Source organism: Ranitomeya variabilis, chromosome 2 (genome assembly GCF_051348905.1).
Source record: "Ranitomeya variabilis isolate aRanVar5 chromosome 2, aRanVar5.hap1, whole genome shotgun sequence".
In the NCBI taxonomy this organism is placed as follows: domain Eukaryota; kingdom Metazoa; phylum Chordata; class Amphibia; order Anura; family Dendrobatidae; genus Ranitomeya; species Ranitomeya variabilis.
Genome location: NC_135233.1, coordinates 198,116,709 through 198,334,457, shown reverse-complemented (window position 1 = coordinate 198,334,457; position 217,749 = coordinate 198,116,709). Strand labels below are relative to the sequence as shown.

The following is a 217,749-nucleotide window of genomic DNA, read 5'->3' as shown; positions in this document are numbered from 1 at the left end:
TTGGTTAGTATTTGTAAGCCAAAATCAGGAGGAAAGTATAAATAGAAACACATCACCACTTCTGCATTTTTCACCCTCTCCTGGTTTTGGCTTACAAATATGGCTGTAAAATACTGTAAAAATGACTGAACGTGTGAACGTAGCCTTAGGATAGGTCATCAATATCTGATGACCGGTGGAGGTGCAACACCCAGCACCCCCGCCGATCAGCTGTTCTTGATGCTGGACGGAAATGCACAGCACACTTATCTTCACTGGACAATCCCTTTAACCTGCAGAAATGTATGTTTTTGACAAATTTGTGCATGTACAAATAAGCAATCTTCATATTACAAGGATCCGAACCAAGACACCTACCAATAAAGAATATTCTAATAAATCAGAAGTGTAAACTGGACCATTCATTTATGCAAAAAATAATGTAATAGTGACTTTTAAAAGCCTCTCAGTATGTTGATATGAAAGTATTTTGCGATCGATCGCAGGAAGTGATGGCACAGCACTAGGATAGTACATCCATCACGAGAATGAAGAGACTGAGGCACTGTGCCCCTTTTCACTCCGAACAGTGGAGTTCTCACCTCCTGCTAATGACCAAGGTCGGCTGCAGGTCCCTGAACAGGCGTGTGGCTGGGAGCACCTGTGTGCTGGGGCCCCGAAGCAGCTGTAAGGGTGTGGACTGAATTGCAGTGTTCCCGTCACTGAAGACCACAAATGCATAGTGTCCGCATGTACCAATCGCTCAAGGCAGTGGGGGGCCATACTGATATCCCTTGCGGACAGTGCGACAACGTCAGGAGCCCAAAGCTCAGTGTGGGGGCTGGTGGGTGCATCGTGTCCTCTGGCGCACAGGGGAAGATAGACGCTGAACTGTGTGAAGGGCAGGTGGATGATCACGGGTGCACTGTTGAGCGGAATAGGACATTTCTGAGGCGGACTGAGTCAGTGAACTTAGGTATAGTCCACGGAGAATGAATGGTAGGGTTGATGATGTTTCGTGCTAAAGAAGTAAGGAATACGAAGTGTTACAACCTGATGAACTTGAACTGATCAGTAAACGTTTGCTTGTCCTGAAAATGGAAGCCTGGAGACAGCGGAGGCCTATGGCCTACGTGTGATTGTGATGCACCCCACACCTCACATCACACTGCGACTGGGACACTGTTTTCCTACAGCAGCTCGGTCATGACTGCCGCTATTGTCCACTTTACACCGCACTCAGGTCCCAGAGTTTGGATTATTAAAGCAATGGCATACACCAGCAATATGCCATCACTACGATGGAAATACCCTTCAACCTCAAGTGCAGACAACTCGAAGTGCATAGACCCTAGTACAAAATCTCCAAAGGGGCCCTCAACGGTCACCTGAATTGGTCTTCTCATGTGGCCCCTCGTAACCTCTAGGACCCAAGTGGGATTGCAACCCCTGAATTGGAAGGAGACATGGAGGGGGTCATATAAAACACATGCAGTGATCGATATCTTGCATCCTTACCTGTGTAGCCGGTGGCACATTCACACATGTATCTATCCATCTGGTTGAGGCAGGAGCCATTGTTCCGGCACGGCTTGGACCCGCACTCATTTATGTCTGTTTCACAGTGATGTCCTTGGAAACCTGGCACACAGTAACAAAGGTATTTGTTCTCCTTGGTCACACAGATGGCATTATTCTGGCACGGGTTTGGTGCACACTCGTCTATGATCATTTCGCAGTGCTGCCCTGTATAGCCTGGACGACTATCACATGTTCTCTACACACAGAGCGTTGTGGTCACAAGGGTTGGGTGTGCAGGGCGACACCTTATTCTGGCACTGTGGACCACTGTACCCAGCTAGGCAACTGCATGTGAATGACCCAACATCATCCGAGCACTGGGCATTTGGGAGGGCACACATAACAGTGCAATTAGATCCAAGTTGGCAGACACACTGGTAGTCTGGGTATCCCAAGATACTGAGACACATGTGGGCATTAGGGCAGTCATAAACTGGACATGCATTATATAATAGTCCACACTCTGGTCCGGTGAAGATCTGAGGCTCTGTGGGCCAGAGACATATAAACCCACCAGATGTCTCCTGGGTAGGCAGTGTTGTGCCAGGCCTGGAGAGCAAAGAAAGAAAATTACTTATTATGGTGAGGAGATGTAATGCAAAACTCTATATTAAACCAGCCCAGTCCTCAGCGTAACCACAGTCTTGGGAAGTGAATGAAGCATCACCTCCTCCAGGTACCAGTATGTCGTGTCATCATTCATTTGAAGCTGTAGGAAGAAGTGGTTTCTTTAAAAGAGTAACTAATCATTCTTGCTTTTTTTCTATTTTCTATTTTTTATTTAAGACTTTTATTTTGAAAATGTATCTTCATTCCTGTAAAACAAGAAACATTGCATGTAAGTAGCTTCTACACCCTGGCTTTTTCCCAGTATTCCCAGTATATTTGTCTGCCTTTAGCTCTGTTGAGACCACAACAAATCCCAAAGTGAACGGAACATTTTTTTAACTTTCCAAAGTTATTTAAAAAAAATCTGTAAAAGTTCAGTTACTGCTGTGAATGCTGAAGTTTGAGCCCTCCGAGAGGTAAGTCCTTGCTCAGAAGCAAAGAGACCCCTGATCATTGTTGCTGTGCAATTTCCTGGCTGGCGCCTGACGTCAGATGTACATTCGTTATCGATCAACAGAAAGAGGGAGGCGCCAAGAATGTTAATAACCCAAGGAGGCAGGGTTTTGTTGAGTGCATTTTCCCGCCAGTTCCACTTAACGGCTAATTTTCAAACTGATAAAAATGTGGATTTTTTAACATTAAGGGAATGGAGTGACAATAGAAAAGGTACAAATGAGCTCCCTTTTTGCTGGGATACATAAGCTTATAAACAGGTTAAATGGGAATCGGGCAACAAAAACTGACATTCTTTAAAATAGGTTTTATGTTAATTGCATTTAAAAAATACTCAATGTATTCTTTAACTTCAATTTCCCGTAACACCGTCCACACTAAAATCAGAAATCTCGGCTTATATTAGACTTGCACTTAGTGTTCTGTACAGACGACTTTTCAGCACTCTCATTATCACCACAGAAAGGGATGCAATCATCGCTATCAGCTCTATTATACATAAGTCTTTATTTAATCATAACACAATAAAAATACAAAATTTTATTACATCATATCATGATTAAATAAAGACTAATGACGTTTTTTTTTTTGTTTTTTTTAAACAGCGGTCCTTATGTATGTCAATTGTTTATAGGTGAAATTTATATTTTTGAGTTTGGATCAGTTACTGCATTACTCTATTCTTGTGCAATTCCCCTTTTTCCATCTATTTAGTGTGGTCTACTTAGCTCTACATACACAGTAAGTATCACAGCTCTCCTCCTTCGCATAGATGTTACAGCTCACCTCACTGACTTGTACACTGATTAGAGCATGCACAGATTATACCTATTTACAAGCAAATAGGGTCTGTCATTCCGTTGCTTCTAATGTCCACCTGGCCAACAGGTAACAGGCCCTTAAATTAGCATTAGTAGCTTTTTTGTGTCTCAATAATAGTTTTATAAAAAAGGAAAAAACATTATAAAAAATAAAAAACATGAATGTTTTAAAAATAGGTAATTTTTTGATGACACGTTCACTTTAAAGAGGATCTGTCACCATTTGAAAAGTGGATAGTTTTTTTTATATTGTAACCCTGCTGCTACCCTGAGTATTGCAGTTCTAGTTTTTTGTAAGTCTGAAAAAATGATTCCAGAGTTATGAGCCTTGTCATTTTGATAAATTGCTGATCATTGAGTGTCCAACCTGCACCGATTGGGAAAATATTATCCGTTACAGAATGGAGCAGCAGGTTGGATGTCTGACCAGTGCTCCACTCAATCTATGTGGCTGCTGGAAAAAAAGAGCATCTCGAGAGCCCTATAGAGTAAGAATGGGGGGCAGACAGAGCATGTGCACTGCTGCTCAAATCTACAAGAGAGAAAAGTGCCACATAGGATGGGCAGCAAGTGCCGCATTCTGCCAGGCAGGATGGGCGATGGGTGTCGCATTCCACCAGGCAGGATGGGAGATGGGCGCCGCATTCCGCCAGGCAGGATGGGCGATGGGCGCCGCATTCTGCCAGGCAGGATGGGCGATGGGGGCCGCATTCCGCCAGGCGCGATGGGCACCGCATTCTGCCAGGCAGGATGGGCGCCTCATTCCACCAGGCAGGATGGGCGATGGGCGCCGCATTCAGCCAGGCAGGATGGGCGCCGCATTCCACCAGGCAGGATGGGCTATGGGCGCTGCATTCAGCCAGGCAGGATGGGCGATGGGCACCGCATTCCGCCAGGCAGGATGGGCGATGGGCGCTGCATTCCGCCAGGCAGGATGGGCGATGGGCACCGCATTCCGCCAGGCAGGATGGGCGATAAGTGCCGCATTCTGCCAGGTAGGATAGGCTATAAAGGGGTTGTCCAGAGAAAACAAATTCTCTCTAGTCATGCTTGATAGCATTGTTATAAGATAGTTTCCTCTCATTAATAGTATTATGTAAACCTATCCATGTACTCTAGGTTTGAGTTGCTGCAAATTATGTTCTCCTCCTCGACTAAAAATACTCCTCAAAATTTTATAAGAGGAGATCTTTTACCCCTCTGTACAGCATGCAGTGTGACTTCTGCCAGAGTCCTATGACAAAGTGGCAGCACCAGCAGTCAGACCCTCAGCGAAAAGCAACTTATGTATCTTTAAAAAAAATATATGTAAAAGAATAATTTGCCCCATATATGACCTGCACAACTGATGAGGCAGTAAGGGCCACATATAAAGCGAAGTCACCACAGCAGCCGGGATACACCGAGAAACACTTGAAGGACCTAATACATTGGCTGCCTAAGGCTACGTTCACAAAAACGCAGCAAAACGCACGCTAAAACGCTGCGTTTTGCGACGCATGCGTCCTTTTTGGCCGAAAGTTGGACGCAAAAAAAATGCAACTTGCTGCGTCCTGTGCGCCCTGACGCGTGCGCCGCAAAAAACGCATGTGTCAAAAAATGCATCACAACGCATGTCCATGCGCCCCCATGTTAAATATAGGGGCGCATGACGCATGCGGCAACGCAGCGGCGCCCGACGCTGCGTCGCACTACGCTAATGTGAACGTAGCCTAAGCGAGGATCGTTTTGTTTTTGTTTTGTTTTTTTAAAGGTTGAAGATGAAGACATTGCTATTTGCTGGGGAAACAATGTGTGAACACACCCGATACAGATCAACGTGCAATTACTCTTCAGTGATGTCACACCAAGATTTATAATTATTGAAATAAAAATTCAGCGCATAGTTCTCAGTTTTATTAAAACACATGTAACTAACAAAAAGGAGAAAGATATAAATCTATTTATGCATACAAATGTAGAACAATGACCTTTACAAATCAATACGTAGAATGAAGCCACGTTGGAGATCAGTGTCGATGAAAGGTTTTGTACCCGAGTCCCCAGCACTTTAGTTGTAAAAATTGTTTAAAAATTGGAATTTCTGTATTTACCATGAAATTCCTTTGTTGGTGAAAACATTGTAGGACACAAGAGCGTGCGTATATGCCCTGCCACTAGAGGGCACTCCATCTTATAACCCCGAGATATACCAGGGTCAGGGAGGTGGAGTCCACGTGAACCATCCGGATCTCCCTGAAGGAGAGACGTCCCTCAAAGGTGAAGTGACCAGAGCCACAGGAGGCTGCTGTCTGCGGGGTGCCCAGCAGGATGGCAAGGCGCCCAGTCGGGCGACTATTGCTAAACAGCAAAGGTGCAGGAGCTGTGATACCACAAGGTGTCCTCAGATAGTAACAGAAGGCACCTGGATCTCTGTCTGCATGCTGGCTGAGGAAAGGCAAAAAGAGGCAGCCGGGAGCCCAGAAGAGAGGCAGCCGGGAGCCCAGAAAAGAGGCAGCTGGGAGCCCAGAAAAGAGGCAGCCGGGAGCCCAGAAAAGAGGCAGCCGAGAGCCCCGAAAAGAGGCAGTCGGGAGCCCAGAAAAGAGGCAGCCGGGAGCCCAGAAGAGAGGCAGCCGGGAGCCCAGAAAAGAGGCAGCCGGGAGCCCAGAAAAGAGGCAGCCGGGAGCCCAGAAAAGAGGCAGCCGGGAGCCCAGAAAAGAGGCAGTCGGGAGCCCCGAAAAGAGGCAGCCGGGAGCCCAGAAAAGAAAACCCAGAAAATTAACACTGAAAACTGCTTGAGGGGAGAAAAATCCCACTCTCCAACCACCGTCACCCACTGACTGGGTGGGGGAGGGCAGAGTGGTATTATGCCACCCTATAGACAGAACTAAATCTGCAATCTAGTTGTGATGAAAGCCTTATTTTGTGAGACTGACCAGCAACTCTGCACCTTGGAGCAGAAGCCAGTGGAGGCTGACCAGTGCCTAGAAGAAAAAAAAATAAAGAGGCCACGGGTGAGAAGGAAGGGGACCTGGGTGGGCCGCATACCAGATAATGCTTCCTAGGATGGTGCAGAAAAACACCATAGAGGAGTGTCAAGAAAGTACAGAAAGTGGCTGTAGAGGTGAAGACAGGAAAGAGGGGACACTTGCCTAAAGGTAATAAAGGTGGGAGACCCCCAGGGAACAGAACTTAACAGGCCAATAGAAATAGAAAGCAGGAAGGGATATTGTAGGAATTACACTTATCTGACATCATGGGACACCTGCAGAGCCACCCGTCAGTCTCATCACATGGATTGTGGGGACACCAGCACTCCACATGGTGAACAGATGACCACTGATGAAATGGCATCTGCAGGGAGCTACACTACTGTGGAGGCACGGCGTTGGTGAAAAAAAAATGGGGGAAATCGACAATACTCAGAATAAACAGAATCATGCAGAGGACTGGATACAAGTAGTGCCTGACTGCTACGGCCATGAGGCTAAAACTGAGCAATATAGCCCATTATGTAGATATCTATATATATATATAAGAGGCATCGTGATTACTCGCTAATCCCGCCCCTGCACAGTAGCTCCGCCCCATCACATTACCACACATAATCCCGCCCCCACCCCATTACCACACACAATCTTGCCCCACCACATTGCCACATAATCCCGCCCCCACCCTAATCCCGCCCCCACCCAATTACCACACACAATCCCGCCCCACCACATTACCACACATAATCCCGCCCCACCACATCACCACACATAATCCCGCCCCCCCACCACATCACCACACATAATCCCGCCCCCCACATCACCACACATAATCCCGCCCCCCACATCACCACACATAATCCCGCCCCCCACATCACCACACATAATCCCGCCCCCCACCACATTACTACACATAATCCCGCCCACCACATTACCACACATAATCCCGCCCCCCCACCACATAATCCCACCCCATTACCACACATAATCCCGCCCCCCCACCTCATCACCACACATAATCCCGCCCCCCACATTACCACATAATCCCGCCCCCACCACATCACCACATATAATCCCACCCCCCACCACATCACCACACATAATCCTGTCCCCGCACATCACCACATAATCCCGCCCCCACCACACATAATCCCACCCCCCACATCGCCACACATAATCCGGCCCCCCCATATTACTACACATAATCCCACCCCCCCACCACATCACCACACATGATCCCGGCCCCCCACCACATCACGACAGATAATCCCGCCCCGCCACCACACATAATCCAGCCCCCCCACATCACCACACATATTCCCGCCCCACCACCACAGAATCCTGCCCCCCACCACATCACCACACATAATCCCGCCCCCCCACATCACCACACATAATCCCACCCTCCACATCACCACACATAATCCCTCCCTCCACCACATCACCACACATAATCCCGCCCCCCCACATTACCACAAATAATCCCGCCCCCCACCACATCACACACAATCCCGGCCCCTCACCACACATAATCCCGCCCCCCCACATTACTACACATAATCCCGCCCCCCCACATTACTACACATAATCCCACCCCCCACCACATTACTACACATAATCCCGCCCCCCACATTACTACACATAATCCCGCCCCCCCACCACATTACCACATAATCCCGCCCTCACACCACATTACCACACATAATCCCGCCCCCCACCACATTACTACACATAATCCCGCCCTCCCACCACATTACCACACATAATCCCGCCCTCCCACCACATTACCACACATAATCCCGCCCTCCCACCACATTACCACACATAATCCCGCCCTCCCACATTACCACAAATAATCCTGCCACCCATTACCACACATAATCCCGCCCCCCCACCATATTACCACACATAATCCCGCCCCCCACATTACCACACGAGGCTCCATCCCCACACATTACCACACGTTCAATTATACACTGCATTCTCTAGAGTAACAAGTTGTAAAGGTCTTTCAGTTCAAATTGTACCTGGTAGAAGTCAAGGACAGATCTTTGAAAATGACTATATATTTAATTGTCAGGTCAAGAGTGGTGCACTCTATATTGTTATGTGGTGCTCAAAGGAAAATAGCAAAATATAGTCAAGAAAACCTTTGGCACTCAACAAGTCCACAATTCTTTGCTTTTGAATTCAAATTTTATTTTGGCAGCCAGCAAAAATATATAACAGACAAATCCAATCTTGCTCTGGGCCACTGGACGCACGCCAGCCTCTCATCCTTTTCAGTATGCGCCCTGTTTCCTTGTCATGTTTAACTAATTAACCCACTAGGAGCGCTATATACTATTTGCAGACTACCTTGAAAAAGGCAATGTATGCCGAAACGTTGGATTTGTCTGTTATATATTTTTGCTGGCTGCCAAAATAAAATTTGAATTCAAAAGCAAAGAATTGTGGACTTGTTGAGTGCCAAAGGTTTTCTTGACTATATATATTTGTGTTTACAGAGAAATTTTTACTTAATTAATGTTTCGTTATGAAATTTGTTTAGATGCTGGAATGCATAAAAAATGCACATCTTACTGAATCCAGTTTATTTTTTATTTTAAACTGTGAATAAAATGTATTATTAGTATTATTCACATTTTTAATATTATTGTTATTAACTTCATTTTAAGTTAATTTACCACCTGCGTAAGCGCTATTGAATGGTGTCATTATTTTCTTTAGTTTAATCACCAGCGGCATTAATTAGATAGCAATGAGCGTGCCGAGCGTTAGCTGGCTGGAAACATCTAGTATATATATTATATAGCAATTTCAAGCCTCCTGGTGGCCGGGCGTAAACCTGCCCTCCTGTGTCCCCCAATACTATTAATGAGAAAACAAATTTATGTGCAAAACAGGAGTCAGTCCTCAGTGTGCAGCCCCCGCAGGGAGAGCTTCCAGTAACAGCAATCCCTCCTGGCAGATAATAATCTTTATTTTTATATAGCGCTAACATATTCCGCAGCGCTTTACAGTTTGCACACATTATCATCGCTGTCCCCAATGGGGCTCACAATCTATATCAGTATGTCTTTGGCAGATCCCTCAACATCACCCCCACCACACGCAGACCCGTACAAGTAACACTACACTTCCCTGGGCAGCCCCATGCAAGTAACATCACACATCATCCCGCACAGCTCTATGTAAAATCACCCCCGTCCTCATACAGCCCTCTAGAAGCAGTCCCACCTGAGGAACAGCGCCCCCCGCCTGAGGAACAGCGCCCCCAGCTTCCTCACCTGAGGAACAATGCCCCCCGCCCGAGGAACAGCATCCTCCGGTTCCCCACCTGAGGAACAGCACCCCCGCTTCCCCACCTGAGGAACAGCACCCCCGCTTCCCCACCTGAGGAACAGCGCCCCCGCTTCCCCACCTGAGGAACAGCGCCCCCGCTTCCCCACCTGAGGAACAGCGCCCCCCGCTCCTCCACCCGAGGAACAGCACCCCCCAGCATCCCCACCCGAGGAACAGCACCCCCGCTTCCCCACCTGAGCAACAGCGCCCCCGCTTCCCCACCTGAGCAACAGCGCCCCCCGCTCCTCCACCTGAGGAACAGCGCCCCCCGCTCCTCCACCTGAGGAACAGCGCCCCCCGCTCCTCCACCCGAGGAACAGCACCCCCCAGCATCCCCACCTGAGGAACAGCACCCCCGCTTCCCCACCTGAGGAACAGCGCCCCCCGCTCCTCCACCCGAGGAACAGCACCCCCCAGCATCCCCACCTGAGGAACAGCACCCCCGCTTCCCCACCTGAGGAACAGCGCCCCCGCTTCCCCACCTGAGGAACAGCGCCCCCGCTTCCCCACCTGAGGAACAGCGCCCCCCGCTCCTCCACCCGAGGAACAGCACCCCCCAGCATCCCCACCTGAGGAACAGCACCCCCGCTTCCCCACCTGAGCAACAGCGCCCCCGCTTCCCCACCTGAGCAACAGCGCCCCCCGCTCCTCCACCTGAGGAACAGCGCCCCCCGCTCCTCCACCCGAGGAACAGCACCCCCCAGCATCCCCACCTGAGGAACAGCACCCCCCCCCCCCCCCCGCTTCCCCACCTGAGGAACAACACCCCCCCCCCCCGCTTCCCCACCTGAGGGACAGCGCCCCCGGCATCCCCACCTGAGGGACAGCACCCCCCCCCCCGCTTCCCCACCTGAGGAACAACACCCCCCCCCCCGCTTCCCCACCTGAGGGACAGCGCCCCCGGCTTCCCCACCTGAGGGACAGCACCCCCCCCCCCCCCCCCGCTTCCCCACCTGAGGAACAACACCCCCCCCCCCCGCTTCCCCACCTGAGGGACAGCGCCCCCGGCATCCCCACCTGAGGGACAGCACCCCCCCCCCCCGCTTCCCCACCTGAGGAACAACACCCCCCCCCCCCGCTTCCCCACCTGAGGGACAGCACCCCCCCCCCCCCGCTTCCCCACCTGAGGAACAACACCCCCCCCCCCCCCCCGCTTCCCCACCTGAGGGACAGCGCCCCCCGCTTCCCCACCTGAGGAACAGCGCCCCCCGCTTCCCCACCCAGCCAGCAGCCTATGCACATAACATAACCCTCCTTTCCCAAGCAGTCCCACTAAGTATCATTCTTGTTTCCCCACGCAGACCCCCAATACGTCACATCATTCCCTTCCCACGCAGACCCCACTACTGCACCCAGCCCACGAAGGTAACATCACCCCCTCCTTCCCCACACATAAGTCCCCCTGTTCCCTGTGCAGCCCCATGTAGGAACGTCCACTGATCCGTCCGCTCCCTCACACTGAGCCCCGTGTAGAGACCCCGCTCCGCTGTGCGGCTCCTCAGCCTCAGTCAGTGTCATTTCTCCAGACCTCAACACCAGCAGTCAGTCACGGATACGGCCCCGCCCCCTCCGGTGACGTCATGCCCCACAGGAACACCGGCAGGCTAGGCACAGGTAGCACTTCCGGGTCGTAGCTCCGGCCTGAGAGACTTCCGTCAACAAGGTGAGTGCGCTGTCCGGGGTCTGTTGTCACCGGGTATGAAGCTCGGGGCACGGAAGGCGCCGGTCACGTGTGGGGGGCTATGTGCCGAGTAACGCATCCTCCGCTTCTACTGGCTCTCACGTGTTTGTAGTGGAGCCGCTGCGTATTCCCTGTTATGGAGGTGAGCTGTGTTCCTGGAGAATTTATAGGGGGTCCAGGCTGCCCATAGAGGCCCGAAACATGAGCAACAAGATGGCTGCTGGTGATAGAGGGGCGCACTGGAGGTCAGGTGATGGCTGCTGGTGATAGAGGGGCGCACTGGTGGTCAGGTGATGTCTGCTGGTGATAGAGGGGGCACTGGTGGTCAGGTGATGTCTACTGGTGATAGAGGACCGAACTGGTGGTCAGGTGATGGCTGGGGATAGAGGGGTGCACTTGTGGTCAGGTGATGGCTGCTGGTGATAGAGGGGGCAGTCACTGGTGGTCAGGTGATGGCTGCTGGTGATAGAGGACCGAACTGGTGGTCAGGTGATGGCTGCTGGTGATAGAAGAGCTCACTGGTGGTCAGGTGATGTCTGCTGGTAATAGAGGAGTTCACTGGCGGTCAGGTGATGGCTGGGGATAGAGGGGTGCACTTGTGGTCAGGTGATTGCTGCTGGTGATAGAGGGGGCACTGGTGGTCAGGTGATGTCTGCTGGTGATAGAGGAGCGCACTGGTGGTCAGGTGATGGCTGGGGATAGAGGGGTGCACTTGTGGTCAGGTGATTGCTGCTGGTGATAGAGGGGTGCACTTGTGGTCAGGTGATGGCTGCTGGTGATAGAGGGGGCAGTCACTGGTGGTCAGGTGATGGCTGCTGGTGATAGAGGGGCGCTGGTGGTCAGGTGATGGCTGCTGGTGATAGAGGACCGAACTGGTGGTCAGGTGATGGCTGCTGGTGATAGAGGACCGAACTGGTGGTCAGGTGATGGCTGCTTGTGATAGAGGGGTGCACTGGTGGTCAGGTGATGGCTGCTGGTGATAGAGTTGCGCACTGGTGGTCAGGTGATGGCTGCTGGTGATAGAGGAGCGCACTGGTGGTCAGGTGATGTCTGCTGGTGACGGGTGCACTGGTGGTCAGGTGATGGCTGCTGGTGATAGAGGAGCGCACTGGTGGTCAGGTGATGGCTGCTGGTGATAGAGGGGAGCACTAGTGGTCAGGTGATGGCTGCTGATGATAGAGGGGCGCACTGGTGGTCAGGTGATGGCGGCTGTTGATAGAGGAGTGCACTGGTGGTCAGGTGATGGCTGGGGATAGAAGGGTGCACTGGTGGTCAGGTGATGGCTGCTGGTGATAGAGGAGCGCACTGGTGGTCAGGTGATGTCTGCTGGTGACGGGTGCACTGGTGGTCAGGTGATGGCTGCTGGTGATAGAGGAGCGCACTGGTGGTCAGGTGATGGCTGCTGGTGATAGAGGGGAGCACTAGTGGTCAGGTGATGGCTGCTGATGATAGAGGGGCGCACTGGTGGTCAGGTGATGGCGGCTGTTGATAGAGGAGTGCACTGGTGGTCAGGTGATGGCTGGGGATAGAAGGGTGCACTGGTGGTCAGGTGATGGCTGCTGGTGATAGAGGAGCGCACTGGTGGTCAGGTGATGGCTGCTGGTGATAGAGGGGCACGCTGGTGGTTAGGTGATGGCTGCTGTTGATAGAGGGGCGCACTGGTGGTCAGGTGATGGCGGCTGGTGATAGAGGAGCGCACTGGGGGTCAGGTGATGGCTGCTGGTGATAGAGGGGTGCACTGGTGGTCAGGTGATGGTTGCTGGTGATAGAGGAGTTCACTGGTGGTCAGGTGATGGCTGCTGGTGATAGAGGGTTGCACTGGTGGTCAGGTGATGGCTGCTGGTGATAGAGGGTTGCACTGGTGGTCAGGTGATGGCTGCTGGTGATAGAGGAGTGCACTGGTGGTCAGGTGATGGCTGGGGATAGAGGGGTGCTCTTGTGGTCAGGTGATGGCTGCTGGTGATAGAGGGGCGCCCTGGTGGTCAGGTGATGGCTGCTGGTGATAGAGGAGCGCACTGGTGGTCAGGTGATGGCTAATGGAGCTGACGAGGAGTTCAAGCTCATACACTTTCATTCTATTAAAGACCGGGCTCTCCTCCTTGGTTCCAGAAACCTTTTCTCTATTTTACCGGGTCCCAGCTGTCAGACCCTCAGTGATCAGTAAGTTATCCCATATTTAACAGGCTGCTTAGACTTCTATGTTCAGTAACGCGCCGCTCCCCAGCCTTCCGGTTTCTTGTTTGCCTGTGGGTTGAGCTCTTCTAATGATTGACAGGTTAGACTAGCGTCACGGTTTATCTGCTGGATCAGACTCTGTGCTGTCCAAAGACAACTTCCGCTGAAGCACAGGACCATTGGAACTAACCAGATATAGTGGTCTGCACGTCTTCAGAGCAGCGATGGCAAACTCTATAGTGAAGAGTAAGCGCTCCGCATATGACCGAACAGTGTTTGCAGGGTCTCTAACAGATCCACTGAACATTGGCTAAATCACCATGTGAACATGGCCCTGTTCTCATGTGTCCTCGTTGGGAGCACAGTGTATGCGATGCGCTCCTGAAGATTGACAGGCCGGAGCGGCAGCATGTCTGTCAGATGCTACAGGAGGTGCACGGGGACACGACATCTCCCCGAATCACGCATTCAGCTTTAGATTAGTGATTACAGTGCTACATTGGACAGAACGTGTGAGTCCTGCAGGACGGGCGGCAACCAAGACAATGAGCATTAAACAAGAAAATTAAGAAAACATTTTTGTGAATGTAGATAATTTTTAATAAGATTACTATTGCAAAGTTTCTTCTGATATCCCAGCACTTTGCAATTTTAACAATTTTTGATGTTGACACCTCTCCTTTAATTGACAAAGTTGCAGATTTTTCACCACTAACGGAGCTTTTAGTAACATTTTTCTGGTAAGGGACAACCCCTATAAGTGGTTAAACTACAGTAATCGGAGCAAAGACTTAAGTGTTTTCATGTTGTGTGCGTTTTCACTGCTCTAATGAAATTGGATATTATCTGTATTCCACTTCTTAGGCCTTTTTCTTATATTTATGTATTTCCTGTGTTTTTCTCATTTGTCTCGCCATTCGGTATTATATAGAAGCTCAGTACAGATCAGGCACAACTACTTTTCCTTCTTTATTATCTTTGTATTTTAAAATCTTGTTCAACTTTTTTTTTTCTTTCCAGCTTTTGGAGAATAAATCAACCGTGAAATCGAGATGATGTCTACAAGTAATGTATAATCCCTCTGAAATATCTTTTCTGCGTGAATGGAAACCCGTTATGTTCTCCAGGCTCCCAAAACACCACCATATCCTTGATATTCTATCAACCAGCACCTTTTGGTGACTTATTACTTTGTCACCATGACATCGTTTTTATTCCTTGGCCGGTGATATGCGAGTAAGGCCGGGGTCACACTTGTGAGCGCAATGCGAGAAACTCGGGCGAGTCTCTCGCATCAATACCCGGCACTCGGGACCAGAGCGTTCAGCTGGATAGAAATACATGCAGCCGCACGCTCCGGTCCCAGTGCCGGGTATTGAGGCGAGAGACTCGCCCACGTTTCTCGCATTGCACTCGCAAGTGTGACCCTGGCCTTAGAGGGGATTCTCGCATTGCACTCGCAAGTGTGACCCCGGCCTTAGAGGGGACTAGTCATGGGGGCATTGATTTCCCCGGACTGTTAGTCTCCCGGATCATTTAAACAAATGATGCAAAGAACGATCGGATGCTGTACATTTAACCGTGTGTGCAGAATTCTTATAAGGAATCACCCACATAGTGGTACATGTATATCTACTGGATAGATTGGATAGACCAATTAGAGAGAAACAAAAACCAATATAATTGACCCAAATAAACGATCTGAACATCAATAATTGGTAATAAAACATCTTTATTATTTGTACAAATGGGTATGTGGTGGCAAAAAAAACCCATTTCCAAACAATGCAATAAAATGCAAAACACAAAACCTGAGTGGTGAGCGCCACACTTCCTCTGCAGGACTAGTTTTTGACCCAGGTATGAATTGCACCCCTAATTTTTGCATATTTATAAACTATATGCTCTATATATGTACAGAGCACGTGAAATATATTATCAATACCTCGAATATTTGTTATAGGCCTAAGGTTATGGGCAATCATTTCTAGCATGTCCCTGACTTAACATCACAGAGGTTGTATACCCTATATGATCCCAGTCTCCGTATCCCTGACACTTCTGATTAGAGATATAGATTGGGGTGACCATTGATATCCTGTACACTACTATATAGTCACTTTCTCTCCTGTGCTCTCGTTTTTCTTTGCCACCACGTGCTCCTTTGTACAAATAATGAAGGTGTTTTATTACTAATTATGATGGTCAGACAATTTAATCGGGTCAATTCTATATTTTTTTTTTTCCCATGGACGTGAGCAGCATCACCGCTGGTTCTTTGCTTATCCCTTCCTCCATGACCATGAGCAGTGAAGCTGGGTGATCTGTCGGTCTCAGATGCTGCTGATCTGTGATTGCTGACAGCGCACGCACCCAGAGGAGATTCTGAAGAAATGCCCAGTTGCACAGCAAGTAGAGATTTCACATATTGCTCTCCAAAGCAGCAAATGTGAGTATCTCTGCAAAGGCTGGACGCAGCACAAAATGGAAATGATCAGCAGAAACTGGGACTTAACACAATTTTTTTGGAGCAAGTTCCAGGTCTGCTTTAACCAGTCACCACTTTTTACCAATATAAACTACGGCCACCACCTTTACCGCCTCTTTAACAGTAGTCTAGCAACCTGCCGATAAGCTTCCAACCTCCTCTGCATAGCACAAAAAATACCTTATAATCCCCTCATGCCACAATCCAATATGACGGGGTCTCTGGTTTTGCTCGGCGCCTCCTCTCTCGGTGCGATCGCCGTCCTCCTACCTTGCTCCTTGTGATGACACGTCCTACATCATCCACAGCACCCCCAATCTGGCATGCTTTGCTTTGCCCCCCTGAAAGCAGAGCACAGCACTGTATGCGCATATGCCAGGAGAGAACAAGAAAGCGCCAAAGTCTCGGACGTAAAGCCGACGCATTCGCATTACAGCAGAGCGAAGTATTCCAGTGCCGGAGAGAAGTTTGTGGTACCGTGTGGATGACGTAGAGCGCGTCAGCACATAAAGCCGGGCAGGAGGACAGCGATTGCGGGGAGAGGTTTGCGATGCGGGATTTTGTCTTTGTGATATGTGTTTGCATAAAAAACATAAGTGAAAATAAAGCTATACCTGCCCAAATAACACACCCTATTGTCCTCTATTGGAAGCACTGGGCACTGTGAATGTTTTCGTGTCCTCGCTATGTGCTATACTTGGTGTAAGCAGTGGACCAAAATGTGGTGTGAACAGAGTTATAGAGAGATTCTGAATCTTTTGCAAGCATTGTGTCCTACTCATGGCAGCTCTGATCCTGGAGGACTGAAATACCCCACTAGGTAGCAGCCAGGACCCCTTACGGTTCCCGAGTGCCATGGGCACAACTTGATAGATGCCGTTCCGGAAGCTGCGCCGTACTGGAATGATGGACGCTGGCATCTGAGTGCTTGCTCTTGTTAACACAGAGACTTTTAAAAAAACAACAATAACAACAAAAAAAATGTTGCCATTCAACAAACTTTCTATTTTTTTCCTCCCAGAACAAAAGGCGTCACGGAACAAAGATGATGCTCCCCATGAATTAGAGAGCCAGTACGTGTTAAGGCTTCCGCAGGTAAGATGCCCCTGACATCACATTATTAGGTTTCCCCACACTGTTGATGCAAGCCATGTGAATGACTCCCTCTCGCTAAGTTTCTACATGGCGCTGTGTCTTCACAAATGTGAAAATACAATATATGTGCAGGCTCGTCTATAGGAGTCTGATCCACTGCGGTCTTTCCACAGCAAAATCCGAGAGGTAAAATCCACACCGTCTGGTGAAGATATGGTGAAATCTGCGAGGAAAATTCATTGTAAAGTGAAATGTAGCAAATATCGAATCTGCGGCTCCGTTTAATTTCCTACGCAGCTTGAGAATGAGATTTCATAACAAGTCATCCACGATGCTGGTGCTGTAATCCGCAGGCTGGAACATCAATGTGCAGACGTGAGCTGTAGGCACAGGAGCACAATGCTGAGCGTGTTACATTACACCCCTGGCACGTGTTCTATGGTATAATGTATTGAGTGCTTCTTCTAAGAGGTAGCACAGCTTCAGCAAGCCCACTTTTTCGTGAACACTTTGCTGAGTATGTGCTACCTTTTTAATGAAAAGTTACATCATGCTCTAGTACACTTTGTGCAGTAAGCGCTGCACTGCTGGTATCAGTAGTCCATGCGGCCATTATGGGGCCCGTGAGTCGGGACGCCCCCTTATACGCCGCCTGCTGTCACAATTTCATCAGTATTTGCGTCCGTAGGATGTAGATACTATTGGATGCAATGATGACACAAGGAGCTGTTGGCTATTCAACATATGCGCCTGAGTTTCAGAACAGTGGGTGTAACAAGATCACATCTGTCCTGCCGTGCAAAGCATCCGTCCTCACTCAGCACAAACTGGAGCAGCGTGTCTGGGAAATGGGGTGAGGTAAGTAGTATCTTTTTATTTTGTCAGTTCTTGAAGGGGACTGTGGGGACAGTATTGCTGCGTAATGGAACCATCATACTGTGTGTGAGGGATGCTGTAGGGTCTATCATATCTTGTGGACACCAGGGCTGTGGAGTCAGTAAGCCAAATCTCCGACTCCTCAGTTTCCAAGACTCCGACTCCACCCAAATGGGCTCTGACTCCACAGCCCTGGTGGACACCAGCATACTGTGTGGTGAGGGGTCTCTGGTGGTCATCATACGGTGTGTAGGAGGCTGTAGGGCCATCATATTGTGTGGTAAGAGGTCTCTGGTGGTGGTCATACGGTGTGTAGGAGGCTGTAGGGCCATCATATTGTGTGAGGTGCTTTGGGACAATCACACTGTGGTGAAGGTTGTGGGGACAATCCTACTTTGTGGCCGGGGACCATCTTACTACATAATGGAACCAAATCAACATTTGTCCCACTGAATCTAGGTCACTTCACAACAATGCAACAACTAATCTCACATATACATATATGTGAGAAGAAGAGATCCCAAATTATATTAAAAGCAGTTTTTATTAATAAACTATTAGAAACACATACAGATGTGGAGCAAAAAATACCGTAGAGGACGCCTCATAAACACCAAAGCACAAATATTAATATAAAAGTGGAATGTGTCTACAGCTACAATGGGTAGTGGAGAAGTAATCAAAGAATACCACATACGTTTGATCAATATCTTCTGTGCCCAGCTTAGTTACTATAGCAACATATGACAGGTATCAAATGGGTGGCAACAGGAAACCGGAGATAATCAATGCAATTACATCACTAGATAAACAATCAAAATGCTGCATCATAGAGCATAGTGGCTCATAAACTATATGATGCACCAAGTCTTGTATGCTAAAAGTTTACCATGTATAATAATAATGACTGACCACCTCATCCCATAACAAGCAATGAGACACAATCATGTGGAAAAGGTTGAATTACCTTGTGCAATGCTGGTGCTCGTGGGATCCCCTCACCCCGACGCGCGTTTCGCCTCCTTCCGGGGGCCCAGAACTGTGTGGGGACTGTCATTATCATACTTTGTTGTCGGCACTGTTGAGCCATCATGCCGTACATTTGGAGGGTACTGTGGGGATCTCCTACTGTGTGTTGGGAGGGTTTGGACATTTTTGCAGTATTATGGTGAAAACACTTTAATAGGGGCAAAATTACTGTGTAAGTGCCGCAATACGTGTTCCTCTCTTTTACTGCACCTATGCACCATGACCCCACAAAATTTTTTTTTTAGGGCAGAGGGCCTAATTAGGACTTTTGCTATGGGATCCTAAGATTTCTATGTATTTTGCTGCATCTACATTTCCAATATGCTTGTCGAGGGGATGATGCAGCTAACACTGCTGTAAGGCGGCTGCAGTGTCACACTGATTATACAGAGTAAGGGGCTCCCTTTCACCACTGGGATTCAGGCTGGGGGGCTAATGGGCATTTATGGCAAGTGGGGTCCAATAAAGGTCTCCAGGTCCGCTCTCTTTGCACTATGACTGTGCCAATCACTACACTGGCATGTATAACACGCTGCTCGGATAATAAGCATGAGAAGTCATCTAGTGGGACTGGAAAATAATGTTACATAAAATGTATAAACTCAAAGCTTTTTTTTTTTCTAAAAATGTTTTAAAATTCACTTGTAAGTATTGATGTGATATTCATCCCGCACGTAGTTACTTCATTGGTGATAAAGGTGTTTATCCGCTGAGAGTCCGCGATGAAGGTTCACATCACATGACAGAAGCAGAGATCTCGGCAAACAGTGCAGAACTGCTGCAAAAATCTGTATAACGGCATGCTACAAAGACTCAGTGGCAATCCATCTCCACGAACCAGTTGGTCCTCCATACCATTCAGGATGGGTTAAAACTAGAGCTTGAGAGTTTTCCCCCTCAATGCCTGAGAATTACCTCACTACAGTCTCTACACCTTCAAGACTCCTTACTTTTAGATCTTCAAGGTCTGTTTCATGCAATTGTGATCTCTCGAGTACCCCTACAGGAGATAGGCAGAGGCCACTATTCTCGCCTATTCCTAGTCGAGAAACCTTCAGGGAAGCACAGAGTTAGCATCAAGACAGACAATTCAACATGGAGTCAATCAAATCTGCAATCCCTCTCATTTGACAGGATTGGGTAATGGCAACAATAGATCTGAAGGATGCCTATTACCATGTGCCAAACCACCCAGATCACCGGAAGTTCCTCAGATTTGCAGTTTCCCATGGTCACCGGGTCAGCCATTGCAAATTCAATGTTCGGCATTTCATCGATGCCACGGGTATTTACAAAGATTGTGGCAGAAGCAGTAATTTTCATTTATCATCAGGGGATTTGCATTATTCCGTATCTAGACGACTTTCTCCTCGTCACACCATCTATCCTTCATCTAAATCTAGATGTGGCAAAAACCTTGGAAATCCTGGAATCCCTGGGCTGAATCTCAAAGTTGGAGAAGTCGGATCTTCGTCCTTCATCAAGGAAGAAATTCCTGGGAATTCTCTTAGATTCAGGGGAAAGAGCATCCTTCTCCTGAAAGGTTGTCATCTTGATCTTTTTCAGAGGATCTCCAAGTTCAGAGACCAGAGAGCTCCTACCCTGAGGGACTCAATGTCTATCCTGGGATCGCTGACATCGTGCATCCAGGCAGTTTCCTGGGCTCAAGCCCATACATGAGTCCTCCAGACTCTCATGTTCTTTTATCTTGGAAAAGGCATCAAAATTCTCTAACCAGGAGAGTTCCCCATCCTTGTCACGTGTAGTCTTTTTTTTCGTGGTGGCTAAACTACCAGAACCTTCAGCGGGGAGTTAGTTGGGATCAGCTTTCCCTGAAGTTACTCACTTCAGACGCCAGTCAGAGAGGCTGGGGTGCTGTGGTAGAGAAAACCCACTTCCAGGAATTATGGGCCCCACACATCAGATCAAGCTCCTCAAACTTCAGAGAATTGAAGGCAGTAGAGGAGGCGTTGAAAGCCGCATCTGCTCTTGTCCAAGGTCATCATGTATGTGTCTATTCCGACAATATGACCACAGTAGCCTACCTCCGGCACCAGGGAGGCACGAAATATGCCAGTTTGAAATCAACCGCTGCAAGGATTTTTTCCTGGGTAGAGAAACCTCTTTTGTCCATAACAGAAGTCCATCTATCCTGGACCAAGCAGTCTTTCTATATCCCTTGTGTCAAGATGGTGGATTCCGGATGTGGATCTATTTGCCTATGTCCAGAACGCGAAGCTGAACTCATTCTTTTTCCCTCATGGAGAGTGGAGAATAGAGGCTTTTTGTCACCCTTGGAGGTTCAACCTGGGCTATGCCAGTGTAATTTCCTTCTCATTTAGCCTCTTCTCTCGCTCCTCTTTGCTCTATGGGTGGCCACCAACTTGCCTCATGTGACCAGGAAGCAGCAGAAGCTTCCAAGATTGCATTGTTATCTGCTCACTCCTATGTCCTTCTTCTGATCTACAGAGAAAATAGTCCTTTACACACAGCCTCATATGTACCATATTTTTCGGACTATAAGATGCATTGGACCATAAGACGCACCTAGGTTTTAGAGGAGGAAATTGGGAAAAAAAACTGAAGCAGAAAATGTGGTTAATTCTGTATTTAATATACCCTACCCTGGTACGCATGGACCCCCCATCACTATCTTGGTATGCCTGGCCCTCCCATCCTTATCCTGGTATGCATGGCCCCCCTCATCACTATCCTGGTATGCATGGCCCCCCTCATCACTTTCCTGGTATGCATGGCCCCCTCATCCCTATCCTGGTATGCATGGCCTCCTCATCCCTATCCTGGTATGCATGGCCTCCTCATCCCTATCCTGGTATGCATGGCCTCCTCATCCCTATCCTGGTATGCATGGCCTCCTCATCCCTATCCTGGCATGCATGGCCTCCTCATCCCTATCCTGGTATGTATGGCCTCCTCATCCCTATCCTGGTATGCATGGCCCCCTCATCCATATCCTGGTATGCATGGCCTCCTCATCCCTATCCTGGTATGCGTGGCCGCCTCATCCGTATCCTGGTATGTGTGGCCCCCTCATCCCTATCCTGGTATGCGTGGCCCCCTCATCCCTATCCTGGTATGCATGGCCCCCTCATCCCTATCCTGGTATGCATGGCGCCCTCATCCCTATCCTGGTGTGCATGGCCCCCCTCATCTCTATCCAGGTATGCAGGACCCCCCACCTCCTCCTAGTATGCATGGCTCCATCCCTATTCTGGTATGATTGACCCACAATCCGGTCCTGGCATGCGTGGCTCCATCCTTATAATTGGCCCCCACCACCATCATGGCCTCATCTGAAAACATTAAAGGGAATCTGTCACCCCAAAATTCGCCTATAAGCTAAGGCCACCGGCATCAGGGCTTATCTACAGCATTCTGTAATGCATTCTAGAATGCTGTAGATAAGCCCCCGATGTAACCTGAAAGGTGAGAAATAAAGGTTATATTATACTCACCCAGGGGCGGTCCCGCTGCGGTCCTGTCCGAAGGGCATCTCAGTCCGGGTCCAGCCCCTCCCATCTTCATACGATGACGTCCTCTTCTTTGCTTCCTGTCGTGGCTCCTGCGCAGGCGTACTGATTTGCCCTGTTGAGGGCAGAGCAAAGTACTACAGTGTTCAGGCATCGGGAAAGGTCAGAGAGGCCCGGCACTTGCGCACTACGGAACTTTGCTCTGCCCTCAAAAGGGCAAATCAGTACGCCTGTGCAAGAGCCACGGCAGGAAGCAAAGAAGAGGACGTCATCGCATGAAGATTGGAGGCGCTGGAGCCGGACCGCGACGCCCATCGGATAGGACCGCCTTCGGACCACCCCTGGGTGAGCATAATATAACCTGTATTTCTTACCTTTCAGGATACATTGGGGGCTTATCTACAGCATTACAGAATGCATTACAGAATGCTGTAGATAAGCCCCTGATGCCGGTGGCCTTAGCTTATAGGCGAATTTTGGGGTGACAGATTCCCTTTAAAAAAAAAAAAACCCATTACACTTACCTTCCCGGCGTTCCCTCGCAACGTCTTGTTCCGATGCCAGCAGCTGCTTTATGCTTGTAAGTAACGCATGGCAGGGATGTTATGTGCTGCTTGCAAGCCGAAGGGCAGCTGCCGGAATACTCACTGCTCTGCACGCTGGGACTGTGTGTTCTCAGAGCAGTGAGTATTCATTGCTCTTCAGTAGCGCACACAGTGTCATCCGGAGCCTTCCTGCAGCTGCTGGTCGGTTATGTGTGCCGTTATAAATGAATATTCACCTCTCTAGGTGTGGAGAAAGGTGAATATTTATTTCTCTTAAGTAGCGGTACACGTGACCGCCAGCAGGCAGCCGGTGGCTGACACTGTGCGCGCTACTGAAGAGCAATGAATACTCTCCTTTCTGCGCACACAGTCCCAGCGTGCAGAGCAGTGAGTATTGCGGCAGCTGCCCTTTGGCTTACAAGCAGCACATAACGTCTTTGCCATGCGCTGCTTACAAGCATAAAGCAGCTGCTGGCATCTGAACAAGATGCTGCGAGGGAGCACCGGGATGGTAAGTGTAATGTTTGTTTGTTTGTTTTTTTAATGTTTACTGATGGGGCCAATAATACCAAGACGCTATTAACCCCTTTCTGTCATCGGACGTACTATTCCGTCTATGTGGGGTGGGCCCTACTTCCCAAGGATGGAATAGTACGTCCAGCGCGATCAGCCGCGCTCACGGGGGGGATCGCGGCCTTGTGTCAACTGACTATCGCAGCTGACATCCGGCACTATGTGCCAGGAGCGGTCACGGACCGCCCCCAGCACATTAACCCCCGGCACACTGCGATCAAACATGATCGCAGTGTTCCGGCGGTATAGGGAAGCATCGCGCAGGGAGGGGGCTCCCTGCGGGCTTCCCTGAGACCCTCGGAGAAGCGCGATGTGATCGCGTTGCTCCGAGCGTCTCTTACCTCATATCCCTGCAGGCCCTGGATCCAAAATGGCCGCGGGGCTGCATCCGGGTCCTGCAGGGACTACTTCCGGGTCCAGAGCAGGCGCTGGTAAGCTGTGCAAACTGTCAGATCAGCGATCTGTGATGTCCCCCCCCTGGGAAAAAGTAAAAAAATAAAATTCCACATGTGTAAAAAATAAATAAATAAAAAAAAAAAACTAAATAAAGAAAAAAAAATATATATATAATATTCCCATAAATACATTTCTTTATCTAAATAAAAAAAACAAACAATAAAAGTACACATATTTAGTATCGCCGCGTCCGTAACGACCCAACCTATAAAACTGTCCCACCAGTTAACCCCTTCAGTGAACACCGTAAGAAAAAAAGAAAAAAACTAGGCAAAAAACGCTTTATTATACTGCCGAACAAAAAGTGGAATAACACGCGATCAAAAAGACGGATATAAATAACCATGGTACCGCTGAAAAAGTCATCTTGTCCCGCAAAAAAGGAGCCGCCATACAGCATCATAAGCAAAAAATAAAAAAAGTTATAGTCCTCAGAATAAAGCGATGCCAAAATAATTATTTTTTTTATAAAATAGCTTTTATTGTATAAAAGCGCCAAAACATAAAAAAGATATAAATGAGATATCGCTGTAATCGTACTGACCCGAAGAATAAAACTGCTTTATCCATTTTACCAAACGTGGAACGGTATAAACGCATCCCCCAAAAGAAACTCATGAATAGCTGGTTTTTGGTCATTCTGCCTCACAAAAATCGGAATAAAAAGCGATCAAAAACTGTCACGTGTCCGAAAATGTTACCAATAAAAACGTCAACTCGTCCCGCAAAAAACAAGACCTCACATGACTCTGTGGACCAAAATATGGAAAAATTATAGCTCTCAAAATGTGGAGACGCAAAAACTTTTTGCTATAAAAAGCGTCTTTTAGTGTGTGACAGCTGCCAATCATAAAAATCCGCTATAAAAAACGCTATAAAAGTAAATCAAACCCCCCCTTCATCACCCCCTTAGTTAGGGAAAAATAATAAAATTAAAAAAATGTATTTATTACCATTTTCCCATTAGGGTTAGGGCTAGGGTTAGGGTTGGGGCTAAAGTTAGGGTTAGGGTTGGGGCTAAAGTTAGGGTTTAGATTACATTTACGGTTGGGATTAGGGTTGGGATTAGAGTTAGGGGTGTGTCAGGGTTAGGGGTGTGGTTAGGGTTACTGTTGGGATTAGGGTTAGGGGTGTGTTTGGATTAGGGTTTCAGGTAGAATTGGGGAGTTTCCACTGTTCAGGCACATCAGGGGCTCTCCAAACGCGACATGGCGTCCGATCTCAATTCCAGCCAATTCTGCGTTGAAAAAGTTAAACAGTGCTCCTTCCCTTCCGAGCTCTCCCGTGCCCCCAAACAGGGGTTTACCCCAACATATGGGGTATCAGCGTACTCGGGACAAATTGGACAACAACTTTTGGGGTCCAAGTTCTCTTGTTATCCTTGTGAAAATAAAAATTTGGGGGGCTAAAAATCAGAATTTTTATTTTCACGGCTCTGCGTTATAAACTGTAGTGAAACACTTGGGGGTTCAAAGTTCTCACAACACATCTAGATAAGTTCCTTGGGAGGTCTAGTTTCCAGTATGGGGTCACTTGCTGGGGGTTTCTACCGTTTGGGTACATCAGGGGCTCTGCAAATGCAACGTGATGCCTGCAGACCAATCCATCTAAGTCTGCATTCCAAATGGCACTCCTTCCCTTCCGAGCTCTGCCATGCGCCCAAACAGTGGTTCCTCCCCACATATGGGGTATCAGCGTACTCAGGACAAATTGGACAACAACTATTGGGGTCCAATTTATCCTGTTACCCTTGTGAAAATACAAAACTGGGGGCTAAAAAATCATTTTTGTGAAAAAAAAAAAAAATATATATATATATTTTCACGGCTCTGCGTTATAAACTGTAGTGAAACACTTGGGGGTTCAAAGCTCTCAAAACACATCTAGATAAGTTCCTTAGGGGGTCTACTTTTCAAAATGGTGTCACTTGTTGGGGGTGTTTTAATGTTTAAGCACATCAGGGGCTCTCCAAACGCGACATGGTGTCCCATCTCAATTCCAGTCAATTTTGCATTGAAAAGTCAAACGGCGCTCCTTCCCTTCCGAGCTCTGCCATTCGCCCAAACAGTGGTTTACCCCCACATGTGGGGTATCGTTGTACTCAGGACAAATTGCACAACAACCTTTGTGGTCTAATTTCTTCTCTTACCCTTGGGAAAATAAAAAATTGGGGGCGAAAAGATAATTTTTGTGAAAAAATATGATTTTTTATTTTTACAGCCCTGCATTATAAACTTCTGTGAAGCACTTGGTGGGTCAAAGTGCTCACCACACATCTAGATAAGTTCCTTAGGGGGTCTACTTTCCAAAATGGTGTCACTTGTGGGGGGTTTCAATGTTTAAGCACATCAGGGGCTCTCCAAACACAACATGGCGTCCCATCTCAATTCCAGTCAATTTTGCATTGAAAAGTAAAATGGCGCTCCTTTCCTTCCGAGCTCTGCCATGCGCCCAAACAGTGGTTTACCCCAACATATGGGGTATCAGCGTACTCAGGACAAATTGTACAACAACTTTTGCAGTCCATTTTCTCCTGTTACCCTTGGCAAAATAAAACAAATTGGAGCTGAAATAAATTTTGTGTGAAAAAAAGTTAAATGTTCATTTTTATTTAAACATTCCAAAAATTCGAAGAAAAAAGCCAGCTCACCTAATGAAACACCGGTGCACAGAGGGCCATCCTGGTCAGACGTGAATACATAATGAAGAAAAAAGTTCACCTCCAGCTCCTGGGATAAAATTACCAAATTTGTTTATTCAAAAATATCTTTAAAATTCCATTGAGGATTCCGGGACACAAAACATCAGACAGATGAAAGAGCGACGCGTTTCGATCAACACAGTGATCTTTGTCAAAGCTCTTGACATATTCCGCAACACTTTACAATTTTACAACACTTTACAATTTTAAGTTTTGATAAAATCCCAGTCTTCTCTGCTGTAGATGTAGCATTCTATAATTCTAAGTGTCACATCCCTTGAATCGGGCTCTCTGCCCCTACATTATGCTGCTTTCAGATTAAATGGTAAAACCTGCTGACAAATTCCCTTTAATGCAGGAGAAGGTGGACCATAATTTTGGTCACAGGAGAAAAAGTAGAGACCGCTACCATTCCCCAAAATGTAATATATGGACAAATTGTCACAGCATTTATACTGGAAGTATATGCGGATAGTCTTTATTTGACTTTCCCTAACGAGTTTGGGATAATGCATTTAGAGGGACAGCCCCTTTAATTTGCTGTACTGTTTGTATTTTTTTTGTTTCTGTTTTGGTATTTTAATACTTTTTTTTTTATGTAAAGGGATGATGGTAGAATAAATAGGAAATGATCTTTCAATAGTGCTATGTGACTGGGCTTTTTGAAAACCCTTTGTATGCTGATATTGTGTCTTCTAGGAATATGCATCAACAGTGAGAAGAATGGTGCAGTCTGGCAACGTCAGTGCCAAAGACAGACTGTCAATTGAATTGCATCGTAAGTAAAATAAAAGCCGTAAAACAGTGGAGAAGAAAAATAATTTATTCTGCTCCTTTTTAACCTCACACTATCAAATACACAGATTAGGGAAAGAAGAGGCCGACTTAGGCTGGTTTCACACTTGCGTTTTGATCTGCAGCGTTTGTACAGAAAAAAACGCATGCGTTTTTTTCCCCTATGTTTAACATTAAAAACGCATGCGTTTTTTGTACGCGTTTGGCCGCGTTTAACGACGCATGCGTTTTTTTGCTGCATGCGTTCTGTCGCAGAAATGCAACATGTAGTAATTTCTAGAGGTGTTTTTTTACCGCAAAAAAACGTTTTGTTTATGTAAACGCATGCTTTTTTAAGCACATGCGTTTGCTTGCGTTAAAAACGCATGCGTTTTTATAGAAAAAAACAATACACCCTGATAAGCCACCCCCCACCATCAAGATGATAAAGGGATGATAACCCTATCCCTAACCCTAGGGATCCAAACCCTAACCCTAGGGATCCTAACCCTATCCCTAACCCTAGCTATTTCTATTTATAGTGGGTTTTCTAGTTGATTTTGATGATTGGCAGCTGTCACACACTTCTCAGCATGTGTTTCAAAAACGCAAACGCATGAAAAAACGCATGTAAACGCCTCAAAAAGCCGCGTTTTTTTTACCGCATGCAAAAAACGCATGCGTCTAAAAAACGCAGCGTTTGCACGCGTTTACATGCGTTTTTTCACCACCTGCGGGTTTTTTTTAAACGCTGCGTTTTTAAACGCAAATGTGAAACCAGCCTTATCTGACATCCCAGAAATAGGTCTGAGTGACACTTACCACCCCTTTATACAATAGGATGGAATTTCCTGCAGGGTGGGGTAACTACAAATTATCCTGTACTCGCCCCTTGGACATGCGCCATGCATCATTAGCACCCAGAGGGGGTGTGACTTTACCACTGCAGTCAATCCGTATCTGCTGATCGCCTGCAGTCTTCACATTCTATCCATGCTGTCTTCTTCTCATAAAATAAAACTCAATCAGTGACAATGAATGTTTTAATTTACTTGTTGGAAACATACTATTATAAACTGTCAAGTTGTAACATTGAAAAAATGTGCGGTATGAAGGGCTGAAGGAAATGTGCGGTATGAAGGGCTGAAGGAAATGTGCGGTATGAAGGGCTGAAGAAAATGTGCGGTATGAAGGGCTGAAGAAAATGTGCGGTATGAAGGGCTGAAGAAAATGTGTGGTATGAAGGGCTGAAGAAAATGTGCGGTATGAAGGGCTGAAGAAAATGTGCTGTATGAAGGGCTGAAGAAAATGTGTGTGGTATGAAGGGCTGAAGAAAATGTGCGGTATGAAGGGCTAAAGAAAATGTGTGCGGTATGAAGGGCTGAAGAAAATGTGTGCGGTATGAAGGGCTGAAGAAAATGTGTGTGGTATGGAGGGCTGAAGAAAATGTGCGGTATGAAGGGCTGAAGAAAATGTGTGCGGTATGAAGGGCTGAAGAAAATGTGTGCGGTATGAAGGTGTGACTAATTCTGTCACTGTTTGCAGCGGATGGCCGTCACGGGATTGTGCGGGTTGATAGGGTCCCACTTGCTGCCAAGCTCGTCGATGTTCCCTGTGTACTAGAGTGTCTGAAAACCATTGACAAGAAGACTTTCTACAAGACTGCGGACATCTGCCAGGTACAGTTGTTTTTTTCTTCCTCTAGCAATTTGATCTTAACTTTTTCCTCCTCTTCGTCCAAGAGGCATAACTTGTTTTTTTTTATTTTTCTCTCCACATAACGGTGTCAGGGCTTTTGAATGACACCGTTAATTTTATCATGGGATCCACTGGAAAACAGGACATTTTTGTGTGTTGCCAATTTTCGGATATGGGGCTGTGTGAGGGCTTATTTTTTGCACCCTGATTGTATGTTTTAATTTATCCCATTTTGGGGTAGATACAATGTCTTGATCGCCTCTTAATACATTTCATTACAGTGTTGTGGCAACCAAAAAAAGTAATTCTGGCGTTTTGATTTTTTTCTTTATTACACTGTTTACTGATTGGATTAATTTACTTCACATTTTGATAGGTTGGACTTTAATGAACGCAGCGATACCAAATATGTGTGTATTTTGTTTTTGTTTTTTAATGGGACCAAAGGGGGTGAATTGTGGGATATATATACTTTTTTATGGTGTATTAGTCAGTCTCCTTAGTAATTTCTCCTTCGCCTCACTGGGGGACACAGTCCGTGGGTGTATGCTGCTGCCACTAGGAGGCTGACAATAAGTGATACACCCTCCTGCTGGCTCTCAGCTAACCAGTTCTTGCTTAGTGTCTGTAGGAGGCACACGGGTCTGGTTCAGACCCCAACGTTTTTATTTTATTTTTTACTTTTCTGTAAATTTTTATTTTTTCATTAACGGAGTGAAGGGGGTGACGGTTCCTTTCAAGGTTCCGATCTCCCCCGAACCATCAACAGGCGAGCACGGCGAGTACCCTCTTCGACGTGGGAAGCCATGCCTGAGCTCACTTCAGGGGCGACGGTTCCTTCACGGTTCCGATCTCCCCACACCAGCAGCAGGCGACCACATGGAGTGTCGCCTCCATGTATCCTCTCCTGGAGCCAGGCCTAATGCCAGACAACTGCATAGCTCCCAACCGTCCCGCATTGTGCGGGACTGTCCTGGTTTTCAGCCTGTGCCCCGCTGTCCAGCGCAGGACGCGCTGATCCCGCAGACAGCAGGACCGACACGCCCCCTTGTGTTAAGCCATGCCCCGGGCCCTTACCCTTCCATGTTCGGTATGGCTGCCTGCTTTCTGTGCACAGGACCTGTGATGAGGTCACAGGAGGGGAGGAGTCAGGGGTCACATGATCGGGACCTCCGAAGTGCTGGTTGCCAACTTGCCGCTGCAGGATGAGGTAAGTAATGGCTGTGTGTGGGGTCAGGAGGTGTACAGTGTGGATGTAGCAGAGCTGTGTGTGTGCGAGGTGTGCGGAGCGGTGTGTGTGCGAGGTGTGGGGAGCGGAGCCGTGTGTGTGCGAGGTGTGGGGAGGGGAGCCGTGTGTGTGCGAGGTGTGTGGAGCGGAGCCGTGTGTGTGCGAGGTGTGCGGAGCGGAGCCGTGTGTGTGCGAGGTGTGGGGAGCGGAGCCGTGTGTGTGCGAGGTGTGCGGAGCAGAGCCGTGTGTGCGAGGTGTACGGAGCGGAGCCGTGTGTGTGCGAGGTGTGCGGAGCGGAGCGAGGTGTGCGGAGCAGTGTGTGTGCGAGGTGTACGGAGCAGAGCCGTGTGTACGAGGTGTGTGCGAGGTGTACGGAGCAGAGCCGTGTGTGCGGGGTGTACGGAGCAGAGCCGTGTGTGCGGGGTGTACGGAGCAGAGCCGTGTGTGTGCGAGGTGTACGGAGCGGAGCCGTGTGTGTGTGCGAGGTGTACGGAGCAGAGTCGTGTGTGTATGCGAGGTGTACGGAGCAGAGCCGTGTGTGTACGGAGCGGAGCCGTGTGTATGAGGTGTACGGAGCGGAGCTGAATGTGTACGAGGTGTATGGAGCGGAGCGCGTGTGTACGGAGCGGAACCGTGTGTGCAAAGTGTACGGAGCACAGCGGCGTGTGTAGGAGTAGCTATGTGTGGCCATTATATGGTACGAAGTATCATGTGCGGCCAATATACAGTACGGAGCATCATGTGCGGTCATTATACAATATGGAGCATCATGTGCAGCCAGTATACAGTATGGAGCATCATGTGCGGTCATTATACAGTATGGAGCATCATGTGCGGTCATTATACAGTATGGAGCATCATGTGTGGCCATTGTACACTATGGAGCATCGTGTGTGGTCATTATACAGTATGGAGCGTCGTGTGTGGTCATTATACAGTATGGAGCGTCGTGTGTGGCCATTGTACACTATGGAGCGTCATGTGTGGCCATTGTACAGTATGGAGCGTCGTGTGTGGCCACTACAGTATGGAGCGTCGTGTGTGGCCATTGTACACTATGGAGCGTCGTGTGTGGCCATTGTACAATATGGAGCGTCGTGTGTGGCCATTGTACAGTATGGAGCGTCGTGTGTGGCCATTGTACACTATGGAGCGTTGTGTGTGGCCATTGTACACTATGGAGCGTCGTGTGTGGCCATTGTACACTATGGAGCGTCGTGTGTGGCCATTGTACACTATGGAGCGTCGTGTGTGGCCATTGTACAATATGGAGCGTCGTGTGTGGCCATTGTACAGCATGGAGCGTCGTGTGTGGCCATTGTACAGTATGGAGCGTCGTGTGTGGCCATTGTACAGTATGGAGCGTCGTGTGTGGCCATTGTACACTATGGAGCGTCGTGTGTGGCCATTGTACACTATGGAGCGTCGTGTGTGGCCATTGTACAATATGGAGCGTCGTGTGTGGCCATTGTACAGCATGGAGCGTCGTGTGTGGCCATTGTACACTATGGAGCGTCGTGTGTGGCCATTGTACAGTATGGAGCGTCGTGTGTGGCCATTGTACACTATGGAGCGTCGTGTGTGGCCATTGTACACTATGGAGCGTCGTGTGTGGCCATTGTACAGTATGGAGCGTCGTGTGTGGCCATTGTACACTATGGAGCGTCGTGTGTGGCCATTGTACACTATGGAGCGTCGTGTGTGGCCATTGTACAGTATGGAGCGTCGTGTGTGGCCACTGTACACTATGGAGCGTCGTGTGTGGCCATTGTACACTATGGAGCGTCGTGTGTGGCCACTGTACAATATGGAGCGTCTTGTGTGGCCATTGTACAGTATGGAGCGTCGTGTGTGGCCATTGTACACTATGGAGCGTCGTGTGTGGCCATTGTACACTATGGAGCGTCGTGTGTGGCCATTGTACAGTATGGAGCGTCGTGTGTGGCCACTGTACAGTATGGAGCGTCGTGTGTGGCCACTGTACACTATGGAGCGTCGTGTGTGGCCATTGTACACTATGGAGCGTCGTGTGTGGCCACTGTACAATATGGAGCGTCTTGTGTGGCCATTGTACAGTATGGAGCGTCGTGTGTGGCCATTGTACAATATGGAGCGTCGTGTGTGGCCATTGTACAATATGGAGCGTCGTGTGTGGCCATTGTACAATATGGAGCGTCGTGTGTGGCCATTGTACAGTATGGAGCGTCGTGTGTGGCCACTGTACAGTATGGAGCGTCGTGTGTGGCCATTGTACAATATGGAGCGTCGTGTGTGGCCATTGTACACTATGGAGCGTCGTGTGTGGCCATTGTACAATATGGAGCGTCGTGTGTGGCCATATTTTTTTTGTTCACAATGTTTTGCAAACAATAATTATGATCAGAAGTGCTAAATGGGTGTGGTTGGGGCGTGGCTAGTTGTGAAATGGGTGTGGTCAGAGGTGTGGCCTAAAATTTGCCGCTGTGCGCGACGCTGACTTTGTCCCTCTTTCCCTTCCTCAAAAGTTGGGAGGTATGCAACTGGCCCAGTCCACCCGGGGGCTGAACTCTTTGGATGTACAGAGGCCCCTTTCTATGGCGTCCGAGCAGCCCCCACTGTCCCACCACTGTGAAAGCAGATGGCACAAGGAGGCGGACGGTTCCTCTCCACCTCCCTAACAAACGGATGATGGATTGAAGTTTATCCCTGCACCGTCCACGCTGCTCAGAACAGCGCTGAAACCCACATCCGCGGCGACTCCATGCCGGGACGCGCACCGATGGTGGCTGGATCCATCTTCAGAGGGATATCCAGACAGGCAGCCTTAGCCACTTTCCTGTGGCCCACCTCCCTGAGGTAACGCTCCGGCCAGCTGCAAAAATCTAGCCCCCGGCTTCGGCCGATGTGTAGGCCGCATCCTGGAAGTCTCCCCTGGAACGCCCCCCTGGTGTCGCCCGCCGGCTACAGAAATTTAGGCCCCGGCTTGGGCCTATTCAACATCGTGTCCGTGGCTCCTCCCCCCGAATTGGCGCTTCTCGCTCTGTGCGAGATTTTATCAACTCTGCAACTCCCGGTGGCCATCTTGGTCCACCCGGCCAGCTCACACTGGGGTGACTTTTTTTGCATTAAAGGGGCACATCGACTCTAGTACCCGGGTAAGAAAGTACCTGACCAGTCCCTTAAAGGCACACGACCAGTATTCCCTGGTCTTAATTGCACACGACCAGTATTCCCTGGTCTTAAAGGCACATGACCAGTATTCCCTGGTCTTAAAGGCGCACGACCAGTATTCCCTGGTCTTAAAGGCACACGACCAGTATTCCCTGGTCTTAAAGGCACACGACCAGTATTCCCTGGTCTTAACCCCTTTCTGACCGCGGACGGGATAGTACGTCCAAGGTCAGAAGCCCCGCTTTGATGCGGGCTCCGGCGGTGAGCCCGCATCAAAGCCGGGACATGTCAGCTGTTTTGAACAGCTGACATGTGCCCGTAATAGGCGCCGGCAGAATCGCGATCTGCCCGCGCCTATTAACTAGTTAAATGCCGCTGTCAAACGCAGACAGCGGCATTTAACGGCCGGGCGGCCAGAAATGATGGCATCGCCGACCACCGTCACATGATCGGAGGTCGGCGACGCTTCAGAATAGTAACCATAGAGGTCCTTGAGACCTCTATGGTTACTGATCCCCGGCAGCTGTGAGCGCCACCCTGTGGTCAGCGCTCACAGCACACCTGATTTTCTGCTACATAGCAGCGAACAGCAGATCGCTGCTATGTAGCAGAGGCGATCGCGCTGTGCCTGCTTCTAGCCTCCCATGGAGACTGTTGAAGCATGGCAAAAGTTTAAAAAAAAGTAAAAAAAAATGTGAAAAAAAATAAAAGTTTAAATCACCGCCCTTTCGCCCCAATCAAAATAAATCAATAAAAAAATCAAACCTACGCATATTTGGTATCGCCGCGTTCAGAATTGCCCGATCTATCAATAAAAAAAAAGCAGTAACCTGATCGCTAAACGGCGTAGCGAGAAAAAAATTTGAAACACCAGAATTACGTTTTTTTGGTCGCCGCAACATTGCATTAAAATGCAATAACGGGCGATCAAAAGAACGTATCTGCACCAAAATTCTATCATTAAAAATGTCAGCTCGGCACGCAAAAAATAAGCCCTCAACAGCCCCAGATCATGAAAAATGGAGACGCTACGAGTATCGGAAAATGGCGCGATTTTTTTTTTTTTAAGCAAACTTTGGAATTTTTTTCCACCACTTAGATAAAAAATAACCTAGTCATGTTAGGTGTCTGTGATCTCGTAATGACCTGGAGAATCATAATGGCAGGTCAGTTTTAGCATTTAGTGAACCTAGCAAAAAAGCCAAACAAAAAACAAGTGTGGGACTGCACTTTTTTTGCAATTTCACTGCACTTGGAATTTTTTTCCCGTTTTCTAGTACACGACATGCTAAAACCAATGATGTCGTTCAAAAGTACAACTCGTCCCGCAAAAAATAAGCCCTCACATGGCCAAATTGACGGAAAAATAAAAAAGTTATGGCTCTGGGAAGGAGGGGAGTGAAAAACGAACACGGAAAAACGGAAAATCCCAAGGTCATGAAGGGGTTAAAGCCACACGACCAGTAGTCCCTGGTCTTAAAGGCACATGACCAGTATTCCCTGGTCTTAAAGGCACACGACCAGTATACCCTGTCTTAAAGGCACATGACCAGTATTCCCTGGTCTTAAAGGCACACGACTAGTATTCCCTGGTCATAAAGGCACACGACCAGTATTCCCTGGTCTTAAAGGCACACGACTAGTATTCCCTGGTCTTAAAGGCACACGACCAGTATTCCCTGGTCTTAAAGGCGCATGACCAGTATCCCCTGGTCTTAAAGGCGCATGACCAGTATTCCCTGGTCTTAAAGGCAATGACCAGTATTCCCTGGCCTTAAAGGCGCATGACCAGTATTCTTTGTTCTTAAAGGCGCATGACCAGTATTCTCTTCTTAAAGGCGCATGACCAGTATTCCCTGGTCATAAAGGCGCATGACCAGTATTCCCTGGTCATAAAGGCGCATGACCAGTATTCCCTGGTCTTAAGGGCGCATGATTAATCCGAGGAGCCCTCCGCCGCCGACCCCAGCTTATCCTCTAGTTCCCCTCAGTGGACTTCGTCACTGACCGCAATCCATGGTTCTCTGACCAAGAGATTGAATCCCTCTGTGTACCCTCTGTGGCTCGGAGTGCTTGCAGGACCGATATACATGGTCCCTATCCTACATGGGAGCCGTCGGCTAGCAGGGGCCGCAAGTATTCTAGAAACGTACAGGCATCTAGAAAACGGAAGTTTTCGTTTCCTGCTCCCTCAATAATGATTGGATGACAACAAGGCTCTGAATATGGATTGGATATTGCCTGAACTTGCCAGAGCTTCAGAGAAGAGTAACCAATCTCGGTACATTGACGAAGACTCTGGTTCTGCTCTAGACTATGCAGTGTCCCTTATAAGGAGACTAAACTCCCTTGTAGAGCATTTGCCATTCAGTTCGGATAAGCGATTTACTGGACAGAAGCCTCTACGTGGGATGCCATGCCTGGCCTGATTTTTAAGGGCGAAGGGGCCTTTAAAGGGCACCGATCTCCCCACACCATCAACAGACGAGCACACGGAGTTTCGCCTCCATGTTTCCTCTTCTGCATGCAGGCCTAACGCCAGACAATGTGTCCTGTCCACCCGGAGATCTGAACTCTGTGGATGTACAGAGGCACCCTTTTTGGCATACGAGCACCCCCCTCTGCATCACCACTATTTAGCGGATGATGCAAGAAGGCGGACAATTCCTCTCCACTTCCCTGTTAAGAGGTGGTTGGATCGAGGGTTCCTAATTTTTATCTCTGCACCGTCAAACGAGAGCGGCGATGGCAAGAGACTATGACCTGCTGGATGAAGCCGCACATTCTGCCACGGGGCAGATTAACCGGGTAGAATCTCCTGTGGTATACCTTCCAGTATCTCTACCTGATGGGTCATCAATTAAAAGTACCACGAACTGTCAGGTAGCAAATCTGGTTTGTTCCGTCTTGCGGCTTCGGGTTCAGCGCTCTATCCTCCCTAGCCGCCGCATGGATTGCTAGAGTAATGGTCTCCTGGCTGGAGACCTTAGCTACCTTGATTCACACCAGTAACAACTGGCCAATCAAATCTTTTGAGCGGGAGACCTGCAAAGGATTGTATAAGGATTGTCCAGCACAGTCTAGATCTAAGGGATCTTGGTTCCAAAAAGGGGAACGAAAAGTAAGACCGACCCTGGACCTCAAACTTCTAACAACCTTTGACATGGTCCTCCTTCTTCGGATGGAGTTCCTCCGCTCAGCCATTACTTCAACAGAAAAAGGTGCAGTTTCTGGCATCCATCGACATTCAGGATGCTTGCCCTCTTCAAAAATTCCTTCGCCTTTCCACTCGTCAACAGCATTTTCAAGTCACAACCTTGTCCTTCGGCCTTGCTTCCACACCCAGAGTGTTCGCACGGGTCATGGCAGATGTCATGTTTCTCTTGCACCCTAGAGGCGTGCTCGTCCTGCCCTGTTTGGTCGACTGTCTAGCCGCCCTTCCAGGACTATGCTGAGTCATCTATATCACTTGCGATACCCACTCCCTGGCAGCTACACTTAGACAAGTTCTCCTCATTTCCAGCCCAGCAGATATCCTTTTTGGGGATGATCCTGCACACTTCTAGAAGGATGGTAATTCTCCCTCCAGACAAGGTCATGGGCCTTCAACAGGGAGCTCGCGCAAGGAGAGTTCTGAGGACTTGATTACTCACCCCCTCATTTCATTCGATTTGCTAGGAGGGTTCTGTTGAAAAATGGTGACGACAATGGAAGCGGTTTCCTTCGCTTCACTCGTTTTCAGCAAGTCAAACAAGACTTTCAGACGATAGTTTCTGAGCTCCTTCTTCATCCAGGGCCTTTCTCCCAGTTCAATGGTTATTAGTAACTACCATTGCCAGTCTTCTCCCTATCATTGCTCTGGAGATCCAAATGGTAGTCCTACAGCAGGTTCACTGCCTTCTGGCGGGTCACCCTATCCGAATTCAATTGGATAATGCCTCGGCAGTGCCATACGTCAATCATCTAGCAGGTACCCACAGTCAAGTGCCATGACCGAGGTACCTCACATTCTCTGATGGGCCGAGATCTATCACTCGGTGATCTCAGCTGTATATATCCCAGGAGTAGAACTCTGGACGGCAAACAAATTCAGCCGTCAGGGTTCCGCCTCAAGTCAGTGGGAACTTCACCCCGAAGTCTTCCATCAGATCTGCCTTCACTGGAGCTCTCCAGTTGTAGGTCGGATGACGTCCAAATTGAATGCCAATGTACTCGAGTTCGCGGTTCGGCCTCGAGATCCAAGAGCCATCGCACTCCATGCTCTGGTTCTGCCGTGGTACCAGTTTCCATAACTCCCCTTCCACTACTTCCGAAAGCCTTTCAGTAGCAGAAAGGGGCCACAGTGATCCTCCGAGATCCGCACTGACCACGTCAGTTTTTGTTTGTGGAGCTAGTATCTTCCCGCCTTATCGCAGCAAGACTGCAAGTAGGGACTTTCTCACAGGGAGTTTTCACACGTAGTTCTTCCCTATCGCATACTGTTAGATCATTGGGACCTTTATAGTCCTTGGAGCCTTAAATTAGACTCCTTTTCATCCAGGCAGACTTTACTATCAGAGAAAGTCGCCCTTTTTTCCTCTGCGATATCCTCACTCTGACGAGTCTTTGGAACTAGCTGCTCTGCTCTTTCAGACTTTTTTCCCTTATTACCTTCAAGGCAAGGTTGTCCTCAGGCCATCCCCATCCCTTGTTACCAAGGTGGTACTGTATTACCACTGTTATGTGGGCATACTTCTTCCCTCATCTCTTTCGGCACCAGTCCACAAAATGGAATGAGTTCCCCATATTCTGGGCAAAGTGAGTGCTCTGAGTAGGTACGTCTCAAGGACGGCGTCCTTCCGACGGTTGGACGCTTTATTTGGGCTTCCTGACGGTAGAGGAAGGCTTCCTGACATTTTCAGGAAGGATTAGCCTTTTCATCGGCCATGATAACATGGTGAATTCGTTTCACCATCCAGGATTCCTTCCATGTTAGATGTCAGCCTATCTCCCTGTCTATCGAGGGTTCTAGGCACCAGGCGTCGGCAAGGCACGCCTGCAAGCTTGCGGATTCGTCCAGTCCGCATGCATTCTTGAATCACTATAATTCCCACACTTCCACAAATGTGAGTCTGGGCAGGCGGACTCTGCAGGCTGCGGTGGCGCACTTGTAAGTAGCGGTTACACAGGGCCTGATCTGATGTTGTCCCCACCCAGGGACTGCTTTGGGACGTCCCACGGTCTGTGTCCCCCAATGAGGCGAAGGAGAAATATGGATTTTTGTGTACTCACCGTAAAATCCTTTTCTCCGAGCCATTCATTGGGGGACACAGCTCCCACCTTGTTATTAGCTTATGCTTGTTTTTATAATCTGACATGCTATACTCTCATATATAATATGACATGCTATACGCTCATATGTTGTGATTGCACTTGCACCGAACTGGTTAGCTGAGAGCCAGCAGGAGGGTGTATACTGCAGGGGAGGAGCTAACTTTCTTTATATCACTTAGTGTCAGCCTCCTAGTGGCAGCAGCATACACCCACGGTCTGTGTCCCCCAATGAATGGCTCGGAGAAAAGGATTTTACGGTGAGTACACAAAATCCCTATTTTCAGTATCTTTTCCAAACCTATTGCAATACTTGTCGCTTTCTGGTGCACTTATTGTTTCTGTAGATTTATATGGGCAAACAGACGCCCCTGTCTGAGCTGGACACCCTGTGGAGACCAGAAGTAAACAGGGCCTTGGTCTTCCAGATTGCAGGAAATATTTATTGGCCACTTTTTGCACCCTAGTATTGGACTTCTCCAACTTCCAGAAAACATTCTGGGTTGAGATCTCTGTGTACATGATGCAGAGCTGTCCTGCATTCATGACATTTTTCTTAACACATGTCACTCCAGTGTCCGCTTCATTACTATTACGGATAATTCTAGATTCCGGTCAATGGAAAATCCACTGCATTGCTTCATGTCGGAATATGAACGCTGCAAACAGGCTAAATGTATGCTGTGTCATAAAGCCTCAACTGCAAACCAAGCCCAAGAGACGTCCTGTAGGATTATGTCCCAATGGTAGAGGATCTTCCTTATTGCATCATTAGTGTCCCAGTGTTCTGAAACTCTGGGGAGGGAACTGTGCCCAACGTTACAGCGACTCGGGTCCTTACACTTATCAGACAGATGGCCGGGATAAAAATCCTCAATTTGCCTGAAGCCCAATGGCTCTTTATGACTCCGTGGAACATTCCCAGGTATAGAGAATTACATCTCCTGTCATTGGAATAGTAGTGACCAACCTACTCTTAAAATTGATTTCCCGATTCTGAATAAAATAACTCCTAACCTCCACCGCAGCTTCTAAAGATGTGGCAAAATATGGAGGAATGGCATGAAATATAAAGAAGTCTGGCTGGTATAAACTATTAACTGAGGATTAATCTCCGCCAGGCACTGATTTACTCCTCCTGCTGTCCCTCGCCGACCCTCTGTTCCTCTCGGGCCCTCTGTTCCTCTCGGGCCCTCTGTTCCTCTCGGGCCCTCTGTTCCTCTCGGGCCCTCTGTTCCTCTCGGGCCCTCTGTTCCTCTCGGGCCCTCTGTTCCTCTCGGGCCCTCTGTTCCTCTCGGGCCCTCTGTTCCTCTCGGGCCCTCTGTTCCTCTCGGGCCCTCTGTTCCTCTCGGGCCCTCTGTTCCTCTCGGGCCCTCTGTTCCTCTCGGGCCCTCTGTTCCTCTCGGGCCCTCTGTTCCTCTCGGGCCCTCTGTTCCTCTCGGGCCCTCTGTTCATGTTGAGAATCCGTAACATACCTTTCCACCTATACATTTTGCAAGAACAGCAGGATAAGGGTCCCTAGTGTACGACCTAGTCAGTAGAAGCTCTTGGTCCTCTACATGAAGTAAAGGGCCCAGATCCCTCAGAGAAACTGAATGAATGAAACCCGAGATAGAGAACGTAATGGTCACCATGAAAATGCCATCCAGTCTGCCGGCAGCATGTCAGTAACTATGAGGAGCAGGTGGACTCTGCTGTCCTGGAGATTTCTAGAAAGTCAAATTACTAATGAATCTAATTCCTCTCTTCTACTGGTACTAAATGATTACTTTAATTTTTCTTTTAGATATTAGTTTGTACCCTTGATGGGGACCTTTACCCACCACTAGAGGAACCAACGGGAGCAAGTGACCCAAAAGCCAGCAAGAAAAAGGACCGAGACCGAGAAAAGAAGTTTATTTGGAATCACGGAAGTGAGTTGTAAAAGATTTAAGGTGACCTTGGTGATGGTTGTAGCGCTAGAGATCTGCTCACGTACATTTTTATCTCATTAATGTTAACTATACAATTTGTAAGACTTCATCTTCTTCTTCAGTAACCCTACCGCTGAAAAATGTGCGCAAAAGGCGCTTCAGGAAAACTGCCAAAAAAAAGGTGCGTTGCCTTAATTTTCTAAAATAATTGTATATTGTAATGTACAGTTATATCTTATAATGGGGTACTTACTGATGATTGCGATACTTTCCTTGCAGTACATCGAATCCCCAGACGTGGAAAAAGAAGTGAAACGTCTTTTGAGCACAGATGCAGAAGCCGTCAGTGTCCGTATCCTTTTACTAAAATTTTAATATAATTATTTTTTTTTATTTTATTTTTATTTTTTTCTGGCTATAAATATTAACATACAGCCTATATTGGAAGGAAGTTCCCAATTATATAAATAAATAATTGCAGATTAATATCAGTCTCAAAACGACTCCCAAAAAATGGATGGAGAAAAAAAAAAACCAGGTACAAAAATTATTTGTTTCTTTTACTATTAATCACCAAAATCACTTTATTACAACAAAGGCTACAATAAAAACAGAAGTCACACTAGACCTAATTAAAAAATAATAAAATTGAGAGCACCAGGATGTGCCTTGATAATTGAATTAATACAAGTAATATCGGTTTACATGGAAGAATAAATAAATGAGAACAATAAGGGCTCGAAGATGGCAACATCAGATACTAAATGGCTAACAGATCATAAAGGGTGTGTATAGAACTAACCCCCCATGTACCCATAACTACCATTACATGTAGTCTCCGTCTTGTGAACATCTGACTTGTGTACGAGCGTCAGATGGGCAAAAAAAAATAAAAAATTCTCACCTCTCCGGTTGCCCCACTGCCTGCCGTAGGTCATCTTGTCCTCCACTTTCTACCACTATGATGTGCCACATCTCCGACCTCTTGATTTCCGGCCACATCCACTGCGCGTCACAAGGTCACAATGCCAAAGTCTTGGCCTGTAGTGAACAGACCAGAGATGTGGTGCACAACAGCGGAAAGAAGGGAACCAGACGGGCATTGAGGCTGCTAAAGAGGTCAATAATGAGGGGACTATTGGTAAAATATAAATAAATAATCCTCTGACTGTCCGATCCTCTTCTTTCTATCGTTGCGAGCTGCATCTCTGGACTTTTCACTCTACGCCAGCACTTCTGGCCGCCGTCCAGGCCTCGGAGGTCACTTTGTATTATAAGGTCACAGCGCAAGTCATGGTGTCACTACGCCGCAACCTGACAACAGTCAGTGGCCGCCGAGGCCTGGATGTGGCCAGAAGTCCTTGCCTATGGTGAAGAAGCTGGAACGGGCTAGACAGCGAGCAGTGTGGAGGTCGGCGATGAGGTGTGTGTGTTTTTTTTTTTTTTTTTGCGGACCCTGTTCCAAATTTAAATACAAATTTGGGTTCTGAAGAAACCTGCAGAGCCATGTAGTTTAACCAGAGGACTGTCTGTATAAGTACATTGTCTTTTATGTACCGTATTGTTTGGACCATAAGACACAGCTAGGTTTTAGACGAGGAAAATGGGTGGGAGGTTCAGAATCTGGCCCATCATCAGTATCTGGCATATTAAACTAAATGTTTGGGCATAAATGCGCTGTCCTACTGGTTTAATAGGTACCTTCACCGTAATAATCTAGCCTGGTTGTTTGGGCCTGTGGGTAGGGTGTTCGGCCCTGCTCCGGCCCCTCAGCCGCCTCTGGTGTCAGTATCCTGTAACTGTTTTACATTTTATGCTGGCGTGGTCTCAAGTGCGGACAGCACTTGGGCACATTGATCTCCCAGCGATCTTCAGTAAAATCGCGCAGGATAAGGCGACTGTGCAGATCTTGGCTCGTTGTTGAGCTCATGTGCTGACACCACCGCCATTTTCGTGATGCCCGCCATGACGTCAAAGTGCACAGCGGGTGCTCCGCTCCTGCCTCTCTTGCTTTGCACCACGAGGACGCCCCACTCCTGCCGCCGGCTTCCTGCAGTACACACACTATAACGCACCCCCCATATTCCTTCCAAGTTTGGAGGGGGTGCTGCGTCTTACATTTTTTGGCATAAATCTGCTCAATTGTGCACATGTATGAATATTTTATGGGGGAAGTTCTGTTTTTTTTCTTGACTGTAGCTTTTAGGATGGGAGGTGATTGCTGAAGATGAGTCGAAAGAAAATGAAAACTTGACTGGCTTAGATGGTTCTCCTGGAATGTCCGTAATGAAACAAGGACATGGCTCTTCAAGTAATGGAAACTTTCATTCTTTGTGTCTTTCATTAGTACACAAGTTTTCTTATTTAAAAATATTTAAAAATGGCGTAAAAAAAGAAGAACTTTTCATACACTTACATCCAATCCTGCTTAGCCCGATGTCCTGACCGCCTGCCGACCAGTGCGGTAATTCCCAGGCTCTGCCCATACATACGTGGAGGAAAGGGCTGGGGCTGACACTCAATCGTGTAGTGCCATCTTCTGCACAGCCTCATGCACAATGGGGCCGTTCTTTATCCTTCTTTCTCCTTATTTTAGAGGTGTTTTCCACTACTGGACAACCTGTTCTTAGTAGCTCCACTGTCTGCTATAAGATAAAAAATGACTTCCTGGACAGAGCTCAGCGCTGTCTCCCCAGGCAATCATTTGACCCAAACATCTTGTGACCGCTGCAGCCAATCATTGGCCATGGATCAGTTGCCACTTTCACTCTACCATCAGAGCGGAGAACAATGCTTCTGCAGCTGTGATGGAGTAGTAAAGGCCGGGACAGGGGACATAGCCATTTCCTGCCTTTGATGTGGGTCACATGCCAAGCCCACATCTTCCACATGATGACTGAGTTATTCCACCATCATCTGTCTCTAACAGCCGCAGGTGGAGTGGTGCTATGCACGTCACTGTTAACCTGATAAATGCCACTGTCAATCTCTAACCACAGCATTTATCATGCACCAACAGAGGGTACATGTCATTCCACTAGCTCATTGGCGCAACCGTGACATGATTGTAAGACTGTGTGCACACTTCGCGTTTTTTTCGCTATAAAAATGCTATAAAACTGCAAAAAAAACCGCTCACATTAAGCATCCTATTTAATAGAATGCAATCCGCATTTTTTGTGCACATGCTGCGTTGTTTTCCTGAGCGGAAACGCATTCCAGAATAAAACGCAGCATGTTCATTAATTTGCGGAATCGCGGGGATTCCGCAGACATAGGAATGCATTGATCCGCTTACTTCCCGCATGAGGCTATGCCCACCATGCGGGAAGTAAGCAGATCATGTGCGGTCGGTACACAGGGTGGAGGAGAGGAGACTCTCCTCCACGGACTGGGCACCATATAATTGTTAAAAAGAAAAGAATTAAAATAAATAGTGATAATACTCACCTTCTGATGGCCCCTGGAGTCCTCCCGCCTCTCAGCGGTGCACGCGGCCGCTTCTGTTCCCATGGATGCTTTGTGTGAAGGACCTGCGATGACGTCGCGGTCACGTGACCGTGACGTCATCGCAGGTCCTGCACTCAAAGCATCTATAGGAACGGAAGCCGCCGCGTACATCGCTGAGGAGATCGGGGGGCCTTCGGAAGGTGAGAATAACATTTTTTTAATTATTTTTAACATTAGATCTTTTTACTATTGATGCTGCATAGGCAGCATCAATAGTAAAAAGTTGGTTACACTTGTCAAACACTATGTTTGACAAGTGTGACCAACCTGTCAATCAGTTTTCCAAGCGATGCTACTGATCTCTTGGAAAAGGCTAGCATTCTGCAAGCTAATTATGCTTGCAAAACGCTAGTGTTTAGCAGGAATATGCATGCCAATTCCGCATGCGATATACCCGCCGCAGGAGTTGCAGAATTGCCGCGGAAATTCTGCAACGTGTGCTCTTAGCCTTAGGCATTACCATGACAGCCGGTGGTCTGCTGAAGACCCCCGGTTCTGTCACTACGATATTCCTGTGAATGCCAGCCTTTAGCTGTCCAGCATGGGATACTGTGAGATTCTTTATACATGGCACTGCTGATGCCCTGCATGTATAGTACAAGCGATTGGATGATCGCAGCTTCAAGTCCCCTAAGGGGATTAACAAGTGCACTAAAAAGAGCTAAAATGTTTTTAAAAATATGAAATAAAAAATTACCCCTTTTGCCCAAATTGCCCCTTTACAATAAAAGAAATTTTAAAAATACACATTTGTATCGTTGCAGTCATAAAAGTAGGATCCATCAAAATTTAAAATAAATTAGTCCAATCTGTAAACGGCAAAACGAGAAAAAAATGGAAACACCAGAATCTTTTTTTTTTTTTTGGCCAACGCAACATTGCAAAAACGTCATATCTACCCCAAAATCGGATCTGTGAAAGCATTTTTTTTTATTTCCCCCCAAAATTTCATTACTTAAAAAAAAGTTTGGTATCTGTGTACTTGTACTGACCTGGAGAATCATATTGCCTGGTCAGTTTTACTATATAGTGAACATGGTGAATAAAATGACCAAAAACCAATTGTGGAATTACACTTTTTATGCCATTTCGAAGCACTTGGAATTTTTCCCCAATTTCCAGTGTGGCACATGATAAAATTAATGGTGTCATTTAGTGATGAGTGAATATACTCATTACTCGAGATTTCCCGAGCACGCTCAGGGGTCCTCCGAGTATTTTTTAGTGCTCAGAGATTTAGTTTTTCTTGCTGCAGCTGAATGATTTACATCTATTAGCCAGCATAAGTACATGTGGGGGTTGCCTGGTTGCTAGGGAATCCCCACATGTAATCAAGCTGGCTAACAGATGTAAATCATTCAGCTGCGGCGAAGAAAACTAAATCTCCGAGCACTAAAAATCTTGAGTAACGAGTATATTCGCTCATCACTAGTGTCATTCAAAAGTACAACTCATCCTGCAAAAATCAGCCCTCATACCGCAATGGGGATGGAAAAATAAAAAAGATATGGATCTTGAAAGAAAGGGAGGAAAAATAAAGAAAAGTAACCGGTCATGAAAGTCCCGTTTCGCCCCTTAGTATGGTTTTATTGTTGAAATGTTCAGTATGTGTAGCCTGGATTCAGCGCCATACCCGTGTGATTTATACTTGTATTTATCCTTCGGATTTTCTGCTCTTGATAAGTGGAACGAGATGAACTGCGCCAGATCTTCAATGACATTAGTAGCAGCAGTGACGGAGAGGATGAGGAGGGCGAACGGCAAGAAGAGGAAGACCTAAACAATATAGAAAACGAAGATGATCAAAGAGGGCGCCAGAATGGTCAGGATGGGGGCACCAACCAAATAGGTGAGTAGTGGCCATGCAGCGGTAAGTGGGGGGCGAGCGGCAGCAGCACAGCTTGGATTACATCTGTGTAATTCCCTTTAAGGCTCGTTCACACGTTGCTTTTTTTTCTGCTAATTTTTGACACGGAAAATACGCAACTTCTTACACTGCTAACGAAGTAATAACATGTCTGAAGCCTCCTGCACATTGTTGTTTTCCATGCAGATTCTCTTTCCATTCACAGTGTGTCAGTTCTATAAGCGTTTTTGTAGTGTTTTTCATCCATTCAATTGCTGGAGGGGAAAAAAAAGCATTTTTCCTGCCAACACTCTGATTAATGCAGCAGAGTAATTTGCACATACCCTGAAATCACTAATTATAAAGACATTTTCTGGTTACAGAATGTTGCACTCATTTCCCCCCCATGGTTCTGGTCACTGATCGTTGGTGCTGATCTGTTTCTGAATCCGTATTTTATTTTTAGTATTAGAATTGCAGAAACAGGTTGAAAATCTACAGAAGAAACTACGGGAGACGCAGGAGAGAAGGAAGCGTCAGGAGGAGCTGATTATGAAGGTGGAGAACGTGGCTCTGAAGGTAAGGAACCTGCATCTATGGGGTATGGGGGAGCGAGGAAAGATCAGGGGTCTCACCATCTTCTCTCTCCATCTGTGATCCCCCCAGACTCGTCTACAAGCCGTGCTGGATGAGTTCAGGCAGCAGGAAGACCGTGAGAAACAGCAGGTGAGCTGCGCTTTGTACTGTGCGTCTTCTTACCTTCGTCCATTGCCGACGGCGGCTGGTTGTGTGCCGTGCTCAAGCACCGATGATTTATTATCCACGTATCTGGCATCGCTGCAAGCGCACAGACCCACGGAGTGTAACCAACATGTTGTGGGGAATGGCGACATTTTATGAGTAATAAACAGTAATCAACCGAAGATTACAAGTCATCCAGCAGGAAACGAGCTGTGTAAAAATAAAACAAGTAGGCACAGCATCACTGCAATGGCAGAAATCTCATTTGAAACTCCTCTACAGGTTTCAGAGGAGCTCCATGACAAGCACAGGGGCCACCAGCAGACCCACAGCTGTCATGACAACCCATCGGCGACCTGCCATCACTTCATGCGCTCGCCGATGGGTGGAAAAATGGCACACCCGCATGTCAGAGTATGTCAGAGATTGACAACTGCATTTAACAGGTTAACTATCGTGTGCGGAGCACTGCTGCACCTGTGATTGTTAGCAGCAGGCCCTGGCTGTAATACACAGCCATCAGCTACATGTACAGCGGATGTCATGAAGGCGTTAAGGACTAGACTAGTGAATGTGAATAACAGCCGGCTCCTGCAGCCGATCTTGTCGCACCTGACTAGGCCCAAGATTTAGTACAGTCGCCTGATCTCAGCCTAAAGCTACAGTGGGGGGAAAAAAAGTATTTAGTCAGCCACCAATTATGCAAGTTCTCCCACTTAAGATGAGAGGCCTGTAATTGACATCATAGGTAGACCACAACTATGAGAGTCACAATGAGAAAACAAATCCAGAAAATCACCTTGTCTGATTTGTCAAGATTTATTTTGCAAATTATGGTGGAAAATAAGTATTTGGTCACCTAAAAACATGCAGGATTTCTGGCTCTCACAGACCTGTAACTTCTTCTTTAAGAGGCTCTGTCCTCCACTCATTACCTGTAGTAATGGCGCCTGTTTGAACTTATCAGTATAAAAGACACCTGTCCACAACTTCAAACAGTCACACTCCAAACTCCACTATGGTGAAGACCAAAGAGCTGTGAAGGACACCAGAAACAAAATTGTAGCCCTGCACCAGGCTGGGAAGACCGAATCTGCAATAGGCAAGCAGCTTGGTGTGATCAAATCAACTGTGGGAGCAATAATAAGAAAATGGAAGACATACAAGACCACTGATCATCTCCCTTGATCTGGGGCTCCACTCAAGATCTGACCCCGTGGGGTCAAAATGATCACAAGAACGGTGAGCAAAAATCCCAGAACAACACGGGGGAGGGCTAGTCAATGACCTGCATAGAGCTGGGACCACCGTAACAAAGGCTACCATCAGTAACACACTACGCCGCCCGGGACTCAGATCCTGCAGTGCCAGACGTGTCCCCCTGCTTAAGCCAGTACATGTCTGTCCGGGCCCGTCTGAAGTTTGCTAGAGAGTATTTGGATTATCCAGAAGAGTATTGGGAGAATGTCATATGGTCTGATGAAACCAAAGTAGAACTGTTTGGTAGAAACAAAACTCGTCGTGTTTGGAGGAGACAGAATGCTGAGTTGCATCCAAAGAACACCATACCTACTGTGAAGCATGGGGGTGGCAACATCATGCTTTGGGGCTGTTTGTCTGCAAAGGGACCAGGACGACTGATCCATGTACATGAAAGAATGAATGGTGCCATGTATTGTGAGATTTTGATGCAAACCTCCATCAGTAAGGGCATTGAAGATGAAACGTGGATGGGTCTTTCAGAATGATAATAATCCCAAGCACACCACCAGGGCAACGAAGGAGTGGCTTCGTAAGAAGCATATGAAGGTCCTGGAGTGGCCTAGCCAGTCTCCAGATCTCAACCCCATAGAAAACCTTTGGAGGGAGTTGAAAGTCCGTGTTGCCCAGCGACAGACCCAAAACATCACTTTTCTAGAGGAGATCTGCATGGAGGAATGGGCCACATAGCACCAACAGTGTGTGCCAACTTTGTGAAGACTTACAGAAAACATCTGACCTCTGTCATTGCCAACAAAGGAAAGATAACAAAATATTGAGATGAACTTTTGTTAATGACCAAACACTTATTTTCCACCATAATTTGCAAAATAAATCTTACTAAATCAGACAAGGTGATTTCTCCTTCGCCTCAGGGGGAAGACACAGACCGTGGTGTATGCTGCTGCCACTAGGAGGCTGACACTAAGTGATACAAAAAAAATTAGCTCCTCCTCTGCAGTATACACCCTCCTGCTGGCTCTCAGCTAACCAGTTCTTGCTTAGTGTCCGTAGGAGGCACACGGACGGGTCTGCTATTCAGACCCAAAACTCTTTATTATTTTATTTTTACCTCTTACTTTTTTGATTTTACCTTCTACAACGAAGGGGCGACGGATCCTTTCAAGGTTCCGATCTCCCCGAACCATCAACAGGTGAGCAACGGAGAGTGTCGCCTCTCTGTATCCTCTCCTGCGACGTGGGATGCCATGCCTGAGCTGATTCTTAGGGGCGACGGGCCCCTTCAAGGGCACCGATCTTCCCACACCCTGAATGGACTAGCACATGGAGTGTCGCCTCCATGTATCCTCTTCCCCAGCCAGGCCTATTGCCGGACATTCAGCCCTTTCCCATAATAGGTGATTAACCCTTTGGATGTACAGAGGCCCCTCTCTGGCGTCCGAGCAGCTTCCACTGCACCACCACTGTTGAAAGCGGATGGTACAAGGAGGCGGACGGTACCTATCCACCTCCCTGCTAAAGGACGATGGATTGAGGGTTCCTCTTTATCCCTGCACCATCCAAACAGCAGCGACAGCACAGGATCTCTTCTAACTTCCCTGACCTGCTGAACAGAGCTGCATACTCGGCCTTGCGGCAGCTTCCTAGGTGAGTCCCGAGAATCTAGCGGCTGGAGGGCTCTGCACAACCGGCGGTTTTTCCTTTTCCATTTCTCCTTCGCCTCATTAAGGGACACAGACCGTGGTGTATGCTGCTGCCACTAGGAGGCTGACACTAAGTGATACAAAAAAGTTAGCTCCTCCCCTGCAGTATACACCCTCCTGCTGACTCTCAGCTAACCAGTTCTTGCTTAGTGTCCGTAGGAGGCACACGGACGGGTCTGCTATTCAGACCCAAAGCTCTTTATTTTATTTTTACCTTTTACATTTTTGATTTTAGATTTTATTTTTTCCACGGACGAATGGGGCGACGGATCCTTTCAAGGTTCCGATCTCCCTGAACAATCAACAGGCGAGCACGGAGAGTGACGCCTCTCCGTATCCTCTCCTGTGACGGGGGATGCCAAGCCTGGGCTGATTCTTAGGGGCGACGGGTCCCTTCAAGGGCACCGATCTCCCCGCAACCTGAACGGACGAGCACATGGAGTGTCGCCTCCACGTATCCTCTTCCCCAGTCAGGCCTAATGCAGGACAACTGGCCCTGTCCACCCGGGGACTGAACTCCGTGGATGTACAGAGGCCCCTCTCTATGGCGTCCGAGTGGCCCCCCCTGTCCCACCTCTGTAAAAGTGGATGTCACAAGGAGGCGGACGGTTCCTCTCCACCTCCCTAACAAAGGGATGGTCGATTGAGGCTTACAACTTTATCCCTGCACCGTCCACGCAGCAAAACCTGACCTGCAGTAGAGTACGCGCGCTTTCCTCGGCGCTGAAACCCAGTCATCCACGGCGGCTCCATGCCGGGACGCTCACCGATGGTGAGTGGATTCAGTCAGTGGTGGGCCTCTGCAGTGGGCTATTCACATGTTGACAGGCAGCCTCAGCTTCCCTGTGGCCCACCTCCCTGAGGTATCGCTCCGGCCGGCTGCAAAAATTTAGCCCCTGGCTTCGGACGATGTGTAGGCCGCAGACGAATGGGGTGATGGATCCTTTCAAGGTTCCGATCTCACCGAACCATCAACAGGCGAGCACGGAGAGTGTCGCCTTTCCGAATCCTCTCCTGCGACGTGGGATGCCAGGCCTGGGCTGATTCTTAGGGGCGACGGGTCCCTTCAAGGGCACCCATCTCTCCCGGAAGCCGCGCCCGCACTATGGCGCGCTAAGGCGGCTCCGCCCGCTTTTCTGGCGCTTCTCGCCTGCCACGGGAACGCTCAATTTTCTCGGCCACTACAACGCCCCTCACTTCTACCGCCCGCCAGCTGCAGAAATTTAGACCCTGGCTTGGGCCTATTCATGGAAGTCTCGAGGCTCCGCCCACATCATGTCTGTGGCTCTGCCCCCCCGAAATGGTGCTTTTCGCTCTCTGCGAGATTTTACCACCTCTGCAACTCCCGGTGGCCATCTTGGTCCACCCGGCCGGCTCATAGGGGCGACGGTTTTTGCATTAAAAGGGCACAACGACTCTACATCAGTACCCGGGTAAGGAAGTACCTGACCAGTATGCCCTGGTCTTAAAGGCACTTCACCAGTATGCCCTGGTCTTAAAGGCACATGACCAGTATGCCCTGGTCTTAAAGGCACATGACCAGTTTTCCCTGGTCTTAAAGGCACATGACCAGTATGCCGTGGTCTTACACACATGACCAGTATGCCCTGGTTTTAAAGGCGCACGACCAGTATTCCCTGGTCTGAAAGGCACATGACCAGTATTCACTGGTCTTAAGGGCACATGATCAATCCGAAGCTGGTCACCCTAAATGAGCTCAGGAGCCCTCTGCCGCTGATCCCAGTTTATCCCAGAGTACCTTGTCCCCCTCAGTGGACTTTGTCACTAACCGCAATCCATGGTTTCTCTGACCAAGAGATTGATCCCCTCCGTGAAACCTCTGTGGCTCGGAGTGCTCGCAGGACCGATATACATGGTCCCTCTCCTACATGGGAGCCGTCGGCTAGCAGGGGTCGCAAGTATTCTAGAAACGTACAGGCATCTAGAAAACGGATGTTTCATTTCCTGATCTCTCCCCAATGATTTGCTGAGAACAAGGCTTTGAATATGGATTGGATATTGCCTTGGATTGCCAGAGCTTCAGAAAAGGATGGACTCGCCTATTTATATCATCAACCAAATTGACGAGCGATTCACTGGACAGAAGCCTCTACGTGGGATGGCATACCTGGTCTGATTTTTAAGGGCGACGGGTCTTTTAAAGGGCACCGATCTCCCCAAACCATCAACAGACGAGCACATGGAGTGTCGCCTCCATGTATCCTCTTCTGCATCCTGGCCTAACGCCAGACAACCTGCCCTGCCCACCCGGGGACCTCAACTCTGGGGATGTACAAAGGCACCCCTTTTTGGCGTCCGAGCACCCCCCTTTGCATCACCACTATTTAGCGGATGATGCGAGAAGGCGGACGATTCCTCTCCACTTCCCTGTTAAGAGGATGTTGGATCGAGGGTTTCTCATTTTCTACTCTGCACGACGAGTTTTTTTCCTGACCTGCTGGATGCAGCCCCGCATTCTGACACTTGGCAGACTAACCGGGTAGAATTTCTTGTGGTATACCTACCAGTATCCCTGCCCGATTTATCATCAATTAAAATACAACGGACGGTCTGATAGCAAATCTGGTTCGTTCCGTCTTGTGGCTTCGGGTTCAGCGCTCTACCCTTCCTTAGCCGCCACATGGGTTGCTTGAGCAATAGTCTCCTGGTTGGAGACTTTTAACTACTTCGATTCACACAAGTAACCTTTCCCCGAAGACAGTACAGCTGGCCAATCAAATCTTCTGAGCGGGAGACTAACAAGGGATCGTATCTTTTCTACAGACCCAACCAGCAGTGGAAGTGTTGTCTAGGACAGTCTAGATCTAAGGGATCTTGGTTCCAAAAAGGGGGAATGAAAAGTAAGACCAATCCTGGACCTCAAACTCAAACCTCTGACAAGGTCCTCCTTTTTCGGATGGAGTTCCTCCGCTCAGCCATTACTTCAACAGAAAAAGGTGGAGTTTCTGGCGTCCATCGACATTCTGGATTCTTACCCTCACATTCCTATTTTTCCCCTCTACAATAATCCCTTCGCCTTTCCATTCGCGAACAGCATTTTCAAGTCACGACCGTGCCCTTCGGCCTGGCTACCACACCCAGAGTGTTCGCAAGGGTCATGGCGGTTGTCATGTTCCTCTTGCACCCTAGAAGCATGGTCATCCTGCCCTATTTAGTCGACTTTCTAGTCGCTCTTCCAGGACTACGCTGAGTTGTCTATATCACTTGCGATACCCTCTCACCTGGGGTGGCAGCTAAACTTAGACAAGTTTTCCTCATTTCCAGCCCAGCAGATCCTTTTTGAGGATGATCCAGCACAAGGATGGTAATTCTCTCTCTCTCGAGTCAAGGTCGTGGCCCTTCAACAGGGAGCTCGCGCACTTGATCATTCATCCCCTCTGTTCATTCGATTCGCTAGGAGGGTTCTGAGGAAAAATGGTAACGACAATGGAAGCAGTTTCCTTCGCTCCGCTCGTTTTCAGCAAGTCAATCAGGCTTTCAAAGGGTAGTCTCTGAGCTCCTTCCTCATCCAGGGCCTTCTCCTGGTTCAATGGTTATTAGTGAATACCAATGCCAGTCTTCTTCTCCCGACCATTGCTCTGGGGATCCAAACAGTTTGGCTAATCCTACAGCAGGTCCACTGCCTTCAGGCTGGTCACCCCATCCGTCTTCAATTGGATAATGCCACGGCTGTGCCATACGTCAATCATCTAGCAGGTACCCACAGTCAAGCGCCATGGAAGAGGTACCTCACCCCCAATGAGGCGAAGGAGAAATAGGGATTTTTGTGTACTCACCGTAAAATCCTTTTCTCTGAGCCATTCATTGGGGGACACCGCTCCCACCCATTGTGCTTGTTTTATAATTTGACATGCTATACTGTATGTATGTATGTATGTATGTATGTGTGTGTGTGTGTATGTGTGTATGTATGTATGTATGTATGTATGTATGTATATATATATATATATATATATATATATATATATATATATTCCAACATGCTATACTCTCATATGTTATTGATCACCTACTACTTTTGCACCGAGCTGAGAGCCAGCAGGAGAGTGTATACTGCAGGGGAGGAGCTAACTTTCTTTGTATCACTTAGTGTCAGCCTCCTAGTGGCCGCAGCATATACCCACGGTCTGTGTCCCCCAATGAATGGCTCGGAGAAAAGGATTTTACGGTGAGTACAGTAAAATCCCTATTTTCTGGATTTTTCTCATTTTGACTTTCATAGTTGTGGTCTACCTATGATGTCAATTACAGGCCTCTCTCATCTTTATTAGTGGGAGAACTTGCACAATTGGTGGCTGACTAAATACTTTTTTCCCACTGTATGTGTAATATTCTTACCTCTTCTGAACCAGGAGTGGAGCCGCACAGTGTCAGTGGCTTCACTATGAAGAACCTGCCCGTCCATGTATCATGGGCTTATCAGTTACCCAGGCCAGCATTTACCCCGTTTCCACCCCATGAATGGGCCGGTGAATAAGCCGACACTCACTCTCCATGGGGATAGTCAGATTGTAAGGCCAGTATCTGCAGCAAAATCAGAGATGGTCATGTCATAAGAAAGTTGTGAAGTCAACTCTTTATTGATTATACAGTGCAAGAAAAATATTAAACAGGTAAAAAAATAACTGTTTCCAATCAGTCTCTCCTTTGTAATTTTACCCATTAACCACAAGCCTGTCTTACATTAGGATTACGCATTGTTGGGTATTCGGTGCCGTGTGTGCGTTGTAGAAGGGATGGTGAGGTTAGAAGGCAAAACGTAATCTATAGAGGAGAAGATCAATCCAAGAGTAGTACGGGTGTTATTGGGTTAGTTATCGATCTGCGGGAGGTTCTTGCTGGATAATGTGTATGTCGGTCCTCGTACTCTTCCTGAAAGGCTGTCCCTGCTGCTCTGAATGAGGTGTATTCCCCTCTCCCCTGGTGCAGCAGCACTGTGGGGGGTCCGGGGATGGATAACGGTCAGCCAAACAAGTATGTAGATGATCCTTGTCTGAAGTATATGGCCAGCTTATAGTGAGTTGACCACTTACAGACAGCTCCTTTTGACCACCCCCAAGAGAACGGTGAATTTACTTCTCTGACCGGCGTCACTCCACTCGGGGTGGAGATGTCGTGATATTATGTTGCATGAGTGCTGCAGCCCATCAGATTGTTGGAGGACACAGCAATCGGAGCGGCGCCAGTTTGGTATGTTTTTTTTTTTTTTTTTTACTTTTTTCTTCTCACTGGGGTTGTACAGTAGTGGGAAACTCCTTATAAGAGCTGTTTCCACATGCAGATAGGCCTGGAGCCCGCTGGCATTCTCATGTCTTCAGAACAAGAGAAGATGTTTCCCAGCACATAACTCGGGAGCTTTACTGCTCCGGGCGGAGTACACGGGCTTGTGACTTCACCGGTGATGCCAGGTCCGCGATCACCAGGGTCAGGGGCCAAGTCCAGTCTTTATGCGCAGATAATGCCCTTAGACTATAAGCCTTTTTACCATATCTAATGTGTGACCCTAAGAAACCGGTACTGGCTAACAATAATGTCACGATTCACACCGTGACTGTCAACAATTGTCAAGATCCCTTAGCCGCTGCCTACAATATGTCACGGATCGGGGTGACTTTAGACCAACAGACGGCTATCACATGTGCAGGGGGCTTATCTTAGTTATCCCTCCACTGCCACAATGTGATGAAAAAAACACACACGAGGCTATTGACCTCTTAGTTTACAGCAGGGGCTTATTCTAGGTATCCCACTGCTCTTCAGTATACCATGAACTGCAGGGATTTGTGTCTATCCCGCTTACAGTTCCACTTAACACTTGCAGCTCTCTGGCGCCCCCTTTACTCTCAGGTCAGATTAGGTACTGCACCTGGGGTAATTAGTCGCCAGAAAGGCTGCCTGCTATGTACTGGCTATTGGGCGCACTGCAGCAACGCGATAACTACTCCCACTCAGGCAGGAACAATAATTATCAAGCCGCAGTCGCTACAGTGACCCCCCAAAAGCCGGCACACGGTCGCTGCCACCAGCTCCAATTAAACGGGTCTGGAGCACCCCAAAAAACAGTAGCGTAATTCCCTTCAGAGACAGGGTACGGTTTAGAGCATGGAGAAATAACTGGCATGAAATAATATACCCATAAAGTTTATGCAGTGTTTATCAAAATATTTTACCAAGGTGTTACAAATGAGACAATTGCAAATATGTACAAGGTAATTATAAAAATAAAAGGATTAAATGAAGAAAAGATAACTCACATGTTCTTAGGTCATTGCATTACAGGCAACCAGACATCCCAATGCATGAGGTACAGCTCTCCAGGTCAGACTCAAAATCTGCCTCCTGAAAGTCTCCCAGCAACTTAAAACCTGCAGGCTGTGACCTCACAGAAAGGGCTGGCTTTTCCAGATCCTCCTACCCTTCAGTCTGAGTACTTTGAATACAAATTGGTCTAATACCTATAACTCCGTTCCAGTACATATCAGAATCATATCAAACCCAGCATTCATCTCAGATTACCGTGAGCGTTCTAAGGAGATCAAATATGTCCTATTTGGGATGTATATTCACCGAGTAATCCCTATTTCTTTACCTGATGGAGTTAAGAGCCCGTATTTAGAGTGATGCGTAGATCCTCCGAGTGTGATTATGAAGATATATTTTGGTGTTCGTATTTTAAATCGTTCGCCTAATATCTTCCAAAAACAGAACAAAAGACTTTCATTTTCTGGAAGGTTCTAATCTAGTTAAAGCTGGGCCCTTTCCCCCCACAAGAAATACTGGTCGTAAATACCTTTCGTCAATAAAACTCCCCCACAAGGCAAGCTCTTCTACACAGACAGATAGAAACACAGGGAAGGAAAGAGAACCAGAGAGAAGGGGGGTTTCTTAGCCCACATCCTGGGCTGACAAGAGAAACTAAACTTATATGATATTTCATACCATATCGTGACACCTCCCCCTTTTAGCGTGCGCTACGGCGGCAGAACCTCTCGGTATGCCTCCATGCGCACCTCCGTGGGTTCACCCTGGCGGGAGAGTCCATCTGCATTACCATGCTCTTTGCCCGCTTTGTGTTTAACGGTGAAGTCAAATTGCTGAAGGGCAAGGCTCCAGCGTAGCAACCTGCCGTTGGTTCCACACATGGTGCTTAGCCAGCGCAGAGGGTTGTGGTCGGTCACCACCGTGAAGGTGCGACCGTACAAGTAGGGCTGCAAGCGCTGCAGGGCCCAGACTATGGCCAGGCACTCCTTCTCAATGGTGGAGTAGGCCACTTCCCTCGGCAAAAGTTTCCGGCTCAGGTACAACACGGGGTGCTCTTGGTCCTCCGAGTCAACCTGGCTGAGCACAGCACCAAGGCCAAACTCGCTGGCGTCGGTCTGTACCAAGAACGGTCGACTGCTGTCGACTGCTTTCAACACAGGGGCGTTGCACAGTGCGGTCTTCAACGCCTGGAAGGCCCCCTCACAGCCATCTGTCCAGTTGACGATGTGGGGTAGCTTCTTCCTGGTGAGGTCCGTCAAAGGTTTTGCCAGGCTACTATAGTGCTGCACGAAGCGCCTATAGTACCCTGCAGTGCCCAGGAAGGACATCACCTGTTTCTTGTTCCTGGGAGTGGGCCAGTTCACGATCACGCCCACTTTGTCAGGCTCTGGCTTTAGGGTGTTTCCACCTACCCGGTGCCCCAGGTAGTGAACCTCCCTCATGCCCATCTGGCACTTTCCCGGCTTGATAGTCAGTCCTGCTCGGTGAATTCGCCCGAGCACCTCCTCGAGATGCTGCAGGTGTTCATCCCAGGAGGGACTGAAGATGGCAATGTCATCTAAGTACGCCACAGCGTACTTCTCCAGTCCCTGAAGCAGGAGATTTACCATCCGCTGGAAAGTGGCAGGGGCATTCTTCATGCCGAAGGGCATGACCGTGGACTCGTACAGTCCAAAGGGTGTGATAAAGGCGGACTTCTCCTGCGCCTCGGGGCTCAGGGGAATCTGCCAGTATCCGCGACTCAGATCCATTATTGTCAGGTATTTTGCACCAGCTAACTTCTCAAGCAGCTCCTCGATGCGCGGCATTGGGTGCGCGTCAGAGGCTGTAATGGCGTTGAGCCCCCTGTAGTCCACGCAGAACCGGGTGGTCCGGTCCTTCTTTGGCACGAGAACTACAGGTGAGGCCCACGCGCTCTTTGACCGTCGAATCACCCCCAGCTGTAACATCTCATTGATCTCCTGGCGCATAATCTGCTGCACCTGGTCAGAGATTCGATAGGGTGTTCGCCGTAGTGGGGCGTGATTCCCGGTGTCCACCTCGTGGACGGCTAACTCAGTCCGTCCAGGCCGGTTGGAGAACACGACCCGGAAGGGTTCCAGCATGGTTTGCAACTGCAACCGCTGTGGTTCATCTAGCGAGGCGCTTACCTCCACGTCCTCAATGGACCCACGGGCCTTGGCTTGGGCCAGCATGTCCAGGAGGGTGTCTTCCTCCCCGTCTTCGGGTAAGCTGCAGACCGGTAGGACGAAAGGTTCACGTTCGTGATGAGCCTTCATCATGTTGACGTGAAAGGCCTTTTGCCTACCCCGAGTGTGGTCAAGCGTGACCACATAGGTGACCGGGTTGAGCTGTTGGTGGACGACGTACGGGCCCTCCCAGGCTGCCTGAAGCTTATCTGTTGGTACAGGAACCAGCACCCAAACCTTTTGACCCACGTGGTAGGTCCGCTCCCGGGCGTTTTGGTCGTACCAGTGCTTCTGATCAGCCTGAGCCTGCGTCATGTTGTCATGCACCAACTGCGTCAAGGTCTGCATCTTGTCACGGAAGCGCATGACATACTCCACTATGGACACTTCAGAAGGGTTCGGCTCCTCTTCCCAGGATTCTCTTACCAACCCAAGGGGTCCCCGGACTCGCCTGCCGTACAGGAGCTCGAAGGGGGAGAACCCCGTCGAGGCCTGCGGAACCTCTCGGTAAGCAAATAGCAGGTGTGGGAGGTACCGCTCCCAGTCGCGCCCTTGTGTCTCAACCAGCATGCGTAGCATCTGTTTGAGGGTACCATTGAAGCGTTCACACAAGCCATTGGTCTGTGGGTGATACGCACTCGATACCAGGTGCTTCACCTGCATTTTCTTACAGAGAGCCTCCATTAGGTGAGACATAAATTGGGTCCCTCGATCAGTAAGCATTTCCCTGGGAAATCCTACGCGTGAAAAGATGGCCAACAGGGCATCCGCCACCTTATCTGCCCTAGTTGACGACAGAGCTACTGCCTCTGGGTACCGGGTAGCGTAGTCTACCACAGTAAGAATAAATCGCTTTCCAGAGCTGCTGGAGACGGCCAGCGGGCCCACAATGTCCACCGCAATCCTCTGGAAAGGCTCCTCTATCACTGGCAAAGGGATCAGGGGAGCCTTAAGAGCAGGCCCCGCCTTCCCCACTCTTTGACAGGTGACACAGGAGCGGCAGTAGTTTGACACATCTGTCCCCATCTTAGGCCAATAGAAGTGTTGAGACAGCCGGGCCTTAGTTTTGCTGATCCCCAAGTGTCCAGCTAGCGGGATCTCATGGGCAATCCGCAACAACTCACCCCGGAATTGCTGTGGGACGACCAGCTGTCTTTCCCTCAACCACTCCTTTTGTGATTCTCCGGGTACTGTCTCCCGGTACAACCTTCCTCCTTCCCAGAACACCTTCTCCTTATCAGTCTCGGAGAAGCGCGTCCCGGCGACTTGTCTCAAACTCTCTAGGCTCGCATCTGTGTGCAGAGCGGCCTGAAACTCCTGGCTAGGGGAAGCCAGAAGTGACGTCAGGGTCCCTTCCCCACGGGAGCCCTCTGGGACCTGCACTGGGTCCACCTCTGGTTCAGTCACACTGATGACTGAGGAGGGTCCGGAAGGCAGACAGGTATCTGCGTTCCGGGCACTCTGACTGCGGGTGACAGCAGCTACGTAGGCTGTCTCCCCGGGGATTTCTACAGACCCAACAGCCGACGCTGCTATGGGCTCTACCTCCCCATCCACCCCCATTACCTCAGGAGCATTGCTACTTATGGGCCAGTTACCTTCCTCGGTGGCACTGGTCAATTTCATGGCGTCACCTGTCTCACGGTTCCCATGTATCTCCCCATTTCTTGTAGCACCGACACTTGCCCCTGCTAGGGGTTCCTCAGCCGTCTCACTCCGCAGAGCGACGGGGCTGAGCACTCCTGTACCTATGGACACATCAACTTTCACAGAAACATCATTATCAGATACAGTTGGCACAGGTACAACATTTCCACCATCAATCCTAGGGAGAAAATGGTTAACAGATGCCTCATTACAAGATAAAGCATGGTCAGGTAACACATGCGATTTCCCATCATCATCATCATCCTCATCATCAGGGTTAACGTTACGCTTATTAGCAGATTGGGGAGGGGTGTCAGGGACGTAGTATGCAAACAACCTCCCCAAATCAGTCCCCAACAAAACATCAGTGGGCAAATTATCAGACAGCCCCACTTCTTTCACCCCGCTCCCGGCACCCCAATCAATAAAAACCCGGGCCATCGGTAAGGGACAGCTGATGCCCCCAATCCCAGTGACAGTCAGGGTTTTCCCCGGAATGATTTCTTCAGGGGCCGCCAGTTCGGGTCGGATGAGGGTTCGTTCAGCCCCGGTGTCCTTGAGGCCGGTAGCAACACGACCTCCCACAGTGACGGGCTGTACGTTGTCACACACCCTCCCAGCCACACCACCCACCAAAAGAACGGCTGCATTAGGCCCTGGGGCCTGGGATGAGGGGTTCTTCTGCCTGGCTTGACATTGGTGACTGAGGTGTCCAGTCTGCCTGCAGTGGTAACACTGGCGAAGTTCGGTGGTAGGTCTGGTGCTGTTGGCCACGGGGACAGGACCTCTGGTGTGTTGGCTGGCAGGGGTACTGGCGTTGGCCGCAGGCTTACCCCCTCTCCAGCTGGTGGTGACTGGCTTCCGCACTTCCGATCTACGGTTGGCCTCATAGGCATCGGCAATCTGCGCTGCTTTCGTCACATCGTTGGGTTCTCGGTCCATCACGAACTGTCGCACTTCAGTTGGGCAAAGACGGAAGAACTGGTCTTTGATCATCAGGTCTCGCAGCTGCACAAAGGTGGTCACTGACAGTCCTTGGGTCCACTGGTCAAAGTGGGTCCCCAGTCTATGCACCACATCACTGTAACTGTCGTGTGGGCCACGTAGGAGGGTCCGAAACTTTTTACGGTACACCTCGGGTGTAAGCTGGTACTTGGCTATCAGAGCCTGCTTGATGGCCTCATAGTCACCATCTTGTTCTTGAGGGAGTGCAGCAAACGCCTCCAGGGCTTTTCCTCTCAGCCCTGGTGTCAGGTATCGTGCCCATTCTTGTGTAGGCAGCTGGTACTGTCTGCAGGCTTTCTCAAAGGCCCGCAGAAACGTGTCCAAGTCCCCATCCTTTTCCATAACAGGAAAGTGGTCAGGCCGGGGCTTCGGTATCTGAGCGCTGCTGGGCTCACGGCTCTGGGCGGTGGAAGGCGTCCCCCCCTGCCGGAGCATCTCCAGTGCATGTTCTCGCTGGGCTTGGCGCTCGGCTCGCTGGTATTCCTGGATCAGCTGCAGACGTCTCTCTAGGTCATCTGCGGAGCCTTGTTGCAGAGCCAGCTGCAGGAGGAGGTCTGCGCCCCCTTGGTTGCCAGTAGGGCCCGTATTCAGTGGTTGGACCTCTGCTGCAGCACCATGTTCGCTTGTGCCGGCTTCTGCGGCCTCTGGGCTCTGTGGCCTGGCTTGGTCTGCTTCACATTGCACCAGTTCAGCGACCATTTGAGCCTTGGTTTTGTTTGTACAGTCAATCTGCTGTGACATGCACAAGGCCATAAGAGTGTCCTTGGACTGCTTCTTATAAAAGGTTTCTCCCAGCACAACCATGGTTGCCAAATAAAAGATAGGATAGAAAAACGAAGAAAAAGGGAAGGGATAATTACCAGTACACAATTGTCTCACAACTAATAAACACTGAGTTCGTTCTCCAAACTTATTTGCGCAGAGTTCTCGCAAGAAGCTGCCACCAATATGTCACGATTCACACCGTGACTGTCAACAATTGTCAAGATCCCTTAGCCGCTGCCTACAATATGTCACGGATCGGGGTGACTTTAGACCAACAGACGGCTATCACATGTGCAGGGGGCTTATCTTAGTTATCCCTCCACTGCCACAATGTGATGAAAAAAACACACACGAGGCTATTGACCTCTTAGTTTACAGCAGGGGCTTATTCTAGGTATCCCACTGCTCTTCAGTATACCATGAACTGCAGGGATTTGTGTCTATCCCGCTTACAGTTCCACTTAACACTTGCAGCTCTCTGGCGCCCCCTTTACTCTCAGGTCAGATTAGGTACTGCACCTGGGGTAATTAGTCGCCAGAAAGGCTGCCTGCTATGTACTGGCTATTGGGCGCACTGCAGCAACGCGATAACTACTCCCACTCAGGCAGGAACAATAATTATCAAGCCGCAGTCGCTACAGTGACCCCCCAAAAGCCGGCACACGGTCGCTGCCACCAGCTCCAATTAAACGGGTCTGGAGCACCCCAAAAAACAGTAGCGTAATTCCCTTCAGAGACAGGGTACGGTTTAGAGCATGGAGAAATAACTGGCATGAAATAATATACCCATAAAGTTTATGCAGTGTTTATCAAAATATTTTACCAAGGTGTTACAAATGAGACAATTGCAAATATGTACAAGGTAATTATAAAAATAAAAGGATTAAATGAAGAAAAGATAACTCACATGTTCTTAGGTCATTGCATTACAGGCAACCAGACATCCCAATGCATGAGGTACAGCTCTCCAGGTCAGACTCAAAATCTGCCTCCTGAAAGTCTCCCAGCAACTTAAAACCTGCAGGCTGTGACCTCACAGAAAGGGCTGGCTTTTCCAGATCCTCCTACCCTTCAGTCTGAGTACTTTGAATACAAATTGGTCTAATACCTATAACTCCGTTCCAGTACATATCAGAATCATATCAAACCCAGCATTCATCTCAGATTACCGTGAGCGTTCTAAGGAGATCAAATATGTCCTATTTGGGATGTATATTCACCGAGTAATCCCTATTTCTTTACCTGATGGAGTTAAGAGCCCGTATTTAGAGTGATGCGTAGATCCTCCGAGTGTGATTATGAAGATATATTTTGGTGTTCGTATTTTAAATCGTTCGCCTAATATCTTCCAAAAACAGAACAAAAGACTTTCATTTTCTGGAAGGTTCTAATCTAGTTAAAGCTGGGCCCTTTCCCCCCACAAGAAATACTGGTCGTAAATACCTTTCGTCAATAAAACTCCCCCACAAGGCAAGCTCTTCTACACAGACAGATAGAAACACAGGGAAGGAAAGAGAACCAGAGAGAAGGGGGGTTTCTTAGCCCACATCCTGGGCTGACAAGAGAAACTAAACTTATATGATATTTCATACCATATCGTGACAAATAATCTGTCTCTTCTCTTTAGGTTGTATGAAGATAACCTTTGGCACTCAATAAGTCCACATTAGTTTCTTAGGAAAGGTAGTTTTATTAATGAACAGCCGTCATCCTCCTGGGCCGCTGGATACAAGCCGACACCACCTCTATCTCAGCAAGTTATGCTGTTTCCTTTATAAGCCTATCGGCTGATGATATACCATATGCAGTTTTGACCTGTTACAGACTTCCTTGATAAAGGCAGATGTTGCCGAAACGTTGGATATTATGATGTCTGTTGGTCTAGTCGGCTGTTCATTAATAAAACTACCTTTCCTAAGAAACTAATGTGGACTTATTGAGTGCCAAAGGTTATCTTCATACAGTCTTTATTTTTTCCTTTGGGCACCACCTAAACTGAAAGAGTGCGCCATTTCTAACCTTGTTATTATATGTCTTCTCTTTAGGTGACATCATTGCAAGAACAGCTTGAAGCCCTGATTGAGAAATGAGGGTCCAACGCCACGAAAAACCTCATAGTTCTCTCTTGGCGCCCAATGATCTTCAGACTAATGGGTCATGGAAAGATATTGGATTTTACATGAAATCTACACTGAAATCCACATCACGACTATCCTGTCGCTGAAGTCTAGTTGTGATGGATCAAAAAATGCCATTGACTACATGAGCCGATGCGATAACAGAGTTTTGCAACTTTACAGCACATTGGAAAATGAATCATGTCTCACAATAAAATGAAATTTACAAATGTTTATTTAATGTACAATTTTAGGTTAAAAACTGTGAAGAGGCCTGCCCGTATCAGATATTAATGATATTTGAGCTATATTCCTGCAGATATCTCTGGATCACTTGCATTAATCATCCCACCAACTTACAATTGCCCTCTGCCTTTACAGTGCACGTCCATGATGTATCGCCATATTGTTTTTAGGTCCAAAATTCTATACCTTTAGCAACTTAATATATATATATTTATAGCATTTAAAGTGCAATATATATTTTTTTCTGGTTCAGATCTCAAAATCCTCTACATAGAGATTCTGGAAGCCAACATCCGGCGGTTTAGGGGGCATAACGGGTAATGTCTCTATGGTATGCTGTATTGTCCCAGGCTCTACTATTTGGTTAGAATAGCATCTTTTAAAGACGCAATTCAGGTAAGAATAGGGAACCTGCAATTGTAAGAACGATCATTCCTGTTTGTCGGCTCATGGAAACATGCCTGAAATCGCCCAAAAAAGTATAAAAATGCTCGTTCGTTGGATGATTGGATCATATTTGCTGGCTTCAAAAACATAGTTATCACCAGCACATCTGCCTGTGTAAGCGATGATGCATGGGGACAGAACAATTGCATTAACGATTGTTCTGCTACAATCAGTATTTGTCAACCTATAAGTCAGTAACTGAGCGCACATCGACTTGTATATAGTAAGCTTGAAGCTCGCTATTGGGTCAAAAACCGTCCATTGACATGAGTCCTAACCTGAGGTCTGTGCTGGTGATCAAAAAACTGAACCTACGTATCATTAATTATTTTGTTCAGCCATTTTTCTTCTTTTTTGGCTGTAGTTTTTTATGGTATCAAATTGGAACCAGTATCTTTTATCAAGAAGATAGTATGCAGCTCAGTCATTTGTGTGCTGCACACCTCCAGGTTTATTCATGAGTATTACTTTGCCATGTAAGACACGTACTAATTTAGGGTCCATCTTTGTTCCTTTCCTATGGTTGGGTATTTTTATGTACATAGTGTTAGTACAGGGCAGGCCTGAAAGTACAGGGCAGACCAAAAATGTGGCATCCGCTTCCATTGAAGTCCTCCTTGTGACATCATGGGGCGTGCGGATTTCTGGTTTGTTAGTAAATGACAAATTCACAGCAAATGGGTTATAGAGCAATTTCTCTATTTTGGATTATTGGTGTATTAAATTGCCATTTCTTATATTTCATCCTATCTAAACGATACTAGCCGTATCTTTTATCTTTCCATCCACGTAGCTGTTTGAGGGCTTGGTTTGTTTTTTTTTTGTTTTGTTTTTTTTAGGATAAGTTTTAGTTTTAAATGACATTACTTGTCTTACTGTTCACATCACGGGAAAATGGAAAAAAAAATCCAAGTGCAGTGAAAGTCTGGGGATGCAAGCTAGTGAGAATGTTCAACTCTTTGACCGTTCGACTCCATTTAACACCTAGATTTATGACTCGCTACTAGGAATGTTTTAGAAAGTTCAGTTTGGGATCCGGAACAGAACCCGTCCTCCCTTGAAAATAATGGTAACCCAAACTGCTAAAAAAATTCTCTCGTGTGCTCTCTGTGTATCTCGCGCTCTCATGTGTTTGCTCTTTCGCGCTCTCGTGCGTTTGCTCTTTCCCTCTCGTGTGTTTGCTCTTCTGCTCTTTCGTGTGTTTGCTCTTTCGCTCTCTCCTGCGTTTGCTCTTTCGCTCTCTTGCGTTTGCTCTTTCGCGCTCTCGGGTGTTTGCTCTTTCGCGCTCTCGGGTGTTTGCTCTTTCGCTCTCTCGGGTGTTTGCTCTTTCGCTCTCTCTCTCGGGTGTTTGCTCTTTCGCTCTCTCTGGTATTTGCTCTTTCGCTCTCTCTCTGGTATTTGCTCTTTCGCTCTCTCTCATGTGTTTGCTCTTTCGCTCTCTCTCGTGCGTTTGCTCTTTCGCTCTCTCTCTCGGGTGTTCGCTCTCTCTCGGGTGTTTGCTCTTTCGCTCTCTCTCGGGTGTTTGCTCTTTCATTTTCTGTCTCGGGTGTTTGCTCTTTCGCTCTTTCTCTCGGGTGTTTGCTCTTTCGCTCTCTCTCTCGGGTGTTTGCTCTTTCGCTCTCTCTCGGGTGTTTGCTCTTTCGCTCTCTCTCTCGGGTGTTTGCTCTTTCGCTCTCTCTCGGGTGTTTGCTCTTTCGCTCTCTCTCGGGTGTTTGCTCTTTTGCTCTCTCTCTTGGGTGTTTGCTCTTTTGCTCTCTCTTGTGTGTTTGCTCTCTCGTCCTTTGTCTTGTTTGCTCTTTTTCGTGTGTTTGCTTTTTCGCTCTCTCTCGTGTGTTCCTCGCTTGTGTGTTTCGCGCTCTCGTGTTCGCTCTCTTGTTCTCTATCGTACCAGACAGTAACTGTTGAACATGTTGCCCATCTCTCCTCCCAACATGGACCATGGCCCACCTCCACCACATGGACTGCAGATCACTACACTCCCGCCATCTCTCTATACAAATCTTCATTTTAGAAGCTTGTGTTGTCTTTAGTAGTCGTCACTCCTCCGTGCACTGAAAAATTGTAAAACTAATCCTTCTGCTTGGCCAATAAAGGTGTCGCTCCTAAAACGTGTGGGCATAAAAGTATTTCTATAGATCCAACATAAAAACGTTTTGGTGCACAAACTGCAAACACAAACTAGGGGACGTATTTAGATAAAATGTGTATTTGATATCACTTTACATAAGTTAGTTGCATAGTTTGTGGTTGATCAAAACTATATTAAATTGGGGAAAAAATGACAATGAAAAACTGCATTATGTAGTCCATTTTAAAAATCTTTCTTTTTATTTGGCCCAAAAATGGTGATTGTTTATTTAAAGAAAAAAGTGTTACAGTTTAATATCCAATTAAATTCCTGCCGGTTCCATCCATGCTACTGGTCCGTTATCCGAAAGCCACAAATACACACAGTATATATTTGTCCTTGTCTTCCTGCCCATTTATTACTTGTTTAGCTATAAGAAATCTCCGCTATTCCCTTATGTCAATGGCTGGCACGTACCGTCCCCCAGAACGGCTGATCGGGGTCAGACTATCATTTATTACAGCTTCTATTAAAATAAATTTCTTTAAGATAAAAAGTAAATAAGCTGCTGCCCTAAAAGCTGGAGCGGTGATGTCTCCAAAACGTAGACTGCCTACATGGCTTCTATGGGAGCCTCTGTTCCTCCGCAGTCCACCCCATTATGTTAAACTAATTAGATGAACTGTCCCTCGATCAAACGTGTCCAGTTTTTGCTCCCCCATCTGCTTCGGAGTATTCAGAATTTTTTTTTTTTCTTTTTTGTAGCTCCGCCATACGGTTCCATAGATATTAATCTTCATATTTGGTGCAAATTTTTGTTTTTACGAAGGGGGCGGTGCTTGCTGGGTAATTATGCAGAGCAGCTTAGAGACACGCCTCCATGTATAAAAATTAGCACTTAATAAAAGGCCCATATTTCTGGAACCATAAGGCGGGTTAGGAACAAAAACCTCCGTGGTGTAGTGGAAATAAAATCAGAGCAAAAACTGGAACCAACTTTTGGATTTTAGTTACTTTGCTCCTCTTTTTGCCAAGTTACAGGGTGACACATTTCAATTCTTGATCTGATTTGTGAGCGTCACAGGTCATAACAACTTCACCACGTAAAAGCGGCCTCACAGGAAGAAGCATTCAAAGATGGCTGCCAAACTCTGAAATAGGACGCACACTGGATTCAAGTCACTGAATTCTTACAGGGAATCTGGAGAGACAGAGACCCTGATTACAGAAATGTGTCACTCGGCTGCTTGCTGTAGTTTTGCAAAAAATCGCTGTTTTATCAACAGATTATCAGTAGAGGACTAGTAATCCTGCTGCTTCCTCCATATTCATGAGCTCTGAATAACCCCGCCCCCCAACACTGATTGGCCGCTTTCTGCGTATTCAAAGTGTATTTAGAAAGCGGCCAATCAGCAGTGTGGGCGGGGTTATACTGAGCTCAGCATTCAGAGAGCTGCTAGCTGAAGCAGAGAAAACCTGGATTCTATCAAAACTGCAACAAGCAGCCCAGTAAGTGACACATCGCTGGAATCAGGGTCTCTGTGCCAGCAGACTGCACTGTGCCCTATGAACGTCACGTGCTAGCAGTGGTAATGTCTGTTCTGTAGATAAGACAGTGCTGGTTTTCTTCCCCGTCCTTGGTGCAGATGAGCGCAGGGGACGTCTGAAACCTGACGAGGAACACGAGTCTCCTCACCTTCCCACGTTGTTCTACCCAACATCATTCCCTCACCTTCCCACGTTGTTCTACCCAACATCATTCCTGACTCTGAATTACTGCTCAAACATAAAATGCAGGAAATCCACAATCTAATAGAAACCATTAGAGGGTTATTGAGGGATGTTAGAGTGCAGGGATTGGATTTGCCCCTTAATTAATATGATTTTCATCCATATATTGAGATTTACACAAAACCTCATTTGTGGTAGTCGTTATCAAACACTTTGCCGCATATACTGCTAGTAGTGGGTGACGGCTGTTATATAGGGATGATCCTTAGTGAACGAGTTTTTGGATTGTTTTTTTCTACACATAAGCTTATAAAAAAAAAGCCTGAATTTCAAGCATTTTTCATGGCATTTTTTTTTTTTGTTAATTCTGTACAAGGAGTTTTCTGACCAACAAAATAAAGTGTATAGTAAAATATTAACAATTCTACGTACATAGCAAAGTAACATCTGGCTCTTAGGATTTTAAAGGGTAACGTCTTTTAGATTTTTATTTCTTAAATCAGCAGAACACAAGACAATAAGTAAGAGTGTAATATATATTATCAGAGAAATCCGCTTCTTTCTCCACCAGGACTGATCATTCATTTTCACTATTGTCAATTCCTGGGTAAACTGTGTATTCAGTGAAGACTGATTGTTACATTACTGAGATAGAAGATGGCGGTTACTACAGATTCTAGATTGAGGACGGGGGAGGAGCTTGGGGCAGAGCTCCTCCCACCTCATCCCTCCATCTCCATAAAATCTTATCAGTACTAACTGCCATCGCCTATGTAGATGTGGGGATGAAGTGGGAGGAGCTCTGCCTCCAACTCCTCCCCATCCTCAACATAGGATCTTATAGTAACCTCCATCTCTAATCTCCGTAATGTTACAATCTGTCTCCACTGAATATACATTTTACCCGAGAAATTAGAATTTTAAAAATAAAAAATTCAGAAGAAGCAGATTTTGTAGAGAAGATATTAATTACAAAGTTGCTTATTTTCATGTGTAAGCTACAAGACGACTCTTTAAGCTTTGAATGTTTGTGAATTTTGCCTCCTCACACCATATTCTTTCATGCTTGACAAATGCATCCAGTAAGGGCGTGTTCAGACAAGTGGGGTTTTTTTTAGCCCTGTGTGTAATGGCACAGGCATGTACAGAAGACTGACTACCTGTAACAATGTGCAAGTGCAAAGCTTGCTGCTAGTTTCTTGAAAGGACTTCTTAACCAGCTGGTCCTTATTTCGCACACTATTAGGTCGAATTCAGACCTACGTATATCGCAGTCCCAAGTACTGACTGCGCAGCTCTCCAACCAAACTCAACAGCTTCATAGGCGGCTATTGAGTTGGATTCAGGAGACCCGTGCTACGCCCTTGGACCGTGACATATAGATGTACGGATTTGGCCTTAGATTTATTATAGACATGCCTGATTTCTTATTTAGCTTATTGGGGGAGGTTTTGGTACAAATTAATTGAAATAAAAGGGAACAAATATTTGTGCCTCGCTCAATGCTCCAAAATATGTTTGCCAATTTGTTAGCTTTTGGCGCCCTTCATCCCACCACATACTTGGCCTAAGCTGTATCTGTCCTGTGTTACTCGCGCTTTGAGGTGCAGGGCGAATGCCAAACCCAACATTAAACTGCCGAGTCAGAGAATTACCAAACTAGAAAGGAATAATACAATGGGTAAATCTAATCTGTTTCCCTCCTGTCTACAGCTACCTCTGAAGAATGAATGTAACAAATCATCACTTTCAATATAAAAACTCTCAGTCTTTAATTCTTGATGCATCTTTGATTGGCCGTGAAGTGCAAATATTGCTTCTTCAGAGTTACTTATTGTGAAGCCAATTAATACTTTTGCAGGATGTGTAAAAAGCGAATCCAGTATCATGAAGGCAGAGTTGGAGATTCCTGGTTTGTAGTGTCGCCACCTACGGCATGAAAAAAAAAATTAGCAAGTAAGAATTCCTCATTTCATGGAGTTCAGACGAGAGCGTTTTCACTGAGGGCGTGTACTTCTTGTTGCCCCTGTATGACACTGACCAATCATAAGCAGGCAGCAACACGGGAAAAAGAAAATGCCCCACCATAGCTCAGAACAGGCTACTCCTGTGTGAGGCATATAATAACTGCAGATCCATTACATCAGCAGACCAGCGTGTCATTGCTGACACCTTTGAGCTTTTATCTAGCAGTCTGGGAGAGGGAGGGGAATCACAGCTGAGCTTAGCGGTGTCACATTAGAACCCCCTCATGGACTGCTAGGAGGTGTAAGTAATGGCCCACAGGTCTGCTGTGCTCACAAAATGTGTATTGGCAGTGAGATCAGGCTGTCCGTAATTATATGTCTCACACAGGAGAAAGCCTGCCCTAAGCTATGGTGAGGGAGGGTGTTGTTTTTTCCCCTGTGTGTTGTTGACCAATCAGCGCTGGCGTCGCTGTCCCCACCTCCTGTCGAATTGAGCATGAAGAGGAAGTACGAGACTTGTGCTTCATGTTTTATTTGTCACAAGGCGGAGACAGTGACGTCAGTGCTGATCGGGTCACATGTCACTACACCGTACGAGAGCCTTGGGAGGGCGAGTGTCGAGACCGCGGGACTGGCGCCAACATGGGAGGGGAGTATAAGCTTTATTATTTCATGAAGGACAAACATTGTGATCAAGAGGTGGTTATCCTAGAAGAGTTCTGATAGCAATGAGTCTGGCGGCGGGGCCACAGTTCAGAGTAGATTTTATATAAATACATTGATCATCCACAATATACAACTTTCATGTCACTGTCGCACAGTTGAAATATCAATAATTTGGGTAAATAAACGTTACAAGTTTCATGGCTGTTACTGTCATGCGACCGTCATGACTGAAAGCATTGCTGGGGGTTTTGGAGATTGCTCCAGCACTTTACAGTCCATATATCATGAAATTAACAATTCGTGGAAAACTGTTATGATTAATACAGACAAGATACCAATGAAATCTCCGGTTTGAGGAAACAATTGTATTAATAGAATATTTTTGCACACCTTTACATACCGCATAAAGCCTTATCTGTTGTGTTTGGGAAAGCGTTCCTCAGCTTTTCCATGATGTCCTCCAGATGTAAGCTGACCTCCCTAGTTCCACTGTCCACATCATCTAGAGAGTCATACAGAAATGTTATAGCGTGGGCCTGCAAATGTCTTCATGAAGGTTATGTGAGAAATACACAGAAATCTGGTGCGTGTAACACAAGGTTATCTCCCAGACAGCCATTGTCCATGTGCCCTATTATGCCTACAAAAAGTACACTAAAATGTGACCGCCCAAAACTCACCAGCTGACTACCACAAGAGATGCTTCAACACTTTTTTTTCCATGCCAGCCTTAACCTTTGCAAATTAAGACTGTCTGTGGTAGCCATTTTAAGAGCTGCCAGTCGACCACTGAGAGAGCTCCACAAAAATATATTCATTAGGACAATTTTAGATTTTTTATGTGTGGATTTCTTACTAATCACATTTTTATAATTTTTGGAGTGTGGGGATTTCGTACTAATTGCTGCTTTAGGTGGCAGAAAAATAGATTTGGCTTTGGGGCCAAACTAATGCCGGAAATTACATAGTTGTTTATCTTTCCCATCTTTATTAAAGTGATAAAAAGTAAAAATTTTAATTATGGAAGGTCCTCCTAGCCATCACTTCACAACACATGCGTAATTGCCAAAACTCATAAAATGTAAAAATATGTATCCCATACAGAGAACACTGAACTAGAGAATACTATTGAAATACCAACATTTGTGTGCTTTTATTTCAGTTGCTGCACTTTTCATGAAAAAAATGTAATAAAACCCATCAAACCTTTGAGTGGACCCCAAAAAATGGTATCGATAAAAATGTCCGTTCAATGCCGTCATACAGGTCCATCCATGGACAAAGAAAAAAAGTTACAGATCTCATAATGTTTTTTTTTTCTAAATTTCTGAATTTTTTTAATCACTAAAATATGAAAATATCTATAGCAAGTTTGACATTGCTGCAATGATACTGACCCCGGGAATCAAGCTGCCCGGTCATATAGCACAGCACAAAGAACGCATTAAAGAAAAATGCATCCTAAACATGGGGCTTTTTTTCCACCACACTTGGAATTTTTCATTACATTATACGATAAAATAAATGGTGTCATTTAAGCCAACACCTCGTCCTGCAAAAAAAAAAAAAAAAGCTGTAAGTCTATACAGCTATGTCCATGGAAACATAAAAATAATTATGGCTGCTGGATGTTAAGAAGGAAAAAAAAATGCAAGAATGAAAAATCACCCAGTCCTTAAATGGGAATCAGCATGATGTAGAGACAGAGACCCTGATTCCAGCGATGTGTCACTTACCGGGCTGCTTGAAGCACCCTGGCAACACAACCACAAAGCATCAATGGGTTTCTATCGTAACCAGAGGCCTAACAATGTCCTCCCGGTCTGGCATGTTTAAAGACCTCCTATGACTCTAAGGCTACGTTCACAGATTATATGCTGTGCCGAGGATCATGAACCGTTCCAAGCCTTCTCCAGACTTTCTTATTCCCCTCAGTCTGGTACAGATTGCTCTTACTTTTGCTTTTACAGAAATGGCGGACTTTTTAAGATTTTTTTTTGCAAAGTCTAATCTGACCTTTCTATTTTAAGGTTGATTAATGGTTTGCATCTTGAAATGACCCCTCAGTGAACCGCTCAGAAAGTCTTCTCTTTATGGTAGACTTAGATACTGAGACACCGAGTTCCTGGAGAGTGTTCTACACTTGGGTGGATGTTGCCTTTTTTTCAGGTCCCAAGCTCACCTGTGCACTTTTATTTTCAAAATGTACCAAACTGTTGATTTGGCCACTCCTAACATTTGTGATATTTCTTCTTTTTTTTCCAGCCTAATGATGGTCTGCTTCTCTTCTATTGCGAGCTGCTTTGATTGAATGTTGTGGGTTCACAGCAACAGCTTCCAAATGCAAATACCACACCTGGAATCAGCTCCAGACCTTTTCACTGCTTAACTGATGATGAGGGAAAAGGCTATGCAGTCCATTAAAGAGCTTTGAGGATAATTATCCAATTAATTTTGGTCCCATTGAAAAGAGACAGCTACATATTAAAGAGCTGTGGTTCCTAAACCTTTACTCTGACTAGGATGTGACTACCCTCAAATCAAAACTGAGAGTCAACAATTTAAGCCCAGATTGATTATAAAACTGCATGTTGAATATGTTTGGGTAAAGAACTAAAATAATAAAACTTGTGTGACTGTCCAAATATTCCTGGACCTAGCTGTATAAGTGTAAGTTCACACAGGGCGTTTTTGCTGCTTTTTTTTTCCCGGAAGAAAACCTGATCTTCTTGGCAGGAAAGAAGCTGCGTCGAAAACGCAGGTTTAGGTGCCTTTTTTGTTGCGTATCTGGTGCGCTTTTGGTGTATTTTTTGGTGCGTTTTTTGGTGCATTTTTTCTCTCTTTGTCCATGCTAATGTCCTTGGATTTTCTGGAGCAAAAACGCCGCAAATAATGATACCTGCATTTTTGCTGCGTTTTTTTCAACACCCATTCAAGTCAATGGGTGAAAAAACGCAGCAAAAACGCTGAAAGAAGTGACATGCTCTATGTCCAAAAAACGCAGTAAAATCCTGATCAAACAAAAAAACAATGTGTGTGCATGAGATTTCTGAAATCTCATAGGCTTTGCTGGTATTGTAAAAAGCAGCTGAAAATTAGCATAAAAAAACGCCCTGTGTGAACTTACCCTAAGGCTTACAAATGTGGCTGGTCCATGCATTAAAATCAGCCTAAAGTTAAACACTTTTTTGTGCAGCATGGTGAGTAGCCTAAAATGTAAAACATAAAAAAACAATGTTATAAAATTGATTTTGACCCTTTCTCTCCATAATGAGTTTATAAAAGTTAAGTAATAAGTAAAATGTACCCAAAAATTATGCCACTGAAAAATACAACTCCCCGCAAAAAACATTAAGAAAACTTGGACAACTGTCAATCAATTTTCAGCCGTATAGAGAAACATGTGAGAATACGTTAGAATTCATGTCCAATAATAGTAATAGCACTGGACGTCCTCAGATTCTGTGAAGCCCTCATGCCTTCTGTTTTCCCCGTGCCTCATTTCTGTCTGCACTCGTGTATTTTACCTGCAGCTTCAGTATCTGGCGTTCCTCTCTTATCCTCCGTCGTACACTTGCTCTCCGAGTCCATCTGTGAAGTGCAGGAAGACTTGCTGTCATCTATACTTGGCTAGAAAACAGAGAAATGACAGTTATGCAAAATCCAAGTAAACACAGAAATGCAAAAAACATTGAGGTGGTTTTTATTTTGTTTCGTAATATTTTAAAACATGAGCTGCAGATAAAATATGATCATCATCATCATCTGTACTATCAAACTCAAGCTGTTCTCTTCTTCCCACAGGTATGCACTGAATGTCTCCAGCTTCTCCTGAATGTCTATCTCCATTTTTTTCCCCTCTGGTATGCACTGCTCACCCTTAAATTTTGTTCCATAATGTACTTCACTTCTCTGGTGTCTTCCATGCTTACCTCTGGGCGGTCAGTCTAATCCCTCCTAACCCTTTTATGATCTTTGTTTTACTCTGAACATGTGTTCTAACCACACATGCTCTCACAGCTGGACCCACTTACCAACACATATATTCACATGCAGGCGTCTGCTCCATTCATCTTTTAATTTCCATCTTTTTAATTACTTTGAATTAGACTGAATTGGACTGGAATTGACTGGAAGGTAACGGAATAGCAAACCTCCACAATGTTTCGGTTTCTTTTCTCTTTCACCCCCATACTACTTTCCTTCTTACAATCTCCTGCAATCCCTCCACCTAGTAAAGAACTAGTCATTTCTTCCTCCATCCTCCCCAGTCATCTCACCTTCTCCTCAGAACTGTTCCTCCACATACAATCCTCTTTCTCCAGACACACACGGCCCCATCATGTCCTATCCTGCTCACACCTTCTAACGCTCTGTCTGCTACTCCTCATCGCTGGTGACGTATCTCCAAATCCCGGCCCTCCTCAACAGATCCCCACACTCATTTCTAACCCCCTGCCACGATCCTCTGCACGTTTTCCCAACCATGATAACCTCATACCCATTCATCCAGCCCTCAGTCCCCCGGTCCCCCTTACCTGGAGCACTATGGAACGCACGCTCTGTCTGCAACAAACTGCCATTTATCAATGACCTCTTCATCACCAACAAACTCTCCTTCCTCGGCATCACTGAAACCTGGCTCACCCCCTCTGACTCAGTCTCTCCGGCTGCGCTTTCATATGGAGAATTCCACCTCTCTCACACCCCTTGCTCCAGCAACAAACGTGGTGGAGGAGTTGGCTTGCTCCTGTCCAACATCTGCTCCTTTACTCCAATCCAGTTACCACCCTCCGCTGCTCTTCCCTCGTTTGAGGTGCACTCCATCTGCGTCTACTTCCCCCCCAACCTCCAGCTGGCTGTCATCTACCGCCCCCCAGAACTAGCCATCTCCACCTTTCTCCACCACCTGGCTACTTCATTTCCTCTCTGCTGACATCCCTACTATTATCATGGGTGACTTCAACATCCCCATTGACACTTCCACCTTAGCTGTCTCTAAACTTTTATCACTGACTGCCTCCTTTGGTCTCACTCAATGGTCCTCTGAGGCCACTCACAAAGATGGCCACACGCTGGACCTCATCTTCACCCGCCTCTGCTCCCTTACTAATCTCACTAACTCTCCCCTCCCCCTGTCTGGCCACAACCTACTGACATTCTCTTCCGTCTCCTCTCCCAGTGTGAAACCCCCACTCCACAAACTCACTCACCCTCGCAGAAATCTCAAACACCTCAATTTACAATCACTCTCTGAGTCCCTTCTCTGTTATGATCCTGGTGGTAGGATCTCAAACTGACCTGACACATATACCCTGAATATATAGGACAAGTTCTGGGGATGTGGAAGCTATACTGACCGCAATCCTGATCCTATCCAAACACACTAAAGGCAGCTGTGGAGCGTTACCTGAAAACCAAAACGCCTCGTCACAGCCTGAGAAACTGACTACCCCTAGAGAGAAAGCAAAGACCTCACTTGCCTCAGAGAAATATCCCCAAAGTTTTAGATAGCCCCCCACAAATAATAACGGTGAGTTAAGGGGAAAACACAAACGTAGAGATGAAACAGGTTTAGCAAATGAGGCCCGCTAATACTAGATAGGCAGATAATAGATAGGTGTCTGTGCGGTCAGTACAAAAACTATCAAAAGTAAACCATGCAGAGAATACAAGAACCCCCACACCGACTCACGATGTGAGGGGTGCACTCTGCACCCCAGAACTAACCAGCAAGCAAAAAATCACATAAAAGCAAGCTGGGCTGAACTCCTAATATAATGAGAAACGTTTTCAAGGAAATAATGAGAAACTGAACAAGCAAACTTAGCTTCTCATAGCAGGAGACTGGTCACAAGGAATATTCAGGAGAGCACAGGATCAGGACTGAACACACCGACAGCAGGCGACAAGTAAAGGTCCAGGTGAGTTAAATAGGCCCAGCCTAGCAGGAGATGAAACAGCTGAGCCCAGCCAAGACCAGCCATATCGCTAAAGGCCACCAGAGGGAGCCCAAGAACAAACTCACACAGTACCACTCATGACCACAGGAGGGAGCCCGAGAACGGAATTCACAACAGTACCCCCCCCTTGAGGAGGGGTCACCGAACCCTCACCAGAGCTCCCAGGCCGATCAGAACGAGCCAAATGAAAGGCACGAACCAAATCGGCCGCATGGACATCGGAGGCGACAACCCAGGAATTATCCTCCTGACCATAACCCTTCCATTTCACTAAGTACTGAAGCCTCCGTCTCGAAATACGAGAATCCAAGATCTTCTCCACCACATATTCCAACTCCCCCTCGACCAAGACCGGAGCAGGAGGATCAACAGAAGGGACCACAGGCACCACATATCTCCGCAACAATGACCTATGGAACACATTATGAATGGCAAACGATGTTGGGAGGTCCAAACGAAAAGACACAGGGTTGAGGATTTCCAAAATCTTATAAGGACCGATGAAACGAGGCTTGAACTTAGGAGAGGAAACCTTCATTGGGACATAACGAGAAGACAACCATACCAAATCCCCCACACGAAGTCGGGGACCCACACAGCGACGGCGGTTAGCAAAGCGCTGAGCCTTCTCTTGAGACAAAGTCAAATTGTCCACCACATGGTTCCAAATCTGCTGCAACCTATCCACCACAGAATCCACCCCAGGACAGTCAGAAGACTCAACCTGACCCGAGGAGAAACGAGGATGAAAACCAGAATTGCAAAAGAAAGGTGAAACCAAAGTAGCAGAACTAGCCCGATTATTGAGGGCGAACTCAGCCAATGGCAAAAAGGTCACCCAATCATCCTGGTCAGCAGAAACAAAACATCTCAAATAAGTTTCCAAGGTCTGATTAGTTCGTTCGGTTTGACCATTCGTCTGAGGATGGAAGGCTGGCGAAAAAGACAATTCAATGCCCATCTTAGCACAAAAGGATCGCCAAAATCTGGACACAAACTGGGATCCTCTGTCGGACACAATGTTCTCCGGAATACCATGTAAACGAACCACATTCTGAAAAAACAGTGGCACCAAATCGGAGGAGGAAGGCAGCTTAGGCAAGGGTACCAAATGGACCATTTTAGAAAAACAATCACAAACCACCCAGATGACAGACATCTTCTGAGAGACAGGAAGATCCGAAATAAAATCCATGGAAATATGCGTCCAAGGCCTCTTCGGGACAGGCAAAGGCAAAAGCAATCCACTGGCACGAGAACACGAAGGCTTGGCCCGAGCACAAATCCCACAGGACTGCACAAAGGAACGCACATCCCGCGACAAGGAAGGCCACCAAAAGGATCTCACCACCAAATCCTTGGTACCAAAAATCCCAGGATGACCCGCCAACACCGAAGAATGAACCTCGGAAATAACTCTACTGGTCCATCTGTCTGGGACAAACAGTCTCTCCGGTGGACAACGGTCAGGTCTATTGGCCTGAAACTCCTGCAACACCCGTCGCAGATCAGGAGAGATGGCAGACAAAATCACCCCCTCTTTAAGAACACCAGTCGGTTCAGAAACTTCCGGGGAGTCAGGTACAAAACTCCTAGAAAGGGCATCAGCCTTCACGTTTTTCAAACCCGGAAGATATGAAACCACGAAATTGAAACGAGAGAAAAACAGCGACCATCGAGCCTGTCTCGGATTCAGCCGCTTGGCAGACTCGAGATAAGTCAAATTCTTGTGATCCGTCAAGACCACCACACGATGTTTGGCTCCCTCAAGCCAATGTCGCCACTCCTCAAATGCCCACTTCATTGCCAACAACTCCCGATTACCAACGTCATAATTCCGCTCGGCAGGCGAAAACTTTCTTGAAAAGAAAGCACATGGTCTCAACACAGAGCCATCCGAGCTTTTCTGCGACAAGACAGCCCCAGCTCCAATCTCAGAAGCATCAACCTCGACCTGGAAGGGAAGAGAGACATCCAGCTGACGCAAAACAGGAGCCGAAGAAAACCGACGTTTCAGCTCCTGAAAGGCCTCCACGGCCGCAGGAGACCAATTCGTCACATCAGAACCCTTCTTGGTCAAATCCGTCAAAGGCTTAACCACACTGGAGAAATTAGTGATGAAGCGACGGTAAAAATTAGCAAAACCCAAGAACTTCTGAAGACTCTTCACCGATGTAGGTTGAGTCCAGTCATGAATAGCCTGGACCTTGACTGGATCCATCTCAATAGTAGAAGGAGAAAAAATAAAGCCCAAAAAGGAAACCTTCTGGACTCCAAAGAGACATTTAGAGCCCTTCACAAACAAGGCATTGGCTCGCAGGACCTGAAATACCATCCTGACCTGCTTCACATGAGACTCCCAATCATCAGAAAAGACCAAAATATCATCCAGGTACACAATCATAAATCTATCCAGGTACTCTCGGAAGATGTCGTGCATGAAGGACTGAAACACAGAGGGGGCATTAGAAAGCCCAAAAGGCATCACCAAGTACTCAAAATGGCCTTCGGGCGTATTAAATGCTGTTTTCCATTCATCGCCCTGCTTTATGCGCACAAGATTATACGCTCCACGAAGATCTATCTTGGTGAACCAACTGGCCCCCCTAATCCGGGCAAACAGATCGGACAACAGTGGCAAGGGATACTGAAATTTGACCGTGATGTTATTTAGAAGGCGATAATCTATACAGGGTCTCAGAGATCCATCCTTCTTGGCCACAAAAAAGAACCCCGCACCCAAAGGGGACGAGGACGGGCGAATATGTCCCTTCTCCAAGGACTCCTTTATATAACTCCGCATAGCGGTATGTTCTGGTACAGACAAATTAAAAAGTCGTCCCTTAGGGAACTTACTACCAGGAATCAGATTTATGGCACAATCACAATCCCTATGAGGAGGTAGGGCACTGGATTTGGGCTCATCAAATACATCCTGGTAGTCCGACAAAAATTCAGGGACTTCAGAAGGAGTAGAAGAAGCAATTGACACCAAAGGAGCATCGCCATGAATCCCCTGGCAACCCCAACTTGACACAGACATTGCTTTCCAATCCAGGACTGGATTATGAGCCTGCAGCCATGGCAGACCCAACACGACAACATCATGCAAATTATATGAATAGGAGGACACAGAGTTATATTGAACATACAATTTATTTAGAGATGAATACAAGAAAAATAACCAATTTATGCATAATAAAAATGGATAATACATATCATGATGCAATTTGTGAACTACCCAGGTGAGTAAATATGACCTATGGCCACACAGAGAGCCAAGGAAAAGCCTGCTAATACTCAGTGCTCAATATGATCTAGCATAATTGGACCTTGCACCTATGTTTCAGCATTAAACTGGCAGGCCACTAATAACCATATAAATACCCTATCAGCTTTGGCAATATATCCACATGCAAAGTACATTTGTCTCAATATTTACCCATGTGGTGTTTCTCAGCTTCCTGTGTGGACCTCAGTCACCCCACAATGTTTAATGCTGAAACATAGGTGCAAGGTCCAATTATGCTAGATCATATTGAGCACTGAGTATTAGCAGGCTTTTCCTTGGCTCTCTGTGTGGCCATAGGTCATATTTACTCACCTGGGTAGTTCACAAATTGCATCATGATATGTATTATCCATTTTTATTATGCATAAATTGGTTATTTTTCTTGTATTCATCTCTAAATAAATTGTATGTTCAATATAACTCTGTGTCCTCCTATTCATATAATTTATGTATGAGTTGTCTGAACAAATTGGATGGTAGTATATAGCTGGTATTTTTTGTCTAATGATATCATGCAAATTATGCAACACAAGAAAGCGAATCACCTCCTGATGTGCAGGAGTCATGCACATGGTCACTTGAGCCCAGTACTGAGGTTTATTCTTGGCCAGTGGTGTAGCATCAATTCCCTTTAGTGGAATAGGGAATTGTAAAGGCTCCAAGATAAAACCACAGCGCCTGGCAAATGACAAATCCATCAAATTCAGGGCAGCACCTGAATCCACAAAAACCATAACTGGGTAGGATGACAGAGAGCAAATCAAAGTAACAGACAAAATGAATTTAGGTTGTACAGTACCAATGGTGACAAACTTGGCAACCCTTTTTGTGCGCTTAGAGCATGCTGAGATAACATGAGCAGAATCACCACAGTAAAAGCACAACCCATTCTGACGTCTGTGGTTTTGCCGTTCAACTCTGGTCAGAATCCTGTCACATTGCATAGGCTCAGGTTTCTGCTCAGTAAATACCGCCAGAGGGTGCACAGGTTTGCGCTCCCGCAAACGCCGATCAATCTGAATGGCCAAAGACATTGACTCATTCAGACCCGCCGGCGTGGGGAACCCCACCATAACATCTTTAAGGGCTTCAGAAAGACCCTTTCTGAAAATCGCCGCCAGGGCGCACTCATTCCACTGAGTGAGCACTGACCACTTCCTAAACTTCTGACAATAAACCTCTGCTTCATCCCGACCCTGAGAGAGAGCCAGCAAAACCTTCTCTGCTTGGTCTACCAGATTTGGTTCCTCATAAAGCACTCCAAGCGCCAGAAAAAACGCATCAACATTTAGCAGTGCCGGATCTCCTGGCGCCAGAGAGAATGCCCAATCTTGAGGGTCACCCCGCAACAAAGAAATAACAATTTTAACTTGCTGAACAGAGTCGCCAGATGAGCGAGGTCTCAGAGAAAGGAATAACTTACAATTATTCTTAAAGTTCAAAAACCTAGATCTATCTCCGGAGAACAGCTCAGGAATAGGTATTTTAGGCTCTGACATAGGACTGCGGACTACATAATCCTGAATGCCCTGTACCCTTGCAGTGAGATGATCCACACTAGAAGACAGACTCTGAATGTCCATATTAGTAGCTGCATACAGAACCACCCAGAGATTAAGGGGAGGAGAGAGGCCAAACACAGTGCAGAGGAAAAAAAAAAATGACCTTAAGATTTCTCTTCTCCCTCTTCTGCTGCATTAACACTTTCGGGCCTGCTGTACTGTTATGATCCTGGTGGTAGGATCTCAAACTGACCTGACACATATACCCTGAATATATAGAACAAGTTCTGGGGATGTGGAAGCTATACTGACCGCAATCCTGATCCTATCCAAACACACTAAAGGCAGCTGTGGAGCATTACCTGAAAACCAAGACGCCTCGTCACAGCCTGAGAAACTGACTACCCCTAGAGAGAAAGCAAAGACCTCACTTGCCTCAGAGAAATATCCCCAAAGTTTTAGATAACCCCCCACAAATAATAACGGTGAGTTAAGGGGAAAACACAAACGTAGAGATGAAACAGGTTTAGCAAATGAGGCCCGCTAATACTAGATAGGCAGATAATAGATAGGTGTCTGTGCGGTCAGTACAAAAACTATCAAAAGTAAACCACGCAGAGAATACAAGAACCCCCACACCGACTCACGATGTGAGGGGCGCACTCTGCACCCCAGAACTAACCAGCAAGCAAAAAATCACATAAAAGCAAGCTGGGCTGAACTCCTAATATAATGAGAAACGTTTTCAAGGAAATAATGAGAAACTGAACAAGCAAACTTAGCTTCTCATAGCAGGAGACTGGTCACAAGGAATATTCAGGAGAGCACAGGATCAGGACTGAACACACCGACAGCAGGCGACAAGTAAAGGTCCAGGTGAGTTAAATAGGCCCAGCCTAGCAGGAGATGAAACAGCTGAGCCCAGCCAAGACCAGCCATATCGCTAAAGGCCACCAGAGGGAGCCCAAGAACAAACTCACACAGTACCACTCATGACCACAGGAGGGAGCCCGAGAACGGAATTCACAACACTTCTCCCTCTTACAGACATAGCCTCCCTTCATGACACAGATGCTGCTGCCACTTTTTATAACACCACAATAACAGCCCTGCTCATGCATAGCAAAACTCGTACACTCAACAGGCAGCTCTGGCTGACCAGCCTGACCAAAGAACTGAGACGGGCCTCCAGGATCGCTGAGCGGAGATGGAAGCGATCCTGCTCTGCCGACCACTTCACTGCATACAAGCAGTCCCTCACCAACTTCAAGTCCACGCTCACTGCAGCAAAACAAACTTACTTACTTCTCATCTCCCATATCCTCCCTGTCTCACAACCCTAAACAGCTTTTCAACACTTTCAATTCTCTACTCCGTCCCCCCACACCTCCTCCCTCCCCTCTCATTTCTGCTGAATACTTTGCCTCTTTGTTGAAACAGAAGATTGATACGATCAGAGAAAGCTTTGGCCCACAGCCCCTCTTAGCTGCTCAACCCTGTTCCCCCAAAACCAGCTTCTCCATCATGACAGAAGATCAGCTCTCCGCCCTCCGGTCAAGATCACACCTCACCACTTGCACGCTTGACCCACTACCATCCCACCTTATCCCTAACCTTGCCACGGTCTTCATCCCAACCCTAACGCACCTCTTCAAGCTCTCACTCACAACAGGTGTCTTCCCCTCATCCTTCAAGCATGCCAACATCACACCCATCCTCAAAAAGCCCTCCTGCGACCCATCCTCTGTGTCTGGCTATCGCCCGATATCTCTTCTCCCTTACGCCTCCAAATTACTGGAACAACACGTCCATCTTGAACTGTCCTCCCACCTCTCCTCCTGCTCCCTCTTTGACTGGTTACAATCTGGCTTCCAACCCCATCCCTCAACTGAAACTGCCCTAACTAAAGTGACCAACGACCTACTAACTGCCAAGAGCAAGCGACACTACTCTGTCCTCCTTCTCCTGGACCTGTCTTCTGCCTTTGACACTGTGGACCACTCCCTTCTGCTACAGATCCTCTCATCTCTTGGCATCACAGACTTGGCCCTATCCTGGATCTCGTCATATCTGACAGATCGAACATTAAGTGTTTCCCTCCCCCACAACACCTCCTTAATTCGCCCTTTGTCTATCGGTGTTCCTCAAGGCTCTGTTCTAGGACCTCTACTCTTCTCCATCTACACCTTCGGCCAGGGACAGCTCATAGAATCCCACGGTTTGCAGTACCATCTCTACGCCGATGACACGCAGATCTACATATCCGGACCTGACCTCACCTGCTTACTTACCAAAATCCCACACTGTCTGTCTGCTATCTCGGCCTTCTTTTCTGCTCGCTTTCTAAAACTGAACATGGACAAAACAGAATTCATCATCTTTCCCCCATCTCACTCTAACCTCCACCAGACCTATCCATCAATGTTAACGGCCGCCCACTTTCCCCAGTCCCACACGCCCGGTGCCTCTGGGTGATCCTCGACTCTGCCCTCTCTTTCAAGCCACATATCCAAGTCCTTGCCTCCTCCTGCCATCTCCAACTCAAAAATATTTCCCGTCCCGCGCATTCCTTGGCCGCGTCACCACATAAACACTAGTGCATGCCCTTATCATCTCCCGCCTTGTCTACTGCAACCTCCTACTCTGGCCTCCCCTCTAGCACCACTCTAATCCATCCTACACTCTGCTGCCCGACTAATCTACCTGTCTCCCCGCTATTCCCCCGCCTCTCCCCTATGCCAAGCCCTTCACTGGCTTCCTATCGCCCAGAGACTCCAGTTCAAAACCCTTACAATGACATACAAAGCCATCCACAACCTGCCTCCTCCATACATCTGTGACATGGTTTCCCGGTACTTACCTGCACGCAACCTCCAATCCTCTCAAGAGCTCCTTCTCTACTCCCCTCTCATCTCCTCTTCCCATAACCGCATCCAAGATTTCTTCCGTGCATCCCCCATACTCTGGAACTCTCTACCCTAACACATCAGACTCTCACCTACGATAGAAAGCTTCAAAAAGAACTTGAAGACTCACCTCTTCCGACAAGCCTACAGCCTACTGTACCGCTGCAAAACCAGCTCTACCCTCTCCTAGTGTATCCTCACCCATCCCCTGCAGACTGTGAGCCCTCGCGGGCAGGGTCCTCCCTCCTTATGTACCTGTGTGCCTTGTTTTTTGCTCATGTTTAATGTATTTGTCTATATTTGTCCCCTTTTCACATGTAAAGCGTCATGGAATAAATGGCACTATAAAAATGTATAATAATAATATTAATAAAAAAATATGGCCATTAAAGTCTAAGGAGAATGTTTAACCACTTCCTGACACTAGACAAACTGGTAAAACTGGTACTTCCAATGTCATGCAGCGTGTATGATGCAGGCTCAGGAGCTGAGCCCGTATCATACCCTGCAATCACTGACAGCGGCACTTAAAGTGAGTGGTCCGAATGGAAGCGCCATTTCACGTGCCCATTACCTTCCCTCAAGGTGCAATTGCGGGTTGCTGATGGGTTACCATGGCAGTTGGGCGCCTGATCATGCATAACATGATGGCGCCTCTGTGAAGACTAGCCTGTGGCTGGGCTTCATAGGAGACTACGATTTTCTTTATATATATTACAATACTGCGAGTTGTTCTCCAAGGGCTATAAGAAAGTATAAAAAAAAAAAGAAAAATTTGAATCACCGCAGAAAAACAACAAAACTGAGGTTTTTTTGTCACTACAACTAGGGCAAAAATTGTCATAAGAAGCTATCAAAATGTTGACTACCACATCAATATAAACATCAGCTTACCATGCAAAAAAAAAACAAGCCCTCCCGGAATGTAGAAGATAAATGTTAGGGGGTCATAAAAAATGTAACACAAAGCAAACATTTTGACAATTTCTATATTTTTCCCCACTTAAGTAAAAAAGAAAAAAAAAAACATTAAAAGTTTGGTCTCTCCGTAATCCCAGTGACCGATGAGCTTTTGGTGTGTTTTTTACTCAAGTGACATATTTTACTTAATCGGTGCAGAAAATCTGCAACATCAAAAACTCACCAAAAGCTCATGGTGGGAACGTAGCCTAAGGGTATGCGCACATGCTGAGTATTTGCAGATTCTTCTGCAGCAAAAATCGGTGTTGGTAAAATATGCTCTTCTTATGCATTTTTGGATGCATTTCTACCTGTATTTTCCCCCATTCTTTTGAACCTTTACTTGCCAGAAATCCAGCGACTTGATTGTAGATTAAAAATGTAAAAGTTAATTTTACTTTCTATGTTCATGTGGCAAAAAGTAAAACAGATTACACTGATAAGCCGTCATCCTTCGTCATACCTGTAGCAATAGTTCCCTGAGTCGATGTAGCTGGGATTCCAGTTGCTTGTTGTGATCCTCCAATATCTGCATACGAGTCTCTAAGCGATTCTTGTGATGGCGCAGTATCCGGGCTTCACTTAACAGTTCTTCACTTTGGACGTCCCCACTGCCGCTCCCACCAGAATCGGGTGACACCTCCCCAAGTAAAGGAACCTCTCCCACCTCTGCGTGCTGCCATTTCAATCGTTTCAACTCTCCCTGGAGAATTCTGCAATGAAAGAAGCAGCCTGAATGTTCCAATATATCAATAAGCACAAAAAAACGGCCCAATAACCAGGGACCTTCCCAGCCTGATAATATAAACCTGCAGCTGTCAGCTTTACCTATAGAAGACCCCACAACATTTTCTTCATCTACAAGTACAGTAAGCTACACACGCACAGCACTAATTATATATCTCATGGATATCTATCTATTATCTATATATCTACCTATTATCTATCTATCATCCATCTATCTATCTACAGTGCCTTGCGAAAGTATTCGGCTCCCTGGAAGTTTTCGTCCTTTTCCCACATATCATGCTTCAAACATAAAGATACCAAATGTACATTTTTGGTGAAGAATCAACAACAAGTGGAACACAATTGTGAAGTTGAATGAAATTTATTGGTTATTTTAAATTTTTTGTGGAAATTCAAAAACTGAAAAGTGGGGTGTGTAATATTATCCGGCCCCTTTACTTTCAGTGCAGCAAACTCCCTCCAGAAGTTCATTGTGGATCTCTGAATGATCCAATGTTGCCCTAAATGCCTAATGATGATAAATATAATCCACCTGTGTGTAATCAAGTCTCCGTATAAATGCACCTGCTCTGTGATAGTCTCAGGGTTCTGTTTGAAGCACAGAGAGCATCATGAAGACCAAGGAACACAACAGGCAGGTCTGTGATACTGTTGTGGAGAAGGTTAAAGCCGGATATGAATATAAAATGATTTCCAAAACTTTAAATATCCAAAGGAGCACTGTGCAAGTGATCATATTGAAATGGAAGGAGTATCATACCACTGCAAATCTACCAAGACCCGGCCGTCCCTCTAAACTTTCATCTCAAACAAGGAGAAGACTGATCAGAGATGCAGCCAAGAGTCCCATGATCACTCTGGATGAACTGCAGAGATCTACAGCTGATGTGGGACAGTCTGTCCATAGGACAACAATCAGTCGTACACTGCACAAATCTGGCCTTTATGGAAGAGTGGCAAGAAGAAAGCCATTTCTCAAAGATATCCATAAAAAGTGTTGTTTAAAGTTTGCAACAAGCCACCTGGGAGACACACCAAACGTGGAAGAAGGTGCTCTGGTCAGATGAAACCAAAATCGGACTTTTTGGCAACAATGCCAAACGATATGTCTGGCATAACGGCAACACATCTCATCACCCTGAACACACCATCCCCACTGTCAAACATGGTGGTGGCAGCATCATGTTTTGGGCCTGCTTTTCTTCAGCAGGGACAGAGAGGATGGTTACAATTAATGGGAAGATGGATGGAGCCAAATACAGGACCATTCTTGAAGAAAACCTGTTGGAGTCTGCAAAAGACCTGAGACTGGGACGGAGATTTGTCTTCGAACAAGACAATGATCCCAAACATAAAGCAAAATCTACAATGGAATGGTTCACAAATAAACGTATCCAGGGGTTAGAATGGCCAAGTCAGAGTCCAGACCTCAATCCAATCGAGAATCTGTGGAAAGAGGTGAAAACTGCTGTTCACAAACGATCTCCATCAACCTCACTGAGCTCGAGCTGTTTGCCAAGGAAGAATGGGCAAGAATTTCAGTCTCTCGATGTACAAAACTGATAGAGACATACCACAAGTGACTTGTAATCGCAGCAGAAGGTGGCGCAACAAAGTATTAAGTTAAAGGGGCTGAATAATATTGCACGCCCCACTTTTCAGTTTTTGATTTTCCACAAAAATATAAAATAACCAATACATTTTGTTCAACTTCACAATTGTGTTCCACTTGTTGTTGATTCTTCACCAAAAAATTTACATTTGGTATCTTTATGTTTGAACCAGGATATGTGGGAAAGGTTGAAAATTTCCAGGGAGCCGAATACTTTCACAAAGCACTGTATATATCTATCTATCTATATATCTATTATCTATCATCTATATATCTAATATGTATCTATTATCTATCTATCTATTATCTCTCTATCATCTATCTATCTTATCTATTAATTAGCTATTATCTATCTATTATCTGTCTATTATATATCTATCATCTATCTATATCTCAATCATCTATCTATTATCTATCTTTTATCGGTTATGTATTTATTATCTATCTATTATCTATAATCTATTGTCTATCATCTATCTACCTACTATCTATTATCTATCATATATCTACTGTATCATCTATTATCTATCTATGCATTATCTATATCTATCTCTTATCTATCTATTATCTATATTATCTATCTATCAATGTATTATCTATCTATCTTATATATCTATTATCTATTTATCCCATATCTATTATCTATATATTTGAAAAAAATGGAACAGCATACTGTTTAGTCAGTGGGTGTATCAGCCTTCCGAACAAATTATCCGTTATTTGCCAGAAATACAGAAGCAAAAAAAGAGAGGCAGCGCTTCAAAAATTACCAAAACGTGCAGTGGACTTTATTTGGCCCACATGGTGTGGCAACGTCTCGGCCCACACGAGCCTTTCTAAGCATTAATGGCAATAAAAAAGCTACAAAGACGCATACAATTCATAGAGAATGTCATGTAAGATGATAAAAATAAGATACAAATAGCAAGTTCACAACATTTATAAAAAACAAACTGTAGTAAAAGAAAACATGATCCATTGACAGGTCACCAGGAATGTGAGTGTGGTCAGTATAATAACAGATCATACATAATAACTAAGATTGTGCCGGATGGATTTACCTAGTCGTTGTTTAGATTTTAGGAATGTTCAGTAACAAAGGATAATTATGTCACAGGAGACTGCGAGGTGTATGGTTTCTGTGTATATATCTGATGTATAGAACAGCATCTCACGGAACGTTCTAACAATATCTGCCGGCTCAGTTACTTTTAGCTGAAACATCATGTTATACAGCTGGTATGCAGCGCCCCAGAGTCCTGGTCGTTGCAGTACTGATGCTCCGCCGCTAAGGGGGGCTATGGTACGTCTGATGGCACTGAAGGAGTTCATCTGACCAGGTATCACAGACACCAATACATTTCACAGTCTGGCCTCCAGGGGGAGCTAAGGGTTCTATTTATTAGGCCACTCCTCACAATCTGGTAAAACGGGGGGTTAGGCAGGAAGTTAGGGAGAAAGCTGACTGGGTTGGAACCAGGCAACACCTTGTGGCAGAGGGTGTTGTAGGGGAAGATTCAGAGGGGTCCCTGTCAGGGGTGGGATCCTGACAGAGGCCTAGCAACCAAAGAGAACGTTACGGGACCGCGCCTGCACGATATAGCGGCGGTGCCCTAAGAAAGGACAAGAAGCGAGGTTTATTGTGCTGAGTGAGAAACGAGACCAACGCAACAAGGAGAATACCAGTAGGAGTCGTGCTGTAAGACGAGGGAACATCCTATTGAGGCGCATAACCGGTGGCCGGAACGCCGAGGAAGTATAGAGCTCCAAGCCAAACTTCAAACCTACGGCAGGACAGTCAGTTATAGGCGGGCTGTCTCACCAAATTGACCTAGGAAGACACAGGGGGGTAACAACAGGAGTGGGGCGACGCTAGAGTCCCGGAAGAGCTCCGAGCCTCCCCGTCATACGGGTGCGTCTTAACCATAAGATCTGGGGGTCGTGGAAGAACATCAGAATCGAGTTGTGAGGGAACACGAGAAACAGACACAACAGTTGTGAGGACTATCCCGTGGTGCTTAGCAGGGAAGGACTACAACACACAAGCGCTAGAAGGTAGGCACAGATTTCCACCTGCAAAGGGAACTCTGGAGGTGCCATCGGACCGGCCGGACTTGCGCAGCCCGGTTAACCGTATTCCGGACTGAGGACCCTGAAGCCTTCAGTAAAGAGGTAAAGAGACTGCAACCTGGTGTCCTCGTTATTTACCGCGACCGGCACTTCACCACACCATAACGACACCACCATCCACACCCTATTATTTGGGCGCCCCTCAGCAGGGTCATGGACCGGGCCTAGCCACCATGACAACCCCCAGAGCAGAGACTCAGAGGCCCGGTACCAGGTACCCCTCGGCCCTGCGGCAGTGGGGGCGCTGCAGGTACATAGCAGACACGCACTTGAAACCAGAAGTTTCCATCTATTCCATGTATTCTATGCAGCCGCACGCTTCGGTCCCGAGTGCCGGCGGCTGTGCCGGGTATTGATGCGAGAGACTTGTGCGAGTTTCTCGCATTGCACTCGCAAGTGTGACCATGGCCTAATAACGGCGATCGCAACACTGGGGTTGATAAAAACCGACCTGAATCATGTACTCTGGGGTCTCAGCTACCCCTGGTAGCTGAGACTCTGGAGAAATTCCGAATCGATGGGGGCACTATACACTTATTTCTCAGCGCAGTTAAAAAGCGGCGCTGAGGCGCAAGTACCCTTAACTGCCGCTGTTTATGTGGGGTGTCCTTACTTTTTCACAATGGTGTACATCATTTTCGTTCAGGTATATATATATATATACAGTAAAAAAAGTAATGAAAGTATAAAAACAGAGAGAGAGAGTAAATAACTACTTATCATAGTACCTGTTTTCATGCTCCAGCTGGGCCAGTATTCTTTCTAAGCTCCCCTGTTCTTCCTCTGGGTTTAGTCCTTCCATGATCTGTGTAGTAGTACATGGATCCCGATCTGTGATGGGACTAGAGTGGCGCAGAAGATAATGATCCTCGTCACTGTTTACAGAAGACAGAGTATTGGTTCAATAAATTTTGACTTTTATATATAATACAATAATGGTTGCAACTCAGCTGTATGGCCGAATCCCAAGACTCATAACTTCAAGTTCTGCAGATGGATCATGAATCAAGACTAGGATGTGTTATTAACATGTGGCCTTCGTTAAAAGATCTCTTCACCGCTGTTTTAAGTCCTGTTTGTTTGTTTCTTTCACTAGCCCTCTAGTGCAGTGGTTTTATGGTCTCGGTTCATGGTATGCAGTGCTTGATACTTCTAGGCTCTATGCTTTAGACCAGGGTTCCCCAACCAGTGGCTCAGGAGATACATGTGGCTCAGGACCATGATGTGTGGCTCAAGGCTGTCAGCCAACCTGGTGGATCAGTACCTGATCTACCAAATAGCTATGAAGGGCAGGTTTCCTAACTATTTAAATTAATTTAAATTAAATTTGCTGATGACACAAAGCTAGGAGGGATAGCTAATACTGGAGAAGAGAGAGGATTCACAAAGATATAAACTGGAGCAATGGGCAGCAACTAACAGAATAGTTTTCAACAAGGAAAAATGCAAAGAACTAAATCTAGGCAATAAAAATGAAAAAAGCATATACAGAATGGGAGGAGTAGAACTAAACAACAGCACATGGGAAAAAGACTTGGGTATACTAATAGATCACAGACTGAACATGAGTCAACAGTGTGATGCCGCAGTAAAAAGGGCAAATACAATTCTGGGATGTAGTAACTGAAGCACAGAGTCTAGATCACGCGAAGTCATTATTGCCCTCTACTCCTGTATGGTCAGACCTCATCTGGAATACTGTGTCCAGTTTTGGGCACCACATTTAAAAAAAGACATCAACAAACTGGAGCAAGTTCAGAGAAAAGCAACCAGAATGGTGACCGGTGTACAAACCATGTCCTATGAGGAACGGTTAAATTATTTGGGAACGTTTAGCTTGCAAAAAAGAAGACTGAGAGGAGACCTAATAGCTTTCTACAAATATCTCAAGGGCCGTCACATTGTAGAAGGATCATCTTTATTCTCATTTGCACAAGGAAAGACTAGAAGCAATGGAATGAAACTGAATGGGAGGAGACACAGATTAGATATTAGAAAAAACTTTTTGACAGTGAGGGTGATCAATGAGTGGAACAGGCTGCAATGAGAGGTGGTGAGTTCACCTTCCATGGAAGTCTTCAAACAGAGGCTGGACAGACATTTGTCTGGAATGATTTAGTGAATCCTGCTTTGTGCAGGGGGATGGACCAGATGACCCAGGAGGTCCCTTCCAAATCTATCATTCTATGATTCCAGGTGGTGAGTTTTTTGAGTAGGACCACACAGATTGGAGCAGGTTTGGATGTGCAGATACTGGCCTTACTGTTGAAAAGATAAATAAAGTAAGTGCTAAGCTGGACATAGGATGATACTGCCAAATAGAGGGGGAGCTCGAGGCTGCAAAGGCAATAGCTTGGTGTAAGTACCAGATGCAAGAATACCGAATGAGGATAAGGTGGGAACCCCTGGATGCAAGTATAGTGCCTTGGGGTGATTTCTGTGGGGAAGCTTTGGCTGTCTTTATACCGAAAATGGGGCTACTGGGTGTCAATACCGTTGGGGACAGGAGAGCTGGAAAGGAAAAGGGTTCTTGATGTGGCTAGTGACCCTCTTAAAGAGCTGATTGCGACTCTCAAGATGAAAAAACTTTGGGGCCACTTGCTTTATAGCCATCAAGTGCCAGTCTGAAGCTGGCCAGATCATTGGCTCACAGAAGGTCATGAAGACATCTACAACACCAAAGACCCAAAGAAGAGACATAACCATAGCTACAGTGGCCTCTATTTCCCAGCTTTCTGACTATCACAACACTTTGGCATGACGGCATGATGAAGGTGATGGATCTTCAGCTACTAAAATTAATTCATCAAAGCAGTTAAGGGCCAAGAGCTGACTAAATGCCTTCCTTTATACCTGTGAGCAGCTTTTGAACTGACCTAATAAGAAAACATAGCTAGAGCTGGAATGCCGCAAGAAACTCAGGTAGATGATCGAAAAGTTCCTATATTTCACAACAATTAAGGCCCATTGTTGAAAACACACAGATGACTTCACAGATCACCGAATCCTTATCAGCCAAGATTTTCTAACTACTGTAACTGCCAAACAGACAATATTATCACCTACATGCAAAAGCCTATTTGAGAAAAATGTAGAATGTTTATTTTCAGGATTTTCCTTCCCTGAAGACATGCAGAGCCCCTAATCAATTAACTTACCTAGAATGTCCTGATAACTGGAAGAGATTGCCTGGAACCTTCACAATCCGCAAATCTATTTTATGGGAACCACATATTGACGTTGGATGAGTACCCAAACACTTTCTCTATGCAATGACATTAAAACATTTTACTAAACATCTCATGAACCCAACACAACTTTTTTTCTATTCTCTTCCAGTTGCTCCTTAGAAAACATCATCCATTGCGTGATTTTAATGCAGTTCTTTCCCAGCACCTGGACAGAACCTCCATGACCCTTCATGACACAAGGGCCACTTCTGTAATTTTGTTATATATTTTTTTTTAACGGCCTTCAGCTCGATCTTGAGCCATGGCAGACTTGATGGATGAACGTTCTGTAGAAAGATCAATGTTGTACAAGCCTAGATAGGTCCACCAGAGTCTTCTCCGTCGTTATCTTGATAGTATTAAGCCTTCGAGTTGCTGGTCTTCCTCTTCAACTTGTTCCTTCTATACTTCCAACCATGATGTCCTTTTCAAGTGATTGCTCTCTTTGTATGATGTGTCCAAAGTAGGCAAGTCGTAGCATGGTGATCTTTGCTTAGAGTAACATGTCTGGCTTGATTTGTTCCAAAATTGATTTACTTGCTCCATAATACTTGCTTCCATCATTTTACCCTCAATACAGGAATTTATTTTTCTGAGAACCCTGCCGTTTATTCTACACCACAGAGAGGGATTACCCTCACTTCTCAAATGTTCATAATACCCACTCCCAAATAGACTACTTCTTATTTGCAAATATACCCTTATCCCCTTGTCTCGTGTCACACAATCTACAATAGAGCATATTATTATTATTTGAGATCTGGGGTTGGGTGAGGGCTTAATTTTTGAGTCCTTCCTCTTTCCTCACCCCTGTTACTTTATTGGTTAATTATTGTAAAATCAATAAAACATTTTTTGGGAAAAAAGGCACGATATTCGCCCACATCACAATTACATTTATGATTTAAGATTATTATTGGAATAAAATGTATTTTTCCATTGTGCATGGCTACTGGGACATATGGGGCGAGTGTCGGACAACATACTAACCTAGAGAGGAGGAAAAGAACGTCCGTTACTTACTGTATGTCTTATACGTTGTATGATCTTTGCAGGACGAGGTAATGACTATGTTCTCTTAAGTTGCCTTGTCAACATATGTTATAGCATCATATGACATAATGGGGAGTACAATTTTAATAACAAATCTTTAATGGAAATTATGTCCCCTAACAGTTACACAGATTGTGCAATCCAAAGACCAATGAATGTTTTCCTTACTATCAGTAGGAATGGAGCGGCGGAGCACATTTCTACAGCGCTTATCTTCAGCACCCCCACCCACCTAGATTTTACTGATCTGTCCGGATCCCCAGTGTAAGGATTCAGGCTCTCAGGTAGGCAGTAGGTAGCATTCACACAGGCATTGGATTCTTGTATCAAAACAATGTAATGTCTATTTTTCACTGGTACCAAACAAAAACCATAAACATAAACCCTAACCTTGTCCAAACGCTAACTAAATAAAATAGACCCTGGCTACTCATACCCGGCTGAGCTAGTTCCAATCTGGTCAAACTGAACAGCTATCATCTATAGCAACCAGTGATACTTGAAGTTTGGCACACATGGCCTGTCCAGACTCTTTTCAGAGAGAGATTCTGGCTTGTCTCTCTCTTCAATGCAAACACAATCTACTATGCTCAACTTCCCTGAGTGAACTGAGTAAGGAGAACAGCTAGCCTAGTTATATGCAGAGCCAGCCAGGTGATCTAATCAGAACCTGTAGAGCTATGAGTTAGCCCTAGTCTACCTGGTTCTGCTAGATACCCCACCCTCTGCCCAAAACCTGGGGTACCACCTGCCAACACAGGACTTTAAATTGACCCAAATGTGATGCTCATACTTGCAAACATGAGGGTTACCTAGTAACTCCAAGAACCTAACCCTATTTTTGGGTACAGATTTTCAGCCATGCTGATTTTTGGAGGGTGGCAGAGGTCCTGCCACTTTGACATCTGCAAGGTTAGATTTTGACTGGGCCAACCAAGAAGGGGTTTCGTGCGGGTTCCTACTTTCCCAAGGTTTTAGTAAGTTGCCATAATATATGGGAAAGCCCTTCCTTTTTCCTGATCGGTGTATTTTGTAATTGACCTCTCCCACAACCTTATAGGGCCCCTGCCACTGGGTAAGGAACTTGCTCCCTCTATGAGTACTAACACAAGTATGCGATCCCAAGGCTTAAATTGTCTCACTTGAGCTGACCGATTATTCCACATGGATTTTTCCTCTTGGGCCTTGAGGAGGTGCTCTTTTACCTGTCCCTTCACTTTGTTCCCACGACACAACAAATCTTTATGCCTGGCCCCTCACGGAAACCGATTATCAGCTCCCATCTCCAGGGTAACTGCATTTACATTTTCCAGAGTACCTTTTACTGTTAAGTCTCTGAGCTTGGGTAGAACCAAAGATGTCCTGGAACTCCTCCAGGTCAGGGATACTTGCTTAAGGGGATGCTTCTTCATCCTCCTTCCTAAAGGTACCTTCACACTAAGCGACGCTGCAGCGATACGGACAACGATGCCGATCGCTGCAGTGTCGCTGTTTAGTCGTTGTGTGGTCACTGGAGAGCTGTCACACAGACAGCTCTCCAGCGACCAACGATGCCGAAGTCCCCTGGTAACCAGGGTAAACATCAGGTTACTAAGCGCAGGGCCGCGCTTAGTAACTCGATGTTTACCCTGGTTACCAGCGTAAACGTAAAAAAACCCCCCACATACTCACATTCCGGTGCCCGGCGTCCGCTTCCCTGCACTCCTCCTGCATCCTGTGTCAGCGCCGAACATCTCCGGCATCTCCCACAGAGCACAGCGGTGATGTCACCGCTCTGCTTTACGGCCGGCACTTACACAGGATGCAGGAGGAGTGCAGGGAAGCGGACGCCGGGCACCGGAATGTGAGTATGTGGTTTTTTTTTTACGTTTACGCTGGTAACCAGGGTAAACATCGGGTTACTAAGCGCGGCCATGTGCTTAGTAACCCGATGTTTACCCTGGTTACCAGTGAAGACATCGCTGGATCGGTGTCACACACACCGATTCAGCGATGTCAGCGGGAGATCCAGCGACGAAATAAAGTTCTGGACTTCTAGCTCCGACCAACGATGTCACAGCAGGATCCTGATCGCTGCTGCGTGTCAAACTCAACGATATCGCTAGCCAGGACGCTGCAACATCACGGATCGCTATCGTTTAGTGTGAAGGTACCTTAACCAGTACAGTGAATGGAAATTCACCATTTACATCATGTGCCTTTGTTAGAAAAGCTGACTCCAGGCAACATACCAGACTACTGAGTGCTACCGCTTTAATCCCAGAACAAGGAAAATGTCCATTGATAACAATAGCATGCAAAAAGTCCTTGACCACTCTGACTTGGTGGGACACGGAATCATAGTCTGTGCGTATGTCCACCTGGGCCATAGAATAGTTATTGGCGTCTCCATGGATACACTTTACTCCCCTTCCCTGAGTCCAGGAGTCCCGTCACTTGGATACTGTGCACAGTCACCTGGCATTCCTGAGGCCCCCTCACCATAGAGGGACAGCACTGCAATTGGGGTAGGCAAAGTAGGGGTACCGCCGGCCTACACTGCAGTCCATGGGCTCTGAGGTCAAGGGACATGACTGCGTATCCCAAGATTGGTCCTTCAAGATGCCGCATAAACCCTACCCCTGACCACCTTCCTCCAAAATATATTTCTTACCCACAATTAAGACGCGACAATTAATTCTTTGGATAATTTGGCCACAGCGGCCATTTTATTAACAAAACAAACATAAATAACCATTTATACATTTGTATAAAAACTTGAGGGGAGGGTTCTTGGAGCTAATAAATCTGGCCCCCAATAGGCAAAAGCCCAAACCAACTTTTAAAACGAAAACCTTCTTTACCCTCAGCCGTAACCTCCAGCTCGAGGGAACCATGTAACCCGTTTTTCCGGGCAAACAAAACCCCAAAGCTCCCGAGGTAAACTCCCCGTCCAGAGCCAGTAAACCAAAGCCAGATCAGCCCCATAAAACACCAACTCCAAGAACCCCGCCCCCCGTCAACCAGCCACTGTGACGACAGTACAACTCGAACCCCCACAGAAAAAGACTAATTTAAATCCTGCATCCACCACTACTCCCCCCCCCCAAGCCCAAGAAAACACCTAAAGCCAAACTAAAACAAGGGAGGGTGGGTGGGCTTCTCACTTCGCTGACTAACCAGGTAATGGCCCCCTTTCCCGCACTTTTCCTACAAGCCTGCCCTACAAGCTACAGGCCACCCCTTTCCTCCTAAACCAATCCCCACTGACCCTGCTTTATTTTTAAACAATGCTCCCCCAGTCCCCTTGGCAACGCAGTCATGGGGAGCTTTCGTTTAGCTGCGTTCCTACAGCCCCCCCGCTTGACTGCGTATCCCAAGATTGGTCCTTCAAGATGCCGCATAAACCCTACCCCTGACCACCTTCCCCCAAAATATATTTCTTACCCACAATTAAGACGCGACAATTAATTCTTTGGATAATTTGGCCACAGCGGCCATTTTATTAACAAAACAAACATAAATAACCATTTATACATTTGTAAAAAAACTTGAGGGGAGGGTTCTTGGAGCTAATAAATCTGGCCCCCAATAGGCAAAAGCCCAAACCAACTTTTAGAACGAAAACCTTCTTTACCCTCAGCCGTAACCCCCAGTTCGAGGGCACCATGTAACCCGTTTTTCCGGGCAAACAAAACCCCAAAGCTCCCAAGGTAAACTCCCTGTCCAGAGCCAGTAAACCAAAGCCAGATCAGCCCCATAAAACACCAACTCCAAGAACCCCGCCAACCACGAGCAGCACTGAACACCTCAGGCTCGCGAGTGCCTCACCACTGCCATGGCTCTCTCAACACCTTCCTGTATAGCCAACATCCACAAGTCCATACCAATATCGTTCAAATGAACGCCATCACGCCTCCAAAAATTTCCCACACCAGCCTCCAATTCAAAATGCCGAACTGCCACACCCCCATTCCGGGAGACAAAGCTTGCCATGGCCCTGTTCAGCTTCACCCAGGTCCTATTGATCTCTTTAAGGGAACGTACCGCCCTCCACGTTTTCCTGGGTACGATGTCAGACCAAACTGTCACCATTCCTGGAAAGGATACCTACAATCTCAAGAAATCAAAGCGGATATCCCGAATCAACTCTCTTACCGGCTTAGACCCCAAATCATTCCCACCCAAATGCACCACAACAATGTCCGGGGAACGATCCAAACTAGCAGCGTGGGCAAACTCGGATAGTATCCTGCACCACAACATGCCCCGAAAACCCAACCAACGGACCACCACCTCATCTCTCTTAAAACCCATTTGCCTACCATCATGCCTAGCATCCGCACGAATCGCACCCCAATGCACAAAAGAGTGTCCAAATATCCAGGCCAGCAGTGGGGTCCGACCTGCAAAATACAACAACAATTAATAGCCACCAAACCAGTAACCAACATCAATGTCGAACATAAGACAGGTACCGATTAGACGCCCACCTGCCAATCCGCTTAATAACTTCTGGACCCAAACCCAAACCAGCAGCCTCAGATGCCGCCCCAATCCGAAACGAGTGTGACCCAAAGGAAAATGGGTCAAGGCCTAACGACGTCAGCCCTTTTCTCAATACCGCCGTGAACTGAAACCGCAACAAAAACTCACCTTGTCGGTGCCGCAAAAGTGGGCCAGACCTGCCAGGCCACAATCCCCAATAATCCTCCAAACACCGATGAGGGCACATCAAACCCCCAACCACCTTCCCTAAAACCACACGTTTCCCTTTACCCAACTGATCGGTCTTTGACCGCCTAATCCAAAAAGCGATTCCACCAGCCCAAAATTCCACATCCTCTGCTAACAACCCCCCCGCTTTAAACCGATTAGGGGACACCAACTTTCCAAGTCTCAACGCCCCGAAAAAGGCCAATGAAAACGCCAACCGAAACAAGACAGCCTCGAAATGAGAACTACAAAGACCCCCCAACGCCTCCCCCAAACGCTCCAACGTCCCAAAAGAAATGGGCCGCCACGCATCGCAAGTTGACGAACCCTTCCGAAAACCTTTTAACGCCTGCTGAATCAAGAAATCATTGGTAACATCCACGGAACCCTGAAGCTTGAAACCAAAAGCCAAACCAGCTATAAATTTATTCAGCCTTGACACCGACCAACCCCATTCCTCCGCCGACCCAATCAAAAACAAAATCACCATCACCTTGTCACCATCAGAATCAACCGAACCCAACTGCTCCAACCACCCTTCCCACATATGCCATGATGATTCATAACCTGACCACGTCCTTCCCGACACCGAGGCCTGTATCAACCGACCTCCTCGTCCGCAACAATCCGCCACAAATGAGAAGGGCATGGTGTCCCTGCATCCTCCGCTTCTGGAACCAACTCCCGAAAACGCTCCCACTGCGAACGAGACAAAGCATCGGCTATAAAGTTTTGAACGCAGGGAACATGCACCGCCGAAATCCAAGTATTCAACTCCAAGCACCGCAACACTAACTCCTGAACCAATTTGATTACCGGGGGAGAGGAAGACAAAAGACTATTAATCACCGCCACCACGCTCAAATTATCGCAATGGAAACGTACCCGCCTATCCTGAAACGTACGACCCCAAATGAACACCGAAACCACAATTGGAAGAAGCTCAAGCAATGCCAAATTTTTTGTTAAACCAGTTTCACACCACCAATCAGGCCATCCGCCAACACTCCATTTACCAGCACAATAGGCTCCATAGCCAACACTGCCAGCTGCGTCCGTAAAAATTTTGCAATCAAAATCATTCAAATCTTCCTGTTGAATCAAAGCCCGGCCGTTATAATTATCCAAAAAATGCCGCCAAATGACTAAATCCTCCCTATGCTCCTGATTCAATCGTATGAAATGATGTGCGGACCGCACACCCGCAGTCGCCCTGGACAATCTTCTGCAAAATATTCTGCCCATAGGCATGATACGGCACGCAAAATTCAAATGCCCCAACAGCGACTGCAATTCTTTTAACGTAACCTTGCGCAACTTTTCCCATCTCAGCACCTCCTGTCGTAATGCCAACAACTTCTCCTCAGGTAACCTGCACTCCATCCTCTCTGAGTCTATGAGAATACCCAGAAAACTCAAAGCCGTGCAAGGGCCCTCTGTCTTTTCCCGCGCCAAAGGCACACCAAACTGTCCCGCCACCCACTCCATGCTAGCCAACAAATTTCCACACAACAAAGAATCCGGCGGGCCAACAAACAAAAAATCATCCAAGTAGTGGATGACAGACGGAATTTGGGAAACATCCCGAACAACCCACTCAAGAAAAGTACTAAAAGACTCAAACAACGAACATGAAATCGAACAACCCATAGGCAAACACCTATCCAAATAAAACCCCCCGTTCCAAAAATATCCTAACAACGGGATACTATCGGGGTGAACCGGAAGCAATCGGAAAGCCGACTCAACATCTGTCTTAGCCATTAAGGCACCGGCTCCATACCTACGCACCCATTGTACCGCAGCATCGAAAGAAGTATATACCACCAAACAAAGCTCCTCAGCGATGCCGTCATTAACTGACTGGCCCTTCGGATACGACAGATGCTGAATCAGGCGGAACTTGTGAGGCTCCTTTTTAGGGACAACCCCCAGAGGCGAAACAACCACCCCTTCCATTGGTAAAAAGCTAAACGGCCCCGCCATATGCCCCAACTCCACCTCCTTCGACAATTTAGCCGTAACTACGTCCGCCTGTAATTTAGCCGACCTCAAATTCTTTTTTGAAAACGGGATAGTATGAGCCGGATGAGGAATCCGAAAACCCTCAGAAAACCCGTCCCATAGTAGCCTCGCCTTTTGGATACCTACTTAGATAAGGGGCCATCCTTTGAACCTTCACTGGTGTCACCCCCTTGACCGCCTCCCACTGCTGGTTGACCCCTTGCTTTTTTAAAACATTTGGCCGCTCCATGTGAGGCCCCGCTGCAGTGAGAACAGACATGCTTGAACTTGCATGTACTTCCATATTTGCATTGGCCGTCATTAAACTGCCAACACGTTCCTGTTTTGTCCTTAGCCCCTTGTGACCCCTGTCCCCCAGCTCCCTGTCCCGACTGCTGACCGCTACCCCCTCCCCCCCCATGAAAGGACTGCCCAAACCGCGTTGGAGCCATAACTTTCAACCACAACCCTATATCTTTTTGCTCCCATTTTATCTCGGGCCTGACCGCCTTCCTTTGCCGAAACTGCTCATCATACCATAGCCACGCCTAGCCCCCGTACGCTCTGTATGCCTCCCCTATAGCGTCCAAGTAGCAAAACAGGCCCGAACAGTTCTCAGGAAACTTTTCCCCAATAACACTCGCCAAGATTGAAAACGCCTGCTGCCAATTCACAAACGTCTGCGGTATTAAACGCCAGCGCCTCTTTTCTTCCTCCTCCTTTTTACTATCCTCCTTCTTACCCTTATCTAGATTAAACTTCTCCAAAGGCAAGAGGGAGAAAATCTCCACATATTCATCTTTCCAAATTTTTTCCTTTATTTCTTTCTTTAAATGAGCCCCTAACGGCCCCTCAAAACACACATAAACCTCTCCCTTAGCTCTATCATCCAATTTAATTGTATCCCCTTTTTCCTTTTCCGTTTGAACCGACACTGACACCCCTGCCACCAACACTTGCTCAACGCCACTCGCTCCATCAGACCCCCCTACCACCCCAGCACTCTGGCCAGATGCCGGCAACCACGCACCTACCAGAGACGACCGCACACTATCAGGGCCCCCCCATCCAATCTCCGCAAAATCTGAGACATACCCGCCAAAAGCTCCCTGACCCTCCTCTCCCTGCCAGATCAACCCCCCCATACCATCTATCCCCAGACCGTACTCCACAATCCATCACCGCAAAAGAATCAGCCTCATACTCACGAAGCTGCGCAGGTGCTGTGTCCCCGCCACCCGTGCGATCACCGAAATCGCGTGGATCACTCCCGGATCCGGAATCCTCCGCACCGCTGTGTTGCTCCTGGCCCGCGCCCCTGGCCTCCTCGTCACCAGGGGGACCGGAGCAGACGAAACAGACCTCTCCCTCGACCTTCTGGGCGACCTGGACCTAGCGGCTTCCAGCCCGTCTCCAGGCCTGTCTTCCTGCTGGGCCCTGCCGCGAGCCCCAGCATTTGCCGAACTGCGGCCCCTCCGAACTGGGCCAGGCTGGGGGGATGAGGTACGCCTGCCCGTCGCCCTGCCTCTTGAAACGCCGCCCCTGTCAGGCACCTGGGGTGGGTCAGACCCCAGGTTACCCGCCGCCGGACCGCTGCTTCCATCGCTGCCGGCCCTCCGTGCCACCGCTGCTCCCTGAGGGCTCCTCGTCGTCGACGTCGCCGGCGCAGCCGACCGTGCTGCTCTGCGCCAGGTAACGCTCCTGCTCACCGCCGCCATGTTTTGCCCTTGAACCGGATCCACTCCAGGTACTTCCGGTGCGGCCCTCGCCTCACTTTGGGTCTGCACCACTGCTGCTCCGGATCGCCGCCCAGCACCTGCAGCGCCGGCCGGAGGATTCCTGCCGGAGGGCGGGCCGGGGAGGGTTGGTGACCCGCGGCCCGCGCCCTCCGCAGGGTCCTGAGAGGGGCTCCGTGGCCGGCGTCTGCTGTGCGCTCCCAGCTCCGGGGACAAATGCTCCGGAGGATGGGTCCACCTGGATCTGGTCCCCTGGACACCGGGACAACCCAGAAGAGATGCCAGCTGTTCCTCCAGCCAGCCGCCACGCCTGGACCGCGCCATCTCCCGCAACTGCCCCAATAGTGCATCGACAGAGGACATTGTGCCCGTCTTCTCACTTCGCTGACTAACCAGGTAGGGGCCCCCTTTCCCGCACTTTTCCTACAAGCCCGCCCTACAAGCTACAGGCCACCCCTTTCCTCCTAAACCAATCCCCACTGACCCTGCTTTATTTCAAACTATGCTCCCCCAGTCCCCTTGGCAACGCAGTCATGGGGAGCTTTCGTTTATCTGCGTTCCTACAGCCCCCCCGCTATTCGTTTATATATTACTCGGGACTCGACACCTCAAACAGATAATGGTACGAGATTTACCCTTTGAACACGGTTCTGAACCCTCTTGGGTCTTTGTGCGCCCCTGTTATAGACTGGTGATTTAGGAGCGACATGCGACTAGCTCTGAGCAGGTGGTAACTATACTGACCGCAGTTCCTGATCTTAACACAACACTAGAAGTAGCCGTGGGATGTTCCTGTCACTCCCTGGACACCTCGTCACAGCCGGAGAACTAGCTACCCCTAAAGGTAGAAACAGGAAAGCTATCTTGCCTCAGAGAAAATTCCCAAAAGACAGACAGCCCCCCACAAATAATGACTGTGAGAGGAGAAGGAAATGACATACATAGAATGAAACAAGATTCAGCAAAGGAGGCCACTTCTAGCTAGATAGATAGTTAGATAGTACAGGACAGAACACTGTGTGTTGTGAATTCCGTTCTCGAACTCCCTCCTGTGGGCATGAATGGTACTTCGGTGAGTTCTGTCCTTGGACTCCCTCTGGTGGCTGTGAGGGGAGCTGCTGGTTCTGAGATTCCTTCCCCAGCTGCCCTCGTTTAGGGCTAGGCTAGGATTCTCTATTTAACTCCACTCAGATCGTTACTCCATGCCAGCTGTCAATGTTCTAGTACTGGTTCAGATCTCTCCTGGATCTTTCTGAGGACCTGTCTACTCCAGCAAAAGCTAAGTTCCGGCTTGTTCATTTGTTACTTATGGTTTTTCTTGCTAAGTTCTAGTTCAGCTTGCTATCATGAAACTGCCTGGCTAGCTGGAATCTCTGTGGGTGCAGAGTGGCACCACCGCACCGTGAGTCGGTGCGGGGGTATTTTTTGCACACTCTGCGTGGGTTTTTGTAGTTTGTTGTGTTGACCGCAAAGATCCCTTTTCTATCCTCAATCTGTTTAGTTAGACTGGCCTCTCTTTGCTAAAGCCCATTTCATCCTGTGTTTGTGATTTCCTCTTAACTCACAGTCAATACTTGTGGGGGGCTGCTTTTACCTTTGGGGAAATTTCTCTGAGGCAAGTGAGGCTTTGTTTCCTTTCTTTAGGGGTAGTTAGCTCTTAGGCTGTGAAGAGGCGTCTAGGCAGAGTCAGGCACGCTCCACGGCTATTTCTAGTTGTGTTGATAGGAGTAGGGTTTGCAGTCAGCAGAGTTCCCATTTCCCCAGAGCTCGTCCCGATTCCGTGTTTAACTATCAGGTCATTCCTGGTGCACCTAACCACCAGGTCCATAACAGTACAGCTGGCCCACAAAGTGTTAATGCATCTCAATAGAGGGAAAAGAGAAGTTCTGAGACCATTTTTTTTTTTTTTCTCTGCAGTGTGTTTTGCCTTTCTTTTCCCCTTAAACTCTGGGTGGTTCAGAACTCAGGTGTGGATATGGACATTCAAGGTCTGTCCTCTAGTGTAGATCAACTCGCTGCAAGGGTACAAAACATTCAAGATTATGTAGTTCAGAATCCTATGTTGGAGCCTAGAATTCCAATTCCTGATTTGTTTTCTGGGGATAGATCTAAATTTCTGAATTTCAAAAACAATTGTAAACTGTTTCTTGCTCTGAAACCCCGCTCTTCTGGTGACCCTATTCAGCAAGTGAGAATCATTATTTCTTTGTTGCGTGGCGACCCTCAAGACTGGGCATTCGCCCTGGCGCCAGGAGATCCTGCATTGCGTAATGTAGATGCGTTTTTTCTGGCGCTGGGATTGCTTTATGATGAACCGAATTCTGTGGATCAGGCAGAGAAAATTTTGCTGGCTTTGTGTCAGGGTCAGGATGAAGCGGAGGTATATTGCCAGAAGTTCAGAAAGTGGTCTGTGCTTACTCAGTGGAATGAGTGTGCCCTGGCAGCAATTTTCAGGAAGGGTCTTTCTGAAGCCCTTAAGGATGTTATGGTGGGGTTCCCCACGCCTGCTGGTCTGAATGAATCAATGTCCTTGGCCATACAGATCGATCGGCGCTTACATGAGCGCAAAACTGTGCACCATTTGGCGGTATCCTCTGAGCAGAGGCCTGAGCCTATGCAATGTGATAGGACTTTGACCAGAGCTGAACGGCAAGAACATACACGTCAGAATGGGCTGTGTTTTTACTGTGGTGACTCCACTCATGCTATCTCTGATTGTCCTAAGCGCACTAAGCGGTTCGCTAGGTCTGTCACCATTGGTACTGTACAGCCTAAATTTCTTTTGTCCGTTACTCTGATTTGCTCTTTGTCATCCTATTCTGTTATGGCATTTGTGAATTCAGGCGCTGCCCTGAATTTGATGGACTTAGAGTTTGCCAGGCGCTGTGGTTTTTTCTTGGAGCCCTTGCAGCATCCCATTCCTTTGAGGGGAATTGATGCTACGCCTTTGGCCAAGAATAAGCCTCAGTACTGGACCCAGTTGACCATGTGCATGGCTCCTGCGCATCAGGAGGATATTCGCTTTTTGGTGTTGCATAATCTGCATGATGTGGTTGTGTTGGGTTTGCCATGGCTACAGGTCCATAATCCAGTATTGGATTGGAAATCGATGTCGGTGTCCAGTTGGGGCTGTCAAGGGGTACATGGGGATGTTTCATTGTTGTCAATTTCTTCCTCCACTCCTTCTGAAGTCCCTGAGTTTTTGTCGGATTACCGGGATGTATTTGATGAGCCCAAGTCTAGTACCCTACCTCCTCATAGGGATTGTGATTGTGCTATTAATTTGATTCCTGGTAGCAAGTTCCCTAAGGGACGACTTTTCAATTTGTCTGTGCCAGAACACGCCGCTATGCGGAGCTATATAAAGGAGTCCTTGGAGAAAGGGCATATCCGCCCGTCGTCGTCACCATTGGGAGCAGGGTTCTTTTTTGTGGCCAAGAAGGATGGTTCTCTGAGACCTTGTATAGATTACCGCCTTCTTAATAAAATCACGGTCAAATTTCAGTACCCTTTGCCTCTACTGTCTGATTTATTTGCTCGGATTAAGGGGGCTAGTTGGTTTACCAAGATAGACCTTCGAGGGGCGTATAATCTCGTGCGTATTAAACAGGGCGATGAATAGAAAACAGCATTTAATACGCCCGAGGGCCATTTTGAGTACCTGGTGATGCCATTCGGCCTTTCTAATGCTCCCTCTGTGTTTCAGTCCTTTATGCATGACATCTTCCGAAAGTATCTGGATAGATTCATGATCGTATATTTGGATGACATTTTGGTCTTTTCGGATGATTGGGAGTCCCATGTGAAGCAGGTCAGAATGGTGTTCCAGGTCCTTCGTGCTAATTCCTTGTTTGTGAAGGGATCTAAGTGTCTCTTTAGAGTTCAGAAGGTTTCCTTTTTGGGCTTCATTTTTTCCCCTTCTACTATCGAGATGGATCCTGTTAAAGTCCAAGCTATTTATGATTGGACTCGGCCTACATCTGTGAAGAGCCTTCAGAAATTTCTGGGCTTTGCCAATTTTTACCGTCGCTTCATCGCTAATTTTTCAAGTGTTGTTAAACCGTTGACTGATTTGACCAAGAAGGGTGCTGATGTGGTGAATTGGTCCTCTGCGGCCGTTGAGGCTTTTCAGGAGTTGAAACGTCGTTTCTCTTCGGCTCCTGTGTTGTGTCAGCCAGATGTTTCGCTCCCTTTTCAGGTCGAGGTTGATGCTTCTGAAATTGGAGCAGGGGCTGTTTTGTCTCAGAGAAGTTCTGATTGCTCTGTAATGAAGCCATGTGCTTTCTTTTCGAGAAAGTTTTCGCCTACTGAGCGTAATTATGATGTTGGCAATCGGGAGTTGTTGGCTATGAAGTGGGCATTCGAGGAGTGGCGACATTGGCTTGAAGGAGCCAAGCATCGCGTGGTGGTCTTGACAGATCACAAGAATCTGACTTATCTCGAGTCTGCCAAGCGGTTGAATCCTAGACAAGCTCGTTGGTCGCTGTTTTTCTCCCGTTTCAATTTTGTGGTTTCGTACCTTCCGGGTTCTAAGAATGTGAAAGCTGATGCCCTTTCAAGGAGTTTTGTGCCTGATTCTCCTGGGGTTCCTGGGCCGGCTGGTATTCTCAGAGAGGGGGTAGTTCTGTCTGCCATCTCCCCTGATTTGCGGCGGGTGCTGCAGGAGTTCCAGGCTGATAGACCTGACCGTTGTCCAGCGGAGAAACTGTTTGTCCCTGATAGATGGACTAATAGAGTTATCTCTGAGGTTCATTGTTCGGTGTTGGCTGGTCATCCTGGGATTTTTGGTACCAGAGATTTGGTGGCTAGGTCCTTTTGGTGGCCTTCCTTGTCGAGGGATGTGCGTTCTTTTGTGCAGTCTTGTGGGACTTGTGCTCGGGCTAAGCCCTGCTGTTCTCGTGCCAGTGGGTTACTTTTGCCCTTGCCGGTCCCGAAAAGGCCCTGGACGCATGTTTCCATGGATTTTATTTCAGATCTTCCTGTTTCTCAAAGGATGTCGGTCATCTGGGTGGTTTGTGATCGCTTCTCTAAAAAGGTCCATTTGGTACCCTTGCCTAAATTGCCTTCTTCCTCTGATTTGGTTCCATTATTTTTCCAACATGTGGTTCGTTTGCATGGCATTCCGGAGAACATCGTGTCTGACAGAGGTTCCCAGTTTGTTTCTAGGTTTTGGCGGTCCTTTTGTGCTAAGATGGGCATTGATTTGTCTTTTTCTTCGGCTTTCCATCCTCAGACAAATGGCCAAACCGAACGAACCAATCAGACTTTGGAAACTTATCTGAGATGTTTTGTTTCTGCGGATCAGGATGATTGGGTGACCTTCTTGCCATTGGCTGAGTTCGCCCTTAATAATCGGGCCAGTTCGGCTACTTTGGTTTCGCCTTTTTTTTGTAATTCTGGTTTTCATCCTCGTTTTTCTTCAGGGCAGGTTGAGCCTTCGGACTGTCCTGGTGTGGATTCTGTGGTGGACAGGTTGCAACAAATTTGGACTCATGTGGTGGACAATTTGACCTTGTCCCAAGAGAAGGCTCAACGTTTCGCTAACCGCCGTCGCCGTGTTGGTCCCCGACTTCGTGTTGGGGATTTGGTTTGGTTGTTTTATCGTTATGTTCCTATGAAGGTTTCTTCTCCTAAGTTTAAGCCTCGTTTCATTGGTCCTTATAAGATTTCTGAAATTCTTAATCCTGTATCATTTCGTTTGGCCCTTCCTGCTTCTTTTGCCATCCATAATGTGTTCCATAGGTCATTGCTGCAGAGATATGTGGCGCCTATGGTTCCCTCCGTTGATCCTCCTGCTCCGGTGTTGGTCGAGGGGGAGTTGGAGTATGTGGTGGAGAAGATTTTGGATTCTCGTATTTCTAGACGAAAACTTCAGTACTTGGTCAAATGGAAGGGCTATGGTCAGGAGGATAATTCCTGGGTTGTTGCCTCTGATGTCCATGCTGCCGATTTAGTTCGTGCCTTTCATTTGGCTCGTCCTGATCAGCCTGGGGGCTCTGGTTAGGGTTCGGTGACCCCTCCTCAAGGGGGGGGTACTGTTGTGAATTCCGTTCTCAAACTCCCTCCTGTGGGCATGAATGGTACTTCGGTGAATTCTGTCCTTGGACTCCCTCTGGTGGCTGTGAGGGGAGCTGCTGGTTCTGAGATTCCTTCCCCAGCTGCCCTCGTTTAGGGCTAGGCTAGGATTCTCTATTTAACTCCACTCAGATCGTTACTCCATGCCAGCTGTCAATGTTCTAGTACTGGTTCAGATCTCTCCTGGATCTTTCTGAGGACCTGTCTACTCCAGCAAAAGCTAAGTTCCGGCTTGTTCATTTGTTACTTATGGTTTTTCTTGCTAAGTTCTAGTCCAGCTTGCTATCATGAAACTGCCTGGCTAGCTGGAAGCTCTGGGGGTGCAGAGTGGCACCACCGCACCGTGAGTCGGTGCGGGGGTATTTTTTGCACACTCTGCGTGGTTTTTGTAGTTTGTTGTGTTGACCGCAAATATCCCTTTTCTATCCTCAATCTGTTTAGTTAGACTGGCCTCTCTTTGCTAAAGCCTATTTCATCCTGTGTTTGTGATTTCCTCTTAACTCACAGTCAATACTTGTGGGGGGCTGCTTTTACCTTTGGGGAAATTTCTCTGAGGCAAGTGAGGCTTTGTTTCCTTTCTTTAGGGGTAGTTAGCTCTTAGGCTGTGAAGAGGCGTCTAGGCAGAGTCAGGCACGCTCCACGGCTATTTCTAGTTGTGTTGATAGGAGTAGGGTTTGCGGTCAGCAGAGTTCCCATTTCCCCAGAGCTCGTCCCGATTCCATGTTTAACTATCAGGTCATTCCTGGTGCACCTAACCACCAGGTCCATAACAACTGTGCGGTCAGTAATAAAAACTAGAAAAAGTCCACTGCAGAGAAATGCAAAAATCTCCACACCTGACTAAAGGTGTGGAGGGCAGAATCTGCTGCCCAGACTTCCAGCTTAGCTGAATAGATCCATACTGATAAGCTGGACAAATGAGCAAAACATAGAATGTGCTGAACAATAAGTCCACAACAAGAGGACTGCAAAAGGACAAGCAAGGACTTATCTTTGCTGAACAGGTCAGAGTGTCAGGGAAATCCAAAAGAGCCGAGGCTCCAAGCAGGAACAATTGACAACTGGCATTGATTGAGGGATAAGGCCAGACTAAAATAGCCGAGCCAGAAAGACGATCAGTGGAAGCAGCTGCTGATGCTAAATCCAAGAAGCAGCCATACCACTCAAAACCACCGGAGGGAGCCCGAGAGCAGAACTCACAAAAGTGCTACTTACAACCACCGGAGGGAGCCCAAGAGCGGAATTCACAACAGTACCCCCCCCTTGAGGAGGGGTCACCGAACCCTCACCAGAGCCCCCAGGCCGATCAGGACGAGCCAAGTGAAAAGCACGAACCAAATCGGCAGCATGAACATCGGAGGCAACCACCCAAGAATTATCCTCCTGGCCATAACCCTTCCACTTGACAAGATACTGAAGCCTCCGCCTCGAAAAACGAGAATCCAATATTTTCTCAACCACATATTCCAACTCCCCCTCAACGAACACCGGGGCAGGAGGATCAACAGAGGGAACAACGGGTACCACATATCTCCGCAACAAGGCTCTATGGAAAACATTGTGGATGGCAAAAGAGGCTGGAAGGGCCAAACGAAAAGACACTGGATTGATAATCTCAGAAATCTTATAAGGACCAATAAACCGAGGCTTGAACTTAGGGGAAGAAACCTTCATAGGAACATGACGAGAAGACAACCAGACCAAATCCCCCACCTGAAGCCGAGGACCAACACACCGACGGCGGTTAGCAAAACGCTGAGCCTTTTCCTGAGACAACGTCAAATTGTCTACCACATGAGTCCAAATCTGCTGTAACCTGTCCATCACAGAATCTACACCAGGACAATTAGAGGGCTGATGACACCACCCATCAGAACACAAAAATAACGGACGAGCTCTGGGTGATGGAATCTCGAGCTGACCGTGAGCTAAATCTACCACACAACTAATAGTAGCCAGGGAGCATACCTACGAATTCCTAGATGCCACGCACCAGCCGGAGGACTAACTACGCCTGGTAGAGGAAGGAACAGACCTGGCTTACCTCTAGGGAAATCCCCCAAAAGATGATAGCAGCCCCCACATGTAATAACGGTGAGTTAAGAGGACAAGACATACACAGTATGAAAGTAGATTTAGCAAAGAGAGGTCCACTTACTAGATAGCAGAAGGATACAAAAGAGGACTTCACGGTCAACTGAAAACCCTTTCAAAAAACCATCCTGAAATTACTTTAAGACTCCTGTGTCAACTCATGACACAGGAGTGGCAATTTCAGCCCGCAAGAGCTTCCAGCTACAGAGAATAACAAAAACTGCAAACTGGACAAAAGATACAAAACAAAAGGACAAAGTCCACTTAGCTGATCAGCAGACTAGTAGCAGGAACATGCAACCGAAGGCTCTGGTTACAATGATGACCGGCAAGGAAATGACTGGAGAGCAAGGCTAAATAGGAAACTCCCAAACACTGATGGGAGCAGGTGAACTGAGACAGTAAAGCACACACAAGTCACCAGTACCACCAGCAACCACCAGGGGAGCCCAAAAAGCGGATTCACAACATGATGGTAACTGTTGTGAACTCTGTTCTGGAACTCCCTCCTGTGGTCAGGAATGGTATTTCTGTGAGTTCTGTCCGTGGGTTCCCTCTGGTGGCTGAAAGTGGAGCTGCTGGTCTGGAGGTGGCTTCCTCAGCTGCATCGTTTAAAGACTGGGCTGGTTCCTCTATTTAACTCTGCTCAGATCGTTACCTGATGCCAGTTGTCAATGTATCTGTACTGGTTCAGATCTCACTTGGATCTCCTGATGACCTGTCTACTTCAGCAGAAGCTAAGTCCCTGTTAAGCTCATTTGTTGTTCATTTGTGTGCTGAATATATTTCCGAGTACCTGCTAAGTTTTGTCCAGCTGGCTATCATGATATTGTCTCGCTAGCTGGAAGCTCTGGGTTGCAGGGTGGCACCTACCGCGCCGTGAGTCGGCGCGGGGGGTTTCTTGCTCACTCTGCGTGGCTTTTTGTAGTTTTTTGTGCTGACCGCAAAGATCCCTTAATCTATCTTCTGTCTATTTAGTAAGTCGGGCCTCCTTTGCTGAAACCTGTCTCATTCCTATGTTTGTGCCTTCCTCTTAACTCACAGTCAATATATGTGGGGGGCTGCTCTGTTCCTTTGGGGAATTTCTCTGAGGCAAGGTGAGGCTATATTTCTCTTTAGGGGAAGTTACCTCTCAGGCTGTGAAGAGTCGTCTAGGCAGAGTCAGGTACGATCCACGGCTAATTCTAGTGTGTGTGATAATAGATTAGGGCTGCGGTCAGCAGAGCTCCCACTTCCCAGAGCTCGCTCTATTTTGCAGTTTTGACTATCAGGTCATTCCCGGTGCTCCTAACCACCAGGTCCAGCCATAACAGTACAACTGGCCAGAAAGTGTTTTAATGCATCTCAATAGAGGGATAAGAGAAGTTCTGAGACCATTTTTTTTTCTCTGCAGTGTGTTTAGTCTTTTTTTTCCCCTAAACCTCTGGGTGGTTCAGGACTCAGGTGTAGATATGGACATTCAAGGTCTGTCCTCTTGTGTGGATAATCTCACTGCAAGGGTACAAGGCATTCAGGATTATATAGTTCAGAATCCTATGTTAGAGCCTAGAATCCCAATTCCTGATTTGTTTTCTGGGGATAGATCAAAGTTTCTGAATTTCAAGAATAATTGTAAACTGTTTCTTGCCCTGAAACCTCGCTCCTCTGGTGACCCTAGTCAGCAAGTAAAAATCATTATTTCCTTGTTGCGTGGTGACCCTCAAGACTGGGCATTCTCCCTTGCGCCAGGAGATCCTGCATTGCTTAATGTAGATGCGTTTTTTCTGGCGCTTGGATTGCTCTATGACGAACCAAATTCTGTGTATCAGGCAGAGAAAATCTTGCTGGCTCTATGTCAGGGTCAGGATGATGCTGAAATGTATTGTCAGAAGTTTAGAAAGTGGTCTGTGCTTACTCAATGGAATGAGTGTGCTCTGGCAGCGATTTTCAGAAAGGGTCTTTCTCAGGGCCTTAAGGATGTTATGGTGGGGTTCCCCACGCCTGCTGGTCTGAATGAATCAATGTCCTTGGCTATTCAGATCGATCGGCGTTTGCGGGAGCGGAAAGTTGTGCACCATATGGCGGTGTCCTCTGAGCAGAGGCCTGAGCCTATGCAATGTGATAGGACTTTGACCAGAATTGAACGGCAAGAGCACAGACGTCAGAATGGGCTGTGTTTTTATGTGGTGACTTCACTCATGCCATCTCTGATTGTCCTAAGCGCACTAAGCGGTCCGCTAGGTCTGTCACCATTGGTACTATACAGCCTAAATTTCTTTTGTCCGTTACTTTGATTTGCTCTTTGTCATCCTACTCTGTTATGGCGTTTGTGGATTCAGGTGCAGCCCTGAATTTGATGGACTTAGAGTATGCCAGGCGCTGTGGTTTTTTCTTGGAGCCCTTGCAGCATCCTATTCCATTAAGGGGAATTGATGCTACGCCTTTGGCCAAGAATAAGCCTCAGTACTGGACCCAGTTGACCATGTGCATGGCTCCTGCACATAGGGAAGATATTCGCTTTTTGGTGTTGCATAATTTGCATGATGTGGTCGTGTTGGGTTTGCCATGGCTACAGGTCCATAATCCAGTATTGGACTAGAAATCTATGTCTGTGTCCAGTTGGGGTTGTCAAGGGGCCCATGGTGATGTTCCAGCGTTGTCAATTTCTTCTTCCACTCCTTCTGAAGTACCTGAGTTTTTGTCGGATTACCAGGATGTATTTGATGAGCCCAAGCCCAGTGCCCTGCCTCCTCATAGGGATTGTGATTGTGCTATTAATTTGATTCCTGGTAGTAAGTTTCCTAAAGGCCGACTGTTCAATTTATCTGTGCCAGAACACGCCGCTATGTGGAGCTATATAAAGGAGTCCTTGGAGAAAGGGCATATTCGCCCGTCGTCGTCACCGTTGGGAGCAGGGTTCTTTTTTGTGGCCGAGAAGGATGGTTCTCTGAGACCTTGTATAGATTACCGCCTTCTTAATAAAATCACGGTCAAATTTCAGTACCCTCTGCCTCTATTGTCTGACTTGTTTGCTCGGATTAAGGGGGCTAGTTGGTTTACCAAGATAGATCTTCGAGGAGCGTATAATCTTGTGCGTATTAAGCGGGGCGATGAATGGAAAACCGCATTTAATATGCCCGAGGGCCATTTTGAGTATCTGGTGATGCCATTCGGGCTTTCTAATGCGCCATCTGTATTCCAGTCCTTTATGCATGACATCTTCCGAAAGTATCTGGATAGATTCATGATAGTATATTTGGATGATATTTTGGTCTTTTCGGATGATTGGGAGTCTCATGTGAAGCAGGTCAGAATGGTGTTCCAAGTCCTTCGTGCTAATTCCTTGTTTGTGAAGGGATCTAAGTGTCTCTTCGGAGTTCAGAAGGTTTCCTTTTTGGGCTTCATTTTTTCCCCTTCTACTATCGAGATGGATCCAGTTAAAGTCCAGGCCATTTATGATTGGACTCAGCCTACATCTGTGAAGAGCCTTCAGAAATTCCTGGGCTTTGCGAATTTTTACCGTCACTTTATCGCTAATTTTTCTAGTGTTGTCAAACCACTGACTGATTTGACCAAGAAAGGTGCGGATGTGGTGAATTGGTCCTCTGCGGACGTTGAGGCGTTTCAGGAGCTGAAACGTCGTTTTTCTTCGGCTCCTGTGTTGTGTCAGCCAGATGTTTCGCTCCCCTTTCAGGTCGAGGTTGATGCTTCTGAGATTGGAGCAGGGGCTGTTTTGTCTCAGAGAGGTTCTGATGGCTCTGTGATGAAGCCATGTGCTTTCTTTTCTAGAAAGTTTTCGCCTGCTGAGCGTAATTATGATGTTGGCAATCGGGAGTTGTTGGCCATGAAGTGGGCATTCGAGGAGTGGCGACATTGGCTTGAGGGCGCCAAGCATCGCGTGGTGGTCTTGACGGATCACAAGAATTTGACTTATCTCGAGTCTGCCAAGTGGTTGAACCCTAGACAGGCTCAATGGTCACTGTTTTTCTCCCGTTTCGATTTCGTGGTTTCATACCTTCCGGGTTCTAAAAATGTAAAGGCTGATGCCCTTTCAAGGAGTTTTGTGCCTGATTCTCCGGGAGTTTCTGAGCCGGCTGGTATTCTCAAAGAGGGGGTGATTTTGTCTGCCATCTCCCCTGATTTGTGGCGGGTTCTGCAGGAGTTTCAGGCGGATAGACCTGACCACTGTCCTGCAGAGAGACTGTTTGTCCCTGATAGATGGACTAGTAGGGTTATCTCGGAGGTTCATTGTTCGGTGTTGGCTGGTCATCCTGGAATTTTTGGTACCAGAGATTTGGTGGCTAGGTCCTTTTGGTGGCCTTCCTTGTCCCGGGATGTGCGTGCTTTTGTGCAGTCCTGTGGGACTTGTGCTCGGGCGAAGCCCTGCTGTTCTCGTGCCAGTGGGTTACTTTTGCCCTTGCCGGTCCCGAAGAGGCCCTGGACGCATGTTTCCATGGATTTTATTTCAGATCTCCCTGTCTCTCAAAGGATGTCGGTCATCTGGGTGGTTTGTGATCGCTTCTCTAAGATGGTCCATTTGGTACCCTTGCCTAAGTTGCCTTCATCCTCTGATTTGGTTCCGTTGTTTTTCCAGCATGTGGTTCGTTTGCATGGCATTCCGGAGAACATTGTGTCGGACAGAGGTTCCCAGTTTGTTTCGAGGTTTTGGCGGTCCTTTTGTGCTAAGATGGGCATTGATTTGTCTTTTTCTTCTGCTTTCCATCCTCAGACAAATGGCCAAACTGAGCGAACCAATCAGACTTTGGAGACCTATCTGAGATGCTTTGTTTCTGCTGATCAGGATGATTGGGTGACCTTCTTGCCGTTGGCTGAATTCGCCCTTAATAATCGGGCCAGTTCGGCTACTTTGGTTTCACCTTTTTATTGTAATTCTGGTTTTCATCCTTGTTTTTCTTCGGGGCAGGTTGAGCCTTCGGACTGTCCTGGTGTGGATTCTGTGGTGGACAGGTTGCAGCAAATTTGGACTCATGTAGTGGACAATTTGACATTGTCACAGGAGAAGGCTCAACGTTTCGCTAACCGCCGTCGCCGTGTTGGTCCTCGACTTCGTGTTGGGGATCTGGTTTGGCTGTCATCTCGTTATGTTCCTATGAAGGTTTCTTCTCCTAAGTTTAAGCCTCGTTTTATTGGGCCTTATAAGATTTCTGAAATCCTCAATCCTGTGTCATTTCGTTTGGACCTTCCAGCTTCTTTTGCCATCCATAATGTGTTCCATAGGTCGTTGTTGCAGAGATATGTGGCGCCTATGGTTCCTTCCGTTGACCCTCCTGCTCCGGTGTTGGTCGAGGGAGAATTGGAGTATGTGGTGGAGAAGATTTTAGATTCTCGTATCTCGAGACGGAAACTTCAGTATCTGGTCAAATGGAAGGGCTATGGTCAGGAGGATAATTCCTGGGTTCTTGCCTCCGATGTCCATGCTGCCGATTTGGTTCGTGCCTTTCAGTTGGCTCGTCCTAATCGGCCGGGGGGTTCTGGTGAGGGTTCGGTGACCCCTCCTCAAGGGGGGGGGGGTACTGTTGTGAACTCTGTTCTGGAACTCCCTCCTGTGGTCAGGAATGGTATTTCTGTGAGTTCTGTCCGTGGGTTCCCTCTGGTGGCTGAAAGTGGAGCTGCTGGTCTGGAGGTGGCTTCCTCAGCTGCATCGTTTAAAGACTGGGCTGGTTCCTCTATTTAACTCTGCTCAGATCGTTACCTGATGCCAGTTGTCAATGTATCTGTACTGGTTCAGATCTCACTTGGATCTCCTGATGACCTGTCTACTTCAGCAGAAGCTAAGTCCCTGTTAAGCTCATTTTTTGTTCATTTGTGTGCTGAATATATTTCCGAGTACCTGCTAAGTTTTGTCCAGCTGGCTATCATGATATTGTCTCGCTAGCTGGAAGCTCTGGGTTGCAGGGTGGCACCTACCGCGCCGTGAGTCGGCGCGGGGGGTTTCTTGCTCACTCTGCGTGGCTTTTTGTAGTTTTTTGTGCTGACCACAAAGATCCCTTTATCTATCTTCTGTCTATTTAGTAAGTCGGGCCTCCTTTGCTGAAACCTGTCTCATTCCTATGTTTGTGCCTTCCTCTTAACTCACAGTCAATATATGTGGGGGGCTGCTCTGTTCCTTTGGGGAATTTCTCTGAGGCAAGGTGAGGCTATATTTCTCTTTAGGGGAAGTTACCTCTCAGGCTGTGAAGAGTCGTCTAGGCAGAGTCAGGTACGATCCACAGCTAATTCTAGTGTGTGAGATAATAGATTAGGGCTGCGGTCAGCAGAGCTCCCACTTCCCAGAGCTCGCTCTATTTTGCAGTTTTGACTATCAGGTCATTCCCGGTGCTCCTAACCACCAGGTCCAGCCATAACAGGTAACAGATCTAGCTACCCTCTTAATACGCTTAGGGCAATCAGAAATAGCATGAGCAGAATCACCACAGTAAAAACACAGCCCATTCTGACGTCTGTATCCCCTCTGTTCTGCTCTAGTCAAAATCCTATCACATTGCATAGGCTCAGGACTCTGTTCAGAGGACGCTGCCATATGGTGCACCACTTTGCGCTCGCGCAGGCGCCGATCAATCTGAATGGCTAGAGACATAGATTCGCTCAAACCAACAGGTGTGGGGAACCCCACCATAACATCTTTAAGGGCTTCAGAAAGACCCTTTCTGAAAATTGCTGCCAGAGCGTCCTCATTCCATTTAGTGAGCACAGACCATTTTCTAAATTTCTGGCAATATAATTCTGCCGCTTCCTGACCCTGACACAGGGCCAACAAGGTTTTTTCCGCATGATCCACAGAGTTAGGTTCGTCATACAATAATCCGAGCGATTGAAAAAATGCATCTACATTAAGCAATGCCGGATCCCCTGACTCAAGGGAGAATGCCCAGTCCTGAGGGTCACCACGCAGCAAAGAAATAACTATTTTAACTTGCTGAATGGGATCACCAGAGGAACGGGGTTTCAGAGCAAAAAACAATTTGCAGTTATTTTTAAAGTTCAAAAACTTGGATCTATCCCCATAAAACAAATCTGGAGTAGGAATTCTAGGCTCTAAAACCGGAGTCTGAACAACATAATCTTGGATACTCTGTACTCTTACAGCAAGCTGATCCACACGAGAAAACAAACCCTGAACATCCATGCCCGCGCCCAAGTCCTGAACCACCCAGAGATTAAGAGGAAGGAAAAAGACAAAACAGACTAAAGAAAAAAAAAATGGCTCAGAACTCTTTTTCTTTTCCTTCTTTTAAGATGCATTCAACTCAATTTTGGCCAGTTGTACTGTTATAGACTGGTGATTTAGGAGCGACATGCGACTAGCTCTGAGCAGGTGGTAACTATACTGACCGCAGTTCCTGATCTTAACACAACACTAGAAGTAGCCGTGGGATGTTCCTGTCAGTCCCTGGACACCTCGTCACAGCCGGAGAACTAGCTACCCCTAAAGGTAGAAACAGGAAAGCTATCTTGCCTCAGAGAAAATTCCCAAAGGACAGACAGCTCCCCACAAATAATGACTGTGAGAGGAGAAGGAAATGACATACATAGAATGAAACAAGATTCAGCAAAGGAGGCCACTTCTAGCTAGATAGATAGTACAGGACAGAACACTGTGCGGTCAGTAATAAAAACTAGAAAAAGTCCACTGCAGAGAAATGCAAAAATCTCCACACCTGACTAAAGGTGTGGAGGGCAGAATCTGCTGCCCAGAGCTTCCAGCTTAGCTGAATAGATCCATACTGATAAGCTGGACAAATGAGCAAAACATAGAATGTGCTGAACAATAAGTCCACAACAAGAGGACTGCAAAAGGACAAGCAAGGACTTATCTTTGCTGAACAGGTCAGAGTGTCAGGGAAATCCAAAAGAGCCGAGGCTCCAAGCAGGAACAATTGACAACTGGCATTGATTGAGGGATAAGGCCAGACTAAAATAGCCGAGCCAGAAAGACGATCAGTGGAAGCAGCTGCTGATGCTAAATCCAAGAAGCAGCCATACCACTCAAAACCACCGGAGGGAGCCCAAGAGCAGAACTCACAAAAGTGCTACTTACAACCACCGGAGGGAGCCCAAGAGCGGAATTCACAACACGCCCCCCCCAGACGTGGACTTGGGTGAGTTATTTTGGATCTCCCAGGAATGTGAGCTCAGGCTCCCTTGATTGCTCAGGGAGTTTTCCATGGACAAGTATGTTCCACGAGGTTTGTAAGGTCATCTGCATTCTGGGGATCTCCTTAGGGATTGCAGCTTTGCACAGATTTCGGTAGTGAGTGGACAAATTGGTCCACTTCCACTCTTTTCACCTTATGTGCTGGAGAGCAGGTCTCAGGCTGCAGCTATTTTAGCACCAGGTGTAACAGGTCAAACATCTGGGACTGAAGAGGTTTGTTCCCTGTGTAGCGACACAGGTCAACCAGTTGTGCCCGGACTGCCAGGGTGACTCTCAAACGTGCCATAATCTCCAACTTAAGCTTGTCATACTCCTTGGCATCCTGTAGAGCAAGGTCATAGTACGCTTTCTTCGGTTCCCCAGCAAGGTATGGAGCTAGGATATCTGTCCATTGCTGGGGCAGTTTCTCTCTGTCTGCCACCCTCTCAAATATAGTCAGGAAAGAGTCAAAATCATCCTCCAGAGAAATTTTCTGTAAGGCCTCTAGTACCATTCATCTCACCTGCATACCTTCTGCCCGGACAGTTTCTGTCAGGAGAGCCATCTGCTGCTGCTGCTGCTATTGTAACTGCAGCTGCAATTCCTGCTGCTGCTGACACTGCTGCTGCTTTATCTCCTGCTGCTGTTTAAACTGCTGGATCAGGAGTTTGTTAGTCTCCTGTTGGGTCTTCTGCTGCTGGACTAATTTCTTAACAAGCTGTTCCATGCTTTCAGACTGTGCTCAGAATGCTGTAGCTGCCTTTACTCAGGACATTCAATTTTTACTCTGCAATTGCTTGTGCTTTCTGGGACTTCATACCCACATTTCATCCACCAATTGTAGGGATTTACACTTTAGGTAGGCAGCAGGTAGCATTCACACAGTCACTGGATTCTTGTATCAAAACAATGTGACGTTTATTTTTCACTGCTTGCACAGCACTTAACAAAACCATAAACGGAAATTTCTAGCCTTTTCCAAAAGCTAACTAAACAGCACAGACCCTGATTACTCATACACGTCTGTGCTAGTCCCAATCTGGTCAAACAAAACAGCAATTGTCCATAGAAAGCAGTGATACTTGCAGTTTAGTGAACACGGCCTGTGTAGTGTCTTCTAAGAGACATATTCTATTTTGTTCCTTCAGCTACAACACAAATCCACTGACTAAGGGAAACAGCTAGCTTGGTTATATGCAGGGCTAGCCAGATGAAAATAATGAGGGCCTGTAGAGCTAGGATTTATCTCTAGCCTAACTGACTTTTTTACAATAGATTGAAAGAAAATAGAAAGAATTCAGCACTGATACGCACAACGGTGGCGCATGTGGATTTGTGAACCCTCTGTGCCACAGGACCGATCTTGCCCAAGGGTGTAGCTAAGCGGCTACCTGGTGTTCACTAGTGCTCCTGATGGTGGAGACAAACTGTGCTGCAGGTAGCCGCCAAGTACCACTTCTGGGTAGATCCCCATACTGCACCTGTGGTAACCAAGGGTCAGGTTCGCTGACACGGACTAGGTCTATGTTAAGACACATCGGTACAGGATACTAGGTCAGGGACTGGCCGTACATGGGCCGAGGGACAATATTCAGGCGCTGGCCACACTGGACCAAGGGACTTCACGAACAGGACAATGGCTGCACTGGGACCAGGGAACTTTGGAAACAAGACTGGTCTTAACGGGATCAGGGGACAACAGTCAGGCACTGGCAGCAACGGGACTAGGAAACAATGTTTAGGCACTGGCCGCATTGAGACCAGGGGACTTCAGGAACAGGACTGGCGGCACCAGGACCAGGGGGGCAACATTCAGTCACTGGGAGCATCGGGACCAGGGATTTGGGTTCAGAACACTGTCCGCGCTGGGTCCATGGGACTTCACAACTGCACTGGTAGAACACCACACTACCTAATGACTAAACTCGTTGCTTAGGATTCCCTAAGTGAGAGGGAGTCTTTGATACAGGATGACTCCTAGCAAAAAGGTCCAGAACCTTCTTCCGAGAGTCTTATTCTATCCTCTAGATTGAGACAAGGCATTGGAGCCTGTGAATAATATAGGTGCTACCTTCGATATGCTCATTTACACATCAGTGTCATCTTCCTTGTTATTATTTGCATGGCTACTTTTGCTTCAGTGTATTGAACAGTCTGTCTTTCTAAATTATTGTGACTACCAGCCTAGTATAGTGGGTTTTCTTGATGATCTGTCCATTTGGATCAATAAAAGGCAGCCCCATGAGTTTATCATAGGAGGTGCCTACATCCCAAACAGATGGCATCCTTTCTACAACATATGGCTTCTTATCACATGCGTAACACCCATCATCAGCAAACCGTGTCAGGACTATTCTGAATGACAATGGACAAGGCTCAAGACTAAAAAAATTGCTCCTTTCGCCTCTCTCCAGCTTGTGTACTTTTATGTTACAGCAGCAGGAGTAGTATACTGGCTGTTGTAACTTGATCGGTGCAGCAGTGAAGAGGGAGGGGAAGGAATTCTAAAGATGTTCGGTCCCTTGATCACCAGATCTTCCTTTCAACTGTTTTGATGTAAAAACGATCTGCAGCAGAGGTAAGTATGTGTAATGTGTGTAACAAGGCATGTGTAATAGGTAATTGTGCATGAACATTGTGTATGCGTGTGTATACACTACACATGTATGTGCTTTAGGTTCGTGGACAAGTTGAAGTGCTAGATCCACCATACGATGGACACCAATCCCGCATGCAGGGCTATTAATTTATTCAAGTGTGATGGAATCTAAAACAGCCTTTTGGTTGCAATATACATTGTATGCAGTATATGTATATATTGTGTATATCTATATATATAATTGTCTAAGGGGTACTTCCGTCTGTCTGTCCTCAACTTCCGTAACGGTTATTCATTCGCTGATTGGTCTCGCCAACTGCCTGTTATGGCCTGCCGCGACCAATCAGCGACGGGCACAGTCCAATTATTCCCTCCCTACTCCCCTGCAGTCAGTGCCGGGCGGCCGCTCCATACTCCCCGCAGTCACGGCTCACACAGGGTTAATGCCAGCGGTAACGGACCGCGTTATGACGCGGGTAACTCACTCCGTTACCGCCGCTATTAACCCTGTGTGACCAAGTTTTTACTATTGAGGCTGCCTATGCAGCGTCAATAGTAAAAGGATCTAATGTTAAAAATAATAAACAAAAATAAAAAATCATTATATACTCACCTTCCTCCGCCTTTCCCGTTGCTCGCCACCCTCCGGTAACCGCTCTGTGCAAGTGGCAAGTTCCGGTAGCAAGGATCGTATGGCAGAAGGACCTGCCATGTGACCGCGACGTCATCACAGGCCCTGCGCGCCTGCGCGAGCAGGACCTGCCATGACGTCACGGTCATGTGACCGCGACGTCATCACACCCTGGGACCGGAAGCTGCCACCTGTACCGCGCACAGGCGACAGAACTACAAGTATGGTGAGTATGTTAGAACTACAATGGGCCCTCGGATCGGAAGGTGAGTATGTTTATTTTTTATTTTTTAACCTGTGACATACGTAGCTGGGCAATCTACTACGTAGCTGGGCAATATACTACGTGGCTGGGCAATATACTACGTGGCTGGGCAATATACTACGTGGCTCTGTGCTCTATACTACATCGCTGTGCAATATACTACGTGGCTCTGTGCTGTATACTACGTCACTGGGCAATATACTACGTCACTGGGCAATATACTACGTCACTGGGCAATATACTACGTGGCTGGGCAATATACTACGTCGCTGTGCAATATACTACGTCGCTGTGCAATATAGTACGTGGCTCTGTGCTGTATACTACGTCACTGGGCAATATAGTACGTGGATGGGCAATATAGTACGTGGCTGGGCAATATACTACGTGGCTCTGTGCTGTATACTACGTCACTGGGCAATATACTACGTCAGTGGGCAATATACTAAGTCACTGGGCACTATACTACGTGGCTGGGCTATATACTACGTGGCTGGGCTATATACTTCGTGGCTGGGCTATATACTACATCGCTGGGCAATATACTACGTAGCTGGGCAATATACTACGTCGCTGGGCAATATACTACGTGGCTGGGCTATATACTACGTGGCTGGGCTATATACTACGTCGCTGGGCAATATACTACGTGGCTGGGCAATATACTACGTGGCTGGGCTATATACTACGTGGCTGGGCTATATACTACGTGGCTGGGCAATATACTACATCGCTGGGCTATATACTACGTGGCTGGGCAATATACTACGTAGCTGGGCAATATACTACGTCGCTGGGCAATATACTACGTGGCTGGGCTATATACTACGTGGCTGGGCTATATACTACGTGGCTGGGCAATATACTACGTGGGCTGTGCAATATACTACGTGGACATGCATATTCTAGAATACCCGATGCGTTAGAATCGGGCCACCATCTACTATAGATATATACATCATGTGTTTACATAAGGTATATATATAAGTGTACTATACATGAGTATCAATGCGGTGTATGAGCATTATGTGAGCAGTATGCATGTTACCGTAAGTTACATTTCAGTGCAGTGGGGAAAATTCAGATAGTGAATGAAAACATATTTGTACATATACACAGGCTACAAACTTGTCCATAGCTAGGCTCACACTTAGAAAAAAGGGAATCTGTAGAGTTCCTAAATGCTACTAATCTGCAGAATTAGGGTTCATCTGCAGTTATACAGAGTTACGATGGTGCCCATTGCTGTACTGAAAGTGCTAGGAGAAAATAAACTGATTTTTCTCCCAGAACCTGCCAACTTTTAATCATGGGGGTGATGCCGGGAACAACTATAATCTCTGCTCAGTAGACAGTGAGCAGCTGTAAGCACAACCTGGCACATTTATTGACAGATCGCTATTCACAGATGAAAAACCCCTGGCGTGCTTACACCAGCTCACTGGGCACTGAGCGGTGACTGTAGCTGCACCGGCCGCACCTCTATGACTGAAAGCCGGTGGCTCCCGGGAGGAATAAAGTTCCCTGTAGCCAGCACTTTCCGTAAGGTGCCGGGAGGTATTGTAACGCTATTATGCTAATGAAATGTCTGTAATACTCACAGGCTATCATCAGGAGACAGGCTGTCAGTGAAGAAGGAGCAATTCTGATTTTCCATCTCGGCAAGTCTACAGAAAGAAAGGCAGAAATGTCAAGAACACAGCAGTCATGTATCACTTCTCGCAGCCTTGACTTTGTAGTCACATTATAAGCTCCCTGGTGAAGAAGATGAAACATTCAGGATTGGAAACACTTCTAGCTCAAACTAATTCCAGGAAAGCCTGGGATTATGCCACGTACAGGTAATTAAAGAAGACGCAATTCCAATACATACTAATATTTGTCCTGAAGCTGCTCAGATGGTACCTGATCCTGAAGCTGCTCCGATGGTACCTGATCCTGAAGCCACTCCGATGGTACCTGATCCTGAAGCTGCTCCCATGGTACCTAATCCTGAAGCCGCTCCGATGGTACCTGATCCTGAAGCCGCTCCGATGGTACCTGATCCTGAGGCTGCTCTGATCGTACCTGATCCTGAAGCTGCTCCGATGGTACCTGATCCTGCAGCCGCTCCAATGGTACCTGATCCTGAAGCTGCTCCGATGGTACCTGATCCTGAAGCTGCTCCGATGGTACCTGATCCTGAAGCTGCTCCGATGGTACCTTATCCTGAAGCTGCTCCAATGGTACCTGATCCTGAAGCTGCTCCGGTGGTACCTGATCCTGAACCAGTTTCAGAAACCTGTGTTGTCTGAAGGTGAACCCATCCCAGTATTCCATGTTGGCTGGACTGTTATACCAGAATCCTTCCTGTCAGTGACTACTTGTACATGACTGCTATCCTGACCCCTGGGGCCAACAGCTGCAGTAACGATGACTGCCCAGGAGTGGTATCTGGCAGCGGCCTGCAGCATGAGCCTAACTCCACCATCAAGAGCTCTAGTGAAGACAAGGTAGCCGCTTAGCCATGCCCCTTCAGGGTAAGCCCGGTGAGTGGCACAGTGGGTCCACGGTCCACGTGTATGACAGAGACAAAGGGTCCCTAAGCGCTCTTTCGTGCCTGAAGCACTTAATGCCTCATTTGCATGTGTATTAAAATATGAATTAATCAGGAATACAACAGCAGATAAAAGATATAAATGTTGATGGATTTACATTTCAGAGACCTGCATACCCATATATGCGGTTTGGAGGCGGTGGAGAGTTGATCTTACTGACAGATTCCTTTTAAAAGGTAACCTGTGACCAAGTTTATACTTCTCAACCTGATGGCAGAACAATATAAGGGAAGAAACCCTGATTCCAGCTCTGTGTGGCTTACTGCACTTCTGGCTGCAGTTTGGTAAAATCACAGTTTTATCTGCTGCAGCTCTGCTAGTCCTCTCAGGAATGAGCTCTGTTTAGCCCCGCCCACACCATTGATTGACAGCTTTCTGCCTACACTGTGAATGGTCAGAAAGTAACCAATCAGTTAAGGGGGTGGGGGTTCTCAGAACTCATGAATATAGAAGACTATAGAGCAGGAGCTCATTACTGAGAAGAACAGAAGAGCTGCAGTAAATAATCTCGCATTTTACCAAAACTACAGCAAGACATCCTGTAAATGCCTCATCCATGGAATCAGCCTCGGCACTTACTCAGATGGGGCAGGAAAAACCTTTGTGGCCTTTCATTTTTATTAATCCTGACAACCTCAGACTTGAGTTCACCTTACATGCTTTAGGTTATGTTGCTCCATTCTGTTCTTTCTCATAGTAAATGTACATCTACTTTTACTTTTTTATTTGCTTTTTTTTATAATTGTTATTTTTACAGATTCTAATATTTATTACCGTTTTTAATATACAGACCTGCTAGCGAAGTGCTCAATCCTGGAATGTGTATCAGCATGAGGAAGCATGGGAGAAGACAATGGCCTGTAACAGTGAAAAGATGAAAGGCATGAAAAACAGGACCTGACTGATCAAATGATGACGATGTCAGCTGCTCGGCCTGGATCCTTCACCATTACCCTTAGTTTAGATATTCTAAAACTTAGAAATAGAAATGTCAGGACTTCATTTCCTTGCTGTAACCGTGAGTGCCATGTAATGACTGCTAGATTCAGAGGATCCCCGAGACAGATCTGCCGGAATGCCCCAACACAAAGCAGGACTGCTCTGGAAGGTTTATGTCCGAGCATTTGGTGAAAGTAATTCTGCTTATGTTTCACTCTTCACTTCTCTGAATGTGACGTTTACAGGCGATGATCACAAGTAAAGCCTACAACCTACACTCTTTTTCGCTGTTTTTTTCAGCCAGCCTACGTCACCCTACATGCTCCTAACGGCATTTAAATGGCTTGTTTCAAGCCATAGTGAATGACTTTATTGCAGTCATTGCACACTTATTCTCCCCAACGGGATCCCAGTATCACGCACCATGCCCCTTTAGGGATATTAAAATTCCTTCTGCATTCACATTGCCAACGCCACATCATAGGGGTCACTCTCCCCCCTCCCCCCTTTCTTTCAGTGTTACTACTTAGCACGTTCACCTACCCTATCATTTCAACTCCAGCTGTCCCATGCTACGAGATATAATTAATCTCTCCCCCACTAGTTTATAGAAATTATACTCCCGATGAAAGCCCATCGCCACCCTTACATTTCTTCTCACTCCACCTATGTGTATAGGTTTCACCTCCATAGCAACTGCTACACCTACCAACACACCTCCACTCTGCCTTAATCCCGCCCAACCTCCTCTTCTCTTCCACGGCAGTGCATTTCGTACTGCGCATGTACCGCTTACACCATTCCCCAGGTCCGTGGGTCTATTGCGCACGCGCAGGTTCGGAACGCCCCCTCTGACTTCCGGAGGCGCCCACACACATGACCGCAGTGCGTTCCACTGCGTGTCATGGTGCGCCGGTCCGGAAGTCCCCTTAGTTAAGGGGGGACCGCCCTGCTGACGCGCGCTAACATTGGACAGTTACGGACCGCCCCTCCCTCAAACTACACTATTAAAACACCGCCAACACCCACAAAACTATCCACGCCCCATTTGGAAGAAGCTAATTGCGAAACGGCGCTTGTTGGGCGGGGGAGGCCTCCACATCACTCTGACCAGAACGCACAGATCCTTTGACACTTACAACTACAGGTAATATATCCTGTTTAAGGATTGAGATTTGCTCTTATGATATGCTTAATCAGTGCACATAGTGATTCCTTTTCACTCTCCAAGTGTTCCTATAGCACCTTATGCTAATACACTGGCATACATCTGATTGCTTTTCCTGAGCACTCTTCCTAAAGGTATTACCTTCTGATATTTAGTTCTGTGCGCAGTGTATTTTTGTGGGGTGCCTCCCTTGGTTTTGGAGGTTCCGTTTTTCCCCCCCAGTCTTTTGTCTAATTTTATCATGTGTTATGCATTTTTAGAATAATATTCTGAATAAATTTATTGATTTTTAGTAGCTCTTCTCTCACTTCTTTTTTTCTCGTGGCACCCACCACTGGAAAATGTGTTTATGTATATTGGAGTTTTGACACATCTTATATACACAGCTGATCCTCCAGCCTTCAAAAGAGCAAAACAATTCAGCCGGCCATACACATTAGTTGGACTTCGGTCGAACGATGATTTGGCCGGCAGCGAACTCAACCGGCTCTTCCATAGGCAGTCGCGCTTGTTCGGCTCGTGGTCAGACATATCTGATGGTGGCTTATCTCCGAGAGACAATACAATCGTCAGTCTAACATCCCGGATCAATATTTCCCCTGACAATAAATTATCTGGAGCTCCCATGCACTTTAGACTGCTGATATCGGTGGGTTTGGCCTAGAATAGTCTTCACACGCCTGCCGGATATCAAAACTCCCCTGTAATTTATAATAATCTCCGGAGGCAGATTCTCAGGGAGATCTATGTCCGGCCCAGAGATCTTAACAGCTCATTTGCATATAAGAAAAACGTGGATTTCTCTGGAGTAAGACATCGGATCCCAGATATCAAGGTGTCCTGTTCTTCAGCTTCCAATGACCTGCGTGCCCCTATAGATAGATCAGGAGTAACGATCCTACTGACGGACCCCCTTTAACAACTGTAATGCAAATTTCCCTCCAATTTACATCTCTATGTGTCATTCATCAATATAAATACTGAAACCAAATTTTTGGTGTATATTTATATCACATGCAAAGTCTGTTAATAACAGTATGATGGTTATACATCAGGAGGCACTTGTCAGATTAATCCCCCAGCTAGAACCCTCTCTGGTTTTTCCACACTTTGCTCAGGAACACAGCAGTAACATCTCCTCTCTAGGCCCCGATTCATCGAGACCGGACATTGTCATGCCAGTCTTGATGAAGGGGTGGGGGAGAGCCAGGCACATGAGTCAGGCTCTTACTCCAATCAGGGACTGGAGTAAGATTTCTGGCGTAAAGAATCATCATGAATAAGACAAGCCCATTTCACATGTAAAGCGCCATGGAATAAATGGCGCTATAAAAATGTATAATAATAATCATCATCTTCTAACAGAGCTTCACCCATATTGGTGGAGCTGGGAGAAACTGAAAAAACACCAAAAGTCACAAAACATTTTCAGAGTTTTCATTGCAATTAATGCCAAAATTCTGGAGTAATCAGGGTCTATGGGTCCAGGGTATCATGCAGGTTAGTCCATGCGCTTAATAGAGAAAACTATTGGATTTTTCTTCTCGCTACCTTCATGGGCAGAATGTCCATTTGTTCCACTGAATTGTAGAGATCACTCTATTTGCTAAGTAAGTGTCATATTTTGTTTTCCTATGAATTGTTTTTGCGTTTTGAACCTACAGATGTGCATGTGATGATTAAGGAGCGCATCTAAGCCCTTATATGTGAAAGTGACAGTCATCCTCTAACGGGGTGAATTTTATGGATTCTTTATGAACGTTTTGGAATTTTTTTCACTGCTGAAATGCGATCTTGGATTTCGTACTTTCTCTGTTTGTCAAGCACTCCCTGGAATTTGCCTAGATGTGACCTCCTGCAAATGTACCTGTTATAATCTATTAGAATTTGCATTTACCACTTTTAATCTAACAAATTGTTTGTTCTTTTTAAATGTCTCCAGAACTTTCTGATGGTGCAACTAATATTGGGGAATAAAACCGTGCGGGTTACATTGAACTTATTGATAGGACACTTACGTGTCAGTCACTTCGACTTCAAGAACAGACTGCACCGGAAGATAGCCCCGCTGTGGATGTCGACTGAAGTAATGACGGGTCCTAAATTTATTCTTTAAAGTGGTCGCAAAATCTCTCATCTTCTCTCCTGAAGTTGTCTGAAAAAAAAAAAAGAGTAATGTGTGGAATTAAATAAATTAACAAGAGAACGTACATACAGTAATGTTATCTACACTGGACTTTGTTCACGATCCCGTATATCAGTGATTAAATCTGATAAGAAAGACACAAATCATCAGCTCCACCGTGCATTATTACTCAGGGGGGTATTCGGGTACTACAGAATAAAACTCTGGTTACAGATTAGGGGCATAACTGGACAGAGGTTTGGTAAGGGCTGCCCCCGAGGATTGGGTGACAGGCAAGACACTACTTTTCACACACTAATATATTTTTAGGGCATCCTATATTTTGACATTTGATATTTTATTTTTTTACAATGGAGATTTAGCGTATGTATATATATATATATATACACTCACCGGCCACTTTATTAGGTACACCATGCTAGTAACGGGTTGGACCCCCTTTTGGCTTCAGAACTGCCTCAATTCTTCGTGGCATAGATTCAACAAGGTGCTGGAAGCATTCCTCAGAGATTTTGGTCCATATTGACATGATGGCATCACACAGTTGCCGCAGATTTGTCGGCTGCACATCCCAAAGATGCTCCATACAAGGCAGGATGGATCCATGCTTTCATGTTGTTTACGCCAAATTCTGACCCTACCATCCGAATGTCGCAGCAGAAATCGAGACTCATCAGACCAAGCAACGTTTTTCCAATCTTCTACTGTCCAATTTCGATGAGCTTGTACAAATTGTAGCCTCAGTTTCCTGTTCTTAGCTGAAAGGAGTGGTACCCGGTGTGGTCTTCTGCTGCTGTAGCCCATCTGCGTCAAAGTTCGACGCACTGTGCGTTCAGAGATGCTCTTAGGCCTACCTTGGTTGTAACGGGTGGCGATTTGAGTCACTGTTGCCTTTCTATCAGCTCGAACCAGTCTGCCCATTCTCCTCTGACCTCTGGCATCAACAAGGCATTTCCGCCCACAGAACTGCCGCTCACTGGATTTTTTTTCTTTTTCGGACCATTCTCTGTAAACCCTAGAGATGGTTGTGCGTGAAAATCCCAGTAGATCAGCAGTTTCTGAAATACTCAGACCAGCCCTTCTGGCACCAACAACCATGCCACGTTCAAAGGCACTCAAACCACCTTTCTTCCCCATACTGATGCTCGGTTTGAACTGCAGGAGATTGTCTTGACCATGTCTACATGCCTAAATGCACTGAGTTGCCGCCATGTGATTGGCTGATTAGAAATTAAGTGTTAACAAGAAGTTGGACAGGTGTACCTAATAAAGTGGCCGGTGAGTGTATATATATATATATATATATATATATATATATATATATATATACACACACACATATATATATATATATATATATATATATATATATATATATATATATATATATATATATAAAAAGTATATTTGTGTGGGGAAATCATAGTTTGTGGGGGGATGTGGGGGCATTATACTACATGGGGGAATTGGGGGGGGGATTATACTATGTGGGAGCACTGTGGGAGAATTATACTATGTGGGGGAACTGTGAGGGAATTATATTACATGGGGGCACTGTGGGGGAATTATACTACGTGGGGGAACTGTGGGGAAATTATACTATGTGGGGGCACTGTGAGGGAATTATACTACGTGGGGGCACTGTGAGGGAATTATACTACATGGGGGAACTGGGGGGGGAATTATACTATGTGGGAGCACTGTGGGAGAATTATACTATGTGGGGGCACTGTGAGGGAATTATACTACATGGGGGAACTGGGGGGGGAATTATACTACGTGGGAGCACTGTGGGAGAATTATACTATGTGGGGGGACTGTGGGGAAATTATACTATGTGGGGGCACTGTGAGGGAATTATACAACGTGGGGGCACTGTGAGGGAATTATACTACATGGGGGAACTGGGGGGGAATTATACTACGTGGGAGCACTGTGGGAGAATTATACTATGTGGGGGGACTGTGGGGAAATTATACTACGTGGGGGCACTGTGAGGGAATTATACTATGTGGGGGGACTGGGGGGGAATTATACTACATGGGGGCACTGTGGGAGAATTATACTATGTGGGGGAACTGTGAGGGAATTATACTATGTGGGGGGACTGTGGGGAAATTATACTATGTGGGGGCACTGTGAGAGAATTATACTATGTGGGGGCACTGTGGGAGAATTATACTATGTGGGGGAACTGGGGGGGAATTATACTACGTGGGGGCACTGTGGGGGAATTATACTACGTGGGGGGACTGTGGGGAAATTATACTATGTGTGGGCACTGTGAGGGAATTATACTACGTTGGGGCACTGTGGGGGAATTATACTACGTGGGGTCACTGTGAGGGAATTATACTACGTGGGGGAACTGGGGGGGAATTATACTACGTGGGGGCACTGTGGGGGAATTATACTACATGGGGGGAATGTGGGGAAATTATACTATGTGGGGACACTGTGAAGGAATTATACTACGTTGGGGCACTGTGGGGGAATTATACTACGTGGTGGAATTATACTACGTGGGAGCACTGTGGGAGAATTATACTATGTGGGGGAACTGTGAGGGAATTATACTACATGGGGGCATTGTGGGGAAATTAAACTACGTGGGGGAACTGTGGGGAAATTATACTACATGGGGGCACTGTGGGGGAATTATACTATGTGGCGGAACTGTGAGGGAATTATACTACGTGGGGCGCACTGTGGTGGAATTATACTACGTCGGGGAACTGTGGGGGAATTATACAACATGGGGGCACTGTTCGGGGAGTTATACTACGTGGGGGCACTGTGGGGGAGTTATACTACGTGGGGGCACTGTGGGGGAGTTATACTATGTTGGGGGACTGTGGGGGCCTTAATGCTATACTGCTTCGTTTCCTTGTATGATGTTGATCAATTACAAGCAGGCAACAACACTCAAAGGAACGGAGAACATGAATGGAGTGGCACTGCTCTTTTATTATTATTACGGTATTTATTTATTTATTCATATAGCGCCATTGATTCCATGGTGCTGTACATGAGAAGGGGTTGCATACATAATACAAATATAAATTACAGTGAATCAACTGACAATGAGAGACCAGTGCAGAGGGCCCTGCTATTGTGGGCTTACAGTCCACAGGGTAATGGGACAGGAGACAGTAGGGTGGGGTGGTTACGGCAGCTCTGGTGTTGGTGAAGAAGCAGTAGGGTCAGTGCAGACTTTAGCTTTCTTGAACAGATGTGTTTCCAGGGTCCGTCTGAAAGTTCCAAGTGTGGCAGATAATCGGATATTTGGGGCACAGAATTCCAGAGGATGGGGATACTCGAGAGACATCTTGGAGGTGATTGGGTGAGGAACGTATAAGTGTGGAGGAGAGAAGAAGTTCTTGTGTTGGAGGATATCAGGGCGTTCGTTTGGCGATATGCTAAGGACACAGATTATGGACGGTTTGTAGGGCAATGTTAGTAGCTTGAACTGGATACACTGGGCAATTAGGAGCCAATGAAGGGATCTGCAGCGTGGAGAAGCGGAGGAGTAAGAGGCAAGAGATGGATTAGTTGGGCAGCAGAGTTAAGGACAAATTGGAGAGGTGCGAGAGTGTTTGCAGGGAGGACACAGAGGAGGATGTTGCAGTAGTCCAGGTGGGAGACGATGGGGGCAGAGCTCCAAAGAGCATTTCTGAGCTCCAGTTCTAGGAATCAGTGGAGGTCCCAGTGGGCAGATCCCTCAGCAATTGGGAAGTTATCGGGATACCTTCTAAATTTGAAAATACCCCTTTATGCATTTGTTAAACATTCCTATTTACAGCTAGAGGCCGATCGGAGACTTACTAATGATGAGTCTCTTGCATTGTATACAGTGTAGACAATACTTTGTTACACATGGCTCCCCAAACCATCCCTGATTGTGGAAACTTCACATTAGACCTCAAGCAGCTTGGATTGTGGCCTCTCCACTCTTCCTCCAGACTCTGGGACCTTGATTTCCAAGATCTAATGTGAAGTTTCCACAATCAGTCATGGTTTGGGGAGCCATGTCATCTGCTGGTGTAGGTCCACTGTGTTTTATCAAGACTAAAGTCAGCGCAGCCGTCTACCAGGAGATTTTAGAGCACTTCATGCTTCCCTCTGCCGACAAGCTTTTTGGAGATGGACATTTCATTCTCCAACTTTATTCTCCAACAGGACTTGGCACCTGTCCACATGGCCAAAAGTACCAATACCTGGTTTACAAACAACAGTATCACTCTGCTTGATTAGCCAGCAAACATGCCTGACCTTAACCCTATAGAGAATCTATCAAGAGGAAGATGGGCGACACCAGACCCAACAATGCAGACGAGCTGAAGGCTGCTATCAAAGCAACCTAGGCTTCCATAACACCTCGGCAGTGGCACAGGCTGATCGTGTTTATAGAATCCAATTCAAAGTACTTTTTCTCATCCACTAAGCTCTCCACAGTGCGGCACCCCCCTACATCTCCTCCTTCATTTCTGTCTATTGGCGTAGCCGATCGCTGAGCTCTGCAAATGACTTTCGACTAATTTCTGCACTAATGCGTACCTCCAACTCCCGACTCCAAGACTTCTCCCGTGCTGCACCAATCCTCTAGAATGCTCTACGCCAAGATATTAAGACCATCCACAATTTGCACAGTTTTAGGCGCTCCCTCAAAACACATTTGTTCAGAGCGGCCTATCACGTTCCCTAATCAAAGTCATTTTATGTTTGTGTGTGTGTGTAGCCCATTCACTATCTCCATCTATCCCCCATCCCCTGAAGATGGCTGGACCATCATTGTAAATACATCATTGTAAATACACACCTGTACTTTGTATCTCCCCCACCTCATTGTAGATTGTAAGCTCTCACGAGCAGGGTCATCTTATTTTGCTTTAATTATTGTATTGTTAACGTTGTTACTTATGACTGTTGTATTTGAAATTGTTAAACTGTAAAGAGCTGCGGAATATGTTGGCGCTATATAAATTAAGATTATTATTATTATTATTATTGCCTCTATGCCACGCTGCATTGATGCTGTAATTGACGTAAAAGGAGGCCTGGCCAAGTGTTGAGTGCATTTACTGAACACATACAATTCAGTAGGCCAACATTTCGGATTTTAAAATCATTTTTTCAAGCCGGTGTTATAAAGTATTCTAATTTACTGAGATAATGACTTTTAGGTTTTCATTGGCTGTAAGCCATAATCATCAACATTAACAGAAATAAACACGTGAAATAGATCACTCTGTGTGTAATGACTTGATATAATATGTGAGATTCACAATTTGTATTCAAGAACTGAAATAAATGAACTTTTTGATGATATTCTAATTTTGTGAGAAGCACCTGTTATATGTAAATATCTATGAAAACATAAACTGGTCATACCGGTGTGAAATATTCCATGATTGGATAATGGAGTTTGTTTCCTTTCCCGGCCTGTCCGGTTAAGAAGCAGGACTGGCATATATCCACGCCAAACTGTTTTAAGCTGCGATATCTAGAAAACCATAAATGGGTCAGTTAATAAAAGTAATTCCATGCTTAAAGCATAACTAAACATATATATATATAATTTTGTCCGGAGTGGAAAGTTCTAAAACATTAAATAATTTTATTAGGAGTTTAGCTTTCATTCTAAAAAGAAATAGCATGTAAGTAGTTTCCAATCCCGGCTTTTCCCCAATCTATTTTCCTGCCTTTAGCTGCAGTAATAACAGAGAGTAATCATTTGGAGTACAGATGATAGCAGTGATGGATCAGCTCTGCCCCAGGGTCTCAGTAGCTCTGGAGATAAGCTGCGGCAGGAGGTGGTTCTGATAAGGACAGCACTCAGAGGAGGAAGCAGAGGCCGTCCCATCACTGCCATCACCAGTACTCCAATGATAACACTGCAACTGAAGGCAACAAAATAGTCTGGGGAAAAGCAGGGGTTTGGAAGCCGACTACATGCAATTTTTTTACAGGAATAAAAACTAAATTCCATAGTAAAGTGATTTCTTAAGTTTCATAACTTGTGTAATGCCGGCATCTCTACATGGTTTTCCCCCTCTCCCCGGCTTGGATGCCGACATGTTCATCACCACTGCCGCTCTGCTGCTCCCGCTGCAGCTCCCAGGTCCCAGAACCTGTGCACGCCTCGAAGGTCTCCTGGCAAAGCGTTTGGGGCATACATACTCCCCGTTTCTTAAAGGGGCAGTGACCACACTCCAGAAGTGTCCCTAGCATATTGCTGGGAGGCATCATGTATTTAAGGCACCCTTGCCTGTAGGGAGGTGCCTGAGCAACTTTAGCTTCTACCTTATCTTTTAACCTGTTCCTGTCTCGCCGGACACTCCGAGTCCGTACCTGCATTCCTGACCCTTGAGGTCAGTCGCTACAGTGCTGGGGATTGCCCTGGAGTGGCACCAGGTGGCTACCTGCAGCTCAAGCCTAACACATCGGGGGTTCTAGTGAAACTCAGGTAGCAGCTTAGTTACATCCCTCCATGGTGGCCCGGCCCCATGGCGCCCACCATAATGATAACTTTCTAAGCTGAACAAATTCTTAACAATTTTGTTGCTAGATATAATCAGTTACGACCAGCCATCTTCTGCACTGAGGGCATTTCATGATCACATATACAAACCTAAATCCCTTAATTGGACACTGTTTACAGATGGAGCACTTCGTCTGGTGCTTCACAGTCTCCGCTAACGTCACTCGATGTAACACCGGGAGCCATACTAAGGACTGTGGCTCCAGACTTCCCCATTCTAGAAACTGAGACAACTCCAGAAATGATGTTCCATCTCCCTTTTAAAACAATAAAAAAAAAACACATTCGTTTTGGAAATCAGATTCCAAAGTAAAATGAAAATAAAAAAAAATATGAACAAATGCATCAAAATAGGAATCGCAGAAATATAAAACAATGCAAAATACATAAAAAGTTTAATTCTTGTGACAATCAAGAAAACTGACTAATGAAAATAAAGGAACATCCAGAACATCTAGAAAAAAGACGTCTGGGTTTTTCGCTGTGAGAGGGATTGTTATTGTTTTACACTGGATATGGTGATCACTAAGGGTCAGCTCTGCAAAAAAAGAATAAAAAAAAATATATGAGACAATGTTTCTTAAAATTTTATGTATGCTTGTTTTTAAAAAGGTGCATAAGGGGGAACGTTTCTTCTTGTGGAGAGTGCCAAGCTGATGTAAGGAGACTTATAGGCCATGCAATGCTCCCTTGGGAATATAAATATGCAAATAGCCTCTTTAAAGAGGAATATAGGACTTGAACTTGAGCCACTTATTGGATGTAGCAATCCTAAAAGTTAATATCGACATTAATGATTTCAGTACTAAAAAGATCAAACAGCCCCATAATGATGCCAAATTAAATTTTCATGACCTTTAATCGTTTTTCTCTTATTTCACACTACATTCATTGCTCTCTTTCCTGTGGTCATTTTCGTAAAGCACAGAACTGACTAATAGGTCTTTCTTGTTTTTATTTTACAAGGAGTAAATGAATTAAACATAAACGAAAAAAAAGAATTACGGTAACCGTGTAATAAAATGTCTGCAATGCCTACAAATCGAAAGCAGCTCCTGACACTGGGTTCAACATTACTTCCTCCAAATGCCGCGACCTCCCCTAGCTGTCGGGGGATCTGGATGGCCTCATGCAGTAGAAGGCCGAGCTGCCGCTGATCACAAGTTCCTTCAGCTCCCGCTACTTGTGAAAACAAATCTGAGAAAGACAAACATTGTATTAGAGAAACAAGAGCGACAGTGAGCAAAGTATTGGGGTTGTATCTAAAAGCAGGAGACAAGTGTTGGGAAACAACTATGGTCGTCTTGTTTAGTAAACTCATTTTGAGAAGTAGAGGATTGGTAATTCTGAGTAATTGGTGTGGAATCTCACAGAGTTAGGCCCTCTTCACATGTCCTGGTGATGACAAACCAGTACTGAGAAAGTCTCACGGTGCAGAGGTGAGTTCATCGCAGTGAAATTCTCCTGGTGAACTGCGGTGAACTCACCTCTGCACTTTGAGACTTTCTCACCGAGATCACCGCAGTTCAGCCTGGCTGGGAACGCGGCCTCAGTGACCGTCAGTAACCTCGATGACGTCACTGCCAGTCACTAGAGATGGGTGAACAAGAACAGTAAAGTTCAGCGTCCGTACCTAACACCTACTGTTCAGGCACGAACACCAAACACAGACTTCACCAGGAAGTCTGTGTTACTGTTCGGGTTCGGCCCCCCGAACATCAGTTGTCTGTCGTGCTGTCAAGTGAATGACAGCGCGGCAAACACTGCTTCTGATCGGTGGTAAAAAATTCTGTCAAATGACAGAATGAGCCCGCAGCTGTGATCAGAGGTATAAAATTTACCTCCGGCCATTGGTGACAGCTCATGGGACTACTGCTCCCATCAGCAATCGCCTGCTGCCGCTAATAACAGTGAGAGAAGGAGCGGCTGATGGGAGTATTCATCAGCAGGCGCCTGCACTTTAAATAAATAATTTAAAAAAACGTGTCGGGACCCCTCTCTTCTTGATAACCCCTCTCTTCTTGATAACCAGCCTTGCTAACGCTGACAGCTGAAGGTTGCATCCCTCAGCTGTGAGTTTTGCCTGGCTGGTTATCAAAAACACAGGGGAACCCTGTTATTAGCGGCAGTAGGCAGCGGCTGATGGGAGCAGTAGTCCCATCAGTCCTCACCAATGACCGGAGGTAAACTTTATACCTCTGATCACAGCTGCCGGTTCATGCTGTCATTTGGCAGCATGGGAACCGCGTCTGTTTGAGCTGTAACTGTCTGATCAGAAGTGGTGTTTGCCGCACTCTCATGCACATGACAGTGCAAGAAACACTAGGTATTCGGGCAGCCGAACCTGAACAGTAACACAGACTTACTGGTGAAGTCCGTGTTCGGCGTCAAACAAACAGTAGGTGTTCGGTATGGATGCCGAACTTTACATTTCAGGTTCGCCCATCTCTAGTTACTTGCTCAGTATCTTGCTGTAGTTTCAATACAATCAGTGTTTTATCAGCAGGAGATTATCATTAGATGACTAGGTGTCACGTGCCAGGCAGTCCAGCTAATTTGTATAACCCCGTCCCCACCAATGATTGGCTGCTTGCTGAAAGTGTACACAGAATGCTGCCAATCAGTGTTGGGGGCGGGGTTATACACAGCTCACCATTCTGACCTCTGCTATATCTACAGCAGAGAAAACAGGGATCAAAACAGTGGAAAGCAGCACAGTAAGTGACACATCACTGGAATCAGGGTCTCTTCCCCTACATCATGCAGACAAATTATCTTTAAATGCTGCTTAAAATATCACAGCAAATTTGTGTGAGGTAAATCAACAATTAAACAAAATCATAAATGAAATCAAATGAATAATTTCCACTTTTATATTTCTGAGGAATACGGAATCTTGCAGGACCCTGCACTATTAGCACAGACCCACTGCTCAGCTACATGCAAAAAAAACCCTGACCCTAGTAAAAAAATGTACTTTTCCTTCTATGTAATATTATTTTGGCTAGCTTGTTTAATGAATAATGAAATTAAACCTTTTTCTGCAAATTCTGAATCAAGTGCAATAGTACAACTCATTAGCACTCCTTCACAGGGGCCCACCGGCGGATTCTCCTGTCCTCCCATGGGCCAGTCCGAGCACTTTAATGCAACTAATTATACCTTTTCATGGCTAAATAAAAGGACCATGACAATTCAGAAGCTTTTGAGACTACTCAGGTTACTCCAAAAGGAACAGAGTGGCCTGAAAACTTGCGGTTTATAACCATTGTGGTGTGTTTACATGATGGATTTTGGGGCAGAAAGTTCTGCAATTGTCCCATTTCGCTGAAACAACACCAATCAGATGAACTAAACTTCTAAACTAAATTTCTGCAACAAAATCTACATCATATCTTTTATTTAACATAGAAATAAAACCTCATTCAGACTTCCGTTTTTCAGATACGTGTTCCGCCCGCGGTTTCCATGGATAGAACACGTATACGTCTATGGTGCGTTTTTTTGTGGATCGTCCGTTTGCGATTCCGGCTTTACCTACTTTTAGGAATAGAATGCAGCACACAAACCACTGAACATATCAGACAAAAATTAAAATCTGCGGGTAAAGCAGTATAATAATGCAGTACAATACTTACACTGTAGTTTTCCTTTCACATCACAATCACATAAACACACTATTCCAGCCTTAAAGGAAAGGGCTCGTATCCTTCCAACGCGAGCACTGGAGTAATGAAAGGAGACAGCCTTGTCAGATTTCGGTTTTACTAATAACATTAATCATCATCATTTAAAGGTAATCTGTCAGCATGTTTTAGATATGTAATCCAAGAGTAGAATGATATCGGGGCAGAGATCCTGATTTCAGGCTGCGTTTTACTGTTCAAAAAAAAATCAGAAGTAGATTATCACTACAGGACAAGTGGTCTCATGCCCCCTAGTCAACTGCTCTGTGTAGCCCCGCCCCCACCACTAAGGTGCACAACAAAGCAGCCAATCAGTGGTGGGGGCGGGGTTACACAGCTCAGCATTTGAGCTGTGCTAGATTTGCAGAAGAGAAAACTGTGATTGCATTAAAATGACAGCATACAGAGCAGTAAGTGACACATCGCTGGAATCAGGATCTCAGCCTCTACATCATGCTGCTATCAGATTGCATAGCAAAGCCTGCTGACAGATTCCCTGTAAAACCAATTAATTCAGATCCTTTCAATTTGGGAAATGCATCTAATAAAAAGTCAGGGACTCTACTAATGGAAGAACAGTGGTTCTCTGACCCCATGTTATGGTACCATTTGCCAGGTAGCCGATTGCTTAGTTGTTTGTATGACTCCCATAGAGTATAGAAAGCAGAGCTCCTCCTTAACAATCTGTTCTTAAAGGGATCCTGTCAGCTGATACATGCTTCCCAAACCGTGGATCGCAGCCATGTACAGTATGTCTTTCTCTGAAACGCTGCGGTGTTTCACAGAAAACTATACATTTAATAGCCGCAGTCATATAGGCGGGTCCCTAGCGGCTTCCTCCCACCCGCTGACAGTGACTGACAAGCTTAGGTACACGTAGTTTTGCAAAGTATCCTCCAATACATGGTCACACCAGTAATTTTAACACCAGCTTTTTATTGTAAGAATTCTATCCTCACTTTGTTTCCTCTACTGACATCATAAGCATCGACAGACGAGATCTGCAATCTCCGGACTGTTCAGGAAGCAGAAAACAATGTTGCTGAGTGGGATTCAAGATAGATAGAGTATTGTGCAAAAGTGTTAGGCAGGTGTGGAAAGATGCTGGAGAGTGAGGCTATGCGCATACGTTGCGGATTAGGAATTTCTGGTGCGGATTCTGCATCTCTTGGCAGAAAACGCAGCTGCGGATTGGACGCGTTTTTTGCGCGGATTTACTGCGGATTTCTATAATGGAATGGGTACAAAACACACACAGCCTGGAGGTGTGTTTGGGGTCATTGTCCTGTTGAAAAATAAATGATGGTCCAACTAAAAGGCAAACCGGATGGAATAGCATGCCGCTGCAATATGCTGTGGTAGCCATGCTGGTTCAGTATGCCTTCAATTTTGAATAAATCCCCAAAAGTGTCACCAGCAATGCACCCCCACACCATCACACCTCCTCCTCCATGCTTCACGGTGGGAACCAGGCATATAGAGTCCATCTGTTCACCTTTTCTGCATCGCACAAAGACACGGTGGTTGGAAAAAAAGATCTCAAATTTGGACTCATCAGACCAAAGCACAGATTTCCACTGGTCTAATGTCCATTCCTTGTGTTCTTTGGCCCAAACAAGTCTCTTCTGTTTGTTGCCTGTCCTTAGCAGTGGTTTCCTAGCAGCTACCCGTATTTTTCGGACTATAAGACGCACCGGACTATAAGGCGCACCCAGGTTTTAGAGGTGGAAAATAGGGAAAAAAATATTTGAAGCAAAAAAATGTGGTAAAATATTTAATAACATACTATTATATGTGGTGTTATTATATATAATAGTGTGTTATTATGTTGGAAGCTGCGGGACCAGTGTGGTGTCTGTGAAGAACTATATGATGCTGGAGGGTGAGTATAAGAATGGGGGCACAGGGCTTATATTGAAAGCACCACTCCAGCACTGCAAAATAACACTGGAGTGCTGCTTTAAAATCCCATGGGAGAACTATAACTCCCAGCATGTCCTGCAGATCCTATGACATGCTGGGAGTTATAGTTCACTAAAGGAGTGGCAGGGTGCTTTATTGTGTTTTGGAAAGACTAACCTCTTAATTGTGGCAGCCAGCCTGTGGTGAGGTAAAAGCATCCCATGGCTGCACACACAGAGCCCTCTCTCTTGTTGCCTTTCCACAGCACAGGTAATAGAAGCCAGCAGATTCTAGTGTTGGAGTCTGAAGGACCTGTGATGATGTCAAGAAGAGGGAGGGCTCTGTGCTGCCATGTGATGCTCCAGCCCGCCCACTTCTGACATCATCACAGGTCCTCCTGGTGCACACTGCACAGCACTCAGCTCCAGCCCAGGCAGGTACCCAGCGATCTCCTCTCCCCCAGACCCTGCTGCTGCTGCCTCCTCCTCCCCTGGACACACGGATCTCCCCAGCTGCTGCAGGAATCAGCGCTGAGGAAACCATGTGTGTCGCTGCTTAAGTGCAGCATTCATTTGCTGCTCACCGCTCAGCTGATAGGTGGGCGGGGAGTAGCTAATGAATATTCACTGCACTTAATCATCGGGACCACATGGTTTCCCTAGCCTGATTCCCTGGCAGTGGGGACATTTTTCTGCCTCCTGAAGTGGGATATCATTGCGATCCCACTCGCTGCTGCCCCCCTCCCCACATGCTACATCCCTACCATAAGACGCACCCACACTTTCCTCCCAAATTTGGAGGAAAAAAAGTGCATCTTATGGTCAGTATTTTACCATGAAGGCCTGCTGCACAAAGTCTCCTCTTAACAGTTGTTGTAGAGATGTGTCTGCTGCTAGAACTCTGTGTGGCATTGACCTGGTCTCTAATCTGAGCTGCTGTTAACCTGCGATTTCTGAGGCTGGTGACTCGGATAAACTTATCCTCAGAAGCAGAGGTGACTCTTGGTCTTCCTTTCCTGGGGCAGTCCTCATGTGAGCCAGTTTCTTTGTAGCGCTTGATGGTTTTTCCACTGCACTTGGGGACGCTTTCAAAGTTTTCCCAATTTTTCAGACTGACTGACCTTCATTTCTTAAAGTAATGAAGGCCACTCATTTTTCTTTACTTAGCTGCATTTTTCTTGCCATAATAAAAATTCTAGCAGTCTATTCAGTAGGACTATCAGCTGTGTATCCACCAGACTTCTGCACAACACAACTGATGGTCCCAACCCCATTTATAAGGCAAGAAATCCCACTTATTAAACCTGACAGGGCACACCTGTGAAGTGAAAACCATTCCCGCTGACTACCTCTTGAAGCTCATCAAGAGAATGCAAAGAGTGTGCAAAGCAGTCATTAAAGTAAAAGGTGGCTACTTTGAAGAACCTAGAATATAAGACATATTTTCAGTTGTTTCACACTTTTTTGTTAAGTATATAATTCCACATGTGTTCATTCATAGTTTTGATGCCTTCAGTGTGAATGTACAATTTTCATAGTCATGAAAATACAGACAAATCTTTAAATGAGAAGGTGTGTCCAAACTTTTGGTCAGTACTGTACACAGTTGGGAAAATAAGTATTTGATACACTAACAATTTTGCAAGTTTTCCCATCTACAGAGAATGGAGAGGTCTGTAATTTTTATCGTAGGTACACTTCAAATGAGTACCTACAATCTAAAAATAAAATCCCGAAAATCACATTGTATGATTTTTACATAATTAAATTGCATTTTATTGCATAAAATAAGTATTTGATCACCAACCAGCCAGCAAGAATTCTGGATCTCACAGACCTGTTAGTTTCTCTGTAATAAGCTTCCTACTCTGCATTCATTACCTGGATTAATTGCACCTGATTGAACTCGTTACCTGTACAAAAAACACCTGTCCACACACTCAATCACACTCCAACCTCTCCACCATGGCCAAGACCAACAAGCTGTCTTAGGACAAAAGGGACAAAATTGTAGACCTGCACAAGGCTGGGATGGGCTACAGGACAATAAGCAATAAAAACCAGGAGAAAACACAACTAACCGACCAAATAGTCCAAAAAAATAATTTTTATTACGTTACAATCATGACAATAATAAGAGTATGGTAGCGGGAAAAGATTAGGTAATTAAAATTGGATTTTATTTTATTGTATTCCACTGCCACTTTGTTTTATGGCATCATTATGGATCACTATCGAATAATCATGTCATTTCTATGACCCTAACTTAGCCAGTAGCATTTTTTGATACTTCTGTTGCCTATATCTAGCCGTTTTTTATTAGTGCTCTAATATTTACATATGTACTAGTCTCCTGAGTGCGTCCTTTTTTCAGTATCAGGATAAAATATACCTGAATTTTATACTCCACATAAATTTTAATTACCTGTAATCTTTTCCCGCTACTATACTCTTATTATTGTCATGATTGTAACGTAATAAAAATAATTTTTTTGGACTATTTGGTCGGTTAGTTGTGCTTTCTCCTGGTTTTTAATGTTTTTGGTCCGACTGTCCATGGTAAAATATATCAGTCCTTCACGTGGTGGTAGCATTTTTATATTACATTAATTTATTTATACAGGCAATACTCTCACTACCACGTGTATCTTTTCCTCTGCATATTTCTTTTTAACAGGACAATAGGCAAGCAGCTTGGTGAGAAGGCAACAAATGTTGGCACAATTATTAGGAAATGGAAGAAACACAAGATGACTGTCAGTCTTCCTCAGTCTAGGGCTCCATGCTCTTGTTTCGTGGGCTAAGGATGATCTGAGAAAGGTCAGGAATCAGCCCAGAACTTCACAGGAGAACCTGGTCAATGACCTGAAGAGAGGTAGGACCACAGTCTCAAACATTATCGTTAGTAACACAATGCCGTCATGGATTAAAAGCCTGCAGGACTTGTAAGGTCCAAATTGCAAACAAAGGTTTCTGTGCCAAATATTAACTTCTGTTTTACTATTGTATCAAATATTTATTTCATGCAAATTAGTTATGTAAAAATCATACAATGTGATTTTTTATTTTTCTATTATTTAGATTCTGTCTCTCACAGGTGAAGTGTACGTACCATAAAAATTACAGACCTCTTCAGTGTTTGTAGGTGGGAAAACTTGCAAAATTGGCCTTGTATCAAATACTTATTTTCCACTCTGTATTACACATGCAAATACATATTGTACAAGTAAATACTAATTACACGTGCAAATACTGTATATATTACACACACAAATATTTGTTCCACTCACATACATTACTAAGTCTTGAGGTAGAGAACTTCAGACAAGTCTGCTAAGTGGTGCAAGTCCAGAGTTTGCCTATTTAGCTGTTGTTGGCCATGCCCCTTCACCAAGCCGTATGCACCATTTTTTTAAATGTCATGAGCGGAACATAAACTGTATATTTTTTTTAAGTTGCAAATTTTTGCCCAAAACAGACGTGTCAAGATTTCCTAGGTCTTTTTTTTACACCACATAATTGGTGCAAATAGTTTGGTCAATGTCTCCCAGTGACTAGACCTTGCTCTATGTTCCTTCTAATCTCAAAAAATAAAACATAAAATAGAATAAACCTCCTCTAAAATCTTCAGAAATGTCTTATCCCTGGTGGTACCAATCACAACATGTTTATTAAACGTAATAAACTGTATTAGCAAAGTCAGGTGCTTGATATATTAACATTGTTAGATATTAATGGCTTTTTCGCCTTTTTATATTACTCCTAGTCATTAGTTTATGTAATAAGTTTGTAAATATTCATCATATAGAATATTGCCTAATTGTTTTAGTGGTTAACAGAAGTCACACATGAGGAAAGTTTTCAGTTGCGTACCCATCAAAGACATTAAGCAGCCAGTTGAGGGCCAGGTCCACACACAATGGCACATTGACTAACAGTCCACGGTCTTCTTCTAATCGCTCATATAGTGAACTCAAACATCGTATGACATCGAGAACATCGAGGGAGCGATCTGAAGACTGCAGGATATCACAACTAAGTACCTGAGAGAGGAGGGGGAGGGTGACTAAGTCCACTACAAGACGCTCCAACAAAGGAGTGAAAGAAGAGATGGTTGAAGGAACACAAATGGTGAGGAAAAAGGAGAAATAGAAAGTTGGGTATATGAAAAAGAAGAGCAGAGAAAGTGGCAAAATTAGTTTGACAGCTTTTTATAACAATCCCTTCCCTCGGAGATGTTGAAATACATTTGATTTCATATGTAGAGTAGAAACATTGACTACTAATTAGTACTTGGCCATGAGTAATGTATTCTCCCACTAGATCATCCTAGGCCATTTGACCAAACATACCATTAACATTTAATGTACAAAAGAGGCAGTCATCTCACCCTGAAAACCAGGACCGAACAGCCAGCAGAGGAGCCAATATAAAAGTAAGAGAAATGATGCCAGCATCCACAATGGAATAACGTTAATAATGTTTACTTGGATCTTCTTAAATTAGCAGTGAGCCATATCAAACATGGAGGACAAAAAGAGACCCATCCGATTATGCGTTTCAAACCTGTTGCATATCCAACCATCCATGATACGACTGAGGGCCACAATGGTTCAAAACGCGTAATCGCATTGTTCTCTTCTTGTCTTTCATCCTTAAATTGGTTACTGCTGTTTTAAGAAGAAATAGATAAGCATTATTGATTTTATTAATGTCTGTACTCCGGCACAGTTTTTCTTACTATTCATATTTAATGGGTGTGGCAGGCAACTCCATCAGTCTCAAGAACAGCATATTTGGTCGACATTTCTGTTGGGAAATTGTTGTGCATGTAGAGTCCATCCTTCATTATAATGGGTGATAAATTAGGAAACAGCCAAATGTGTGCACCGTTTTGTGTCCACACCTCTCATTTATTGCAAGACAGAGGTTGCAGAGTCTCATCACACTGCACTTGAACTGCTCTGAGTCCTATCTAATAGTACCAAGTGATAGATCAGTGACAAAGAACTGATGTCTTCTGATACACATCATTAAATGGCAGCGATTACACTTGTCTCCTGCTTGTGACTTTCTCACTGACAGCTTTTACAAGCAGGAGGCGGGGAGAACCATGTGACGCTGTATTTCCAGCGGTATAGAAATACACGGGAGATTCAGTACACATAGGAAGCATAGACAGGGGAATTTTATATATCTGCAGCTGATGATTGTATGGATCCAGCTACTATATCACCGGTCTATCATATAATGCTGAATGTGGAGGAAAAACAGAAGAACAAGAAGATTTGCGCTTCCCTCTTATTATGATCATGTCAAGTCAAGGTCAATAGTAAAACATTGGAGATTTGGCATTTTTAACTTTTGTCTTTACGTTTTCACAATAAAGTTTCCTTTATTTTCTAAATAAAAAAGGGTCAAGTGTAGTAAATGCTTGAAAAATAACCCATCAAGCATTTCAGCTGCTCCAGGGCGTGACAGGGGCTTCACCAGTAAGCAATGCTGAGTTTGTCATTTTGAATCAGCCCTTTTCTTATTATTAATTTTTTTTTTTGGGGGGGGGGAGGGGATAATTTATTTTGGATAATTCTTGGTATAAACAGGAAAGGTTTAATTAAAAATCAAACTGCTTAAAAAATGCTATGAATGCGCTCAAAACTACATAAGCATCCAACATAAAATATACTAAATATTGAAACATGCCATGTATATGGCAGATACATTTACACCACGTTAAAGCCACTGTATCTCACATCTTAGAGCCTTTTGAACTCTTCGCAGTTTCATCGCTGTTCGGTATGCAGAAAATTTTATGTTATTTAAATCTCCTGAAAAAAAAAACATATAAAACACGATAATTATACCAGATCTTTAAAAAATATATTAAATAATTAATTCTCTAATATACAGTACTGCTAGAAAAACAAGTTCTTATAATAAAGAAGACATTCAAGGAGGGACTGGACGCCTTTCTGGAAAAAAACTTCATGGGCACTAGATTCTGCGATGGGACCTTGATTTAGGGAACTTGTCTGATTACCGTATGTGGAGCCTCATGGGGTTTTTTATTTCCTTCGGATCAACAAGTTCGGTTATAAGTTGAATTTAATGGATTGTTGTCTTCTTTCAACATAACAACTGATACATGCTGCCTGAAACCCAGCAGATTGCATCAGGCACTGCCTGTATGAGTATGTTTGACGCTGAGACAATGCAGCATTTCTGAGAAAAACATACGTTAAAAGCTACCAGCGGCCCACCCGATGCCGGTGACTCTCAGGTATGTTCCTGTACACAGACTTAGGAAGAGACCTGTCAATCAAGGGGTGGGAGTGGGGAGAAGCCGCAGGGTACCCACCCGGTGCCAGTGTCTTACTGGTATGTCCCTGCTCATACACACAGAGAGACCATTCAATCAAGGGGTGGGAGCAGGGAGAAACCACCAGTGGTCCACCCGATGCCGGTGACTCTAAGGTATGTTCCTGTACACACACATAGGGAGAGACCTGTCAATCAAGGGGTGAGAGTGGGGAAAAGCCGCAGGGTACCCAACCGGTGCCAGTGACTCACAGGTATGTCCCTGCCCACGCACACAGGGAGAGACCCGTCAATCAAGGGGTGGGGGCAGGAAGAAACCACCAGTGGTTCACCGGGTGCAAGTGCCTTACTGGTATGTCCTTGTACAAGTAGACAGAGAGAGACATGTCAATCAAGGGGTGGGAGCAGGAAGAAGCCACCGGTGGTCCACCCAGTGCAAGTGACTCACAGGCATGTTCCTGTACATGCACACAAGACTAGACCTGTATATCAACTGGTGGGGTGGGGAGAAGCCACCGGGGGTCTATCCAGTGACTCACATGTATGTCCCTGTACAATCAGACAGAGTGAGACCTGTCAATCAGAGGTGGGGGCAAGAAGAAGCCACTGGGGACCCACCTGTCAGTGGTCAAGTTCCCTTTAAAGTTCCACATCAAATCCACAATGTCTGAACATTCCCCAACAGTGGGCGACAGAGCAGCCCAGGGAATACTGAATAGTATTAAGGTAAGGAAAACGATTCCTGGCTACTCTACCTGCCGGTGCTGCCCCTGGTGGTTGCAATACCACTACTCCAACCCACGTCAGTCCATAAGACAGCTACTGCCTGTGATATCGGCATCATTTGTTGCTATACTTTTTATTCTGATACAAGAAATAATGTTTTATTAACCATCAAAACAGAATTTGTAGTAAGGGGTTAAAGTCTCACCAAGTGCCTGGTACAGCTCCGTCATTTTTGGATGATCCCAGCAAGTAGTTTGTGCCTGATGGCTGCATGTAAAGAACAGACAGGTAACGCTAAGCAATCACCAGCACTCTGCCCCCCGGAAAAAGAATGCAAAAACTGTAGAGACTCCCTCAGGCACACTGACAATCAGAAACAAGTGTTCATTAGAAGACTAATTCGCCGATTATCAGCGTGTGTAAACATGATGACAGTCACCAGTATGTTGGCAGATGGTGCACTGCCCTCAGCTTTGGGCAGAGGGGGAGGGTATGTAGCAATGCCAGGTAGACTAGGATTACATCCTAGCTCTGCATAATTTGATTACTGCAACTGGCCCTGCATATAAACTGCCTAGGTGTTCATCTAAGTCAGTCAGCTCAGGGAAGCTGACCAGACTGGATGTGTCTTGGAGCTAAAGAGGTATGGAATCCCACTCTTCTTGAAGGGTGGCCCTCATTTTATTGAGGTTCTGGGGTACAGAGTTATGAGCCTCTACATGGCGACTCAGCTGATCCCGCTACAGGTCAGAATCTCTTTCTGAGAAAAGAAAAGTCGGCACAGGCTGCGTGCAGAGATCCACAATTATCTGTGGGTGCTGCTTTGTGTGACCGAGCTGGGGCTAGCTCAGCCGTGTATGAGTAGCCATGGTCTGTTCTGTTTGGTTAGCGTCTGGCCACGGCTAGGGATTTAGGCTTATGAGTTTGTTTTTGGGGCTGTGCAACCTGTGGACACCAATAATATACCTTATATGTATACTATCCATACTATATTGGTTACAACTTACATGTTTATATATTACAAGATTGATGCTATGTCACAGATTGACGTTGACACAATGGTCTTTTTACTTGGTGATTATAATATAAACTTATTGAGGCAATATGTTTATTCTAAAAGTGTACATATGCTTCTATGGATTCATAAAAACATCTTTACTATTTATTTTATATTTGTTTTCAATATTTCCCATGATATTTAATAATTGCACTATCACTCTGGCCTTATCTATTTATAGCTGTATATATTTCTTGCTATTGTCATTAGGATAATTTTTTTTCTTAATTTGATGATATGTCCTACACTACTATGAGCCTCCAAATATATTGTATATATCAATGAATGTTTTTAGTCTTCTGTTGTTTAAGCTTTTTATATTAGATTGCATTTAAGGAATAAGATAACCAGTAGAACTAATAATAGTTTTTAGTTAGTTTGCATTACAAGCCATATTTAACTGTGCATACATGTTTTGGAAAGTCTCATATTATTGGTTCTATATGATTAGGTTTATGCTGTTATCTAATCTATTTTATGTAAGTCTTATTTTTAATCCATTTTTTGCTATTAAAGTATAATTACTCTTTGTTCTAGTTTTTGATGATTCATAAAACAGAAAACAGTCAAAGAAATTAAATGACCTGAAAAGAAACTACGAATACAGACAAAAAAGGACAAAACATAAATAAACATGAAGAAGAAAGACAAAGAAATAATGGACATCGTTCTCACTTGATATAGTAGGGGACCTTGTTGGGCGATATCGCTCTCTCCCAGGGCACTTGTACGGAAGCTGGAATATAACACGTGGTCAGTCTTTTATCACTCATCTCTTAAAGGGTTATTCCAATTTTTTTACATTTATGGCATTTTATTTTACATTTTATTCACTCGTCAACCTAGCCTCAATTGGTCTCCATGACCTGGAAATACTCTAAAATTAGGAAATAGACCTTCCCATGGCTCTTAGAGGTCTCCCGAATAAACATCATGCAGTTAGTCCCTGACCTTATCCAATCGCATTCAATATTCTTTCTCTTTTTTGTACTATTACGTTTGCCCTCCTGCAAACTCTTGGAAAAACCCATCCTCTTCCCATCCATGGTCTTACTTTTCTCTATCTTACCTGTTTGTATTTTGTGTCATTCCGCTGCGTTTTGACATTCTGCCCATTATTCCTTGATACATATGTCTACTATAATCCCTCCTTGTAATAGTAGGTTCCTTTTTTTTTTGCTCAACACTTCAATTTTTAATGTAAAACCAGAGGAACTCACAAGATAAAAAATGTTGAGACTCTGGTCCAAAGTCGCGGTGAGCGTCCTGCAGCTGCCGGAGGCGTTCTGTAACTGAAGTCTGCACAAGAATAATGCCAGGATTCATTCATTCCATGTGTTCACAAAGACATTTTAAAGGTTATACAAAATATTGTCTAAACAAAAAAAACAATTGAATAAATTAATTTGTATGCACCTGTATTTGATACGTTATCACTGATTCAATGGGGACAATAATTAAAATATATACGAGATACCTTATTAATATTTAATTAAGAGGACCTGTCACCAGGTCAAAAGTTGTCTTTTATTTTTGCTGATCCGTTGAGTTTTACATTTTTTTGTATATTTTTTTCTTTCTAAATACAGTACCTTTTAATTTAGTGCACATTGTTATGGTCTTTACAAGAGAGTGGTGTTCATAGGATCCTCAGGGGCGTGTCTTTAGGTTGCTCAGCATTATTACCCTGTGAGCACCTCCCCCTTTGTAGAGACCATAAAAAGCAGCACTAAACAAACAGGCCCATATCTCTAGAACAGTTGTCAGATTCTAAAAAATATATATATATATATATATATATATATATATATACAGTATATATATACACTCACCGGCCACTTTATTAGGTACACCATGCTAGTAACGGGTTGGACCCCCTTTTGCCTTCAGAACTGCCTCAATTCTTCGTGGCATAGATTCAACAAGGTGCTGGAAGCATTCCTCAGAGATTTTGGTCCATATTGACATGATGGCATCACACAGTTTCCGCAGATTTGTCGGCTGCACATCCCAAAGATGCTCCATACAAGGCAGGATGGATCCATGCTTTCATGTTGTTTACGCCAAATTCTGACCCTACCATCCGAATGTCGCAGCAGAAATCGAGACTCATCAGACCAAGCAACGTTTTTCCAATCTTCTACTGTCCAATTTCGATGAGCTTGTACAAATTGTAGCCTCAGTTTCCTGTTCTTAGCTGAAAGGAGTGGTACCCGGTGTGGTCTTCTGCTGCTGTAGCCCATCTGCCTCAAAGTTCGACGCACTGTGCGTTCAGAGATGCTCTTAGGCCTACCTTGGTTGTAACGGGTGGCGATTTGAGTCACTGTTGCCTTTCTATCAGCTCGAACCAGTCTGCCCATTCTCCTCTGACCTCTGGCATCAACAAGGCATTTCCGCCCACAGAACTGCCGCTCACTGGATTTTTTTTCTTTTTCGGACCATTCTCTGTAAACCCTAGAGATGGTTGTGCGTGAAAATCCCAGTAGATCAGCAGTTTCTGAAATACTCAGACCAGCCCTTCTGGCACCAACAACCATGCCACGTTCAAAGGCACTCAAATCACCTTTCTTCCCCATACTGATGCTCGGTTTGAACTGCAGGAGATTGTCTTGACCATGTCTACATGCCTAAATGCACTGAGTTGCCGCCATGTGATTGGCTGATTAGAAATTAAGTGTTAACAAGAAGTTGGACAGGTGTACCTAATAAAGTGGCCGGTGAGTGTATATCTATATATGAGGCATTGTGATTACTCGCTAATCCCGCCCCCTGCACAGTAGCTCCGCCCCCCACATCACAACACACAGTCCAGCCCCCCCACATTACCGCACACAATCCCGCCCCCCCACCACATTACCACACACAATCCCGCCCCCCCACATTACCACACACAATCCCACCCCCCCACATTACCACACACAATCCCGCCCCCCCACATTACCACACACAATCCTGCCCCCCACCACATTACCACACACAATCCCGCCCCCCACCACATTACCACACACAATCCCGCCCCCCACCACATTACCACACACAATCCCACCCCCCACCACATTACCACACACAATCCCGCCCCCCCACCACATTACCACACACAATCCCGCCCCCCACATTACCACACACAATCCCGCCCCCCCACCACATTACCACACACAATCCTGCCCCCCACCACATTACCACACACAATCCCGCCCCCCACCACATTACCACACACAATCCCACCCCCCACCACATTACCACACACAATCCCACCCCCCCACCACATTACCACACAATCCCGCCCCCCCACCATAAAACCACACACAATCCCGCCCCCACCACATTACCACACACAATCCCACCCCCCACCACATTACCACACACAATCCCACCCCCCACCACATTACCACACATAATCCCGCCCCCACCACATTACCACACACAATCCTGCCCCCCCACCACATTACCACACACAATCCCACCCCCCACCACATTACCACACATAATCCCGCCCCACACCACATTACCACACACAATCCCGCCCCCACCACATTACCACACACAATCCGGCCCCCCACCACATTACCACACACAATCCCGCCCCCGCCACCACATTACCACACACAATCCCACCCCCCCACATTACCACACATAATCCCACCCCCCACCATATTACCACACATAATCCCGTCCCCCACATTACCACATGAGGCTCCGTCCCCACACATTAACACACGAGGCTCCGTCCCCACACATTACCACATGAGGCTCTGTCCCCACACATTACCACACGAGGCTCCGTCCCCACACATTACCACACGAGGCTCTGTCCCCACACATTACCACATGAGGCTCTGTCCCCACACATTACCATACAAGGCTCCATCCCTCCACATTACCACACAAGGCTCCGTCCCCACACATTACCACACGAATCCAGTTTGCTTTTGATTTTACACTGTGAATAAAATGTATTAGTATTATTCTGATTTTTAATTATTATTATTGTTATTAACTTCATTTTAAGTTAATTTACCACCTGCGTAAGCGCTATTGAATGTTGTCATTATTTACTTTAGTTTAATCACTAGCAGCGTTAATTAGATAGCAATGAGCATGCCGAGCGTTAGCTGGTTGGAAACAGCTAGTATATATATATATATATATATATATATATATATATATATATATATATATATATAGGGTAAAAGTAGGAATTCAACATGAGCAAGAACCGGACACTTTTGACCTGGTGACACGTCCTCTTTAAAGCACTCATGCTCATAAAACTGGAACAATTGTTTTTTTTAAGGAAAGAGGCCCAAGAGATATTTAGACTTATGTCAGTTAAATCACCATTGTCTGAATGTCTCCATTTAATTTGTAAGGTATATTTAGGGAATAATTATTTGGAAAAGGAATGGTTCATTATGATTAGCGCTACTTTAAAGAGAAATTGCAGAATTTTTTATTCATTGCCTAGGGAAATTTTAGGCTGTTACTATGGAAGAGAGCTCATACTGCTGCTCCCAGGGGCATGAATACAATATGTACGTACTGAATTTTTTTTTTTACAAGGTTCAGCTATTAAATGTGAAAGATTACAATCTACCACATTTAATAGCTGAACCTTGTAAAAAAAATAGTAAGTATTTAGCAATCATAGTTATTGTTAAAGAATGATGATAATCATTAATTATATATATATATATATATATATAATTAATATATTAATTATATATTAACAAAAAAATAATTATTTAATAAAAAATATTTAAATAATCTAATATATGAAGCTGAATGTGTGTGTGTATGTGTGTATGTGTGTATGTCCGGGATTGGCATCTGCACCGTCGCAGCTACAGCCACAAAATTTTGCACAGTCACACGTCTGGACCCTGAAAGCGTCATAGGCTATGTTGTGAGGCGAAATTTTAACCCCGTGCGTTCCAATTCACCAAACAATTTTGCCCCTATCTACATAATGGGGAAAAAGTGAAAGGAAAAGTGTTGGAGGCAAATTGACAGCTGCCAGATGTGAACAAGGGGGACTTAAAGAGTGAGAGCGATGGCGCCAAAGAGTATATACCATACAGTTGCTAAGGTGGGGCCCCGACATGGGATACTCACCACACACGGGGATATGAACACACACAAAATGTGCCACACACTACCACGTGCTTGAACACATATACCACCCTCAGCACACATTTCACCACACATACACCAACCTCGCCACATAAAAGTCGAAACACAAAAGTCACCACTCAAAACTAGCCACGCGCAAAACTCGCCACATGCAAAACTAGGCTCACGCAAAACTTGCCACACGTGCAAAACTCACCTCATGGAAAACTCGCCACACGCAAAGCTTGCACACGCGGAAAAATTTCCACATGCACAAAAGTTGCAACACATGCAAAAGTTGCCTCACACAAAACTTGCACATACTGAAAACGCACCACACATAAAACTCACAACGCGCAAAACTCGCCATGTGCAAAATTTGCTGCACACAACCTGCTACACTAAACTGTCACATGCAACTCGACACACAAAAAGTTGCTACACGCATGTCGCCACACAAAACTCATCTCACAAAAGTCGCTACATGCATGTCGCCACACGCAACTCAACACACACAACTTGACACATGAAACTCGCCCTAAAACACACACAAGTCTGGTATTATCCTTCAAAAATAAAAATCTGATTAATAAGCAGACAAACTACAAGAGCAACAAATGTACCATATAGGAATCCGGCAGCTGTCAGTCACATGACCAGTCTATTATGTGTATGTGTGAGCTAATATTTACTGCCAGGAAGTGGGCTTACTGTTGGCTGGGGATTTATCAGGCTGCCAATTTAGCTTACAACTACTGAGGTAAAAATACTGAGAAAATGACGTGTGAACGAGGTCTAATACAGGAGGAGATGACATACAGATATATACTATATACAGGAGGAGATGACACACAGGTATATACTATTTACAGGGGAGATGACACACACATATATACTATATACAGGGGAGATGACACACAGGTATATACTATATACAGGAGGAGATGACATACAGGTATATACTATATACAGGAGGAGATGACACACACATATATACTATATACAGGGGAGATGACACACAGGTATATACTATATACAGGAGGAGATGACACACTGGTATATACTATATACAGGGTAGATGACATACAGGTACATACTATATACAGGGGAGATGACACACAGGTATATACTATATACAGGGGAGATGACACACAGGTATATACTATATACAGGGGAGATGACACACAGGTATATACTATATACAGGAGGAGATGACACACAGGTATATACTATATACAGGGGAGATGACACACGTATATACTATATAGGAGGAGATGACACACAGATATATACTATATACAGGAGGAGATGACACACAGGTATATACTATATACAGGAGCAGACGACACACAGGTATATACTATATACAGGAGGAGATGACTTACAGGTATATACTATATACAGGAGGAGATGACACACGTATATACTATATACAGGAGGAGATGACATACAGGTATATACTATATAAAAGAGGAGATGACACATAGACATATAGAGGAGGAGATGACATACAACAGGTATATACTATGTACAGGGGAGATGACATACAGGTATATACTATACACAAGAGATGATATACAGGTATATACTATATATAGGAGGAGATAACATACAGGTATATAGTATATACAGAAGAGATGACATACAGGTATATACTATATACAGGAGGAGATGACACATAGGTATATACAATATACAGGAGGAGATGACATACAGCAGGTATATACTATTTACAGGGGAGATGACATACAGGTATATACTATATACAGGAGATGACATACAGGTGTTTACTATATATAAGGGAGATGACAAACATGTATATACTGAGGGGAAAATGAGAGATGTGAGGTGAAAATGACGGGTGTGAGGTGAAAATGAAAAGGTGTGAGTGCAAAATGAGAGGAGTGAGGGAAAATAGTGGAGTGATCGGGAAATGACAGATGTGAGGTCGAAATAATAGGTGTTGGGGGGAATGAGAGGAGTGAGGGGGGAATGAGAGGAGTGAGGGGGGAAATAAGAGGAGTGAGGGGGAAAATGAGAGGTGTAAGGGAGAAAATGAGAGATGTGAGGGGGAAAATGAGAGGTGTGATGGGAAAATAAGAGAAGTGAGGTACTATAACTAACCACAGATATTTACTATGCCCAGGCAACGCCAGGCTCTTCAGCTAGTTATTAATAAAACTGCAAATAATATTGGTAGTTACAGCATTAAAACTACAAAAATGGTTCATGGTGTTGTTCATTTATTGGCAATGACAATTTATGTATTTTTTTTATTTTACATTAAAAATAGTCTCTGTGTTGTGCAGAATGAGATTTCGAAGAATCCATCAGTCAGCACGTTATGACGAGGAGTTTGTAGCTCTTTTATATGCCTTATTCTGAACTTCTTTCAGCTGATTTATGGTCACAGACCACATTAAACTATGCACAATATACATGCATTTAATCATTTAAAAAAAAAAGAAATACAATGTTCCCAAAGATGTACAATCACATTAAGATGGGATTAAAGGGGTATTCCCATCTCCAAGATCCTATCCCAATATGTAGTAGGTGTAATAATAATAATAATATTAGTAAATACGTTCAATTACAAATGTAGTATAGTTCTTCTGATTTGCTGTCTCTTTACTCATGTGCAGGAATTGCAGGACCTTAGGTATCCAAGGTTACGGCCAGTAGCAACTAGCTAGCTGTCACTGTATCAGTGGACGTACCCATGGATACCTAAGGCCCTGCATGAAGGAAGAGACAGTGAATCAGAACAACTATACTACTTTTGTAAATGAAGGTATTTGCTAATATTAAATTATTATTACACCTACGACATATTGGGATAGGATTTCGGAGATGGGAATACCCCTTTAATCTTAATTGCTCATTGTGTACCGGGGGTAGGTGGGTTCCTCACTGTATATTATCTGCATATACCTGTAGCTGTTTCCAGCGACTGTTAATTTGCTCCAGCTCACGAGCATTTTCCATGGACAGGTGGACATCACACAGGGCTAGCTGATGAGCAAGGTCGTTTGCCATCTTGTTTGTGTCTTTGATTGGCGCTATCTCTTCCTTAAACAGCTAAGGAATAATTAAGAGCCATCATCAGCGTTTATTGTGCCAATACTGCACGTTGTATGGGCAGCACACGCTCCTCGTTTACCTTCGTAGCCTGGATGTGCTCAGGCAAGGAGTCTATAAACAAGTCCCCTATAGGTTCCCATGTTGTCTGCACGCTCTCCGCCTGACTCAGTGCGTCCGTAGCTTCTTTCACCGAAACTCCTAAGTCCCGAAGCTGCTCTAATGTTCTTTCCAAATGGCGGTGCTGGTCTAAACTGCGAGCGGTCAGCCTATCCCACAGTTCACTGGCCACACTGGCTTGCTTCCACAGTAAGCGACTAAGGCTCTGAGATCGGCTCCTAGGAGAGGCATCTGGAAAAACGTTTTACAAAAAATTAATGTTATAGCACTTGTATTAAGGAACTAATAGCTCTCCTGTGACATATGGATCAGCGTTTAGAAATGAAAAATGACCACCACCTTTACCAAAATTGCAGCACAACTGCCGGCAATCCAGATAACCAGGGCCAATTTACAGTAAAAATAACACCCTTTTTTCTTAATTAATTTTATCACTAAATAAATATATAAATCAACCCTACTTTGCTGATACTTTACATCTGAAAAGTCATAAATATTGTTTCTTCAGCTAAGTCATGTGATGTCATGGTGACTACTCGAGAACTACATTACTTTTTGCTCCCATCAACTCCAACTTCCAAGTAGGATGAATCTGTATAATATAACTTTTCAACAAAGCAGAAGGACAGAAACTCCTATCACAGTTAATAATGATGATTGCACAGCTCCAGTCTACAGTAATAATCAAGGAGATCACATTTTATCCTTCCTGACTGTTTAGTTATAATCTATTATCTTAGGGGAACATATTGAAAATGCTGTGTGCTTTGACAATAAAAGTGTCAAAACTATAATTACAACCCCCACCACCCTAAAAGAAGTGCCATACAGACATTTCCCCTGTAACAATAGGAACATAAACAGTATCCCCCGAAATGATAGTGCACCATAGTGTGTCCAATACAGTAATAGTTACCCACAAAGAAAAATATGCCAAATAAAGAGTATCACCTTTTCTACCCAATACAGTTGGGCTGCAAGAGAATAAATGATAAGAAGTCTTTGACTTTCTTCTTTATGGTGGGTATGGACTGTATCTGTGTCCTGAGGACACGGATACAGTTAAAGGTAGTGTTCCCCGGCAGACAGAAGATGCATTAAAAATTGTTTTAGCAGCGTAAAAATACTCCTCCGGGAGGGGTAAGTATGTAGGCGCGCAGATTGAGCGGCAGGCGCGGCGGCAGGTGGCGCCATGACAGTACTCCTCCCCTTACACCTCCTCCTTCTAAGACCGGAAAGAAATTTGGCCAAAATCTGAGGAGCCTGTATGTTTTCACGGGGTTCCCAAGACCTCTCCTCAGGACCAAAACCCTTCCAATCGACCAAAAAGAAAGTCTTCAAAGACATCTTGAGCGGAAACTGGCAGAGGTGATTGACCAGGAGAAGCATGGAATTGATTGAAAATGACAGGTTTCAAAAGGGAGACAAGAAAAGAATTGGGAATGCGAAGTGAAGGAGGTAGTTTCAGTTTGTAGACAACATCGATGATATGAGCCAAAACCTCAAATGGACCAATGTACTGTGGACCTAATTTATACGAAGGAATCTTAAGACGGATGAACCTGGACGACAACCACACTTTATCTCCAGGCTGGTATAACGGAGGATCCAGGCGTCTTTTGTCAGCATGTCTTTTAATCCTGTTCTGTGCCTGTTCTAACGTGACTTTGGTCTCCTGCCAAACCCTGGAGAACTCCTTGGACAGAAGATCGGCCGCCGGCACACCCGAGGCAGGAAGTACCGGCAGAGGGACACCAGGATGTTGCCCATAAACGATGAAGAAGGGTGATTTGGTAGAAGAGTCATTAATGTGGTAATTGTACGCAAACTCGGCCCAAGGAAGCAAATCAGACTAATCATTGTGATGGACATTAGAAAAATGACGGAGATAGGTCATTAGAATCTGGTTTGTTAGCTCCGCTTGTCCGTTAGTTTGAGGATGGTAGGCTGAGGAGAAATCCAAAGTTACATTCATCAGTTTGCAAAGAGCACGCCAGAACCGAGAGGTAAATTGAACTCCTGTGAAGAGGAAAGCTATGAATCCGAAAAATATAAGCAATGAAGATTCTTGCCAATTCAGGAGTGGAAGGTAATCCAGGCAAAGAGACAAAATGAGCCATCTTGGAGAATCGATCCACTACTACAAAAATGACAGTATGACCAGAAGACCGAGGCAGATCAGTAATAAAATCCATAGCAATGTGTTGCTAGAGGACCGAGGGAACAGGCAGTGGATGCAGAAGACCGGAGGGCAGATGTCTAGGAACCTTGTTCCTTGCACAGGAAGGACAGGATACCACAAAACTTCGGACATCTTGTAGAAGGGACGGCCACCAATAATAGCGCGAGATAAGAGAGTATTTTCTTGAATCCCACATGGCCTGCCAGCTTAGAAGCGTGACCCCAACGTAACACTCGACTCCTCTTGTTCTCCTGCACAAAAGTTTTACCCGGAGGCAAGGAAGTCATGCTGATAGGAGCCACAGGAATGATCTTGCTGGGATCCACTATGTGTGAAGGTTCCTCCACAACGTCGGTTACGAGAAAGCATTTGGACAAGACATCAGCTTTGTAGTTCTTATTACCAGGACGAAAATATAGCTCAAAGTCAAAACGGGCAAAGAATAAAGACCACCTGGCTTGGCGAGGATTAAGCCTTTGCACTGAGCGGATATATTCCATATTTTTGTGGTCAGTGTAGATTTTGATAGGATGAACGGCTCCCTCCAATAGATAACGCCATTCCTCCAGCGCCAATTTTATGGCCAATAGTTCCTTGTCACCAATGGCGTAATTCCTCTCTGAGACGGTGAAGATCTTGGAAAAGAAACCACAAGTGGCAAGTTGTCCGGAAGAAGACCTTTGGGAGAGTATCGCACCAGCACCAATGGCAGAAGCGTCTACCTCAAGAATGAAGGGCTTGCTGACCTCAGGCCGACGGAGTACAGGAGCGGAGGCAAAGGCTTGTTTCAGAGAGCGAAAAGCATCTTCAGCCTCGGAAGACCAGATCTGAGGGTTGGACCCCTTGCGAGTCAAAGCAGAAATTGAGGCGACCAGAGTGGAGAAATGCGGGATGAACTGCCGGTAGTAATTTCCGAACTCGAGGAAGCGTTGAATAGCTTTCATTCCCTGGGGACGTGGCCAGTTAAGCACAGCAGACACCTTTTCCGGGTCCATTTGCAAGCCTGAGTCAGAAATGATGTAGCCGAGAAATGGTAGCGAAGACTGCTCAAAAACGCACTTCTCGAGTTTGGCATGAAGACGGTTCTCTCTAAGACGAGACGGCACTTGGCGAACATCCCTTCTGTGGGAAGCAAGATCCGAGGAGAACACCAGAATGTCGTCTAAGTATACCACCACACAGGAGTAGAGTAGATCCTGGAAAACATCATTCACAAACTCCTGGAACACTGCAGGAGCGTTACACAAACCGAAGGGCATGATTAAATACTCATAATGGATGTCTCGGGTGTTAAAGGCAGTCTTCCACTTGTCTCCTGAACGAATACGGATTAGGTTGTACGCTCCGCGAAGATCCAATTTCTTGAAGATACGAGCTCCCCTAAGGTGGTCAAACAACTCCGGAATAAGTGGTAGCGGATACTTGTTCTTAATCGTGAGATTGTTAAGACCTCGGTAGTCAATACATGGACGGAGGGAGCCATCCTTCTTCTTGATGAAGAAAAAAACTGCACCTGCTGGAGAGGAGGACTTAGGAATAAAGCCTCTAGCTAAATTCTCCCAGACATATTCGGACATAGCTTGCGTCTTGGTGGGAGACAACGGGTAAATTCGGCCTCTGGGTGGAGTAGAACCCGGAACAAGATCAATTGGGCAGTCATATGGACGATGCGGTGGTAAGACCTCTGCTTCTTTTTTATTTAAGACATCCTGGAAGGACCAATAGCTGGAAGGTAGATTGGAGGACTCCGGATTTGGACGAGAAGAACTTTTCGGCAGAACTGACCGCAGACAGTTGCTCTGGCAAAACAGTACCCAACGCAGAATATCACAAGACCGCCAGTCAAGATAAGGTTCGTGAGTCCTCAACCAAGGAAGTCCAAGCAGAATTGTGTGGGGCAACGAAGGCAGCACATAAAAGACTATCTTCTCCCGATGCAAAATTCCTATTTGAAGTTCCAGTTCTTTGGTCACCAAAGTAACGGACTCCCGCAAGGGCTGACCGTCGACTGACGCAATCTGCCGAGAAGTCTCCAGGGATCTGATCGGAATCCGTAGTCTCCTAACCGCCTCGAGTTGGATGAAATTCCCAGCCGCCCCAGAATCTATATAAGCTAAATCAGAAAAACGTTTAGAACCCAGATGCAAAAGAACAGAAAGAGTCAGAGGTGGAGAGGATTCAGGAACACCTAGGGAGACCTCTCTTACCTGTCCTAGGTGAAGGCGTTTCCCAGTCTCAAAGGACAGGAATGCAGAAGATGAGCAGCACTGCCACAATAGAAACAGAGACCTTGAGCCAGTCTCTCCTTCCGGCGCTGTTCCACCGGTTTGAGACGATCCACCTGCATGGGCTCTGGGACAGAAACAGCAGAAGTCATCACAGGACGCAGACAGGAAGGACTCAGAGTAGCCGAAGGAAGACGAGGAACTCTCCTGTCCCTAGCGGATTCTCAGGTACGCTCTTGGAAACGTAAGTCTATGCGGGTTGCCAGTGAAATAAGATCTTCCAAGGAAGTCGGAGTATCCTGACCCGCCAATTCATCCTTAATTCGAGATGAGAGCCCTCTCCAAAAGGCTCCCACCAATGCCTCATTGTTCCATCCCAATTCAGACAAAAGTGTGCGAAACCGAATGGCATATTGACCCACAGAAAGAGACCCCTGGTGAAGGTTAAAAAGAGACTCGGTGGTAGAGGCCAAACGACCCGGTTCATCGAATACTTTACGAAAAGTATCTAAAAAGATGGATAGTTGAGAGACAAGAGGGTCATCTCGCTCCTAGAGAAGGTTTACCCAAGCTAAAGCATCTCTCTCTAAGTGGGAAATCACAAAGGCCACCTTTGCTCGGTCAGTAGGGTACCGCATAGGGAGCAAATCGAAATGGAGTTGGCACTGGTTCAGAAACCCCCTACATAATTTAGGATCCCCACTGTAACGAGGTGGTTTAGCCAGGCGAGGCGGTGGGTGAGGGGCCGAGGACTGAGAGGAAACAGGAGCAGGAGACTGGAGGGCATGAAGACGATCATCCACGGATGCCATGAAATTAAGGATGTGGGCTTGAGTGTCACACTGCTGAGCAAGCTCCTGTTGGAGACCTGCCAGCTGCGGAGCACTTCCGGGTCAGAGCCCTGCAGAGACGAGAGACGAGACTCCACGGATTTCAAGAAGGACATGATCCTAGACTGGTTCTCCCGGAGGAACAGTAGTTCCTTTTGGGTAGGAGTCGGGGTACCAGCGGGGTCCATGGCCTGATTGTACTGTAAGATCTTTTGGACCTCCTAAAGTGAACCCGCAGAACCACGACAACGAACCTCCCAAGGGTGAGCTGGCCTGGTGGACCACCCCCAATACAGGGAGTGTTAGGGGAAGGCCCGAGGGAGACTATTGCCGCAGAAGCTGATACCCGGGGACAGGAAGTAGGAGCGGAAAAGACGCTGAACTGGCTATAACGGCGACACAGGACAGGCTGGCAATGACTGAGACTAAGAATAGGCAGGATATGGCGGAAGCCCAGGACAGACTGGATATGGCGGAAACACAGGACAGGCAGGGTATGGCGGAAACACAGGACAGGCAGGGTATGGCGGAAACACAGGACAGGCGGGGTATGGCGGAAACACAGGACAGGCAGGGTATGGTGGAAACACAGAACAGGCAGGGTATGACGGACGCACAGGACAGACCAAGGTATGGCGGACGCACAGGACAGGGCAAGGTACAGAGGGACCTGGTTCAAATGAGGACAAATGACAATCAGGCATGGAGCAGAGGAAGGAGTTATCTTAAATAGACCGAGTGCTGCAGAACTTCCGTGTCAAGATCCTCCATAATCATAGAGTGGAGGAACTGAGCGTCTGCAGACCAGAGAGAGGAAGTGCGCGTGCGCAGTGAGAGGCGCGCACATGCACCCGACGAAAGCCAGGGACCGGCGGCGAGTCAGGAGAAGAGACCGGAAGGCGCGCGCACACCACTGGAGCCGGTACGGGTAAGTATGTAGGCGCGCAGAGTGAGCGGCAGGCGCAGTGGCAGGAGCGGCGGCAGGTGGCGCCGTGACAACAAGAAGTTCATCTACGTCTGAACAAATTAAACATTGACAAATCCTCCAGACCAGTTGGCATTCATCCACGGATACTGAGGGAATTGAGATCAATTGACAGACCATTGTATCTCATATTCTTAGACTCTCTTGTAACAGAGGTGGTGCTACAGGATTGGAGGAGGCTAATGTGGTACCGATATATAAGAAAGGTAAGAGGCTGGATCCGGGCAACCACCGTCTGGTAAGTCTGACATCAGTAGTGTGCAATATGTATGAGGGCATTATAAGAGATGACCTGCAGAAATATATTGCAGAGAATATTATAATATGTAACAACCAGCACAGATTCATGAAAGATAGGTCGTGTCTAACTAACATTTTGGGTTCATATGAGGAGTTTAGCGCAAATCTGGATGTTGGTAATGCGGCTGATGTGATTTATCTGGACTTTACAAAGACATCTGATCCTGTAACACATAACAGCCTTATACTGAAGCTCCATAAGCTGGGACTGGGGGAAACTATATGCAGATGGGTAAGGAATTGGCTAAATGACAGGAAACAAAGTTGTTATTAATAGTACGTTCTCTAAATGGAATACAGTCAACAGTGGGGTACCAGAGGGATCTGTACTGGGAGTAGTGGGGACCTCAGGGATCTGTACTTGGAGCAGTGGGGACAGCAGGGATCTGTACTGGGAGCAGTGAGGACCGCAGGGAACTGTACTGGGAGCAGTGGGGACCGCAGGGATCTGTACTAGGAGCAGAGGGGACCGCAGAGATCTGTACTAGGAGCAGAGGGGACCGCAGGAATCCGTTCTAGGGCCGATTCTTTTGAACCTCTTTATTAACCCCTTTACCCCCAAGGGTGGTTTGCACGTTAATGACTGGGCCAATTTTTACAATTCTGACCACTGTCCCTTTATGAGATTATAACTCTGGAAAGCTTCAATGGATCCAGATGATTCTGACATTGTTTTCTCGTGACATATTGTACTTCATGATAGTGGTAAAATTTATTTGATATTACCTGCATTTATTTGTGAAAAAAAATGGAAATTTGGCAAAAATTTTCCAACTTTTAATTTTTATGCCCTTAAATCACAGAGATATATCACACAAAATACTTAATAAGTAAGATTTCCCACATGTCTACTTTACATCAGCACAATTATTGAACCAAATTTTTTTTTTTGTTAGGGAACTATAAGGGTTAAAAGTTGACCAGCAATTTCTCATTTTTACAACACCATTTTTTTTAGGGACTACATCACATTTGAAGTCACTTTGAGGGGTCTATATGATAGAAAACACCCAAGAGTGACACCATTCTAAAAACTGCAACCCTCAAGGTGCTCAAAACCACATTCAAGAAGTTTATTAACTCTTCAGGTGTTTCACAGGAATTTTTGGAATGTTTAAAAAAAAATGAACATTTAATTTTTTTTCACAAAAAATTTACTTCAGCTCCAATTTGTTTTATTTTACCAAGGGTAACAGGAGAAATTGGACCCCAAAAGTTGTTGAGCAATTTGTCCTGAGTACGCTGATACCCCATATGTGGGGGTAAACCACTGTTTAGGCACACAGCAGAGCTCCGAAGGGAAGGAGCGCCATTTGACTTTTCAATGCAAAATTGACTGGAATTGAGATGGGACACCATGTTGTGTTTGGAGAGCCCCTGATGTGCCTAAACAATGAAACCTCCCACAAGTGACACCAGTTTGGAGAGTAGACCCCCTAAGGAACTTATCTAGATGTGTGGTAAGCACTTTGACCCACGAAGTGCTTCACAGAAGATTATAATGCAGAGCCGTGAAAATAAAAATTCCTTTTTTTTCCACCAAAATTATTTTTTAACCCCCAGTTTTGTATTTTCCCAAGGGTAACAGGAGAAATTGGTCCCCAAAAGTTGTTGTTCAATTTGTCCTGAGTACGCTGATACCCCGTATGTGGGGGGAACCACCGTTCGGGCGCATGGAAGAGCTCGGAAGGGAAGGAGCGCCGTTTGGAATGCAGACTTGGATGGATTGGTCTGCAGGCGTCACGTTGCATTTGCAGAGCCCCTGGTGTACTTAAACAGTAGAACCCCCCCCAAGTGACCCCATAATGGAAACTAGACCCCCCAAGGAACTTATCTAGATGTGTTGTGAGAACTTTGAACCCCCAAGTGTTTCACTACAGTTAATAACGCAGAGCCATGAAAATAACAAATATTTTTTTTCCCACAAAAATTGTTTTTAGCCCCCAGTTTTGTATTTTCCCAAGGGTAAGAGGAGAAATTGGACACCAAAAGTTGTTGTCCAATTTGTCCTGAGTACGCTGATACCCCATATGTGGGGGGGAACCACCATTTGGGGGCATGGCAGAGCTCGGAAGGGAAGGAGAGCCGTTTGGAATGCAGACTTAGATGGATTGGTCTGCAGGCGTCACGTTGCATTTGCAGAGCCCCTTATGTACCTAAACAGTAGAAACCCCCCATAAGTGACCCCATATTGGAAACTAGACCCCCCAAGGAACTTATCTAGATGTGTTGTGAGAACTTTGAACCCCCAAATGTTTCACTACAGTTAATAACGCAAAGCCGTGAAAATAAAAAAATCCTTTTTTTTCCACAAAAATTACGGTATATTTTAGCCCCCAGTTTTGTATTTTCCCAAGGGTAACAGAAGAAATTGGACCCCAAAAGTTGTTGTCCAATGTGTCCTGAGTACGCTGATACCCATATGTTGCGGGTAAACCCCTGTTTGGGCGCACGGGAGACCTCGGAAGGGAAGGAGCACTGTTTTACTTTTTCAACACAGAATTGGCTAGAATTGAGATCGGACACCATGTCGCGTTTGGAGAGCCCCTGATGTGCCTAAACAGTGGAAAGCCCCCAATTCTAACTGAAACCCTAATCCAAACACACCTCTAACCCTAATCCCAATGGTAACCCTAACCACACCCCTAACCCTGACACACCCCTAACCCTAATCCCAACCCTAATCCCAACCGTAAATGTAATCCAAACCCTAACCCTAACTTTAGCCCGAACCCTAACTTTAGCCCCAGTGCTAACCCTAAATTCAGCCCCAACCCTAACTGTAGCCCTAACCCTAGCCCCAACCCTAACCCTAGCCCCAACCCTAAACCTAGCCCCAACCCTAACCCCAACCCTAATCCTAGCCCCAAACCTAACCCTAGCCCCAACCCGAACCCTAGCCCCGACCCTAACTTTAGCCCCAACCCTAACCCTAGCCCTAACCCATATTTTGAGAGCTATAATTTTTCCATATTTTGGTCCACAGAGTCATGTGAGGTCTTGTTTTTGCGGGACTAGTTGACGTTTTTATTGGAACCATTTTCGGGCACATGACATTTTTTGATCGCTTTTTATTCTGATTTTTGTGAGGCAGAATGACCAAAAACCAGCTATCCATGAATTTCTTTTGGGGGGCGTTTATACCGTTCCGCATTTGGTAAAATTGATAAAGCAGTTTTATTCTTCGGGTCAGTACGATTACAGCGATACCTCATTGATATCATTTTTTTATGTTTTGGCGCTTTTATACGATAAAAACTATTTAATATAAAAAAATAATTATTTTTGCATCGTTTTATTCTGAGGACTATAACTTTTTTATTATTTTGTTGATGATGCTGTATGGTGGCTCGTTTTTTGCGGGAGAAGATGACGTTTTCAGCGGTATCATGGATATTTATATCCTATTTTTTGATCGCGTGTTATTCCACTTTTTGTTCGGCAGTATGATAATAAAGCATTGTTTTTTGCCTCGTTTTCTTTTTTTTTGTGACGGTGTTCACTGAAGGGGTTAACTAGTGGGACAATTTTATAGGTAGGGTAGTTACGGACGTGGCAATACTAAATATATGTACTTTTATTGTTTTTTTTATTTAGATAAAGAAATGTATTTATTGGAACAATATTTATTTTTATTTTTTTATTTAGGAATTTTTTTTTTTTTTTTTACACATGTAAATATTTTTTTTTTTACTTTTTTACATTGCCCCAGGAGGGGACATCATACTATAGTGACAGATCGCTGATCTGACACTTTGCAGAGCACTGTGTCAGATCAGCGATCTGACAGGCAGGGCTGCAGGATTACCAGCGCCTGCTCCGCTACCCCATGGCTCTTATCTCTGCTCAGCAATTTTGGTAAATATATCTATGATGCGGTACTTGCACTTAATATTTATTCTATGATGTATCATGTCTAGGGACTATGAGGTATAGCTGACAGCAGATTGATATTTATTGATGTACATCTATTACTTGGATAATTTGCATGTTATGGGGTGCCTAAGGGTTATTTCCTATTTATCTGGGGGGCTTGTTTGGTTTATTGGCCGTGTGTGTTTTTGGCTTTTAAATGTTTTTAATGTGCGTCTTGCCCTGTTGGATTTTGCACACGTAAAACTATTTTCTGAAGGTTGATCCCATTGTTATGCATATTTTCTTTTCTCTTTTGATCTCTATTGTTCTTTGATATGCATATGGGTTGATCCCTTTTTTATATATGCTGTGCTGCTGTGCCCGCTATTCCTTCTCTTTCAGTACGCCTGCACCTCCCTGCAGGACCCGGAAGCAGCCCCGTAGCCATTTTGGATCCGGGCCCTGCAGGGAGAAGGAGGTAGGAAACCCTGGGAGCAACGCGATCACATCGCATTGCTCCGAGGGTCTCAGGGAAGCATGCAGGGAGCCCCCTCCCTGGGCGATGCTTCCCTATGCCGCCGGAACGCTGCGATCATCTTTGATCGCAGCGTTCCGGGGGTTAAAATGCCAGGAGCGGTCCGTGACTGCTCCTGGCACATAGTGCCGGATGTCAGCTGCGATAGTCAGCTGACACCCAGCCGCGATCGGCCGTGCTCCCCCCGTGAGAGCGGCTGATCGCGCTGGACGTACTATACCGTCCATGGGAAGTAGGGCCCACCCCACATGGATGGAATAGTACGTCCAATGGTAGAAAGAGGTTAATGACCTTGTGGATGGTATTGAGAGTAAAGTGTCAGTCTGATTCTTATTCTTTGCTGACAACACTAAACTCTGTCCGTGGCATTACAATATTACAGAACGATCTGGATGAGACGTCTAATTGGCGAACACTCGGCAGATGAGATTAATTTACACTGCTCAAAAAAATAAAGGGAACACTAAAATCCCACATCCTAGATATCTCTGAATGAAATATTCCAGTTGCAAATTTTTATTCATTGCATAGAGGAATTTGTTCAGAACAAAAAAAATAACAATTACAATGTAAATCACAACTAATATCCCATGGAGGTCTGGAGTTGGAATGATGCTCAAAAGCAAAGTGGAAAATCAAATTACAGGATCCAACTTTAGTGGAAATGCCTCATGACAAGGAAATTATGCTCAGTAGTGTGTGCGGCCTCCACGTGCCTGTATGACCTCCCTACAATGCCTGAGCATGCTCCTGATGAGGAGGCGGATGGTCTCCTGAGGGATCTCCTCCCAGACCTGGACTAAAGCATCCGCCAACTCCTGGACAGTCTGTAGTGCAACGTGACGTTGGTCGAAGGAGCGAGACATGATGTCCCAGATGTGTTCAATCGGATTCAGGTCTGGCGAACGGGCGGGCCAGTCCATAGCTTCAATGCCTTCATCTTGCAGGAACTGCTGACACACTCCAGCCACATGAGGTGTGCCATTGTCCTGCATTAGGAGGAACCCAGGGCCAACCGCACCAGCATATGGTCTCACAAGGGGCCTGAGGATCTCATCTCGGTACCTAACGGCAGTCAAGCTTCCTCTGGCGAGCACATGGAGGGCTGGGCGGTCCTCCAAAGAAATGCCACCCCACACTATTACTGACCCACTGCCCTCCTACGTCCCCCTCCATGTCTCCTGGTGTACTGGCCTGTCTCCTGGTAGCACCTCCAGCCTCTGGACACTACGCTGACAGACACAACTAACCTTCTTGCCACTGCTTGCATTGATGTGCCATCCTGGATGAGCTGCACTACCTGAGTCACTTGTGTCGGTTGTAGAGTTCGTCTCATGCTACCACGAGTATGAAAGCACAACCAACATTCAAAAGTGACCAAAACATCAGCCAGAAAGCATTGGTACTGAGGTGTGGTCTGTGGTCCCCACCTGCAGAACCACTCCTTTATTGAGTGTGTCTTGATAATTGCCAATAATTTCCATCTGTTGTCTATTCCATTTGCACAGCAGCATATGAAACTGATTATCAATCAGTGTTGCTTCCTAAGTTGACAGTTTGATTTCACAGAAGTTTGATTTACTTGGAGTTAGATTCTGTTGTTTAAGTATTCCCTTTATTTTTTTAAGCAGTGTAGAGAAATGTAGAGCAATGCACCGAGGACGGAGTAATCCTATTGCTGCATATACATTAGATAGGAAAATACTCAGGACTACAGAACAGGAGAAGCACGGGGGATTCTGGCTACAAGTAAGCTGAGCAGCTGCACTCAATGTCAGGCAGCAGCTGCAAAAGCAAACAAGATTTTAAGGTGTATAAAAAGAGAGATAAAATCCCGCGATCCCAACACATTATTACCTCTTTACAGCAGCTTAGCTACCGGGGGGGACAGAGGGTGTGGGTGCCCCGCGCCCGGTGATCTGAGGGGGCCCACCCGGAGCTACGCTACTGTAACTGTATACAGTTGCCTTCTGCGGCAGAGCAGGGAGAATCGATCTCCCTGCTCTGCCGCTATTGGGCCCCTGAGCAGGCGGGGGGGCCCGGTGCCAGCAATGGCCCCCCGCCGTCATAGGAAGATCAGCTGCACCGGCATTTAGCCGATACAGTTGATCGCATTGATGGAAGAAGGAGAACTACGCTCCTTCTCCCATCATCCCCCTGTCAGTGTCGGCGTCTGACATCGCCGACACTGACAGCGGGCGTGATGACGTCACTGCCTGGCACCCGCTGTCAGGAGATCAGCAGGAGCAGGGCAGGAACCAGGAAGAAGAGAGGTGAGTATTTATTTATTTATTTATTTTTTAATGGGTGCTGCTGCCTTATTACATTGTCTGCCTATGGGGGGCTGCATTATTACAGGGTCTGACTGTGGGGACTGCCTTATTACAGGGTCTGCCTATAGGGGGGCTGCCTCATTACAGGGTCTGCCTATAGGGGTGCTGCCTTATTACAGACTCTGCCTATAGGGGGGCTGCCTCATTACAGGGTCTGCCTATAGAGGTGCTGCCTTATTACAGGGTCTGCCAATAGGGGTGCTGCCTTATTACAGGGTCTGCCTATAGGGGGGCTGCCTCATTACAGGGTCTGCCTATAGGGGTGCTGCCTTATTACAGACTCTGCCTATAGGGGGGCTGCCTCATTACAGGGTCTGCCTATAGAGGTGCTGCCTTATTACAGGGTCTGCCAATAGGGGTGCTGCCTTATTACAGGGTCTGACTATGGGGGCTGCTTCATTACAGGGTCTGACTATAGGGGTGCTGCCTCATTACAGGGTCTGACTATGGGGGCTGCCTTATTACAGGGTCTGACTATGGGGGTGCCGCCTTATTACAGGGTCTGCCGCCTTATTACAGGGTCTGCCTATAGGGGTGCTGCTTTATTACAGGGTCTGACTATTGGAGCTGCCTTATTACAGAGTCTGACTATGGGGGTGCTGCCTTATTACAGGGTCTGCCTATGGGGGTGCTGCCTTATTACAGGGTCTGACTATGGGGGCTGCTTCATTACAGGGTCTGACTATAGGGGTGCTGCCTCATTACAGGGTCTGACTATGGGGGCTGCCTTATTACAGGGTCTGACTATGAGGGTGCTGCCTTATTACAGAGTCTGACTATGGGGGCTGCCATATGCTATAGAGTCTGCCTATGGGGAGTGCATTATACTATATTGTGGACTATCTGGTGCATTATGCTACTGTATATGGAGGCTATCTAGGGGGCCATCATACAGTATGGAGATTACAGTATGGGGGTCATTTTACATTGTTGGAGCCATCAAACAGTTTGGGGGCTACTAAGGAGTCCGTATACTGTGTGGGTGGTACAGTGAGGGTACATTATACTGTGTATAAGAGAGCATTATGCTGTGTAAAGGGGAGCTGTACAGGGGGGAGACTCGGGACATTCTAAAATGTAAAGTGGGCACTTATTGTTATAGGGGAACTCAGGTTACTGTGGCTATCAAAGGGGCACACAGGGCCATATTACTTTCAAGGGGGCAAAATATGGGCACTAGTTTATTGGGCATTTGCACCCGGCATTACTATATAGAGGGTTGCTTTAGAATTTAGAGGGCACAAAGAACCACAAAGCAGGGGCAGTAATAGGGACACATACGGTAGCAGCGGGTCAGTATTGGGGTATCAGGTGGAGTAATAGGGTCACATACGGCAGCAGCAGCTCAGTATTGGGATATCAGGGGCAGTAATAGGGACACATACGGCAGCAGCGGGTCACTATTGGCATATCAGGGGCAGTAATAGGGACACATACGGCAGCAGCGGGTCAGTATTGGGGTATCAGGTGGAGTAATAGGGTCACATACGGCAGCAGCGGCTCAGTATTGGGGTATTAGGTGCAGTAATTAGGACACATACGGCAGCAGCGGCTCAGTATTGGGGTATCAGGTGCCGTAATATGCCAGAAAAAAGGGGGTTTGCCATATGGATGCGGCTCTAATTAAATTTTTAGCAATGTGTCAGCCACATGTAGACAACACCTACATCTACTTATGCTAAAAAAAAGATGATATTATAGAAAGAACAAGGGTATTCTATAGATAAATAGTGTCTGTTGATTATGATATAATGTGTGTACAAACCAACAGGTTATTTAGCACTTGTCCATTCCCTATACTTCAGGTCTACACATGTGATGGATTGACACAGAGTAATATATCTCAGCGACCAGTAACTTGACCTAGCATGCTAGAAAAAAGTTAACACCTTGTTCCTTTCACAATGGGACATACTATAGCAAGGTGCTTTTTGTCATAAATATGCCAACATATAAATTAAACAGCAGCATGCTAGGAACACCATAATAGGTAGACTTATCTGGGTAAAAGCGGCATTCTTTGTCCCAGTATCCTTGTCCCAACGCGTTTCACCCCCTCCTAGTATAGGGGCTCATCAGGGGACCATAAATTGGAGTAAGCCATAATGGACAAAATGGTATGTGCACAGGTGCACCAAGCGGCCGATTCCTGATGGTAGGGTGGCTGCCTTATCGGTATTATTGCACCTGTGTATTTGCCATCTTAACTTGGGTCCGCTGCACCTTGGATAGTGCAATTGTTGGAGGCCTTGAACAGGTAAGCATCTCTGCCTGTATACTGGTGTTTTTTTGCAGTAATATGGACACATACGGCAGCAGCGGCTCAGTATTGGGGTATCAGGGGCAGTAATAGGGACACATACGGCAGCAGTGGCTCACTATTGGGGTATCAGGTGGAGTAATAGGGACACATACGGCAGCAGAGGCTCAGTATTGGGGTATCAGGTGCAGTAATAGGGACACATAACGGCAGCAGCGACTCAGTATTGGGGTATCAGGTGCAGTAATAGGGACACACACAGCAGCAGCGGCCAGGGCCGGCGTTTGGCACAGGCAGACCAGGCAGACCCCTGGGGCCCCCACCCAGAAAGGGGGCCCCCTGCCTCTGCAGCCCCTGTATGAAGTGCCCAGAGGGTGTACAGCAGTGCTGTGCATTGCTCTGTTGTTCTGGAATGCCTCTCCCAAACCCCCCTTGAGACCCCCTCAGTGCAGTGATTTACTCACTGTGGTCCCAGAGCTCTGTCCTGTTTGCTGTAGGATCAGGTTTCACAGTCACATACAGCAGGAATCAGCATAGGCTCTGACCAGTAATTAAATCATTGCTTGTAATCTGACAGGGCGACCTGCTGTCACTACTGTCTGGATGACACAAGACAGGAATATTGTCTGCTGAATCAGGGTATTTATTATATAGAAATAAATGAATTCCCACGTGAAACAATAAGGGTAAACTATACACATATATGATACAGGTGTGCATAGGAATCAGCGCTTTTGGTGCATTTTTTTTTGCAGCCAAAGCCTGCTCTCTTGGCAGTAAAAACACTGCTTTTAAAGCACCCATTTTTTAGTGTATGTGCAGAGGATCCGGAAATGGCAGCCCTTTGGACGCTGCGTCCAAAGTGCTGCCAAATTTTAAACACAGGTGATTCCGCGTGTGTTCATTGATCTGTGCGGAATCCCTGCATCCTATACATTGCAGGGGTGAGATTTCTCTTGTAGAGACTCGCGTCTACGCCAGATAAATTGGCCTGCTGGGGTCTGGAGAGACGCGCCGCATGTCCGTCTCTGCGGGTGAGGTGCAGGTGATAGTGCGCACATAGTAGAGATGGAATTTCTTGAAATCCCATCCACTACACAGTAACATGTGGCTGCTGTGGGTTGGAAGCTGTACAAGTACACAGCAGCCGACCTGCAGCGTTTACTGATTGTGGACACACACCCTTAGAGCTTTTGCTGTTTGTTTTTTACAGTATGCATTTTGTCTACAGTACATGTTTAATAAAGTTAGTGTTATTCACAAAAAACGCAGCGAAAAACAACGTTGCAACATTTGCAGCATTTTTTAAACTTTTTCATTGCTTTCTACGGGTGAAAAAAATTGCTGAAAGAGGTGACATGCTGCAGATTTAAAAAAATGCTGCAGTTGTGAAATTGTCAGGGGAAAATAAAAGGGTGTGCAGGAGATTTCTGAAAATCTCAGTTTTTGGTTGTGCTGTAAAATGCTGTAAACTCATTATTTGCAGAAGAAAAAGCTGCAAAAATTCTGCATATGAACATGGCGAAAAGCTGCTTTTCAAAGTGCCAGCAGTGACCCTGCCAACAGTTCATAGTGGCAGACCCTTTGGCCGATATAAGGCCCCTAAATATGTGGGCCACAGTGCAATGTTATCATTTGGGGCCCCCACTTCAAATTTTTGCCTAGGGCCCCACTTTGTCTAAAACTGGCCCTGGCAGCGGCTCAGTATTGGGGTATCAGGGGCAGTAATAGGGTCACATACGGCAGCAGCGGCTCAGTATTGGGGTATTAGGTGCAGTAATAGAGACACATACGGCAGCAGCAGCTCAGTATTGGGGTATCAGGTGCAGTAATAGGGACACATACGGCAGCAGCGGCTCAGTATTGGGGTATCAGGGGCAGTAATAGGGTCACATATGGCAGCAGCGGCTCAGTATTGGGGTATCAGGGGCAGTAATAGGGACACATACGGCAGCAGCGGCTCAGTATTGGGGTATCGGGTGCAGTAATAGGGACACACGGCAGCAGTGGCTCAGTATTGGGGTATCAGGTGCAGTATTAGGGACACATATGGCAGCAGCGGCTCAGTATTGGGGTATCAGGTGCAGTATTAGGGACACATACGGCAGCAGCGGCTCAGTATTGGGGTATCAGGTGCAGTAATAGGAACATATACGGCAGCAGCGGCTCAGTATTGGGGTATCAGGTGCAGTAATAGGGACACATACGGCAGCAGCGGCTCAGTATTGGGGTATCAGATGCAGTAATAGGGACATATACGGCAGCAGCGGCTCAATATTGGGGTATCAGGTGCAGTAATAGGGACACATACGACAGCGGCAGCTCAGTATCGGGGTATCAGATGCAGTAATAGGGACATATACGGCAGCAGCGGCTCAGTATTGGGGTATCAGGTGCAGTAATAGGGACACATACGACAGCGGCAGCTCAGTATCGGGGTATCAGATGCAGTAATAGGGACATATACGGCAGCAGCGGCTCAATATTGGGGTATCAGGTGCAGTAATAGGGACACATACGGCAGCAGTGGCTCAGTATTGGGGTATCAGGGGCAGTAATAGGGACATATACGGCAGCAGCGGCTCAATATTGGGGTATCAGGTGCAGTAATAGGGACACATACGGCAGCAGCGGCTCAGTATTGGGGTATCAGCAGGATGAGGAGTTTGTGCAGGTTGAGAATAGATGGTGATGGGGCTGGAATATGAGAAGTGAAACGTCTTTGTTGTATTCTCTGCAGACGAGTCGTTGCTGGAAGAAGTTGTCATGTCGGTCTGGGCCAGATGGAAAAGACGGGAAAAATGAACAATTCCATCAGAAAGGACGTCAGCGGTAAGTCACCATCTATAACTCTGCTGTGATCTGTTATATGTTCTGTAGGGCTGGTATCTACCACTGACCATATGGCGGTAATATCCATGTTGGTCTTTATATAGAGATTATCTTCAGTAACATCGTTGTCATATGCTGAGGTTCTCCTCTACTATTAGGGCGCGTCACCGAGTTGTAATCGAGGTTACCTGGTTAGGGGCCCACTCCAAAGTTTCGCCCCCCCTGGACCAAAACCCTAGCTACGCCTCTGCCTCTTTATAAATCACCGGTGAGGCCACATCTAGAATATGGGATCCAGTTTTGGGCTCCACATTTTAAAAAAGGATATTCAGCAGTTAGAGTCAGTTCAAAGGCTGCAACTAGATTATTACAAGAGATGGAGGCCTCTCATATATTACACGGGATGGAGGCCTCTCATATATTACACGGGATGGAGGCCTCTCTTATATTATACGGGAAGAAGGCCTCCCTTATATTACACGGGATGGAGGCCTCTCATATATTACACGGGATAGAGGCCTCTCCTATATTACATGGGATGGAGGCCTCTCCTCTATTACACGGGATAGAGGCCTCTCCTATATTACACGGGATGGAGGCCTCTCCTATATTACACAGGATGGAGGCCTCTCCTATATTACACGGGATGGAGGCCTCTCATATATTACACAGAATAGAGGCCGCTCCTATATTACACGGGATGGAGGCCTCTCCTATATTACACAGGATAGAGGCCTCTCATATATTACACAGGATGGAGGCCTCTCCTATATTACACAGGATAGAGGCCGCTCCTATATTACATGGGATGGAGGCCTCTCATATATTACACAGAATAGAGGCCTCTCACGTATTACACAGGATGGAGGCCTCTTTTATATTACACGGGATGGAGGCCGCTCCTATATTACACGGGATGGAGGCCGCTCCTATATTACACGGGATGGAGGCCTCTCCTATATTACGCAGGATAGAGGCCGCTCCTATATTACATGGGATGGAGGCCTCTCCTATATTACACGGGATGAAGGCCTCTCCTATATTACACGGGATAGAGGCTGCTCCTATATTACACGGGATGGAGGCCTCTCCTATATTACGCAGGATAGAGGCCGCTCCTATATTACATGGGATGGAGGCCTCTCCTATATTACACGGGATGTAGGCCTCTCTTATATTACACGGGATGAAGGCCTCTCCTATATTACACGGGATAGAGGCTGCTCCTATATTACACGGGATGGAGCCATATTGAATAACACTGATCTGAGTGATGTCCATGTTTTCTATCTTTTATGCTGCAGTCAGTCCTCAACCTTGTGCACATCCTGTGGTCGCAATGTGGACTGACTCATTGCAGTAATTTCGGTGGGAAAATACTGCACAGTTTCTAAAAATAAAAAAAAAGCCAGAAAAACAGATCTTTCAGGAGAGCTGATGGGTCCACTGTAAAGCTACTAACCTTTGGCTACTGTAGATGTGTCCTCTTCTATTTCTTGAAAAGGATGTTGGGTGAGGAAAGCTTGGGCAGACTCAAGTACAGAGTATATGTACGGCCCTCGAGACTTCACCTCTTCCATAAAGAGCTGGGAGAAAAGAGCAGGACACAAAAGCAAAATGTTAAAGCATGGAGTAAATCAGTGTCTAGGGCACTTCAGACGGTGGGAAGGGAATAACAAAATTAATTTTTATTTGTTTTTTATTCATTTGTAAAGTTGATCACTGCATCTCTTTCCACTATATTTTGTGTGAAAAATTATGCAAAAAACAAAACGCTGAAAGACGCACAAAAGAATGAACATATTGATTTCTATGCAAGAACGATTTGCTGTTCATATGTTCAGGCTTTCAAAAGGCGCCAAGCGTTTAAAAGAAGTAACACGACCGTTCTTCAGGCTTTTTCCATTAAGATGCTCGGTACTTTACAATACAAGTCAATGAGAAGGGTCGAAAAATGTAGGAAGACACCCGGGGTTTTCACTCTTTCTTGCATTTCTGGTATAAAAAAATGAGAACGTTTACCTAATTTCTTTGAAGCTCAAAAAACATCTGGAAAACAATATACGGTAAAGAAAAGCTGGAAAAACATGGAAAGAAAGAAACGTCAGGAAACAAGAAAAAACTGCTAAAAGATGCTTCAGAATGAGAAAACTCCATTAGAAAGGAGAGTTTCCTGAAGTGTCCTCAGCTTGGAAAACTGATGGTCTACACCAAAATGGAACCGGTGTCATAAGTGTTTTGCATCTGTGTGTTATCAGTGTTTTTTTATATATGGATACATAAATACATAAAAACATTGATTGTACACGGATGCCATCCATGTGCTGGGAATTTAATTCATCCTGCTGGAATAAACCAGACACGTCATTTTGTATGGTCACATGGTCCACGAAGAAACACAGACATGTGAACATCTCCATAGACTATAATGGGTTCATGTATCAGTGAAAAACCGGTTAGCGCAACACTGACATCTGAATGAGACCTTCATCTGTAACTACAAGATCGGCGCATAATGTGATCGAATAGATGAATCACTGATTCTCACCTAACTAAGGCCTCATTCAGACGTCAGTGTTTACACATGTACGTGGAAAAAAGGCCACTGTTGTCCATTAGTGATTCCCATTCACTGGACGTTTCCAATCGAAGTGCTCTCCTTCCCTAGCTGAGCGATCTCTGTAACCAGTGCAGCAGGTTTCTTTTGTTTCTCCTTTATTTTATGTAATTGTATATGCTATATTGTTTTGTCATTTGTCACCTTTGTAAAATCTTTGTATATTTTTTAGAAACACTGCCTATCGTTCTGGATAAAATATGAAATTTAATAGTTCTGTTCCTTTTGTTCTGTAAACCACACCCCTGAAGCCATACGCTATCTAAAAAGGCATCCAATTGGCCGGAAAACGGTTGGTGGTGGCAGTAAGTCGTTCTTGGGTCATTGTTGAGTTAGCAGTGACTGTATCGGGGTATATATAATCCATTCATTGGAATCTGAGGGTGTATATATCACACGCTCACTGTTAGTTTCCCAATAACCGGCCTATTAGTGGAAACAGCATGCAGGCTCCTCCGTTAATTGACAGTCAATCGTGTAATTGTCTGGACAATAGGGGGCAGAAGTATCTGATTGTGACAAAAAGATAATAGTGAGTGGATCTGCATGATCTCCCAGGCTGTGATCCTTGACAATTGGTGGTAGCGGTGGGATTCTGTGTGATCTCTCCGGTTTCATCCTTGACAATTGACGGCAGAGGTGGGATTTTACGTGATCTCTCTGGTGTCATCGTTGACAAGTTTCCTTTAATAAGTGTTAGAATTGTTTGTGTATAGTATATGCATACATACATAAATACATACTTTATACAATCCACACACATACGCTCACTTTTTATACAACCCACACAACATATACTCTATATACACACTTAGGCTGGGGTCACGCACAACGTATAAAAATACGGTCTGTTTTTTACAGGCCAAATATGCAGAAATGTCCCCTAAACAGTGACCCGTATGTCATCCGTAGGCAAGGTATGGCTGTGTATTTTGAGCATGTGAACCTCCGTATGGCATCCGTACACTGAGATTTTCTCGCCGGCTTGCAAAATGGACATATAATGGATCCATGGGCTCAAATATTCTTGAAAACATATATACAGCTATATATATATATATATATATATATATATATATATATATATATCTCAGTGAGACACATATATATATATATACAGTACAGACCAAAAGTTTGGACACACCTTTTTATGTAAAGATTTTTCTGTATTTTCATGACTATGAAAATTGTAAATTCACACTGAAGGCATCAAAACTATGAATTAACACATGTGGAATTATATACTTAACAAAAAAGTGTGAAACAACTGAAAATATGTCTTATATTCTAGGTTCTTCAAAGTAGCCACCTTTTGCTTTGATGACTGCTTTGCACACTCTTGGCAGTCTCTTGATGAGCTTCAAGAGGTAATCACCGGGAATGGTCTTCCAACAATCTTGAAGGAGTTCCCAGAGATGCTTAGCACTTGTTGGCCCCTTTGCCTTCACTCTGCGGTCCAGCTCACCCCAAACCATCTCGATTGGGTTCAGGTCTGGTGACTGTGGAGGCCAGGTCATCTGGCGTAGCACCCCATCACTCTCCTTCTTGGTCAAATAGCCCTTACACAGCCTGGAGGTGTGTTTGGGGTCATTGTCCTGTTGAAAAATAAATGATGGTCCAACTAAACGCAAACCGGATGGAATAGCATGCCGCTGCAAGATGCTGTGGTAGCCATGATGGTTCTGTATGCCTTCAATTTTGAATAAATCCCCAGCAGTGTCACCAGCAAAGCACCCCCACACCATCACACTTCCTCCTCCATGCTTCACGGTGGGGACCAGGCATGTAGGGTCCATCCGTTCACCTTTTCTGCGTCGCACAAAGACACGGTGGTTGGAACCAAAGATCTCAAATTTGGACTCATCACACCAAAGCACAGATTTCCACTGGTCTAATGTCCATTCCTTGTGTTCTTTATCCCAAACAAGTCTCTTCTGCTTGTTGCCTGTCCCTAGCAGTGGTTTCCTAGCATCTATTTTACCATGAAGGCCTGCTGCACAAAGTCTCCTCTTAACAGTTGTTGCAGAGATGTGTCTGCTGCTAGAACCCTCTGTGGCATTGACCTGGTCTCTAATCTGAGCTGCTGTTAACCTGCGATTTCTGAGGCTGGTGATTTGGATAAACTTATCCTCAGAAGCAGAGGCGACTCTTGGTCTTCCTTTCCTGGGGCGGTCCTCATGTGAGCCAGTTTCTTTGTAGTGCTTGATGGTTTTTGCCACTGCACTTGGGGACACTTTCAAAGTTTGCCCAATTTTTCGGACTGACTGACCTTCATTTCTTAAAGTAATGATGGCCACTTGTTTTTCTTTACTTAGCTGCTTTTTTCTTGCCATAATACAAATTCTAACAGTCTATTCAGTAGGACTATCAGCTGTGTATCCACCAGACTTCTGCTCAACACAACTGATGGTCCCAACCCCATTTATAAAGAAAGAAATCCCATTTAATAAAGGGAACCTGTCACCCCCAAAATGGAAGATGAGCTAAGCGTATCGGCATCAGGGGCTTATCTACAGCATTCTGGAATGCTGTAGACAAGCCCCCGATGTATGCTGAAAGATGAGAAAAAGAGGTTAGATTATACTCACCCAGGGGCGGTCCCCCTGCTGTCCGGTCCGATGGGCATCGAGGTCCGGTCGGGGGCCTCCCATCTTCTTTCGATGACGTCTTCATCTTGTCTTCATGCTGCGGCTCCGTCTCAGACGTACTTTGTCTGCCCTGTTGAGGGCAGAGCAAAGTACTGCAATGCGCAGGCGCCGGGAAAGGTCAGAGAGGCCCAGCACCTGCGCACTGCAGTACTTTGCTCTGCCCTCAACAGGGTAGACAAAGTACGCCTGCGCTGGAGCTGCAGCGTGAAGACAAGAAGAGGACGTCATCGTAAGAAGATGGGAGGCACTGGACCGCGACGCCCATCGGATCGGACCGCCCACCCAGGTGAGTATAAACTAACCTCTTTTTCTTATCTTTCAGGATATATCGGGGGCTTATCTACAGCAGTCCAGAATGCTGTAGATAAGCCCCTGATGCCGGTGGGCTTAGCTCATCTTTCATTTTGGGGGTGACAGGTTCCCTTTAAACCTGACATACAAAAATAGGAAAAAAGGAAAAAATGGGAAGAAAATAAGTCAGCTTACCAATCCCTCAACAGTGCAATGATGTCCACGCACGGAGCCGCCTTGGTCAAGGGCGTAGTCCAGAGCCAGCAATGAAAAAGAAAAAATCTCCAGCATGGATCTTCTAAAAGTCAATTTATTAGAAACACTTTAAAATGCAAACATTTGCAAAAAAAGAGAGATGGGGGTCCCAGGTGGTCAACGCCGACACGGTTATTTTAAATGCTGGTTTATATTACGTGGAAAATCTTCGCATTCTTAGTGATTGTTCTACTTACACCCAAATTCCATATGATCCCACAAAAGAATTTCAGATACATTTAGAGAAACTATTAGTAGATGGCCTATCCACAGGTGCTATTACACAAAAAATACATGATTATTTAAATATCAAACATCCAGTTATTCCTATTTATCATGCGTTTCCTAAGATTCATAAAAATGTTTTTCCTCCTCCGTTTAGAGCCATCATCTCTGGTATAGGGTCACTTTCAGAAAATTTGGGAGAATGGGTGGATCATTTTCTACAACCCTTAGTGATCAACTTACCGGGTTATATCAAAGATACCAGAGCAGTCATTGCTGCATTAGATGGCTTTTTGTGGTCTTCACATTATACATGGGTCACCTGTGATGTGGTTGGTTTATATCCTTCCATACCACATAATATAATTCTAACCAGCTTGTCATATTTTCTTAATAAGTACAGCACGTACAAACAGGAGATTCAATCTTTTATTGTAGATTCAGTTTCTTTTTTGTTGACCCATAATTATTTTTCATTTGATAGGTTGTTTTTTATCCAAAAAAAGGGCGTTAGTATGGGAGGGAAATGTTCCCCTTCATTAGCCAATATTACAGTAGCGGTTTGGGAAGAAAAATATATTTTCAATGAGAATAATCCTTTTTCTAATAATATTGTATTTTTTGGTCGCTATATCGACGATTTGATTATAATTTGGAAGGGGGATGATATGCTGATTACGGACTTCATAAAATACGTGAATAATAATGATTTTAATCTCTCCTTTACTTCTAATACCTCCAAGATTTCTATTAACTATTTGGATATTTCCTTATCAGTAAATGAAAATACTAACTTAGTTGCTGTTTCTCCTTATAGAAAATCTACTGACAGCAACTCCATTTTGGAGGCACACTCTTGTCACCCAAAACATGTCATTAAGAATATACCAGTGGGTGAATTGATCAGGCTCAAAAGAAATTGTAGTTCAGCTGCACAATTCACACAGGAAACTGAGTCTGCAGTTTTCAGACTTAAAGATCGCGGTTATCCTAATTGGATGCTACACAGAGCAAAATCAGTGACAAAAGACATTGATAGGAAGTCTTTATTATGGAGTGATAATGAGGATCTAGGGTCTCTTTCTATGAACCCCAACGAGCATAATAATAAAATTAAAAAAAGTAAAAGAAAAAGGTTTAATGAGACTAAACACGCAGAGTCTGCCTCTCACTCTCTGAGTACGATAAATTTTTCCACAGTTTATAGTCCGCAGTATGCAGAAATAATTCAAATTGTGAAAAAGTATGTTCCTATTTTATACAATGATGTGAAGCTAGCACATATTTTAGATCGTACTCACATACGATATCTTGCCAAAAAAGCACCTTCCTTACGTGACATCCTATCTCCTAGTCTCTATCTCAATAGTAAATTGACTGCAGGAAATAGTGCCTGGTTAACATATAAGGTTTTTTTTAAATGTGGTAACCACCCGTGTAAAACGTGTAATTTCGTAAGAAAAACTACTAGTTTCACCTCTAGTGTGACAGGCATTACTTATCCAATTAGAACGCACATGAATTGCAACTCAGAAGGTGTCATTTATTTGATAGAATGCGATTTATGTACACTGCAATATGTGGGCTGCACAGTGGGCCCTTTAAAAAGAAGGTTTTGTAAGCATATCTCAGAATCTGCACTTAATAATACATCACATAACATTTCTGCAGTCTCTCACCACTGCAAAACAATCCATGCAGGTAACACCAGCATGATTAAAGTGACTGCTATTGAAAAAGTGCATAAACCCCCTAGAGGTGGTGATCATAGACGTAAGATATTAAATCGTGAATCCTTTTGGATATTTTCTCTACAGTCAAGGGTGCCCTTAGGGCTGAACAAACGTCTTGACCTCATTTTGCAGTTAGATTAATGTAATAATTTCATGTCTTTAACATAAATATATATATATTTTTTTTTATTTATTTTTTTATTATATTTTTTTTTTTTATTATTATTATTTTTTTATTTATTTATTTATTTTTTATTATTATTATTTTTTTTCTGTGTTTTTTTTATTTTTATTTTTTATAAGGTGATATTTAATATTGTACACACTGTGAAATGGTTCTATTATTCCAGCTAATGTAATTTTTTGATACATCGATGTGGTTCTTTTTTCATGGATACGTCTTTCTCTTTTGCGGTTCACAGGGGGTTAATATAATGAATGTTCTGATTGCCCACCTGAGTTTTAATCTAAGCACTTGCTGTTTTAGTGTTCTGTGTTGTATAAAATGTTAATATGTGGTTCCATTTTCATGCCATGACTAAGACCTGATGGTCGAAACGCGTCGGCGTTGACCACCTGGGACCCCCATCTCTCTTTTTTTGCAAATGTTTGCATTTTAAAGTGTTTCTAATAAATTGACTTTTAGAAGATCCATGCTGGAGATTTTTTCTTTTTCTTTAAACCTGACGGCACACCTGTGAAATGAAAATGAAAACCATTCCCGGTGACTACCTCTTGAAGCTCATCAAGAGAATGCCAAGAGTGTGCAAAGCAGTCATCAAAGCAAAAGGTGGTTACTTTGAAGAACCTAGAATATAAGACATAATTTAAGTTGTTTCACACTTTTTTGTTATATAGTAATATATAAGTATATAATTCCACATGTGTTAATTCATAGTTTTGATGCCTTCAGTGTGAATGTACAATATTCATAGTCATGAAAATACAGAAAAACCTTTAAATGAGAAGGTTTGTCCAGACTTTTGGTCTGTACTGTACATATATTCATATTTCATATAGCGCTATTGTGTTTAGAGTAACTTTAGCACATCTTCTAGTTATGTATGTACACACAGTGGCGGACACTGACAGCTTTGGGCCCCTGTGCAAGAAATGTGTCTGGGCCCCCCTCCCTACCCAGCATCATATCTCCCAACTTTAGAAGATGGGAGAGAGGGACAAAGGCAAATTTTAGGCCACGCCTCTGGCCACACCCATTCGTAACTAGTCACACCCATATCCACGTCCCAACCACACCCATTTAGCACTGCTGATCACACTGTTTCATAAAGAATAATTATAAACAAAAAAATATGGCCACACAGTGCTCCATACTGTATAATGGCCACACATGATGCTCCATACTGTATATTGGCCGCACATGATGCTCAATACTGTATAATGGCCACACATGATGCTCCATACTGTATAATGGCCACACAGTGCTCCATACTGTATAATGGCCACACATGATGCTCCATACTGTATATTGGCACACATGATGCTCCATACTGTATATTGGCCGCACATGATGCTCAATACTGTATAATGGCCACACATGATGCTCCATACTGTATAATGGCCACACAGTGCTCCATACTGTATAATGGCCACACATGATGCTCCATACTGTATAATGGCCCCATATGATGCTCAATACTGTATAATGGCCACACATGAAGCTCCATACTGTATAATGACCGCACATGATGCTCCATACTGTATATTGGCACCACTGTACTATGTGCACATATATAGTGTTATATGAACTGAGCACTGACCAGGCTGCAGGAACTCACATTATAATATATTATATTATAATGTGAGTTCCTGCAGCCTGGTCAGTGCTCAGTGCATATAACACTATATATGTGCACATAGTACAAATATATATCTGATATATAACGTGGGATGTTCTGGAGCCGGGCTCAGGGTCACACAGTGCAGGGTGAGGATCACTGTGACTTATTGCTGCAGCTTCAGCTTACATGCAGATCGGGTGACGCGGGAACCCGGACCTTATCTGTCTGTAAGTTTAAGATGGTGCAATAAATCTCACAGTACAGATAGATCTACAGAAAACAGATAAGAAAGCAGGAATGAGATGAAGCCCATGACATACCGCCTGCCCGGGACCCCATGGCTTTCTACTAACTTCATCTCTCCTCCAGGCCTCCGTCAGAGTGAAACAGGCGCGCAGGTGACGTCAGATCAGCAGACACACAGCCTGCTGTCTGCAATAGGAGGATGCTGGCCGGCACTTGTATGTACACTGCTAATACAGTGTGGGGCCGGCTGCACCGATCTACAGCAGCTGCACCGTTTGAACCGGCGGTAGGTCCGCCCCTGTGTACACACCATTCATTTGGGGTTTCTTCCTGGGTAACCCACCGTGTTTACCTGTGTTTGTGGTTATATGCCTACCTTTTAATATATGTTTTTATTGTTTCTAATAAAGTTCACGGTTAATATTATTGGCCCAGTGTGAAGTTGTTTTCTTGGTTATTCAGTAAGGACTTAGCAAAAGCCGGCAATTGAATTTCCGGCTTTAATGCTACATAGCTCTGTATTAAATATAAGTATATATATATGTGTGTCAATGTCAATATATATACCTATACTATGTGTAGACATTTATTCTATCTATTCTATTCTATTCTGTCAGTGTGATTTTACTGTACACCGCACTGAATTGCCGGCTTTTCTATAGAACACCGCTGCGTATTTTTCGCAAGTCACACGCATGGTCCGTGTGTAATCCGTATTTTTCTCTCCCCCATAGACTTTCATTGACGTATTTTTCTCGGAATAGGCCGACAAACGCAGCATGCTGCGATTTTCTCAGCCCCTTAAATACGGCCGAGAAATATTCGGCTGATGGGAGCTGCCCCATAGAGAAACATTGGTCCGAGTGCAATGCGTTGTTTTTGCGCCTCTCCCTTGTCCGAATTCCTCTCTAGTGTGACCCCGGCCTTATACATATAGCTAACTTTCTTTGTTAGATTTCGCACTCATCATGTCTAAGGTTCTTCTTTACACCCTCTCTGGACAGTCGTGGAGGGGGTCAGACATCACGAAGAGGAGATGGACACAGCAAAGACAGGACTGAAGGCTATTTCCAGTTCTGTCTGAACATTTCTGTGCTGTGAGCATAACCATTTCCTTTCCCTTTCAGCTTCTGACCCAACACTGGCAGGAAGCCGTGTGCGACATTTTGGGATTATGGAGCATGCACAGCACAAACTGTTCTGCATCCTCCACACTCTTCATGAAGGGTTGCAGAAGCAGGAGGCCCTTTTGTGAATGGGGTCCCTTGGAAAGTACTTCCCTCTTCCCTAACTCCAGCCTTGGGTAATCTTTCATGGCTATGGAGGTGGAGCTGTAGAATCAGACTAAAACTGATGAGATATTTCAATAACTCTTGAAGAATTAAAACAGAACTATGGAAGCCACTTCCTCAGCCGCTTGGTGTGGATTCTGTAGCTCCGCCTTCAGTGGTTGGAGCTGAGTGGAGTTATTCTCGTCTCAGTCATGAAAGACTGAGATGATGACACTACATAGGAATATTCCATGCAATTTAATGGTGATGCAGCTTCTTGATAACTCACCAGATGTTTATCCTTTGCCTGCTCCACCATAATTAGGTCACCTCGCAGGGGAAGCTGGGCTGACAAATCTTCATCCTTCTGCCCGAGCCAGTCAATGATCTCTTGGAGTGGTGGTTGCAACTTTAGGGTGGGATCTGAAAATGCCTCCAGACGAGCTCTAAAGAGAAGTCGGGCAAATAATTTAGTAGATAAGCCTTCCCTGGTACAATAATACTATTTATCAAAGTATTATAATGTGAAATATCAGAATTCTATTTTTCCAGTGAGCTTAGTGTGAAAACATGAAACAATAAATACACATTTTTGTTAGTGGACTGGAAAATATAATATGTGGGAGATTTTACACACAGATGGCCCGATTCATCATTTGCAATTTTTTAAGTCATTTTTCTTTTTTGTCTTGTGATATCCACGGATGTATTTTTTAACGCCAAATTCCTTTGGTTCATGCATTTTCTCCAAATAAAAAGAACTCTTCATTTTTGCCTATAACCTGTTTGGTGCCAATTTTCGCACAAAACGTATCAAAATATGCAGCATACTAACAGGTACGCATAAAATCACTGCAGAGGTTAACTATGGACCAGGGTGGGAACATTCGCAAAAATTTGGCAACTTTCAAAAAGTCGCAAATGATGAACCGGGCGAAAAGATCTGCAAACTGTGCCCACAGGGGCAAACTAAGAAAACAAACACATTAAAAAGTAACTTAAAAAAGGCACAAATGTCAAGATGAGTAAAAAAAGATGCAAAACACTAAAAATATGATAAAATAAAAATGTAATAATGAAGAGAGAGTTTTTTGAAAACCACCATAGCTTTTTGTGTAATTTTAAGCATTCAAAAAGAATGGGAATTGTGAAGAAAAAGGCTGCTACGACTCCTTCCCATAAGATCTACTTCTGGCTTTGGCTCAAAGAACTACATCAAAAACAGCAGTGGTGTGTTTCCAAAAACGCTGAGTGTGAAACTGCCCAAAAGGCAATTTGCCAAAATCATTTATTTCAACACATTGAAAACAATGGGAAATGTTCATAAAAAAGTTATCAGGTAAACATAAAAAAAATTCTATAGTCTTTTTAAATCTGTCAATTTTGGTAAAAAAAAAAAAAAAGAAGAAAATAAAAGAAAAAGGGAACTCACACACTGGAATAATTAGGCCTCAATGGATCCATCTATTTTATAAAAAAATATAAAAATAAAATAAAAAGTAAGAAAAATTCAAAAAGTAATAACGTATTCAGGGTTGGTCACCTTCTGCTACTGTGCACTGCCTCTCCACCACTGCCCTTGGTCTCTAATGACAAGCAGCAGGGGTGACATCAGGGGTGACATCATGACTATGGCGCATATAGTCACTGCATCCAAACACTGGGATCAGAGGTGATTCAGAGGTGATTCCAGTGATTGGCTGCATCGGTCACGTGTTTTGTAGTGGTATTGTTACCATTGCAACCTGTAACAAAGAAGAGGGGCAGCAGAGGAGAGGCAGTGCTGGAGTAGCAGCGGGTGCTGCTGATTTATTTTTGCCTAGAGCATGCCTATGATACTATATACCATGTATACATATATTATACACCTAGTATTTGAGAACTGTGATTCCTCCTTCACATTATCATGACTTTTTACATTATAAACAAGGAACCTTGTAACTCCTTATTGCGGAAACCAGTTCTTACCTTCATGACCAGGCCAAATTTTCCAGTTCTGACCACAGCCACTTTATGCCGTAATAACTTCAACATATCCCAGTGATTCTGAGATCTGAGACTGTTTTCTTATGGCATATTGTAAAATTAGGTCGACATGATTTGCATTTACGGTATGTTTTGAAAAATTGGAAATTTGATGAAAATGTAGAAAAGTTAGCAATTTTCAAACTTAAAACAAATAGTTATACCACTTAAAACAAATACCGTATATACTATAGTATAAGCCGAGAATTTCAGCCCATTTTTTTAGGCTGGTGCAGTCCCTGGTTCCCAGGCGCCGGCAGCTTCTTCCTGTAGTGAGCGGTCACATGGTACCGCTCATTACAGTAATGAATATGGACCCCACTCCACTCCCATAGGGGTGGAGCCGCATATTAATTACTGTAATGAGCGGTACCATGTGACCGCTAACTACAGGAAGAAGCTGCCGGCGCCGGGGAACCAGGGACCGCGCCAGGAGCAGGTGAGTATAAGCAGTGCGCGATATTCACCTGCTCCCCTTTCCACCGCCGCCGGCCGCTGCTGCGTCTTCTGCATCCTATGCACTGACGCTTAGGTCAGAGGGCGCGATGACGCGATTAGTGCGCGCCACCCTCTGCCTGAGCAGTCAGTGCAGAGGACGGGGACGACACAGCGGCGCTCAGCGGTGGAACAGGGAAGGTGAGTATAGCAAGTGGCAGGGGCCTGAGCGACAAGAGGTGAGTATGTGATTTTTTTATCGCAGCAACAGCATATGGGGCAAATGACTGTATGGAGCATCTTATGGGGCCATAATCAGCATTTATGGAGCATTACATGGGGCAAATGACTGTATGGAGCATCTTATGGGGTCATAATCCGCATTTGTGCAGCATTATATGGGGTGTATTTTGTATGGAGCATCTTATGGGGCCATCATAAACTGTACGGAGCATTATATGGGGCTCCTGATTCAATATGGATATTCAAAAACACTTAACCTATTGATGTCTCAATTAATTTTACTTTTATTGGTACCTATTTTTATTTTGACATTTACCGGTAGCTGCTGCATTTTCCACCCTAGGCTTATACTCGAGTCATTAAGTTTTCCCATTTTTTTGTTGCAAAATTAGGGGTCTCGGCTTATACTCAGGTCGGCTTATACTCGAGTATATACGGTAGTTACACCACTAAAAATAACTAATATATAACATTTCCCACATGTCTACTTTACATCAGCATCATTTCTGAAACATACTTTTTGTCAGGAAGTTAGAAGGGTTAAAAACTTATTAGCAATTTTTCCATTTTCCGAACAAAAGTTACAAAACCAATTTTTTTTTAAGGAATACATTACATTTGAAGTGACGTTACAGAAAATACCCAAAAGTTATTCCAGTTCAAAAACTACACCCCTCAAAGTGCTCAAAACCACATTGAAGAATTTTATTAACTCTTTAGGTTAATTTTCCCCACAAAAATGTTGCTTCAGTCTCAAAGTTTTCATTTTTCCAAGGGTAATACGAGAAAATCTATCTCAAAATTTGGATGGAATGTAGTGGAAAACTACTGTTTGGGCGCATGGCAGGGCTCAGAATTTAGGAGCACCAATTGACTTGTCGAGCACAAAATTGTCTGGAATAGATAGTGAACGACAAGTCATGTTTGGAGAGCCCCTGTTGTACCTAAACAATGGAAACCCCCCACAACTGACCACATTTTGTAAACTAGACCCCTTAAACAAATTATCTGAGGATGTGGTTAGCAGAATTTTATAATGTTGAGGTGTGAAAATTAAAAAACACAGTTCCCCAAAAAAAGTTGCTTTAGTCCAATTTTTTTAGGCTAACGTGGGAAAATGGCCCACAAAATTTTTTTTGTTGTGCATTTATTCTTGAGTATTACGATGCCTCATACGTCAACATGTCTAGTGACCATTTTTAACCCTCAGGCAATTATCAAAATTATTTAATTGTGGTCAAAAACTACTTTTGAGGCACAGTGAAAAGCTCAGAAGGGAAGAGGCGCCATATTGGAGTTCGGATATCATCCGATTGATGTGCGATATACACTGACCCCGGCAATGGAGGAGATGGAGAAATTCAATTCTCTGCCTCCTCTGCAGCTGTGCGAGAGGCTCGGCGTACAGACACATGACACTCGGCTCCCGCTCGCAGCAGAGCAGGAGCCGAGGGTCATTAGCGTATCGCATCTGATGTTCTCTCAGTGAGACTCCGGCCTAATACTTAAAGAGGTTGTCCAGGTTTGGGGGTAAAGTCTGCAGTCACTATGTGACACCCACACATTTTCATCTGCAAGGTCAGAGATTGGGCTGATACCTGTAGTGTATTCCTATCATGTGGGACCATGCACGAGGCGTCACTCTCACACATACCGCCTATAGATACTCCATGTGTATATATCCAGTCATTGACCACAGGGTTTGGGGCCTTTTTCTGGTCACTTTCATTATTGCTGGATTTGCTCTGTTGTATGCTGGTTATATTTTTCAGGTGCGTTTTGCCCACTGCACACTCATTTGCGGTATATCTTTTTGAATGACACTTGCAGACATTTACATTTATTAAACATGTTTACAGCCCTCTTATGATGATCTAATATTGAATACCTCATTAATTATTAACCATTCATAGAATAGTTCTATTTTTATTCAGAACAGTTTTTCAGGTGTTCGTCACCTAATTTTTTTTTTTACTATGTTCATCATGTTTTTTTTATTTTGTGCGCGCCTGTCTGCTCTCAACCACCACGTATCTGCTTGTTGATTAATAAAGATGTTTTGATATTTTACAGTAGTTGATGTATTGACCCTTTTTCGGAGCTTCTTCTGTTTGCTCTACAGTGCGGAGTGTGCGCGTTGTCAGGATTCTCCTGTGCCGGCACTGGGAGCGGGTGGGCAATTTACATACATATACTCACATGCCAACTAGACATGCGCATCCTGGCTCAATACACGTCTAGTTGGAATGTGATCGGAAGTATGCAAATCGCATTCTTGCAGTCACACGGCCAACTGCTCCCGGCGCCAGCACCAAAGAATACAGACAGCGTGGTGTGAGGATTCACAAGTCTGCAGTCACATAGACTGACTGCACACACTTGTGCCCCAAGCATGGATAACCTCTTTATTATCAAAATACACAGGACGTTAAGTATTTTGGTTTTAAAGAAGGAAAAATAGCTAGCATCTTTTAAAAAGTGGGACATTTGTTTGTTTTTCAGTCACTGAATCTTTACTAAAAATGGAATATGAAGTGATTAAAACATTTTATGCACCCCAAACTGTAACAGATAAACATGGCCTGAAAAATGAAAAAAATTGGGATGTCAAAAAATAGTAAAACAAAAAAACAACTTATATATACAGTACAGACCAAAAGTTTGGACACACTTTCTCATTTAAAGATTTTTCTGTATTTTCATGACTATGAAAATTGTAAATTCACACTGAAGGCATCAAAACTATGAATTAACACTTGTGGAATTATATACTTAACAAAAAAGTGTGAAACAACTGAAGATATGTCTTATATTCTAGGTTCTTCAAAGTAGCCGCCTTTTGCTTTGATGACTGCTTTGCACACTCTTGGCATTCTCTTGATGAGCTTCAAGAGGTAGTCACCGGGAATGGTTTTCACTTCACAGGTGTGTCCTGTCAGGTTTAATAAGTGGGATTTCTTGCCTTATAAATGGGGTTGGGACCATCAGTTGTGTTGAGCAGAAGTCTGGTGGATACACAGCTGATAGTCCTACTGAACGGACTGTTAGAATTTTTATTATGGCAAGAAAAAAAGCAGCTAAGTAAAGAAAAATAAGTGGCCATCATTACTGTAAGAAATGAAGGTCAGTCAGTCTGAAAAATTGGGAAAACGTTGGAAGTGTCCCCAAGTGCAGTTGCAAAAACCATCAAGCACTACAAAGAAACTGGCTCACATGAGGACCGCACCAGGAAAGGAAGACCAAGAGTCACCTCTGCTTCTGAGGATAGGTTTATCCAAGTCACCAGCCTCAGAAATCGCAGGTTAACAGCAGCTCAGATTAGAGACCAGGTCAATGCCACACAGAGTTCTAGCATCAGACACATCTCTACAACAACTGTTAAGAGGAGACTTTGTGCAGCAGGCCTTCATGGTAAAATAGCTGCTAGGAAACCACTGCTAGGGACAGGCAACAAGCAGAAGAGACTTGTTTGGGCTAAAGAACACAAGGAATGGACATTAGACCAGTGGAAATCTGTGCTTTGGTCTGAAGAGTCCAAATTTGAGATCTTTGGTTCCAACCACCATGTCTTTGTGCGACGAAGAAAAGGTAAACGGATGGACTCTACATGCCTGGTTCCCACCGTGAAGCATGGAGGAGGAGGTGTGATGGTGTGGGGGTACTTTGCTGGTGACACTGTTGGGGATTTAATCAAAATTGAAGGCATACTGAACCAGCATGGCTACCACAGCATCTTGCAGCGGCATCCTATTCCATCCGGTTTGCGTTTATTTGGACCATCATTTATTTTTCAACAGGACAATGACCCCAAACACACCTCCAGGCTGTGTAAGGGCTATCCGACCAAGGAGGAGAGTGATGGGGTGGTACGCCAGATAACCTGGTCTCCACAGTCACCAGACCTGAACCCAATCGAGATGGTTTGGGGTGAGCTGGACCGCAGAGTGAAAGCAAAAGGGCCAACAAGTGCTAAGCATCTCTGGAAAATCCTTCAAGATTGTTGGAAGACCATTCCCGGTGACTACCTCTTGAAGCTCATCAAGAGAATGCCAAGAGTGCAAATTTCTGTTGTTTCACACTTTTTTGTTAAGTATATAATTCCACAATTCCATTTCATAGTTTTGATGCCTTCAGTGTGAATGTACAATTTTCAGAGTCATGAAAATACAGAAAAATCTTTAAATGAGAAGGTGTGTCCAAACGTTTGGTCTGTACTGTATAAAGTTTAGAATTTTTATAAAAAAATGTTTATTTTCTGACACATGATTGTTATCACAAAATGAACACAGTAACAACCAAATAAACAAAAAAGACCAATGGTGGAATAGTTGTTTTTTTTTTTTTCACCAATTCACCACGCTTTGAATTTTTTTCAGTTTTCAGAACACTATAGAGTAAAGTGAATGGCGTCATTCAAAAACTACAACTCATCTAATTACAGCATAAAAAAGTTAATAGAAAAATAAAAAAGTTACTGCTCTCGGAAAATGAAAGAAAAAAAACAGAAAGTGCAAAAACAGAAAGTTAGCTGTGATGGGAAGAGATAAAGAGATTTGCTTACAGAATGTAACAAGCACTATTTTTCTGTGAATATTCACACACAACAGTTTTGTTGCAGAAGTTGCAGAAGTATCGGCCACTAAATCATCAGCTCCATTAATCTAAATTTCTTCAACTAAGCAGCATGTGTGAACAGTCTCTTATTAGAAGGTACATCACAAAAACATATTCCCCCGGGCTGTTAGTAACTATGTAATCCTGAGCCATCGTTCACACACCGCGGATTGTCAGCACTGGATTTCACGGTACCTTAGGCTCTGAGATCTCTTCTTTATTTCATTCCAGCAGACGTTCATGCTGACCGAATCCGAGATGTCTCTGCTTAGAAAGTAAGAACTGCAAGAGAAAAAAACAAGGAACGGAATAAAATCCCAAGAAAACGAATATTAATATCCTAAACACTTATAATGTATCGGTTTAATATAATTCCAAAAGTCTTTGTAGAAGTTTCTTACTGGTGGAAGAATCTCACCTGGAGCGGAGTTAGAAGGTGAAGACATTCCGAGGAGGACACAATTAGGGAGAAGACGTGGCAATGCTGGGATGGAATGGAAGACAAGTGTGAGAGATGAAGGAGTAAAGACTTATAAAAAATGGTAAAGTACGTAGAAGGGAGAATACAAAGGTATTTGGAGAAGAGAGAGAAAGAAGTGTCTAGGAGCCGAGATGGCCGGTGTCCCTCCTCCTGCCTTAGGAATGTCACTTGGGGGACTGTAACTCTTGTGCCCTTTCCTAAAGAAGCCGGGCTTTGTCCGGGACACATTCCAGTCACTCCCCAATGTTATCTGCCATATAAACACTGAGCGTTTATAGACAAGAGAAAAATGTACCCACCTCCCGCCGCTATCACAACTTACGGATCAACAAATTAACACATTTTTAGGGGATAAAAAAATACACAACATTTTACCCAATTAAATGTTGTTTTTAGTTTATGAAGTTCTCCAATGTTTGAAATGTAAGGGTTATTCTACCATAAAGGCTCGAGGAGGTCACAGCAGCGTATGTTCTGTCAGCCAAGAGAATTGGGCCGATAAAGCTAATCACGCTCTGCGATTCCAGTGAGAAGATGGTAAAAAAAACCTCTCCATCTTCTCCATTCTGTCAGTCCGGGAAAATCGGTGTGATGCCATCCAAGGGCGGTCCGATTTATTTTCTATGGACTCATTGACTTGCATGGCTGAGTGCGGTCTGATCGGAGCCAACTCAGACATGTATCAATTTTTTTTTTTTGGACCAGCTCAGTCCAAGAAAAAACTTGGACATGTGTATTGCCCCACAGACAAACACTGGTCTGATGTTTTGTTGGACAGATACGGTCGTCTTAACGAACCCTATGGCTGCAGCTACATTCTGACATTGGTGGCCACACAGGACTGAGAGGTGAATGATGACTACATCGCAGCGTAATCCAGGTGAATGGCGTCACATTGTCGGCCCGTCCAGAGTTCTTACAGCCTGTACCTGTACCTTAGAGGTCCCAATGATCCCTCTCATCACCTGCGATGTAGCAGCAACATATAGTAATCTCTGACCGCTCGGTCCCGCGCCGCAGCCAAAGTTGCCACATTGTCCTAGCCTAGGGGCTTGGTCACACGTTGGTGTTTTTTTTAAGCATTTTCTTATATTTTTCTGTGTTTTACAGTACCAGTAAAAGCAATGAGATTTCTGAAATATCCAAGAAAAAAAAAATCTCATGTCCACGCTGCTTATTTTTTCCTTGCAGATTTGAACGTTGAGGCCACGTTCACACATTTAGCATCGGGTCAGTATTTTACATCAGTATTTGTAGGGAACAATCAGAGAAACACGTCACCACTTCTGCATTTATCACCCTCTCCTGGTTTTGGCTACAAATACTGATATAAAATCCTGACCAAATACTGAACGTGTGAACGTGGCCTTTAAGGATTTTTTCCAATCTGCAGCAGGTCCCTTCTTTCAGCATTTTACTTCCATTCAAATGAATAAAAAAAAAACCATAAACATAAACGCATAGAAAATGCACGCAAAAATGTAGCAAAATTTAACGTATTTTACACATTATTTTTCCTGCAATATTCTGTGGTTTTTTTTTGCTGCAGAAAAACCTTCTGCAAATAATCAGAACATAACCTTGATGTGTCCCTCTGGATTATAGCAGTGTGACAGGAAGGCTGTATATAACCGTTATCACAAGTGCGCTGCTCAGATTCATCTGTCCCGTAATTACATGGTGGTACAGATCTAGCCCACTGCTGACGCCGCTGATGCGAGTGCAGATTAACCCTATAGATGCTGGCCTAAAAAGCAACTGCGAAATGTTGACAGAAGGTTGAAGCTTAGCCAGATTACAAAAAATAAAGAAATAAATCGATGTGCTGAAATTCTTTTGATCACCTCATCTAAAAAAAAATCTGAATCAGTAAGTAAACTGAACCCTAAAATTATATAATATAATAATGTATATAATAAAAAAATATATGAATCAGTAAGTCAACTGAACCCTAAAATTATATAATATAATAAAGTACATAATAAAAAAACCTGAATCAGTAAGTCAGCTGAACCCTAAAATAATATAATAACAAAAATATATAATACAATAAAAAAACACAATTTATCATGCATAAAAAAGCTCTAAAACAATCACCACTAACAAGAACAAAAATTGTATCTCAAAACAACAACACAAAGAAAATAAATTAATTCAAAATTAATAAAATATATAAAATATATATGTGGTATTTATCCTTTCTGGGGGAAAAAAAACTTCAACAAACAATGACAGAATTGCTGTTTTTCTGTCAATGTTACCTCCCCCCCCCCCAAAAAAAAAGAGAAATACAAAATATCCAACTTCTTCATCAAGAAAAAACACAATGGTAAGATGGAACAACGTGTACAAACTTGTCGGGTGAAATAAAGTTTATCACGGTGAAAAAAAGTGAAAGAAAAAAGAACAGAAAAGAACAAGACAAAGAATTAGACAGAGGCAGCGATTATTGTTGATGTTGCTGATTTATATTTGTTTTTATTAAAAATGAAAGAAAGAATAAAAAGAAATAAAATAAATGGAATATTATAAAAAAATATAAATAAAAACAAATGACATTAGATTTAGGGCAAAATGTTAAATAAATCTATACTGTATTGATTAAGTGCAACAACTGAAGAAAGGTGAAAGAAAAGAAATAAATAAAGATGAAGAAATAAAGGACACCATTTTCATTCCGATGGAACAGAAGCTGCGCGGTGTCAGGACTGACGTCAGTGAGACGCGGCTGATAGTGTAGCTCAGGTCCAGTTTTTGATCTCTGAAGCACTTTTGGGGTCAAAATGGGAACTACCTCCCTTGATAAATGCCTTGAGTAGTCTACCCCATAAGGCCACGTTCACACCTTCAGTATTGGGTCAGGATTTCACATCAGTATTTGTTGCCAGAACCAGGAGTGGGGGATAAATGCAGAAGTGCTGACGGGTTTCTATTAGACTTTTCCAAACACCTGCAAAACTTGTATTCCCAAAGCAAATGGGGCTTCTTCACTTGTGCTCAAACTATCGAGATTTTCTACTATTACCCCTCACAAAAATAAAATAAATGGGGCTAAAGAACACTTAATTGGAAAAAATATACTTTTTCATTTACATGGTCCAATGTTATAAAACTCTGTGAAGCACTTGTGGAGCCAAACTAGCTCACTGCAGCCTCTGTTTTCCAAAATGGGGCACATTTTGGGTGGTTTCTGCTGCTTTGGCACCTCGGGGGTTCTTCATTTACCACATGTTGCTCGCACACCATTCCAGAAAGATATAACCAAATGTCTCTTGTTCCCTTCTGCGCCCTCCGGGGTGCCCAAACAGCTGGGTATGACCACATAGGGTGGTACCGCACTTGTGATAAAGGGTGTATCTAGTGGTGAGGTGATTTATCTCTTTTTACCACTCATAAAAATAAGAAAAATAAAGAACTAATATTTTTTAAAGAGAATCAGCGTTATCTGAAAGCATCATAATGTAGGGGCAGAGACCCTGATTCCAGCCATTTGTAATGAGTAAATCTGCTGCCATGTAGTCCTCTATATTAATGAGCTTTCTATAACCCCACCCCCACCAGCGATTGGCAGCTTTCTGCCTAAGCACAGAGTACACAGAAAAAATCCAATTAGTGATGTGGGCGGGGTTATACAGAAGTTAGCATCCAGTGGTGCAGAAATAAAAGGGTTAAAATTGAATATCTGCAAAAATTGAAATTCTTACATGTCCATGTTTCTTTAAGTCTTATGAAACACATGAAGGGTTAAAAAACTTCTGTATTCCATTTTTGAATATGTGTGTACTTTTCAAGTTGGGGTCGTTTGTGGGTTGTAACTCATATAGATCCCTATGTATCAATCCCCCAAAAATAAAAAATAGGTTTCTCAAAGGAGCACACGGAATGAATAAGCTCTGTGCTGGCCATATCGCAGGGTCCGACTATCTCCAGCCCCCATTGAGCCTCTCCTGTGCTGCAGAGATAAAGCAGTCATTTCCATCTATCTCTGAGAGAGCACAGACCGGAGGCTTGAGCATGTCGCTGATCTGATCTGACAATCTTCAGGAACATAACGCTTCAAACAAAGCATGCTAGAACCTCTGAGTTCCAGCCCCCTTGCGCCTCTCCTGTGCTGCAGAGATAAAGCACTCATTTCCAGCTGTCTGTGAGAGAGCACAGACCAGAGGCTTGAGCATATCGCTGATCTGACCTGCCAATCTTCAGGAACATAACGCCTCCAGCAAAGAATGCTAGAACCTCAGTGAGTTAGATCACTCATATAATACACTGTAACACCTCTGTATTGCACAGTAATCTTTTTGGAAGTTGTTCTGGGCTTTTTGGTTACCATTCGTATTATTTGTCTTTTCAATTTGTCATCAATTTTCCTCTTACAGCCATGTCCAGGGAGCTCGACTAAAGTCCCCATAGACCCTAAACTTCTCAATAGTATCTGCAGCTGTATTTGTTATGAACGTAACATACACTCTTGAGTAACGGAAAAAAAGGTAAGACCTACTACAGGGAGACACCACACTCACACCCACACCCAACTGGTCCCTGTACAAACTAGAAAGACCCTAGCTGCACAACTGAAATTCACCACCTCATACTTGAATCCCAAAAGGCCATCGAGGGGTTTCTTGTACCTCCTCAGGAACCAGAGGAGAGGCTGCAACATGCTGCCAACAAGAGGGGTTGGTAGTGTGCAGGAAGATATGAAAACTGAGGGTGAGAAAATGAAAACATGTTTATATAGAGTAGAGAGGAAAAGCTAAGGAGAACCAAAAGTAAATGGAACGAATATAACCAGGAACCTAAATAGGCTAAAAGAACTGGGAAGGAAAACTAACACTCACTGCATGAATTCAACTAGTGTTTACCATGCAAGGAAAACCCCTTAGCTGAAGGGTTGGAATTCCTAAACCCAAGCCCACCTAAAGGTATAGCCAGCAAGGAAGTGCAGTGAAGGGTGAACATATAAAACCCAACCCAGAATGTGATGCAGCAGACCAAAACAACAAAATAGAAAACACCTGGAGAAGAGCAAGCCAAGAATGGAAAACAAAGACAATTTGAACCTTCAGCATTTGGACACTGAAGAAAAAGCAATAGCTTAGCAGACAGGGCAGCTGACCACATAGCAACTGGTCAGCAGATCTAATCCCCAAACCGAGCCATTACAGTAGTAACACGAACATCAAGTTGTTTGGAGATGGTCTTGGCTTTTACCTTTAACATGTTTGTCTATAATTGTCTTTCTAATCTCCTGGGACAACTCTCTCCTTAGCTTTCTTTGATCCATGTTCAGTGTGGTGAACACCATGAAACCAAACATCACATTGACTACTTTTCACCCTCTAAATAGGCCGACTAACTGATTACAAGTTTGTAAAACACCGGTGATGGTAATTACAGGACACCTCTTAGTGTCACATGTCTCTATGGTCAAATTATTTTTAATTTTTTGCTAGTGGTATCATAATTTTAGTCCAGACCACTTTTATAAGTGTTTGCTATAATTTTCTGTTGAACCACAGTTCAAAAACAATGGTTGAGTCTCATTAGTTGATATTCAGTAATTTTAAGTAAAAAATTATTATTTTGTCCACGTGAATATAAAACGGAATTTCTGTTCTCTGTTATCCGATGTCTGATTTTATGCACGGCCAAACAAATACACCAATTTGCCCCAAATTTGACATATAGATTAATCAGGCTCTTCCAAAGGTTTTAGACCGGTTTTAGGTAGGACCCACCATTCTTAAGACCAATCTGCATCAAATTTGGCACATGGGTTAATCAGGCACTTCGGAAAGTTTTACACTAGGTTTCAGCTCTCTCTGACTTACCTTTCTTGAGATATTTGCCAATAAAAATAGAAAAATTTAAAGCAAATATTAATTTACGGCCAAATTTCTAGACTAATCTGTCCCAAATAATTTTGGAAGGTTTTAGACTTGGTTTTAGCTCTCCTAGGCTTTCTGTTCTCCACATATTCACCAAAAAAACAGAACACAAATATTAATTTAAAGCCAAACGAAAAGACCACATTTTTCATGTAGGTAAATTAGGCAATTCATAAGGTTTTGAACTGGGTTACAGCTTTCTAGGACCTACTGTTTCTCTAGATATTTGCCCCAAAAATCAGAATTCAAAAGTAAATATTAATTTACGGCCAAACAATGGGACCAAATTTGGTATACGGGTAATTCAGGCGCTTTCTAATGTTTTACATCGGGTTTCAACTCTCTAGAACCTACCATTCTCAAGATGATCGCCAACAAATAGAATATGAAGTATTCTCGAGATATTGGCCAAAAAACGGAACACAAAAGCAAATATTATCTTACGGCCAAACGACTTTACCAATTGGCACCACATTTGGCACATACGTAAATCAGACACTTCAGAAGGTTTTACACCAGGTTTCAGCTTGCGATGAAATACTATCATTGACAAATTAACAAAGAAACGGAATACACAAGAAAAGAGTAATTTACCGACGAAACACTAGACCGATCTACCCCAAATTTGGCACACAGGTTCTAGAGCTGGTTGCTTTTGCAATGTTTTCAAATAAATGGGTAAAAGAGCAGGCAAAAATGCATTAAAAAAATACATGTATGTTACACAGTGAATACTCAATGTGTGCACATATCCATAGACTTCAATGTGAATAAATAATTGAGTCCAGTTGTGATCCCTTTTTTTTTTTTTTCAACCGGACAAAAAAAAATTCTGCAGACTACGTTTTTTTTATCCACCTAAAAAACTGGTAGGAACCGGAAATGATGCAAATGGACACTGCTGTTCCCATAGAAATGAATGGGGCCTGTACATTTTAATTACGTTTCTGTGGTCCCAAAACGGATCCAAAAATGGAAATAACGACAATTGAACAGATCCAAATGGGATCTTATGAAATGACATTTACTGCAATGGGAAATGTGGGACCCTCTGTTCTCAGGATTTGTGGGGTCGCAGCAATCAGGCGTCCGTGATTATGTAGCGGGGTAATAAATGTCATTTATGGGATAGCCACTTCTATAGGAATAAGAATTAGCGATGCCTACGGCGGCACGGATGAATAATCCATGTCAGACGCTATGGGAATAAAAGCCTCAGACAGAAGCCCCCTTACATGACACTTACAGCCTCCGTCCTGGGCTCATTCCTGGGATCTCTGAAAGCATTTGTGTGGGATGTCAGCGTAGGACGAGCTTTAAGATCTGGAATTTGTGACACTTGTATTGTTTATCATCCATTGTGCTCCTCCTAAAATATTATCACACGGCTCATGGTTCACACTTAGGACAAGGACGTCTCACACAAACGAGCAGAAAGTCCCTCCAGGGAAATACCAAAACTTCACAACTTTCTTGGATCTTTATTCACAGCGTGCAGAACTTTACTTTTAAAAGGATTTGCGAAAAGATTTATTTGACTATTGTGGGTGTATTTAAAGGGGTTGTCTTAAATTGGTTGTTTGGTACTTTAATATTGTTGACCTTAGGATAGGTCATCAATACCAGATTGGTGAGGGTGAAACTCACGGCACGCCGCAGATCACGATGCTGCCATGTGTTCAATTAAACAGCTAAATACCATAGCGCCACCATGTGCATAGTGGCCGTAGCAGGGTACTGCAGATCTGCTCCTGCTCATTCGCGGCTACTATGCAGTTGATGGAGCTGTACTATTAAGCTCTGCAACTGAGAACATCCGGCAAACAGCAGCATCGGCAGGGGTGCAAATAGTTGCATCCAGTCTGATCTGGCATTGATGACCCATCCTAAGGATAGGCAATCAGAATTAAAGTACCAGACAACCCCTTTAAGAATATATTGGATGTGTATGTGAGGGGAGCCAGGGCCGTAGTCGTGGCTGTCATATATTGCTCAATCACGGCCTGGTCTCTGGCCACATACATACAGTGTCCCCTTTGCAGCGTACCTTCTGTGATGCCTTCTGTGCCATCAGGGTCCCCTCTGGTCTGCTGTGGGTTCACTCCTGTTGATTCCACATAAAAAACAGTCCAGGTCTGATGAGTCCAAATTTGAGATCTTTGGTTCCAACCACCGTGTCTTTGTGCGACACAGAAAAGGTGAACGGATGGACTCTACATGCCTGGTTCCCACCTTGAAGCATAGAGGAGGGGGTGTGATGGTGTTTTGCTGGTGACACTGTTGAGGATTTATTCAAAATTGAAGGCATACTGAACCAGCATGGCTACCACAGCATCTTGCAGCGGCATGCTATTCCATCTGGTTTGCGTTTAGTTGGACCATCATTTATTTTTCAACAGGACAATGACCCCAGACACACCTCCAGGCTGTGTAAGGGCTATTTGACCAAGAAGGAGAGTGATGGGGTGCTACGCCAGATGACCTGGCCTTCACAGTCACCAGACCTGAACCCAATCGAGATGGTTTGGGGTGAGCTGGACCGCAGAGTGAAGGCAAAAGGGCCAACAAGTGCTAAGCATCTCTGGGAACTCCTTCAAGATTGTTGGAAGACCATTCCCGGTGACTACCTCTTGAAGCTCATCAAGAGAATGCCAAGAGTGTGCAAAGCAGTCATCAAGGTAAAAGGTGGCTACTTTGAATAACCTAGAATATAAGACATAAATTCAGTTGTTTCACACTTTTTTGTTAAGTATATAACTCCACATGTGTTCATTCATAGTTTTGATACCTTCAGTGTGAATTTACAATTTTCATAGTCATGAAAATACAGAAAAATCTTTGAATGAGAAGGTGTGTCCTAACTTTTGGTCTGTACTGTACTGTATATGGAGCAGTGGAGCAATTATTTTGTTTATAACAGGTATGATCACAATCTTGGGAGAACTCCTCGTGCTGGAGTGATATAAACTCAGACTTCTGGAACTTAAAAAAAAAAATGTTCTGGTTCGCCAACATGAGACAAACCAAGAAAAGGCTCAGACCCCAACAAAATGGCAGTGATGGCGCTGGGACTCATACTAAAATGAAAAATATTTCTAAATTTTGCTTTTTTCGGTCCCCTGAACCCAATAAAACATTACAATAAGTACAAACTGATGCAGCCACGGAAAATACTGTGATCCCTTCCATGAACCCCGCAGCTGTGCTTGCGCCACCACCGACCGACTCATTCATGAGACCAGCTTCAGCGTCTGAGGAGCGCCGATATAAAGGATAACTTCTCCACTAAGAATCCTCAGAAAACCACAATCACAAAAGGTGCGTGAGGCCCATATGAGGGTATGAGCACATGATGGATTTTTTTCCGTCACTTTCTTTTTCTTGAAGTGGCTGTGCAGGTCTCTTTGCTGCGGTCTTGTGCGGCAGCTCCGCTGACTCCATCCTTTTTCCATGCTTTTCACTTTCCTCGACTTTGGAGAGTGAGCATGCTACTTCTTATAACTGCTTTGCAGTGTCCGGACCCTGAAGAGGTCTAGAAGGCTGAACATGGGCACAGTAATGTCGCTTTTACATTGCTCATTTTTTTATGGTGATTTTTCCGAGTTTTTTCCATGCAGAATCTGCCAGAAAAAAATGTAGTCTGCACATACCCAAACTAGCAATTAACATTTACATTGGTCAAAACACTGCAAAGAGACTTCTAATCATTATGGAAGTATATTTATTGCCTGTTTGTATCTTGTTTGCATCTTTCGATACTTTGTATAATTCTGTCACTGACCTGATCTACACTAATCAGCCATAACATTAAAGGGGCAGTCCGGGCAAAATAAGACTGCCCAAGGGACAAGATAAGAGAATAACCTCACGTACCGGCACCTGGATCCAGCACAGGCCGCTCCGTGGCAGGAAGCGGTGATGAAACCATTCCACCAGCTGCTGGACCTCTGCAGTCAGTGATCGGCTGCAGTGGTCAGGTGACTCTGAGCAGCGAGTCATCATACTACATGATAGACTGCCTGAGTCATCTGACCGCTGCAGCCAATCACAGTCTAGCGGCTGGTGGAGCAGTGGGATCACCACTTGGTGTGCTGGATCCAGTATGACTGAAGTTGTTACTTTTTACTTATCCCGTCCCCTGAGCAAAGATTTTTTCAACAAATATCACAAAAAGAAAAGAAAAAAAGAAATAATGAATCGGATCTAAGAGCTGGACAGTCTTAAAATACATAACATACTGAGCCGTGTAGTTTGATAAATCTGCCATATTTTCAACTTTCTAGTCAAGCTTAGTTTGTGCCAGAAAAATGTGGCACAGTTTTGGTGCCCAGTGCGGCATACTCGGCCACGCCAGTTTTCACATCAAACCATGCGGTGTTTCAGCATAGCACGATGTCTTGTCGGACAGGCACCAGAAGTGTCTAAACCAGGGGTGTCAAACTGCATTCCTCAAGGGCTGCAAACAGGTCATGTTTCAGGATTTCCTTGTATTGCACAGGTGATCATTTAATCACCTGCACAGAATGATTCCAGCACCTTGTGCAATGAGAAGGAAATCTTGAAAACACCCATGGTTTGAGGCCCTCGAGGAATACAGTTTGACACCCCTGGTCTAAACCACAAAATAATTATGGTACAGATCATTAAAGGCAGGGTTTGTGCAAATTCCAGCAGAATTCATTCAGCCTGATACATACGGCGTCTCCCACTTTAGTACATATGCTTTGTATTTGTTCATGGAAATAGATAAAATTTGCAGAAAAATTAAAATTTTGAATCATTTAATTTCTATGCACTTAAAACAGAAAAACTGATGAATGAACGAGGCCTAAAATTAGGTGTGAAATCTGCTGTAAACATCTGCAACAACATGAGAAGTGAAAAGTCTGCACGGCCGCTCCGACTTCTGCAGCACCGCTGAACTGTAACTGACCACACACAGCACGACAGACCCACCGACAGCAATATGGGGCCCCCGGATTCACCCCGGACAGATGATGTTGGGGAGAGAAGGATCTAGCATGTTGGTTTTCAGCGCCTGGTCGTATAGGACTAAGTTGGCGCATAGAGTACCACTGCAGCCAATCACAGGCCTAAGTGGTGATGGGGTGATGGTGGCACGTACAGTACCACTGCTGCCAATCACAGGCCTGAGTGGTGATGGTGGCACGTACAGTACCACTGCAGCCAATCACAGGCCTGAGTGGTGATGGTGGCACGTACAGTACCACTGTAGCCAATCACAGGCCTGAGTGGTGATGGGGTGATGGTGGCACGTACAGTACCACTGCTGCCAATCACAGGCCTGAGTGGTGATGGTGGCACATACAGTACCACTGCTGCCAATCACAGGCCTGAGTGGTGATGGTGGCACGTACAGTACCACTGCAGCCAATCACAGGCCTGAGTGGTGATGGTGGCACGTACAGTACCACTGTGGCCAATCACAGGCCTGAGTGGTGATGCTGGCACGTACAGATGGTGGCGGGGGGAACAAGAACAGGTAAATGTGTGCTATTTTATAACAAAACAATTCAGATTTGTTTTTTTGCAGCTTCCTGGAAATCTCTTCACTGGATTCATGATGTTACATAAAGGGGTGATCCGGCCTGAGTCCTATATAGGGAGGTGATCCGGCCTGAGTCCTATATAGGGAGGTGATCCGGCCTGAGTCCTATATAGGGAGGTGATCCGGCCTGAGTCCTATATAGGGAGGTGATCCGGCCTGAGTCCTATATAGGGAGGTGATCCGGCCTGAGTCCTATATATGGAGGTGATCCGGCCTGAGTCCTATATAGGGAGGTGATCCGGCCTGAGTCCTATATAGGGAGGTGATCCGGCCTGAGTCCTATATAGGGAGGTGATCCGGCCTGAGTCCTATATATGGAGGTGATCCGGCCTGAGTCCTATATAGGGAGGTGATCCGGCCTGAGTCCTATATAGGGAGGTGATCGCGGCCGGTAATGTGCAGCTCTGTGAAGATGTGATCTCACCGACTGTGCGCCTCCCAATACAGAAGTCAGGCCGGAGCGCCCCTATAACATCCTATAGAAAGCAACATGGAAGCGGAGTGTGAGGCAGCGGACAGCCAGAAACACTGACAGCTCAGACATTACTGACAGCTGGGACATTACTGACAGCTGGGACATTACTGACAGCTCGGACATTACTGACAGCGCGGACATTACTGACAGCTCAGACATTACTGACAGATCGGACATTACTGACAGCTCGGACATTACTGACAGCTCGGACATTACTGACAGCTGGGACATTACTGACAGCTCGGACATTACTGACAGCGCGGACATTACTGACAGCTCAGACATTACTGACAGCTCGGACATTACTGACAGCTCGGACATTACTGACAGCTCGGACATTACTGACAGCTCGGACATTACTGACAGCTCAGACATTACTGACAGCTCGGACATTACGGACAGATCGGACATTACTGACAGCTCAGACATTACTGACAGCTCGGACATTACTGACAGCTCGGACATTACTGACAGCTCGGACATTACTGACAGCTCGGACATTACTGACAGCTCAGACATTACTGACAGCTCAGACATTACTGACAGCTCGGACATTACTGACAGCTCGGACATTACTGACAGCTCAGACATTACTGACAGCTCAGACATTACTGACAGCGCGGACATTACTGACAGCTCAGACATTACTGACAGCTCGGACATTACTGACAGCTCAGACATTACTGACAGCTCGGACATTACTGACAGCTCGGACATTACTGACAACTCGGACATTACTGACAGCTCGGACATTACTGACAGCTCAGACATTACTGACAGCTGGGACATTACTGACAGCTCAGACATTACTGACAGCTCGGACATTACTGACAGCTCGGACATTACTGACAGCTCAGACATTACTGACAGCTCAGACATTACTGACAGCTCGGACATTACTGACAGCTCAGACATTACTGACAGCTCGGACATTACTGACAGCTCGGACATTACGGACAGATCGGACATTACTGACAGCTCAGACATTACTGACAGCTCGGACATTACTGACAGCTCGGACATTACTGACAGCTCAGACATTACTGACAGCTCAGACATTACTGACAGCTCAGACATTACTGACAGCGCGGACATTACTGACAGCTCAGACATTACTGACAGCTCAGACATTACTGACAGCTCGGACATTACTGACAGCTCAGACATTACTGACAGCGCGGACATTACTGACAGCTCAGACATTACTGACAGCTCGGACATTACTGACAGCTCGGACATTACTGACAGCTCGGACATTACTGACAGCGCGGACATTACTGACAGCTCAGACATCACTGACAGCGCGGACATTACTGACAGATCGGACATTACTGACAGCTCGGACATTACTGACAGCTCGGACATTACTGACAGCTCAGACATTACTGACAGCTCGGACATTACTGACAGCTCGGACATTACTGACAGCTCAGACATTACTGACAGCTCGGACATTACTGACAGCTCGGACATTACTGACAGCTCGGACATTACTGACAGCTCAGACATTACTGACAGCTCAGACATTACTGACAGCGCGGACATTACTGACAGCTGGGACATTACTGACAGCTCAGACATTACTGACAGCGCGGACATTACTGACAGATCGGACATTACTGACAGCTCGGACATTACTGACAGCTCAGACATTACTGACAGCTCAGACATTACTGACAGCTGGGACATTACTGACAGCTCGGACATTACTGACAGCTCGGACATTACTGACAGCTCAGACATTACTGACAGCTCGGACATTACTGACAGCTCGGACATTACTGACAGCTCAGACATTACTGACAGCGCGGACATTACTGACAGCTGGGACATTACTGACAGCTGGGACATTACTGACAGCGCGGACATTACTGACAGATCGGACATTACTGACAGCTCGGACATTACTGACAGCTCGGACATTACTGACAGCTCAGACATTACTGACAGCTCAGACATTACTGACAGCTCGGACATTACTGACAGCTCAGACATTACTGACAGGACAGCTCAGACATTACTGACAGCTGGGACATTACTGACAGTTCGGACATTACTGACAGCTCGGACATTACTGACAGCTCGGACATTACTGACAGATCGGACATTACTGACAGCTCGGACATTACTGACAGCTCAGACATTACTGACAGCTCGGACATTACTGACAGCTCGGACATTACTGACAGCTCGGACATTACTGACAGCTCAGACATTACTGACAGCTGGGACATTACTGACAGCTGGGACATTACTGACAGCGCGAACATTACTGACAGCTCGGACATTACTGACAGCTCGGACATTTCTGACAGCTCAGACATTACTGACAGCTCGGACATTACTGACAGCTCGGACATTACTGACAGCTCAGACATTACTGACAGCTCGGACATTACTGACAGCTCGGACATTACTGACAGCTCGGACATTACTGACAGCTCGGACATTACCGACAGCTCGGACATTACCGATAGCTCGGACATTACCGACAGCTGGGACATTACCGACAGCTCAGACATTACCGACAGCTCGGACATTACCGACAGCTGGGACATTACCGACAGCTCAGACATTACCGACAGATCGGACATTACTGACAGCTCGGACATTACTGACAGCTCGGACATTACTGACAGCTCGGACATTACTGACAGCGCGGACATTACTGACAGCGGGGACATTACTGACAGCTCGGACATTACTGACAGCGCGGACATTACTGACAGCGGGGACATTACTGACAGCTCAGACATTACTGACAGCGTGGACATTACTGACAGCTCGGACATTACTGACAGCTCGGACATTACTGACAGCGCGGACATTACTGACAGCTCGGACATTACTGACAGCTCGGACATTACTGACAGCTCGGACATTACTGACAGCTCGGACATTACTGAGAGATCGGACATTACTGACAGCTCGGACATTACTGACAGCTCAGACATTACTGACAGCTCAGACATTACTGACAGCTCGGACATTACTGACAGCTCGGACATTACTGACAGCTCGGACATTACTGACAGCTCGGACATTACTGAGAGATCGGACATTACTGACAGCTCGGACATTACTGACAGCTCAGACATTACTGAGAGATCGGACATTACTGACAGCTCGGACATTACTGACAGCTCGGACATTACTGACAGCTCGTACATTACTGACAGCTCGTACATTACTGACAGCTCGGACATTACTGACAGCTCGGACATTACTGACAGCACGGACATTACTGACAGATCGGACATTACTGACAGATCGGACATTACTGACAGCTCGGACATTACTGACAGCTGGGACATTACTGACAGCTGGGACATTACTGACAGCGGGGACATTACTGACAGCTCGGACATTACCGACAGCTCGGACATTACCGACAGCTCAGACATTACCGACAGATCGGACATTACCGACAGCTCGGACATTACCGACAGCTCGGACATTACTGACAGCGCGGACATTACTGACAGCTCGGACATTACTGACAGCTCAGACATTACTGACAGCTCGGACATTACTGACAGCTCGGACATTACTGAGAGATCGGACATTACTGACAGCTCGGACATTACTGACAGCTCAGACATTACTGACAGCTCGGACATTACTGACAGCTCGGACATTACTGACAGCTCGGACATTACTGACAGCTCAGACATTACTGACAGCTCGGACATTACTGACAGCTCAGACATTACTGACAGCTCGGACATTACTGAGAGATCGGACATTACTGACAGCTCGGACATTACTGACAGCTCGGACATTACTGACAGCTCAGACATTACTGAGAGATCGGACATTACTGACAGCTCGGACATTACTGACAGCTCGGACATTACTGACAGCTCGGACATTACTGACAGCTCGTACATTACTGACAGCTCGGACATTACTGACAGCTCGGACATTACTGACAGCACGGACATTACTGACAGATCGGACATTACTGACAGATCGGACATTACTGACAGCTCGGACATTACTGACAGCTGGGACATTACTGACAGCTGGGACATTACTGACAGCGGGGACATTACTGACAGCTCGGACATTACTGACAGCTCGGACATTACTGACAGCTCGGACATTACTGACAGCGCGGACATTACTGACAGCTCGGACATTACTGACAGCTCGGACATTACTGACAGCTGGGACATTACTGACAGCTCGGACATTACTGACAGCTCGGACATTACTGACAGCGCGGACATTACTGACAGCTCGGACATTACTGACAGCTCGGACATTACTGACAGCTCGGACATTACTGACAGCGCGGACATTACTGACAGCTGGGACATTACTGACAGCTGGGACATTACTGACAGCTCGGACATTACTGACAGCTCGGACATTACTGACAGCTCGGACATTACTGACAGCTCAGACATTACTGACAGCTGGGACATTACTGACAGCTCAGACATTACTGACAGCTCGGACATTACTGACAGCTCGGACATTACTGACAGCTCGGACATTACTGACAGATCGGACATTACTGACAGCTCGGACATTACTGACAGCTCAGACATTACTGAGAGATCGGACATTACTGACAGCTCGGACATTACCGGCAGCTCAGACATTACTGACAGCTCGGACATTACTGACAGCTCAGACATTACTGACAGCTCGGACATTACTGACAGCTCGGACATTACTGACAGCGCGGACATTACTGACAGCGCGGACATTACTGACAGCTCGGACATTACTGACAGCTGGGACATTACTGACAGCTCAGACATTACTGACAGCTCAGACATTACTGACAGCTCAGACATTACTGACAGATCGGACATTACTGACAGCTCGGACATTACTGACAGCTCGGATATTACTGACAGCTCAGACATTACTGACAGATCGGACATTACTGACAGCTGGGACATTACTGACAGCTCGGACATTACTGACAGCTCGGATATTACTGACAGCTCAGACATTACTGACAGATCGGACATTACTGACAGCTGGGACATTACTGACAGCTCGGACATTACTGACAGCTCGGATATTACTGACAGCTCAGACATTACTGACAGATCGGACATTACTGACAGCTGGGACATTACTGACAGCTCGGACATTACTGACAGATCGGACATTACTGACAGCTCGGACATTACTGACAGCTCAGACATTACTGACAGCGCGGACATTACTGACAGCTGGGACATTACTGACAGCTCGGACATTACTGACAGCTCAGACATTACTGAGAGATCGGACATTACTGACAGCTCGGACATTACTGACAGCTCGGACATTACTGACAGCTCGGACATTACTGACAGCTCGTACATTACTGACAGCTCGGACATTACTGACAGCTCGGACATTACTGACAGCACGGACATTACTGACAGATCGGACATTACTGACAGATCGGACATTACTGACAGCTCGGACATTACTGACAGCTGGGACATTACTGACAGCTGGGACATTACTGACAGCGGGGACATTACTGACAGCTCGGACATTACTGACAGCTCGGACATTACTGACAGCTCGGACATTACTGACAGCTCGGACATTACTGACAGCTCGGACATTACTGACAGCTCAGACATTACTGACAGCGCGGACATTACTGACAGCTGGGACATTACTGACAGCTCGGACATTACTGACAGCTGGGACATTACTGACAGCTCGGACATTACTGACAGCTCGGACATTACTGACAGCTCGGACATTACTGACAGCTCGGACATTACTGACAGCTCGGACATTACTGACAGCTCGGACATTACTGACAGCGCGGACATTACTGACAGCTGGGACATTACTGACAGCTGGGACATTACTGACAGCTCGGACATTACTGACAGCTCGGACATTACTGACAGCTCGGACATTACTGACAGCTGGGACATTACTGACAGCTCGGACATTACTGACAGCTCGGACATTACTGACAGCTCGGACATTACTGACAGCTCGGACATTACTGACAGCTCGGACATTACTGACAGCGCGGACATTACTGACAGCTGGGACATTACTGACAGCTGGGACATTACTGACAGCTCGGACATTACTGACAGCTCGGACATTACTGACAGCTCGGACATTACTGACAGCTGGGACATTACTGACAGCTCAGACATTACTGACAGCTCGGACATTACTGACAGCTCGGACATTACTGACAGCTCGGACATTACTGACAGATCGGACATTACTGACAGCTCGGACATTACTGACAGCTCAGACATTACTGAGAGATCGGACATTACTGACAGCTCGGACATTACTGACAGCTGGGACATTACTGACAGCTCAGACATTACTGACAGCTCAGACATTACTGACAGCTCAGACATTACTGACAGATCGGACATTACTGACAGCTCGGACATTACTGACAACTCGGACATTACTGACAGCTGGGACATTACTGACAGCTCGGATATTACTGACAGCTCAGACATTACTGACAGATCGGACATTACTGACAGCTGGGACATTACTGACAGCTCGGACATTACTGACAGCTCGGATATTACTGACAGCTCAGACATTACTGACAGATCGGACATTACTGACAGATTGGACATTACTGACAGCTCGGACATTACTGACAGATCGGACATTACTGACAGCTCGGACATTACTGACAGCTCGGACATTACTGACAGCTGGGACATTACTGACAGCGCGGACATTACTGACAGATCGGACATTACTGACAGATCGGACATTACTGACAGATCGGACATTACTGACAGCTGGGACATTACTGACAGCTCGGACATTACTGACAGCTCGGACATTACTGACAGCGCGGACATTACTGACAGCTGGGACATTACTGACAGCTCGGACATTACTGACAGCTCGGACATTACTGACAGCTGGGACATTACTGACAGCTGGGACATTACTGACAGCGCGGACATTACTGACAGATCGGACATTACTGACAGATCGGACATTACTGACAGATCGGACATTACTGACAGCTGGGACATTACTGACAGCTCAGACATTACTGACAGCTCGGACATTACTGACAGCGCGGACATTACTGACAGCTGGGACATTACTGACAGCTCGGACATTACTGACAGATCGGACATTACTGACAGCTCGGACATTACTGACAGCTCGGACATTACTGACAGCTCGGACATTACTGAGAGATCGGACATTACTGACAGCTCGGACATTACTGACAGCTGGGACATTACTGACAGCTCGGACATTACTGACAGCTCGGACATTACTGACAGCTCGGACATTACTGACAGCTCGGACATTACTGACAGCTCGGACATTACTGACAGCGCGGACATTACTGACAGCTGGGACATTACTGACAGCTGGGACATTACTGACAGCTCGGACATTACTGACAGCTCGGACATTACTGACAGCTCGGACATTACTGACAGCTGGGACATTACTGACAGCTGGGACATTACTGACAGCTCGGACATTACTGACAGCTCGGACATTACTGACAGCTCGGACATTACTGACAGCTCGGACATTACTGACAGCTCGGACATTACTGACAGCGCGGACATTACTGACAGCTGGGACATTACTGACAGCTGGGACATTACTGACAGCTCGGACATTACTGACAGCTCGGACATTACTGACAGCTCGGACATTACTGACAGCTCAGACATTACTGACAGCTGGGACATTACTGACAGCTCAGACATTACTGACAGCTCGGACATTACTGACAGCTCGGACATTACTGACAGCTCGGACATTACTGACAGATCGGACATTACTGACAGCTCGGACATTACTGACAGCTCAGACATTACTGAGAGATCGGACATTACCGACAGCTCGGACATTACCGGCAGCTCGGACATTACCGACAGCTCGGACATTACTGACAGCTCAGACATTACTGACAGCTCGGACATTACTGACAGCTCGGACATTACTGACAGCTCGGACATTACTGACAGCGCGGACATTACTGACAGCTGGGACATTACTGACAGCTGGGACATTACTGACAGCTCAGACATTACTGACAGCGCGGACATTACTGACAGCGCGGACATTACTGACAGCTCGGACATTACTGACAGCTGGGACATTACTGACAGCTCAGACATTACTGACAGCTCAGACATTACTGACAGCTCAGACATTACTGACAGATCGGACATTACTGACAGCTCGGACATTACTGACAACTCGGACATTACTGACAGCTGGGACATTACTGACAGCTCGGATATTACTGACAGCTCAGACATTACTGACAGATCGGACATTACTGACAGCTGGGACATTACTGACAGCTCGGACATTACTGACAGCTCGGACATTACTGACAGCGCGGACATTACTGACAGCTGGGACATTACTGACAGCTCGGACATTACTGACAGATCGGACATTACTGACAGCTGGGACATTACTGACAGCTCAGACATTACTGACAGCTCGGACATTACTGACAGCGCGGACATTACTGACAGCTGGGACATTACTGACAGCTCAGACATTACTGACAGCTCGGACATTACTGACAGCTCGGACATTACTGACAGCTCGGACATTACTGACAGATCGGACATTACTGACAGCTCGGACATTACTGACAGCTCGGACATTACTGACAGCTCGGACATTACTGACAGCGGGGACATTACTGACAGCTCAGACATTACTGACAGCGCGGACATTACTGACAGCTCAGACATTACTGACAGCTGGGACATTACTGACAGCTCGTACATTACTGACAGCTCGGACATTACTGACAGCTCGGACATTACTGACAGCTCGGACATTACTGACAGCGCGGACATTACTGACAGCTGGGACATTACTGACAGCTCGGACATTACTGACAGATCGGACATTACTGACAGCTCGGACATTACTGACAGCTCGGACATTACTGACAGCTCAGACATTACTGACAGCTCGGATATTACTGACAGCTCAGACATTACTGACAGCTCGGACATTACTGACAGCTCAGACATTACTGACAGCTCGGATATTACTGACAGCTCAGACATTACTGACAGCTCGGACATTACTGACAGCGCGGACATTACTGACAGCTCAGACATCACTGACACTCGCACAGTGTCCGCTCCCTCCTGTCACACACCGTCCTCTCTCACGTCCTGCACATGGCGGCCCCGCACCTCGCATTAGCGGCGATACACAGACATGTCGCGGACATGAGGGGACACACGGGGTCGGGGATGTGCGGCTCATGTGAGCGGCCTACCTGCTGCCGGCTGAGCGGACCCCGAGCTCTCAGTGCGCCTGTGCGCCCCCCGCCTTCTGCAGCGGTGGTATTATTCTTCTGGCCGCCTCCCCGGATTGTCCGCATCCCCCAGGACGGAGCATCAGCAGCGGGGACGCGGAGGACGGACATGGCGGAGTGTGGCTGCGGCGCTGTCCCTGCAGAGCCCGATGCCCGCAGACCATCGCTCATGTCACGATAGTGTCATCACGCAGGAATAATGCTAGCAATGAGCCGCCATGTGCACTGACACTGCTGCAGGGGTCTCCAGGGTTACTGCAGTGGTGGTCCTCAGTGCCGGGTGCTGCAAGGGACAGAGGCAGTGAGTAATGCTGTCAATACACTCTTGCACCATTTGCCTCCTAGTTTCACTGGCTGCAGAATGAGTTAACTAAGGCTCCATCAGTGAGCTGGCTCTCACAGTCTTAAAGGGGTCGTCCTCTAAATGCTACAGTCACCACTGTAACTGCGTGTTCTCACTGCCTGCACCATTCCAGTGACGTGGAGGTCGCCAGTGAGCGCTGCAGACAATCAGTGGCCCCTGTGGAGCTGTGCGCTCTCACGTCACTTTTTTGTTGATGATTGTTTTTAAATGTTTCATATTAAGAAACTGCTGAATGGCGTCGTGTGGATGCAGTCTGATAGGATGTGAGGATCCAAATCTAACCTGATGGGACGCCTCTGCTCCGTGCCCCCCTCTGCTCCGTGCCCTCCTCTGCTCCGTGCCCCTCTCTGCTCCGTGCCCCTCTCTGCTCCGTGCCCCCCTCTGCTCCGTGCCCTCCTCTGCTCTGTGCCTTCTTGTCTGTGCCCCCCTCTGCTCCGTGCCCCCTCTGCTCCGTGCCCCCCTCTGCTCTGTGCCTTCTTGTCTGTGCCCCCCTCTGCTCCGTGCCCTCCTCTGCTCCGTGCCCCCCTCTGCTCCGTGCCCCTCTCTGCTCCGTTCCTCCTCTGCTCCCCGCCCTCCTCTGCTCCGTGCGCTCCTCTGCTCCGTGCCCCCCTCTGCTCCGTGCCCTCCTGTGCCCCCTTCTTGTCTGTGCCCCGCTCTGCTCCGTGCCCTCCTCTGCTCTGTGCCCTCCTCTGCACCGTGCCCCCCTCTGCTCTGTGCCCTCCTCTGCTCTGTGCCCTCCTCTGCACCGTGCCCCCCTCTGCTCTGTGCCCTCCTCTGCTCTGTGCCTTCTTGTCTGTGCCCCCCTCTGCTCTGTGCCTTCTTGT

General features: G+C 45.7%; 2 protein-coding genes across 7 annotated transcripts; one reads left to right on the top strand and one right to left on the bottom strand.

The window, feature by feature from the left end:
* The first annotated feature begins 11,301 nt into the window (after positions 1-11,301).
* On the top strand, positions 11,302-64,200 carry TAF7L (TATA-box binding protein associated factor 7 like). 4 transcript variants are annotated; one of them, XM_077283434.1, is made up of 13 exons: positions 11,302-11,420; positions 14,634-14,678; positions 17,123-17,196; positions 27,567-27,645; positions 29,187-29,320; positions 40,814-40,940; positions 41,063-41,121; positions 41,220-41,292; positions 43,147-43,251; positions 46,135-46,299; positions 46,763-46,875; positions 46,963-47,022; positions 63,895-64,200. In XM_077283434.1, exons 2-13 carry the CDS (start codon positions 14,666-14,668, stop codon positions 63,937-63,939), a joined length of 1,047 nt encoding a protein of 348 aa, XP_077139549.1. In that variant the 5' UTR covers positions 11,302-11,420; positions 14,634-14,665; the 3' UTR covers positions 63,940-64,200. The 4 variants fall into 4 exon arrangements, with proteins under 4 accessions (XP_077139549.1, XP_077139550.1, XP_077139551.1 ...); XM_077283435.1 differs by lacking the exon at positions 11,302-11,420 and adding an exon at positions 11,429-11,580; XM_077283436.1 differs by lacking the exon at positions 11,302-11,420 and adding an exon at positions 13,553-13,598.
* Positions 64,201-70,126: 5,926 nt separating this feature from the next.
* On the bottom strand, positions 70,127-216,910 carry DRP2 (dystrophin related protein 2). 3 transcript variants are annotated; one of them, XM_077283433.1, is made up of 24 exons: positions 216,523-216,561; positions 195,049-195,135; positions 188,969-189,000; positions 187,826-187,982; positions 177,911-178,034; positions 158,074-158,342; positions 157,845-157,991; positions 151,022-151,100; positions 150,477-150,537; positions 148,950-149,011; positions 147,454-147,528; positions 145,574-145,775; positions 139,752-139,837; positions 137,153-137,310; positions 136,204-136,370; positions 134,964-135,075; positions 129,445-129,581; positions 126,112-126,177; positions 124,324-124,389; positions 90,935-91,081; positions 86,178-86,427; positions 74,619-74,721; positions 71,492-71,593; positions 70,127-70,387 (listed from the first exon to the last, which is right to left on the bottom strand). In XM_077283433.1, the coding sequence occupies exons 3-24, from the start codon at positions 188,998-189,000 to the stop codon at positions 70,344-70,346; spliced, it is 2,646 nt and encodes an 881-aa protein (XP_077139548.1). In that variant the 5' UTR covers positions 195,049-195,135; positions 216,523-216,561; the 3' UTR covers positions 70,127-70,343. The 3 variants fall into 3 exon arrangements, with proteins under 3 accessions (XP_077139548.1, XP_077139547.1, XP_077139546.1); XM_077283432.1 differs by lacking the exon at positions 188,969-189,000 and having other exon boundaries at positions 216,523-216,910; XM_077283431.1 differs by lacking the exons at positions 188,969-189,000; positions 216,523-216,561 and adding an exon at positions 195,272-195,411.
* Between the last annotated feature and the right edge of the window lie 839 nt (positions 216,911-217,749).

Excerpts from the sequence above, each read along its gene's own strand:
- TAF7L (XM_077283434.1), top strand. Across the intron at positions 43,252-46,134 it reads ACAAGGACATGGCTCTTCAA|TGGAACGAGATGAACTGCGC; the intron begins GTAATGGAAACT and ends GCTCTTGATAAG. Across the intron at positions 46,300-46,762 it reads TGGGGGCACCAACCAAATAG|TATTAGAATTGCAGAAACAG; the intron begins GTGAGTAGTGGC and ends TTTTATTTTTAG.
- DRP2 (XM_077283432.1), bottom strand. The coding sequence starts at position 195,095 with ATGAACGTCTGCTGGAATGAAATAAAGAAGAGATCTCAGAGCCTAAG. Across the intron at positions 135,076-136,203 it reads TGTCCAATTAAGGGATTTAG|ATATCGCAGCTTAAAACAGT; the intron begins GTTTGTATATGT and ends ATGGTTTTCTAG. Across the intron at positions 124,390-126,111 it reads ATTGAGCACTTCGCTAGCAG|ACTTGCCGAGATGGAAAATC; the intron begins GTCTGTATATTA and ends TTCTTTCTGTAG.